At 42.8% G+C, this 285140-nt stretch overlaps 15 protein-coding genes and 2 non-coding genes across 22 annotated transcripts; 6 read left to right on the top strand and 11 right to left on the bottom strand.

The window, feature by feature from the left end:
- Positions 1-18597: 18597 nt before the first annotated feature.
- LOC139351324 (alpha-2 adrenergic receptor) lies at positions 18598-22268 on the bottom strand. Its single transcript, XM_070993163.1, has one exon. The coding sequence runs from the start codon at positions 21958-21960 to the stop codon at positions 20611-20613; it is 1350 nt and encodes a 449-aa protein (XP_070849264.1). The 5' UTR covers positions 21961-22268; the 3' UTR covers positions 18598-20610.
- Positions 22269-58362: 36094 nt separating this feature from the next.
- Positions 58363-92950, bottom strand: LOC139351246 (protein Dok-7-like). The gene is made up of 12 exons (XM_070993048.1): positions 92811-92950; positions 92660-92705; positions 91185-91415; positions 88357-88557; positions 82850-82969; positions 77982-78080; positions 76824-77608; positions 74517-74565; positions 71943-72031; positions 69719-69788; positions 63408-63587; positions 58363-59936 (listed from the first exon to the last, which is right to left on the bottom strand). Exons 1-12 carry the CDS (start codon positions 92862-92864, stop codon positions 59800-59802), a joined length of 2061 nt encoding a protein of 686 aa, XP_070849149.1. The 5' UTR covers positions 92865-92950; the 3' UTR covers positions 58363-59799.
- A 575-nt stretch (positions 92951-93525) lies between these two features.
- On the bottom strand, positions 93526-106252 carry LOC139351519 (hepatocyte growth factor activator). The gene is made up of 14 exons (XM_070993458.1): positions 105849-106252; positions 105680-105743; positions 105178-105274; positions 103906-103979; positions 103673-103816; positions 102582-102713; positions 100931-101041; positions 100345-100519; positions 99416-99513; positions 98116-98380; positions 96954-97093; positions 96435-96575; positions 94930-95072; positions 93526-93849 (listed from the first exon to the last, which is right to left on the bottom strand). Exons 1-14 carry the CDS (start codon positions 105900-105902, stop codon positions 93676-93678), a joined length of 1812 nt encoding a protein of 603 aa, XP_070849559.1. The 5' UTR covers positions 105903-106252; the 3' UTR covers positions 93526-93675.
- A 2201-nt stretch (positions 106253-108453) lies between these two features.
- On the bottom strand, positions 108454-145577 carry LOC139351241 (regulator of G-protein signaling 12-like). Of its 2 annotated transcripts, XM_070993041.1 has the most exons (17): positions 143793-145577; positions 141639-141731; positions 126320-126341; positions 124161-124330; positions 123248-123340; positions 121734-121877; positions 120972-121154; positions 120704-120854; positions 119495-119592; positions 119068-119259; positions 118579-118652; positions 118339-118465; positions 117773-117869; positions 117353-117411; positions 116750-116861; positions 115979-116518; positions 108454-109727 (listed from the first exon to the last, which is right to left on the bottom strand). In XM_070993041.1, the coding sequence occupies exons 1-17, from the start codon at positions 145575-145577 to the stop codon at positions 109441-109443; spliced, it is 4227 nt and encodes a 1408-aa protein (XP_070849142.1). In that variant the 3' UTR covers positions 108454-109440. The 2 variants fall into 2 exon arrangements, with proteins under 2 accessions (XP_070849142.1, XP_070849143.1); XM_070993042.1 differs by lacking the exons at positions 141639-141731; positions 143793-145577 and adding an exon at positions 137432-137729.
- Positions 145578-147707: 2130 nt separating this feature from the next.
- Positions 147708-150828, bottom strand: msantd1 (Myb/SANT-like DNA-binding domain containing 1). Its single transcript, XM_070993497.1, has 3 exons — positions 150180-150828; positions 149797-150090; positions 147708-148987 (listed from the first exon to the last, which is right to left on the bottom strand). Exons 1-3 carry the CDS (start codon positions 150431-150433, stop codon positions 148696-148698), a joined length of 840 nt encoding a protein of 279 aa, XP_070849598.1. The 5' UTR covers positions 150434-150828; the 3' UTR covers positions 147708-148695.
- Positions 150829-152835: 2007 nt separating this feature from the next.
- dtx4a (deltex 4, E3 ubiquitin ligase a) lies at positions 152836-167173 on the bottom strand. Of its 2 annotated transcripts, none has more exons than XM_070993441.1 (9): positions 166835-167173; positions 166057-166271; positions 163332-164514; positions 156086-156147; positions 155592-155753; positions 155424-155485; positions 154832-155152; positions 154655-154744; positions 152836-154554 (listed from the first exon to the last, which is right to left on the bottom strand). In XM_070993441.1, the coding sequence occupies exons 2-9, from the start codon at positions 166262-166264 to the stop codon at positions 154324-154326; spliced, it is 2319 nt and encodes a 772-aa protein (XP_070849542.1). In that variant the 5' UTR covers positions 166265-166271; positions 166835-167173; the 3' UTR covers positions 152836-154323. The 2 variants fall into 2 exon arrangements, with proteins under 2 accessions (XP_070849542.1, XP_070849541.1); XM_070993440.1 differs by lacking the exon at positions 166835-167173 and adding an exon at positions 166489-166627.
- A 172-nt stretch (positions 167174-167345) lies between these two features.
- Positions 167346-167417, bottom strand: trnaa-cgc (transfer RNA alanine (anticodon CGC)). The gene has a single exon. It is a non-coding gene; the product is annotated as a tRNA-Ala (tRNA).
- A 5241-nt stretch (positions 167418-172658) lies between these two features.
- Positions 172659-181966, bottom strand: coro1b (coronin, actin binding protein, 1B). The gene is made up of 12 exons (XM_070993150.1): positions 181802-181966; positions 181545-181693; positions 180142-180344; positions 179743-179865; positions 178338-178464; positions 176724-176905; positions 176435-176554; positions 175523-175627; positions 175271-175416; positions 174618-174675; positions 174128-174466; positions 172659-174042 (listed from the first exon to the last, which is right to left on the bottom strand). The coding sequence occupies exons 3-12, from the start codon at positions 180340-180342 to the stop codon at positions 173920-173922; spliced, it is 1524 nt and encodes a 507-aa protein (XP_070849251.1). The 5' UTR covers positions 180343-180344; positions 181545-181693; positions 181802-181966; the 3' UTR covers positions 172659-173919.
- A 667-nt stretch (positions 181967-182633) lies between these two features.
- Positions 182634-182721, top strand: trnar-ucu (transfer RNA arginine (anticodon UCU)). Its single transcript is given in 2 exon segments — positions 182634-182670; positions 182686-182721. It is a non-coding gene; the product is annotated as a tRNA-Arg (tRNA).
- Positions 182722-183468: 747 nt separating this feature from the next.
- LOC139351494 (oxysterol-binding protein 1-like) lies at positions 183469-192009 on the top strand. 2 transcript variants are annotated; one of them, XM_070993427.1, is made up of 17 exons: positions 183469-183809; positions 184731-184903; positions 185080-185288; positions 185465-185633; positions 185795-185906; positions 186096-186279; positions 186578-186695; positions 186959-187016; positions 187246-187410; positions 187979-188224; positions 188668-188788; positions 189077-189180; positions 189787-189882; positions 190024-190211; positions 190626-190861; positions 190986-191024; positions 191147-192009. In XM_070993427.1, the coding sequence occupies exons 2-17, from the start codon at positions 184767-184769 to the stop codon at positions 191287-191289; spliced, it is 2325 nt and encodes a 774-aa protein (XP_070849528.1). In that variant the 5' UTR covers positions 183469-183809; positions 184731-184766; the 3' UTR covers positions 191290-192009. The 2 variants fall into 2 exon arrangements, with proteins under 2 accessions (XP_070849528.1, XP_070849529.1); XM_070993428.1 differs by lacking the exon at positions 190986-191024 and having other exon boundaries at positions 191147-192008.
- Positions 192010-194077: 2068 nt separating this feature from the next.
- On the top strand, positions 194078-197943 carry LOC139351282 (N-acyl-aromatic-L-amino acid amidohydrolase (carboxylate-forming) B-like). 2 transcript variants are annotated; one of them, XM_070993092.1, is made up of 7 exons: positions 194078-194627; positions 194868-195131; positions 195219-195414; positions 195567-195660; positions 195752-195859; positions 195967-196079; positions 196488-197943. In XM_070993092.1, exons 2-7 carry the CDS (start codon positions 194872-194874, stop codon positions 196731-196733), a joined length of 1017 nt encoding a protein of 338 aa, XP_070849193.1. In that variant the 5' UTR covers positions 194078-194627; positions 194868-194871; the 3' UTR covers positions 196734-197943. The 2 variants fall into 2 exon arrangements, with proteins under 2 accessions (XP_070849193.1, XP_070849194.1); XM_070993093.1 differs by having other exon boundaries at positions 194291-194627; positions 195219-195408; positions 195561-195660.
- Positions 196810-202418, bottom strand: LOC139351283 (claudin domain-containing protein 1-like). Its single transcript, XM_070993095.1, has 4 exons — positions 201538-202418; positions 200595-200702; positions 200222-200359; positions 196810-199424 (listed from the first exon to the last, which is right to left on the bottom strand). Exons 1-4 carry the CDS (start codon positions 201827-201829, stop codon positions 199204-199206), a joined length of 759 nt encoding a protein of 252 aa, XP_070849196.1. The 5' UTR covers positions 201830-202418; the 3' UTR covers positions 196810-199203.
- Positions 202419-231901: 29483 nt separating this feature from the next.
- Positions 231902-240667, bottom strand: LOC139351796 (uncharacterized). The gene is made up of 2 exons (XM_070993800.1): positions 239425-240667; positions 231902-232223 (listed from the first exon to the last, which is right to left on the bottom strand). Exons 1-2 carry the CDS (start codon positions 240504-240506, stop codon positions 231902-231904), a joined length of 1404 nt encoding a protein of 467 aa, XP_070849901.1. The 5' UTR covers positions 240507-240667.
- Positions 240668-246207: 5540 nt separating this feature from the next.
- On the top strand, positions 246208-252743 carry LOC139351837 (E3 ubiquitin-protein ligase ZFP91-like). Its single transcript, XM_070993843.1, has 11 exons — positions 246208-247433; positions 247777-247808; positions 247911-248027; positions 248140-248176; positions 248287-248367; positions 248476-248625; positions 248961-249011; positions 249107-249185; positions 249981-250095; positions 250262-250361; positions 250815-252743. Exons 1-11 carry the CDS (start codon positions 247093-247095, stop codon positions 251665-251667), a joined length of 1956 nt encoding a protein of 651 aa, XP_070849944.1. The 5' UTR covers positions 246208-247092; the 3' UTR covers positions 251668-252743.
- Positions 252744-253943: 1200 nt separating this feature from the next.
- LOC139351309 (uncharacterized) lies at positions 253944-258603 on the top strand. 2 transcript variants are annotated; one of them, XM_070993145.1, is made up of 3 exons: positions 253944-254307; positions 254828-255130; positions 256475-258152. In XM_070993145.1, exons 1-3 carry the CDS (start codon positions 254176-254178, stop codon positions 256649-256651), a joined length of 612 nt encoding a protein of 203 aa, XP_070849246.1. In that variant the 5' UTR covers positions 253944-254175; the 3' UTR covers positions 256652-258152. The 2 variants fall into 2 exon arrangements, with proteins under 2 accessions (XP_070849246.1, XP_070849245.1); XM_070993144.1 differs by having other exon boundaries at positions 253945-254307; positions 254825-255130; positions 256475-258603.
- Positions 258604-258986: 383 nt separating this feature from the next.
- LOC139351329 (uncharacterized) lies at positions 258987-267375 on the top strand. Its single transcript, XM_070993169.1, has 8 exons — positions 258987-259127; positions 260845-260954; positions 261164-261248; positions 261332-261527; positions 262262-263337; positions 263692-264482; positions 265769-265972; positions 266055-267375. Exons 1-8 carry the CDS (start codon positions 259036-259038, stop codon positions 266297-266299), a joined length of 2799 nt encoding a protein of 932 aa, XP_070849270.1. The 5' UTR covers positions 258987-259035; the 3' UTR covers positions 266300-267375.
- A 1456-nt stretch (positions 267376-268831) lies between these two features.
- Positions 268832-272294, bottom strand: LOC139351798 (butyrophilin-like protein 3). Its single transcript, XM_070993803.1, has 9 exons — positions 272164-272294; positions 271794-271859; positions 270855-271220; positions 270453-270746; positions 270266-270364; positions 270136-270171; positions 269627-269650; positions 269496-269540; positions 268832-269406 (listed from the first exon to the last, which is right to left on the bottom strand). The coding sequence occupies exons 1-9, from the start codon at positions 272198-272200 to the stop codon at positions 268832-268834; spliced, it is 1542 nt and encodes a 513-aa protein (XP_070849904.1). The 5' UTR covers positions 272201-272294.
- Positions 272295-285140: the final 12846 nt, after the last annotated feature.

A 285140-nucleotide genomic window follows, 5' to 3' on the forward strand; every position in this document is an offset into this window, starting at 1 on the left:
ACATTTACAGGATAAATCTGACGATAATTAAATTAAGTTATAATTAATAGTAATATTAATAAAATTTTTTCCCCTGCAAATTCATGAAAAGACCAAAACCAGTGATGAATTGATTGTACCAGCAGAAATTGTGTATTGTATACAAAGCCTGATGTAGTTTATTCCCAGGCCTCCATTCTTGTCCCAAAAGATAATTAAAAGCGCATCAATTAATTAAATTATTGCACTGAATGTTGTGACCACTGTAATTAATGTTGGACCTAATCCCACCTACACCATAGAGCACCAAACGTGTATTAATCCGCCGCTGAAAATAGTTCCCAACAAAACACTGTTTGAGAAAAACTGCAGCGCCCAGAAGAAAGATCTGAGCATGGACCAGCTCGTTCCAGCTCGCCACCCAAGCTGTATGATGTTAACACTGGGCAATATATCCAAACCCACGTCACTGTGTCTTTATAGTCGAATTAGTTCAGCAGATGGAAATATTCGAGATGTCCATCCATCCATCCATTGTCTTCCGCTTATCTGGGGGCCGGGTTGCGGGGGGAGCAGTCTGAGCAGGGACGCCCAGACTTCCCTCTCCCCGGACACTTCCTCCAGCTCTTCCGGGGGAATCCCGAGGCGTTCCCAGGCCAGCCGAGAGACATAGTCACCCCAGCGTGTCCTGGGTCTTCCCCGGGGCCTCCTCCCGGTGGGACATGCCTGGAACACCTCCCTAGGGAGGCGTCCAGGGGGCATCCGATAGAGATGTCCGAGCCACCTCAGCTGACTCCTCTCGATGCGGAGGAGCAGCGACTCTACTCTGAGCTCCTCCCGGGTGACAGAGCTCCTCACCCTATCTCTAAGGGAGCGCTCCGCCACCCTGCGGAGGAAACTCATTTCAGCCGCTTGTATCCGGGACCTCGTTCTTTCGGTCATGACCCAAAGTTCATGACCATGGGTGAGGGTAGGAACGTAGATTGACCGGTAAATCGAGAGCTTCGCCTTTCGGCTCAGCTCCTTCTTTACCACGACAGACCGATACAGCGACCGCATTACTGCAGCCGCTGCACCGATCCGCCTGTCAATCTCACGTTCCATCCTTCCCTCCACTTGAGGCAGGAACTCTCCCCCAACCTGAAGGGAGCAAGCCACCTTTTTCCGGTCGAGAACCATGGCCTCGGACTTGGAGGTGCTGACTCTCATTCCAGCTGCCTCACACTCGGCTGCGAACCGCCCCAGCGCATGCTGAAGGTCCTGGCTCGAGGTAGCCAACAAGACAACATCATCCGCGAAAAGCAGAGACGAAATCTGCCGGCCCCTGAACCAAACCCCCTCCGGCCCCTGGCTGCGCCTAGAAATCCTGTCCATAAAAATGATGAACAGAACCGGTGACAAAGGACAGCCCTGCCGGAGTATTCGAGATGTCTTGTGCATTATTTGATGTACACAAAAATCAGGCCGGAAACTCTGCATCAAAACTGAAGCTCTGTGTGAAGGAGCTGAGAACGATTCCTGCTGTTTACTTACAGCCACGATTTTTAAGGCTGTACCGTAATCGCTAATCAAAATGACAGGAGCAGTAGTTATGTCAGATCTGGTAAATTTAAGCCATGTGACTTAAAATACGTTGGCACATTTTCCATTCTTTTCTGCAGAGTAAGGCTTTTATGCAAGACATATAAGAGGCAGTTTGATTATCACTGTTAGATGATTATCAGACCACAGGGGCCGTCGACATCTGGTTAGTTTAATGCATAACAGCAAAGATTTCTTAGCAGTCAGGTCCCAGTCAGTCACTTCATCCCCACTCAGACCATGACTTGTTCTTATCCCTGCTGAATTATTTACCAATGCCCACTCCATCCTGACACTGTGTGTGTGTGTGTGTGTGTGTGTGTGTGTGTGTGTATGTGTGTGTGTGTGTGTGTGTGTGAGAGAGAGTGTGGGCATTATATTATGCATGAGGTAAATAAATACACGAAGAAAAATGGCGACATTGTGGATAAAAAGGCACCAAAGTCAAACGTCTGAGCATTGAAAAGGGAAGGGAACAGTGGGCTTCATCATTTACTGTCAGTATGTTCCCGCTCCTCATCGAGGCGCCGCACCTTCTATCGGCCATCTTTTTTTTTTGTGTGGTTAAACTAACTGTCCTTCTTTAGCTGATCTTTGCAGGAATCGCTCTGAGAGGAGTGACAATTTGCAGAGATAACAGCCACAGCCGAGGCAGGTGCAGAAATAATAGCTGCTCTCCAGAGACTACGAGCAATATAAAACCCCTGACAATGGGCTTTCCTGCGCTTAACAGCAGCAAAGCCCTCGAACGGGGGATGTACTTTCCTCAGAACTGTGAAAGTCTTCAGTCTGAGGACTGCACGCAGAAAAGGCTTAGAGTGTCAGGAAGTTAAGGTTGCTGCTGATTGACATGTCAGTCTCTTTAATTAATCATCCAGATTATCTGAGGCTGTGGCCTCTCGTCTCTTAATTCCACCGCGCAGAGAAACGGCAGATAATCAGCCGTGAGACAAACCTTCTGTTGTAGTGCCGTCTTCAGGGGAATTAGCTTGCAGTCTGAGCAAACTGACATTCGCCTTATTGACTCAGACAGCTGCGCAATCACCTGATGGCATCGACGATAGCCGCAACACCGCGCTGTCAGTCGCATTGATCAGTCTAATGAAGACGATTCATTCCAGCTGAGAGGGAGCGATAAATCACAGGACCAAGCAGTGAGTGAATGCGAGCACTTGCTGAATCAGAGTTTCCTCTCAGATCCTCCGAGAATTAAAGAAATAAGAGGTGATCCTACATGTGCAACACAGTGTATTGGCAAAGCTGCTGAGCAACAGAATGCTCCTGACTGCTCAGCGGGGAGTTTCCATCATGTCTCACTCAGTTTATAACAGGAAAGCTGCTGCTTTCTCTGCTGTTTATGGTTCTTGTCAGTTTTTATGGGGATTATTCGGTTGTAATAGTTTCTGGTCCTCTGGAGTTGTTGACTGGAGATGCTGTTAGAGGAAACGAAATGTTTTTTCTTGCCTGGAAAGGATTCATTTGCCTTCTGAGCAAAACACCATAATCGGACTTCTACCACAACAATTGATGCTTAACAGCGTGTTCTGGAAGTCCGTTGATATTCTTTTTTCCCCTTTAGTCGCACGACGCCTGAGGAGGAACAGTGTGCTCAAAATGTTACTCAGCTGTTTGTGGTTCAATACAGTCTTTGGCCTCTGCATACTCTTAACGCAGTTTTTGCTCCGTCCAGCATCTGGACACATAGTTCATCAACGTAAATGCCTCCTAGCAGTTGAAGTCAGACTTCAAACACAGTTATTTATGAGGCGTCCTCCAAATACTTTGAGCAAAGGGAAAGCGGACAAAGTGTGAACTCACTGTTTTGCGACCAGGATTTGGAATTCGCACCTCTTTTTATGCACTGCTCTCAATGTGTGGACTTTGACGTGTGTCTGTCCAAGCAACTAAGCTGGTTCTGTACGCAGAAATGATGCCAAAATCAACGAGCTCATCATTGTATTGAGCTAGATTCAATTTGCACAGCAGACTGTAAGTTAACATTGGCAAACCACTGTAGTAGCTTAAAATAACAAGTACTGTATATACAAATTAATAGAGCAGGAAATCGGCTCAGCTGTGTGAAATTACCCCAAGTCAGCCCTATCCAATCATATTTGTAGCACTTTTTTTTTTCACCCATGACCTCTCAGTGACTGAAGAAGTAATCTGTGTATTATGTGAGAGGCTGTAAAGTTTGATTGATTCCTGCCAGAATAGTTGGTTGTGTCTGACTCGCATCGTCACTGCTGAAAAGCTGCGTTAGCCTGACAAATTTTGGGAAGTAACACCCTGGACAGGCTGGCAGGCTATCACAGGGCTAACACACACAAAACCACATTTATACCTCTGGAGGAATTAGTGTCTCTGTGGCCTGGATGTGTTCAGACTGCTGCAGGAAACTGGAGCACCCAGACAAACCCGCAAGTCCACACCGAAAGAAGCACAGTGGTAACCCCTGAGGCGCTCGGCCCACCTGTTTGGGAAGTAAAATCCACAAATAAAAAAACAAAAAACTGCCCTCCAGTTGTAAATGTCTTGCTGAACTTCAGTGCTGCCATGTTGTCAGATATTCTGGGTCGGTTTTAATGGCTCCGCTTGCACCATCGCATGACACGTCTGCGAGGTTCTGCTGCTGATAATCAGAGCTTTGTAGGTCATGATTAAGGGACTCATTTGTCTCGCCCACTCCGTCTGCTAAGTTTCAGCCTTCCAAGTAATTAAGGAGCTGTGGAACAGCGAATGGCTGCACGGCCTCGGGGGTTTTCACTCTTACTTTCATGCATCCATTAGCAACATGGCCAATGCCTTCCATATGTACGCTCATGCTTGGGGATTTGCTGCTTTCTTCACCAGAGGCCTCATCTAAATTGCAATTGATGTCGTAATTATTCTTTGAGATTTGTTTTAAGAGGAGGTTCCGGAGGATGGAAAACAACTGATATAATTATTACCTGATGCGGTTTTTCGTCATGCTCATAAAGGCCCGTGATGAGGGATGTCTATGTCACACTTTCAGTGCTGACTAAAGACATAATAGAGTGCAGAGGGCACTATTCGGTCTGATTTTATCACACCTTGCAACACATTTATCACAAGAATATCAAGGCACGGTTGTTTTAATCTCATTACCTGTCAGCCAAACTCCTATTTCTGCCGCCTTGGCTTTGAGAGAATTGATATAGAAATTGGGTCTCAGACATCAAACGCCTGCTGCAATAAACACAGATGTCACAAACCTGGACATTTGGCTATTCATCCAATGATTCATCCCAGTGTGCAGGTGGAGCCCGCAGTGTGAATGCACAAGAACTCGCAAGGCAGGAGGGTGTGTACAAAATTTGGGACTGGAACTACAAAAGCTCGAGAGATACGCAACGGAGAAAAGAAAAGAAAAAAAACCAAAACGCAGCGTGAACCCTTTTAATTGTTCGCTGACTGACAGCTAATCAGAAGTCCCAAAACTGTTGCATTCACAGGAGATTCAGAAATACAAATGTTATCTCGACTGCCTTCTGCTGCAGCGTGGGAGAAATGAGCAAACGCTGCAGATAGAATTACAACAGATACAGGGTCCTTGAGGAGAACTCTTTTTATTATGCAATTGAAAAGTAAAAATACCTCCATGCGCAGAATACAATCCAGTAGGAAAGAGGTGAGGTTAGGTTACACTTAATTAATCCCTGCGGGACATTTGAATTGCATGAGTGTGAATGTAGTGTCACCATAAGCATCATTAACGACATGACACACCAGTCTTCACCTCAAAGCCTTGAAAAAAGAGCGAAGCAGTGGGCCATCAGTGAGTTGTTCATGATGGTCTTCCTCACCTTCAGCTGCTCCACAGTCTCAGGGGGCCTCGACGGCTTCTTCGCTCATTTCATACATCTCCTTTACTTCACCAAGAAACTGCAGCATAGAAGACTGAACACTGGCAACAATACCTCAATAAAATACTGGCAGCATTCCAGTGAAAATGTTAACTTCTGAGTGAGTCACTTTCACGCCTTTACAAACCTCCCAGACGCTTTATTTTGTGCTTGCAGTCTCCCTATGTGTTGTTGTCAGGCAACTTTTAGCGGTCACTTTTCGGGAGCTCAAGGCTCTTTTGCAAGTGTTAACTCGGTCTGTACTTTATCTGCTGCCTTTTAAATCATCGCTGACATCACAACTATTGAAGTTTATTATTCTTTTTCTAACACAGTCGAATTTTCTTGTTGCATGCTGAACAACATAAGAGAACTTTTATTCATTGTAAGGGAAATAGTTTTGCAGCAGTTGCAGACAAAGGTGCACTCACTTGTCCTCACTGTATTAATGACACTTTGATCCCAGCTGAATTTTACCCGATGAAGGTCTAAAGACCAAAACCTTTATTAGTAAAGTGAGAAGAAGTAGTCGTTGTAGCACCTGATCTCTTTATTCCCTCAAACAAAAAACTGTAACGTGTTTTAGTTAGTTGCTCTGTCTCATCAGATTCCCAGTTGAATAATACTAAAAACTTTGCATCCTCAGAGAGCAAACTCAGCTGACGACCCAGACAGCAGCAGTCACAGAATAAACTGTATCACACCACATGTTCCTTATGACGATTAGCATTTCAGCATTTAGCATGAATTTCAATACAACATCATGATGTGCTGGAAAAGTTCCAATCCAATCCAATCCATCTTTATTTATAAAGCACAGTTTAAATAAACTCAAGGTTTCCAAAGTGCTGTACATTAAAAAAAACAAACAAACAATAAAATAAACAATAAAATAGACATTGAAACAGAAAACGTAATAAATAAAGGGTAAAAAACCTGTGCACATAAAATAAACAGTAAAAGCCAAGGAAAAGAGGTGCGTTTTAAGAAGAGATTTAAAAGTGGCCACGGAAGAGGACTGCCTGATGTGCAACGGCAGTTCATTCCAAAGCTTAGGGGCAGCAGTAGCAAACGCTCGGTCCCCTCTGAGCTTCCGCCTTGTTTTGGGAACCCTCAGGAGCAGCTGGTCAGCTGACCTGAGGAATCGAGTAGGTGCGTAAGGGTGCAGAAGCTCAGAGAGGTACACTGGGGCAAGGCCATTTTGGGCTTTAAAAGCAAATAAAAGAATTTTAAAATGAATTCTAAAATGGACGGGTAGCCAGTGAAGTGAAGCTAAAATCGGTGTAATGTGCTCAGACTTTCGAGTGCCAGTTAAGAGACGTGCAGCTGCATTCTGCACTAGTTGCAGACGTGCAATGGAGGACCCGCTGACCCCCATGTAAAGTGCATTGCAGTAATCAAGCCGAGTGGTTACAAAGGCATGTATTACTGTTTCAAAGTGCTGTCTGTGCAGAAAGGGTTTAATTTTAGCAAGTTGTCTTAGCTGGAAGAAGCTGGTTTTTACCACAGCTTTAATCTGGCTGTCGAACTTTAGTTCCGCGTCCACTTTTACCCCCAGATTATTAACAGTGGGTTTGGCGAACTGCGCCAGGGAACCCAGGTCGACTGGGGAGGTCACGGAAGTGCCACCAAAGACAATCACTTCCGTCTTGTTCTCATTAAAATTTAAAAAGTTTCGAGCCATCCAAGCTTTGACGTCATCCAGACAATTTAGAAGTGGCTTAAGTGCAGAAGAGTCAGTCTTTTTAAGGGGGACATAAATCTGGCTGTCATCCGCATAACAATGAAATAAAACGTTTCACATATTTACTGAAAAGCACAAAATGAATGAACGCAGCCCCGCATTGAACCACATGACAGCGTAGAAGTGTTGGTGGTGGACGGAGTATTCAGATCCTTTACTTCAGTAAAAGTATTAATGCCACGCACAAAGTCCTGAATTCGAAACCTTGCCTAAGTATAAATATGTAAGTATTATGAGCAGAATGTACTTAAAGCATGAAAAGTAAAAGTACTCGCTGTGCAGTAAAATGCTCTGTCAGTGTTTTGTATGTGGTGTTTTTGGAGTAATATTTCTGCTGCCTTCATGTGTATGTTGTGTTTTAATGCTGTAGATGTTTAAGGTGGAGCTCTTTTTAACTACTTCATACACTGTTGGTAGTTCAACCTACAACAATGCATCATATTCTTTAAGATCACCATATAGTTGCAGCATCCTGTGAGAACCACATATCACTAAAAACTTTTCATGTGCTCAGATAAACTGCCCCGTCTCATAGAAATTGCATTTATATACCGTAGAACTAATTAGCTACAGCAAATCTGTCCTGAGGGAAACGTAATGCCGACCAAATTACAGTTTGCATTAACATAATGAGCAAATGTTCATTTGCGTAGCTGGCAAGTCATGAAAACGTTGATGACAATGTATTTAATCTGTTTTCTGCCAAAATATAAAATCTTGCGATGCACAATCCAAGTAACGACTTACTGTAACTAAAACTGTACAAAATGGAAATACTGCCTTGAATTATTTTTAGTTAAACAGTATACAGTACTTGAGTTACTGTACTCAGTGACATTCCACCACTGAAGTATAGAAGTTCATTCATTTATCATGAAGCTGTCGATCCACCTTCAGTGATTCTGAGTATATTTTGGGCTTCTCGTCCATGTTGGCTTAAAAGTTGAAGTTCATAGTTCATTCCCGATGTGGGAAACAGAACTTGAAGGCCGCAACCTCCACAACGACGGATTTAAGATCGTTTTGTCAGCTGCTGCCAGTATCAAGAGTGAACCACCAACCTCAAGCAGAGTTCTGCATATTTTACTGATAATAATTAGACCTCAAATTCTTTGCAAAAATGGACCATTAGTCCAGTGGTTATCATTGCACTGACCTCCAGTGAGTAAGTCAGTGTGAGCCAAAATTTGAAATTATTAATTTTTTGTCTCAAAATTGCCCCCAATGAACAAAAAGCCTGACCAGAGGACATTTCTCCCAGAGGCTGAGCTCTGCAGCAACACTTATTTTAGTCAGACAGAGATCTCGTTAGAAGGGAGACGGCTGTAATTCCAGTAATCACAACTGTGCCAATCAGGGATGCTGACAGTGAAAGGGCTGAGGGCTTGGGGGTGTGAAGGCTGTCCCAGCATGCACTGGGCTAAAGTATCCACTAAGATAGGATGGATTTACATATCATGACAAACTGCTGATGGTTATTCCTGATCAGGTTGTGTACAGTGTGTGTCATTAGTGCCATAAATAAGGACTACTTACCATGTCGTAGACATAAGTGTGATCTTATGTCGGTGGATAATGTGAAGGATGATGGTGACAGTGACGGTCAGTACAACATATTGGGATGTTTACTGATCCATATTTGTGGAATCACTAATATGAATTGGGATGATGACAGGTGACTATGACCTCGTGGATGTTGACCCGAGCTATGAACGATGCCAGTTAAAGCACGTTGCTCCATTGATATCCGTATAATGCGTGCGCTGTTGAGCTTCAGTGTTCTCTCATGAATGAAAAGTAAACATGAGGAAGTAAGCTAAAATAAGTTTGAAGTGAGTTTGTGCTGATATCAGCCGTCAACTCAAAAACTAGCAACATCGTGCAAAGTTCAGCTTATTTCCCCCATGGCCCGGCTTGCAATTTACAACGTGATATTCAATTTGGGCTGGAGCAGTTGTTTCTGTAGCAATAATTCTTAATGGAAGATGAACACTCAGACGCCTGCGTGCTGCTGGATGAAGCATGAGGCACTCCATTAACTGGAAGTCCCAGACCTGCCCTGAGCCGAGCTCCCATTAATGCAGAAAGCAATGAATGGGCAAAACTGCCATGTCAATAATTCCTCGTCCTTTTTTTTCCCGACCTCGTCTGTCTTCTAAACTTATTTACAGTTTATTTGCTGCTATTTGAATGATGTTATGAGGAAATTAAAAGCGCTGGCTCGACACGTTCTCTTTGACGAAGCATGTTGAAAATAAGCTTGGATTAAAAGAGAGGGAGCGTGAAAGTCAACCATCTTTAATACTTCCCCGTTTTTGTTCTCGGACTCGCTGTCCTCCTGCTGTCAAAATGCAGGACTCCAAAGCCAAACCGGTGGGCCTGCAGGTGCTGAAACAAATCCAGTGATCAAACACTGTGTGCCACCCACAGTTAGACTTAGTCAGCTGGGGCAGGATAAGACTTCACTCTGTGTGGGTGACGGAGAGAAAGGGGCCTGGCAGGAACAACAGTGGGAGCACAAAAGATGCTGTTCAAACTGTTTGTTGCAGCGATGACGTCTCTGATGGAGGCCACCGCCGCTCGTCTCTCCGAGCTTGTAATGCTGGGATGAAGCTGGTAAAAACTTGAAAGGGGAAGCTTTAGGAAGCTGACGTTAAAGAGCATTGTTAATTGTGCTGCGTCCCGTTTCTCTCCCTAAATTCCCGTAGACGGTGTCTGAGGGTCACTTCAATGGAGGGCGACCCCAGAGTGACAGTGAGAAGAAAGCTGAGACAAAGCCTTTGTCCATCTCAGGTGCTTCTTGTCTTTCCAGTTACTGTAGTTACTACTGTACTTGATGGTGGTCACAAAAGAGCGCTTAAGTAAGCTGGCGATTTAGCATTTTTAGCCCTGTTAGCTGCATGACATGGCAATGTAGGTCATTCCAGGACATCAGATGCACTGCCATGAAACTCTGCACAGTGCAGACGATGAATCCTGATGACTTTGGTGACTTTATCTCTTCCACCAAAACCTGCACCAGCAGCAGCTGCATAGATTTTCCCCCAATTCCTCTAATGCCATCCTCCAGTTATATTATTTAGCAGCAGTTGTTTTTAGCATCTGTCGTGGCTCCTTGTCTTCTTTACACCTCCGTGCTAATATGTTGTCTCCATCTCTTTCTAATTCATTATCTAATGACTTCAAATTCTCCTAAACATTTGATGTTCTTTCACCACAGCCATTGTTTTCATTGAGTTTAAGGACTACTATTTTCAGTTTTCCTAGCTAGGCTTATCTAAGCTTCCTACATTGTTTGTGAATCAGCTTTGACTTCATTGTGGGTTACATCTGTTTCACTGCAGTGTTCGGGCAACCTGGTTCAGGTATAGTAAACTCTCCTTTTGCTTTTGTTCCCATTTCCCAAGAGGAACACATCAAAGTCTGTTTACAGGTCTTTGCGAGTACAGCTGCATGTGGCTCCACAGGGAGCTGTGTGAAGTCTGATGAATCGCCTCAAGTGATGTGATTTGAGTCAGCATCAGTTCAGGCTGCACACCGCTTGAGACTAGCGGGTCAAGGCAGCATTAGCCACCACCAGCAGAACCCAGTGTTGACTGGACTCTCAGCATTCGAGGTGGATTATGGGTAATGCGGGCACCTGGTTTTGACAATGAAGAATGTGTTAAATAAATTTTAAAAAGGCTTCTCTTCCATCGATTTTAATATATTTTTTAGAAGTTGAGTCCAACAATGTAATTGGAGTGCAATGCTAACTTGGTGGAGTGTTGTCTTGAGCCCTTTGTGTCCTTGGGAGAGAGGTCCAAGAATGATGAGCATCCCTGAACTCTCGAGAGGTTTTCTCTCAAACGGTTCTTGCTATGACTCACGAGTACAATCCTGATTCAGCTGAGGGTGTCTGAGGAGGGAGATGGTCATTTCACTGGCTCATAACTTGATGGATACTACAGATGCTATTGAGACTAATTTACAGACGCTTGAAATCTCCTGGTGAAAGTTCCCATGTGCATATTGCAAACTGTGATGAAACTACTGGAGGGGATATTTAAAAAAGAACAATACCTTTCATGATAAATGGATGGTAAAGTGGTATCGATCATTTGTTAGCAATTCAACACACCCACAACTCAACCCACTGTTAATGATCCCGAATTATACCAAACATATCTAAAATTGCACTGCTTGAAATTAGGTTCAGGTGGCAATAAAATCTTCATTATCTGACTTTCTAATCCATTTTATGGACTGCAGTTTTTTGTATAGTCACTTATAACCCCCTTCATCGTTCTGACAAAGTTCAGTTTCACTGCAAACGTATTAGTTCTTAATCCTCTTAAACCCTTTCTACACAACTAAGTTTATGTTTTAAACGTTTGATCATGTAAATGATTTCTTAGTTTTCGTGATGTAAAAATGATTTGTCCATGTGACATTAATCTATTGTCTGATCACACAATGATTATGAAAGGGTATGACTAAAAACTGACAGCACATTATTCACGATAGGAAGTAAAGATGTTGAAGGCTTGTAGGAGGTAAGCCCTTCAACCCTTTTCTCGTAACTCTCAATTATTTTTTTCACAGAACAAACAGAAAAATGAAAAGACACTGAGCAATTGGTCACACGACAATATAATCCACTTTGAGCTACTGTACAGCAGTAGATGCATGTTATCCTCACACAGCTCTTATCGTCTTGTGATGTGTTTCACAGTGTGCTTCTGATCATATGTTAAGAAACAGTGCAGGTGAGGAAACTCGTAAAACCCATAGTGTGACGCACATATAATGCACTGCTGCTGGCTCAACCCGTTCTCATGCCAAGGTAATTAAATACTGACGTTGTGTGTCGGTGTCTCATGCATGCACAGGGTACCATTCAGTGTTTTTATGAGACGCACCAGGCTTTCAACTGACTCCAATGTAAATCCATCCACGGCAATTTCAGATGCAGACTGCAAGGTGAAAAGGGCTGAATAGAGAGGAGGTCAGAGGTTTCTGAGCTGAGCATTTAGCAGATTGTTATCTGAAAAGAAGTTGGTGGAGAGCAAACCTGAGCAAGAGGGGAAGCTGGGAATGTCAACTGGATGCATCAATCATGCAATCAATAACTGTTAATAATATGTCAGTGAAGTTTGTTTCCGCTGCCCCCAGGTGGCCAAAAAAATCAGCTGACGCAGCTTTAAAGGTGAGGAATACTGGCAGAAAATGGGATCAATTGGCAGCCTCAGTGTACGCACAAACTGCTTAATGGTGAATTGCTAGAGCTGCATCTAATGATTATCATATGGCGAAAGGACACTGTGTGAAATTGTACATGTTGGTTGAGTTTTTATTGAGTTGTCACTTTTTGGCTAAAGGTCCAAACCTGCTATAGATACTTCTAATTTACACAGCCAACACACACTTATTTAGTTCATTTTCCTTCTGGATTTACTGCAGATATTCTCCGATGTAAAAGCACAAAGTTTGGCACACGACACAGCAGCATTATGAGATAATAAACGACATCTTGCTTCTTGTGCCCTCTCACCCCTGCACAAGTAATTATCACCAAATTTACACTGCGCCTCAGGCCTTGAGTTTCAGGCTACAATTATAATTCTGAATTAGATTTGACAAAAAGGCCTTGCCACATTGTTGGACACTGTTACCATGGAAAACTAACTCATTATATATGATTGGATGTGAACAGCTGTGACTGGTTTTGCATTAGCCTTGGTGATGCATAGTGAACCTCAGCCGCTCTGTTTGCCTTCATGCCTTCCCTGAGGCTGGATGAGCTTGCTGGAGCAAACAAAACAATAAAAGTGACTTATGGGGTGTTTAAGGGTCTGCCTGTGCTTCTATATCGCACTGAAAGGTGCTGTTCCCTATGAACACAAGATAATGAAAAGAGGGCTGCCTAAATGTAGAAATAAATAACCTTTATTCAGAAAAGGCAGTTGGAGCGTTTACAGTTATGGCCACAGTTCAACAAGTCAATGGAGTGCTTCTACAAAATTAAACCATTAATACTTTTCTGAGCTAAGAATACTGAGAACTAGAAACATTTTTCGTGCAGTATTTTTACAATGTAGTACTGCTATTTTTAAGATCTGAATACTTCCTCCACTACTGCTGCTAAGTTCACATAAACAACAAATGCAACAAACAGTGAACTTGCCAAACCCATCATGCAAAGACCTGTTCATATGCTGCTTTCTAATTTGATTGCACATAACATTCAAACCAGAATCACTTGCACATCTTGGCTTGAGATTTCTTGTGTCAGGTTCAAGGGTCAGATGCTCGTCTTTCATTCAGTGCAGGCCCGTCAATGCCTCCTCAACAGATGGCACTGTGTGATGAATATGGTGCATCCTGTCTTCAGTTCATTAAATGATTTGGCAGAAGAGCGCGTATGTTTCTGGCTGCCAACAAATCCCACAACCAACAATCCTTCTAAAAAATATTGCCTGTAGCCAAAGCCTGCTATGGCTTATTCTTCCACTGTTGTCCAAAAACACATCAATGAGGCACATAGTTGCACTGGGTGACATGACCCTTCATTACAATGTACATGACCACTATTGTTTATTTTGGGTCAACGCACCGAAACACTCTCCTGCTGCTCTTGCGCACAAAAAATGTATTATTCCACGGCTGAAAATAGTCCCCAAAAAACACAATATTTACTCCAATCCCAGCAATATCTGAGCATCAGAATTTGACACAGGAGTTCAACTGTTTCCAGTTGAGTCATTCGCACATCTCTGAGCATATCAGAGCCGTATGACAGGGCAGCCAGTCAGCTTTCTGCTCAGGCAGCGAACCGTGAGCTGAGCTGCGAGAGTTAGTGAACACCGTCTAAGGTGCTCACCAGGCCGGGCTAAAGTTGCCTGAACTCTCTTTGGCTGGGCTGCCCCTCAAGAGGATTACTTTTGCTGTTGTGGCTGCATAAATATGAGCAGCCCGTAGAGTAATTGCAGCATTACACCATAGGCATGCCTCTGTGGGACGCAGTGCTGTGAAAATAAAGTGATGCAAAGCGATACCTTCTGCCCCAGTCATGCGACACTGCAGTATCATATGCTTTCAAACAATGTGCAGCCTGTCACATTTGCATATTCCTCATTTCGGAGTCATAACTGAGGAGTCATCTCAGCTCTGTAGCCTGCTGCCTATTTGAGCTAGCTAGCTAAAATCATGTGATGGCATAATATAAGTCATTATGTAGAGATTTTTATTCACAGGGGATCCTACTGGTTGTACCATTCGTCATTAACCAAGCAGTGAGATGGTCACGCAGATAGTGGTGTTAAGCTCAAGATGCAAAATCATATTGTTGCTTAAACTAGTTCCAAGAGCAACAGCCCCTTAAAATGTCTGTGCACGTTCCTGCACCATCACAACGTGTCACAGGAACACTGTGATGTATGACTGGCTGAAGTCGACAGATGGGATAATTCATCACACGCTGAAAGGTAGATTTGGGAGTCATAATGCTGGTTCAGCAAACTCGACTGCACTGCATTAAATACTAATCAAACGTTGAATGATATTCTAAGTGTCAGCTAATATTTTTATCATACTCAGAAATGGTGTTATCAGGTTACAGTGATTAAAACCTGTCCATGTTCCCACCTCATGCTCTACGGATTGACTTTATAAGGTCTCCTGATCAAGTCTTGGTTTTTGACCCTCACAGCTGCATATATAGATCCTTAAATCAAGTGTGCATTTGTGCTTTCATGTTTCAAAAAGTGAAAAATCAAAAGAAACTTGTTTTCAAAGCACATGAATTTGGATCACACTTTTTTTTTCCTATTTTGAAGGGCTCAGCCACCAAATGGCTCTTTTGGGATGGGACCGCTGTTGCAATCTCACGATAGCTGGCTCATATTTCCTCGCTGCCAGGGTCTGATGTCTGGCAGAAAATTGAAGCCAGTCAGGTGTGGCAGCGTCTTAGCCACAAGGCTCCGGAGCCTTTCATCTTTTACAAATTTTCCCAGGCTTAATGATGACATGAGAAGGAGAGAATGAATGCAGTGTTTATTCTCGGAGAAGGATGCAATTTTCAACAAGTGTATCTGAAAAGCACCTGATCTGATCCTGATAGCTCAAACCTCTTGATTTGTTTACAAAAAGCTTGCATCTTCAGGTTTATTCTCTATCAGATGTTTTAAATCTAACAATGCATTGCCAACCATTAAGTCATACATGCACATTTCTGGATTTATGTGGTAGCTCTCTGCTATAAATTTACAATATTCTGTGCCTTTGTTTTTTCTGTACCTCCCAGACAAAAGGGGATGGTGACATCTGCCTGAGAGAAGCTGCTGCAATGCTCAGCTTTCACCCAGAGAAAATACCCCTATTTTCTATTCATAGTAGTCATCAGAGAGGGTTCACATACATACAGTGGCATGTGGTTGTCTTAAAGTTGCATGAAGTTATTTGTGACTTTTACCTCGACTGGATGGACGCTCATGGATGCAGGGCATGTTGGTGGTGTCTGTGAGGCGGGACAGGAGAGTGGCAGCCTTACTGAGAGATGGTTTGAGACTTCAGCCATCAAGCAAACGTACCTTTTTTAGAGCCCAAATGTCCTCATGATGGAAACATTCTTCACAGAGATTAACTCTGGAAAGTTTAATCTCTGCAAATCACTGTGAGTTTTTCAGAACATTTGAGGTTCGACAGAGCATTTATATCCAGGACTCGGCTACACTCGCACTGTGACACAGAGCCCCAACAACAGAGCCTTATTGAAATACTGCAGATTTTTTTTTTTGGATTGTTTTAGAGTATGGTCTGTACCGGCTCTATATGGAAAGTGTCCTGAGACAACCTCTGTTGTGATTTGGCGCTACAGTATATAAATAAAACTGAATTGAATTGTAACATTGTGGATGGGTGGAAAAGGAGAGCCTTGGAAAAGATGACGCAGACACCCATGTTCGCTTCCTGATCGGGTCTTATCAGTCACAAAGCTCCTGTAATATAACCCTTCTCTGGAAGAAAAGAACCTTGTGCCTACATGGAGTATGAATTACAGGCATGGCTGTCCTTGTTGTCCATGCTAGCAGCTGTTGTGTTATTAAATTCTGTATTCAGTCGTGCTACTACTGCCTACATGCGCAGGAGGCAAAACCTGCTTGGTGCACCTGAGTCGTCATGTGTTATGCATTTTCAATCCAGACAGAGATTATTCATGGTGCTACAACACTCAGCTGATTGGAGATTGTTTTTCATTAAACAGTGCCATTTTAAAATAATAAAGTATTAGTGTAGATGCTGCCTTCGTGGAGCTGTAGTTGTTGAGAGGTAACAGGGTGGAATTTGGATCTGGCATGTATCCGGTTAAAAATAAATCAAATGAGTTGTTCTTTCTTTGCTCATTGGCCAACACTAATTGATAAAAACAAATAAAATACATTTAAGCCGCTCCAATTAAAACTTTCATCTCAACAATGGACCAAATGACTACATGTAATGTCGAGGATGCTGTTCATAGTGACAAACCAGCAGATTTCTGGCCCCTCTCTGCAGTTCCCCTCAGCTCGCTTTTTAGCATCTTTCAGCTCATTGTTTTGGTTTTACAACCTGAAACTTTACTGTTTGGTTCACTCTGACTCCTCATCAAGCTCATGTCCAGAAGCAGCTGTTTTCAATGAAAAACTCTGATAAGTTCACTGTGTGCTACCAGCCAAACTGCAGACAAAGTTATTGATTAGCTTGTGTGGCGCGTTTAGCTGCTAAAGGGCCGGGTCCTCTCTTCAGCAGAGTGAAAGTTGGTCTTAGGTTGAGACAACTTCATGAGGCAGTAATAAGTCAGCACTGTGTTTACATCATGTCCTTCTGCCCTCCAGTGGCCTGTGTGACATTTAGTTTTACAGCCATTTCTTCTGTAGCGTTGCAAAACTCTCTGGACCAAAGAACATCACAAAACTTGCAGCTGCAGCGGTTGCCACTGCACCAAAATCACCGTAGTGTCTTGTATTGCTCCTGAGGTGTCACTTAAAACAAGTTTTTTGAGCCTCCATCTAGCGGCCATCAGTGGAACAGCTCTTATCTCAAACTGTTGTAGAGAGAACGAGAGAATCATTTGAGTTGCTTTGTGGATTACCTGTAATGGATGTGGATTACTATTAATCATGTGAAAAGCCTCATGAAACATAGATATTCCAAGTGAAGCTGTGCGACCAAACTCTGTTTAATCTAAATAGAAAACCACTTCCCTGGTGAAACCTCCACCTTGATTCCGAGCCAGAAAGAAAATAAACCACATTCATTTTTCATGACTCGGCCTCTCGGTGCTTACTTTTCAAACAAAGTGCAGAGTGGAGAGTTTTTGAGAGCCATGAAATCAAACCACCTGGCAAAGTTATCGTTGAGTCACTGCAGTCAATCACAAACTCTATTAAACCGCTTTTTTTCCTGACTCTTGAAAACCCCAGTGCAGCCATATACATTTAATGCGATCCACTGATAAATCTGTTAAAGAACACTGGGAGAACAGCACAGTTAATATGGTTTTATATTTATTTGACCTCGTCATGAAAACCTTTAGGTTTAGTTAAAACTTCGGCAGAGATTTAGTATTGTTTAGCAATTTGCCATGAAGTGACTTCCTTTTTTGTTGTTTTTGACAATGAGAAAAACGATGTTTTAGCTGAGGGAGCAGTTTACCTAAATACAATATACACAGACTGGTGACAGAGATATTTGCCTCCCAGTTGCTTCCCATCAGTGACTTTGCACCTACCTGTTTAATCATCTTATTCAAACAATTAAACAGATGGGAATAGTGTGTTGTTTTGTTTTTTGGGGGGGGCGTAACTCTCTGATGGCTGCAAACAGCAGTTGGAACAACAGCAGATGGACTCGTTACACATTACAAACTGCTTCTGGCTGCAGCCACGGCAGAAAAGGAGGAGGAAAATAACAAGAGTTTGGTGCCGGGAATTCAGTTTCACCTCAGCCCTGCCCACAGGGGCTCAGGGGAGTATTAGATTATGAGGCAGCCAGACCCAACATCAAACCTGTTGTGCTGAAAGGTCACCAACACCATGAAACAGCCATGGCCACCGTCCATCAGACAGCTGAACCCATCTTTTGTTTGACCCCATCATGGCACCCTCACTGATCTCCACAGTCACACTGCTGAGAGTGCAATGTCGTTTGGATTTAAAATTATGACACTGAGTCACCAAAGACTCCCAAGATCAAGAGAGATAATGAAGTTTTGTTATCAATCTGCTTGTCACTGGCTTTGCATAAATGGGTATTTTGTCATCCAGCTGAACAGTAAATTGCTGATATAGGTTTTAATTAATCATTTAATGAAAGGCAATTCATCATTAATTTGTTCATAAAACAGCAACAGTATTTGATGAGTGACCATGAGAGAGGCTATTGTGACATCACACCAAAATTCACATTAGATGTCTTCATCTTTTATTTTTGCACAACAGCAGACAGCTTAAGCAGAGGAAAGACGTGTAGGCCGACTGCACTTTGCAAAACATAAGTTCAAAACCAGCAACAGAAGAACAAAAACTAAACAGAGAGGTAGTTTCTTGAAAAATAAATGCAAAATAAATCACATTTGTTCCTTAATACTCAGTAGTTTATGGCCACTGTGAAAATAATGACCTTGTGCGCATCATAAAAATAATCTTATATTGTGGAGCCTCAGCCCTTCTCAGAGATCAGACTCTGCTGTTGTGCTTTGTCAGCTGTGTTATAAATTAGCACGATGCCACTCTGGTGACACAGATACACTCAAAGCATCCAGCTACTTTAAGAGCACAGCTGATTTGCTATTCATCCTGCTTTAGAGTCTGTTTACAGCAGAGACGCTCAGAAAAAGCTGTAAAAGCCGATGTGGCCAACAACAACATGGCAAGCAGACGAAACACATTTAGAAACATTTTATCCCCAAAGTCAGCAGTTTCCTACCTGAGGGTAAGAGGTTACAGACAAATCTGAGGGGTCATTTGAGTAGTCAGATTTTCTGACTGCTGTCCAATAACTCCCTAATTCTCAGTGGAGACAGGTGTCAAAGGCTGGAAAGCCCTGGTTTAAATGTGTCTGTAGGATAGATGCCCCAGTCTGACTGTGTGCTTGTGCTAACTGAATTGACATTTTTCCACAAATATGCTGAACTAAAGCACAACACTGACACAATGAGGGCATTTTAGGTGGGCTCTGCTTTGACACCTAATCAGAAAGGAATAGTTTGGGACATTTTGGGACGTCACTTTCTGCCAAGAGTCAAATGAGAAAATCAATACCGCTCTCACTTCTATACAGTAACTACTGTATGTGGCAGGAGCCAATCGTCGATTAGCTTAGCTTAGCATGAAGAGTGTAAACAGCTAGCCTGGCTCTGTCGAAGGTAACAATATCCACTTACTGACACCTCTAAAGCTCCATAATTAACACATTATATCTTGTTGTGTCTGCTCTGTACAACATCCAAACTGTGAAGACGTCCATTCACAGTTTTACAGGACCAGTATCTTCATGGAGTCTCCACTGGTTGCCTAGCAACTGGTCCCAGCCAAGACCAGCACCTAACCCCTTGTAAAACAGCAAACTGTTGTTTTTACTATTTTATATGAACTAAACAAACAGAATAGAAAGTGAGCTGTAGAGGCGATATGAGGCATATTTTCTCACTCTTGGTGAGAGTGAAGCTAACTGTTTCCCCCTGTTTCCAGTCTTTATGCTAAGCTAAGCTAACCCACTGCTTGCTCCAGCTACAGGCATGATAGTGGTGTCAATATTCTAATTAAACTCACGCCAAGAAAGCGTTTGTCCCAGTAATGTCAAGTTGAGTTGAGGCTCTGTCTTGACCACTGTGGGACCTTTGGCTCAAATTCAGATTTTTTAACTTTCATTATCTCAGTTTTGTGCTTGTGTATGTTGCATATTCCTAAATTAATCTATAAACCAACTCACCACAGAGCAAATCTGTGTCCGAGTAGCATTCTAGCACAAAAAGCTTATAAAAAGTGCACACAGAGAGTGGGAGGAACAAAAGGGGATTAAGGGGGGCCCAGGAGTTCATTTTTGCCCCGGTGCCCTGAAGCAGGTACATCCAGCCATGAGTGCATCTCTTGAATCTTTTTGAGCTTGATCAGTGATGATATACTATAAAGCATTACAGCACACTTCAGTAGGAGGAAAAGAACGGAGGCGCTCACTAATCAGGTTGGGTAAGCCTCTAGAAAGCTTGTAATGGAAACGCACTGTAAGCTGAAGCTTGTAGAGACACCCTGTAGGTGCTTGCCTGTAGGTGTGCACTGCCATGACTGAATTACAAGAGGACAAGGAGACATAACAGTGAGTAACAAGTGGCAGTAAGACAAAACAGGCTTCTTTTTTTTAAAATTCACTTTGATATTTCCTGTGAGATTGTCACGGTGGTGCATCAGCCCTGCGTCACATCTAAAAGGACTTTTTCCACGACTTGCACAGGATCTTCTGGAAGGCCCGTCTGAAGTCCCGGTTGAAGATGGTGTAGATGGCAGGGTTGAGGGAGCTGTTACAGTAGCCAATCCAGAAGAAGAATTTAAAGAGCGGGTCGGGGATCTTACAGGAGTCCCTGCACACTCCATACAGGCTATAGCTAAAGAAAAAGGGGAACCAGCACACAACAAACACCCCCATGACCACAGCCAGGACAAACGTAAACCTCTTTTCCCTGGCCTGGGAGACCTTTTTCCTGGCTAAGGAGCTCCGGCGGCGTTTCCTCCTGGAGGCAAAGAGGTCCATGGATTTGTTACTGACTCTGGAGATGCGAGTAGAGTGTTTGGAGAGGGAGCTTTTCTTTTGGCTGGCCCTCTTGGCTCTCTGGGAGTCCTGTTGCTGGGGTTTGTGACCTTTGCCCTCTGAGGAGGAGCTCTCCTCCATGTCAGCATCCTCAGTCTGTTGCCCGATGGTGACAGTGCGATGGCTGGGCGTAGTTGGGCACTGACAGTGACCATTCTCCTTCTCACCGTGGAAAGGGGAGGTCGCTTTGCTCAGTCCATTCTCAGTTTGTGTGACACCATCTGGCCTGGGGTTTTTTCCCGACATGCTTCTCGTTCTGGTTTTGGCCACTTGGTATATTCTGATGTACACCAGGATCATGATTAAGCACGGAGCGAAGAAGGACGCGATGCTGGAGGAGAGGATGTACCAAGTGTCATCATTCAGCTCGCACTGAGGCTGAGAGCTGATATCGCTGTTGCTGTCTATAGATATGAGAGGTGGAGATGAGATAAAAGCGGATATAAGCCACACGATTAAGATGATACACTTGACGCGTTTCGGAGTCCGCTTCAGGTTGTACTCTACAGCCTGCGTAACGGACCAGTACCGGTCCAGGCTTATTGCGCACAGATGAACAATGGACGAAGTGCAGAACAGAACATCCAAAGCCAGATAAATACCGCACCAAACTTTTCCAAAATACCAGTAGCCCATAAGTTCATTCGCCAGAGAGAATGGCATCACCAAAGTGGCGACCAGGATGTCCGCGGTGGCCAGAGACACCAGAAAAAGGTTCTGCGGCGCTTTCAGCGCCCTGCTCGTCAACACCGCAATGACCACCAGAATATTTCCAACAACGGTAAAGAGAATGAGAAAACTTACGAGGGCAGCAATGCTTGCTATAGCTGCTAAAGAATATCCACTGTCCAGACTCCACGACGAATTCAGGTGGATCACCGTGAACGTGTCCATTCCGCTGGCGTTAAACGCATCCATCCCGACTGTGCGCGCTTTATATAACCCGGACTGGTTGAATCTTGGCATGGATTCACATTCAGGTCTCTACTGAGTGGCGAGTCCATCAAAAACGCGCAGCTCCGCGGCCAACTGACAAGTCCGCCGACGTGGATACGCGCGCACGAGAAGATCCCCACTTAACGGAGTCTTTGGAGGTTATTTGCAGTCTGTTGATCATGTGTATCTTAAGGTAACTTACTTAAATAAATAAATAAAAAACAATGTCCCATGCATTCTATTATAGTCTTGTCACGCGTCTCCTGTTTGTCCGGAGTTGAATGCCGTCCAGCCGCAGCTCTCCCTCCGTCAGCATGGTGCGCTCTCGCTCCTAATGATGCCCTGCTGATACCCCATGTGTTGCTCTCATAAAACTCACCCACTGCTGCCCCGCCCCCGGCACAGAGCATCATTTTCACAGTGTTGGAGTATGATGAGGAATGGACACGGCTGTAGTTTAGCCCAGATTATCCTAATTTCCAAAATAAAATATTCTTTTATTATCATTGAACTGAGGACAAAAACTGTGAGATTTCCTAATTTCATGACTCACAATGTGGGAAAATCCATGTGCAGACAGTACGTTTAGTATTTTCCACATCTTCTCTCTTTTCTTACTAATCCTCAACTCACTGGAGGTCAGTATTGCTGCACTCACAGTAAAGTCTTTGACACTGTAAGCTGCTCTGTAACCATAAAGCAAAGAGGCTGTCAGGCTACTTGAGGTGAAACACAGAAATATGTGAACGAAGACCTTCCACGACTCGTGCAGGATTAGATTTCTGGAGTGCTGTGTGTTTATGTGGCAGCAGTCTTGCTGGAGAGGGAGTGAAGGAGCTGTGTGAGAGTGGATGGAGGGGTGAGTGGAGGCTAGTTGAGGATGGGAGGCTTGTTTTGAATTTTGGAGCTGAGAAGATAGATTGGATTTTCGACAGTCTGCTGCATTTCACCTCTTCTTCTTCACATATCCCCATTTTTCAGCTCATTTTTCATTGCTCATGCACACGCTCACATTCATACTGTAGGCACTGGTCTGGGCTGGACTCAGACATCAGGCAGTGCAGCATGTATAGGAGTATTTGTGACCTCTGATCTGTTCATTGTGACAGCAGGTTGAATAAGGTGCCTGCTGATTTTAATGCACAGGAACAAAAAGATTTCCGCCGTACAATATTTGTCAGATGAACCTTTTTCTGTTGTTTTTCTCTCAGAAAAGTTTTCCAACAATAAAGCAGTGATGACTGAAAGGACAGGAGGCTCTGATAATTGTAATTTTCACGGCACTCTGCAGAACAGAACAGTACAGAGCACTGCAGCGATGGAAGTCAAGTAGCCACCTTTTTGTTTTAAAACGTCACGAGGCAAAAAAGGTTGAGAACTTCTCGCTGTTAGTGCTATTTGTCGCATTTCACACTTAATGTTTGGGAAGAGATTTTTTTTTTCAAAAATGGCACCTATGTTTGGCAAAATGTATGAAAACACGAGGTCATGCGGTTAAAATCTGAATAAACAGCATTCATCATTCAGGGATGTTTTGTTTTTGTTCAAGGTTATCCGTGAGGCAGAGGTGGATCTAAGAAGACAACGCTGAATGTGATTGTTGAAAATCTACGTTTGGTAAGCCTCTAATTCAGTTATGTGACAAAGGCAGCGAAAATGTATTTAAAAAATATCCCGGTTCAAGATTTTCACCAGAAATAAAATTCTCAGTATCTTTGAGAAACATCCAGAGTGAATACCCACATAAACAGTTTCACAACATAAGCACTGGAAGCAAATGATGAAATATCAGGATATCTGGGGTCAGTTTTGTTTGCTTTAGGCTGCATGTTATCAGATTCATGCTTCTGCAATACCAAGTTATCCTCCTTAGACTCCGAGCTAATATATCAATTACATCATATTATCACCAAAAACGGTTGGTAAGAAAGTAGTTACTTCACATTTTTTCTTCAGCTCTGTTACTTTTTGGCCCCGATTCACACACAGTCAAAGAATCGTGTTCGTCTCTGAACAGAAAGGTACCTATATCACCACACAAAGGATTCATGTGGCTCCCTCGTACCGCACAGGCTATTTCAAAAATGGGCAAAGAGGTGGAGCGGAGACTGGCTAAGTGAAGCCTGTTTGCTGAAATCTAGCAGCTATCTGTCGCTCAAAGCAGCCGTGCACATAATCATGCAGAACTTTAATGTAATTTAAATGATTGGGTTATATAAAAACTCTAATACAGTTATCATGAATGGAGAAAATAGATATAGAGAGTTTTTTGTATCAGGCTGTAAACATGTTTCTGCTCTAAAGTTGGGTATTTTAATGTGGGGGGCCTATGGGGAATGACTCGCTTTTGGAGCCAACCTCAAGTAGCCATCCGAGGAACTGCAGTTTTTGGCACTTTGCGTTGGCTTCATTTTCCAGCCCAGGTTGTCGTGTGGTAGTACCTACAAATACAATGGCAAAGCCAAGTTTATTCACATAGCAGCCAAGTTCAGAGTGCTTTACAAATGAGCAGATAAAGTACAGTATAGAAGAAAACAGTCTTAGGTCACCAAAGAATATGAAAGCAGGATGTAAGGAACAGAGAACATGTACGATAACAAGATAGCACTGCCACAATAGAGCCACCTGTAGAGCACAGTACACTGCAAGAGTAATACAAGTACAGGTAAAAACCATTTAAGAAGCATGAAACATTGAGACATAACAAAAGAAAAAAAAGAAAAATCAAAAGACTTTTGTTCAGGTTTGGTGAAATCTTGTCAAACCTTCTAAAGTCGTCCTTCAGTTTCTCCAAACTGTAAAGTTTGTTAGCTTTCTCTTTCATTGTGTCCGCCCTGAAAGAGGCCGACAGTCTTCTGCACCTCAGCACGACTTCAGCGTCTGCTGCAGTGCGAGCATGACTCACTGTCTTACCTCATCCTGACGGCTTGTCCAGAGACTTGAACCTGTGACCTTCCAGTCACAAGCCTGCCTCCGTCTGCTTCCTCACGCAGCTCCAAGTAGCCTCCGTACCGCTGCAGGTCCAGATTCACCTCCACAGATTCAGAGCCGGCAAATGAAAACAGATAACTCATAATTCATTCTCTGTATTGCTCTTTTCCCAAGAGCTCACAGCTACAGTAATAAAAAGTTGCAGCTCGGCATTTTGTTTCCACACACAGTTTGTGGTCGTGCTTTCAACATCTGTATGAATATTGCACAAACTAACTCCTGTTGTGATGTGTTTTCCTCAATTATTGATCGGAAGAGTTTCTCGCTGTATCCGTGGTTTATGTTCTTGTGAAATGCCAACCGACACGCGCTAAAAAAAACAAAGCTGACAACATTTTTTGCAATGTCTTTGCAAGAGGAGGGGAGGGGAGGGGAGGGGAGGGGAGGGGAGGGGAGGGGAGAGGAGAGGAGGGTGATTGGGTCATGGTGATCTGCAGGGTTTAGGATGTGTGAGTGTGCAGGAGGTGAGATAAGCCGACAGCCATTACAAACAATCCTTGTTTGTTAAAAGAAGCCGGTGATGATGGAAGCGATGCCTCTGCTCTGCTCTGCTCTTATTGGTCTTGACTGTCTGTGTTTCACCACTGCGGGAAAAGTCTCCTTGTGTGCTCTTCATACTCCTAAACAAGCTTCATCTGTGGTTCTTGGATCTTAGGTGTAATGTCTGTCCTGTGCTGTTCAGCTGGTTTTGAGATTTGGCGGTTTAGACTGAAATGTCAGTGGACTGGTGTGGAAACGAGTGTTTGTTTGTTTTCCTGTATTTTTGTCTGAGATCACACTGATTCATCATCCACAAACCTGCAACCTTAGCTGCAGCACACATGACATCTAGTTTTTTCTTTAATTTCTTAAAGAGGAACCGCTCACAGGTGCTACACATGAAACATTTGTGTCAAGTCTTTTGAGGCTCTAGAGGGAGCTGCACAAAATCTCATACACTGCGTCAGATGTAGTAAAATATACATCTCTGTATCGATTTATTGCATTTCCTCAGCTGGGAGCCTGCCAGTGTCACAGGAGTGCAATGCTAAATCAGTGAGGTACTCTTAAGTTTGTCTTACTTTGAGCTGCACAATGTGCTGTGGTAAATTATATGTTAGAATTTTTTCCAGTTTGATGATAATAATGATATTTGGGACTGTTGCAAAATTGAATTTAATTATTATAATTACCTCAGTAGTGTGTGTGTTTATGCTGTTGAAGATGCTTATTTATGCCCCTGGCCTCAGGATAATTTTACTTCTTGCTCCGCTACATGTGTCTGACAGCTTTAGTTACTGCTTACTTTTCAGATTACAGTTTTTCATGCTCTTCCTGTCCAGTGAAAACCATGCATCTCCAGTTTTGGTGCTTTTTGTTCATTTTAATTTTCCTCATAAACTGAAGGATTAAGTGTTCTTTGTGGGTTGAGAAAATCCCCACACTTCTTAAGTAAAATAAATTATGTAAAAAGCCTCGTGGATTCGCTGGAAAATGCGTTGTCACAAAGCTGAGAACAGGCTGCGTTTCTGAGCTCAGGAAAAGTTGACTTTTTTTTTACCGATATGTGGTTTTCACAGCACAGTTAAGCTACAAATGTGATGATCTTATAGAATATGATGTATTGCTGTAGAGAGTGCAGCAGTAATATTGATCCAAAAAGATCAAATATGATATTATAAAACACTGACACTGCATTTTTCTGCTTAATGAGTACTTTGCTTTTGACACTTTACGTAAATTTGGCTAATGATACGTACATACCTTTGAATGCAGGACTTTAACTTGTAGTGGAGTGTTTTCTCAGTGTGGTATTAGTACTTTTACTTAAGATCTGAGTACTGACTATAGACCAGCTGATCCGAGCCCTCAGCTCTTAGCATCACTTGGAATAAGAAAGTGGAGAAAGTTTGAATGTCCCTGCACACAAAATATGATGTCAGTAGATAAACCCAATGCACTAGTCTTGTTCCATATTTTATATACATGGAGAGAAATTAAAAACTCCAAATTCTCACTAAATCCAACAGGGAACAATGACTTCTCACTGAACTCCACTGCTGCCCTGCAGTTAAGCGAATGAAAGGCTGCTTTTGAAATGATTTTATGTATTGGATAAAATTACCGATAGCTCTTTGTTCACTAAATTTCTTGCATGGATGGATTTTGTATTTTATTTTATTTTATTTTATTTTATTTTATTTTTTGTCTTTCCCCTAGGTAATTAAGTCATTGTGTCATCACTGTGCACATTTTTATCGGCTCAGACTTGTGTCAGCGTACAATCTTTGTGTTTTGCTCTTATAGTCATATCTCAGGATCCTGTGGACCAGATGTCATATATTGGTCTTGGATATGTGCTTATCTCATGTGATCACAATCATTTTCAAAACGTAAACTTGCTCTGTTGCATTTCCTGTTCACAGAAGTTACATTGAGTGTAACCTATAACCAAACTAAATAGACTGATCAGGTGTTTGCAGTCGTTTCCGCTTTGTCATTGGTGGATAGATTTATGTGAGAGCGGATAGTGAAGGTCTGAGACGGTGTAAACAGGATGTGAAGAGGATTCCCTGTCGCCATGTGATCTTTGGAGACGAGATAACGGCATCCTCCAGCATGACTGCCTGACTGTGCTGATGTCCACTGTTATGGAAACGGCAGTGTCTTAGCAGCGTTAACTGGACGTCAGAGCCGAGCATTCGGTTAGGGCGAGCCGAGAGAACAAACAGTTTCTGCAGAGAGCTGCTGAGCAGCGAGCGGCATATTGTTAAAAGACAAAACACAAAAGGCGCTTGTGAGGCATGACGAGGAACTGTGATGGGTGACTGAAAGCTCAGCATGAACCCTTTTGTTGCCCAATAATTATAGGTGGCAAGCCATACAACTCTAATTAGACATTTATTTGCAGGTAATAATTCTGAATGATTTAATTTGGATATTTGATGTTAAGGAAAATTATTCTGACAATGTTAACGTGTCTGAATCATCCACATGAATGAAAAGCACCATTTTGGCTCATCTGGGGCTTTATTAACATTGGACAATTCATACAGTGACTTTGGCAATTCCTCCCTCAGGCAGAGTATCGTCTGTAAGACAGTCACTTGAATCTTTGATAACAAGATTTTATTTATGTTTTTCTAACAGTATGTCTCGATTTTCTCCAAAAAAGGGCATTTCACTATTTTTACAATTATTTTACATCAAAATACACACAAAATGTACAAGTACGTGTACTGTCTTGACTTTTTCACGCAAAAGCATTTTATAGTTCACGTTCCACAAAGTGGACAATTTGCTGCTTTCCTTCCTTCCTACAACCTCAAAACATCATCAGTGTGCCTAAAACCACTTACTGATCGGGTCAAATCAGCTACATATCAAGGGTTAACATTTAAATGCATTCAATGCATTAACAATGCAGTGAATGTGTATGAAATATGGCCTCTAGCTGACAAAATCCTCTCAGTCTGCCTTGTGAAATGTTACATTTACAGCTGAAAATTTACTGGTTCAATTAGATGTTGACCCCACACACAGTCATCATTACCTTTAAGTGCGCCACAAATCTTCTTCACTGAATTTCAAGCAGCGCAGTGTGAAGTCAGTGGCTTCTCCAGTGTGGCTTTCATTGACATATACACACACATGCAGAATCAGATACAGTGTGAAATGTATCTTTAGGCGTAGTTCACATGTACAAGCAAGCCTTGTCCTTCTTTGTTCTCCAAAAAAATCCCACCCATACATGTTTTAAAAAATCTCTCCGTCCATACAAAAATGCAACAGCATAACTGAAGCGCTGCCAAGAGCATGCCAGACCAACAGGAGCAATATAACCCTGGCCCTAAAGCCACATTGGCCAATCAGGAGCGTGGGGGAAAAAAAACTACCTGCAGCTAGAGGTCAAACTGTCCAAAACCGGAGATGTTGGCAGCGCGGTTTGTATCATGGCAGTGTTGGATTATGTAACAGTGACCTCCGTAGCGCATTCTGACGCCTCTGTTCCTCAATATAGTGTGAGAGTAAGTGTACATTTATGACTTAACGTATAAAAAGTCTTGTTAGCAACGTTAGCACCAGCACTATTTTGGCCACGTCTGCCGTTGCACAAGAAAACAGAGATAACTGGACACTCTGTTGACATAAACCAAAAACTCAGTTTTACTGTTTACACGTCGACGCTGCAGAGTTCCTGCAGATCTTCATCCTGGAAGGAGTTCTCCATAAGCTCCATTTTCAAGTAGCTATAACATGTAGCTATAGCATTTGTATGTGGATAAAATGCCAAACGCATAGATTTAAAAAAAAAAATGCCCGTGCACATGTGGGCTAGGCCTTCGCTAATATCAACAAACTGCAATTGTAAGTGACAACGGGCACGATGTGCAGGTGGTGTCAAGTCAAATTCATGTCAGTTTTAGGGACAGCTGCTGCACTGACTGTTAACACTTCCACATTTTGAAGGCCTGTCACTGACAGGCATCTGTGTCAGACCTGGAGCCACTCCAGACTTTAATATTTAGCACAGTGACTGACACCAGATCAGAAATCCTGTCGCACCTGCAGGACAGGAGTGCTGCTACACTGGAAGAGAAAAACCTTTTCTAGGCAGTGGGTAGGAGTCACAGGGATTTAAAACAGTACAGCCACAATATGTTTATTATCTGATACATGTCATATGCAACATCTGTTTCAAGATGGGGTCAAGATGAATGAATACTTGCTCATCAGTGGAGCTGCACCAATAGAAGTGAAATGTCAGCATTATCACTTCAAGGGTTAAAAGTGTTGACTGTAGACACTTTAATAGACAACACAAGAATTGAAGCCCCTGAAGACTTCCATATTCAAAGTACTTCTCTCTAAATATTCCTGGCTAAATTTAAAATGAAACACCCTTAATCATTATTTACTAAGAGTTTATCACTCAAAAACTCTCCAGAAGCTTCATCACGACTGTGTGGGTGTGATTTCATCCAAACTGACTGACAGTGGCTGACAACATGAGCAAACAACCCACCGGCTGTCATCACATCTTGATTCATATGTTGCTAAAACCTGATTGGTGCATGGAAATACATGACTCTAAGTTTCCCCAACTTCAAGCCAGCGAGAAGCGCACTGACAGCAACACAACTGCAGAAATCTCTCAAGTGAAATAAGCACAACTTTTCTGACCGTGGCAGAAGAATGCGGGGCTCCAGAGCCTCCCCGATGGAGGAAAAAGTTTTCAGGGCCCCTGGGAGGGGAACATCCACATAACTGGACTTTGCAAACATTACTTACACATGGGTTAATTTCACTGAAATGTAAAGTAGTCGTATGTGATGTAGCACCATAAGTTAGAGAGGCTCAGGTTCAGTATGTGCTGCATGCTTCCCCTGAAAAATGTGTGAAAATAAGGCACTCCTTTCTCAATTATGGCACCTCAAGGCTCCAAGCTAGTGCAACTGTAATATCTACAACAATGTGTTGATATTTGAAGCATTGTATAGCCGTCCCTTTACTTTCCCTCTCCTTCCTCATGTATTGTTTTTATATTAGTTTGTTCAAAGTCCACAAAAAACAGCCTTTAAAAGTAATGTTACAGAAACAATATGGACCAATATGAAACAATCAGACACTCATATTTGGGTTCACTTACATACTTCCTCCAGCAAAGGCATATTTCACAACACCACAATATCTCTGAGGAACAAGCCTTTTACTTATTCATCTCTGTTGACGAATATTACTCTATATTATAAAAGGCATCAATAATTAAGAGCTGACTGTGAGTACAGTGCACCGTGCTTCAGTAATGAACCCAGTCATAATGATCAATGAGCTAACTACCCGAGGCGTCCAATAAAACTAATAAGCGATGGGCAATTTAATGCATCACTAACGGGCATTCAGCCTGATGGGTGTTTAATAAGGGCCAAATAGTGACAATCCAGAAATGCACTGGCGCATGGTTCCAGTCTCATATTTGTGCCAGGGGTTTAACCTTTGTCTTGATAATGTTTTGGCCTTTTTGCACCTGATATAATGTTAAGGTGCGTATGCACTAGTTTTCGGCTTTAGTTTTGTGATCACATGATACGATTCTTAAGGTTGGGTTTAATCAGATTAACACAAACACATAAAAACCTTTTATTTGGAGGTTGGCCATTAATTGTTGGGTTCAAGGTTCTATCCTTGGCTTCTTCTACATCTAAAAACTGCAACAATGGGTGGACTGGGTACACGTATGGGTATATACGCGATGCACAAATGTGCAGAGATCAGGTGCTTTATCAGGCCAAAAGTCTTCGCAGGTCAGATTGATTTGAAAAGAATTTAGCAGTCAGGAAAAGTTGTGCAGGTCAGAGTGTATTTTGTGCTTTCAACTGGGTGCAAACAGCCAGTTGAGTGCTGATATAGGCTTATGTTGTAGATTTTGGGAAGGCTCAGCTTTCTGGATGAGCTATATGTGAGTAAGAATGGACTCTGGGAAGACTGAGAGGAGCTACAAATGGAGGGTTTGGTAAATGCATTACAGGAGGTGCTACTTTGTTTTGATCAATAATAACGGAGACATCTTGTAAGGGAGTAGGATTCCCCAGAGAAGGAGAGCAGCTCAGCTCTGAACACACTGCAGCAAGTCCAGTCCGAAGCCAGCAGAACTATCACAAAGAATCACAGCACAATACCTTGAACAACCAGAGACTTACAGGGATGAGAAGATCACTCACGTAATTTATGCACATTTTTGAGGCATTTCAACTGGCCGTCCACTTCATTAAGATCCTTCACAAAGCAGCTTTGAACACTTTTTCTGCCTTTCATTTGTTTCTTAATAGAATGAATACATGAATAGCTCCCAATTTTCCATCATGTGACTCTGGCAGACCTCCATGACTAAATAAAATGAGCAGCGCCATCCTCATTACAGCGTAATCTCCATTCACTGACGTCTGACACGGGAAAGCACCAGCCTATCAGTGCCCGTTTGCTGCAGCTTGCTCTCAAAGAATGTCAGTCACGAAGTCTCTGAAGATTGATAACTTAATGGAAGGAGAGCATATGAAACACTCATCCATCATGCACCCAAGGTCGACGGCAGACAGTGAAATGTTGATCTGATTTCACACACATAAGAAGTTCATGTGTAGGCTTAACCACACCCATGGCAAACCTGGAAGGAAGGTTTGATGCTTTGCATAATGGTTCATTGTCTTTTAAAATCGACTCGGGGCCAGAAGAGTTCTGAATCCAGACACTGAAGCTGCATAAGGCCACTGGGACTGGATGATATGATAGTATATTATACATCATGAAATGTTACGCATTTGTCAACTGTCAGACATTTTTTGTTTTGTTATTCCATGGATTTATCTTTATTTAAGTTCTGGCAGTGTTAGGTCATTGTGTGCAAATTGAACACCTGATTGATACCCTAATTTTTTTCATTGTTAAAATTAACTATTGAATTAGTTTCTCCTGAAAACATCAGTAATTATCAGAACATTCCTCACTCATTCCTTCATAACTGCTCAGTGTTTGTACTGTTACAGTTATCATGTCACCTATAAAACATCAGAAAACAGTGGAAAATGCTCATCACAACTTCTTCATGACCAAACATCCATTAAACAGACTTTGATAAATTAGTTAATCAATGCATGATGACAACTGTTGCTTATTAAGTGTCTCTCAATCAAATTGATTGGTTCAGCTCTAATTTGATCAATTATCGGCTTCTTTATTGAGTTTCCCAATGACGTAAAGGTAATTAATTTCAATCACAGCACGTATAAGATAATACAGAACTTCGCTTGTCCAGAGGGACACTGCTGTGCAGCAGGATTCTATTGTATATTGCTGTTACATGATATATTATGATATATCAAATACTGTTTCAAGATTGTTGATATCACAATACAGAATCACCCGTACCATGACAGAATGGCCACATCATACCTCTGATGTCAAGTGTGATTGATTTGCCCATGAGCTGATCTGAACCCCTGGAGCGCAGATTTGAGGTTATTAAATATTTATGACATGAAATCTTTAAGATATTGCTGCCTGGTGCAAAATATAAAGCACAGACATGAGGGCTTAGATGGTATTTCACAAACAAGATCAATATTTTATCTTCAGTTGCCTGTCAGTGTCCTTGTACTTGACCAAATAAATGGTGACAGGCATTACCGTAACCGTGACGTAAGCCATAAACATGCCATCGCTGATCAATAGGACAAAAGCATAAATAACATGTATTAAATCAGAATCTGTCATTGAGCAAACTATTGGTTCTAGGGGTTAGATGTCATTGTTTTTCTTCTTGTCCATGCAGTTTGCAAATTTTCAGTTGGTTGTAATAATTTGTTGATGAGTTCTAAGTCATGAAAACATTCAATAGATTGATTAACTCATCATGACACACCTCAGAAACCCTTTATTTGTGGACTTACTGAAGTCATAAAGTATGTATGCAGCACACTCATGTCTGTGAAAAGCAGCTGCACTGTCATGTAAGTGTGACCGCTTCAGAGAATATTTGACTGTGACATTGAGCCTCACATGTCATTTACATGTAAATATCTTAAATCTGTTTGCTTTACGTGACAGCTTTCATAAACGAGTCAGTGCGTACACAAAACATATAATCAGGCCCTGGACCTCCATATCACATTTAATAAAACCTCAACTTGACCATGTGTGACCCTCCACTTTGTTATAATAAATTTCAATCTCACTTGTTACAAGCATGCAAATGAAATTGCAAATTAATTCCCTGTTTGGATGCATAGTAGCTAATAGCTGTTTACGCTCTTCATTTCCTCCCATTGTATTTGAAGGAGATCAGTTCAAGCTGGTTTAGCTTTGATAATTTTATGAGTTGCTCTGTAGTCTATTTATTTTTTATAGTGGTTATTCAAGAGGCCGGCTGTGATTATGTGTGTATTATGCATGCCTTTTCTAATTCAATCAAACAGATACAAATTGTCCTTTTCGCGCAAGAGTGAGTCATGATGTTTGAGTAACACAGAGCTTCGGGGACCCTTTGGGCATCAGTGTTCACAAACCCTTTTTGTATCTTCTCCAGTAATTTGCTCTGTATCACATGCTCCAAATTAGAAACGGCACTGATTCCTCGCTGACCTTAAGAATATGTGATATTAGTAAATCACTTTCACTCCATTTTCAAAGCAAGTGTAAGCATTGCGTAAGTGTCCGTGAGTGGGGCTGCGACCTCACTAATCAGGGAGCCACACACACAAGAGATTTTCTCTGTTTAAAGACCAATAAATCATTTCATTATTATGGTTTCTTCATTGGGGATTAATAAAGGACTGCATTACCTTTTATTGTGTCAAATAGTATGTCCATACGCAGCAGCATGTTAGCAACTGCAAGCTAAAGTGATGCTTTCACATCTACGCTTATATTTTCCTAAGAAATTACAAGCAAGGCACAAATTCATTCATTCATTTTTTCCAACTTTGAGGGACACCTACCATATGCTTCATCTGCTTTGCCGTCATGACCTTCTGAAACGTTCATGGCACTCATCTTAAGCTGTGCTCAGCATGGGAGCAGAGCAGAGGATAATACATGCTCTTTCTTTTATGAAGAATAGGCAAAGAGAATGGCAATGTGGATCCACTTTGCAAATAATGTCACTCATTACTGAGACCTAAGAGGTGGAATAATTTTGCGTCTGTGTCAAGAAATTTAAAACCTTTGTAGTATGTACTACATCACAATTTGGACACAGACTGAGTATTTTTATGTATGTTTTCTTTCTAATCGGAGTTTCTGAATTTAGTTTGACTTCTGGATGGAAATTCTGCAGTTTTCCCAACTAATCATGTGCAAAAAACAGATTTTCTCAGCATATATAATAACACAGCATTTGCAATCATTTCAATTGTTTTATTTATTTTCAAACATGTATTTTTTTTATTTTGATTTAATTTTTTTCCGATTTTGATTTTAATTTGTTGATTTAATTTTATTTTATCTATTTATGTATTTATTCATTTTGCCCGATTTTTTTTTTTATGGCTATGCCTGATTTTTTTTTCTTCCATTTTTATGCAACAATTTACTTAGCTATTTTAATGAAGTCACACAAAACCCATGTGATAAGGCACCCCCCTCAAGCGGGCAAGGAAAAACTCCCCTTAAAACCCTTTAATGGGTTAAAAAAAGGAAGAACCCTTGAGAAGGACTACACAAGAGGGGACCCCCTTCCAAGGCTGGTAGGTACCTGGTGGGCAGCATGACAAACATTCGACCAGGGCGGGATCATGGGCCCTAGTGGTGTAGTCGTATCTGTGTGAGTCTATATTTTATGATAAGGGCAGAATCAGCTGGATGCAGACTTGTGTGGTGAGGGCAGCGAGGTGCCAGAATCAAATTGTTTGTGACCCTTCCTACAAAATTTGTTCTACCAGAATCTGTCCTCTCTGCCACTGGCTGTACCCTTGGCTCGGCTCTCAATGGAAGCTTCGTCTTGTCTGGCAATAGCGGTCGATTGTCCCACTCCGGCTTCTGGACCTTTGGTGTTTTACTCTCTGCAATGCTTTTTGGCTCCTTTGGCAATTTAGTGCATTCTGGCCTTGGGTGTCTGGCTGTTTTAGGTGTAAGTTTTCCTTTTATTGGCCCCAGTGTTTTTTGTACTGGAGACCTGCCAGTCTTTTCAGACACCACTCCCCTCTTCATTGGTGATCCTGTCTTGGACACATCCTTACCCTGGAACTCAGAAACCTGGCCTCCTGTGCTTTTCCTTTGTGGAATAGGTGGGAGGACAGGCTTCTGTGTAACTGATTCCGGGATGCTGGGAAGTTTGGAGGGCATACTGGCTGCACTGTGTTCCAACACTGAAGCATCTGTAGGCATTGGAGATTTTTCTTGAATCGGCGGCAGTACACGCTGGCATGTTTCTGCCGTTTTCTTCATGCCATGAGTAGTTCCTTCCTCCTGCTGCTGGCTGGGAAGCCTCACTGAGGACACTCTATGTGTTTTCATGCTGGCCTTAGCCGGAGGTGATGCAGGCTTCTTTTCTCCTTCTTTTTGTGTACCTGATTCCAGGATGCTGGGAACCTTGGAGGGCGCTGGGGCTTGAATTGGCGGCAGTACATGCTGGCATGTTTCTGCCGTTTTCTTCAAGCCACCAGTAGTTCCTTCCTCCTGCTGCTGGCTGGGAAGCCTCACTGAGGACACTCTATGTGTTTTCATGCTGGCCTTAGCTGGAGGTGATGCAGGCTTCTTTTCTCCTTCCTTTTGTGTACCTGATTCCAGGATGCTGGGAACCTTGGAGGGCGCAGGGGCTTGAATTGGCGGCAGTACATGCTGGCATGTTTCTGCCGTTTTCTTCAAGCCACCAGTAGTTCCTTCCTCCTGCTGCTGGCTGGAAAGCCTCACTGAGGACACTCTATGTGTTTTCATGCTGGCCTTAGCCGGAGGTGATGCAGGCTTTTTTTCTCCTTCTTTTTGTGTACCTGGTTCCAGGATGCTGGGAACCTTGAAGGGCGCAGGGGCTTGAATTGGCGGCAGTACATGCTGGCATGTTTCTGCCGTTTTCTTCAAGCCACCAGTAGTTCCTTCCTCCTGCTGCTGGCTGGGAAGCCTCACTGAGGACACTCTATGTGTTTTCATGCTGGCCTTAGCCGGAGGTGATGCAGGCTTCTTTTCTACTTCCTTTTGTGTACCTGATTCCAGGATGCTGGGAACCTTGGAGGGCGCTGGGGCTTGAATTGGCGGAAGTACATGCTGGCATGTTTCTACCATTTTCTTCAAGCCACCAGTAGTTCCTTCCTCCTGCTGCTGGCTGGGAAGCCTCACTGAGGACACTCTATGTGTTTTCATGCTGGCCTTAGCCGGAGGTGATGCAGGCTTCTTTTCTACTTCCTTTTGTGTACCTGATTCCAGGATGCTGGGAACCTTGGAGGGCGCTGGGGCTTGAATTGGCGGAAGTACATGCTGGCATGTTTCTACCATTTTCTTCAAGCCACCAGTAGTTCCTTCCTCCTGCTGCTGGCTGGGAAGCCTCGCTGAGGACACTCTATGTGTTTTCATGCTGGCCTTAGCCGGAGGTGATGCAGGCTTCTTTTCTCCTTCTTTTTGTGTACCTGGTTCCAGGATGCTGGGAACCTTGGAGGGCGCAGGGGCTTGAATTGGCGGCAGTACATGCTGGCATGTTTCTGCTGTTTTCTTCAAGCCACCAGTAGTTCCTTCCTCCTGCTGCTGGTTGGGAAGCCTCACTGAGGACACTCTATGTGTTTTCATGCTGGCCTTAGCCGGAGGTGATGCAGGCTTCTTTTCTCCTTCCTTTTGTGTACCTGATTCCAGGATGCTGGGAACCTTGGAGGGCGCTGGGGCTTGAATTGGCGGAAGTACATGCTGGCATGTTTCTACCATTTTCTTCAAGCCACCAGTAGTTCCTTCCTCCTGCTGCTGGCTGGGAAGCCTCACTGAGGACACTCTATGTGTTTTCATGCTGGCCTTAGCCGGAGGTGATGCAGGCTTCTTTTCTCCTTCTTTTTGTGTACCTGATTCCAGGATGCTGGGAACCTTGGAGGGCGCAGGGGCTTGAATTGGCGGCAGTACATGCTGGCATGTTTCTGCTGTTTTCTTCAAGCCACCAGTAGTTCCTTCCTCCTGCTGCTGGTTGGGAAGCCTCACTGAGGACACTCTATGTGTTTTCATGCTGGCCTTAGCCGGAGGTGATGCAGGCTTCTTTTCTCCTTCCTTTTGTGTACCTGATTCCAGGATGCTGGGAACCTTGGAGGGCGCAGGGGCTTGAATTGGCGGCAGTACATGCTGGCATGTTTCTGCCGTTTTCTTCAAGCCACCTGTAGTTCCTTCCTCCTGCTGCTGGCTGGGAAGCCTCACTGAGGACACTCTACGTGTCTTCGCTCTGGCCTCAGAGGGAGGTGATGTAGGCTTCCTTACTCCTTTCACAACAGGAGAAGGTTGTGATATGTTCTTCATAAGCTGACTTCCAGCACAGGGAGGTGGTCTTGGATAAAAGATTTTTGCAGAGGGCTTCTTTTCTTCTCCTGAAGTTTCAGCCTGCGTCTCCTTCTCACTCTGAAGTTCCGTTACCACAATTCCTTCTTCAGCACATGATGCCAAATCTGTGTGCTGCCCCTCAATAGCCTTTTCCACCTCAGCCTGAGGCGGTGGTGGTGATGCAGGTGTCTCTGTGGTGACGGAGGACTGTGTTAGGGCCTTTCTGAAGAATTCAATCTCTGGAAAAAAAAAACATAATGTTAGTACACACTGTCTTTTCCAAAACACAAATACTGAGTGACAACATAATTATTCTAAATATTTTTAGTGATGTCCCTATTTTGCCTTCCATCCTGATTCCAGTGACTTTTGCCGATACTAAATCAAATCAAATCAAACTTTATTTATACATAAAAATGCGACAAAGTGCTTTACAAGTTAAAAACATTATAAAGGAAAACAGAAAAACAGAGAAAACCCATCCCTCCCACTCTCCGTATGTACATATACACACACACAAACATATGCACACACACACGCGCGCGCACACACACACACACACACACACACAAAAGCTTTATTGCCAAGTACGATTTTACACATACAAGGAATTTGCTTTGGTGAGGTTGGTGCATGACACATCTATTAAAAAGAAGCAATCAGAACTGTAAAAAATATAACAGTCAGTAAATAAAATAAAAATAAGTAAAATATCTAACAATATTAGAAACTGTAACAGTGACATTTGCATAAACACACACACAGACACACATTCTCACCACTGACAGTAACGAGACAGTAGTGAGACATGGTGAGGCACTGAGGGTCGAGGAAAACGCCACCTTTGGGGCTGTCCACACTGAGAGGAGTCGTCGCAGGCTATGACCACGGGGGGCGCCGGCACCTGGGCCCCCCCTACTCCAACAGACAAGCAGACCCCTACACCAAGGTGGGGAGCCCCTCGACCAGCCAGTCCCTGGGGAGCCGAGGACAGCACCCCCGGAAGCAGACCAGACACAGCTCTCAGTGTGGATGGTGAATGTGAATGGTTTAGCATGGGACATCACACACAAACACACACAAATATATAAATGTAAATAGAAATAAATACACACACACACACACACACACACACACACACACACACACACACACACACACACACACACACACATACACACATTTTTACATACACATATGTCTTTAACAGACTGTATTTGATGTATCTGAACAGCAGCTTACCTTTCTTGTGCTCAAACTTGAAGCAAACAATCTTGGTATCAGTTTCAGACTGTGATGCTTTGAAGTCCTGCAGCTCTTGCATATACTGTGATGAAAATTCAAGGACATTTTTAGGCTGTGACAAGAGTGCCGCTCTGGAAATGCACTCTGTCAAGCTCTTCAGTCCATACGGAATTGCACCTGAGGAATCCATCTGTAAACCTGAGAAAATATTCCTTCCAAATGTAAAATGGCAGCTTAAACTACGTGCAATTTGATCTGATCTGAACTGAAGCTGAACTCCCTCTTCATGTTCTTTTATGTCAGAGGTGCTTTGATGTGGATGTGCTTTGATCTTTTGAACACGTTAACTGTTTACATTTAATTTGTTTTACTTTAAGTCGTAATGACGTAACCCGCCGATGACGTCACTCAGTGACGCTAAATAATTCTGAGGCAGACAGTCTGGAAACATCAAAGGTCAACAGGATCCACTGCCGTGAAGATATTCAGTCCAAAACGAGATGGTTATCCACAGAAAGCTGTTTTCTCCTTTCAATTTAGCGGGTGGTGTGCTCGTTTTCTGCTTGTCTTCCCATTTACAATTTCCGGAAACTTTGCCTCCAGCTGCAGTCGCTCTCGCGCATTGCAACCAATCACAGTCCGAGTTTAATGGAGGTCATGTAAAGATGACGGACGCTTCGAATAGCCAATGAAATTCTGAACACGCAGATATGCCGCTTCATTGGATTATTTACAGTAATAATAGCGCGATTAAGAGCACATTTGATGAGATAGATATCGTAAATGCCTTCAGCATCAACATATATGGCCAAAATATAGGTATAAATACCTTAAATATGGATATAGATGGCGAAACTTTACATTTCATGAATATAAAGATATTCATGTCGATAAATATATAGTAAATTGGCCTTTTTCTCCCAGAACGCCTAAATACAGCATTAGAGAAAAACGAAAATATTCACTCTGTGGTATTATTGTCAGGCTTCATGCTGTGGTCCCTCTGGGTTCTGAGAATACTTCAGTATGCAAACACTGGACTCTACACAAAACCATAATAATAATAAAGTTGACGATAAACTACAGTTACAGTACTCTGGTCCTGGTCCTCAGCATCACAATAGATCCACAGCGTAGATCCAGATTAATATTGATGCACTCGTCAGTGATAACGGGCTGACTGTGAAGTACTGTGCTACACACTTAACAGGATGACTTTTGTCAGCAGTCGCTGTGCGCTTGTTATTGCCAAAAAACAACTTTGATAAAAGAGCCGTTAACCATCTTTTTGAAATTGTCCAAGTTCAAGGTTCAAAGTAGACTAAATGCATTTCTGGATAAAAATCCAACTTGTCGCAAAAAGACCCCTTAAAGAATTTTAAAAAGCACTTCTGAAAACTGAATAAAACTGTAATAACCACACTATTCACAAAAACCCTAAAGAAATGCAGAGGATCGAAGTGTCACTCGCACGTTACAACGCTGCGGTAATCTTCAAGCAGCATACTTCGTAAGAATTATGTCTTTGAAGCATCCGATGTAATTACACTTTAGCTCTTGTCTTTTGTAAAGCCTGTCAGTTGCTCATTGTGAGGAGAGATGTTTTCTTGACAAGTACATTTCCATAAAATCATTGAGGATTTGGCTGGGGGAGTGGTCGCGGTCAGTGTCGCACCCTGGCATTGTACTGTCACTGTAGGCAGGAACAGAGGGTAATGCAAACAAGGCTGACTGCTTTGTAGCAGCACTTATCAGTTCATTGAGCTGTGAACAGCTCGGCAATGCCGTACATCAGTGGATCCTCTGAACATCTGTGCAAATAATGTCTGGCGCTTCGTTGAAATGAAATAATGAATCACTGCCATCCCTCTGATGTCTCCACAACTCTATCTGCTCACTCGCAGTAAGCTGCTTGCTTGGATCACTTCAGTGGGCAGAGAAAAAGTGCATGTGCGGGCGGACGTGCTCCCCATCAGCATTCCTGAAAGGCAACAGAATCGCTCCACAAATTGAATTCCACTTGCAACAATAGTTCATTCAGATAATAATAAAACACTCAAAAGCGAACGTTAATAGATCTATGATTCAGTAGCCTGGCGCCTGCATTAGTGATGTCGCTCCTTAACGGCAGCAGACTTGAGCTAAACTACGGTTTGACTGCTGTGCTGTCACTGAAAATTTCCTTGTGTGTCTCGGGTTTAAAGGTGTCTTAATTGAGTCCAAGAGGCAAATACATTTCTGATAATAGCCATTTATTCGTAATTATATAGACCACTGAAGGATGGGAAATCGACACATTCCCCTCTTGCAGTGGCATCTTGGAAACGCAGCAAGATGTAATTTTCATCATGTCTTTATTCAAGTACTCATGGTAAATAAAACAGTCAGTATTAGAATACTGCCAAAGGAAGGGTAGTGGGAGAGAAATAGAAAATGCATCAAATCACTGATTATCTGGATATAGATGGTCTTTGACTGACATATCCACCCAGGGGTGAAATTGTTGAGATTGATGTTGAGATATTTCAGTGCAAAGTAAAAGCAGTGAACTCAAGGTGGCGCTAGAGGAGAAGTCAGGGGATCTTTTGCATGGGTGGGATTCATCCTTCGGGAACCATGAATGTGTGCACAAAATTCCATGTCAATTAATCAAATGGTTGATTTCATTCTAGACCAAACACCACCATCCCTGGTGCCACGTACCTAGCATAGCTAATAATTAGCTGTATGTCAGTCATCTGTTTTCAACATGTAATAGTTCAATAGCAAATTGTGCTGCAGTGTAGTGTTGTGTGGGATTAGAAACAGTTTTTCTATGAATTTCAGTGTTGGAGTTTTAGAAATGCCAATACAGATTTGACACTTTTTCCTCTGGCCACATTTCAGTCTATTATTATTAATATCATCTCATTACATGTGTTCATGTTCAGTGAAAATGACACAACCAAGTTAATTGCATCAGTGGGTACAGCCTGTTATACTCATGTTGGTGATCATCATCCCTCAGGGCCAGGCTGTGATATCAGACATATGCTTATTCAAACATACTCCCAAAGACAATGATCTCTTTGACATCTGACAGTTTGGCATCTTAAATAAAGCAGCAGTTATTTCCTTTCATTCCCAAGTCAATTATATGTCCTGAATCATAAACTGTAGAAGAGAAAAGACACCTTGACGTTGTGAATGTGAGAAGGCTGGACGTTAGGATAAGATGGGCTTCTGACTCTTAAGGGTTTCATGGTGAGATGTCAGAAATGGGCTCATTTCTTTTCTAAATCCGTTTTGTCATGAAATCTCCTTGATAGCAAATTTATTCCACGTGCCTTTGGCCTGATAGGAGAGACACACTCAGTTGATTATTAGTTGATTAGGCTTGTTATGAATCATAGGACACATTGTGCACAGAATGCATTTCATCTTCTCTGAATTTAATTAAAACCAAACATCACAGTGATGAGCCGGAAAAGTTTGAAGATGAAATTCTTTTTACATTATTGTCAACATCCTCTGTTGCGCACGGCATTGTGTGATTCCAAGTCAACAGTGTTGCACACTCTGCTTGATTTGCCCAAACAACATGTAATTGCGTGCTGAAGTCCTTTCATGCGAGTGGAAATGCCATGAATTCTAAATTTGTGCCCTTTTTGAGGCCACGGAAGATGCTTTAAAGCCTTAAAGACTTTTCTAGGCAGCCCTGAGGGCAGAGTCCTTAATTGAAAGCGACAAGGAGAACAAGGTACAGGTAGGGAGTGCATAAGAGGTTAGAGGACTTCCTCTCTTTCAACCAATCAAGTGCAGGATAAATGTCAAGCCACGGAAAGGCCAAGCTCTGAAATGAAGGTAGCTGTTGACTCCCGGAAATGTCAGCTAATGCTTGTATCACTGTGAAAGGAGCACAAAAGGAAAGCAAAGCAAATCACTCATTATTGTACATAACCTGCTGCAACTTTTCAGAAAATTTCCCCCAATCAAAACTTTCTTAAATGCGTGTGTATTCCTCAGTGCTCAGTACATGACAAAAAGGTAATTGGCTTAAACTCATCGCTCTTAGAAATTAAGGGTTTGCTAAAGCCCTTTTCGACTTTTAGACAAGAGGAGTAGCTGTGGGATCATGAGCCTTCTCCTCTGCCTCGAAGCACTTCCAAAAAGAGATGTCGGTTTCGCTTCACTGCCCCAGCTCGCTAACAGTTATTGACTTTTTTTTTTTGGGGGGGGGGGGGGGGGGGGGATTGTCACATTTTAGCATATTTTCCATGCAAGTCGGGTCAAGTGTTCCCTGATAGCGTGGAGTATGAGCTGTGATTGCAAAACGAGGATGCAAATAAAACACAAGTGAGTAATTTTACTATTATGTCTTCTCACTTATTGACCTCAGACAATCGGAGCACTTTGCTCTGCTCATGTGAGGAAGATAAATAAGTCCCCCCCCCCTCCCGTATTTCAAATTTGTGGCACAAAACTTTAATACTTCAAAGCAGAAATCCTAAGATTTCAGTCCTGGTTGATTTGCCTTTTCAGCCCTTGTTACACTTACAAAGGACTAATTAGTAGGCCGTGATGTGCAGTTGTTTAACCCTTAAATATATAACTTGGCTCTCAACTCCCTGGTATTCCTCAAACTGTCTTTAACATTGATCTCTTGCCGGAATATCAGAAATCGTTGGTTTTACAATGTTTTTCTCTAAAAAGTTTGGGGTTGCTACTTGAATCTAGGAGAGTTACCTATGTTATTCTGTTTGCTGGATGCAAGTGATTGCTTACTGTCACAGTCAGATGGTGGGACTGATCAGCGTTTTCTTTGCTATTGGAGTGTTTTGATGACAGTAACTCTGGAAATAAAGATGTCAAGAAAGTTTTGTACCATTCATGAATCAGCTAGCTCAGGCTGCATGAGCTCTAAACGGGACAACAGTCAAGATGCTGTCCATGCAGTGGTCCCGAAGATCAGGACTGATGAGGGAATCATAATCACCTCAACTGCCTCGACCTCGCTCCTACGTATAAACACGCACATTGTTTCCTGGCCAAGTTTCCAACTTGGGAAGCCAGAAGGTCTCACAGGCGATGATGCACTTGTGTTCGCATTAGCAGTAACTTAATACAGCTCTGATAGAGCTGAGAGGCTGAAAGTAAGCAGTGAGACTGATATCAATGAGAAATTAAAAACAGTAACGTTGAATTACATGCATGCATCATTTCCTGGAAATGTCTAGTGTGTGTGTGAGGGCACATTGAATCCAGGGTATGGCAGACAGCACCATGAACCATGAAAACTGCTATAGACTACTACTGCTAGAGAGGTATTTACAGATTGTAAATACACTGAATGGGTATTGCTGAAAAATGCTCACCATGAGTAGTATTACAATTGGTTTGTTTTCATGGCAACCTTGAGGGTTTTAACCTGAGTAAAAGCCAACAGTTGGAGGGATTTACTATGCACAGGTAACTGACTGTTTGTAATAATTAGCCTGAAATTGGAAAAAGTTCTGACAGAAAAGGTGGTAGTGAGTGGGAATAGGAGTTTCCTACTGATAGTGAGTTATTTCTACCCAGCAGTTCTCCATCAAAATCACCCTGCCTCCCAATACCTTCACCCTCTGAGAGCTACAGATTTAGGTTTGTGTGTTTTTTCCTCTTCACGATTCTCTAAACCCTCCCCGGTACAAACAGCAGTTAGACTTAAGTACTAAACCATGTCAGAGCAAAGATAAGTCACACCAGTAAGCCTGAGGATCAGCAGCTTTTCTCACTTTCTTGCAGGAGGGACAAATGTCCATCTAGTCTTTGGTGCCTCTGGATGGGGTTGCCTCTATCTTTCTCTAAAGATTAAAAACATCAGGTCTTTGGCTTTTGTGTGTAAAGGCGTCCATAGTTTCCACAACTTTTCACTTCCTCTATAACACGTTCGGTGAAAAGCTTATGAATGCTGCAAGCATGGAGTTTCTCTCCATAATGAAATATTTACCTTATTATGTCGAGAATATTCTTAAAAACTGAAAAATTAAGTTTAGAATTACAGCCATTGATGGTTTGAATCTGACTGCCTTTTCTCTCAATGTTGACCTCTGTTAGCGCAAGCTTCAGCCTTTTTATTCACTTTAGCGTCAATAATTCCAAAGCATAACCAGATCTTTCCAAGCCAAAGCATATTGAGTATGTTCCTCGTCTCAGCGCTGCAGCTTTTATGTATGCCTCAAGGATTCTTGACACATGGGGCTGGGTTAAAAGACGATCAAAGGTCACTCTTTGAAGAGCTGCTGCATCTGCGCCTGTCCGTGGACGCCCTTCCAAACTGCCAAGGTGATTGTTGCCTTGAAAGCTCTCCTGCTGTTTCACGGTTATCCCTACCTGCTGAACAAAGAATAGACAAAGCATACATCATTTGCGCCATGCACACATGGGAATCTCCTAGCACTGAGGCGTTATTAATGTCTTCAAGGGATCATTTTAATAGTTTGAGGGGAATGGCTGCGTTCAAAAACATTCAAAACATAAAAACATACATTCTATAGACAGTGCTGTTTTTAAAAGACAACATTTTAGCTCAGATGTGAAATCTCCACAACACCACAACAGTTAGGACAAAACTTGCCATATTAATGAATATCAGCCGTTCTCCTAATTCTGTCCATAGCTAAAGTGCCACCGTCGTCAGTGAGGCTGTGTCTGCATTTTTTGTAGCTTCCTCTCAGACACCTGCAGCTTGCATTGTTTTATGCCAATAAGCTAAATTCATATATTGTCGTTTTTAGGGTGTTGATGCATAGTGGATGAAGCTTTAGCATGTAGCTGCTAACAGAGGAGACGGCTACCTAGATGCTGGAAAACTGGTATGTGATGGTGATTATGGCTCCTTGTCTAAAGCTTACATAGGTGTATCATGGGACTGTCTCCTGTTCTCTGTATTGTTAATTCAAATGGTTGCATCTCATTCAGACTATGGATTTGGCCTTGGTGAATGTTCACCTTGAGTTGTGGCACAAATGATAACCATGAGTGTGAAATAGCTACTGAATAATAGTTTTTCTCTACTGGAAAAGCAGAGTTCAGCTAAAATCAGGTATAAAGTAACTAAGATAACCATGAGGTCCAAAGGCAATGTCCAAGCCAAGATGCAACTATGTCAGAATTTATAGTAATGATAGCAGCTCAGTCCTGCTCTTTGTTTCGGGGAGATTCACGCTCCACCAACTCCAGCCAAACTAGCCTGGGATACTATTACATTTGCCAAATTCATTTTTATATATATGAGTTTATATCCTCAAACCTTGATGATAAATGTCAAACACAAGAGCGTTTTCTTCTCTAGTAAGCTTTCAAACATTTCAAGGGATCACATTTGAATTAGCCTACATTTTATTATTTTTACATTTTTAGAACCATGCTATAGGGCAAACTAGTTCAAGACTTTATTTATTTTAAGTATTTCAGCATTTAATTAGTTAGTCAAAAATCAAATCAAATCAGTACATCCAGAGAGAAGTGATGTATTTCAGTTTAAAAAAAACATGACAATTTCTCAAATATTTCAAGTTAAAATCTGATCAGCTGATCAGTACTTTTCTATGTTTTTCCTTTTGATATTATTAGAAACATTGGCTGCATTTTTTTGTTACTTTCGGTTCATATAGCGAGTTTTAGTCTATGCAGTAGTTTAACATTTTTTTTCCTTATGAATATATAAATAAACTTTTCTATGAGCAATATCAACCTTCTCTAATGGGCCAGTAACAAAAATTCCAGGATGTTTGCCCCTTGAATGGATCCCTGCATGCTGAGGTAAAACAATCTGTAGCAAGACAGAGCAGAACATGTACAAAAAATAACAAATCTGTTGGTTTCCAAATGCAATGTAATGCAGATCACTGATAACAACCCCTGATCTCAACATCTTGCAGAAATGGAAAAATAATTGCCGTTGCAAGTGACTGCTGATTGCTGCTAAGAGATTGCTTGAATCCGTCAGCATTAAGGTTAGAGAGAGGCTTGTATACGCCAGGTCATTCCTCGTAGATTACAGTACAGTCTGCTCTCCAGTGATGGTTTCCCGGCCCAGAGTGGGGACAGCCGTATTGATTCTGTCCCCCTCTTCAATCCATTATCAAGCCTCTATCAGGACAGCCAGGAAGCCGGCGGTTATCTGATTTCTCATTTTATAAGCAGGTTGAAACACAGCCACCAAACTTTGCAATTATAATGGGGTGGTCTCTCTATCAATGTTTTCCCTCGTGACATTCACAGAGCAGCATAGTCATTACTTTCACTTGATTTTTTTACTCCCATATGCATACATTCACATAGATATGCACCAATACACACATACCTGAGTCCTGGTGTTGTTGATCGCAAAGCAGAGCAGTGAGTGACTACCATACTCCTGAGGCCTGGTATCTTAATTACACTGCTAAGTCTGCTGATTGCTTTATAATGACTTTGCCTTTCCTTTGCTCTCTTTGTAGTTTTATATCCTCGACGAGGCATTTTCATGGCTCAGGGTGTTTTCCCAAATAGTGTGACCAAACCAAAAATCAAAGCGTCTGGCTGAGCTTCCTAATTGTAGCTGCTGGTCTTTCTTAGAAAAACATTTTTATTTATTTGCAGCTACTCCAGCAAGATTCGCCCTCTTTCCAACAGAAGATTGATACCACTCTGTGTCGAGAGTTAAGTATGAAGCTAGAGTTCTGAGGCTATTAGCTTAGCTTAACATAAAGACTTGAAAAGAAGGAAATAACTAGCTTAGATCTGTCCAAAGATAACAAAATCTGCCTACCAACACTGCTAAAACCCACTCATTAACACGTTTTAAAGGAAAAGTGGTTTAGCAAAACAGTAGCACATAATTTATTAAGTAACTTAAGCTTTGGAAATGATCTGTTTTTTATGTCCTTGTTAGCTGGGCTAGCTAGCAAAGATGCTACCACTGCTCTGAAGTATTGGATGGATGCATAAACTGTGATCAAGAAATACTTGTTATACAGCATGTAATTAACGCCGCCTAAAACCTCAAATTATCATTTTTGCATGTCTATTTGTGTATAAATTAAGCAAACATGACACATTAATTAATGAGCTTAAGAGGTAAGGTAGATCTTTATGCTAGGCTACGTTAGCTTTGTCCTGACTCTAGCTCTACACACACATCAATATGAGAGTGGTATTGATCTTCACATCTAATTCTGGACTATACTGAATAGTGCACAATGACATATTTTTATATATTTATATTGACATACTCACTCATGTAGCCCATTTTATAAGCTTTGCAATAGTGCCATTAAAAAATGTCACTTGTCCACCATGACATAACAATCAATACCGGTGGCGATCAGTACGGTTTTATTTTATAAGACACATTTCCTATATGTCCTGAGGATCAACTGCTCTGTGAGTGTGCAGTGAAACCTAATCAATGAGGAATATGACTGTGGTTTCTCTCCTCTCTTTTACTATCACACCAAGTCAATATGCCTACTGTAAGCGAACACCCATTATCTTTTATCAACATGCCACTTCAGTATCCCTTTGTGAGAGCATGCATCAAAATGTTTTTGTTAAAATGATCCACGAGAGCTTTCCTTGCAAACTCTGAGAGGTGCCATCTTGCTGCCTATGCCCATCATTCAAATCTGTTTGTTTGAGGCGGCATGCTGGGACAGCTCCTAGCTGCTATTTTGAATAAAGTGTCATTTAAATAAAAGCTTCATTGAGTTGCCACTGCATCGCCCTAGTCTTAAAACAATGGCCCATTAATTGTTTGACAGTGACGACGAGCTATCACTCAGATGTTTAGACCTATTTGTTTGACGCATCTATGAGGCGTACGGATGCGTCAGTTAAGCTGTGGCTCATTTTGTTCCTATGATGGCAAGTTTACATACATTAGTCAACTATAGCTAACCTCACAATCAAATGTTAGACTCCAAGTATAGTAGTATAGTAGCTGCAGTCGTCCACTTATCAGAAGGTTGTTGGTTCGATCCCTGGCCTAGAGCAGGTGGCTTAGCTGCTGTATGAATGTGTGTGTGAATGGCTGAATGCCGACTTGTTGGAAAAATGTTTCGAGTGGTCGTGAGACTAGAAAAGATATAAAAACAGTCCATTTACCATATAATGAAAATACAGGAAATCTGAAGGAAAAACAGAATATTTGTGGTTTTCTGATGAAGATGTGGCCGCGTGCCGTCACCTCAGATGAACGTTTAGAGGAACCGCTGAATAAGTGCCCATAGGAAATTAAAGGCAGTGAAGAAATAGCATGTTTCTCCACTTCAAATACAGCTACATAATAAGCGCTAAAAACAGGACACAGTGTCCAGTAGCGAGAGAGAGACTGCACGTTGTCTGTACATCCCCAGCTGCATTCTTGCAGAATTTAAATTGCTTTTTCGCTTTCTGGCAGCTTTTATACTGTAAATCCAGTGTTTTATTATTTTACTGAGACAGCATCTCTGTATCCTCTTGTGTGCACGGAGCAGCAACTAACCCACAATGGATTTGTGGAGGTAAGAAGATAAAAACAAATGCTCTGTGCAGAGAAAGTCCTGACAGCTGCTGATTCTGAGGACAGACAGATGAGACATAGCGATGAACACTGACTGTATTTGAAACACGGCGCGTCATTATTGTTGAGTAAAACTCATCTCTCACTCCATTAACTTGTCCATTATGGCCACCTCTTATAAACAAAGGCACACTCTCTTAAAGCATCATTTCTGTCTTTCTTGAGGGGGCAGTGAATTACAGAAATACTGTACCAAAGTCACAATGCCCAGACTGACAAAATAGCTTAACCTTGAGTACTGAACAGTGGTCGAGATATTTTTATTACTGCATTAATGCTGCTTTAGAGTCTTTTCAGTATCAAGGAAAAGCTGTTCATCGCCTACAAGTGATGCACATTCAGTTATCAAAGGAGCTCAAAGACAACTGTGCATCTGATGTTTTGTAGTGATGACTTCTGCTCTGCTTTTGTACCTCAGTCACTCCATTATTCAACAGTTTATGTCATGGACTAATGTATTTTCTGTATAGCCACCAAATGAAAGTTTGGAACTTTACTGTAGACCAGTTTTGCTTGTGTTCAAGGATGTCTGACTGCATCTTCTGGAGGGTTTTAAACGACTGACGTAAACTGCACAAAGCATGGAGATCGAGCCAGGAGACCCTCACTAATGAACACATTATATCTCGTTTATCTATCCATATAAAAACCGAAGTTGTGGAAACAACACTGGTTTTCCAGGGGGTTTTCCAGGGAAGTGTTGTGGTCACCACAGAGACTTTGTGGCTTGTGTAAACTAAAAAATGAATGAACCATTTTACATTGAACACACAGTCATGCAAAAAGACAATTGGTATATTAAAGCTATTGAAGAGTATTCAAGCATCTGCACACAAGTCACAGGCACTGAGTCTACAGAGGTAATCTTACCGACATTTTGCTGAGCAATGGTTATCTGTTTTCACAGCCTAGACCACTGAAACCTTGTGACTCATCTCCAGAATATCAAGTCATTTGTGTGCTGAGTGTCTCATTTGATTCTGTCCTGAAGAGCTAATCAAAGGCCATGTTTTCTGCTCAGCACCGAATGTGCCGGGTTCCCCTTCAGTTCACTGAAAAGCCCAACAAGGGAGGATGAAGTTAACCTGGACAACTGTACTTGATTCTTTTCTCAGCTTTTAACCCCATTAACCTCTGAGCTCGAGAGTAGCATTAATTAAATAAGCATCTTTGCTAACACTAGAGCCACACCAGGCAATAATCACACAGAGAGAAAGCTAAAAACCTGCTGGAGCTCTGAAGCCCAATGCATTGCAGGGACTCAACCAACCAGGCAGATAATAGTGTGTTTTTGTGAGGAGGTCACACTCTGTCAGTATGAGTCAGACATAATGTAACACGGCACAAAGACCTCTGCTCTGGGCTCACCCCTCTAACAGTAACTTATTTTATCCCAAAATGCATCTCGGGGCACCAAGTGACACTTCCAATATGATAGCCGGTCATTTTCCTGCTGGTTATGTAGCAGTATTACAGTTTGGGATGCAAATGCATCCAAGCCTGTCTGTCTGTGGTGTCACCATTAAGTATGAGCCAATGTATGTCCTTTCTCTAATGATTGCCACAATGTGCTGGTCCATTTCAGTGAGGTCAGACTTGCCAAGCCGCCCTCTCCTTGCTTTAATGTTGCAGTTATGAATGGTTATTCTTCTTTCCTCTTGTAGTTTCAGGTCTGAACATTTCGTTTTGATATCAGCCACAGTTCTGCCCCACCTCGTTCACTGTGGTGGCAACACACTCCCAAGCATGTTTGTCTATTTAATCCACTGAATTATACGTCTCGCCTGGCTTCACTCTTGTCTTCCAAAAAGTTTGCTTTTCTGTTTTAGGTTCACAGCTGTTCCTGACTAAACCCTCATTTGTGCTGGCATGATATGAGGGGAAATTGCAAGGCAGCTGCCATCATTTAAGTCGATTTGAGATTCATAGATCACAAGTGCGAAAGCTACAAATGGGATTCTTAGAGACAGGTTTCTGCTCAGTATCTTTAATGAACGGAAGCACACTGTCAGAAATGATCCAAGACTACGTTAAAGCACAAATCCAAGAGCATTTTTAAAAATGCGGCCTGAGGGTTGTCTGTAGGAGGCCCAGCACAAAGTACAAGATGACGTACGGTTTGAAAACTAAAAAGGTTTTCTTTAGCGAGGACAGTTTCACCGCTAATTCCTCTATCAAAACATCTTGAAGTGCTTTTAAAATTACGGCTAAAATGACTATTTATACTAATGAGAGGAAGTAAACTGAAACGAAGTGAAATGACAATCAACGCAAGAAGGAATCAGATGTTCAAAATCACGATCACTTTTCCGAATTGGCAGCGAGCTCCACCTCACATCCACTTTGAAAAAGGGATTTTTCCCCCAAAATCTGCAAGTCATTCAAAGGATCATTTGTATCGTGCTGAGATTAGTCCTACTGTGTCACACAGCTCTCACTGTGATAATTAATTTGCATTTTAAAGCAGCTTTTGTGATACATTTCTGACATCGTGCAAAACACAGAAAAACAGACAGAGTTCACCAAGGATAAAATCAGAATACAGAAAGCAAGAGGTTTAAGTGAGGTGAGACAAGGAAGTGTATCGTACAGTTTCGGAGTAGAAAAGTGAGAAAACTGGAAACACTAGTTAGTTTCAGAGTGAAATCCTTCATACATCCATCATCCTCTGACAGCAGTTCAACAGCAGGATCATCAGCTTCTTTTGTCTGAATGAAGGACTAAAGCAATAATAGATATCAATCGATGGTACGGACAAGACAAAGGTGGGAAAAAAGTAAAGATGTGCTTTAGTGCTGAGGTAACGATGTCACTGAGCGGTTTGTTGCTGTTGCACTTGTTCTCTGAGCCACTTGACACATTGTCTGTTTTTTCTCTCCTCTCAGTAACAGTCAGCAGATGAGCATCAAATTATCAAGCTGTAGTGTTTGTGTTTGGCTGGACATTCGCTGTTGTTAGCTGCTAACAGATAAAGAACTGTCCCCATTTGGTGCATTATGTAACTCACACCCAAACAAGGCTCACTACACCAATACAGCTCAGCCAATGTGTCACGGAGAGAGAAAGAGGGCAGAAATGCGAGAAAATTCCATATTTTTATTACCTCCGCCAAGAAGGTTATGTTTTCAGATGGGTTTGTTTGTCTGTCAGCAGGATTACTGAAAAACTACCAGCCTGATTTTCATGAAACTCGGCAGGCGTTGTTAACATTGCGAGGTAGGACATTTTGCCTCGGGGGAATAACACCATACATCTTAAAATCAAGTGGATGGTATTAAAGTTCAGTACTGACAAAACATAGCCTGTTGCGGAGCTACGATGACTCCATATCACAGCTCACATTCACGGGTAATCCTCAGGTGTAGTTGATCAAACGTCATGACAGAAAGCGGCCATTATGGAGCAGTCTGCGCCAGCGAGGTGGTACAAAAGTAACAACGCTGTTTTGCCTTAAAAGCGTAAATACACACATATCATGCAACTAATTATACTCCCGCATCCAAATTGTCTGCAATAAGCTCCACCAAAGATGTTAAGGAAAAATGTTTGAACTTTATGCTTCAAACATCAAGGAGCAGTAATATTGACCATGTTTGCACTTTCAGATTTGCATATCGTAAGTGTGGACGATGAGCCTTTGCAGAGGTCTGCACATGTTAAAATGCAGCAGCTGGTTGGTCCATTTCACATGATTTCTTGCAGTGTTATGATGGATTTTAAAAGCTCAACTGTGCCTGTGCTGAGCCGGTCCAATCAATATTTGGCACCGTGATCATCTCCCTCAAAAGCTGCGAGTGAGTGAATCATAACTACAGATTAGGAGCGCAGCCTGGAGCATCTTAACAGATAACAGGAGACTGAGAAATGAGAGATTGAATTTGTTGGCGAGAGTGATTACGTCCAAATGTCCTTTATATTGGGGTGTTATCAGGACTAGTATGGAACATTTAGCCCCAATCTCCTGTCAATCATTTCCACCTTCTGAAAATGTTGCAGTCGTTTGTGAGTCTGTGTAGACATAAGGAGGAGAGATGGAAATCAGCTGAGATTTAATGACACAGTCATTTTTATGCAAATCATATTGATGAGCCAGTCGGTAAAAACGGAAAAGAGGGGTTTTCAGCTGATCCAAAGAGCATCTCTGAGCACTTAGCAGTACTAGCAGCAAGAAGAAAAACACTCATCAGGTTGTGTCAATGAACATACACAAGAGCTAATGTACCATCATTGATCTGCGGTTTGTGTGTATTTTTGGTTTCAGCTGTGAGTTTGTCTGGAGATGATGATGATGTTGATGATGATAATGATGATGATGATGATGATGATGATGATGATGTGTGTGTGTGTGTCCTTAGATGTCTTCAAACCAGACACCTGGAATACTGGAGTGCTATTAAACTAGAATGTCATTAGCAATTTATAATGGACTATTATCAGCATATATGCACATTTGAGAGTGAAAGAAAAACACAAATACAGAAATCATGAATGCATCAGGCAAAAGAAAACAGCTGCAGCCCAAAGAGAATGAAAGCTGCGTAGGAAAGAAAAAACAAAAACAAGATTAAGGCGTTTCCTCTTGAAATGCCTTGCGGGCACTGACTGCAAGAGGCTCTTTGTGTGTTTGTGTGAGACATTAGTGGCTGTAATTGAGTTGGGCTGAACAAGGCCAATGACCAGGAACCAATGGCCAAAGCAGAAAGGTCAGTGGCTGCAGTTTATTGGGTTGCCGTTTGGAAATGCTACTAAACCCTGCAGGCTTTGACCATTTGCAACATATCACTTCCGACAGATAAACCGATCAGCTGCTATTTGCGGAAGCATAACATTTGCTTAGAAGCCACGAGGTTGTAGGTTCAAGCATCAGTGTGGGAGTTAAGAGGCCGTTGTTGAACACTTAGCGCAGCCAGACTCAACACTTGTGACATTACACAGAAATCTAAACACAACAACTACTTCACGACTCCTTTCATGAGTCACAGGGACCCCTTCTCACCTTTGTGAACAATATTAAGATTTTAACCTTGATAACATGTCCATACGATGCTTTCTCCATACTACAAGACACATCCTGAGTGAAATAAGCAGTCAGCGCAATGCCTGAGCATTTCGACCTTGGACCTGCAGTGGACCAATGGCAGCCAGGGTTTCACGCGCCACATACCCAAGGATCCAATCCTGTCAGTTTGTGGGGTGGGGCTCTCCATATCACACACATTATTAGTTGTTTGATAATGTAGTCAAGCTGCAGGCTCGTGTTATTGATCACAGTTTGGTTTCTGACTCTGCAGAGAGCGTGGTGCAGTCTAAACACAGGCAAACATGTAGAGTCACACCTGAGCATTTTTAAGGCATGAAGGGAGAAAACTTCTAAATTAGTCATTTTGATGACCAGTAATGAGTGGATTTAATTAATGCCAGGAGAGGAACTTCCACAGTGTGACACACACTCTTGTCTGACATTCATTGTTTCAGTGTCGTGTATCTCAAGGCAAGCGAAGACATTCAGCCAACAAATGACTAATTTCAGTGTCCTTTATGCCCTCTGCCGCTCTGCCAGACACCACCTGAAGAACATGTGCGGCTGTAATCTAATTTATTGCTGTGCAAGACACAGAATGAGAATTGATTGAAACAAGAGGAAAATAGTGACATGAATAACAATGTCACGAGTGAGAAAGGACAATTAACCGGTCGATAGTCAGTGGGAAAATAATGTTTGTCTGAACGGTAAAATTAATGGTTTTCGGACAATTTGGATAAATGAAATTCATGGACACTACTGCACACAATGCAGAGGTGGGAAGCTGTTTGGTAACAGTTGTTGTTGTAGTTATGTACATGTTACGAGTCATATCACCTCAGAGAATTGTGCTCAAGTTGGCTGAATATTGATGCTTCATGTGACGTATGCGCACAAGATGCTCCACCGCCTTTGCTGCAGTTCAAGGCTGATTGTGTGAGAAGTTAAGTAGAATTTTGTGATTTATTCATTCAGTTGTGGATTTTTTATCCTATACATACCGTTGACTTAATGATATGTAAATAAGAAAACAAGGTTACTGCATGAGTGAAGTAGAAGGTTGTTATGGTCATTAGGCATCAGATGCACACAAGGCATGAGAATTACTTCCATCTGGACAAACAATAACATATTTAATGTTCTTGAAGAATTATTAATGCACTTTGCGGCAGGAATTTCCTGTCTGGCCTTAAAGTGCTGCTGCCTGAAAATAATCCTTTGTCACAGTTCCTGCATAATTTATGATATTTAGTCTTTATTTCAAAAAGCCCTGTGAAAGGAGCAGCGAGATCTGTGATGAAGTGCTAAACAGCAGGGGGAAAAATCACCTTGCATGAATAATTAAACAGAGTGAGTTGTTTGAATTTGTTTTCTGACAAGTGTAAGATTGACAAAGAAAAGGAGAAAGTTTGATTTGCAAGTACCAATTACTTATTCAGTAGATGTAATTTTCTTAGAGGCGAAGGAAGGAAAATGGCCCTGGATCTTTATACGCTCGTCTACAGCCTTTGTTCTCTGAACCCAATGAACACATCTGAAGATCTGAGTACAGTGACTTGTACAGTTATACAATATATTGTATGACAGCAGCATTTATGTGCTTCCTGTACAGCATATTCACAGACTGACAGTGTAGATAGCAGAACTGCTACAAAGGCTTTTAGGGACAATCAAAGGCTAGTCAGAATACATCTCAAGTCTAGGTCAAAAATCCAGACCAGGTCCCTTCAATGCAGAGGTGTAATATTTAAGGACATGTGTGTCCATGCAAAGCCCACTACCCATCCTTTGTTCTGGGGTCTTACCAGATCAAGACTTTTATGTTTTTGCTCTTTAGGGCATCAAGTCTTGTGTAAGTTAAGACTGACTCAAGTCTAAGTCAGCAGTTCTGGTAGACAGATGGTCGTCCTGAATCAGACCTGTGGTGTGTTCACTGTCGGTGGGCGCAGTGGGAGATTAAGACAGATTAAAATTCTGCCCACAAGAACTGAACTGCAGTTTCTTCCATTGAAAACAGGCTATGAGCCGTCTGCGGATTTGCATAGTTTATTTAACTCCTGGTGCCTGTTTCTCAGTGGCATTAATATTCATTTATCTATGCCAATATTTGACCACAGTCAGCCAGTTCTACTTTTTTTCTCTGCTCTTTACTTGGCTGCCCCCTAAAAGTCAATGATTCGAGTCATCAGTAGAGAACCGCGACCCGGAACAGCCAAATCTGATTTGGCAAAATTCTGAGTTGGTCACAACTCGACTCTACTGCATGGTTTCGTTCCAGGTCAGTGAGGTTGATATCCAAAGTGTGAGTGACTGTGTAACTAACCAATCAGTCATGTTGCTCTGAGAGCTGGCAGACTATGCATCACCATCTTGAAAATATGTGGAACAGGAACGATCATTATTTATAGACCCTCTGTGTGAAAGCTTTTAATTTGGATCTTTTACAGCCTGATCTGTAAGACATTGTGAAAATAATGTGCAAAACCCACTGTGCTTCTCTTCCAAAGCTCTCACACTGCCACGCTGGGGCTCCCAGATCCTGTCCTGCAAAGATGCTGTCAGATTCAAACTGAGCCTCTGCTGGCCGGCGCCAGTCATGTGCCGCCGTCCAAACGAGCTCTGCAGCCGAGGCACAAATACTGTAAGCTTCATCGTGGAGCGATATTTGACGAGTATTTACCAATCAATACCTTAATATTTGTGTTTGATTCCACAGGTCTTCCTGTTCTGTCCACCTGCCGTCTGTAACAGAGGGACGAGAAAGTCTGCTGCAAGGTAAAGGCTGTGTCTGCATTTAGGCCGCTCAGTAAACCTGAACAAACAGTTTAATTTGAAAGCCTTTAAATGATGTTTTAAATTAATTCAATAATTGAACAACAGAATAAGGAAGAAGGAATATCGATAAGCAAAATTATCTTTTAATTTTTGCATAATTTAATCAATCAAGTTACATTAGCTGGCCATATTTCTAGAATTATTCCAGTGGCTCGCTGCAGACACCCTGAGGGTTATCACAAGCTAAAATGGGTCACAAGATGTACTTTGGCAGCTGTTAATATACGTGGGCAGCCTGCCCCAGTAGCGCCTAAAAACTTGAATGTGTATGTAACAGAGCACAGCTCCATATGTGCACACTAATCCCACTATTACTGCGAATCTGACAATAATCTGTAAATGTAAACAGCATGTTTGGTTAGATCTCTGAAAAGTTGGGACTCACAGAATGTAATCATTTGCAAACCATCTGAATTTACAGACAATAGTTTAACACTGAACGACTGAGCCTTCCCAGGATGCCCCTTTCATACCGAATCATGATACTCTCACCTGTTAGCAATGAACCTGTTTACCTGTGAAATGATCCGGACAGGTGTTTCTGGAACATTCCACAACTTTCTCAGTCTTTAGTTGCTGCCATTAAATTCAGAATAACAATATATTTACAAAAATCAATGAAGCCGACGAGGCGAAACATTAAATATATTGTCTTTGTGCTGTTTTCAATTCAGTTTATGTCAAAAAGGATCAGCAAAGTATCACATTCTGTTTTATTTACGTGTTAAACAGGGTCCCAATGTTTTGAGTCTGGGTTGGGTCGCTTCTCGGCGGCGCTGAAAGAAAACAAACACTTCAATAGTAAGGATGCTTTATATAATACTGCACCAAACTGGTTTACAACTGTACATGGTGGGAAAGTCCCATAGTGATCTACTGTGGCTCTAGAAAAGCTGAACACGCACATCAAAGCAGTAGTTAATGTTAGAAATAATTTACAAGAAAAGTAGTATGACAAGAAAAAAACAGCGCCTTAACAAAAAGGTGCTGTCCTCGAACTCTTTCAGCGTAGCTTCACTGTACATACATCATGTCTAACGCCTGTATTTGCAACCCACATCACCTTAATAGAAACAACATATATTTACAGATATCAAAATAGACAAATCAGAGTAGGAGATAAAAACAATACACTGAGTAAAATGGGCTATTAAAATAACTCTCTGGAACACATACTAAACTAATCTTTCATAATCGCGGTTTCAGTAAAAATGCAAACTTCAAACTTGTTTTCAAATACATAACGCCGATCGAAGGCCAGGCGGTCAGTTCTGAGACGCATGTTGTGGCTGAGTGATTTAGAAAATCCAGTGCTTTTTACCATCTTCCCTGCTTTGAATTATTTATGAAGACACTTCCACAGCAAATCCTCGTCCATGTGGACTGTGACGAAGAAAAAAAGCCCCAATGGCGGCGATGACATTCTGTTTGTATGATAAACAGCGATCGACTAGCTACACCCAGAAAAAAAAAAGAGGTCAGCATGCACAAATGTCCTGCTCGACAAAAACCCTGTCGTTTGATTTCTTTAAAAGTGAGCCTAAAGTTTGCAGCATTCTGAGTAAGACTGGATGGAAAGTTGCCCCAAATATGAAGATAGGAAAAAGCGAGCTTTGTGCAGCTACATGTGGAATCACTGAGGAATAAATGAGCGTGATCTCCTCGTGAGAATAAACAGCATCTCTGCTCCCTCTTCTGCAGCCACCCTGCCTCGTTCTCCCAAACAAGGTCAAAAACAGCATATTGCATGTTATTAGGGATGGCCTGAGTGAGCTGTGAAATGCCTGTGCTCTGGGGGTTTGTGGGGCCACTGACTCAGCTCAGGACTGGCACATCTTCCTCCAAGTCAGCCTGAGGCTCCAGCGCTGACATAATGCCATTTAATGAGATGCCTCACAAGAGTCCACAAAGGAGACCAAGATTGAAATGTGCTCCTGATCCTGTGCCAAACCTTTCTGAGGAGGCTCCATCTTCAAGTTGCTTTCAGAATACAGAAGCAAAGCTAAATGTGAGGAGAAATGGACACTTGGCAGGCGACTGGATGAAGAAACTTCCCAAAAAAAAAACAAAAACAAACTATTCAAAAGATGGAGCAGAACAAAAAATGAATCTCAAAGTAAACCTCAGAAGATCTTCGGGGAGCCGTATGGGCTGAAAAAACCCTCAGAGCCATGTTTCTTGCAAACGTTACAATTTGATGTAGTGCTGAGACAACAGTTTAGAGATGAAGAAGTCAATGTGGCGTCGCCTTTCTTCTCAGCTCCAGAGTGTGAAGGCCCTCCTGCCGACCCAGGGCGTGCTGTGTGCCCACTTTGTGGGCCGTCTCTGTAGCTGTGATGTCAATCTGAGCGTACTTGGTGGAACTCTTTCCTGTCGAGACACAAAAACAGACCCTCACTCAACTTGAAGTAAGTCAGAGAAAGTTTAGTGCTGCTCTTTCTCCTTTGGTTTGCTACAACTTATTGCCACATTTCCACTAGCGCGGCTCGACTCGACTCGACTCTACCCGGTTGTTTTGTGTTTCCATTAGGGATAGTACCTGGTACCCAATACTATTTTTAGTACCTGCTCTGGCGAGGTTCCAATCGAGTAGAAGCGATACTATATGTGTGACGTCAACAGCCTGTCGGCCACTGATTGGCCAGAGAGTGTCGTCGCTGGTCTGCGACGTCCAACACCGGAAAAACAATCCCGCCCCCTCCATTGTAACGCCGGGCAACAGCAACCGCTGACTTTATTCTTTATTCTCACTCGAGGGAAATGGCTGCTCGTAAAATATCACCGTGGTCCGTCGACGAGGTCCAGACTTTTCTGGGTTTGGTGGCAGATGAAAGAATTCATTCAAACCGAGCAGCAAATACAACATCGCCTCGATGTCCTCCGTTGTTTGTCGGCTCTGTTTGCGTCGCGTACAAATTGACGTCATGGCAGTTTCGTGCAGCCGTGGTATGACGACCCCGCCTACGTTGAGGAGGTACTATGAAGTACTCAATTGTAATGGAAATGCAACCAAACCAAGTAGAGTAGAACCGAGTCGAGTAGAGCTGGAACTGTGTAATGGAAATGCGCCAAAAGTTAGCTGCTTTTGATGGCACCTCTAGCTCAAACGATTAGCAGACTGACAGAAAATCATCCAAATAATTTGACATGAAGACTGATACCACCTCATGTCATGTCTGTACAGTAAATATGATGCTACAGGCGGATTTTGTTACCTTCAGACAGAGCGAAGCTAACTGCTTCTCCATCTCCACTCCAGCAAAAGTTCACTGGTTCTAGCTTCCCTGATGTGAATATTTGCTGACCTGAAGTGGAATTCTTGCTGAAGCCAGATGGGAGAAGAGGAGAGGAGGAAAACCTTCAGTGGCGTTCTGTCCTCTCCTTTCAGTTCAGAAACAACTGGTGCTAAAGCAGCATCTACGCTAACCTTCTCACGAGCCACCGCCGTTGGTTTCAAAGAGTCGCTTCTCTTGCTGTCGTCACATCTAAACCATGACTGCCTGGGGCTGCCAGCAGCTCCTCGCAAGATGCTGACTGGTTGGAGCCACTGTGGGTCACATGACTTGAAGCCTGGACAGATGGACTCTCAGGATCTCATGGATCCAGCTGCCTCACATCTTCCATAACAGTATCTTTGCATGTTGGACTACTGGTCAAAGCAAACATCTGAAGCTTGACCTTGAGCTCTGGTACTTGTAATGGACATTTTTCACTATTGCTGACGTTCTTTGGGCAAAAAAATAATTTCAAAATCTGCAGAAGGGACGTTCTTGTTGTAGCTGACAGCAAAATATTACTGAATCATCTTTATGACAACTGATGTAGACATCCAAACAAACAGAGAGTTCAGACTGAAGCGGATCTCTGCCCTCACTGCCAACGTGACCGCTTAAGGTAGCGACTGAGCATCGCCACACAACGCAGAGGAATATGCAAATGATTCAGATGAAGCCTTTAAAATTCCCCTCATGCGCCGCCTTCCATATGCAAGTCCCGAGCATTGCCGTGATTTGGTGCCCTTCCCTGTGTGGAAATCAAGGTTGAATCGCGAAAGCAAACTGTGCATGAATATCACAAATGCTCATCACTGTACCGCCGCCTCCTGCTTGACTGATGCGTTTTACAGTCTCGAAGTCGAGGAAATCAAAACCTCCTGACACATCAATAGTCCCTGGAGGAGGATTCCACTTGAGCCAGTGAATTCACAGCTGTGATCTGAATGCCCTGTGACCCCCTTTCAGTAGCGAGATGGGACACCCCCCCCCTCCCCAGGTGACAGATTAATGAGGCCGCATGCCGGGATATAAACTGTACCGCTGACATCAGATATTGACCTCGCTCATGTCGGAGCCTGAGCGGTCCTCGTTTTCCTGAGGGCAATGACGCTAATAGGCGGCTTGTCTGTCAATTACAGCTCACTGCCGCGTCTCTGATGACAAGGACGCAGCTGTCTTTTAGTGAGACGAGAGGAAATCGGCTCAATCATCTGGGAGCGATTCCTGAAACTCTGTCACAGTAAAACAGAATTATAGAACAATCGCGTGTCGAGAGCGACTCCTCGGCCTCGCTCGATATCAATATCCTGCTTTAGTTTAAGTTGCCTCTTTCATATCTGTCTGAAGGACTTGAGCAGAAGCTGTATTATTTACAAAACTGCTTTTCCACTGCGCTGCACAGACCAGAACACAAGCGCGCACAGGAACACTGTGTACACCGAACAAAGACGAGAACATAAGGCCACGACAGAGGTCACTTCACTTTCATTTTAATTCCAAACCTTTGGCATTAAAAATCTTCTTACATCTAATCCATTAATGATCTTCATTAGAAATTCTTATGAATGTTTCATGAATTTCCAATGGAGATCTGAATATGCATTAAAAGCCATTCATGATTTTCTGGGTTATGATGACGATTGGCATTTACACTGTGTCCACTTGGCCAGTCTGGCGTCTCTGAAGGGTCCTTTCCATGACGCTGTCCGACACCAACAGTAACAAACACTTGTAATGGATGTACATTGATGGAGCATAATTGCCCAGAGGGATTACATTACAGTCTGTTTTGCAGCACCACATTGGACCAATTAGCCACCTAGACACAAAAACATGGGAAAATATGGCACTATCCCTTTAAGTAAAAGCTTATGATGGTGAATAATGGGTCAAAACATTAGAGTTAAACCACCATCAGGAACGTTTGCAGCAATGTTTTATGTCTTACTTATCTGCCTATTGTTGCACAGCACTGACTAGATTTCTCTCCACAGGTGGAGTTCACCTCCCTGACTGTTACATGGCTGCCGTCTGAATAAGGTAAAAAAAAAAAAAGTTTAAAGCTCATCACTATTGCATCAGGGAGAAATGTCGTATCAGCACTTTTCACCCCCCTAGCATTTCAAAATGGTATTATAGTTGGTGCTGCTGTCAAAAACAAGGGGATTGCTTTCCCTTTTCCTCAGAATATACTGCATTGGTTTCCAAATTTCTGTAAAGAAGTGATCAGTTTTGTTTCTCAATAACGAGCAGCTACAGCAGTGGTTGGCGTAGGGGTGGAGGGAGGAGTAAAAAGAAAACATGAGGAGAGAAAGTTTGAATTTATTCATTCATTTAGTCTAAAAATGGAGACATGAACGCAGACAGAAATGGTGTCAGCCTCCTTTTTCCTGGGAGAACGTAGCCGGTGGAAGACAATTGCAGAGTGAAAGCGAAGCTGGCGGGGAACCAATCTAAACACTGATGGTGTCATCATTCTGTGAAATCGACATTTACTTCATAGCGATAAGTTAAAAGCAGAAAACGTCTATTGGCAGTTTCAAAGGTACTTCAGATGCATCCTTACTCTGAGGCTGGAGATGTGCAACGCCCCCTCGGGTGCCAGGACCTGGCTCCTGCAGCTCCAGCTCCATGTAGTTGAGCTGCTTCTTGGAAGTGGGACTAACGGGAATATTCACATACGTCACACCTTCACCGCGAGGCCTTTCAGGAAGCGGTGCCTCGGGGGGGAAAATGAACACTGCCCCTACAAGAGGAACACAGTGTTAATTAGTTTGAACACTTATTTTTATCGGCAAAATCCCTGAAGAGACCAAAACCAACAAGTAATTCATCCTGCTAACGAGATTTGTCTGTGTAGCCACAGCCTGATAGCTTACACTGTATCTCCATGCCAGATAACTCCACTGTCATCCAAAATCCGTTTCAGACACATTAAAAGAGCCACGCACTCGCAATTTGGATGACTATTTCTTCACTACAATGAACATGGCCAGTTATTTCACAGTATTTTGAGTGACTCACTTTTCTTAGGGATTTGGCTCTATTTTTCTACACTGACTGTGTTCACTGTAATAAAAAAGGCACTCTAATGCAACAGTATGGCTCTTTCTGGACAACAATGGTGTTGTATTGCACAGAGGAACGAGCTCTATCAGGCTGAGGCTACACAGGCAATACAGTCTGCTCAGTTCACAGTTGGCTTTCGTCTTTTTGTGGGATTTACTGATAATATTAAAAAGATAACACCGCTCTTGCTGAGACACTTAATTGGAACAAGATCTGTTTTTGTCATTATAACCTTAATTAAAAGTTAATGAAGAAGACATCGAGGATAAGGCTGGCGTCATTTTAACACTGTCATTATAACTTGAATCAAAAGCTGAAAGATTTCCACCTTCGGGGTTTGTAACTCTTGAGGAAACAGCTCTTATCAACAGCCTAATGTTGCATTCAAACACAGACATCTACAATCAAGTCAAGATTACTTTCAACCGTTAAGCACAGCAGCAGACTTCGGGCTGAGCAGTTAAACTGACACAAAGTGTAACCCAGTGAATGAGTCTCCCCCCCCCCCCAGAGGCTTCTTCTTCCTCCCCCACAATTAACTTATGAGATACATTACAATCATTTTGCACTGAGGCGGTAAAACTCTAATTCCACCATCAGAGCTCCAGTCTATCCAATAACCAATTCTATGGGTACGTGGAAACATTCTGGTGCGTTCACTGACCCAAATTTCTTGTTTTTCCAATTAAAAATTCTGCATTTAGCAATAATTTGATCATATTTTTCAAGTGAAACCCAAACAGGCACATAGCTTGCAGTGTGATATTTTCCTTCTGTAAATTTGACCCACATAAAACAACTTTGTAAACAACATAAAATCCAGTTTTCGACACCAACAGAGGTAAAAAAAAAAATAACCAAACCACTGTTAAAAGCATGGGCCCTTTGAATGGAAACCCGACTAACTCTGAACTGCTGCTGAACATAAGCAGTGTTACATTCTGGGTAAAACCAGGAAATGCTTAAAGAAATCTATGCAACTGATCAAACAGCACAGTCAGCAGAAAAAAAAAAGGTGTCAAGTAATACTAACAGGAAACGTTGCCTCAATCCATTTCAGCTTAATAGCTTTTCCTGTCTAACACACAAATTATGACCACAGTGTTGCCTAAAGTGCTCTGTCCGTATTATTTATTGTTCTTGATAAATGGTCTACCTGTCATAAACCTAAAAGCCGCCCTGGATAAAAAGGTGCAGAGCTGACTTCACTGCTGCCTGGCTGAATGCTGCTCAGCTCGGTGTCTTATTGACACCGTTTCAGAGCGACCTCGTGGAGTATGTGCATACTTCAGCTCAGTGACAGGTATCATCCGATGCTTTTTTTTTTTTTTTTTTTAATGCCTCTATCTGCATTGCCAGCAAAGATCGCTACAACCTTCAAAAACAGGCAAATACACTCACGGATATCTGAGAAATCTGCATGACCTGAATACATCTGTTCTCCCCCGTGAGTAGAGACTAGTGAAAAGCAAGATGTGCTGCAGTGACAGAAACATGCGTTAGTGATGTTAGTTGTGTACAAATACAACAGCTGAGAGAAAACAGACAAACTGACCCACTGCTGAAATCAGATTGCTGAGTTACGGGTCACCTACAGCTGACGTGTTCACAGGAATCACACATTCAAATCCAATTTAGTCAGTGTGTGAAGTTGTTCGCATCACTTCTATTTTGTCCTCATATTACATCACAGAGCTCTTCCAGCTGTCAACGAGGACATTGTAAAAGACTAAATTTTCAGTCATTTTTAGCCTCATTTACACAGGATCCATTCAGCCAGAGCTTCCCTCGCGGCACTGACTCACCACCAGGGCTGCATCTATTATTTGTGTCATCAATTAATCTGACTGAGTCTGTAAAACGTTTAAAAAGTGTCAAAAATGCCCAATATTCAGTTTACTGTGTAGGACCAAAAAAAAAAAAAGGCTGATAAATCATTGTCCGATTTTTACATTTTTTTTTAACGCTGGCCACTAACAAACAAACCCTCCTCTGCCTGATTTCACACATTGGCTTATTCAGGGGTGTGAGGCTACGCTGCCCATGCAGAGCTTATGTAATTCATGTCAAGCACTGCACATCAACAAAAAACTATTACTCACTGACTGATACAATAACACAATAAACACAAAGGGTTCTCACTGAGCGCTACCACTTCACAGCAAAGCAAACATGAACAGTGCCGATCTGCACCTGTTACTGCAAGACGACTGATGTTTGGAGATTAGAGAGAATATCAAGATCACAGAAAAGAGATTAACAGGCAATCCCAACAGGAGTGGGAGTACAACAACAGAAAGCGGTTCAGCTGAGGATATTTACCGCTTGAAACACTAATGAGGCCCTCTGGAACAGTTACACACCTCCAGCAGTACATAAATTAATTCATTCGTTAAAGTTCAGGCACTGTCATGTCAGAATCACACTGTAAAACTATGAGATGCTGTACAGAGATGCAGCGCTGTACATTATGTTTGAAGGATGGGGATACGCAACGTTTGGTGACAAAGGAGATTTCTGGTGCAATTGACTCTGAATTGGCAGCAAGCAGCGGCCATTATCCGTAGCATCATCCCCAGGGGACACTCGGGCAGTCAGTGAGAAGCCATTAGACGCCAGCGGGGTCTCGGTGGGTGCAGCCTTTGGCAACATCTAAGAGGCCTGATACTTAATTGATCAGACTCTAAGCACAGCTCACAGGAGTGTGGTGTTTTATAATAGCTGCCATTACAACAGCCCACAGCTCAAAAGCTGAGGGGACTTCTCCATAATACACTCTATGAAGGCTTCAGGCGTGATGCTGGAGACAATACCTGGCTGAGTTTAGCGACCCTCACTCAGGCTTTTCAGGGAAAAACGGGTCTAATGACCACTGTGTCTTCAGGGTGAGAGGCCAGGCGCGGAGGGAAACAGGTCCAACTGAACCCAAACGAGTAACAACTTCACTCAAAATGCCAACACGTGACAAACTTCTTGTCGAGCCTGTTTTTTTTTTTTTAAACTTTCCCCCCTCTTCCTCCTCAGTTTTGCCTGCCAAAAAGGACTTCACCAGGACAACGTTGACCCTTCCCGGAGCCCATCCTAGGCAGCGACAAACACCACGTTCCCTGACAGCTTCACACCTGCAATGTCGTCAAATCGCACAACCAAGACAAAAGCCAAAGGTACCACTGCCAGGGGTCTCCTACACACAGTAGCCAGTTTATTAGGTACACCTAGCTAAAACTAATGCATCTCTACCATAAATCCTCCCTTCGTGATGGTTATAATGCTCAGATGTTGTTGCTGAAATGGTTTCAGGGAGGCTGTTTGATCATTTTGGAGGATGTCGTTTGTGGTGCATTATGAAGAGAGCAGACGAAATTATACAGTTAAACAAACATCTGTGTTTCAACAAAAACTCCGAACCTTCATGAAGGTGGGGCTTACTGAAGGACAGCTGTACTAGACTGCATTATATTTAGCTTGGTGTGCTTAATGAACTGGCGACTGAGTGTAGATTACTGCATTTAAAGACATCTGCCAACAGTCAACTTAAAGCTTTGGTGGCCAAAGACAGCAGACAGAGCAGACGTCTCAATATAACACCATCAGTCGTAGCTGCTAACCGCACCGTTTTAATGTGAAGCATTACCTAACTATTGATATCACACAAACGTTTTGTACTCATTTCAGTTGCCACCGAGCCCTGGACCTGCCTGCCTCCTGCACGTCCCCGTCCATTAACTGCTTGCTGAAGCAGAATGATGGGAGCGATGACATGGGAGCCGAGCTGTGTGTGTGTAGGTACATGAACATGATTGATGGATTTGGTGCCACACTGTGACAGCTGCTGCGACTTTCCAGAGCAGGTGTGCATTAGACTGAGGGCATGTTTCTGGGTGTGGGATGCTTAAGTGGCCAAACGTCCCCTGACAACTGTCCCCTCACCTCGCCGTCAGGGCAGGTATCCGGCCACGCATCACTGCACTCTCTGGTCAGAAACATATCTGTGTTTTTCTCGACACAATAGCTTCTTATGTAACTTCAGTTACGGCGTTACGTAAAGTGCAGATGAAGACACAAACACTCACTGCAGTGATCCTCCACCACACGATGACAAGGAGAGGTCGCTGAACCCAGTCTTTTATTTTAAATTACACTAATGGCAACGCAAATTATGCAGATGTATTATACCTGTATTGCTGTGCAGGCTCGTATATGATTCATCTCTCACATCACGAGTCACCTACATTATATCAACTAAATTAGCCCCAATTTGTCCTTTTGATGAAGACACAAACCTGATTCTAATTTGTTTTTTTGATATTTTACAGTATTTAAAATAACAGAAATGTAAAAAGAAGCCAAAGTTGGTGCATGGTCAGTACTTAGTAACACCCCATTCGGCCTGTATCCCAGCCTGTGAAGGCTTTTTGTAGCCAGCTGAGAGTCTTTCCGTTGTTGTTTGGGAGTTTTTGCTCATTCTTCCTTTAAAAGGCTTCTAGTCCTGTGAGATTATTGGGCTGTCTTGCTTACGCTGCTCTTTTGAGGTCTGTCCACAGATTTTTAATGATGTTTGGGTTGGGGGACTGTGAGGGCCATGTCACTGCACGGTAGTACAGAGCACCAGCACTCCAGAGTCAGCTGATCTTAAAGGTCTTTTGTAGTGAAACGGGAGGTTTGATTGGACTTTATAGAAATCCTATGAGAAGTTCTCTCTAAAAGTTTTCTCACTTTGACCTCCACTGTTCCTGTTAACTGACATTACAAACTGAGGAAACTACCTGAAAATGCTTTGCTAAGTTTTTTATCCTTCTCCTGCTTTGTGGCCATCAGTTATAGTGCGAGTTGGCTGCTAGTTTGGACGATGTTTGAAGAGATTATTTATAAAGATTATAAATTTGCAGACCTGGTCTTTCCTAACAATGATTGTGAACAAGCCATAGCACTACCAAGCTAATTAAGGTCTGATTTCTTGGGAATTTGACTCTACAATCTTAACAGGTTGTACATTAGCAGGCTAGATTTGTCAGGTCGGTCCACCTATAGTTACACCTGGCTGTTAGTGGGTGTAAACATTTAGCAACAACTTATTCGTATGGGGTGCCCACTTCAAAGTGTAAATCACTTAGTTAACACTTAAATTACAATCAGGCCAAGCTCAGTGGTGGAGGACATACTCAGATCTTTTACTAGATACTCTGGCATGCAAAAGTACATGAGTAAGTAAGTACTGTAAGTATAATCATTAAATAGTTATTATGCAGAATCACAAATTTCAGAATGTTACATTATCGATGCATCACAAAAGTTGCAACAGGTAAAATTGGGGCTAATATTAGTTTCTTCATGAGCAAACAGGGACCTTAATCCATTCAAAGTAGCAAGTAACTAAAGCTGACAGATAAATGTAGTAGTAAGTAAAAAGTAAAATGGAAATACTCAGGAAAAGTACACTAAGGTTGTGCTTTAGTACAGTACTTAGTTACATCGCACAACAACAACTTTCCATCAACGTCACAGCGCATTAACAAAGATAAATCAAGTAAACATTGCATGTGTGGTGCTCACGTCTGTTCCTGCCTCGTGCCAGTCTGCCATTTCAGACGCTGAATGAGCCTAATTTTACTTATCCATTCATTTGAATTCATGCTCACCAAGCAGCAGGTGATGCGTTTGTGGCTATGACGATTCAGGTGCATGACTCATCCATTTAATTCGCTATCTGTGAGTGAGTGTAAGTCCTGCTTATTGTAAGAAGGCTGGGTAATGCACGGCTGAAAAAACATCCTGGTTATGTTCATCCCTTGATATCAGCCCACTCACCTTCAGTGTCCTGCAGGAACCTCTGCTGACCACAGCTGCCCATCAGCTCGTACTTGCTTTTCTCCTCTGCCTGCCAAGACACACAGACAGCAAGAAACTGTTGATTAAGTTAATTACATAAGAAATGCGACTGACTTTCTCCTCAACAGCTTGGCGGACACGTCAGGAGTATTTATAGACAGAGGCTGGTATTCAGGATTTACTCAGAGCTCAGGGCTATGACTTACATGCGGAAACACTGTCTGCAATGCCTCATCGTTATGGAAGGGATAACCATGCCTTTTAAATTGCTGCCACATAATCTCTGATTCCAGACAGCCACTGTAAGCACAGCTATTGTGGTGTGAAAATTGGTGGTGGAGTGCAGCCGTATTGCTTTCAGTCTCACAGAGGCCACAGTGCACACAAAGAGGGATTCCTTGATGAGACCACCGTCATGCTGACAATGAATGAGGCTTGTACATGAAAGCCCATGTCTCTGATCAGCTGATTTAACTGGTGCATTTTCCAGCAGTTGGATACTTCACTTTTGGACTACTTGCGTTGTCTTTTAAAATTGTTTTCCATATTGCAATCAGTGGCATCGAGCTCTGTGATGTATGGCTGAAAAATAAACTGAATCTAATTACCTGTATTAGTTTACTCATAACTGAATTTTGTATACATAAATCATCTGTATCCCATAAAATGTTGTTCACTTCTTTTCGGAAATACACTTACTAGCTCTCGTCCCATAAGTTAGATGAGGAGATACCACTCCAGTGTCTGTGCGTTAAGTGTGCAGCTGGATCCAGAAGACGATCAGCTTAGCTTATCATGAAGACAGGAAGCTGGAGGAAAGTCCTTGCCTGGCCACCAATTTTCAAAAAGCCTCACCTCTAAAGTTGCTAATTAACACACTGAATTTGTGTAACATGTGCAAAAAGAGTCTGAGTAACAACACCCGGCTCAGCTGGCTGTAACAATCACAGCACATAACTGCCTATAAAGCCACAAACTGGCATTTCTACATTTCTTCATTAAACAATAAAGATACATCGTGTTGACGTGTTAAGAATTGCTGTTATTCTTTGTTTATGTACTAAGTTACATTGTGTATTATATAACATATTGTAATGTGTATTGTGATATATAATATGTATATAACTATTATATAACTATATACTTAATTGCTGTTATTCTTGTTTATATACTTATTTGTATTTTTTTAAGAACATTCTTTTCCCTCAGTTTAATTCTCATCCTTATTCTTCTTTATTGTATATATTTTATGTTTATGTGTATGTTTAAACTGCTTCTGCAACAGAAGAATTTCCCAAATTGGGATCAATAAAGTAAAGTCTAAATCAGTAGCTGTTTCCCTTTACTTCTGTCTTTATGCTAAGCTAGGCTAATCTCCTATTGGCTCTATCTCTGGTCATATTGATCCTCTCATCTAAATTCTCTCTTCAAATCAAATCATCCCTTTATACAGAAAATATCTACAACAACCTATGACAGCTAACAGAGCCAAAACTGGCCAAGGCAAGAAAGGCGATACAGACGGACTACAGAGGTAAATATGTCAGTTAACTGTGAGTTATTTTTGGCTGATAAATGCACAGTATCCAGTTTATTAGGTACACCTGGATAAAACTAATGTAGTCTAATACAAAGCTGAGAGAACACCAACAAAATCCAATATATGACCATAAAGTTGATCCGGCACCTCTCTAGAACAACATAAAATGAGTATTTTTGAGGTCGTATCGTCCAACCCTACTGCTGTGCTGCTTGACTTCTTTTCCTTTTGGCTGGACGAACACCTCTGAGAACAATGCGTCTCATCACACACCCACACTGAAGCCAAAAATGCATAACATTAAGCCTAAGACAGCACATACATTATGCAGAGTGGTGTAATGCTATGATTTCAGCCCATCGCACAGACTGAGAACATCACAGAGACAACGCCGACTTTCTCAGCCTCTTAATCCCACCAAGTGGACAAGAAGTTCCAAAATACAAAATGCTGATTGAACACATTTTTTCATGTTCAATTTCAGATATTACTCGAGCTGTTTCTAAAAACTAACCTCTGCTCGCTCTTCATAATAGGTATTCTCATGATATCAGAGTTTCCCCAAAAATGTTTAGCTGAACTCAGAGTACAATGAGTTACACAGTCAAAATGTGTGAGCGGTTGATAGCATAAAGCGGATTAGAGAGTTTTGGATTGGCCTACCTCTGAGTTCCTCTCTGGCGCCCGACTCTCCATGATCTCATAAGCAGGATCAGCTCTGCGTCTTTCCTCTTTACTATTAAGCCTTTTGTCTGGTGGGAGAGAAAAATATAGTGTGTTTTAAATATAAGATACTAAACTCCCTCCAATTCTGTGCCAATAGCCAGAGCAGAAAAATAATCCCACATTGTGCTTCCTTAATCCATTTAGTGAATCAAAGCAGACAGGGTGCTCTCTGGGTAGAAATGCATGAATTCCTGCAGATCCAGAGATGGGAACAAATAACAGAGGATTGATTCATCACCTCATGGGGAAACAGCATCCCTGGCACTGGGAAGAAGAGCTGTGCTAATAACGTGGTAACGTGCAAGATGCAGATGTCACAACCTGCATGCTGGTAAAGAGTTCACCATGCAGCAAACAGTGTCATTTATCAAGACCTGAACAACATTATCATGTTCAGTTTTTTCGTGTAGAGAGCCTTTATTCTGTTGCCTGACTGACACATCAGCACTGACGATACAGTAGCCCAACATTTTTGATAAGGACTCTCTTCCATCTCCGTTTTAATTGAAGAACTGGGACTAGAATGTGCACCAAGTGGGACATTTTTCAGTCTTAAAAACCATGCAGCAGGGACAAGGTCTCTAAATGCCCTCAAACAAATGTTTCTGCGCAGCAGTGTCTTCTTACTTATTGATCAATATAAATACAGATATATTTGCATTAAGATGCTGTCCGTTACATCATCCTGGCAGGTTTATCACCCCGACTCTAACTGGAATATGCACACAGTTTCCAGTTTAGTAGGTACAGCTACATAAAACTAACGCGGTCTAATAAATCAGTCCTGCCATAAATCCTCCCTTCATGAAGGCCATAATTTAGCCGTATTGCTTTATACAGAGAGGTGTTTATTATTTTGCCAACCTTAACAAAGTGAGACAGGGTGGACAAACAATAGACACCACTCCAAATAACATAATACATTGTAGGACTGTCGTATTAGACTGCATTAATTTGAGCTAGGTGTACCTAATAAGCTGCCAACTGAGGGTCTATCAGCCAAAAAGTAACAAGAAACATCAGAAGAAGACACTGTAGGTTCTTTGCAAAGTGTCACTACTACATAGTTTGTCCACCAGAGAGTGCTGACAGGTTTATTTTTCACTGTTGTTTAAGATGTTCTCATCAGAAATCTTTTATATTAAAATAAATAAAATTGGCCAACGTATTGTTATGAGGTTTTATGGAACCACTTTCCAATACGGCACCTTTTTATAGAAGGATTCTAGGTTTTAATTGATGACTTATTAGTGCACACTGAAGAATTCAGTAATATTTTATAGCCCATTTACAAGCAAGGTGTTAAAAGGTAAGCAATCATGAGGCCCTCTCAGTCAAATGTAATTGACAACCTGGCAACCAAAAGGTGGTTTACAACTGATTTATGAGACATCAGTGAAGGATTTATTAACCATTAATTAAGACAGTTACAACCCTTTACAGCTGGACCCTTATTAGAAAGAGGTACTGATTTCTTATTTCAGTCAGTCTCAAGTAGAGCCTATAAATCACCACCGTTCTAACTGTTCACAAGTCAAGAAGCTCAGTCACTAAAGCAACACAAACAAAAGCAGAGATCACAGAGTGCAGAGAGCAAACAAGCAGTTGATTAAAAGCAGATGACAAGAAGAAGATCCATTTCAAAGGACTGAAGAGGAAAAGGACACCCGAGGAGTCGTAGAAGCTTTGAAGAGGCCTCTTACCTTCGCTGGCCACCGTCCAACCATTCATCTCCTCATACTGACACGGCCCGCCCACGCTCTGTGATCCATCACTGCCACCTTGATAGAGCAGGTGCTCATAAGCAGCAACTTCATGTTCTTGGCTTTTCTTCAGGTGAAGGCCAGGTGGACAGGTTTGTGCAGTGGAAACGTTCCCGCTGCGGTACATTTCAGCAGGTGCGACCCGCCGAGGAGGATGGCAGCGCTCTCCTTGACACTTCAAACAGCTTTCATAAATGACAGCTCTTTTGTCTTGCTGTGAAACTTGTGATGGTACACGGGTGCCAGTTGGTGCAGATTTGAGCTCATTTCCAAATCTTGGGCTCATTGACTCATACAAGTTCAGTCTGTTAGTTGTCGCCTCTGGCTGCCTATCTGCAGTTGGAAACCCTAACAGATCGGCTAAGAGACTGGCTAATTTCACTCTTCCTTTTTTTGGCAGCAGTGCATCGTCACTCGTCCTCGCTGTTGGCTTCTCTGAGCTGTGGATGCTTCCAGAGCCAGGAGACGCACAGGATTCCTCCAGAATCTTCTTCTCTGCAATATTGTCTTCACTGGCAGAACTCGGTCTGCATGGTGATTTGTCAACACTTTGATCTGCTGGATTGAAAATATGATGTTCTGGAGGCAAAAAAAACCCCTTCAACACATTGAGATTTCCTAAATCAAATGAGTAAGCTGCTACAGCAAACCATAAACCCTTTCTCTCAAACGTGCAATAACTCTGCTCATGCTTGCAGGACATCAATGCGTGCAGCGTGCATGCAGTATTTCAACTGACTACACTTACCTGGTATGGCAGGTATGGCTGAACCACTTGCAGGGATGCACGGTGTCCCCTGTGAGATGAAACAGGAAATTATACAACTTGCATTCTTAACTCAAAACTGGCTTAATTCGATGGTATTTATGTGAACCATAAATGAGCAAACACCTTAGCCTGGTGTACAAATATGAGGCATTCTAATGGTGGCAATGATTTATATTTCTTTTAATTGTCAACATTGTCAGTGCATTAATCTGTGTCTCAATACATCTCATCTCATCTCATCTCATCTCTCACTGAAGGTGGAAAAACGGGTCACAAATATTCACTTTCTATTCAAAAAGAGTGAGGTAACACGTCAACCAGCGCAGCCATGTGCAATATGCTATATCAGGCTTTGGCTGCTCAGAACATACTTCTTAGGAGGATCAATTCATTGTTGCTTTTGGCCCATCACTGGGAAATGTTGACAATAACAAAAATATACAGCATCACCAGGCTTATCCTTTAAAGGCTCACCACTGTGGACTCACTTTCAAAGCTGAGAGGTGTGATGGCTCTGAATGTCACATCCCTTAGCTGTCAGATGACCACATCCATCACAAGCAGCATATTCCACACCTTATCCACACTCTGATGTGTTGTAGATTTATTACCCACACTCCCCCTCAGTGCTACTGCAATTACAGTATAATTAATTATGATAAAATGACCTTCATGCATTCACAAATATACTCCAAATATGAGAAATGACATTTGTTTGAGGATTTAGTTATGGTTGAATGTATTCTTGTGAACTAGCCCTGTCACTGTGAGCCAGTAAATACAGGGGTGGATTGTGTTGCTCACGCTGAGGGTGATAAATGCCCTCCCACACTGCTCATGCCTGATCCATCAGCTTCAAGCCAATAACTCTCATGTTTAATTTAGTTCACTGAGGACTGACTCAAGCGAAGCAGAGACAAAGAAAACATTTTACTCAGGTAACCAAATGCAACTTGCAACCTTAACTAAATGCACCACCAGCAGGTGGAGCTATATGTTTGGAGGATTCCATAAAAGTGGACAGAAAAGCTTCGACTGAGTTTGCACCTGGACGTTCTAATGATAAGGAAGCTCAAGCTCAGCCTTGTGGAGTGGAGCTGACTACAAATGTCAAGATGATACTTGATAATGCTGTGCAGACTTCTTCTGAATCACAGACACGAAGAACAAATTCACACCTACAACCAAGCAGCATCTATCTCTAAAGATCAAGGGGAAAAGCTGATTTCTCCAACATGTCTTTCTTCACTGAGAGAAACAGCAAGTCAATCCATGGAGTGGCTGATCATCAGAAAATGAATCCACAGCTATGTTAATAGATTCAAGTCATTTCCAAGCAAAATGCCAAACATGCTTTGGTTCCAGCAACACAAAATATGAATATTTGCTTATTTCTTTAGACCTCTGTGATGTTAAGCAGGATATCTTTCAGTTTTGGAAAGCTGACTGCATAAACAAGTGATCTGAAAAATGTATACGCGGTACACTTTAACAATTTTCTGACATTTTATAGAGCCATCGATTAAGAAAACAATCCCCAGATGAATTGATAATGAAAATAATTGCTTGTTGCGGTTCTCAAACAAAGATGGATTAAACTCTTTAGAAGAAAACTGCACCAACACCATGATCGCCAAGCCAGCCACCTGGGAGACACCTGAATCTCATTATTTACAGTGAGAACGTTTTACTTGCTGAGCGACACCTCAGAAGCTTATTTTTTATCTTGGGTACAAATGATCTGGAGCTTACATGTACTTCTCACAAAAAAGAAAACGCTCCATTAAGCAATAAATAGGAGGCAGAGGTGGGAATAACCACAAGTCACTCACAAGGTCTAAATCTGCTGGATACAAGGACAGTGTCAACCTCAACTGGCTGCTGAAATGCTAACTTGTCAGACAGATGGACCATGGGACTGTTTGTTGTTTTGACACCCAACACAGGGCGGCATCACCGTCAGCCTGCACGATACCACGAAGGTCATATTGACAGTGTGCTCCAGAACAGATGATAGAGTGATGATAAGGCCTGTTCACACAAGCTGCTACTGTATGACAGGGAGTTATAAAGCAGAGCACGTTCAGGAGTTCTGAACAGGGAACATGCCTGTTTTTTTAAGTTTTTAGACAAACAGATGGCCAGCGCGAATAGAATTACACTTGTGTCTGAGCTTAACTCAAGTCTGTCCCTGACAAAAGGGTAGAAACACACAAAATGACTTAAAAAAACAACAACAAGATTTTCATCTGCAGAACTGACACACAAAGATATTTCTCTGCTCACCTTAAATCCACCACACACTGAGCAGATGGTCACGATGGTTTTGGGGACAGAGCAGCAGATGTAGCAGGACTCTGGGTGTTCACTAGATGGCGCCACCTTGGTTTTCTTACTTTCCTCTGAGGGACTTGGCAAGTGTTCACTCATTGACTGTCTTTTAGTAGTTTCAGAGTGACCCTCACAGGTCACAGCGCCGCTTTTATCCCCCTTTGCTGAGTCTGTTGAGGCAGGATTGTCCTTAGTTGGGGTCGAGGGTTCACCGTCTTTGGTACCTCCACCTCCCTCCTGTAACAGACTCTTGGGAGTGTCATACAGATACCTTAGTGATGTTGGTACCTGGTATTCATGTCCAGGGGCAGTGAGGCAAGTACAAGGGCTCAGATCTTGAGCCAAATGGGGAGGCAAGCTGAAAACAGACCCAAAGTCCTCCCCAGGGGTGATATCCAGGCTGCCTGTGTAGGAGGAGAAACTTCCAGAATAAGAGGAGTGGCTGCCGGTGGCGATGCCGCTGTCAGACGAGCTCTGCCGGCCGATCTCCTGAAGCTGCCGGGGGGGCTTGGCAGCAGGCCGGTTCCCTCCTCCCTGGTTGACGGAAAGCTTCTCGATGCTCTGCAACGCCGCTTTGGAGCCCACATGGCCGGTGCTTTCAGGTGGGCTGGAGGCCGGTTCGGTCCAAATGGCCAGCCGGCTGCCAATGCTGCAGTCTGATTGGCTGGTGTCTGACGTGTCGGAGGAACCGGATATGCTGCGGTCATCTCCCCCAGCAGACGGGCAGTACGAGGACGAGGCTGCCCAGAAAGACAACATTAATAAACTTTCACTGAATTTAATCAACTGCTTTAACAGAACAAATGCTTTAATCAATAAAGCATCACAAACATCATTTTGTCTGTTTCTCACTTTTCTCCTGATATTCATCACATAATAGAAATAATAAATCACCTGTGTGGTTAATGTCAAATTCTCAAATCTAAGTACAGCATTATGAAAATCCAATGTACCATTTCTACTCTTTGGTGGGGAAGAGGATGCTTTGAGATGAGTGTGTGAAGAAAGACAGACATTCAGAGTAGGAAGATTTGCAAACTTGGAGCTGCATTTTCACACTTTTTTCCTTCCTACTCTGGATCTGAGCACAGCATTACGGCCGCGTGGCTCTACCTGTGCTGCTCCTGTGAGAGAGCATGCTCAGTCTCTTCTCCAGCTCCTGGGCCTCGTGGTTCAGCCTCTCCTCCGAATTCGTCTGACTGGAGCTGGGGTCTGTAAGACAGAGCATCCGAAGCGCACGCTGCAGTCATCAAACTAACAAGTGACGACAAGGTAAGTTTAGTGAGTCTTGCCGCCGTCGCCGAGACGCGGGATCAAATGTGACGCAGCTGAGCGTTCCGCACTGCGGTGACACGGACGCAGCTGTGAAAACACATCCTGCTACTCCAGAGAAAAAAGACGGGACACTTTAAACCACGAGAGTCTCGCTCATCTTTCTGTGGAATCAAATGTTAGCCGCAGGATGCAAGTGAGAAGAACAGCTAACAATCAGTGTGGCAGGAGTGTTGCGTACTATTAGCTGGTCTGCGAGCACGAGCCCAGGAAAGGGTCACATGGGGGAACACCTTGCAGTATTTGTGCAACACTACAGGGTTTATTAATAGCGCTGCCACGTGGTTCTGTTGGTACGCACCCTGCTGCTAGCGGCTAAAGACTGTTGGTGCTGTTCAAGGATCTAATGTACCTTAGACCATCCAAGGTCAACTGTAACACTGCATCGATTGTTTTTATCTATCAGAGCCTGAAACTGTGATGTGGTAAATGCACCAGAGGTCTGCAAATGGCTGAGATCATATTCTATACATGACATACTGACTTACGGTATATGACAAATTGAAAAAATAATAGACTGGGACAAACTCATAGATCGATCTGGTTGATGACAAAAAGCTCCTTGAATATCCCATCTCAAAAAAAAAAGCTGTATGTCTAAATGGTATTTATCATAAAACCTTCAAGAGCCACATACGCCCTGCTGAAAGTTTGATTATGTGACAGTGCCGTCAAGAATCCTAATCGATGAACGTTAAAAGAAATGAATTTGGCCTCCTAATGCAGTCTTAATGCAAACAAAGAGAAAACATTTCAAATGCTCATACCATCATTCAGCTTTTAGATTAAATTTCACTTGACTTCCTGTTCGACTTCGATCTCAAACTGTAAGACTACAGCTCTTTGTCCTGCTGTGTACCAACAAGCACAAGATCCAGACATGAGGCAGCACAGATTTCTCCCTTTCCCTGCTGAAAAATTCATGTGCAGCACTGCAATATAAGAGCCAAAGATGTGTGACTTTACATTTTCAGGAAATGTATCTGGCCCAAGACAAACTACCCACTGCAGTCTAGTTTAGAGTTGAGCTCAAGCTAAGATTAAAAACTACACTTCATATTTGTCATGGTGACATTTAATACAGTGTTTGAACTGTTCTAATTAAAATAACTGTTTTCTCATTATAACTAGGTGTTTTTTGTCCCAATGAAAACATGTTTCCTTTTCAGTTTTTTTCTTTTTAATGATGGCAGTTCTGCACTGGTGTGGTGCCACGAAGCTTTTTACGAATCAAAGGCTGTTTGTGTACCAGCAGCATCGTAACTCAACACTAACTGATATAACTGACATATTTCACATAGCTTGTCATGGCTCCATCCAAATAAAGCAGGCATTGCGCTGCCCCTGCCAACACTTACAAGCTATGAGAAAATTATAGTTTACCACAGTGTCTCCACTACCTGCTGCGGTTTGATTATCAGCTGATAGAGATTCACATCATACCTGCCGCCTCACATGCCATCTGCACTCCATTTAAGCAGCTTTCCCTGCCAATGTCGCTATGTAACGAGCGGCACGCCAGCGCGACCACATGGAGCGCGGCCAAAGAGATCAAAACGGAGTGTGTCTTGGGTAATATCTGCTTGACTAACAGGTGTCGCAGCCTATCACACGCTGTATTTTCGTGGCATGCTCATCCCGTGGCAAGCTCCACTAACGCCTCCTCCCCTTTGACAGATACAGTAGCCAGAAAATCCTAATTTGGTCAGAGGTGGCTGTGAGCTGAACACAGGCTTGAAAAATGTGTGTGTCTACTTCCACGAGATAAGGAATCAAAGCTAAATAAATGGCTTACCGCACTTAATGCAGGAAAGACTGTGATAACCAGTCGTAAAGTTTATTGTGGTCAGATTTTAAAAATCTTAGTGGTGATTGATCTGCATGCTTAATATGAAGCTACAGCCAGCAGCAGGTTAGCTTAGCTTAGCATAACAACTGAAAACATAGGGGAAACAAGTAGCCTGGCTTGGTCCGAAGGAAACAAAACCTGCCCAACGTGTTAAATCTTGTTTAATCTGTACCAATCTGAAGGATAAAAATGACATAATTCTCTTCAATCTAACTGATTCTTCACGTGTTGGTAAAGCCAGGTAAGTCTAACTTGCCGCTGAGTTACATTTACCACTTGAAGCAACCATTGCAATCTTATATTTTCTCTCCCATTAGGCGGATAGATTACATTCTTCATCTGGCAATTTTTCTAGACAAACGTTGCAGTAATCTAAGTTTAAACTGCCCCTCGGACCATAAAGCGTATCCTGGAGACAAACAGACAGCAGCACAGCGAAAGGCAGAGAGGTGGAAACTGTACGGCACGCAAGGGTGACAAACAGATAAGTGAGCCTCGGAACATAACAGCAATTAATCAAAACAGAGGTGGAGACATTCAGTCAGGAGCTCAGCAGGACACGGCACAGACAAGGACTGAGAGGTGAACCACAAGTGAGGACGAGAGACACAATTAAGGGCTGCAGATAGGAAAAGAGTAGAAAATGAGAGCGAGGGGAGAGTGGAGCGGTGGGTGACCGAGTATGAAATGAAGTGGGGGAGGCAGCAGTGGAATCCTGTGGATGAGGTTACATACATGCCCGGAGTGATTAGGAGGCTTTGGCTGCTCTACTTGTGTGAACTGTGACTTTGACCCCATGCTCTCCCTCCGACATCCTCCCTGCTATTTATTCTACTACGCACCACAATAATAGGAGTATGAGCTCAACCTGTGATTGGGCGGCAAGATGTGTGAAAACCAGAATATCCACGAGACCCCCACAGCTGCCCGGTCCACATTTCCTGTTAAGTTGCACACTGGGTGAGAGAAAATGTTAAAACCGCTAGTGTGGAAAACTGAAGGTGTTAAAGTGAACAGCGGGCGAGCAGATAATGTTCAACGGCTATAGTAAAATTAGATCTTGCATCCAAATGTGAAGGATAAGCCACACAAATAAGGTACAAGGAGTCTTGCATGAGAGACAATTTCTACTATTTCTGTTATTTTGGATAGCATACAGCAGAGGGAGACAGTCTGAAGATACAAAAGTACTGTATGTGTGAGCCTTAGCAAGAGCTACAGGTTTGAGCTCATTTTCAATTTAAACCAGAAATAACTTTTTTTATGTAATTTGGGGGCAACAGAAGTAAGCTGTAAACACAACATTAACATTATCGCCTTACAGTTTTGGTCCCCATCAACTCCACAGAGAACTGTCTGTGTCTTCAGCTGCTAAACGCTCCACCATGTTCGCTAGCTCGTCGCTAACTTTGCCTGCCTGTTGTTTGGTGCTGAGCGGGTGGTGCACAGGCAGTTCAGAGCTTTGGAAAGCAACTGCCTGCTACGCCCAAAAACCACACTGATGAGAGCGGTGACACCAAAACAACGATCCCAAAGACACCAAAACACTATGATTGATCCCTTTCACACTGAGGCATTGACTCATTGTTAAGTTGAGAGGTGGGACAGTCTGAAAGCCGAAGAGGAACATTTTTATAAATAAACTGAATTGTGAAACATGCCAAACAGAGCCCACACTGAGGTCTTCAAATTGCTTGTCACAGTCCAACCCCACAAATATGAAGCTCCTTGTTGCATAAGGCAAAGAAAAGCAGCAAATCTTCACAACTGAGAAGCAGGAACCAGATAAAGTTAATCAATTAGCAAAACTGTTGTGGATTAATTGCTTTTTTTAATCGATTTCAAACAATAGCTGCTGATGTTATTTCACAAAAATAAGTTGTGCATTGGAAAATAAACAGTTTTAGCAAAGAAACTAAGCAAGTACTGCCAAGTTTTCACAATGAGTGGCAGAAGAAGGGGAGCGCAGAAGAGCAGAGGGCGGACATGTTGGAGCTCAGAGCTCATTATTCAGACGAACCTCACTGCTGCAGGCGAACGGCAATATTCCACCCTATCAACTCTTTAAAAAGCTTGATTTCCTTTAGCTTTCAAATATTCACAGATGGAGATCATGCTGGTCACATATTAGGTCTATCATTTTCCAAGCGTGCTCGACATCAATGGCAAATTGAAATCCTGCCCTGCTGTAATGATAGTAAAAAACCACTAATGGCTATTTGGATCTCGGCCCAGTTCTCCCAGCAGTAGCACGACACCCTCAACTATACATAGACTACAATTGAATTTGCTGCCATAGTCACAGTTAGTACAGTAGTTATCCTCTTACTGATGTTTGAGGTGACCCTACGCTTTACATTTCATCAAGGTACACTTAAGTCAGGGGTTAGGATGTTTGACTAAAACTATAAATTGCTTGAGAGGATTATCCAATTACGTAAAAAACAGCTGTCAGTCATAATTTGGTCACATCAAAGCACATCCATCCACGGAGGAATCCTCTGACTCATTCTGCCAAAAATGGCTGGATTCCAGGAAGGCAGCGCACCTAACAGCTATGATAAATCCCTGGAGGCACAGGAGGGGGGCCGTGCAGGGTCTGCTGCACTTTAAATGGCCGGTGTCGACTTAAGTGTTTGCTCACACTCCTCAGCAACAGCCCGGCTGTTAATTATACAAATAAGCATCACGCAGAGATCCATCTTCTCTCTTTAAATAATAGTCTTCAAAACTAAACTTCGCCTCTCTTGAGCGCCGTTGGTTTTCCAGCGAAGCAGCTTTAAACACCTCTGGTACTGACCTGGCAAAACTGGCCGCAGTCCAAAAGGGCCTCTGGTGGGGGAGATGCCTCTGACGATGCAGTCGAACAGAAAGCTGATCTGCTCGCTCTCAGCAGACGCGAGCAAGAAAACACCGGCCCCTGTAGAAAGCAGACCTTTATTAGTGTAATGTTATTTTCCGCAGCACTGAAATATCCACAGCCAGACCAAATAAACCGTAATGACTAGAAATGCACTGTACTGTAACATGATCGAAAGCTGGTGTGGCTGCTACTAGCAATCATTTTAATCATCAATCAATTCATTTGTTTGTTACCATTTTCTAAAGGAAGAGAAGGTCTGAACACAAGTCAAAGAAAAGCAGAAAATGCTCAAAATTGAGAAGCTGAAACCAGAAAAAGTTGCAAACATCACCATGCTCGCAATGATGTGACATGTTCATCATGTTAGTTAAGCTAATTTGCAAGCTAACACTTGCTAATTAGCCTGAAACAGAAAGTACAGCTGAGGCTGATGGGATTGCCATTAGTTTTGTAACTGTGGTCATAAAGCAAAGCGCTGGACAATCTGATGATGGCGTTGAATAAAAAGTCAGGGGAAAGCTGTAATGCCAATGAACCAATGAACCCACCAACCTAAAAATGACAAATCATTAATCAAAAATGAGTTCTCGTTGAGACAGTTAGTACTTATCATTCTCTCCATACCAAAAAGATCTTTCATGCTACCTTTCTTTGGGAAATACAGACACGTTTTTCTATAAAATCATTTCAAAGAAGCAGCTGCTTACTGGGCGCAGTCATAAAACAACTTTGCTGAAAACAGGGACTACATGAGAGTACACGTCTGACCAAGAAGTCAGTGCTAACGCTCAGTACATGATGGCTTTTTAAACTCTTCTGATACCTGTTCACGTTTTGTTCACTTACAGAGGTTTGATACTCGGCCCTGGTTGTGGCCGCCCTTATAGATTTCATATTAAGTCGCAAGAAATCTAATTTCCTCTTTACTGCTCCCACTTAGTCTTTGACATCCACCTAGAACGTCATCAAAGGCGATGTAATAACATGAAGGTTAAGAGGTCCTGCTCCTCAGTGGTGTCCTGACCTCCCTCTGATGATACAAATGGCCGTCCATTACAAGGCGTCACCAATAAAGGGTCGTTATGTCGCCCCGTCCCTGGGACCACCCATGTCAAGGCAGGCCTCAATAACATTCCCAACACTCCCCTGGCTGTGAGCGAGGTCAAAGGTCAGCAGCAAAGTCTGCTCAAATGTCTGCACCAGTCGAAATTAAAGATGTATGGCGTGTTTAGAGCTGTCACGATATGGCTCTGATTAAGAAGCGTCTCATCTGCTTAGCTTGGACTCCGAGGCTGAGTTTAATTTCAGCAAATGTTTTCTTTTTTGAGGTCAACATGTACTCGGGCCGCACTTTTGGTTGCAGGTGACTGAACATCAGGTGCACTGCCAAAAGCTAGAGTACAGACAAAAAAACCAAACCAAACAAAGAACAGGTGGCAGTTTACAACCTGATAAAGATTCTGTGTAGGAACAAAAACAGCCCAAGTGGACCATTCTGGTCTCTCCTCTAAAAAGAGATAACACACGGCATCCATACAAAGCAAAAGAATATATTAAATCGTGTTCGGTATGTGGGAAGTGTAAATTAGCTTGAAACTTCACTCAGAGCTCAGGCTGGCCTTTTTATTCCTACAGCAGCAAAGTCACCGCAGTCACAGCAAACTTCCCTCAGAGATACACTTTCTTTAGCAACTTCACTGATACACGTTTTAACAATGTCTGCTTCAGCTCCCCTAAAATACAGCAACATTAAGACTGCTGAGCTGTTTGTTAAAGCAGCACGACAAGCTAGAAACAACACTGAAATCTTATCATTTTAAAAGATGCTTGCCAACTTTTTTCTTTTCACATGTCCGGAAACATTAGCATTCATTTGGAGTTGTGTTTGTCCACTATTTAATCTCCTTTTTGGCTCTATATTTCAGCCTCTACCAGCCCCGGAGGGAAATATCTGGTTCATTAGCTGCATCTGGAGATAGGGTCGATGAGATCAGTGGAGCTGGGGGCCACAAAACAAACAATGAACTGAATGGTGTTAAAAATCTCCTCGAGAGCGGAGCTGAGTGACAGCTCATATTACATACAGTCATTTGATCCATTGTTAATGCAAAGCTATAAATTAATGCAGCTTTAAGATCTTTATGTGCTGTCCTGAGGACATGTCATTCTGATTAGTCAAGAAATTAAACGGTATGCCAAATGGGTCCGCAGCTAACATGTTCTCTTCAATTACCATTAATGCGGTAATTGTTTCAGTGAATAAATGAATCATTTGGTCTATAAAATGTTAGAGCATAGTTACACACAAATTCTCAGAGCCCAAAGCGATGTCTTCAAATTCGTTGAATTTATCCAAAATGAAAAGATATTTAATAAACAATATTCAGTATTTAAGATGATGTGAAGAAAGGCAGCAAATATTCAAATTTATCAGATTAACTGCTAATCTAGTTGTTAGCGTTAGCTCAGTTTTTAGTCAAGTATTTATATTATTGTTTCCTTGTCGACCTCTTTGAGCGCCCCCTGTTGTTCATTTTATTTAATGACTCGTGTTTGACGTCCCTGCTGTGACGCGGCAGTTTCCCGCTGGGATTAACGAAGTATCAATCCAACCTGTTCATTTTCATCTATCAATGCCCATCAGAGTCTCTAAACACTTCTCCTCTGTCACACCTTGGCGACTTGGCTCACGCTGGTGAGTGAAAAACTAGAAACCTCGAGGATAAACTACCAAGCGGGACATGAACAAAAGGTCGGACAAATGCAGCTCACAGTTCTACAGCTGCTTCAAGCAGACGTGTGAGGACCAACACGGTTACACCAGCTCTCCCTGTGCTGTGGATAAACTGTGCTGAGATTACATGTCACAGGAATGCACGCCCTTCAACACACACACACAAATACACACACACACGTTCAGACGCACCTTCATGTTCACACACACTTTCCCTTTTTTGCACATTAAAGCATAAATGACGTCAGACTGTTTCCATATTATGTGAGATCCACTGCTGAAGATTTAATGGAGCTAAATAAATCACACATCACATTCTTAAGTGTCCAGTTTCCCGCGAGGTCATCGTGTGTCCACAGCGCTCGGAGGTCTCTGGCGTTCCCCTCGTGTCTCCGTCCCCTCCAGGTGTTGACATACACTCATCTCTTCTTTAATGGTTTCATGTCTATTGGAGGCTGTAAACTGTGGCGCACCTTATCACAGACACACAAACGCAGCTTGTTTTCTCAAAAACAACCTCTCTGGAGTGACGCATGATGTTGAATTTCAGGCACAGCGGGGGTGATCCCGCACAGACTGAATAATTTTCCTCCAGCAGGTTTCTTGTTGTCACGAAGCAGCTGTTTGTTTTTTTTCTTTTTTTCTGGAGAACAAGTGAAAAACTGTTTACTTCAACATCATACGCATCCCATGACTCATGTAGGTGAATCGAATTACCAATAACGGCCTACTATTTCATTTAATTACTAATATTTGGATTTAATTACACCCACATTACAAACAAGTGTGTGGACATCCCAACGCATTACACTCATGTGCGATTGTTAAACATCTCACTCCAGCACCGTGTTCACGAATCTCTCCACAACATTTTGAAACAAGGGATTTGCTCCCACTCAGCCTGACGAGTGAGCTCGGACACGACTTGTTGAGCAATAAGGTTAATCCAGAGGTGGATGGGGTCACGTTCATCAAAGTCAAAAACAACAAACTCTGCAAGCAATTTCTTTAAGGATCTGGATTTGTTCACTGGTGCACTGTCAGGCTGATGGAAAGCCTCCCCCAAACAGTTGCTACAGAGCTAAAGCACTTCATTATCTAAAATAGTGATTCCATACCACATACACCTGGAGAGACTGTGGAGCAGCTAATAAAAACATCCACAAAACTCTTTTTAGGAGGAAAATACCAACATAGGACTACAAAGTTTGATCTTAAGTATGTGTCACATCACAACAACCAGCAAACTGCCTGCCGTGAAAGGCCGACTGCACAGGATCTGCTTCAGTTTCCCAAATGAGTCACATGTTCCACCTCAACACCGTGGGCATGAAAAGTAGCTAGCACACAGTTAAAACTCTCAAAAACAAGGGGGGAAAAAAGCAGCAACACTGAGGAAATATCATTTACAACAAGTATATTCATCTGCCAACAGAACAGGAAGATTACACATGCTAACATTTTGAAAACAAGTAAAAATATCTAGTCTCGAAGGAGCTTTAGCTTAAAAACGATGCCTGTTCTTAATACGTGGAGATGAAAAGCTGCTTGAAATAAGAAATTCTGACTTCAACAAAGCAAACAACAAAACTACTTGTCAGTCTAGTAATTCTAGTTTCAAGCTTTAAGATATACTTTCCCATTAAGACAATTTAAGACAAACCAGCTTGAAACCAGATGAAATGTCTTTTATATATTTTGTCAAAAAACAAGATATTTCCCTTTGAAGTAGAGATGTCAAACCAGAATGGATATATGCCTGAAACTGCCTGCTCCTGCGAGCGGTAAGAGTATGAACAAAGAGACCGAGCCTACACATCAATGACTCCAGGACCACACTGACTTGTGTGGATTCACATGTGGAGCCACAGATCCACCAGGGGCACTTGAAGCCAACATCAGGCTGTGTGGGGTATAAAAGTTTGGATAACACTGGTCAAAAACATAATTGCAGGCTGTGGCATCCAGATTTCCCTAAATTGGACCTCAGTGAGCCATGAAAGCTGCCCCTGACAGAAAGGACACTGAAGTCAGTGGAGGGCATTCGTTTGATTCAGAGCTGCACATGATGTTATTGTACTGGGACGGTGATCAGTGCGAAGGAGCCTCTCTTTCTCATGCACTGTGGAATAAAAGCTACATATGAATCATCTTGAATCACAGCCGGTGATTATTTGGTCTGTTTGAGAAAGACATAAGGGAAACAGATAGAGATTTAATGAGCTATCAGCTTCTAATGATGCAACCCAATTTTACTCAAGAGTCATTATTGTCATGAGACGGCGAAGACAGACCGTGTTTAACGTTGTCTTTTCTTAAACTTGTTTGATTTTCACTCTCCGACTGTGATTTCTGTTTACTTACTTTAATCTTTTGTTTCTCTGTCTTCATTTCGCTGTTGATGTTCTGTTTTCTAATCCTCTCATTTTGCCAACCACTCACTGCTATTGTTGGTATTGAATCTCTTAACTAAATTTACTAAATGCCCGATGCTCATTCGTCTCGGAGCTGTTTTATAGTTCCTTCAGTCGCCCTCACGCTTCCCAAAACACAAGTGTGCTGTTTCAGTCTAATCACCAATTATCTAAGAATCGTCTGCCACAACACAAAATATCAGTTTACTGAGCCACAAATAGCTAAACAGCCAATTTACCCAAACTAAACACATCCAAATGCAGCATGAAGACAACCCAAAAAGCAATAAACTTACAGTAACCGCATCTTGTTCCTCCCTCGAACACAAATCCGTTGGGTACGGGCCCATATCTGCGCAGGTCTGGAAGGTTCCAGTGGCCGATAATAACAGGGGGGACGTCCCGGGCCAGAGCCAGTAAGTTGTTGCACAAATGAAGCGTTGCGGGTCCACTCTCCAACTTGGTCCCTGGTAAGACTCCAACACTGAATCTGTGAACTGAGCAAACATGGAAAGCAGCAGCGCAATGAAGAAAGGCCAACGACCGAAACTGCAAGCACAATCCAACAATCCACAGAGCTGCTACTGGAGGATGACGGGGGAAATGCTGCGTGAGAGCAAGTTGAATGGTTATGATTTAAAATAAACAAGTGTTTGCTGATGCTATTGTGCTGACCTTCACTTCCCTCAGGTTCAACTTGGATCCGGTTTTAGTTGCTTAGCTGCTTCAACTATCACTGTTAATGATCAATTAAAACGGTGGGATGGAGGATGTGAGCCGTTGACCACTGGCCTGGAAACAGACAAACAGCTATCTGACCAAAACGTTGCTCACAGGATGTCAATGTGCCCGGCCAGGAAAAGGTCTGGCACATAATGCCTGTAAAACCTCTTTACTCTGTTTGTTGTATGGATTAAACACACAAGATACAACATGTTGATAAGCAAACTTCACAGCTGCTGGTAGGCAGATTTTATTTCGTGGACATGGCCACGCTAGCTGTTTCCCCTTGTTTCCAGTATTTATGCTGAAAAGGGCTAACTTTCTGCTGGTGGTAGGTTTACATGAGTAACCTAAGTATTGCTCAAAGTGTCAACATGTCATTGGCATGAGCATTGTTACGCCGATAGACATGTTTTTAAGTTTAATGGTCCTCTGTGCGACCGCACTGCACTCAAGAGCTGCACTTTCACAATCAAGATTTAAGCAGCTAGTTCAGTAAACAAACAATCCATCAACATGAAGGAGAAGAGTCCAAGTTGAAAATAGCTGCAGTCAGGCCTGACAGCGGACAGAAAACACTGTGCACTTACATAATGATTACTTCATTCACCAATAAAAAGGAGAAAAAGCTGCACACACAGAATGAAATCAGTAAGCTGAGCTCTAAACACGGCCGGCTCAGATCTGAAGCCCAGCGCGATCAGTCAAATCCTGCCATGAAACATCTGTAACGGAGTCTCTGCATTGTTGCTAATAAGAGGAAAACTGGACGTATGAGCAGTCGTTTCTGCCTGTGAGTTTGTGGAACTTGTGGAGCTCCTCAGCAGCACTCAACCAAAGACACGCTGTGCTGAACAAGCTTCGCCAGGTGAGATTGATGGAGGCGATGATGAGGGAGTGCTGGCCAGCTGTGTCACGTCACCACTCGGGTTAAGAAAGATTCATAACAAAAGCTCTGCACACCGTGGCCCTCAGCCCACAGGCTGGCAGGTGACATTTCTGGAGGCTTGGACACACTCCACTCTGTGACATTAAACACTGGGCCACAAACACCATTATCTAGCGCTCTCACAACACACATGCAAGCCTGCACAGACACAGGTGCATCCATACGAGCAAGCGCACACGTATGTTTTCACATGCACGCACGCCAGATTGGAGGCAACAGCTGTTTTTTACAATTCGTCAACTGCAGTTTGTCTTTAGCCCCACGCTCTCCTCCACACAATAATGACACTGTCATTAGTGACTCCAGGCCCCAGCTGGACAGTCCAACACTATTAATAGCCCCTATTTGTTTGTCACTTGTATAACTTATATAACAGATCCACACAGCAGACGAGTCTCGACACTTGGCCATAAATCAACGTGTAATTCTATGATGTCGGAAACTCGTGGAGCATGGCGATATGAACAAAAATGAATACCGCGACAATAATTCTCATCATGTTGTCATTCTGAGAGGCAAAAAACTTGTAATGAACTTAAAAAAAAAAGTTTTACAATGACCCTCCCTGCCAATTAAAAGTGTGCATGTGATCTGCTAAAAGATCTTTATCATTAAACCTCATCACGATGCAAACCAATCGGTTTTAGGTGAGAAGGACGAAGCAGAGGCATGTGATAGGATGATGTCATACTTAGTTTTTTTTTGGGGGGGGGTGATCTGTTGTAGTGTAAATCTGGGTTCATCTCAACTCAAATACAAGCAGAAAGCTGATAAAATGTCAGTTATTGTGTTATAACTCCTGTTGATGTCGTGCGTTTGGACTGCATCTCCATTAAAACTGTTTTTTAATCACTTTTAGTTTTTACATGTGTTTTTTTTTTTTTTTTTTTTAAATCACAGATGCCTCGTCTTGATTTACAGGTCTATTTTTCATGCCTCTGTTTCACCCTGGCTGGATTTCTGCATGGTGTTGGCCCCTTGCTCCGATAAGTCAAGAAGCTGCTGCACCTTTTCCTAAATGCTGCAGGGAGACTCTTAACCTGCGTCCTGCCTTCACTTCCCTTGCTGCAGGTGAAACAGCAAACTGAATTCAAGATTGTTCTGATCGCCTGTAATTCTTTCCGAAATCAGGTCCTGGCTATATCCATGAACCGCTGACCCTTCCTCCTTAGGCTGACCAGACCTTATTGACCGTTCCCTAATCAAAAATCAAACCTCCAGGTGACAGATTTGCTGCCGTGTCCCACAGGCTGTTGAATATTCTTCCTGCAAGGCAACAGACTGTATTGAAGCCTGCCAGCATGATGGATTAACTAATCTAGTTGTTGAGGATGGCCCCAAAATTTTAAGCAGTTCACATTTCTTGGAAACTTTTAATAAAAAATCTCTGGAAGTGAAAACACCAGAACAAAACATGGAGACGGAGGCGTCGGTATCGGCAGATCTCCTCACCTTCTCCGAGGCTGTAGCGCAGGCGGGCGTCCCACGCCTGCACGGCCTCCTTGCTGTCGAAGCCCAGCAGAGCAGCCTGGTTCAGGCAGAGGACGGCCAGAGTAAAAGCCACACCTTCATACCACTGTCCCGCTTCCAGACCGCAGATCTCCTCCAAGGTGACACTGGCTCTCTCCTTGTTGCCCTGCACCTTCTCAGACTTGTCTTTAAAAACCAGCAGTACGAGGCAATCTGGAGGGGTCAGACAGTCGTTATGAGACACAACAAAAGCATGAAAACACAGACATCATGTGTCAAAGAGAGTCTGTTCTTAAGTACTACAGTTTTGTATTATTTTCGATGCAACAGTTCCTTGAAAATAACTGGAAACACAGTTAAAACCCTTAATTAATTAAACACTAATAAGATGCATTCCGACACACAGTAGCTGTTGTTGTGCCCTCTACTCTTTTGGCACCATCAAACAATCAGTGTCAACTGACAAAACAAGACAGCGTGTGTGTGTGTGAAGGAGAGGGATGAGCACACACACACACACACACACCTCTCAACCCACATAACTGAGGCATGAGCGCAGACAGCTGTGATAACACTGACATGTAAGATCTGAAGAGGAGCAGCTCTCAGCCTCAGTCTAACCTGTGGAGCATGTTAAGCCGTCCAGCAGCAGAAATGTTTCTGTGTAACTCAATACGGCTACATCATCACCCTGAAGCCTAGCATCTTATTCATAAAATACAAAAAAACTCCTCCTCAGTAAATGAGACTGAATAAAAACTTCACTGCATTCATGGAGCATCTATAAATACAGCAGGGCTCAGACTATCAGCCTTCAGCACATTGACATTGAGGATGGGCACAAATGAGGGTCAATAAGAGTGTAAGCTCATGAAATTATGTTCAGAAATATTTTCAAAGCCTGTGTTTGCATGTTGGCCTTTTGTAACCTTGAAAAACAGAAACGACACGTGCTTACACTATATCAACAGTGAAGTTACACAAAAACACTGAACACCTGAGTGCAGACTCAAAGCAGACAACTTCAAAGTTACAAATGAAGGCACAATTAAATCACATGAATGAATGAATTTTAACCCCTTTCAAGCCGAACTGTGGGCAACATTTGCACTTTAAAAGTACTTTTTCTAAAAAGCACTTCCTGCTTTGAAAAACAAACTTTTTCTCCACATTCATAAAATACTGCATTTTTTATGCGGAGTTTTGTGACGGGTTTATCAGGGCTTTGAAACTCTTTCTGAACTTTACTTCACCGGCTCTACATCGGTTTTTTTTTAACTTGATATAAGGCCCAAGTTCTGCTTATACGAACACAAACCAGGCCTCATGAAGACAGGAGGGTCCATGAACCTGGAAAACACACGCACGAGAGCGCCCGATGTGGCGCAGCTAGCATGCGCCAAAACTCCGCGTCGGCCGCAGCGACGAACTGACCGGTGACAGTCGGTGCTCTTTACCTGCTACAGGCGACGGCTTGCGAAGGACCAGCCACCTAGTTTTCCACTGTGGAAGAGAGCAAAAGCAGAAAGAAACTTTTTTTAAGCACAGGTGAAAGTGCGCCGCTGTACTTCTGCCGTATCCGTCACCAAATTTAGTCGAGCTAAACACCTTTTTTCCATCTCGGAGTCTGGCGTATCCCTCCACGACAACAGAATCCGTCATCTTCAGTCATGGTTCCTGACAGCTGCACAGTCGCTGCCTGAATGAGGGGTCACTTTCAAAATAGCTGCTCTCTGTGCTTGAGGGGCGCAAACTCGCCCCCAGCAAGGCACATGGAAAGTGGCACGACCACTGTCTCACTGTCTGTCTGTCTGTACACGAGCCTGACGACCCTGCCGCCGCCACCTGGGCCGGTTTACACTTAAACTACTGGACGATACAGTCACGTGACCCCAATACCGCGTGTAATTTGTATTTCCGGAAATTAAGAAGCATGCGCGTTGTTATTGTTGTTATCAGAAAACGTGTGATAATATGTGTGTTTGAAACATATTCAGGTATTGCAGAAGTTTGAACTTAAATTAAAAGTTCTACATATTTATATATTTGAAGGTTTTTTTATACTAAAAAAAAAAAAACATTTTTCACGGTTGTACAAATGTTTTTTTGTTTTGTTTTGTTTTTTAACCGTCGTGAATGAACTTTAAGAACAATTCTTAAAAGTACTGAGCTCACGTGTCATCAGATCCATCCCCATGATGGCTGACCTAACTCCACACAGTTCATAAAGCCAGTAAATGCTCCTTGACTTGGGATTGTTTTGTAAAAAATACTTCCAAAATGTCCAAAACACAGCTCAGTCAATAAAGACACTAAAAGCTTTATCAAGTCAGTAAAGGTTTATTCAGTCACAAAATGTTTCACAGTTAAAAAATATAACCTATAAACTTCCACAAGCATTACAAATAAAAAAAGGAATAATAATATAGTACAAGATCTCATATATTAAAGCTAATGTCCAGGTAATGTCCATTCATGATGCCTTGGGTTTGCGTCTGATCACTGAATTGATCCAGTCGATATAGTTCACCACTTTAGTATAAACACCAGGTTTTCCGGAGCGGCCGCAGCCCTCTCCCCAGCTGATGATCCCATACAGGAAGCTGACATCATTCCTCGCACAAGCCAGAGGGCCCCCAGAGTCGCCCTGGAGAAACACAAGTATAGTATACAGATACAGTCATCACACATAAACATACAGCGCAGATCAAAGCGGAGCCACACAAACAGCTGAGTCACACACTTGAAACTTAATATATTAGGTAAATAAATAACTAACATTTCATTTAAGAGGAAGGAGCTTAAATGTTTTACATGGAGGGCTGAGTGGGTCATCTAGTGCTGCAGACATCTCTGCAGTATTCAGACCCTCACTAACTTCCCCCGGTACTTCTCTCAGGGGGAAGCCCAGCTGCCATCTTAAGTGCTGCTCCATTACTGATACCTTGAGTGAACTTTCTATCGACCCTTCCAGAGTCGCAGGAGGAGGTCATCAACTATCTAGGCGCCAGGAGTCTTTTCTCCCCCAAATGTTTCATGATCAGTCGTCATTTCCGATACTCCAGAGCAATACGATGAAAAAAAAAGAGGAGCACCAGCTCTCTGTGAATCTCAAACTGGCCTTGTTTGACGGTGTTTACGAAGTGGATATTTATGCATTACTAAAATAAAACAAGGTGCATCACCCAAAATAATTCTTCGCTAAACATAATTTTTACTACATATTTATACCCATTGACTGCCAGGTGTTAGCTACGCTAACGTTAGCTTGAAAACGTACATTTAGAGATAACAGTAAAAGAGGTAATGGGATGACCCATCTGACCTGACTCTAGATTAAAATGCTGTTCATTAACAATACATTTTTAAATGCAAAACATTTCACAAACACAACATAATCTGACTCAGATTATAAAACAGTATGTTAATAATGTCGGACTAACCGAGCTAACTAACAGCTAAGAATTTCACACACAAACTTCTCCCGTGCTCTATCCTCTTAACTTGTCCCTCCACAAAAAAAAAAAAAATAATAATACTATGATGGAGAACAATAAGGATCACAGTCTGTTTTGTAGAGCTGGTCACATCAGCTCTCCTAATCCATCAAAGAAGAGACCTCAAATCTACAGTCGACATCAAATCATGAAGATGCCTCTATTTGTTTTTTTCATAAACATCCACTTGGCAGCCTTGGATTTAATAATCACCTAAAACGCTTCCCTACCTGGCAGGCGTCGACACAGCCGTTAAGCCCCGCGCAAAGCATGTCAGCAGTGACATGGTTGCCATAAACTTCTGGCTTCCTGCAAGTGTCTTGAGGAATGAGCCTCACTCCAGCCTCCTGCAGAGTGGAGTAACCCTCTGCCTCTGTCAAATAAAGCACAAATATAACTCATTACATTACAAGACAGTGGAACCTTGTTAACAACCCCCCAAGACCCCCAAAAGTCTTGTTTCTTATTCAATTATATTGTCTATAAGTTGTATTTAAGGATCCAACACACCCATAGTCCACCTACACAAGTGTTTCCACGCATTTTTCCTGAATAGACGTCCTATCAGAGCTGTGTGGGCGTGCACTAACTGTGTTTGATTGACATCTCCTTCACTCTCCCTGCTGCCCTGTAATTAGTACTAAAATCCGTACTTCTTTCCAAGAAACGTCTTGGGAAATTGCAAACACATAAAAAATGCGTCTCCATGTTATTTTCCAACACAAAGCTCTAAAGGCAGAATATGGACTCTTTGAGGTTGTTAAAACCCCCAAATTTGTAAGTTTAAACTAAGATCGTACATTTTTAATAAGTGGAGATTTGTGCAGCACTGAACTGAAACGTGCTGCAGCACACAAACTAGTTCCAGAAGATAGATAGTATAAATCAGTTTTTACTAAATATTTACACGCAGCAGCTGCCAGGTGTAACTGCTGTGTACCTAACTGAACTAGCTTAACAGACAAAACTGGCATTGGCGTGCTAACATATAGCCCGTTTAGACTGATGAGTTAATTAGGTAACCTGGAAAATAGCTGACATGTATGAACTGGCACTTGCTCAAAATGCTGTTTAATAATTTGTAAAAATATGGAGATTTTAAATGACATCACACAAAATAATGCAACATACCTCGAAACGTCATGCCAGTAATGTTAGCCTAACTTACTAAATAGTGTCATTTAGGTTAGCATGATCAGACATTTGCCACTCATTGTAAGCTGCATGCTAGTAGCTCTGACGCACTTATTTCATCATGCATGCACTTATAAATCAAACTAATAAATGCATACATTTGCAAAGGTTTGACAGTTAATAATGCTGAAACTGTACATTTTTAGAAGTTGTGACAGCTTGTCCTGCTTCACTGACTTCCTGTTTACAGAGGTGAGTTTTCCAGCAACATATTCACTCATTACTAAGTGTTTACAAGCTAAGACATTTCAATGGTACATAAATCAGTGGTTTTAAACGAGCTTCGAAGAAGCGTGGAAGAGCTTTCGGCACAAACTTAGTGATGGATTTGCAAACACTAACATTTTTGTCAAAGTGAAGCTAACGTGCAAACACACACTGCCTCTGACTCCGATGTATAAACAAGTAAATAATTTGCTGGCGTTGCACGACCCATTCCAAATAATCTGCCTGCGATCTGCTCCGACGTATGAATGTAGATTGCTGTTATCCTGATGACACTGAAATTACACAGCACTGCCATGACCTCCTCATCACTCACTCTCATGCATGTGTCCCCAGCCGCTAATAGCACAGCAGTAATGATCAGGGAACGTCATGCTTTTGTCTGGGAGACAGATGGGTCTGATGAACGGGGTTCTCCTCACACACCGCCCGTCCTGCTTCTTCAGTTTGATCAGAACTGGCAAACAGAAACGCAGTGTTATGAAACGGGCAGAGGCACGATGAAAAGCGCAGTTAAAATAATAACACAAGTGGTAGACTTGGAGACTCCGCTGGCCAATGAAACCTGCCACACCCCACAGCCAGCGTGTGTGTGTGTGTGTGTGTGTGTGTGTGTGTGTGTGTGTGTGTGTGTGTGTGTGTGTGTGTGTGTGTGTGTGTGTGTGTGTGAGAATGTGTTCATGTGGGGGAGCACAGAGACACAGCTGCTCGGTGACGCACAGCTGTGCACGCAGACTGATGGCCTTAAGTGAGTTTGGGAGTTTCTGAATGCGGACAGGAGGTCTTCTAGTTTATGTGACTCACTGACGTGTGTGAGTGTGCATTTAATGATTACCAATGTCATGTAGCGTTGGATTAAACACCGAGAACTGTTTGGGAAAGATGTACTCCTCCACTCCAAATGTCCTGGCGTTGGGACCGGTGACGTTGAAATGCTGCTGGCCGAGCACCACACGAAGCTGAGACTTCAGGGGGCTGAAGAGAGACACACCATGATCATCACGAAATGCCACTGCAAAGCATGCACTCATAACCCTCGTGATATTGTCCATCTGTCTGTCCAACACTTCAGTCCAGAGCCAAGTTACCTTGACAACCGTAAGTCTACAATGTCCATGTTTGCTCAACAAATATTAAAATCTAATGAGCAAATTTCCTGGTTCATTTATGCTCCCCAGAGGATGAACCCTTTCCACTTCTGATCAAATGATCTCTTGGTTTTACCTGAAGACAAATATTAACATGGTTTGCCTCAAGTGCTGGTAACACTCTATAAATAGCTAAATCTCCAGTATGTTGTTCATTATGTTCATCATTTTTGTGCTGCGGGGTGTGATGAACATTGTGGACTCTTGTTCTGCTTTAATTAGTTTAATCAAATCCCAGCTGATACAAAAAAAAAAAAACGCCTTCGCACAAACAGTCTGTTCAAAAGGAAGAAAGAAAGGCTTGCAGATATCATACTGAATCCTTTTCAAAGGGCAGTTTTCTGAAGATATAATGGCTGTTAAACTACTGTGCACGTCCATGCACTGCGAGTAACGTCCACATGAATGATTTAATGCTTCAGCTAAAGGTCTCTGAACTCAGTGACGGATGTCTGTTTGTTGAAAAGACGAGCGTAAACAGCATCTGTGCACAAGTCATTTTTAGGTTTTCCTCGAACTGGATGCTTGTCTAAACATAGTGTGTTCATAAAGCTGTGATGCTGAGGGGTCAAAGTCTTTAAATTACGTGCCTTTTGAGCTGTAACCCCCCCCCCCGCTTCCCACCTTCTTGTTCAACAGTCAGAAAACACTTTAGAGAAAATAATGCTCCCATCTGAACTTTGAACGTTTTTCTGAAGGATGATGTTCTTTTTTACGTTGCTGACTCACACTGAGCAGCCTTTGCTGGACAGACTGAAAGGAACACAAAAAACACATTTTTTTCACATTTTGGTTAAAAAAAAACATTATGCACGGTTGGTGAAGAAGGTCTTTGCGTCCGCGACATACTTGCGGAAGAAGCAGTGAGCCGCGGAGACGATCCAGCAAGAGGAGACCAGGGTGCCGGCGCAGAAGTCCGACTGGCCGATATAAATGGCTGCCATCCAGGGGTGAGTACCCGGCAGGGCTGAGTTTCCGCCCATTATCCTCCCCCTGGCAATCGATAACCTCTTCTTGTGCTTTTTCCCACACACGGGCTTTTTGTCTGGCTTGGTGGGTTTGGGTTTTTTAATGCCAGGCAGGACATTAAATGGGACAACCCTTCGAGAAGAAGCTGCACGAGGAAACAAGTTAAAAGTACGTGATTATTTGAGCTTATTTAAGAGCTAGAGCTAAAATAAACTAGCAGCACTACAAATCAGTGTCACAGCTAGAATGTTCACACACTTCCTAAATACCTAAATACGCTGGCTGACTCTCCCCTTTCAGAACACAAAAAAGTTGTTCTAAGCGGTGAAAATGTTGGCGTAACAGCGCGACCTCATGCTAAAAATCGTATGTTGAGGGAGGCTCAGCAGATGGGAGAAGCTTGTGGATCCTGTGCATACCCCTGGCATCATGACAGAGGCCCACTCACCACATAAACATTTGGCTCCACCTGACATGACATGTTGATTCAGGATGAGTCATGCCTTTGTTTCCCCTTACCTCATCTAGCCCACGTTTTTCAAAAAACAGCTCTGCCCCCTGAACCAGTCGACTTGGCTGAATTCGGCTCTTCAGAGCAGCGTGACTCAGCAGAGATTACCTGTATTCTCCCCGCTCTCGGCTTTCATCAAGCAATGCTGGATTTCTAATTAAAAGTGGAGGCATTTAATGAGATGTTGCGCTGCTAATGACAAACGTTGCTGCGATACAAAATCAAAGCAGAGAGAATGAAGATATCGAACGTTGCAGCAAGTGGCCTTGACGAATCGTCCTAACTTTTCATGTTATAATGTTGAGAGTAATGTTCAATAGGGGTCCATAACAGGGACAGTTAAATAATTATGCTTTTCTTGATAAGGTTCATAAGGAAAGGCCAATAATTAATAGAGAGAACAGAGTTAATAATGCAGAGGTGGCAACGATTTATAATCAGTTGAGCTAATGATGAAAGTAAATCAAGCTGGGAAACGTATCTGCCGAGCAAGCAAATATATCACGCCTTAACCATGTGGCAGGGCATCGAAGTACATCAATACACCCGTTCAGCGTCTTTAGCATCCTCAGATTTCTAACCTGGCTTGACAAAATGTTTCAGCACAGGTTAGCCCAAAAGTCTCTGCCCCACATGAAAAGCCTCCTTCCGTGGGCCCCGTCTACTCACACACAGGCATCACACAGGAGGGCACGTCACAGTACTCCCAGGAGATGGCGCTGTCATTTAGCGTGTAGCACCACGGCATCTTGTCCCCATCTGGGTTTCTGCACACACACAGAAACACAGCGGACAGAGTGTGTGTAGGTGTGGCACCGTTGTTTGTAACACCACGCATTACTCAGTGCAGCGCAGTGGCTAAAGGGCTCACAGGGGCTCCATCGCTGTGGAACGTGGAGGCTAACGATGATTTTTTTTCCTTTCGCATATGTGTTGTTTCAATCGTTAGGAATGGTGTTTCATATTAACGCTGCAATATGCAACTTTTCTGGCACATGGTCCACCTGAGTCTGAGCCTCCAGACAGCCTGAGCTCGTGTGTTTGTGCCTAAATCCGAGCATTTGCTTGAAATGAGCTTTTCTTTGACATTCAGGACATTTTCCAGCACATATCGTTTGCTTTAGGCGTGCCATATGGCTGCTGGGTAGTCATAGCAACAACAGCAACAACTGAGGAGAGCAGTAAGAAATGGAAGACGAGAAAGTGGAGGAGATAAGACCTGTTTTTATGTCATACACAGGCTGCATTCACCATGTGCTTCTTTAATGCTCATGGTGGTTTTATGGTTGCTGGTTGCCTCCGAGTAGACCTCGTCTGAGGGCTCATCCACATGAGTGACAAGTGTTGGCACATGAACTTGACAGATAAGGGGAAAGCTAGCTTTGCTAGCTCAGGGTAAAAAGTTAGATACTGCAGCTTTAAAGGAGAATTCATGGGAAACGTGGAAAGCTGGCCTTGCAGATAAGCCTGTCGGTACTGTAACAACTGCAACATTAACATAAAGACTCCTCAAAGTGTAAATAAAAGAGCTTTCATGATGCTACCAGACATCTATAGCAGAAGCTAATTAGCAGGATGATCAACACACACACACACACCTGCAGTAGGCATGTTCACCGAGGCCCCTGAGGGCTGAGGAAGCCACCGTGCCCACGTGGAGCTCGTCATACAGCAGGTCTGAGTTCCAGGCCAGACAGCGGGCGCCGGACACCGTGGTGCCCACCACGCCTCGGTAACCGGTGCCCCTGCTGTTATAGCACTCTGTCTCCGGCTCTGCACACACATGCATACACACAAACCGCAGGCAGAAACACACAGCAAATACACGTCTCACTCGCGTCTCGATTCCACAGTATAACACAGGTATGTAAACAATCTAAATGCAAGCAGACAATTTTGAGATGCAGATAAGTATCGGTGTGATGACAGATCCTTTTCCTTTATACTGGAATCAGTCAGAACAAGTCTTCCAAAACCGCTCTGTGTGCATTAGTGACAACAGTTACAACAACCGAGTACAAGTTCAGCAGCTCGCTCATGTCTTCACCTGCCACCTTTCAACAAATCATTATCACACGCATGCCCACATGCATGAACACGCACTGTCTGAACATGCATCCATGACAAACACACAGCAGGACAAAGAATATCACTGCCTGTCACTGCAGTAATGCTTTTACTCACCCAGGCTACAGTACTGTCCGCCGTAGCCACGTCTGCAGTTGCACACCTCCTGGCCGGTGGCTGTGATCATTCGACACGTTCCGTCATTCTGACAGGGGTTTTTACGGCACACTGGACACATAGAGGCAAACCTTTACTGCATATTTCCACATCAGTCTCTGCTTCATTTAAGTCCAATGCTAAGTCTGTTTTAGCTCAGCTTTTGGTCTCCACCAGCTGCTGAGAAACACATCTGGCTCAGACAGACAGCAAATGTTGCAGCCTCACCATAAAGCTCCATAAAGCAGAGGGAAGCTGCACAATCAGGTGAGGTTCATCACTACAAGTGACATGTTCCACATGTCAGCATTGTTTCACAGTCACTGATGCATTGTTATTATTATGAAACTATCTACTACAGCCGTTTTATAGCCTAACTGTTTTGACTGCAGCCATGTTTTGGATTGTTACAGCTTTATTATGAGTGTTTCTACTTGAGCTTGTTGGTGTTAGAGCTGTACTAATCATTATTCTTGTACTAACAATGGATCAAATGATTATGTGTAATCTGAAAGGTGTTGCTGGTAGAGATGAACTTACAGGGAATTGTTGCCAAACATTGCATTCCCCCTCAGCTCTACACAGAAACTGTTTGACAGCTGTTTGACATCATGTCCACCACATCAACTTTTCAAGGTGATAATACTGTTAATGTTAAATCTTCACTATGGCAAGAAAATCAAGTAATGCAGGTTAAACAAAATAGATTTCAGCACTGAAATGCTCCCTTAAGTTTCTTCACTAATTGCAGAAAAAGCACAGTGCAAACTGTTCCTGGGCGCTCATGTACATACTGTACAATACAGTATATCTGACCCTGAGTGATCCCTTAAGATCTATTGCAACATCTGTGAAATGTGCCAAAGAATGCTGACGCCACTTCTGCACCGGCATCATCTTAAGGAATCTTTCATTTGAATGAGCCGAAAGATAAAATTGATCTGACAATACAGATTCGGAAACCAAATCAAGCAACATTCAGGTGCATTTAGCTAAAAGGACGGATTTTTTTTCTTCCATGACTGCTGTAAAATAAGCCCCCACCATCATGACAAAAAACCTTTCAGTTCAGGGAGCATGAAACCACAGCGCTGCCTCTCTCTCCTTTGTGCCAGGGAATCTGTTAAATGCCCATGAACATCCCCCCATTGAGATGAAAGCACCTTATGGACTCATGGGGTGTGTCCTAAAACACCGCTCCTGAGTCACAGTGAGTCATATAATCTTTTCTTCTGCAGCAAGGTTACTCTTGTAACTATGGAGCTGTGATCAAAGAAGAAAAAAGCATTTCTTGGGGCAGGGAGGAGAACTGATACTTGTGTTTTTATGTGTCCTGATAAATAAGAAGAAGCTTTGAAATCAAAAAAAACCTACAAAAGAGAGAACTATTCTCCATTCATAGATGGAAAGAAGAGCACTGTGAAGTATGAAAAATGCACAGGGTCGAGCTAATGATAAGTAACTAATTACAAAGTGCACCTGACTGACTTCAGTTCAACAGTTTGTGGAGCTGCTTAGCGTTAAGTTATTGCACCTTATTAGGTTTCACTCTCGCCATCCCAACAGAAGCAGATCACAGAGCAAAAACGAGACAAGCAGAATAACATCTTACGTGTGTAGCGGACTCTTTCACACTTGATTTCCCCTGCGACACATGCGCACTGCTCCACATTACGGAGGTGGATTCGTCCCCAAGACTCTCCGGTGTCATAGTAGCGCAGGTGTATGGTTTCGTAGCACTTTTCTGAAAAGCCGACACAACACATAAAAGGCGATGAAACGTGAGAGGAGGCCGAGGCGTTCAATGGGCCGTAAGAAGCGGGGTTTGATGGCTGAGCGGCGCAGGATGCATTCGAGGTGGATACATTTGAGTGTGTGTTTCTGTTTTGGAATGAGTCATAACGGATGAGGGTTTTTTCCCATTAGCTTGACTTCTCTGTAAATGAAGGCGAAACTTGTTTAAGAGAAGGAGGAAGCAGAGCGTGAAATTTGAGCCTTTATCTTGGAAATGGCTGTTTCACAAAAAAGCGTTTCAAATGAAAAGAGCACGGAATTTAAATATTACCCATGAGCGCTCTGGTGTTTCGTAAAGCACATCACATGAAATGAATAATCTCACTCAAGGTCTACTTAACAGCTTTCACCAAAGTTTTCAATCACGTCTCACTGTCTTCAAATGTAGTCGGGCCAGTTTACCTCAGCATAGTATGGAACTCTGGACATCAGCCAATCACACTCTATTAGCTGATGAAGCCCATGAGATGTGTTTGAAAGCTCTGGGAAAAAGTCAGAAATTAGACCCTGAGTTCCAGAGTTCAAGGATGAACTCTGAGGCTCATTTTTCATTGTGTCTGAAAATAAAGCAAATGAAATCGAGTGTTATCCCTGTTAGCCGATGTTTCCTTCATGAATGTGATGATAGAGTCTGTACGTCTGATTCCAAGGAATCATTTCCTGGCACAGACTTCTGTTTCCTTCTGTGGCTGTCGGGTGATTGACAGTAAGCAGCGTCATGTGCACAGTGATGTGAAAACACTAAACTGAGCAATGGTGGCAACAAGAATCTGACAACACCAAAGGAAAAGGCCTAATATTTAATGTTATATTAACCTGGAACATGTTCAGACACTGTACAAAGACTGAATGGAGAGTACGCATAGAAACAAATATTCTACTTGTCATTCATAAAATAGCGATACATACTCTCCTCACAGAGTCTCCCGGTGAAGCTTTCAGCACAGGAGCACACAAACGAGCGTCTGTGCGGGATCGACATGCAGACGCCTCCATTCTGACACGGATTCGCCCGACACGGATCTGTGACGCCACGTGACGTGTGGACAAAAACTGAAACACATCAACAAGGAAAGACACATCTGATGATGAAACACTGCTGAGTTTGATTTACTGCGCTTTGGTGTGTTTAGCAAACTAACCGTGTGGCTTTGTTTCCTCTGGTGCACAGAAGCCAAACTGCCGGTCCCGATCAAAATTGTGCGTGAGGGAGCACCTTGAACAGGAGAGACAGAAACACAACACAGTCACCAGCAAGTCACCTGGATTACAAAGAGGGGAAGCATTGGCTATTGAGTCAGGGTGGGGCGATATGATAATATTTACTGTGAGACATTCAGCCGTGGCGTTTAACGCTGTGGTATCCACCCACGAGTGAAGTTTTCCAAAAATGAGAAAAAGAGGAAAATCTCTCTAAACCAAAACCATCCGAGACCGACTCTGTCAATCATCTACCACTTTAATCACAGTAACATCAGCATTCCTCGGCACCGCTCACTGAATCTGCTGTACATAATGACAAACCTATCCTGACACCGAGCTCATGAGCACATCGTGAAAACACGTAGGGTCACATTGCAGTAACGTTATGTGTAGGTGGACCAGAGATGTTGGGTCATATATAATTGCATTCATGTTGCTCCAACTTGCTGGCGCCCACCCTTCTTGTCTCCATTCCAAAGAATGATGACGGGAAGGGAAAGCACTTCAGCAAGTTTTTTTTTTTTCTTTTTTTTTTGTAATTAAAATGTAATAAAAAGATTTTGTTGCTGTGTCTCAATCTGAAGCAATAAAAAACACACCATGATGGTTTAACTGTGACAGCTGTTTACTCACCCTTAAGATAAACTGTGCGAGGCAGTAAATGTGTTTTAAGCTACGGCTGCAGTTTATTCGTTCTACCTCATGTCACCTTTAAAACTGCTGGTTCTAATAACACCACATTACGCTATTCTATGACACACAAGTCACGACATGGCCCACCAACACTCAGCAATAAGCGATCTATCAAAGCCAATTAGCTCATTAGAAATTCCACTGTGTTTCCTGATGACACTGTTGCATAAATCCCTCACCCGTAATTACATGTGACTTCGCAACCCAGTTACACACTGCGTCAGTGTCCCGTCAGCAAATCCCTACCATGCATAACTGCAAAGCGCAATGCAAACAAGTCATCCAAACACCTGTGACGTGACACCTGCGGTCTGATTGACAGTGACGTAGAGAAGGTGAGTGGTTTGTGAGCGAGCGTCTGAGCAAAACCAAATATGACAAGGCGGCACTTCTACCTGTCAAGCATTGCCTCTTTGCCGAAGAAGGTGTGTGGTAACGTTGTGTGATTACACACACATTAGTGAGTGTTTGTGTAACCAAAACAGTAGATTCAGACAGACTGGCTAATGAGGACTCACCATGGTCTTGAAGATAGGAAGGTGATGCAGTCATGATGAATCCTTCCTCCCTGGCGAAATGGGAATTTACACTCTTTACCTGTTGTAGTAAGAACTACTAATAAAGCAACAACAAAAAGAAACACATTTTTAGTAACTTTCACTGAGCACAAATGAGCAAAACACACAAAAAAGTGAGATCAGAAAGTGTCTCAAAAACATTTGAGCAGCTTCCCCCTGAACCCCACACACAAAGACTCCTTTGACTTTGTCCTCTGGCTCTGATCAGAGGACAGTAAATCCACCAGCCTCTCCTCAGACAGCTAAATCTTGCTGTTACACACCAGGTTACTGACCTTGCCTATACAGGCACTCGCTCCCACATGCTTAAGATTTATGTTGCACCAACAACTTTCCCAGTTACTTCAGCTGAAAATAGATCCCAATCACTGGCAGTCCAATATGCATCCCCCTCCCTTTTCTCTTCCCTCTAAATTCAACACACGACTGGGTTTAAACCTACCTTTCCGGCTCTCCCTGTATGGCTCTCTGGATGTGAGTGTGTCATACCCAGGGACTAATATGCGCTGAAATCGGGGAAGAAAAGTTAATCAGCTTTTTCTTGCTTTTTACGCACGCAAAATGGATTTTAAAAAGGACGCACAGAGGTGAGTGGGATGGTTAAAACTTACCGCCCGTGCACTGAAAACACAAGGTAGAAAAAGTAACATAATGTATGCCATCATGACAGTTTCTCGGTCCCTGGTGTCCGGAGAAGCTTATTTCCAGAAGTCGGAAGAGGGTCTGTGCGCCTGTCACGTTATATCTGTCAGTTCCCGAGTCCTCAGCCTGCTTTTGGTCATAGGAAACGTGGGAAACCCTGCAAGTATTATCCTGTCCCTCACAATTTCAAGCTGTATTGAGTAAACCCGTTGCGTCATTAGGCTTGTCTATCTCTGAGGCATCCTATATCCCGGCTGGTGTTCCCTCTTCACCTTTTCAGCACACCCACGCTTTATCGTTGCAAGTTATCTGCGGAGGGAGGACAGAGCAAAAGTTTCCAGAGGCAGAGACAGAGGCCGCCAGGCCGAGAGGTGGCGCTGCAGGATCCCTCCTTAGCAGCCCTGAGCTCCGTGTGACGTTAGAGTGTAGCTCCTGTGTGAAGTTACTCTGCGTCCGTACCTTAATATAACATTTTGCATGTGGTTAAGTTGTCGTGTTTTGTTGTTTCACACTGCTTTTGTCAGTAAAGGAGCCCAAATAAAAATACGCACTTTCAACAGGTCTTTTAAGTTAGCTATCATCTGTAGCATATTGCAGGTGAGCCTTCAGTCAGCTACGGTTTAGCTAACGGTTTAGCATATTAAGCTAGGTATGAGAAATGGCTAATTTCAACACAGGCTGAGTTTCTCTGCAGCAGTGCTTTATGAGCCAAGTGATATATTACAGCAAGAACATTATCACAAATGTATGAAGATTAACCTATCTAATGATATAAAATCAATTAATGGTTTCAATTAATCAAACTCATTACCTTAGTCTCTTTAGCATAACCTCAAATTAACGCTAAAATAGTTCATTCCAGACTGAATTGATGCCCACATAGAATTCCTTGGGATTTTAAGTAATTTCGAGTGATTTTAAACTTAAAACGGCAGTTCAGTATGACTCAAAACCTTTAAATTAGTTACACATGGAGTACAGTTTTGTGCCATGGAATGGTATTAAACTGGTATTTTAGCATGTTAGCAGTTAGCTTATTTTACGTAAGATAGGCTAGTTAACTTGGTTGGTTAGCTAACAAAAAGTTAACACTATAATATTACTGTTGATAATAATCAGAGCCAGGCAAAAAGTGACTAAAACCATCTGTAACACCACGTGTTACTTGGGAAGTAAAATAATAATAATAATAATAATTTTACATTACCATTTACCTGTCATTGAAGCCTGTGAAAACAGTTGAGTAATGTCACCTGAGTCACCTGGAGAAGTTTCATCCAGTGTGAGAAAATAACTGAAGAGGTAGCAGTGATCAGGTCATCAGGGTATAAATAACTCATCATCACCCAATGACACAGGCATTTTGCCAGGCAGGTAACAAAAGACAAAATGAAGGAGAAATGTCGATTCCAGCAAAAAGTAGAATATCTCGGCCTCTGCTGCATCAATTGCAGCCATTGTTTGTTTGTTTGTTTTATCTTGAAACCTTTTTCATGTCTTTCGAAACTCCCCAAACTTTATGGAAGTGCAATACCAAATCAACAGAGTGCTCCTACAAAAACTTCAACAAAGTTCTTACATGTTATGAAGACTCGAAAGTAAGGAAAGTTGAGCTGGATCAAAAACAGGAAGTAGGAATTAATACATCTTAGACACCATCAGTCACCTTTGCTCACTTTATTATCAATATTTAGGTCCATATGCCTGTTAAGTAAAATTTTACCTAAGGGACTTTCTGTTTTCTTCAAGTTTTAAAACTAAAAATTCAGAGTAAGTCAGAAGTGAACAGTCAAGAAGACTAACATTGCGCTACAAATCAAGTGTATAGAAATGTGATCCCTCTCAGTTCAATTCAAGATTCCCATCAAACACAGTGCCAGAGTGGCAGCTATGGGAACTGGCTGAGCAGCAGACAGTTTGAGCAGTCTAGGCTTCAAAACATTCACAGGTGGATGATTGAGTTATATCTCAAATGTTTAAGATAAGAGGAAGTACAGTTTGAGGGTGTATCAAGGATCCGGAAGGAGTTACTGTTGTAATCGCAGAGCCTTTGAAATGGGTGAAGTATGAAAGTGAAGCCAAGCGACCATTTATAGGCCTCATGTGCTGTCAGCATTCCAGCAGTGACATGCTCCGTCAAGACAAACTCTCCCGTCCCATAATATAACCTCTAATTTTCACCAGCTGTAATAATCTCTCTCCAGATGCTGAGCTAAAAATACAAAGAGGAGGCTGGACGACTAAACAGCACTTCCACATGAGGGACAAATCCCCAGGTGAAGGCGGCGTGTTTGCAAAGAAGGAAACTGTTCGACTAAGATACTGTTAATTATTGACAATTCTCACTAACTTAGCAAACACATTTTGCTGGCCAAATATGCCAGGTAGGTGATTTCAGAGCTGTGGATGTGTGACAGAAGACTCTGATTTGTAAACTACAACATAGGTGTATTTCAAGTGTGTTATTACAAGGTGGACTGGAGATTAGGATTGGATGATGAGGCTCTCCCTGCTGTCAGACACACCAGAAGTAATCACTCACAATGCACAAAAGAGCGTCAGTTTGGTTGGAGATACAGCCATCAAAGCTTTTTAATCATTCAACATGTGGACAACCTCAAAACCACAGAAGCAGGACGTGCAGGAAATAAAGGTACCGTCGTGTATTATCTGTAAAACACAGGAAGAAGATGTAAACAGGAAATAGTTAAATATCCAAGAAAATGATGATTTTGCCTCCCTTTTGATCCTAAAAACAGAGTCCTACCAAGCATAAAAGTGGGTACCACTTTCTAATAGGGCGAGTAGTTTGACAAAATATTCAGACTCAAGGTTCACTTACTAGTTTTTTCCGGGGCTTTTAACTGCCTCTCACAGCCTTCCTCAGCTAGCTCGGAAAAGCTAGCAACACTTTCATGTCAAACTAAATAAAACCTTTATAATGTGAGTTGGAATTAATCGTTAATGAGAAAAATACTCTGTATTTTGCAGAGCTTTCAACCACATCTCGTGGTCTGCCTCAGTGCAAGTGGAAAAAGCTGGTAGGTGAACACTTGGGTTAAGATCTTTCATCAAACCAAAGTGTCTATAAATTATAATTAATAGCATAATTAATACTTTCTTTAACTTAACTCACTTTTTAATCAGCTCTTTGATGCATTTTGATGGCCTATTAGAAAGTAAGGACTCATAATAAACCCATTATTTACAACTTTAAATCTGTTATAACGTATGCTTAATTAGAAAGTGATACCCAAAAGTTAATTTCAGGCTTCTTCCATGGTTGTCCTCAGTCTAACATGGCTCATAATAGAATTCCTTTGTACTTCATTATTAAACTATAGCTTAACAGAAACATCTCACTGTCCCAAAATTACAACCAGTACTAAAAATCAACAAAGGACGGCAGAATTCATAACAAATATACAATATCTATCGCAATAATATTGATTTTTTTTGGAGTGTGAATTGACAGCTTTGTACATGCAGCCCATCATTTGACTAATTCCCTTTAAAAGACAGTGCCTCGGGCTTGAAAAGTGCAGCAGTGGGGGGTTCCCTTTAGACAACCGTGGCCTTGTAAAGGTCTGTCGTGCAGTCCTTGCCCTCCGGTGGGTTGCGGCCGTTGTGGGGCATCTGGACATTCCTCATCTTGCTCTGGCACTGCCGCAGCTCTGCGACGTAGCCCTGGAAGCTCAGGCTGAGCTCAGAGTCTTCTCCCTGGGATGTTTCGAGCGTCCCCTCCTCCAGATGTACCCCCTCCACGTCCATCACCTCCTGAACCGTCTGCACAGCGTCAGCTCTATCGGTGGGTGACTGGGTGCTGGAGCTCGGGCCTGTTCTTCCCTCTGTGCACGAGAGAAAAGAGAGATGTGGAAGAGTTAAGATGAGACGATGCGTTATGTAACAGCCAAGATGTCCGTTTGAATATTTATGAGAGTGGCCATGAAAAATGGCAAACAGGCAAGCACTTAAAGATGCAGTCATTGATTTATTTGTCAGCCTGGGGACAGCAGGACATTACTAGCCAAAGAGGTTAACAAACAAATTTACATCATATTGTTCATTTGGAGTCATGTTTTTGTCCATCTGTCAGATAGTAAACTCTGGTTTGGTCTCCACCTACTCCTCAAAAAAACATCAAGCTGTTAAGCTTCTAGACACTCCATCATGGTCACCAGCTGGTCACTGGTTGGTGCTGGGCATGGACGTACAAGTAGAACTGGATACAGCTTTGGAGGCAAATGTAACGTGTTACAGCTGCTTCTAAGTACTAAGATACAGGAATAGTCTTAATCCAGTCTTTCTGGGCACAAATGTGTCACATGATGCTGTAATTACACAGTTGACTATTATGTCAAATTGGCCTCAAAGTTTTGCACACTTCCTGAATGCTTTGTGCTGGACAGGTAGCTGAAGAAGCTAGCAGCCATCTGCTGTCACTGGAAACAGGGTTGATGAGAACAGAGTTGGAAAAACCAAAACAATGAGCCAAAAAAACTACAACTGGATGAAGACTGCACAGAGCTGAAGCTGCAGACTTAGGTGATAATTTATTGTTTGTCACTATGAGTGACCCCTCTCACATTCCACACACTAATTTGATCCATTATTTTTATAAAAATGTTGATAACTGCAGCTTTCAATGAGAGAAAAAAACAGGCAATCTTCATTTTCACTTCTGGTCGTCAAAAATGTATTTTAAAATGACAGTGATGAAACTTAGATTCAAAAAACTCACTTCTGTGCATCTTTGACTTGCAGGCTAGTGAGCATTGACTTCACGTCCTGCATGATGGCCAGATGTTTAGCATGACTCTAAGAGACTTCAGGATCTAAGAGCTGGGAACTTTGTCACCCGCGCGTGAGTGCACATGCATTTTAAATCTACTTCGCTCAAATGAACACAACTTAATATGTTTGTATAATCGGACAATTGTGTAGTTGTGCAATCTGGACAGCTGCTGTCAAGACAAACTCCGATGACATAACTGCCTCGGTTCAAACTTGCCGAGCTCGCCTGCCAAATCTTGGGAAAGAACTGAATGAAATTGGACCAGGATGAAATATATTAATTGACTGTGCCTTGTTGTCACATGTGGCATATTTCAACATTACCACTTGAACTTAATTGCAAACAATTCAGTTCTGCATTAGCTCATCACAGGCTCTGAACACAACTTAGTAAACAAAAAAATCACATTTGAAGTACATCAGGGGGCTGAAAAGCAAAGTTTCCGGGTTGCTGGTTGCAGTTATGATGGCCTATAAACTCCCTTCTTCTCATGTGAACCCTGTGGCCCCACAGACTTTAAACAGAGACCAGAGTGACTCAAACACAGCACTTCAACACATGGACTGTCCTAACTCTGCTGACTGTGATTCACTGCTGCTCAGTGCAGATGTAAACACAGCCTGTGAGCTCCAACAGCTGACCTGACACAGACCCCTCAGCCACACGACCGCGGTACAACTCGGACCATCAAGGTGAACACGAAACAACTTCAGGGACTTTACAACAGCTGCCAAGATCCTGGATGAAGTCCAAGGACGCGATACGGGCAATAAAGGCATGTCATTGATTAAAATGAGGTATAATTGATGCTTCAGCACAAATCTCAATCACAGGGTTTTCCGCAGGATGTGATGTATTGATGCTGGTATGCAGAGCTGCTAGATGACGCATTTTGATGAATTGGCATTTATTTAATGAAAACAGTTTGTACTTCAAGGCCATACATTTGTTCATCAGTCTATCCATTCTGTTTACGTGTTTCTCAACCTGGGGATTTAGAAAGGTCGATCACAAGGATCCTGAGAAATTTATGCAAAATCCTGTATCATCTTAAAGTAGTCACAGTATAATTGTTATTTTCTTATGAAATTCTGGAAAGTTTTACCCCCTCTGGCTTACAGAATGTATCCCAAAACACAAAATATGAAAGTGAAACACTTTGTTGGCATTGGTGCTCGTTACTAATCAATCATTTTGTCTATAAAATACAAGTAGAACGAGAAACAAACCCAGAAATCAAAGTGATGATTTCACATGTCCAATCTTGTCCAACCAACTCTCCAAAAAAATGATTTGATCAGTTATTAAAAGATAAATTAAACGGTCGGGAGCTGCTGCTCTATACCCACGTATCACTGTCAGGCAGGGGGTTGCAGCCTCTCCCAGCATGCATTGGCCAAAAGCAGGGAAACACCCTTGACAGGTTGCCAATCTGTCACAGAGCAATCCAAGATGTTAATACTGAGACAAGCTGTAACCAGTGAGCTGTCAGTTTTTGTACAACAATGTAAACTTCTTTTGTGTTTTTTACAATAAATGTCTTAAGGCTGTGTTTAGACAGCTGATTTTTCTTACTTGTACATCTCTGAAAGGAGGGGAAAGCTGCACAGTCATCACTCTAGTGCAAGCTTTTTATTTAAAATTCTGTGGATTGATACGTCTGTCCATCTGGCCCCGTCGTTATTAACGTATAAAACTTCCTCAAACATGTTTTCAGTGTTTGAGCTTGCTGACTCTTGCAGCTTGCTGACTGTGACGGCTAAAAATGATGTCTTGACACAGCCATTTAACATGGCAGTGCCTCCTGTGGTGAGTCTTGTCCACAGCCGTGGCAGCAGCCGGGAGCTGAGACGGACCAGCCAGACTGGAATGAACCCAGCTACAGTCCTCACTGAGGCTCCCTGCCAAAGATCTGTGTCGAGTCCTCCTCCGACCGCCAGATGGATGATAAGGCTGGCCCGGGGTCAGCGGCTGCCAGCTTTGAGAGCTGACACAGAGACATGAGGAGGAAGAAAGTGAAGCAGGCCTGAAGGCAAACTGAGCCATATGGTCCCTCAGGTGTACTGCTGAGTCATTACACAGCACTTTTTGCAGATAACCTGGCCATCAGGTCGACGTCCCATTTAGTCCCAGGAATTCTTTAATCTTCTCCATATGGGCCAAACCTGTCGTCTGAATAAGAACCAGAGCAGCTTACTTCAGAGAGATGAAGCAAACGCAAACTCAACTTACTGAACTCATCATTTCTACAACTTCTCGCTTCTCTTTCAGTCTTGTTTATGAAGAGGCCAGCTTGCAGTTTTGACTCAAATCTCCATGCATAGTTCATATTAGAGTCTTAGGAGTGGAGTTACACTGTGTGATGTTGCCCCCTAGTGGACGTCCTAACCAACACCAACAGAGCTGCCAGACAGGGAGAAGTGATTACAGCCACCATTAACAAATGACTGTGGTCACATAGAGCTGCACACAGTTCTGGTCCTTTGGATACGGACCAGAACCCCTCTGGTTTGGATTTTAACAGTCTAATCAAGGCCTTATTTGCACCTGATATGCCAAGTAAATGCAGTAAACTACCTGCAGGGCCAGAAATACTCTCTTAAGAGCCACTGTTTCATATGGCAACGCTTACTCTGATGGCAGGGTATTTTGTGTTTTAGTGCAACAGGAATTGTACCCTCAATAAAATCTGTGTGGTCTCTGCAGGGATTTCAATATGTCCCATGAATGCATTCATTAACTTGTATAGTTTGGCGAGTTGGTCCCCAAATAGTATTTCCTTTATCTATAAAAAGCAGCTGGACTTTATCCTCTTAGTTTCTACGGTATTTCATTATTCCTGGTTATTTATGGCCATGACTAGAATCAAAATGAATTGAGGAACATGTTGATTCACCTCAGCAGCGGTTATATCTATTCCTCTGGAACAGCAGAGGGCGTCAGTTTAACAGTGCTACACAAAGTGGAGGGGGACGTCCGCAATGACTGAAATCAAGCTGACAGTGAAAGAGGATAATTGATTCTGAACCATCGTTAACTTGTTTGAACTGATGCACTCTGATTTATTCAGTGGGCATTTGTCTCAAAAACACATTATCAAGCCTGCGAGCTTGACTTTCCACCCAAATTCAAATGCAGCAACTGCAAAAAAGTGAAGTGGAGGCGTTGACTTGCTGTATTTCCATGTTTGCAGACCCCTCACAGATTCAGCCGTTCCGAGGTGGAAGACAGCATCAAAAACATCGGTACGTCAAATCAGCTATGTTTCTATTTCAGCAAGTGGGAGAAAGAGAGAGGCAGAGAGAGAGAGAGAGAGATGGCAACCAGTAGTGACAGTTTCTATCTGTAGCTCAGTCAACTCGTGGATAAGGTTACCATGGCGCCCGGTGGTGGGAAGAATCAGGCTGATGCACTTAGCAACCAGAAAAGAGGAGCCTGTGGAGGAGCTGAAAGGCTTCGATTCCTCCTCATCGTCTTGTGTACATATCACCTTACATTAAAGCCTGGCCCTTAATGCAAGACAGTATGGCCGGGGTGAACGCGTTCGCGCCCCTTCCATAAAGTGCTTTGAAGTAAAGTGCAAGATACTCATCGGCTTTGTTGTTGGAAAGCATGTTGAGCGTGATTATCTTCCCTTTCTGTGGAGCACAGAGCGTTTCAAAGAAGGTTTCCTGGGACTTTCTTTGAAGCCAAGAATCAAAACGTGTTGTCTAATTGGGTATCTGAATACTGGGAGCTTTTGGCTGTAGTTTGTACATTTCTGACAACTCCAAAAGTGTCAACTCTACTGTAGAAAACACCAGTTCAGAAATCGGTTCAACACAACATTGTTCACCTTAAAATTATACACAGAGGAGGAGTGGGAATAATGACGAGTAAGGATGGGAATGGAAATCCAACTGGCAAGAGGTGATAATGATCTTGAACTCCAAACACAAAGAAGCACACACGACAGCAAGCTTTGAAAACACCAGGCAGACTCAAAAGACCCACAATGCCACACTGAGGCTACACACATCAGAGCAATGACCCCTATCAAGAAACAATACGACAAGCAGGCAGACCAAGCGACGTTTAACGAGACCGCACTGAGCAGAAAACACACAGCGAGCAGCGACACCCTGAAAGGAGCGCACACGGAAAAAAAGTACACAAAGGAGTGGGAGATGATGAGAGGAGGAAGCCACAAGACAAAGTGAGACAGCGCTAAGGGAGAACGGGAGAAGGCATGCGGAGGCGGAGGAGGAGGAGGAGAGGTGGTGGTGGGGGTGGAGGAGGAGGAGGAGGGGAGAGAAAACTGAGCTCACAAACGTGTAAAAAGACAGACGAGAGTGATTTCAAATTCTAACATTTATTAGATCTACTCAATCACAGGTACAGAGTTTATTGGCAGTGATTATCTACAACAGGCATCTAGAGAGGGAGTGAATGACCCAGATAAAGAATGACAAGCAATTCAACAATGTCACCAGCGCTAAGGAGCACTCATCCTCCAATGACTAATTATTTTCAACATTGCTTGGTCGCTACAGCAGGAGATGACACCTTTCATGACTCACCAGTTTTAGAGACTTGCGTAAGAAAAAAAAAAGCTTTTTGACGTTGACATTGTTGAATTGCTCTTAACTAAAGGTGGTGGGATGGAGAGGAATACAGCATTTGTTTTGTATGACTGTTTAGCATTTGCAGATCTGACACTGTAAAGCAGTTTCATGGGTCTGGTTTGCTATGATGTTTTCTGGTCGTACATAATGAAGCCACGATGCCGGGAAACACAGCCACTAATCTCATCACTTTCAATTGTTCAGTTGTTCTGAATCACAATCTCCAGTACAACATCCACTGACTACAGTCATGTCAAATATTGATCATTAATCTGTATGCATTATGCATATATTATCAATACTCATAAGATCTGCAATCAGTGACATCAGCATTCTCATGCACCCAAAACTACAAAACAAACCAAATATTTCACTGGAATAAGCGAATCCCAGTCATAACCCCACAACCTGTGGTGTGGGAAGTGACATCCAAGTTAACGTTACTCACTGAACAAAATATACACATCACTATTTACATTGACATGCTTTGCTAAGTTTAATAAAACAAATCAGTTTGAATGATTGGCAAACTGAGAAAGAGTCAATATCAATTTGTCATTAAAGTGCATCAGAGTCAGTGTAGAGGGAGTTTTATCATGAAGGTGGTCCGGTTTAGACCCACCGGGGAGAGAGCGCACACATGCACATACGACACACACGCAAACACACGGAGCACTGGTTTGTTACACTGTAGAAATACCTGAAGTGGACTTTCCCTCTCCACCTGCGTCTTGAGAGTGGGAGCAGGGTGGTGGCGGGGTGAAGTTGGCTCCAGGGAGGCTGCCCTCGAAGGACGGCATGGAGGGCGGTGATGGAGGCATCAGGGTGCTGTTGGGGCTGTTGATGTCGCCCTCCCCCACGAGGGTCAGGTCAGTGTGGGCGTCCTCCTCCACAGTGCGGAGGCTTGGCCGAGTGTCTGAGGGCCGAGAGATGGGGGACAGATGGGTGCCAAATGTTGGGTGGCGAGGAGGGGGCAACAGGCACCGTCTGGTCCCCGAGTGTCCATTGGCACTGGAGCTGAGGGAGGAGTCCAGGCTCTCAGAGCGAAGGCTGGATGTGAGGGCACCCCGCGAGGAGATGCCATTCTCCCGGGTCTGTTTCAGGGAGTCAGGGGTGGAGCAGGCCACGCCAGGTGGAGTTAGGCGCAGGAAGTCAGGAAGCACCAGGTCTTCTTTGCTCAGGAGCCCACGCTGGTCGTTAGCTCGGGTGCTCTGCGCCCGACTCAGCAGCTCAAAGAATTCTGCAAAATAGATCAAACAAGTTCGCTCACTTAAATTCTCCAAACAGTTGAGCACCTGGAAGAAACGGATTAGTTGGGTTTATCATGCAGCAGAGCGGCCTGACACCTGACAGAGAAAATAACCCTCCAGAGCTGCCAAAGATAGCAATTAGTCCTGAGGCAAAGCGAAGCTAAGAAATCCACCAACAAGTCAAAAAAAGAAAGAGAGAAAGAAGGAAAAAGGGGATTTACCTTCAGCTTCATCTATATTAATCTTTTTCTGTTTTCTCTTTTCCCCTGGGAGTGCTGAGTCTGGTCCACTTGCTCTCACAGAAAAGTCCTTTGGTGTTGACCTCTCATCTCCCTGCAGATGCAACAATAACAATGCACTCTGTTAGGAGATGGAGGGACGGGGGAGGAGGGAGAGGGGTCGTACGGGGGAGGCTAAGCGTGAGCTGCCAAGCATCCTACTGAGCAGAGTGTCCAGATTTACTGAGGACCCGCATGTAAAGATGAGCCCGGTCCATCTGTTGAATTGGTGTCTTTACTGACCTTGCTAGTATCTAGACCAAGTGCTATCTGCCTACATATGGTGCAATAACTCAAGCATGGAGAAACATGAGCAAGTGAGTCAGCAACAGGCAGTGTTAGGGCAGAGAATACCAAAAACAAACAAAAATCAGGAAGTACACACCAATTTAAAGCTCGTCAAAGATAGTAAATGTTAATAAAGATTAACGTGGGCCACTAAATTATGCCGAATGTTGCAGCAAGCAGAGCAGCAAGAGAAAAGGACAAAACACCACATCTGGATTTTTAGGCAATGTGTGAGATGAAGATGTCATGAGTACTTACTGTGGTAGAAAAACTCCTGGTTGGAGGGTGGCCTTTCAAGGAGGAAGACTTGGATTTGTCTGTTGGAAAGAGAGAGAGAGAGAGAGAGAGAGAGAGAGAGAGAGAGAGAGAGAGAGAGAGAGAGAGAGAGAGACGAGCATTAAAAATTCATCCGGCTGTCAGACTGATGAGAAAGTGAGACAGAGAGGGAAGGTGAGGACACTTAAGACATAAGAGATTAGTGCTGAAAAGCTTGAACATGTGAATCAATGGAATACCAGAGGTGGACATGATTTACAATTGGCAGTTAGATCTTTGGAGTTGATGACAAGCTCCAGCGGGAAAAAACCCCTCTGGTCCATTTAAAATCTAGTTAAGCTCTTTGTCACTTTGTAATATTTAGTGTTATGTATTGTGTTACGGTGTGATAAATGGCGCTACCTTTGCCTGAAGCTGGGTCTACTCGCTCCAACACAACCCGCAGGCCATCCAAACTCGATATGGGGGCGCCCAGGTCCAAAGGCTCGGTTTCTCCACTCTAAAACAAAACACATTTCATGTTCAGCACACCAGCATCTTCACCTGTTGTGCAGAAGCCTAAATATGATACAGTTCCTCTTCGTGTATGGAAGATATTTGAGTTCATGGGCCTTCGCTAAATTCATAAACCCTCTTTCAGCTTTGGTCTACTGTATAATACAGTTCTAATGCCTGGATACCCACAGGACTAAAATAAATCATCTGGCAGGGGTTTAGGGGAGGAGTAAAGAGTCGGCATGTTTGAGGAGTGTCGTCATCCTTAATTATATCCCTAGTGCTCCATCTTCGGAGGCTGGGCTGAGTCAGAGCGCTAACCACCGTGTAGAGATGGAAAAGGATGCGGTCGCTTCCCTCCCCTAACCATGATACTCCACCCTGTGGCACTGTCACACACTGCACAGGCTGCTCTCAGGACACACAGGAGCTTCAAAAGGATTAAAGCATTGTAGCCACCGGGGACGACTTACTATTTTGGCCACAAGATCACTGAGGTGGAGGCCATATTTGGCCACCACGGGACGCAGGACCTCAGTGACGGGTTTGGTAGGTTTGGCTTTCAACCCCACGGAGCGGTTAATGGGTACCAGGTCCAATCTAGGAGGAAAGAGCACAAGTCAACGCCAGCACAGACATGAAAGCATAAACAGAAAATGTGATATTCAGAGGAAGTTCACAGATCCCAGCAAACTTTGATTGATCATTCATACCTAAACAAGGTCCGCTTCTCCAGTCTCAAGTCTCGCGAGCTGAGGGTCATGCAGTCTTGGTCCAATACCAACGGCTATGAGGGGAAAAGCATCAAACTGCACATTAGCAGCAGATAAAGAAAAGATAATCCTTTATTCTGCCTAAAGCCCCAGTACAAAAACCAAACATGCCACACTGTAGCCTCTTTATACTGTACAGCAACTGAAAGACACCGTCACCACTTTTAATCCTCTGTAATCTTTTCAGTTGACTTCTGTTGAATTCAGCTTTTTTCAATTAACTCCTGACAATGACTCCTCACAAAATGAAGCATCTTTAAATGCTAAGTGTAGTCGTGCTGTATTTACCAAGGTTTGATTCAGAATAAACACAAGCTTGAGTGGATTCATTCAAGAGCTGCTTGCAGCAGTGTTCTGCTTCCTGGCGCATTAGCAGCAGATGCTCTTAGCATTAGTCAGTCATTTATTGGCAGCATCTGCCTCCCTCACCTTCTCCCCTCCCACCAGGAAGAGGTCGACGGCAGCGATGTTGACGCTGATGCTGTGACAGAGATCTTGGAGGACCTCCCTAATGGAGGCACCGGGTCGGAGAGTGATGGAAGAGCAGGAACCGTCGGGAAGCATCACGCTGCAGTGTTTGGGGGAGCGTTCCCATACTCCAACTGAGTGGCGATTATCAGACTGTGGATACACGGTTAGAAAAAGATTCAGAGGCTTAATTCAACATGGAGGACTGGCTTATTGGTGTACAAGTACACATAGATTCAGTTGTAGCTGTAGCCACATTTGCTATAAACAAAATGTGAGTGGGCTGACAAGTAAAAAAGAAATAAATAAACAACTCTAGACTATTATGATGGCTTCACCAGACCCTGGGCTCTGTGTTGCCATGGTAATCTGTCCAGAGGAATCTTACCTCAATCTTCCCAGCAGAACAGGAAGTGGCCATCTCCAGACTGGTACCAGACGACAAGGAGCCCTGGGACTCCCTCCGCCCATTACTGCCCCAGAAGTCTGCACAAAACAGCACAGGGGATGATGAATTCACGCAGATAAGAGACATTTGCACACTACTCACGTTAAACGACACTCACAATATGCAACACCGAGACAGTGTCTAGTTATAATGACTAATGACAGTGTTTCTGATTTGTGATTGTGGTTTTGTTGCCACAAAATCTTGGCAGGCGAAAAGATGTATGTCATCAAACAAGATATTTGTGAATTAACAGTGAGGCACACTGATGCTAAAGCTCCAGTTTGAAATGCACATGAGGTTCAATTCATTTTGTATACCTGTTTGACGACTTGTGCTTTCAGGGGATATTTACAAACCAAAAAACGAGGAATGATCATTACTGTTGTATTTAACAAGCCTCGCTGTGAAAAAACAAAAGTTTTACATCATATCGTCATTTTGATATTTTACCACCTTTAAAACACTGGCACTTAGTGGATATTTTACAGCAAGTGCAGGGTTCGACAGGTTTTTAAAGGTAAAATTTAAGCACTTTTCAAGATACCTAAGCGGTCCAGTCTTTATTATCACATCTAGATTATTATGTTAAATTCAAATGCAAAAAAACAGTTTACAGAATTCCTTTATACCCACAGCAACCAATGTATATTCTCACTTTGTTTATTTTACCAGCTGTTTATATTCACCCTGATTGTATGTTTTGATTATGATCTTTCAATGCTTGCTAATTTCAGCGGCAGGAGTCAACAGACAAATATGACAACAGGACTGTTTCCTTTCATTTTTGGTTTACAAGAGCGATTGTGCAGATGACACATCAGCCTTTTTCGAGGAGCATTTTTGAATTCAAGCATATTCCTTATGTTGAAAACAGAACTTTTAAAATTATAAGCATTTTGCAAACTTTAAAGACTTTGTAGAAACCCTGCAAGTTTGTTTTTGCCAGTGTACCAGCAATGTGTGTGTAATACTTTGATCACTGCAGGGCAGCTGTGTTTCTACATGCCTCCCCCGCGTGCACTCTGGAGCTGGCAACGATTTGGTGTCTTGTTCAAGGACACATCAGCACTTTGGAAGTTTGTGAGTTGCAAAAGCTTAACAAAGTTGCTATCTTGGTTACCACAAGGCGACAGGCTTGTTAATTACCGAGGTTAATGTCTCCAATGTCCTTCTTCTTTGGGCCCTTCCCGAAGCTCCTGTTGCGGGACCACGAGAAGAAGATGCCGCGTTTCTTGTCGGCACTCTCATCTCTGCTGTCCTCGGTCAGTGACCTCCCTGACCTCTGCTTTCTGGCCTCCTGCTGGTCGGAGAACAAAAGCACAGAAGATTTTACCCTCCGTACTGCACTGATGAGCAATGTCAATGATGTCCATGAAAAAGCCCCTTTGGTGTGGTCAAAAAGCAAGAGTTGCACCTTTTTCGGAGTGGAAAGTGTAGAGCGATCAGAGCTGGCACTGTGTTTTGAAGGCGCAGGGCTGCAGGGAATCTGGTAGGGGTCTGGCAAGGGTCGGCCATCCACCTCAGCGCGCATACACTCTTGGTAAAGGGAGGACTTGAGGAATCGTGAATAACTGTCAAACTTCATCAGGTTGAAGATCTGTAGATGTGCAGGACAAAAGAGTGGCTTGTGAGCGAACAAACAGCAAAACACAGAGGAGAAGGCTAAGCCCGTGTTAGCAACAGCAATGGGGAGGAGGAGATGCATGAAGGGTCAAATATAAAGGAGTGAGGAGGAGAAAATGAAACTGTCAGAAACAAGAGAGAGGAAACTACCAGTGTTAACATATGGTTACAGCTTATGTTATGACAGGTGTCTTAACAGTTAACATTTTATCATGTGCATGCTGAAAATATACGGATCTCTGACGGCATGTCTATGTGTACAGCGTGCGCTAGATTCTCTGTGGGTGTATGCCAGTTTGTGTTTATCTACTCTGGTAAGGCTCAGAGTCCTTTCGTAAACAAACCCAGATGGCCACTGAAGAAACCCAATATGCTTCTGCAAAGTGGCTAAAGGCAAGAGGAGAGCAAAACCCCATTCTGAACACAGAGACCCTCCTACTAATAACTAACGGTGTCTAAAAAAATGACTTGATCTTCACTGTTGACATGGAAGATCACGGAAGAGAAAGCTGAAATTGTCCTGAGCTCACTACTGCTGCTGTGCTGTTGGTACCTGTAGCTGCTGCATCTTGAACATGTCAGGCCGTGGGGAGGTGAGGACGTCATCAGCCAGCTGGGCCTGGCTGTCGATGTTGACTGGCATGGTGGCCTTGCTGGACAGGAAGCTGTTGTAGATCTCGCCGGCTCTCTGGGACAGCTGCAGGAAGAGGTTTGATAACACAGAATATATATGCAGAAGAACAAGTGTAGAAAAATAGGTTGCTGTGTGTCTCCTTATCTTTTTTTTTTTAATGTTTATTTGCACACAAATTCTAAAGGCACCAGGGTGTCGTTTATCATGTATTCACCCTTTGATAAAGGTAGCTATCTTACTGTGCCTTAAAGTGGTGCTTTCAAACAAAGAAACTTTTGTGGGATTTGTCAGAACCGTTAAATGGGAGAACAGAGAATCAAAAACTTCCCTGCAAAACGATATTCGCTAATCTTTTTTTTTTCTTGTGTGGTTAGTTTTAAACTCTGACTTATAATTAATCTGCAGAGGGGTCACACAGATACATAAACTTTAATTTGTTTTAAGTAGACAGAAACCAAAAAGGTTGGAAATTGCTGCTGCAAAGGAAATATTTCATCAGCATGCATGTTTTTAGCAGTAGGATTTCCCCAGTGGGAAACGAAAGCTTAAAGACAGAATGACTGGGATTTGTGGTTTGTAAACACAACATTCAAAGTTTGCCCCTCCTCCCAGGCTCGTAGCTTCCTCTTGGATGTGTGCTTAAGATCTGGCACCTGGCCTACATTTTTTTCTAAAACCCCAACCTCACACCCTGTGTGTGGCTACATACGACTGCCCAAGGGCTGACACCCTGAAACATGGTGATATTTTGCAGATGCAGATATTTCGTATGAGTCTATACATTGTTTTTCAGAAATATCCAACTCTTCTGCCTTGAAGCTTGGAACAAACTCGTAACCTACAAAGACTGTACAAACCACACATAAAGATCTTTTCCACCATTTTGCACAGACAGTCAGGAAGGAGCATAAACCTCTCATAAACCTCGACTGAGTAAATACACACTGCAGTTCTGACAGTCGGTGACCAAACAAATCCTATCGTTCACATGCAGTGAAATTGCATCGAAAAGGCCAAAAAACAAGGAAAATAGAATAGAGTTTGGTTGAGATCCTGGCTGGAGAGGCGTGTAAGACTGTATATAGCCTAGACGAGGAATTGGAGGTGAGTGAACTTTGTACAATGAAGAGGACTTCAGGTAAAGCTGTTTAATTACCGGAACGTCTCCCTTCGGCAACACACAAGTGATGTAATAGGTCACCCATCTCAGTTGCAAATATCAAACATGTTAAAAAAATCTTTATGAGACTGACTCACAGCGATTGGATCTCAAGACTAAATCTTTACATATCACGCTGTATGATATCATCTTGTTTATCTACTTATATTCTCCCATTTAGGCAATCTTATGCCAATTCAGCAGATTACAGTATGAAACAAAAACACCACATAAAAGCTCTGACTGCATCTGTAGCGTCAGTTTGTGAACTTACCTGCTTTTTATCAGTTGCAGGGACATGACTGAAGTATTCACAGGCCTGCCAGAACAAGATATTCTCCTCACTGAATTCTTTCTTGAGAAATTCCTGTGGAGACACATAGTACAAGAGTTTCTATATGATGTCAAACTGGTGCTCATTTTCTGCTCTCTCCGGTGCTGCTGCTGCTGTTGTTGTTGTTGAGACCAGTAGCGAGGAAAAGAAATTATTGGGTGTAATGTTGTGAACAAGATTGGTGTAAGTGTAGGCGCAGAGTAGTGTGGGCGAGTGCAGCACTGATCAGTGTTGAGAGAAGGTGAGGAGCGAGGTGGTTCTGGGACACCAGAACTCAATGTTTGAGCCTTCTGAAGGTGTTGTGGGCTAAATTCAAAGACACATCTTTTGTGTGGGAGGTATGGTAACATAAATGAAATGCCTGTACTCACTAAGGTTGGACATCGAGCACTAATTCTGAACTTGAACTTATTTCAAATTTGTACAAACCTCAGATTTGTGGAGACACTGATACAGCAAAATGTAATGACTGAAAGCAATTTCATGCATGAAGGTAGATGGTCTAACATGACATTATATGGGAATGCAGCATTTTTATGCCCCTAATTGCAGTCAAAATGCCCAATCATTAGCTAATAGAAGAGCACAAGTAAAAGCGTGAAACTCAGATAATATTTTCATTGTGAAAGATTCCTTAAAGGTTTAATATCCACCATTTATTTTGGTTTCCTTTCCTACTCAAATAACACACCGTCTATCAATAAATCCAAACACACAACTGCGCTGTTCACCAAATTAGTTTTACTCATAAATCTGAAGCACCAAGACACTTCATGCCAGCTGTTTCAATGAAGTCTGGCAGTCTTGATTCAATCAATTAGAGAAACTTTTCCGATTTTTTTTTTGGTCTTACCGAGAAGTAGCGCACGCCCACTGGATCCTGGAGGAGACGCTCAAAGCAGGCGGCCCAGCTGGCCACGCGCTGCTCTGGGAGCCCTCGATGGCTGCCTGCTCCTGGAAGACTGCCATTACTGTTCAGGCTGCTCTGGCTGCAGCATCCCTGCAACTGAACTCCACTATAGTCTGCAAGACAGGAGAGCAAAATGCAAAGGTTAATGCCAGCCAGAGGGACTGTTAGAGCCACTCTCCTGCGTGCCTTTTTAACTTCCTAAATATTCATGGGGATTTTAGCATTTTTGTATGTTTTTCTTTGCATTTTTCAGAAGGCAAACTGAGTGCAGTAATTTAATCCACAGAGGAGAACGGAGCTTTTCAAAAGACTCTCATAGACCCTCTTCTAAGACACCATAAACAAAAAACATCTTCTGCTGGTGCACATCTTCAAAAGGCCCTCACACAAATCGGCATGTCTATGAATTTTGGTAAAAGCGTAAACAAGAAAGCAGGCATAGCTGTAAACACCACAGCTTAAACATTAGAAGATTGGGTTTGTGTTCTAGTGCTAATTTAACTAATGTCAACACCTAAAACTCACTACTACTACTTTCAAAAGTTTCCTTAAGAGTACACATTTGGCTTAGGGAAATCAGAAAAGGACAAAAAATTTGTCAGTAATTTGATAAAAGTGTTGAGACTGTTGGGATTTAAGAGAGGGAAGAACTAATTACCTCGACACAGTGAAAAACCAAAAGGTCAAAAATCGAGTCGCTTTGTGCTATTTGTTACACTTCTCTCTGGTTAATGTAACAAAATAAGAGAAGAAGAAATTCAAAACGCGCTATGAGGGAAGAGCGGAGCACAGAGTTAACAGGTCTGATTGCATCCGAGAAAAAGCAGATGTCACTCAGCCGGTAGGAGGGCAGCAAAGAGGGGTCAGCGAGAAGAAAGAAAGAGAGGCGACATGGCTGATTAAAGGGACACAAAGAGGGAGAGTGGGTGAGGATCCAGCCTGCACACTACCTGCTATCATGGCAGCAGATGACCACTTTAGCGCTGTGGGCCGACCAGGCAGGGAAGCGCACGGGAAAAACAACAACACAAAAGGGTCACAGTGGGATTTGTTACAGATACACTGATGTTGTCATTCTGAGGTGAGTCAACTGGTACTATTAACAGAGTGCATCTTTGCTGTTGGGAACTCAAATGTTTGCTAGATCAGGTACAGCATATATTTATCCTGCCAATACGCCTGCACAAGAATTAGGGCGGATTTACAAATAGGTGTGCAGTTCAACTGTGGCGTTGTGAAATAAAAACACTGTAAAGAGTACATGACATCACTAACAGCCTTGCAGTGAGGTCTTTCTGATTATGACTGGGGTGGCCTTCACATGACCCTTTAAAACCTATCATAGTTTCTTAGCAAATTACTGTATAGGCTTTTTTGAACTATGCCAATGTGAGAAAACTGAGAAATTTTCTGTTTTACTGTAATCTCGAATGACTGTTTTCCCCTGTGTCACTGAAAGTCTAAAGTTCCCTGACAAGCCACTTGTTTGGACTTGGTTTAATGTATTAGGACTGAGGCTTTGGGATCCACGTTAACCACATTGTGTGCTGCTCGGTTAATGAGATGGCTTTAGAAAGCAAACAGCCGAGCATGTCTGATCCACATCCACAGTGAAAGGAGCGGAGCTACACTCCCCACCGCAGCCTTGGTCGGCCTGTTAGCAAATGTTATTAAAACTGCTATGAAAGGGAAGACCAGACAGCACGCACGCTAACCCAGACTGTAACCCAAAACATGCTCAACAAACATCCTTTGTTAATGAGGCATGCTGCCTACAGTGAATACATCATCCTCGCTAAGTCTTTTTATTGGACCATTTTATTGAGCAACTACAAAGATCTGTGTTAAGTGTGGAGCAGAAAATGAGAAATAAAAATGGCAGACACTGAAAAGGCCGGACAGAACATTGCAGGCTGGACAAGATCAAAAGGTTTCATTATGTTAGTAAAAAGAGATGATTAAGAAAACGCAGTAAGATGTTGTTAATCTTTTGATTTAATCGTTGCTTACAGAGCTTTTTTTTCTACATCTCACATCTAATGATCTTGTTCTGATTTTTGGACAACAGTGTTCTAAAGTAGTAATGAATTAATGATACTCACCACCATCTGAGGAAGCAGCAGACTGAAAGAGAACAAAGAGAGACATGAGTGAGAGGCTGCCCTCATGACCTCGTGTGCTGAGACAGGAGACTGAAGACGGTGCTGATAGCAGGGTCTCTTCAGGCATCCCAGCAGTCGCTCTAAGGTGTGTGTCGATGTGGTTTGTATGTGAGAGCATGTGTGTCTGCCACTGGGGAAAGGGTTGGATTTTGGGTCTTAACACAAGACCATTAATTTGTAAGTGGGTGGACCCCTGGGCTCTACCACACACAGCTGTTCACACCTCCACACCGGGACCCACCCCTCATTTTATGTGATCCTCACAGCCCTGAATGTGTGCATTCCTCCCAACTGCAGTCACAAAGATTAGAGCTCATCAAGGCAGAGCTACTTGAGAGGCCATCACTGGCTGCAATGCTCCTCTTTTCATTTGCAAATTCAAGGGATGAGTGCGTAGATGCCCCTGAATAAAAGGCAAACAGCACAAGCACCCCCTATGGGCATGGAAATGTCTCAGTGACAACTTTCCATAATTGGGTGCACTTATTGCCAAGGGATATACTAACTAAAACACCACATGTGACTGATCTGAAGACAGATAAACACATATTTGCTTGGCAGTATTTCAGTTTGAAATCACTGCCTCAGCACTGGGCTTCTGTGAAACTGGTTAGCATAATTTTGGTTAAGCTAATGAAGAGAGATCTTAAAGCCAAAACTGTGAGGCTGTTGTCGCAAATATATTTAAATGCAGGGGAGGATATGAGAGGCGCATCTTCGGGCTTGGTCCAAGAACACTCGAAAAATTGGTGCGTTGGAGGATTCATCTGAAAAGGGGAGACTATTTCCAGGAGAGTGTTTTCTGAGCTGCCACTTCAAAGTGTGAATATTCAAGGCTGATAATACGTCGAAACAAGGCTCTTATTGCCAGGCTGGTGCCTTGGTGTGAGCAGTACATACAGTTTGTACTTTGGTGGAATTGCATAATACTGGACTGTACTATTAGAGAACAATGAAAATTAAGAAAAAATTATGCTCCTAATGAGGCTATTTTTGAAAGAGAAAATCAGGATACGGTTTCATTTCCTGTCTGATTTTATTCATAGTATCATTTCTAATTGGCCGGGAGTTGTGATTTAATGAATAGCTTTCAGCTCGATCAATCAGCCATAGAATGAACCCAGACACATTGTGGACCAGCCCATTCCAGTTTCTGTTGATGCTACTGGTCGTCTGAGGGCAAGGGATGTAACCGCGGTCATGTGCGCTGACGTGACGCTTCGTTCCATTTTGGGAGTGACCATATGTAAAAGCTTCATCAGACAGAGACCGCTAAACCACTAATTGTCTGTCACGAGCTCTTTACAACTCTGCTGCTGCTGAGTCCAACCCAATTTAGTCAACACCCAAAAGCCAGCCCCTCTGCGGTGGTTAGCATGTGTACAGTAATCATGGGCGGGTAGGACGAGGACCAACATGAAGCCGAAACAGAAGAGGGAGAAAAGAGAGAACACCCACTCCATCTGTCTGTCCCTTTGGATCTAAAAGCAGCTAAACCTCAAACCTTAAATATATACAGTGTTGTGACTGTGGTTCAATTCAAAGCACAAGACAGACATCACACAATGTGACGTCAATGTTGGTTTTGGACAAACAAAAGGTCTCCAGGAAGAAACTTTGAAATTGTGCATTGGTGCATTCACTACGATCCATACTTTGGGAGTCAGTGCTACTTTTAAAAGCTATGCGGTATATGGAGAGGATTTGCTTCTCAGGTGACACACATATGACAGACATACACTTCTTGAATGAGTGCAGTTTCCACGTATTCACAGACATGTGATAAAGTGGGTGTACTGCAATAAACAATAACATCACCCTCTTGACACACACAGTAGATTTAATATATTATCTTTTAAACCACGCTCGTGTCAGAGGAGATTTATGTTGATGACAAATACGTTGCAAGTTGCGCAAGAAGACTGAAGCGTCTAAATGAATGGAAATGTTGCAAAATCCTGAAACTAGTCTGACCAACTGTGACACATTATTCATTAGAAGTAATTCAGATTCTACTTGCATCCTCAAATGGAACAGTCAGTCAGTTGATTTTTTGATATAATAATAATAGATAAATTGTTTGTGCTACAAAGTGACAGGAAATTGAGAAGTGGCCTTCTCAGCTGGCTTATTTTGTCCAATCAATCATCCCAAACCCAAAGTTGTAAATGTTCACGAGAGGCTGGAAGCAACAAACATTTGGCTGTTTGGCAAAATGAACTAATCAACGGATTGACTAATGATTTAAGCACTTTTCTCAAATGAACTGACATAATGATCAAGTGTCACAAAGGCTGACCAGGATGGCAAACATAAAGAGGGTGGTGTGTGTATGTTGGTATGTATGAGGCTGCAGGGGTCAGACCACACACACCACTGTGTGTTTTTCAACTCGTTATTGCTTCCTCGCTCTGAACTCCACAACAATGAGGCCAAAGTGATGACCCAGGCACCACCATCACCTCTCGTCAACACACTGCCTTCCTCTGTTGACACCTCTGGCGATGAGCCGTTCCATCATGGGTGGCTCTGCAGTACTACAGGACCACTTTGATCCTTTTCATGTAAGAGGTCCCACTTCCCAGCTGGAATCCCTCTGAAAGCTGTCCATGTGAGGTTGTTATCAACCAAATGGACAAAATCACAATTCAAGTCACAGCAAGTACCCTGGCTCCAAACGTAGAGCAGGATTTGGCTCTCCAGTTGGAAAACGCTCCTCCAGCTTTACTGTGGTACAGCCCCCACGCCATACAGTCTGGCATCCAGAGAGACACCACATGCTGAAGGAACGCAGATGAGCACACCAAGACAGATTTCTGTGTATGATCTGAAGTGAGCCACTGCGACAAAAACACACTTTTATCAGTGTTAAATCAGTTGAAGGATGAACCACATTCAGACAAATGTTAATGGCACCCATTAACGCCACTCACAGAGTGCAATTCAGATCTTTAAAAGTGACTCCTTTCATCTTTTGGGCTTGTTTAGGCAAGTTCCTCCCCTCAAAAACTGGGTTAAGATGTTCAACACTTTACCACAGTCAGATAAAAAAGCCTCTTCTAAACTTTTCCACAAGTCAAGACTGATTGTAGCGCCCCGCAAACAAATGACCATGAGTCCCCGCTGCTTCAAACAGCTGTTCTGGATGGGAGAGAGACGAGCGACAAAGAGGGCGATTAATGAGAAAAACAGCTGACTGAACAAAAGGACTCTCCGCGCTTCACGCAGAGGAGGAAGAGGAGGCTCGCTCGGCAAACCACAGTTTACTTACAGTGTTGAAGTTCCAGGTCCTCTTGAAAGAAAGTCTCTTTTTGAGACTCATTGTTCCCTAGTCTGCTCCACCAGCAGCACACAGACAGATTATGTGTGTGTGTGTGTGTGCGAACGCATACCTGAACACTCCCCACCCAAAACTCTGCAAACCATGTCTGTACAAGTCGGAGAGAGGGAGTTGGAGAGACAGGGAGGGAGAGGGAGAGAGGAAGAGGAAGAAATCTGACAAGGTACTGGACAGAAAGAGAGAAGAGGAGGAGGAGGAGGGGGTGAGAAGGAGGAAGGAAAGATTTCCTTACTCTGCAGCTGTTGCCATGGCAACCCGCCCGACAATGCATACAGACTCTGCCACAGTGGCATGAAGGAATCAGATGCATTACCCCCTCCCCACCCCCCCGCCACCTCTTATTCCCCTCGCACAAAAACACGCACTCGCCATGTCAAAACCACATTGCCCCCCCCTTTTGTTTCCAGTCGGGGCACTCTCTCTTTACTTGAATGAGGGAAGAAATGCCCAGTCAGTTTCAATTGAAACCAGATGAATTTTGTTTAATCAAAATAAAAGTTTGGTAGCCCACGAGTTGAACTCTTAGCTTCATTACCCGCTGTCAGAGAGCACTATTCCTACGCCCTCAACGGTATTAATTCTATCAAGTGGTGTTTTCTGCTAGCAATTTAGCCTCATGTACCAGAAAAAGAAAATTGGCTTTTATTCTGGCGTCGCTCCTTGTCTCCTCTGCAGCTCTGTGCCTCCACATTTCTGGCAATTCTCTCCAATCAGCGACCGTTTTTGGACCCACTATTATTCTTAAAGCATGGGTGGCTCTCTGAGGTTTTCCCATGGCAAATGAGCTTGCATTCTTTGGACTTAATTTTGCCGTAAATAATGGATGAGATACAGCGTTTATTAACAGCCTGGTTTTCATGGTAGATTTCTCCTGTTTAATTAGATTTCTACATGGTCTATCACTTTGGAAATTGGATGTTTGTGACATGCACATGGCTGTGTTGATGGCTGGTGGGGGACAATCACAGATGACACACATGAAAGAGAGAGGACACATGGGGAGGGAAGGACAGAAAAGGCCTGAGCGTGCTTCAAACATAAGAGGTTATACAATGTGACCAATTGCACTGAATTGTACAAAGGCAGGTAAATAACAATGGACACTTCTGGACTGTTTGACCTTGAAGGCAGTTGTACACAAAATTGAAGGAAAAAAGAGAGGCTGGGAGAGACGCTGAAATGTGGAGACCTGTCCCGCTTCTATTACTCAAAGTCAAACTGTGGATTTTAGAAAGTTACAAAAATTGGCTAACACAGCCTTCCCAAATCTGATGTCGGGAAGAGCTTTTCAAGCACTTCCGAAGCCTCTGTCTTACATTGTTCCCTGTAAATTAGAGGCAAGTGATACTTACTATTCAGAAATGCAGCTGCATTCAGTAACATTACCATCTTGCACCTTTTCACACATGCCACGACAATGCTGGAATAGATGGAGCAGGGGACAGTCCAGCAGATGGTGGTAACACAACACTTAAAACTCAGCAGAGCAAGAAGAAGATGGGGCAAGGCTGGAGGTACGTGCACGCAGTGGGAGACGTTCCTAATGTTCTTGAAATGTATTAAATATTCAACAAGTTTGTGAGACAAAACCTGTTTTTTCATGATCCACTTGGATCAGAAACAGACATTCAATACAGTAAAAGGAACATTAAAAGACGCTGAAGTGAAGTTGAGACAAACTTGAAGATGGTAGGCAAGTGAGAGTTGGGCGCTCATCACTCACTCCACGTTTAATGGCCTTTCGTCAGATGGACATGACCCTTTATGTTCTTGGCCCTGGAATGTTACTGCACAGCCATACCGCCAGTTTCCCTGAAAGGTTACCAGGTCTTAATGTGGAGAATTGGTAGTACAGATTTCCCTGAAATTTGATCCCTGCTCCCACTCACACATGACCCCATGCAGGAAATGTGTGAAAGGGGCTTTAGTGGATGTTCAGACTAAAACCCCCTCAGGTAAAATAAGAAAACACAACACAATACGATACCAAAGTCCAGTTTTAGGGGCAGATCTATGTGTTTGAAGACTTATCATAAACCAAAACACTGCACACCCATATCCATCCTGTTTGATATCACTCAGTTTATCTTTTGTTGCGACAGTCCACCTGGTGATCTTGTTACAAAGTAATCCACCAGGAATGTGTCTGATTGGCCAACACAGTGCCATCCGAAGCTGCAGTCTGGTGTTCGCCAGCACACATGCTGTATCATTTCCTGTTTGCAAGAGGCAGATAATTACATAGTGTATACTTGATGCATAACTAAATGCCCAACTGCAACACATAAAGACAGAATGTGCATGCTTTCATGTGCAGATAAAATCAGCCATGCAGTAATTAGATACTATTCATGGTGCTGAGCTGAATCATCCATAAATTTCCCCAAATCACAGGACACAGATGCTTCTGCTCTTCAAGTCTAATTTTGCCCTTTGACCTCCCCGAGGCAGAGCGTTCACTGCAGCCAGGTGAGCACATCTATAAGCACACAGCAAGAGCAAAGCATGTTGGAACTTCTCAAACCAAAATGCCCTCAGGAAAAGCATTTTTCTATGTCTAACTTTAGTGCTGGAAACTGAAGAAACTGCTGCCACAAAGTAAACAGTTTCCACAGGAGCTCTGAGCCGCTATTTGATTTAATCAATTTGCGAAACATTTCTAGACAGGCTTTACAGCGACAATGAGAACTGCTTGTCACAAGACCTCACTAATTGCATGTCAAGTTCTCCACCAGGCAATCTTGACCGAAGACGGAAAATAATCTAGGCCTGCTATCTGTGGCAGACGACAAAACCATTCCCTGAAAATAACATCAAGAGAGAGCTTTGCATGAAGGCAACTTCCTTTTGAGGGAGAAAGGGCGAGGGTGCGGTGACTGATAAGATGGAAGAGACATTTCTTTCTCGACCAAGCAAGGAGAGTGGGGGAGAGACAGGGAGACAGGCTGATTTGGGGAATTATAAAGCTCCTCTGACAATATCTAACTGAAGATAGTGTAGACCATGTGTTTGATTTTAGGAGGCTAAGCAGTGGGATGCACTGTTTTTATTGTGGGAAATCTTGTTTGTCACAGCAAATCTGCCAGACGCTCCATCAAATTAGCAAGGATCTGACGAGGTCAACATGCTTATGTGATGCTAGGGGGGCAGGATTGGCAAAAAACATGCACACAATTTGTGTACCCTTAGATTCTTATCAGCATTGTGTCTGTAGATCAACAGCTGTGAAACAAATATAGCACATTTCAATATGTCTCTTATGGTCATACTCCGTTTTTCTTTCTTTTTTTTTGTTACAAGAGCATCAGGAATGATGTCAATGCTGTAATTCCACTCCAATTATGATCAAATTGAGATTCACATGTTCTTTGTCATAAATAAGTTTGACTTTTTTATTTTATCTGAAAAGTAGAAGGCATGTGATTTGGACAAAAATCCTCATCAGCACAAGACCAACTAACTTGCCCTAGTAGCAATAGTATTGCAAAACAAAAATTTAATTTTAAAGAATTAAAGAATTTAAGGCTCAGATTTACATCAAAACACACTAGATATATTTTCCAGTGTACAAATTAAGGTGTGTTATCCATATAAACAGATGAGACTACATTCCCGGAATGCCGACACTTCAGTTGTGATTCAATCATGTTGATGTCTGAAGAGTTTAATCGAAAAACAAATATGATTAAAGGGTTTTTAATCAAACAAACAAATAAAGATCTTCAGTCAAACACTACAATGATGCTGGAGGGATGCGTGTCTGGCCAGCCTTCTGCTGAGGTGTCTCTCAAGTGTAATCCCCTCAACTCACAAATGGGCTGTTCTCAATGTCTGTAAAGACATGTGTGATTTGCATGCAAATAGAGGCCATCGTCACATGCATTTCATCTCTTAATCCCCCTGATCGGCAGTAATCTACTGCCTGTTCCCCCAACTCCGGCCGGTTAGCCACAGCAGATGGGTACGGCTCTGCTCCTTTCTGGATTAAAGTGGCATTACTATGATTTGTTCAGTGCTGCCGGTGTGAGCGTGTTAGCCACTTGTTGATGATAAAAAAGCTGACAGCATTCCTCTGACTGGAGATGTTTACCTTTTTCCCATTGCTGCCCTACTTCTCGCAGTGTCAGGAACGTGGGGCCTCAGTCAATGTCAGTCAATATCCCTACTTAACACTAAAAATTCTTATCCTAATGTTAACTCTGCCTGAACCTGTACAGCTCTTGGCATCAGTCTCACTACCTATAACTTAAATTTGAAGCCTTGAAGCATGCATGACGACATGATGTGAACTCCCTTTGTTTTGTTGAAGTAACAAAAAGGAATCTTGGCACGTCACAGGTGGACAGGTTGGAGGCCATGCTACATACAAACGAGTAACAAATAAAATACATTTGAATTACAAGGCACAGCTGGACCACGCAAAAATAGAATAACTTCAGAGAAAGAAACTAGAACCAGTGACCACGACCCCTCCCACCTCAATTTATTATCGCAGAGAAAAAGCTGCGCTCACACGAGCCTGGAGGGCTTGAGGTGGGTAAACCACATGAAATGCCACCACACCCTGTTGCTGCTCTCTTTCTCTTCCATAAAAAACACCAGAAATGGACTTTCCAACCTGAAACCTGACACCTATAATTAGCCCTGTTATTCCCCCCCTCACCAAACTTTTATGAAAGCTTAGTGTACAGTGTTCTGAAAAGTCTGGGTGCTTGGGCACATTTGTTGTGGATAATAAGGAAATGATATGAATGAAATCTGCCTCCTGGGAGAGTACAAGGCTATATGTTGCCAGTAACAAGGACCAGCCATAATTGTTTACTTCCTGTGCAGCTCCTACTGACCTTACACCCCACTGTCTAATCATTTTGGTCATGCTTGGAACCTGAGCTGGTTGAAAGAGACTGGGAAAGAAGGGAAGACAAGTTTATCCACCCAGGCTGAAGGCTATATGATGGCATGTCGTCTCTATGGGTAATTGGCAGGGCGCCGAGTTCATGACAATAGTCACAGTGGCAAAAAAATGCAGTACACATACATCTTGTGAACCTACATCTACACACAACTCAGTGCAGTTCTCCTTCAAGATGCTTATGTGTTTGTCACTAACTGTGTTGGCCACAACAGTAAAACGATCGGTGACACCCCCCCACCAGCCCAACCCATTGCCATACTGCAAAAAGCACTCCGGAACAGCTTGAAGAATATGACAAAGAGCCCAAGCCATTGACCCGGCCTCAAAACTGGCCAGATCCCAATCCAATCGAGGCATGCACCGGAACAAGGCTGATCCATGGAAGCCACACCCCGCAACCCACAGGACCCAAAGGACAACCCCAGGCGTCCCGTGTTCATGCCCTGATGAGTCAGAGCTGTTTTGGTGGCACAAGGGGAACCTACACAATATTAGGCGGGTGGTTTTAATGTCGTGGCTGACCAGTTTATACTTCATAATATAAAATTTAGCACTACATAATTTACATTTCAGGGCAACCTTTTTATCTACTCCCTTAAGAAATACCACGACACATAGTGAAGGTCAAAACATGAACAACATGCAGCACTTTACTCAACCTGAAGCAATGAGGTCACATAATAACCAGGCTATTTAAACAGAAAAACCCTATTTCTTTATGTTGACCACAGGATGAAGCTATTCTAGAAATAGTTCACGAGGAAAAGTTAGTGTTTAGACTGCCAAAGTAGAGCGCCAAGCCAATATCACAGTGAGAGTAACTTGGCTGCCCCAAAAATCCATGTTTATGATTTCCAGAGTGCGAAGTAGACAAGACCTTGGCCTGGTTCTGCAGCATCTTGCGCCAATACAAGGTCAAAAAGATACCAGCTACATTCACTTTCCAAACCTCTCTGCAATTCCCCTCCAGTTCAAACAGGACCATTGTGTGTTGCTCAATGTCTCAAAAAGGTGACGCAAACCCACCCCAGCGTCGTCCGAACTACAGGTGTGGGGTAAAGAGTTGAACACGACGAGCAGCCCACTGTAAACCAGACATGTCGAAACTGTTACCAGGAGGTGATAAAAGACTTTGGCAGTTCTAAAGCTGTTCCTTGTTGAGTAACCTCCACACCCTTGGCAGTAGATTCCCTTTCAGTGAAGCAGAGAAATTTAATAATAGTACAATTCAGGAAGGTAAACAGTGTGTGGGGAATGAATCACCTCCAGACGTTGTGCCTCACAACCATAGAGGTCCTGGTTCAGACCTGGACTGTGACGATCCCTGCCCTGTGTGGTTAACTAGAAAAACTACATCACAATCCTGAATGTCGATAGATGATGTCATAGCGTCGATGTGTCAACAACCAAGAGTTGAGCTGCAGCGCATCCCCGTCCAGAGATGGTGAGGCAGCGGGTATTTTCCGTGGTTACAGTTTGGTCAAACAGCAAGCTCAGCAACCGCAGTCACATCTGGTCATCTGGTTATTGGCTGTTGCATATTCATACTCTGAGCAGCTGGATAGTTAAATAAATTCTACTCGAGTTTTGTTGTGTTAATGTACCGTTTTTCCAGTCGGTGGGTTTGGAGAGAGCGGCCTATGTAATTGCAATAAACCTCTTGTGGGAAAAGAGAGGAAGAAAAGGAATCATAGTGGAGACATTTAGAAAATGTCAGGCTGTTTAGTCTTTGCATCCTATAATGCTAGCCTAAGGACAGATTTTGTGAGCGCAACTGTCCACCCACACTCCAGAGCTGGCCATGTGATGTCAGCGAGATAAAAGTGCGTCGTGTTCTTCTCCCTCTGCTGCTAATCCCCAGGAACACACTATTCCTGCTCATCTTCTCAAGTCATAATACCCACATTTAAAATCGGGGAAGACTTTATTTAATGAACGATGGCGTCTAATTTTAAGAGCTATTATTAATAATAATTGGAACTCAACTCGTGCATGTAAGCTGGTTGCTTGGATATCCTGTATGTTAGGTTATTTGAGACAATAAAGATCATGTGGCAGCCATGCACCAGCAAAAAAAAAAAAGAGGTGTATTTTAGCAAAGCTTGTTTGAGGTAAAGTGAACAAGAGGGCTGATGAATCAGAGCAGGGACATGCCTGCACAAAGCCAATAGGGGCAAGGCAAAACCATAGGCAACCATTTCAAGTTCAAACTTAACTGCGGCTGTTACACGATTGCCTAAAAAATACAACGTTTCTGAACACTCACTGAGCTTTTAATACTCTTCGACAACACCAACCTGTGATGTCGGTTTCCCTTTCACTAAATCTAACTTCTCCCGTCGCCACCAACCAATTGCGAAAAGGGTCACTTCTCAGGATGAATGCAGTGCAGCAATTCTGTTTGCAGTTCATCCAAAGGCCCATAAGCAACCTTTGATGTGCAGTTCACAGCAATAATCTTAGGTCACTTGACAAAACCCTTTTGGTATAACATCTAATTTAAAGTCAGCACGCATCCTGACATAGATACTAGACCACATTTTGCTGTATAGAGCTGCACAGTGTGTGTCATACAGCACATGAGTTCAACTGGCACTGGTCAAAACATTCCTCTGACAGACCACACAAGCTAACCACTGTATGCCGCTCAAAGGATACAACAGGAGATACAAAGAGCCCAAAGAAGGAAAAGTAAGGGTGGAAGGGGAGACAGTGTGAAAGATGAAGATGGCATCACCAAACAGCGAAGAAGTAAAGACGGACAAGATAAGGAAAACTCCGAAATTTCATGACTTACAGAGTTGAGAGTTAAAGTTTGCTCCATGTATGGCCCTGTGTGCATGTGCTTGGCTCGTCTTCAGCGCTGCTCCACACGCCTGGTGTGTGTAAACGAGTCCATCCGCTGGAGCTCCGCGGTGCGAGTGTGAGACAGAGCTCAACGGAGGAGGAGGAGAGAGCGTGCAGGAGAGCCGAAAATCCTGACAGCTACTGGGAGTTCAAAAGCTCCCTCTCTCCTCCTCTGCTGCCGGTTCCTCTCTCTCCCTCTCTCTCTCCCTCTCTCTCTCTCTCTCTCTTTCTCTCTCACTCACCCTCTCTCTCGCTTTGCTGTAAATTCCTCCTCTTTCCCTCTCCCTGTTCACCTCCCTCCCCGTCTCTGTGTCTTCATGCCTTCTCTTGGTTTCTGCTACGCCCACAGGATAGATCTATTACCCGCAGGCGTGCAAACAAGAGCTGCTAATGTCTCCACACCTAAAAGGAGAGGAGAAACTTCACACTCATGGGGCAAAAGAGCTGCCCCGAATTTCCCAGTAAGCAGCTACAGAGTACACCTGAATAAAACAATGTGCATTAACTAATGGCTCACAGTGACAGATGTTTTCACATGCAGCAACACCTCAGAACCCAGAGTCAGTGTGAACACGGGAACAGCAGCCTGCTAATGGTGTCACCACTGCAAAGTTGAACACACTGTAATCTGCTGAACGCGGGCGCAAAGCATCTGTTTGCAGCTACAAACAGGGAGTCAGTGATGAGCAAAAGATCACAGTGGTGGAGCTGTGCGGTGGGATTGTAAGGGCATTTGAAGCAGGGCTCTGACAAGCTCAGCGTGGAAATAGGACACATGACACGTTTTTCGACATGCCCGCACGTACGGGGATCTGACGACAAAAGCTCAGCGTGCATCAAAACACTCTTCATCACAAGATGCAGCGAAAATGAATCAGCAAACACGAACACAGAATTATAAAGCAGTTTCTCTCTCCACTGAACCAGAGAGGCACACATCAAAAAGCACAAGATTACATGCACATATATATGTTACTCTGACTTGTGTGTGGGTTGCAAAAGCTACGTGTCAGAGTCTTTGTAATGTGAATAAAAATAATAAGCATTCACTCATTCCTATGTTAGCCACTGTGACGCACACCACCGACCATGGAAAAAGCAACATGGCCACACGCGTCCAAATTGTTCTGGGTTCGTCCGCAACATGCAGCGAGGCCACATTCAGGGGTTATCCGCAGGGGTCTGCCCTGAGCACTGATGGTGAACTCCAAAATAGTCCCACGGTGTCCTTGAGAGTCCAGATGCATGAGAGCTTATCACGTATTTCTGCAAAACTTGCCATGAGAACAGTTCCTCAGAACATCCTTCACAACAAAATACAAGCTAGAGAGACACCAAACACTTCAAGCCCTCCAGTTCGTGACCACAGTACTATCACTGAATCAGCAAGGAGTCGTTTAAGGTCAACAGTTAAAAGTTGTTCATGACAGTTTCATCATTTTTCATCAGTATTCTGTCTGAAGTGGAGAGCAGCATTAAGAGAAAAGACGTTTTCAGGCTTTACCTTCTACGCTTTCTCTGCTGTGTGACCGGAGTAAAAAACACAAATAGTTCTCCAAATCTGTTGCTAAAGTAAAACCACCAGCTTCTGCATATGTGTACATCTTTATCAGGTCAGAATTGGTAATGCCATTGGATGATGGGCTCTGGTTTGTTGTGGCATGGGATTTTAGAAGTGCACCATCTGATCTCTGGCCATGAACCCAGGGTGAAGCTCAGCCCTTGAACCAAGAGCCCAGAGGCAAGTGTTGGATGAGGATCCAATTGCCTTTGACGACCATAAAACGTTCCCTGTGGTGTTATTACTTGGAATGCATAGGCGTACCACAACTTAAAACTGCATGGGGCAAATTACTGTTCTTGATTAGATGCAGTGTGAATACCTATGAGCTGGATACACCGTGAGAACTGATTTCCTGATGTCTTGGATGTCATCTGATAGAGAGGACAGCCCGAGCGATCACCAGATATTAGCTAATCAAAGGTATATCATTGTGTGACAGCCGACATCACAGCACATTAATTCCAAGGATATATATGGAACAATTCAAAAACAGCTGCTAGGTTTTCATTCAAAAGAAGGGGGAAAAAAAAAAATCAAATTTCAAGAAAATCTGCAAAAGAAAATGCAAATGAATGCATGTTTCCATCCACTACCGTTATGCAATATATTGGGAGTTGTTCTGTCAGGGTGAACTACCTGCTGGTGCTAATTCTCCAGTCAGATCCCACAAAGTCAATGCACAAGTAGCTGGGAACCCACCCATTGCTCTCATTACATAGTTATACAGCATCCACCAGAATACTATCCTTCTGATAAAAAATAGGTGTTTCCCTTGCAACAGATAATTAAATATTCTTCTGTTTGTCATCAAAAGGTTTCTTATGTAAGCTGAAAAACATGGTGATATACCTGCACCAAGAAGCATTAATGCAGCTTGCCGAATGCAGATTTTCAAAACCAGTTAGAGTGAGAGACAGTGAGAAGTTTGAAGCAGATGAGCTAAATTAAAAGCCAGTTGTGCGCAATGTTTGCCTAGCAATGACAAATTCACATTCAACACTCAACAATTCCAGCATTCCAATCCAAGTCTTGTTCAGTCTAACACAAACTGTCATTATATGGACAACCGCATCCTAGTTTCCATAACATGTAAATGCCAAACCAAACTTCGGCTGTTTAAAGTCACTCTTTTGGCGCTTTATACAACAGCCAACATGCCAGAGCTTGAAAATATATTACCCATGATACTCACATATGAAAGGCCAGTGTTTTTTGACAGTACTGACGCTTCCAACCTATTAGACCAGTCTGACCCAGTCTCTCTCCGTTGGTGTCACAGCAGGTCCTGATAGAGGTCTCACGTCCAGGTATTACAGTCGCACAAAACATTGTGCAACAAAGCAAACTCAAGGTGTTAGAAAGAGAGCTTAACACACTGATACAAGTGTGAAAGCATCCGGCTTTTTAGTATCCAGACAATATTTTTTTGTTCCATGAAAAATAGTTGTACCTTGGAAGTGTAAAAAAGAAAACTGATTACAACAGCCTGAAGCTTCTCAGTTCTCCACATTTTAGACTTATCAGAGAGTGGTAAAAAATGCCTCATAACTATGCATCAAAAACAGCTGCATCAGTTGTAAAGGATAATGATGAGCTAACTAATTAAATAAGTAATATTACGCTTGTTAGCTGCAAGCCAATTTGCAACTACTGGGAAACCATAACCATAGCAACTAAATGTAATGAAACACATCAAAAAAACTAAGAAACAAAAATGGTCGTGGCGTCTTTGCACATGAGCTGACTCAAAGCTCCGAAACAAAACAAAAATCCATGATTCAGAGCTGGTCAAAACAAAGTAACCCAGCTTAGTTACTTGCAATTTGAACATAAAGTAAGGATAAGTGGGGGAGGGTCTGTTGTTTGAGAACATTAGCATACTGTGGACCAGTGATTACAATAAATCAACAATGAAAGAAAGCATACAAGTTGTGCTATGCAAGCAGACACTGTGCTGCTGTCATATCCTTTTATAGCCATCTTTAATCCTGTGGCTGTTCATCTGGGGCAGAACCTGGAGCGTTTCAACAACAGCACTGTTTAGTGTGTGCTGGGACAGTCTTGAGGGGAGCTGTGGTGTGCCCCTTTGAGTACAATGTGTGGTCTGCGGGTGTGTCTGTGTATGCCTGTGACTAATGCGTGGCTAGATGTACAACCCAGTATGCCACTTTCTGGTTTGTTTTTGTGTCTCTTCATGTGCTCGCAGAGCAATTATGAGATGTAGGAACAGCGTGCGTGTGTTTTTGTGAATATGAATCAGTGTGCATGAGTAATGCATGCATGCACAGACCATGGGAGGAGAGTGTATATTAATACCAGAAAATGTGAGGACGATATTCAGTCGTGCAGCAGTGCTCATTAGCGAGGCCAAACAAACAGGACCGGGGCTCCGGCCCACACAAAGACCACTTTGTGAGCTCCCTCGTGCCACAAGTGTAGCAGCACATGCAGAGTTCAAGGCAACGGAAATGAAAGGTTAAAAAAGAGCTGAGAGTGGAGTAGAATGAGAAAGAGGGGTGGTTCAACTGGATGTCTACATTAGTGAAGGATGTTCTGTATGCAGGGATACAACAGAAAAAAACTTGGTGCCTACCTCAAGGTCATCCAGTGATCGTGCCAGGCTGAGACGCTTGGCAGAACGGCGTTTAGAGGCACGGACAACACCCATACCCCAAAACCTGGAGCCCTGTGACAACAGAGAGACGAATGAGCCGAGGCACAAAGACTAGTGCTAATGACTGACACCTTAATCACCACCCTTACCCTTTATTATTATTATTATTATTATTATTATTATTATTATTATTATTATTTGTATTTCATCCTGGTTACCAGTTTTGTCTTTAATACCCCTGTGTGAATTAATACACTGGCAGCCAACAATACTTGGGTCCATGTTACTATAATTCAGTTCAAATCTGTTTGATTACATTAAATTTTATTGGCAATGTTGTTTTCATACCAGTGATCATCACTCACATATTTCATCTACTTAAGTTTTTAAAAAGTAAAATGAAAACAAACAAAGATGGCAGAGTTACTCATGGAGTGTCAGAGAAAATGATAATGTAACACGACTGCCAAAGGCAGAAATGATTTTGAGTCTCAAAATGTCAGATTTTCAACAAATTTGACAGATTTCACTGCCGACGCTTCTGCATGTACATATAATTGGGGTAATGACACACAGTCCTTTCTGACAACATGCAGAGTGGCCATATAAAGTTAACCTGAATGACTACAACCCTGATTTTTAAAGTACAGAAACAGAGGCACTAAGTTCAATGTCAGTCAAAGATATCATAAGAGAAGATCATGGCTTTGTGTCTATCACTTCATAAAAGATAATGCAGTTTAACCAGCCATCCCTGTTGCTATGATTGGAATGGCTGTGTCTAATGTTTGAACGACAGTTCAAGAATTGCAGATAATTACTGCATGGCCTGGGCTCTACCCTCTAATTTCACTTGGCTTCCTGTGCAAGACTGTTGTCTTTCTGATCAAATGCAAGGAGGGGGACAAAGAACAATAAACACAGCAAAATATTTGCTTAAATAAAGTTCAAAGCACCAATAACTACTGTGAATGGAAGTTCAGAAACTTCTGAACATTATTCAGTACGCATAAGCTAAAATTCCAGGATTTTTTATTTATATCCATTTACCAAAAACACATTCACGCTAACTGAGTGCTGAGAGTAACTAATTCAGACACACAATACAGCAAACACATCACTGATTTCCCTCATTTCCGGGCCTACATGGATACACAGGGCCATCTTGTGGGCAATGAGGACAGTAGCATTAAAAAAAATCAGTTTCCTCCTCTCCATACATTTATGACAATGACATCAATGACAAACAACAGGTGCGTTCTGAGTTCAATTCACACTCACCACCAATTGACTGTTGAAATAGAGGTATTGTATTTCATTTTAAGCGCCACCAAAAACAGGCTTACTAACACCCCCTCAGTGTCTGGAAACTCAACTCCATGTGACCATTTAATACTTCCTGTGTCGCTGTGTTAAACATGAATGAGGTACAGAAACAGATGCTCTTGTCTCAGTATGCCTGTACTTACAAAGGAACTATTTAACTTTGTGCAAGGATTTCTCATTACTGCATGACTTCAAAATTGCAACAGTACTGTATATACATGAGCAAAAACAAGGATATATCTAAAAAATGTTATAGTAAGGGGTTTTCACCTACACTCAGAACTTAAAAGTTGTAGTCTGTATTTTTTCACATATTGAAAGTACAGCTAAGGTGGCAGAGTGTCTGCTGCTGTATTTTTAATTGTTTTTCCCTTCTTTATGTTGCATGTCAGTAAAATGCCATTGACAGACCAGCCAATGTTCAGTTTTATCAGAATTTAGACCCATCCATGTGGTCTCTCTCACCCAAGGAGTCACCTGATGATAAACAAGGCATGATGCATGCATGCATGCATGTGTATTTGGCAGAACTCTCTCATCTTTGTCTTCTTTAACTGGATATTTTATTTTTACCACTTCACTTCGGGCTTCTAAAAATAAAATAAAGACAAAAAAACAACCAGTAACAGTAATAAGTAGCCATTGCTATTCCTTTGTTTTAGTAAGTTGCTTGCTAAGATTACAGATGACAGATCACCTGTGTGACATGACCACCCTGATTAACATTTCTCAATAGCAGAGCAAAGAGCATCTACCACTATGAGAAATGTGCCACAGGTATAATATGTGAAAATTAAAAGTACTCACATTTTTGGTGCTGCCATCTTTCCGCTGTTTCTCTCTCTGTTCAAGAAACCTTTTGGTCCATTCCTCTCTGGGAGGGAGCATCATGACCTCTGTTGACCGGTACCTGTCTGAGGGGATCTGGCTCATGGGGGGAGGCAGGTTGCTCAGGCTAACGCTGGAGGACCAATTGTTGTTGGGCGTCACCTGAGGCTCAGGATCCCTACTTTGGGTTTTTGGCCACTTTGGCTTTGAGAACCACCTTTGGCTACCTCTGAGAGACTCTCCAAATAAGTTTGTTATTTTATCCAAAGGCAGAGGAGGTGGTGGGGGCTTAAACTGGAACTCGAGTCTGGGTGGAGGACCTCCATAAAAACTAGTAAGACAATCAGGGCCAGGTAGTGACTCTGAAAGGGAATGTATGCTGGCGCTGTTTTCTGGATTAAGTTTTTGGCCATTCTTGGAGAGGTTTATTGGGGTGAGGTCTTTAGTCGGAGGATAATCCCATGGACAGCTGGGGAGGTGGGCCCCAGGGTGGTTTTGGATTGCAGAAGGGAAATCCCTGTCCGCTCTCTCCTCAGGGGGGGATGCATTTCCAATTCCACTGTCCCCATTGCTGCTGGCGCTGCCTTGTTTGCCAGTGCTGTCGTTCTCCTTGGCTTGCTGCTGAGCCTCCATGTCCAGTTTGGCTCGAAGCCTCTCTACAGCCTCTCCCATGTCACTATACAGGACTGTGACAAAGTGAAGAACATCTGGGGGAGTCTGAGGGAATTCCAGGCAGCCCGAGGCATCTGGATCTGGAGTGCAGTCAAAGCCAAAGCGTCCAGCAATGCCTATGTGGTCCTCGTGGTGTCCCAGCTCTGGGTCGATGAAGAAAACATGGCAGGAAGCGCGTAGAGGATCATCCTCAGGTACACGTCCATTGATTATATGTGCTGTAGTGACCAGGCAAAAAAAACGCGGGTCTTCAGCACACACAGCTCCTAAAACCAGGTTCTCAGCAGGAAAGGCTGCCAAAACAGCTCCCGTGTCATCACAAAGTCGGACGCAGTCAAACATGATCTTCATCATCACCAGGGTATGGGTATCCTGCTCTGTTCCCAACTGGCGTATTCGCTCCCGAATGGCTTTTAAACAGTCCTCCTCTGATTCTGTAGTGTTTAAAATCAGCTCTGTGGAGCTCAGGTAGCCCACCACCAAGGTCATGTTTAAAACACTCCAGTCTGGATTGGCTTCATCTGTGTCTGTAAACACAGAGTCAGTGTCCCCTACTCTAGACGTTACCTCCTTTGGCTGCTCAGCTAAAGAGTTCCAGTGTTGTGACCAGTGCGACATATCAGGTTCTGACACCGGCCTCTGTTTGGTGGTGATAGCATGACTTGAATTAAAGGAGGAATTGCTTGAATCATGTGAGATAGTGCGGAGAACACCAGCTTTTTGGTAAATACCACTTTTGTGGCCTATCCCAAACTTTGCATCGTTAAGGATGGGGTTCCCCATGATTCGGCCTTCAGCACGCACTACCATCCGCAAGGGTCCTTTGCAGCTGCCAATCAACTGCACCACAGTCTCGTGCAAAGCAGCGGACACGTCAGTTCCATTGATGGCCATGATGTGATCCCCCTGTTTGAGTCCCACCAGGTCAGCAGGGCTTCCTTCCAGGATGCCACTCAACAGACAGGGCCTCTGTCCCGAAATAGTGAAGCCATATCCTGTCCGACCACGGATGACCTCCACACTCCTGAGATCACCGATTGCATTTAAATCCAGACGCCTCCTTGCACCCTCAGGCTGTCCCTGTATCCTCATCTTTGTTGTCGGTTGCTGTGAGATCCAGTGCGTGGGAACTGACACATTTGCAGGTTGCCAACACTATTGTGTTGTTGTCATCCTACAGTTACACCAAGTGGGGAAAAACAGGGTGAAACAAAATTGAAAAGCAGTTTGTTGCACAATAATTCAGTTTCTCATCAGCTTTCAAGGAGCCATGTTTTTAAAGCACTAAAACACTCATTTTTATCACTGGTTAATCTGCCAAACTACTTGTCAATTCAAAATGTGACCTTGTCAATATAGTCAATATTCATAGGTTTCCCAGAGCCCAATAGAATTTGTTAGCAACAAAGATATTTAATGTGCAGCCAGCCAAATAAATCAGGAAATCAGTTTTGAGAGGCTGTAAAGCAATTTTTGTTTTTTGCTCTAAAGCTGACTTTTTATGAATTCATAAATCAGCAAAATAATTTTCCATTAAATCAACTCATCATTTCAGCTCTATATCAGACGGTCTATTACTCATATGAAGCTATTCTTTCATACTTGAAGAATAGATCATTTTTCTTGGGATATTTGTTAAAAACAGAATTACAAAACACTTTACACAAACCAAATAAGAGTCGAGGTGTTTTTTATTCTTACTAGAGCAAATCATAAGACAAGTAAAACGCTGCTATCTATCTTATTTTAGCAATTATCTGTCAGGGGTAAGACGCACACAGCTTTTATGTCCAAACACAGCTTGCAAATTACTCCCCCTCCACCCACTCCCCCAAAACAAAGTGCCAGCTGGCTCCCCATTCACCAGCAACACTTTAAATGGCAACCAGACTCTTCGGTTTCGGTCAGCCACTGTTTTTAAATGTTCCAATACTCGACTCACCACACAAGTTAAACATGTAAACACCGGAAACACCTTACGAATCCTTACTAATAGACAAAGCTATGATTTTGTCTAGCTTTGTCTATTAGTTTTTAAAAAGTTAGTTTGGTTTTACGCTCGTGCATATATCTGAAAATATCACCACAGCAAGGGCCAACTTTGGACATTACCTTCTCCAGGGGTGAAAAGTTCCACAAAAAACTCCCACTGCCTTTACATTCACGCTGCTACGAGCCCGGAACTTTACATTTTTCTCATTACACGTCCATTTTTTAAATGACTCGAAACGAAATTTCCTGCCGTGATTCACTAGTCCATATGGCAACGCGCGAGAGCACCATCCTCCATTCAGTCGCTCGCGGTGGTTACAAAGCGTCTTTCATTGTAACCATGACAGCGTAACGTCTCCGGAACATGTGACGTGCCCTTCTGGCCAATCACAACGCCTGTCATGTTCAATATTCAAACGAATGGACTGACGCTATTGGCTGATATTGACGACGGTTGACGCTCTGTATTTTGCGCTAAAGTAAACCAAATTTAAAAGTCAAATTTTTTAATAAGCAGCACCGCTTAAATACAGAAAGACTGGCCTTAAAACCACGTTGTAAACTCTGTAACCATCCCGAAAACTTCTGACGAAGCAGCACGTTAAATTTAACTTTAACAACAACACATCCAAAGGCGATAAGTTCTCAATATAACTAACATATAGATAGATAGAAGTTGTAAGTATTACCCGTATGATTTTGCTATCACTCCAGGATCCTTCAAACACTTTACATGCAGGTCGATCCCTGTCTCTTCCACACTGAAGCGGAAGCACCTTACAGCTTGGTCTGTAAACAATAGCTCTGGTCAAAGGGCTGCAACGGTTACACACACTGTCACATGGTTTTCTTACACATGTGCATCCTACATTTGCTGTGAGAGGGAATAGTAATGTGATAATATGGCAATATATTGATACAGATAAACAGCCTAATGCAATTTCCCATGAATATGATTATTTATTCATTCATTTGGCAACATCAACATAATAGGTAGCAATAGGCATACATCTTGAACAAACACTATTGCATTTTCATTTTCATGAAGCAGCGACTTCCATGGACTTGGTGTAGAGTGTGACGAAACTAACTTAATCCCCAGTTTCTCCAAATCCTCTTAAAATAGGCTGAAAGGCAAAGACCTTAAGAGTTTGGCTCTATCGGGCCATACCTTCTGTCTGTTTTGCATTTTAGTAATAACCCAGCAGTATCAATAAAAGACAAGAGATGATTGCAGACTGTGTGTTGTTTTATTTAGCAGAAATGAAAATAAGAACAGGACATCTTTACATATTAAAGTATTGAGATCACAGAGGGAAGATTTGGTTTTTATGTTTCAGTCATGAAGTTTGCATTACTATCTATTCCTAATAGCACAATGCCACCCAGATTTAGACACTGTCTACATTATTTGTTCGTCGTCACAGTCCATAGTCGGGCAGAAAGCCAATCTGTGTGGTCACAGAGACACACAATCCAAAGTTGCTGGATATGAACAGGAGAAGGAGTTAATGGACTTAATTATTTATTGCATCTAAATGAGGTTCACCTTGAACAGTGAATATAGTTGAATATGTCAGCTAAAAGCAGGAAACGTGCCTTCATGTGTACTGCTATTGAGCACAAAAAGGACCTGTCTGAGGGTTGCAGTTTATATTGGTTATGATGCCATTTATAAGAGCTCCTTTCCTATCACTTCAATAACAGCAGTGATTATTGCCTCAAGTCCTGCTTCATAATGCTACAAATTGCCCTGTTTTGGCATCAGACCTTCCCAACTTGTAATTATCTTGGCACAGTGAAATAATATGACAAGTAATGTGACAAGATAAGTCTGTTTTTGCAAGGCTGTTGTTCCCACAGTGATTTTAATAGGGTACTTGACAAATGATCAAGGAGGAGGATCTGTTGCACTTATCCTCACAATGAAAACTCAGATTGAAGCCTGATTGCAGTCGATGTTAAAGTACCAGCATATGTCAGAGTGACAATTAACATGGTCATCTTGTAAAGGTGTTCAGGCTGATGATTATAACAGCATACTTTTGTACCTCTCTTTACGAGTGATATACTTTGACATATGCAACTCGATAAACCTGAACAATGTTCAATGTTAAACTGAAATCCGTAATAAATATACTTTTATATCTTTGCTCCAATGAGGCTATGAGTGAGGCAAGACCACGATCTCTTCCGGACAACCATAACCCCTCACAGTTCATGGCTTTCCTGGATCTTTGACCCCGCTCTGACCCCATGATGCTGATGTGGTGGACAGAGGCTGGATCATCTTCTCCATAAGGTTCATCATACGGTCCTGCAGCTGCAGACACTGGACCTGGAGGAGGTTCTGTTGGTGCACGGCTCGACGGACCTCCCTGCACATCTCCTCTATGGCCCGGCTCGACCTCTTTTGTTGCTGTAACATGGCCTGCATCACCCGCAGTTTCTTTTTCTTCATGGACAGGTGCTTGTTAGCATGCCTTTTCCTGGCTGAAGTTGGGTGAGAGCTGGAGAACAGAGAATGGACCTTTTAGAGCCAGCAGTGCCTTGTGATAAGAGATCAGTCTGTAATTTGTTAACATCAGCAATTCTCCCCCAAAGCCAGAAATCATACAACTAAAGTCTCACAGGTATTTTAAAAGAAAAAAGAAATACAGAATAAACTAATTGTACATGCACTGTTGTAACTCTAGAATGCCCTACAAATGCAAACATTTAGTTAAGATCAGATGTAAGCAAAATTAAAAGCAAACCAGTCAACTGCTCAGCCAAAGCAAGAGCTATCCAATTAGCTAACCGATTAGCCTTGGCAAAAGCTAAATTTACCTTTTACCTGTGTGTGATTTCACATGTGTAAAATCAAGGAAATCAGTGTGTAAAATCTGCAGTTCCTACAAAATACAGCGAAACACCAAACCAAATACTAAACCACACAGCTGACACAAGACAGCACATGACAATGCATGTTCATTAAATTATGAGTTATTATAGTCAGTTCAAGGTAATCACTAACAAATGGCCGATGAAAAGCTTAAAGAAGAGCGCATTGTATTATAAATCTTGTGTTTTCCCCTCATATTTCCTGAAGTTAGCATTGTAAAATACACATACAACGCGAAATACAGGTAATAACAACATGCCAGGGTAACGCCTTGTGGAGCCAGTATTTCAACTTATTGAAAAGGAACGACTTTGGTTGATTCCCTCCTTCAAACAATGGAATACAAAGGTCCGTTTAACCGCCTGTCATTACCTTTATCAGTGATACACACATATACACACACCCACACAACATGTGTCTCGTAGTTCCTGTTACCTGGAGCCCTGTGTGTGTTCACTATCAGAGCTCAAAGAGTCCAGCTCTTGTTTTATCTCCATCTCATCTGAGGAGCCTGTGTACTCTGGCAGGAATCCCATCATCCCCTCCTCTGACAGGGGCACCAGGTTGTCTGTAGACTGGGAGGAAGTGGAGGGGCCTGCGGCGGAGGCCTGGAACTCCAAAGAGTTCACCCGCCCATTCTCCAGCGGCTTGGAGAGGATCTTCTCGATGGGTTTATAATAAGGCCAGTCCGGTGTCTCCCCACTTTCAGTCACTGTGGATTTCAGCCGCCTGTGAGATCAAAGATAGACATTTAAAGTCATGCAGCAGCTGGAGTTCGCGCTCGTAACTGGCTGGACATTTGAATCTGGTGCACTTGCCTGTACTGAAAAGACATGTTGGTGATTTTCATCTTGATCTCCTCTTTGAAACGCTGCTCCCCGGTCAGCTGGAAAAACCTCTGGGACATCTTCTCGTAAACCTTTGCGTTCCTCTTGCTCATTTTCAGTTCGTTGTGGTGTTCCTCCCACACGTACAGGAGGGCTTTCATTTCGCCGTCGGTCCAGTTCGGGGCCCGTCTGTGTTTCTCACTGTGGCCTGGCATTAGGTAGCTGAAACCCTCCTCTGCTGCCATTTTTGAAATGGTTCTCTTGGCCTGTGCAGGCTCTGCTTGCAGAAATAGGATCTTTAGAGGTTGAATTTGAAAGTCTTTTACTGCCTAAGAGCTGTGTTGAAGCTGCAGTGAGGGACTGATACATGCAAGAAGGCACACACACCGTCCTGCCTGTGCCCTTCCCCCTATAGCCTAGCTGAAAGAGGACTCAAAATGGGGCCTAAGGCAGGAGAGGAATCCGGTTAAAAGCTTTTAGCGGTGTGTGATGTCACTGTGACATCAAGTTGCCCTGGCAACGGTGAGGGAGGCCCTTCATTTTCCCTCCCTCTCCTCTAACCACTCCCATCTGCTCCCCTTTCTCCTCCATACTGCTCCACTGGCAGCACAAAAAGCTTTTAGCTGAAAGGCGGCAGTGTGAGAGCATGAGGCTGCTGACAGGTTTGAAATATGAGCCTCTGGGGAGGGGGGAGAAAAGAAGAGGCGAGACCACGGATATATGTTTCCCTGGCAACAAGGCTCTGGATTTGGTAGTCAGCCAACACGCTGCTCCATTTAAAAGCTTTTAATAATAGACAAGTCAGTTTGAGATGGGGAGAGGGAGGATTTGCTTTATGTGGAGGAGAGGGAAACACTTCCAGCATGCAGTTTGGATCTAAAAGGCGAGCGAAAGCCTTTCACTGAAAATCTATCAGATGCTTCAGGTGGAAATAACAACGAGGGGAGACATCAGACAAAATGGCAACATGTAGTGATCAACCATAGGCACCCCCGCAGCAGGATACGGAATGCTGATGGCTGTAATCAGCTTTCTATTCATAGCTGTGGGGTGTAGACAATGGACCCCTGCAGGAAGGATTTCTCTGACCAGTCAGAGACCCCTCCCCCGCTCAGGTCTCAGCGAGGGGAGGATCTCCCACCGGCCACTTCTCCTAATCTCCCATTTTATGTGCATTTTTCCCCCCCTTGTCGCTGCTCCCTCTACCTCCCTCTCTGCTCACGTCTTTCTTTCAGGAATATTTGAGCACCAAAGCCACACAAAGACAGGCAGTGAAACTCTTTCTCTGCAGCATTTTGCCTCCTGCTTTGTCTCTTCATGTTTACTTACGCCCTCTGAAAAGGGCAGGAATGCATTAGTACAAGTCATCCGTCCTCACTTCATCTTCGTTTGTGCCACTAGTTGCTGTCAGTCCGGCTTAACTCAGTTCTGGCCTGATTAGACCCTTAACCCATCTGCTGCTCAGTAACCTGACAGGCAGCCGGTGCATTTTTATACTGCAAATTGGCAGCTTTGCTCAATCCATCACATCTGTCACTTACGACAAATATTAAGCTCTGCCGTTGCAGAACTGGAGCAGTGATTGAAAGTTGATGTTGCAGGGATTTTTGGGTGTTTTTTTCACTGTTGCCTCCAGTGTCTCAGAAAGTGAAGAAATGTGATTGGGCTTTTGTGCATGAGTACACATTTATCTCTTTACTAACTTGTTAATTTTGCAGCGTTGTGACTGATATCGTGAGTGAATCCTCTTGCTGGGGTCCACTATAATTGTGATTAATTATCTCTGTCCATTTATTCATTCATTAAAGTAGAAGTAATCCAGACTCCTAATCCAGGGGCCAGACTAATCTAGAGATAAACTGGTCATGCGCCACTCACACCATGCTTAGAAGTAGAAGTCAGTAAGGTGGGATATCCATAAAAATGTAGATACACTGTAAAATCTGACCATATGACAACAAGACTACCCAGGTCTATGAACCAGGAACCTTTCATGTATTTCTAATTTCATCATGCTCACAATAGAAGAAAATGTCAATTATAGTCACACAAAAGATTTCAAATTATCCAACCAATATTTGTAGGATCAAGATGTGTTATCATTTTAAAAAGAAAGCACTTGCAGAGTAAACTAAACCATCTAAAATACCAGCGCAAACTGTTTTAAAGTGGAACTCCACTCTCAGTTCAAATGTGTTGTTGTTTTGTCATTATATGATATGATGGTTGCAGATTTACTGCACGAAAAGCCATTTTTATCCATTTTACATGAAATCTACAAGACCATAAAGTGTGCAACAAGTGAACTGGTCTGAAAGCTTTCTGCAAACACAGCACATTTTAGGATTCAATAAATACAGGGAAAACATACAAAATAAGACTGCAGTTACAGTTTTTGATATGTTATGTTATGTTATGTTGCCAGTCAGGTGTGATGTAACGTTCATGGGTTCAGGTCTTAAACGGTCCTTAAAGCACACCTGCATAACTTTTGACACCACTTGTGCTGCTGTTATGTTTTAGCATTCATCCTGTGTGTGTCACTTGTGGCCTCAGTGTTTGTTGTTATCACATCTTAACGTAATAAAAGCCATCCCAGTGTACTCAAATACAAATGACACAATCAACACTACATCAAATAATGAACTTCTGTTTTCTCTTTGAACCTTAGAAAAACGTTTAATGCAAATTTGTGCACATAAAACACATACATACAGTACAGTGCATACATAAAGTATCATAAAGTATAAATGCTTTTAATGTTGGCCTACATTAGTATGTCAGCACATACTGTTGTACAACTCATCTAACAGACCTCATAATAAACCGGTCCACAATGGACCGAATGCAAACCGACTGGACCACTTTGGCCAAAGCTGGATCCACAACGAGAGATAGTCCTCTGCAACTGCTCATGGCAAAAACCAAACATGACAAAAACGACCGATGACCACAGTTTGTAGTGTGAGTAGAGCATTTGAGGCTGGTGTGTGTGTCCTACACAAAATACAGTAGATACAAGCTGTCCGGTTCATTCTGATACTAAGTAGAAAGCTCTGTGCAAATCTGAGCTCAGGCAGGAGGTCCAATCCTAGCTTTTTGGGAATTTACTCCTCCTGGGGGGGGGAATGGTATAATCCATAGTAGCTTCTCCTCTATCAGTCCGTAACATTAACGCAGATACAAGAAGACATAGAAAGCTATTAAATGCACCCATGCTCTGAGGGCAGAACAATAAAGGAATGTCAGTTTGTGAGCAAATACAAAATGCTGAAAATGATTTTTTTTTAAAGAAAAGGGGGGGCTGGTAAATGGCAGATAAAGTGTCAGGCAAACTCTGGTACACCAGCAGCTAATCCTCACCTCAGCCCACGTGTCAGTTTGTCACGCCACACCCGAAAAACAATGCGAAGAAACACACCATATAAAACAAAATGTAAAGTAAAAGTATAAAAACATGACAGAATGGAAACAATATCGTATCATATATCAGGTATTCATAATATACAACAATACAATTTAATAAAAATCAAACCTAAAAAGGAATGTAGTTCTGGAAAAGTACCACTAGAGGTCAGCAAATATTCATGCTCAGATATCCAGTTATACACTTGAAATATTTATCTGCAGTGACAGGTTATTTCTGCTTGTGGACTAACGACACTTCAAAAACTTACAGACCTCACTTCTTTTCTTCAGGTTTCTGTTCCACATAGCAGCAGCAGTAGTCGTGGTAAACACTTCATCAATTCAGCAAAATTCACTTAAGTTACATTCTTGATATGAAGTCTCACAGTATAAATGATTTTTTTTAAATCTAACACTGACTTGTATGTGCACAGTGGTCTCAAATGTCTCACTGAATAACGTCTGCCATCTTGACACTGTACCACGTATCGAAACTGACTCATGCAGTCATAAGAGAGATTTTGTTCACAGCAAATTCTGCTGAAACAAATTCTGTAACGTTCCTGTAAAGAGTTTTGAAGTTGTTTTCCATCTCTGGTGGTCAAAGTTCTTGTGTTGATTTGATCAGATTTTCAGATTCACTCGTCCACCCAGCTGCGGATCCTGTCCAGGATTGCATTTACACTCCAGCCGGGTGTCTCGTGTCGTCAGTGTCTTGAATGCCTGTTCAGTCTCTGGGTAGACACTCCTCCTCAGTGATGCCCTGAGCCTTGAGCTCCTCGAGGACGTTGTCCAAGTGGCCGGGGTCGGGGTAGCCGTGGCCCGTCAGGTTGGAACCGAACTCCGTCTTGTGGTGCACCTCGTTCCAGATGACTGTATCAGACTCGCCGGTGGTGCTGGACGTACCCACGGAAAAAATGAGCCGGCGGTCCCACGCTACCAGCAGAAGCCTCAGAACCTGACATTGAAAAGAAAAGATGACTCTTCATCAACAAAATCCAGTCACGCAAGCTTGAAACCACACATGAAGTTAGACAGGGAGAAGAGTTCTCGTTTACCTTGCGTCCCTTCTCGCTGTCAGGGAGGTAGCAGTGTCTGGGGAACCCGCGGGCAGTGAAGGGTTTGCCTGGATTTGGGTGCTCTGGGCCCTAAACAGAAAGATGGAAGTTCAAAGACCATTACCTGTGTTCATATGTTAGAAGCTGCACGTTGGCACACTGACAACCTGACTTTACCTGGATGCCAGGAGGGATGTTGTAAATGATCCGGATGGTTTTGCAGTCCGGGTGTCCAGGTAGCGAGTGGGGGATGACATGGTACTCCATCTTGCCTGGGGGCTGGTTTCCGGTCTTGACTCCGTAGATGGTCTTGCAGGTGGGACACTGCAGGCTGCCGTCCTTGTTGCCATTATTGTACATAGCAACGAGGCACTGGAGGTGGTACTGGTGACCACACTGTGCTAGGCGGCCCACCGACTCAGCCCGGGAGATGCCACCCACACCGGGGCCTTTGTAGCCCGAGGGTCCGGCCAGGGCCTCCATGCAGATGGTGCAGTCCTGAGATGGGAGGACAGGTACGATTCAGGACTTGCCCAATCTGATATGCACTGTTTTAAACATGTGTTCTATTTACTGTTGTGGCAGTGATATAGCAATGTTTACATGGTTTATGCAGACTTTTTAAACAATGTTCAAGTTGAGTAATGATTCAAGAGGAGGTCATTTCAAATAAGGAAACAAACCCCCGACCCAGCCTGTATTTGGGCCGTTGGTTGTGCTTTTATTTGACTGAACCAGCAGCTAAAGATCATGAGAAAGGAGAACCCACCTCCTCTGGGGGATTGCGGACTTTCTGAAGGTACCTCTTCACCACCTCTTCAGGGGTTTTGCCTGCAAAATGAAAACACACAGTATTATGATCTGTTTATGACCAAAATGCATGTGATAGGTATGACTGCATAAACAAAAGCACGCCCACACGCATCATCACACCCACCTTTGCGAGCCTGCTTCTTTGTGGTCTTGCGGCAGCAGTGGCCCAGGCCGGGCACGGGCTTGATGTCACTCTTGCTGACAGGTGGAGGATGAAGCACCAGCTTGGGAGGGCGAGTCAGGCAGACAGGAAGTCCTGCTGCACTCATCAGGATGCCTGTAATGCCTGGAAAGAGCCAGCAGAGGGTTGATGTGAGACACAATGTGGGGAGGAGCTCTTATCCAGAGAATTACCTGTTAAATGCACTCATGAAGGCTGGTCAGTGGATTTACTTAAAAAGCAGTTAAACATGGGGCTAGATTTCATTAGCTGTGTGCTCTATAGGGCAGTAAACCACTGACATCAGTTTATTTAAAGAGCTGGAAAGTACAAAAAATTCAACAAACCTTTTCAAAGTCTCAAAAGCAATTAAAAGAATCTTAAACCTCCTTCAAATAAAGTACTTCTGATCAATCTGAGTACAATGAAAAAGAAATTGTTTGCATCAGTGTATTTACCTGCCAGTGCAGGGTGCACAGGGCTTGATCCATTCAGGTTCTTCACTGGAACTGTTGGCACTCTGAAACACAAGAAAACAAACTCTTATTAATCCACACGTCACTCACACACTAAAACCAGACATGGCCCGGTCACCTCAGCCCATGTTCACGCCATTTGGACCTCATCAGTCACCTGCCAACAGGGGAAATGTCACGTAACTGGACGCACCATATGTCATCTCGCAGCTCATCTAATGTCAGTAGGTTAAGGAGCTTTTGCTGAGTCATGCAGAGAAACAAGCAGACGCTGCTCGTCACGACTTGACACACTGTCCTGTAATTGCCATTTAGGACTTCCTGCTATGTAAGGCTTATGATTAGGACGCGTATGTCAGCAGGATTCAATTCAAACTTTATTTCAGACAGGTGCTGTTACAGAGAATAAATCAGATGCAAAAATACATGAATGTCTTACACACAGATAGCTGTAGCGATGACTCATGGCGTCACAGAAGTCTCTGTAAGCTTGTTTTGTGTGCATTACAAAGTGGTGTGCAATATGCTCCGCACAGACACATCTTCACTCCATCTGTGCACACACTAAACTTGCATGGGAGAATGTTTGCTTGTGCGTATCATCCTGAGGCACTGCCTAGAAATGTTCATCGTCATCTGTCATTTGCTCTGTAACGAAATGTCCAAGATTATTTACCTTACAACAAGATCACTATCAGACGATCTGAAGTCAGGAAGTTTGAGGCATTTGTCCTTTTTGAGTCTACAGATCAAGACAATGTGGAGGTCTGCGATGACAGCAACACACGTGCCCTTATTCTACTAAAATGTCAAACCATCCTTAACTATCGCTGTGCTGTATCTCTGCTCATGAACAGCTGAAACACATGTATGAAACACACGTACACTCCAGTCACAGGTGTGTACTTACGGTCTGCCGGTTTTGATAATAGTCATTTTTCCTGCTTGAAAGCAACACGTCAAGATATTCCAGCAATAATGTCCACAGTAGGTCAGCGTCTCTGTCCCTGTCACTCTCTTCCTCCGCTTGCTGTGCAGGTGTCAGGTCTCCGTCCCTCTTTTATAGGACTAATCCACCTGCTTCCATCTGTTGACTAAACTCTGGTTGTAGGCCAGAGATTCGTCACGCGGGGATTACCTGTCAGCTACCACGTCACGCCAGCGGGCTGCCATAAGGTTGACAGACTCCAGCACATATGACTGTATACTAATACGTAGACACGGCAATGATTTTACACCTGTCTGCTTAAGACCCTGAGCTTAGGTCCAGGCAGGATGATTTCATCCCTTTATTGTCACGTGAATCAAAGCTTTCCATTGATTCTGTCCTCTGAACTCACAGTGGTCACTTTTACCTGTTCATTGAATTAATTAATGCATCTATTTAATCTGCATTTTAATCCTTTATTCTTATACTTTTATTTTGTCATTCTTGCCTTTCAGTCTTTCCTCTCGATTTGTGAAATGGGAAAATTAAAAATAAAATATAGAAATATAAAAAAAACTGCACGTATATTATTATTTAAAAAACTGCTTTCACTGAAAGTCATTGACTGCATCCTTCTCCTCCTACAGTATTTGTTATTTCACCATGGTTCATTTGGTTTTTATTGTGTCTTTAACTATTTTTCTGTTTTATTTTGAACAGTATTCGTCCTGGATTATACATCCCATTATTCTGCTTTTACAAATATACACAGTATTTAGATATTTTACCATATATCAGGTCTCTACCTAAACATTACATGATGAGTAGCAGGGTGCTCTTTCTGATATTCACATCAGAGGGTGGATTTTCTTGGATAAGCATATTTCTAGGTGATTAAAATTCACACTGTGGCGCGGTAATCAGCAATAATAATAATTTATAATATAATAATAATTTAATATAATATAATAATAATAAATAATTTAATCTTGTTGCTTTAATTTTGTTCGTTGGAGTAAAAATAAAGTAAAAGTAATATAGGCCGGTACGTAAGTTGAAGTTGAAGCTTTTTGTGCATTTCTGCAATGTTTTCACCAGTTGGAAGATTCTCTGTGTCCTTATAAATAATTCAGCAATGACACAGAGGAACTTACCACAGAACATTCCCCGTACCTGAATAATCTGCTCATGCTGTACTCTGTTACTATATTTGTTTGTTTACCAACAAACAAAGCGTCCGAGCTGTGTTAGCTTCCTGCGTACGTGCCTTACGTGATTCACAAAGCAGGAAAACACGCCGGCCCGCTTAATCAGCTGATTGACATTTGTACCTCAGGCAGGGAAACATGAGTGATATGATAAAAAAAAAGATTAAAGGAAGGTCGGAGAAAGCAGAGAAAGGTTGGGAAACAACAGGAGTGTCAGCTTGTCACGTTTCTCTGATCCCGGCTAATCTAGTGGCATTAGAGCGGCCTCCATCTGGACCGCTGGACCATGGAGGCACACAAGCGGCAGCATATGGCAACACACACACACACACACACACACACACACACACACACACACGCACACACACACACACACACACACACACACAGGCAAACACACATTTATGCACACGTAACATGTAGAAGCTCACACCTGAAATCAAGCCTGATTGAAAAATAAACCCTGGAAGCAGGAGACAAAACTCTACTCAGCCACAAACGATGAAATGTGGGTTCTGCGGCGGCGACACGCTCGCGGAAAACAAACCCCGTGCAGCAAGAGGAGAAAGGACCACAACAGGTGTGCGGATTTAAGGCAACTCTCGTCACCGTCATGATCTGTGGCACCTCCTTTAGAAACCGTCTGCTCCATTTCACTGCAGGGAAACTGTCTCAACGGTGCAAAATATACACAAAATGTTTACAATGGACTCAGCAACTCGACTGGGAAAAGATCATTCTTTTTAAAACATATGCCGCTATCAACGAATGCTAACAGCAGAGTGACTGTCAACTGTATCTCCACAGAAAACCAACACCAGTGTTCATTAATTATCACTTTGATCATGAAGGTGACACTTCTCCATGGAGTATGTGGGCTGCAGTACAGTGTAGAATTGAGTATTTATGGTATATAGTTTAGAGAATATTATAGATCCGAGATGAAAGCGACAGAAAGGGGACTGAGAGAAAAAAGGCACAACTACGAAACCGTCTGCTGCTTCAGCACCACGGACAGCGTCATGGATTAATCAATACGCAGCACACTGAGGCTGCTGATACTTCACAGTCATGGTCAGGGTCAAAGATAGGAACTTGCACAGACCTCAGTCAGATAAAGGATCAATGAGTCAGGCTGACTAGACTGACATATTTAACCAAACCACCGCTCTACCAGCGGATGGAGAGGCACCGACTTTCGATCTCGCTTCCTCATTTTGTCACTAATTTGTGCCCCAAGTGAATTTGCATGTAGTACTTTTTTTTAAGGTTACTATATTCTGCATCTTGTACTTTTTTTCCGCTGTGACACGAAACTAGCTTCTCTTCAAAATGTGAAACAAGCGTTAGAATTAGTCACAAAACAATAATTTGATCTACTTTTGCTAAATACATTTTTATGTTTTAGTCCATTGCATTTAAAGAAAAAATGCATTTTAGGTAGATTTTTGTGAGCCACTTCAGTAATAACTAAATTATTCCATTTGTAGCTGAGAGGTTTCGATAACAACTTCCAAAGGTTGTGAGTGCATGTCCCAGGTAAACCACACAGACGTTGCCTTAAAGCTGCACCAATAAATTTTTTAATATCTACAGAGGACCTAATGGTTGTGTGTAATGGCAAAGCGGTCGCTCATCGTGACGAACCATCAAAGAATGATCACCTGACTGCAGTTCCCCTCAGCTCTACGGAGCCTTTATGCATCCTTCAGCCCATCATGTTGATTTTCTGCTTTGCAGCTTTAATGTTTTCCTCTGTCACTGCTCTCATTAATATCGTTTCCAGTCACAGCAGGCAGATGAAAACAGGATCCAAAAATCCTCTAAAAACCCACTGTGCACTGGCTGCTCAGCACCAAACAGCAGTCAGATACAGTTAGCAGCTAGCTGGTGAACAAAGCAGAGCATTTAGCTCAACTCAGGACATCAAACAAGAGGGACAGCTGCCTTTTGACGCCTTAAAACAACACTGGGGGCTACTGAATTTAGAAAAAGGATGATTTTTGAGTCAGTTTTTGCCTTGATTTGACCAAAATAACAAGCACCGTTTTGTTATTTCTGTGTTAATAACTGAAATTGACTAAATGTAAATTCAGTCACACGAGTGAGAGCTGCAATTAGAATGAACAGACCACTAAATCCATTATGTCAACTGATGAAGGACAGGCTTTAAATACTCAACTCAATGTGCTCATGTTGGTTCAAATGATAAAAATCAATCAGAGGAGGCGTTTCCCTCTGCTGCTGCAGCCCTCCAGTGCTGGCAGTTATGAATTTAGGCATGAAGCAATAAGATGACGACAGCAGGAGCGCTAAGTGGAGACTGAGCTACGAAGAAGGAGAAGGAGAAAACAGCAGAGGGAAACCCAGGCTGGTGGGATCAGAGAGGCTCCTGATCTGTGACGTAGGCAGTTTTACCACAGCAGCAGGTGCTCTCACCTGATATTTTGAATGAATGGGTCAGTCACACAGCTCACCTGACACAAAATACAGAGATTACCAAAGCAAGAATATTAAGCCTGTGGTATTTGGAATTAATCTGAAGCTTAGCTGGACTGTTAATGCGAGGATTCGGAGAGCCGGGGTGCTCTGTTGGGGCGACGCTGGTTTGGCTCACAGAGAAATTATCCTCAGCATGTGCTCATTTTTCAAAGTTTAATCACAGTACAAGCAGCCAAATCCATGCAGGCCTGCAGTCGAGCACAAAGTTACTTCATGTGTTTGAATAATGTAGGACGCGCATGAAAGGAAGAATCTTCTCGCATGTTATGTTTGAGGCAACTGCACAACAATGTGAAATCCAGAGCGCCTCAGAAACGTCTCTGTGTTACAAAAAGAAAGGCTATCACTGGAATATGATGAAATGTAGATGCTTAATTTTGTCGCATGCCCACAACAAACAGGAGCTGCAGAACACAGCGGGATGAAAAAATCATGAAGAAACAGCCGTGGACCTGATCCAGAAGTCAGTGACCACAGACATCACACCAACCAGCGCCCTCTGGCTGTGACACCCGGTTACTGTGACTTCCCTCATGCTCCAGCATTCACTGACACTGACAACATTTAACACCTCGAGACCACATGGTCACACACTGAGTCTTCGGGTGTTAAATGACTCACACAAACAAATCTCAAGTTCTTGCAGATCTCAAGTTTACTCCTGTAAACTGTCTCTTTCCGACTGTATCAGCTCATCGGTGACAGATTGTGAAAGACTTTTAAAAAAATAATAACTAATTAATTTGTGTCTGATATGGTTTTTATATGTTTTTTTTTTTTTTTATCACACTTGGATATTGGACCACTACTGGTCCAGTGAAGGTCACAAATCCAAATGAAATAACAATAATAACAATAAAAAACGTAAAACGCGTTTTTTATGTTAATATTAGCATTAGCAATATTAGCATGCTAATTTTCAGCTTCCACTATTCCAGCTAAAATTAATATTTAGATAACTTCTCTCCATTGGGTCTGTGTTCAGTTTAGACTTCATTTTAAGATCTAATGCACATCTGGGTCTGGCTCCAGAACTGTTGACCCCATCTGAGCCAGTTCTCAGCCTTAGATCCTCAGGTGGGGCCTTTCTGGCTGATCCAAAGTCAGCTTAAACCTAAAAGTGACCATGCTTTTGCCATCAGGTTCCCTCGGCGTGGGACAATCTGCAATGAAATTTTGTAAAATTAAAAATTAAAAAGCCTTTAATTCTCTTTCTCCAACAGTATCAACACCCCAGATGTTACAGACCCGCTCCAGATGTGGTTTGCTCAATAAAACTCGTGGGCGTGTCTTTTTTATGTCAGCCCATGTTTCAGATTTGAGGGTGCTCAAGGTTTTAATCAGCAAAGTTATCCAGATAGTGGATGGTTGCTACAGTTACCAGCCTGAGTGCCTACACACACACACACACACACACACACACACACACAGTATTTTCCAGTCTTTTCTGATTTGTTGAGGCCCCAAACTGTTTGCATGTAAACTTTACACAAACTCTCTATATGAGTGTGTGTGTGTGTGTGTGTGTGTGTGTGTGTGTGTGTGTGTGTGTGTGTGTGTGTGCTCATAAATTCATCACTAAGTGGTTGCACGACAAATATCTGGAATGTGAGCTCGGCCTGCTCGGTGTGAATGCTCCTCATTGTTTTTCCACGGACGTGAACGAGCCTGATGGACTTTGTCACAAAGATTAAAGGCTCATGAATGCTAATGAGCGCTGATGTCAGACACGGCGGAGTGAGGGAATGAGACAAATGAGAAGGTCCTGTCTACACTGATTTTCCTACCTATCCTGTTCAGTTGGTCTCAATTTGTTTCACATACAGTATATTGATGAGGGGAGTAGCCTCTGTGGAGATCTTACATGAACATCACATCAAACATTTAAGAAGAAGTGGCCCTTATAACCAGCTGGCATTCAAACTCTATTATAATATCCACCATCATGGCCCCATTTGATAGTATCCCACTGCTTATATACTTTTTATAGCAGAATTTCATCTTTTTTCTTTCCTTCTCTGATGTGTTTTTAAATGTACTTGCATCTTACACTGAACACGTCCCAGACAAAGCTCCACTACGTTCACCAGCTAGTAGCTAACTTTGCTGCCTGTTCGGTGCTGGGCAGACAGTGTGCATAGGTGGAAATGAGGCTGACAGTAGTGAGACTGAACCAAAACAGATCATTTGTGGGTCAGAAAACCAAAACAATGAGCTGAAAGTCGCTAAAACGGTCTTTAGACTGAGGAAGAACTTCTGAGTCGGGTGGTAACTCTCTGGGGATTTGTCAATATGAGCAACCTGTTTCACATTACACATGACCATTTTATCCACTATTGATATGAAAATGATATGAAAATGTTGATAATTGCAGCTTTGCAGTTGTTGGACTCCACATAACCAGAGATTTACTGAGGAACCGATCTGATTTCTTCTGATGGGTGGCTTTTGTAGAAATGTAAATCTTGCTTATGTATGCTCTATTGGAAATCCATACACTTAACTTTCAGTTTTCTTATTTATTCTTACATTAAAGAACTCTTTGGACTGTAAAAGAATTCTTTGAGCAAAGCGATGATCGTGCACTCACCCAGAGGCAATAAGGGCACGTGACTGAGCCATGGCGATACGCTGCAGGGCAGGTCGACTCAGCCCCGCTAGGCTGGACCGGGGCGGCAGGGGGGCTGCACAGGCAGCAGCACCAGATGAAGACACTGGACCCAGGACTCGGGCGGAAGGCGAGGGTGTGCAGGTGGAGGCAGCCGTGGAGATGAGAGGAGGGCCTGGAGCGGGCACTGTAGGGGCGGAGCAGGAAGCAGACAGGGAGGACGAGGTGGAGGGGTGAGGGGGGGAGATGGCGGCAGATGAGTGTGTGGTGGAGGGTGGAGGAGGAGGCGGTGGAGGAGGGGGGAGAGGTGGAGGAGGGGGACGGGTGGAGGAGATGGAGAGGGCGGCAGTGGCTGAGCCAAGGAGGGAAAGAGAGTGGGTGAAGCCTCCTCCAAAGCCAAGGCTGGCACTGCCAACACCACTACCACCGACGATACCTATGCCCCCCGGACCACCCATACCACCTACACTGAAGCCACCTGTCGCCCCAACTATGGACGTCCTGTGGGGGGAGAATGATCGTGACAGGGTAGGAGGCCGAGGGAGGGTTAGTGAGTACGACCCTCCTGGGACAGGGTGGCTGCTGATTTTGGGACTGGGTGGCTTGGTCTGTGGCGGCCTCCGACCCAGAGTGTGAGCGGTCGACATGGCGCCCGCTTTGACACTTAGCACCAACATACACTGCTGACAGGCGCAAGGCTGCCCCAAGGAGGTGATGGCCGAGGCAGGGAGCGCCCCACTGGGGTACGCACTCCCGTTTCCAGTCCCACTGTTGCTCATCCTTATCCCCGTTCCCACTCCAGATACATCCACACCAAGCAGTCCTCCATGGCTGGGCATGGACATGGGCCCCCAGGCGTGGTGGGATTTGGGCAGGGGCCCGGACACCAGCGGGTAAGCCAGGTCGGAGCGGCGCTGGATGCGTCTGCAGCGCTGCGTCTGCCCGTTGATTTGGGTCATGCTTTCGAAGTCAATGAGGTAGCAGAAACCCAGCGGCGCCAGGTCCAGCCAGGGCTGCTGACGATCGCGTGCCGCCTGGATGGCGATGCCCACCTCCGTGTCGTACGCCGTCCAACTGCCAGCGTCGTTCTCCCACTCCCACAACCAGCCCTGACCTGGCGCTGACGTGGGGTCGTAGAAGCTACGTCGTACCGGTCGAAGGGTACCTGAGGCGGGGATTAGGGGTCACAACATGGCAAAAGATTCAAGCAGATTATTAAGATTTTGACAAGGTGCCACAATAATAATACAGTCATGTTGCATTTGGTCTGTTTCCATGAAAAGACAGATTTACTGCTTTTCAGAGGAAATGAAATGTGCGAGACTTCTACTGCGAAACTATAAAGTTTGAGCATCTTTTTTCCTCCATTTCAGCAACTACCATGATGCTTGGTGGTGAGAGTATTTGCAGTAGGAGCTAAGTGACTGACTGTCGTACTATTTGCTGTGGAAGTAGATTGCAACCCTAACAAATTCAACATGTCTGTGTTTGCTCACTAAGAATTTGGGCAAACAGGTTGCCCCTGGTAACAGCACATGATGTTCTGAATTCTGATTGGCTGGCAGCCTTGATCCAACCCAAAGCTGGCTGTGTTTGCTTTCCCAGGGTGTCCAGAGAAACTCTACAGAGTCTTCATACTGTAAATCCCTCACATATCACATCCTGTGTCTGAAACACAAAGGGGTGCAAAGGACGGGCGAGTTTGATCTCAAAGTGGGAGATGAAACCTGTTTAGGATTATCAGGCAGTTTTATCAGAAGTGTGAAAATCACTTTACATGTGCGTTTTACAGTTGAAATTTAGAAGTACACAGCGCAATTAAGCAAAACATCTCTGAGAAAAAGAGCATAAATAATTCTTCAGAGCCTGTGCCACACAGTCTGTGCGGCACTACAAGACGAGACATTTAACGAGACAACAGAGGAGTTCATTCATAAAACCTGCTCCCATCGACCCCGTTTTATCAATGACCTTAGACTCCTGAAATTCCTCCCCCTCTCCTCCTCCTCCCTGTCTCCTATTTAGACCGGGGCACCCTGCCTGCCCCCCCCCACCCCCATTTCAGCTTCTGCTGGGTTTGGAAAACAAACTGCACAAAGGCTTTTGTCAGCCAATGTTGAGAAAAAAGGGAAATGTTGGGGTCTGTGCCAAAATTAGACAACTGACAATTCCCTGCTTTGTCTCGCACTTCTCGTCTTGCCTCTGAATATTTGACTAGTGAAAGATGACCTCTTCTGTCCAAATTCTGCCATTAAAGACAGCAGCATTAATGACAGAGTCCGCAGTAAATGTGTTTTCTGTGTGGCTATGGCTTTACACTTCAGCTGCTACTGTGGTCTATGTGCTACACACAAACACAGAATGAATCACTTCTGCACTGACACCTTTCACACAGCATCTTCTCCTTGTTCTGTAACCCTCTAAATGAAATGTGATTTAAAGCAGGAACCTCTGGGAAACTACATCTGTGAATCCAAAATTAAAAAATAACAAAAAACAATGGTTTTGTTGCCATTGCTGCATAAATAAGAAGCCACTTTGCAGCAAATTACTCCCACCAAGACACCAACTTCTGGAGCAGAATCAACAGAGAGGCTTGCAAAGACAAAATAGGCACACATGAGCGATAAAAAGGCCTCCACCTCAGGCCCGGCTACACCGTTCCACTCTCCGCCGTGTGTCTCCTCCGCTCCTCTCTGCTTCTCACCTGTGTCTTGTCGGAACTGGTGCATGGAATGCAAATCGATGATGTAGGGCGAGAGGCGAGAGTCCACCTGGCCGAGGACGACACTACCACACCGCGGGTCGCTCCGGATGACTGCCTCGATGTGATGACAGACAGCCGGGCTGTAGGGCCGCCAGCGTCCGTGCTCGTTCAGCCATTCCCATACCACTACGGCGGATGCTAGTAACATCCTACTCCTGCAAAGGTGAAAAAAATGACACTGACAATACGGAGGCATAAATGGGAGCGAAACCGCGGGGATGATGGGCATTCAAAGATACCCTGCTGCCGCTCCGCCGTGCATCCCTGCGCACAGCGGCGCTGCATCCATCTTGGACAGTTTGCAACCCAGATGTGTCTCCTATCTGTGGATATAAATATATATTTTGGGATGACACTACATGCAAACTGTACCTTCCATGTTTGTAGTTTCGGTTATGCAGCAATTAGTAGGTCCTTTTATCACACGGCGAGGATAGAGAGCGTTTCAGGGCGCAAAAAGCCTTGCAGGATGGTTGCATTTTACTCCCTATGCAGATGAGTGACGTCTACTGAAATCATTTCTCCGGCACAATCAAGTTAGGGTGAGAGGAAAAAAATGCAACTTGGATTCTCACGGTGGTGCGGCACTCGTGAAGTAGGTTACTGTGACAGACTGGCTTTGATCGTGCAGTGCAAGGCTGCATTTTTTTTCTGAACAAATCTGTGCTCTCTGTAAAGACGAATCAGACCCCTGAAAGCAAATTGCTTCAATATTTACCGGGTTAGATCGACTCCAGTGCCTCCAGTCAAATCACTGCTTTGCAGGATACTTTGGGTGCTTTAGGATGGATCCATCTGTCACTGTGAAAATGTCTTCTATCTTCAGGTAAAATCCCGGAACTGTGGTTACATTATTGATCCGATAATGAGTCACTACAGTTATGTTTGATCTACTTTCTCTCAAGCTTAATTTTTGGTTCATCCATGGTATCCCGATCCACTGGGTCTCACCCACCACTGAAAATAATTTGGCCGGCGAAAAAAATAAATGTTTGACATTCGCATGTGAGAACACACCCACGCCTCGGAGCCATCCAACATCCAATCACATTTTAGCAAGTCCGCGGTCTGGCCAATGACGAACATCTCTCATCTCGACCACTGAATTTTTCACCGTAGCTGTATTTTAAATAGATTTCGTGTTATTAAAGACGGTTTTTCATCGTCAGATTTTCTTGTGATACATTTTATGTTTTCATCAGAGAGAAATTAAACTCGTCTAAAAAGCTTGGAGATGCCGGGGATTGAACCCGGGACCTCATACATGCGAAGCATGCGCTCTACCACTGAGCTACATCCCCATTGGTCAAAGTTCTCGTCACCATATATTTTATCGTAGAGGCAGATGACGTGTGTGTTCAGTCTTTTGTGACAGCTTCTCAAAATTACGGCAGAACCGTTCGTGAACACTCTTCCAATAACCTTACATTCTCGCACAGAGAGACTGCACAAAAAATATTTACACCCACCCACCCACCCACCCAAACATCAATAATGATAACAGTTACAGGAAGTCAGTGCACTTTCTGCTCTTGGTTCTGGTTCATAGTCGAGCTGCAGAGTTTCGAGTTTATCAGCGGCTTTTTGGATCCGACCCGACACACACACACACACACACACACACACACACACACACACACACACACACACACACACACACTAATAATAATAATAATAATAATAAATCAACAATCCGGGCCTTGATCCGACCTGTGATCCGAACCGGGACACATACACTAATGACAATACAGCTGGGTCAAGTCAGTTTGAATTAAAGGCATGAATCAGTCATTCAACATCCGACCCAGGATCTGACCCGGTACTTACCTGTCCCGGGACCGACCCGGGAAAGTTACGGATCGGTCCCATCAATATGGGTAAATATGTTTTTTCTCTAAGCATGACATTAAGAACACTATAAACACGGCAAAATCTTTTTTTTATTTTTCACGTGAATTAGAAAAAAACATTGAAAACATTTTTCTTAAAAAGCATATGCCACAGTTTTACATTACAAAGGCTAACTTATTGCACAAACATTCAAAATCTTTTCCAGTGTACTCCTGCATGTAAGTCGAAAGTTTGAAGACAATGGGCTTATGTCTACAGCTGACAGTCTGTGATGAAAAACTTGGTGTTTTATAGGTTGATTTGCTGTTTTTTTTTCCTTGGCAGTGTGGAGCAGCATTTAGAACTTCAAGCTGGGGAAAAAAAATAACAGAAAAACTCTTTCTTCAGCCTCCCTTGCATTTCATGTTTTCCTTTATTCTGATCTCACAGTGCAGTCATGCCTCCCTCTTCCTCAGACCAGGTGGCACTTCCGGAGAACTGCTTTAGATTGATCAACAATCCATCCCCTCCACTCGCTTCACCCTTGCCTTCCCCATCTCCCACTTTCTCCTCCTTTTCCTCCCCTTTCTCCCCCATCTCTCCCTTTGCCTCTGGCTGATCTGTTAGCCTGGTTTGCTCCCCTCCTTCCGAAGTCTCCACACTTGAGTTATCACCTGAAGAGTCACCTCCTTTTCCTTTACCCTCACTGCACTGCTCTTCCTTCTCCTCCTCCTCTTCCTCACTGTCACTCCCCTGGCTATCACCTTCCTCCAACTGTCCCTCCTCATCTTGGACTTCCTGCATTTCCTCTCCATCCTCATCAGTACCACTGCCAGGCCACAGCTGGACCCCGAGACGTGTCCCCAGAGCTACTGCTGCACCCCTCACCCGGTCCCTGATCCCTCCTTCCTTGTACACCATGCGGCGGATGGTATATTCTCCATTGGCCTCCCTGTTCAGCTTCTTGTACAAAAAAATCAGCAGTACAATTAAAGCGATTAGGCAGAAAAAAAGGATCAGCACAGTCGGCGTGGATTTTGGCATGGTGGTCCCAGAGTCAGCCATGCCTGAAGTGAAGAGAGAGAAAAAATTAGCTGAGTTAGCATGGTCACACATTGGGATTTATTCATTTTTGTGAATGTTTTGGTATTTCATGGCACTTTTACACAAGTTTTTGGGGAATTCACTTATTTACTGTCTACTGTCACTCTTGCCACTCTCACTGTGTGGTAGCTAAAGCAGCCTGTTAGCTTAGCTTGACATAAACATTGAAATCAGGGAGAAACAGCTAATGCCTAATGCTGGCCCCAGGCTCCAAGAAATAACACAAAACCCCTCATAAAACAGCAAATTGTTACTTTTACATGTTTGTTAAATAAAATGAACACGATGTAATGTACGAATTAGTGAGCTTTAGAAGTGCTGATACATGGATTTTCTTACCTTTGGGCAGTGTCAGGCTAGCTGTTTTCCCCTCTTTCCAATCTTTACGCTAAGCTAAGCTAAGCTAAGCTAAGCTACGAAAAGATAGCTAGCTGCTGACTGTAACTTCATAGTTTACAGACATGTAAGTGGTATCAATATTCTCATCATTATGCAGACTGTTCGAACCAGGTCTCAATGCAATGCTCCTCCTTTCCAAGAACACCGGAAATCTGTAATTTCCACAATACTGAGACAAATTAGATTTTCAAAGTCCTTTACCTCCTTAGAAAGTCTCTGATGAGAAGAAATATCCCACTGGCTTGGTGTCACGGTTACAGGCAGAATTTTGTAGTCATCAGGTTTTCGACACAAGGGGATCCGTTGGCAAATTTATATTCAGGATCTAGAAATGATAAAATTAGACAACTAAATAATGCATGGTGTTTCCAGCTAAACCTTTAGACTTGTTTAAATGACAACATGTATGTATAATATCATCTGGACAATAGACGAGCAAAATAAAAGTTTCTCCATCTCATTCAATTTTGTAGTATTATTTCAGCAGATTAGCAAGAAATGTTACATTCATGCTGGCAGAAATGTAACCACAGGCTCATTGTTGTACCATACATAACTACATATACAGGAGATGTAACAGGAAGTCTGTATTGCCTTTATCTTCTTTGACTGTAAACTGTGTGCTGTGTTGTGACAGGAAGCTAGCAGACCGCTCGCAGTGCTGCTGGTTTCCTGTCAAAATGATATCTGAGCAGCATCAGTCAGACTGCCATGGAAGGAGACTTTTTTTTAGTCGTGGTAAATTTGAATAAAATGTGACATTAAACACAGCAACATAATATGTAAGTAAAAAAAATACAGAAATAAGCCCACTTAAAGTGCAATTGAAGCTGAAATGCATGAGGATAACTGACCTATGTGGTGAATTAATGCTGGCAATACTGCAATTATACCACTATTTCACATACAAAAAATTCAAGTATCTAAACTAGCTAAATATTAATGTGGAGCTGTAATTAAATACAGAAAAGCAGAAAAAAGATAAGGCTTTTACATTATGATTACTGTAATTAAGAAACAATCAAAATGTGTGCAGCAAAAGCAAGGTAAGACACCATTCAAAAAATGGAAAAAGGAAGGAAATAAAGTTTTAAACACTTACCCAGAAGATTAATCAGAAGATCAAATTTGTGGTCCCAGACGATGCTAGAGCTCAAACTCTGGTAAGAGACTGACTTGTGTGACATTTAGGGAACTCCTGAACAGTGTGGAAGCATGTGACAATGAGAGGAGGGCTGCTGCATGAAATGTGTTGAAGACAGCTAAGGTAGGTGGAGGCAGAAGGGGGTGAGAACATAGAGATTAAAGACAAAATCAAACAGGGTGGGGTGGATAGCACAGTTAAAAGCATGTGCAATATATTTGTGGAAAGAGGAACAGAGACATATTTGAATTTTTCCGCCACAAAGGTCAATTCTGCCACTTTGAGTTTGCAGCGCAGGTGCAGCTTACAGTATGCAACATATAATAAGTCTATTTTATGAACAAACATTCTCTTGTATAGGATGCTGTGTATTTATTGCCTGTGAGACATTTCAACCCTGCACAGTCATACTTGGCAGCAGATTGTTGAGGGCAGCTGAGTTGAACATGACGCCATGGTTTGTTAAAAATGTTCCCATCAAAATGGAGCTCAAAGTGAAAGCTTCAACATTACATTAAAAAGGGAGTCTAAAAGGGTTAAATGAGCCCCGAAATGACCCAAAAGCTAAATCACGATCCAGATAATTCTTAGATTTAGATACAGATATGAAGTTTCTCTATGGTTGTAAAATTTAAACCTGTCCAAAAAAAAAAAGAAAAAAAAAGCAGACCAAGCTCAAAAAAAGCACCCGGCTTCTGAACGTGAAACATGGCCACATCCTGTTTTCAGTCCGACGGCCAGCCAGCCACAGCCCTGCACTCCACACACAGCTGTACCAAATCTGTACAGTAGTTTTACAGTGTACTATCCAGCTGAGGGCATTACTGTGTGGTGTGCAATTACAAAATGTATGAAATTACTGATTGTAACCCAGTTAAGATTTCATTTCTTCCCTTTAAGAGGCTGAGGGTGTATTACCTTTCTTATTTTCTTCCCACCTTACCCAGTGCAATTGTTTTGTGTCTTTTGATGACAAAAATGTATTTTTAATTTCTGTCCTTTTTCAAACCAGCTCTGATTCTAAATCACAGGTTCACAAAATTTGTGTTAATTGAAAACCTTGTTAACCCTGCAACTTCCAATAGAGGTTCCAGCTGCTACAACATCTTCAGCTCATACTCAACAGGTTTTTAGCTGGAATAAATTGGGAAACTGGGATTTCTTGGAGGCTCCTTCAGTGTTGACTGCTGGATAGAGTGTTGTATTAGTGTCCTAATCTGGGTCTCCGATACTACAGACTCATACTTCTGCTAACACAACTGCAACACAGACACAACAACAGCACGGCCACTCACGACACCACCACCAGCCACGTTTATGCATGATGGTGGCTCGAGTGCCAAGATGTGGAGCTTTGCACATTCTTCTGGGTTTAGGTTTCATTATATCAGGCCACGGATTATTCTGTTATTTATTGCAAGGGCTTTTGCAAACTGGCAGCAGCTGCCCTGTGCCTTCCTCATCCTCACCCTGCTGCCTGTCTTTCACACAGGCCAGATTTAACTCTGTTGTTGTGTCACACATCGCCCTTCTTTCTAGGTTGCTCAGTTCGTTTAGGTGGCCTACTAAAAATGAGATTGCTCAAGAAGTTCCAGCTAATAGTGGAGGCTGCTGTGCTCATGTGAAAACTTCAGAAACTGTTTTAAATCTTTCTATTCTCTCTGAAATCAGACAGCTTCACTTCACTGTAGTTTCTGATGTAGTGTGGACCGTCATCTGTGGGACCTCATTATTGGTTAATTGGCAACCCCGTATTAAATTTGTGAGACTTCATAAGAATATAACATAAAGTATGTGAAATTCACACAACAAACCCCAACAAAAGCCTACATAAAACGTGAGAAATCTTCAGGGTGTTGCATTCTTTATGGAGGCAATGTGTTTTATGTGAGTGCATATGTCTGTTTAATTGGAGTAGGCAGCAGTCGCTTGGCACACAGTCAACACACTCAATATGCACACTATTCAAATGAGCCTTGACCTAGAAATGATCACAAATACCACAAATATATGATTATGATCACAGCATTTCTTAGTGTAAATAAAAAGCCATTCCGTTAATACAAAGGAGGAATGAATGTTTATTGGGTTTTCACAATGTAGTGTCTTTTAACCTGCTACTGGTTTTACAGTTAGTGTTAAGGGATAAATGCATAAGGAAATATAAATCACCGAAGTAATAAAGGGTTACGTTTAGTGTGGAATGTACCATTGACTGATGGAGAAGTTAACAAAAATCCTTCTAAATGTAATGGAAAAAAAAACAAAAAAAACAAAAAACTAAAAAAAAAAAAAAGTAACTATCTTTCCATCTTTTAACACCAATACAAATGCAATTCAAAACTGTAGAAAATGCTTCACATTTCATTGTAACTTCCTCTTTTTCGTAGCTGCAAACACTTAACTGCAGGCCTTTGTTTTAGGGAGAATGCCCTCTAACTAGCTTTAGGTAACATTTGTATGTCCGGTATGAAGCACACCTGGCCACTGGGCAACTCTTGTTACAGAAAACTTCAAAGCCACTCTCCCACCTGATAACATGAGGTACAAAAATCACAAAGTGTTACCTTTTCAATGACCGCAAAGACTACACAGAATTACAACACATAAATATTCAACTACACTCTCGTCAGCTATTATTCACATAATTCTCACCGTCAAGCTCATGATTTATGTACCAGAAGATTTTCCTACCATTAACCTTACACACGGTGTCCTATAATGAAGTAGTAAAACAAAGCACAAGTCACACAATAAGTTAACAGCTGGGGGTCTGATATTACATCACAGTTTAGCAGCTTTAACTACCTGATTAAATAGCCCTAATGGTTACATTTGTGAGTGCTTCGTAGAAAAAAAAAACATTGGAGGTGCTTGATTGCTTTGCTATAGTATTCATTAGCTTTATTATAACGCTTTTAATCATCACTTTGTGCATTAATTTGAGGCAATGGTGCCACTGCAACTCCGTCAAAGCCCTTCAAACGTAATGTAAGGATTTAGCAAAGCTCAAAGATGCACTATATCCACCACCAAATATCTGCTACAATACTTCATCATATGAAAAACAGAACTTTATCTCACTGTCAGAAATCACTCTATGCAGATGACACCCCATTCTGAGTCATAGTCTGGACAACAATCACAGAACAAATTGTGATCCATCACAATAGCTGACCTGGTTGTAAGCCACCTTGACTCACAGTTTGTTGCTCCCCTTCACTACATTCTCCCACTCACAGCTTAAGGTACTGTTGATTCTAGTAAGGCTATGGTCTATGGATTTAGTAAGAATGCCCTCCGAATGTAGTGGTTCTCCGCCTTGCTCATACATCCCCGTCCTCAATCCGAGCCAGCTGCCTCTCCAGCAACTCGATTCTCTGGCTCTGAGCGAGGACGACGGCGCGCAAGGCCTTCATTTCTGCTAACAACTCGTTCAACAGATCATCCTGAAAGAAGCGAGGAGAGAAGGAACGGGTCAGAATACGTCTTTGAGCATGAAACGCGTTCGTATGTCTCATTCTGTCCACTCACCTCTCTCTTCGGTCTCTCAGTATTTCCATCTGTCTCCTTCGTGGCTACTCGTGGCTGTGGCACTTCTTCCTCTGCCTCCTTGGCAGCAGAGGTAGATGTACATGTGGAAGCTGCTGCACTGTCTGCTGAAGGTGGGGCGGCCCCAGTCCCGGAGTCCTGCGAGACGAGCTGGGGTTTGCTTCTGAGGGTGTCTCTGTGCTTGGATGGAGGGGCTGAGTAACCACCGCTCAGAGAGACCAACAGGGGCGGTGCATCCTGCCCAGCGATCCATTCATCAGCCAGGAGAGCCGGCTCCAAGCCAGCTGTGTCCGGGTAAAGATCTCCCTGAAACAGATCTGACTAGGGAGGCAAGACAGAGACAAAAGAGTGTTTTTATCATACAGCCATGGATAGACCTCCTGTGCATATGATTGCATTTTTAAAAACATAACAAATATAATTTGGTTATTTTTAAACTGGTTTACTTTTACACAGGCTGTGCATGGCTTACCTTCCGTGGTACAGTCATAGAAATTGGTTCCACTTTCCTTTCATGGAGTTTGTAGAACCTACAGAAGACCAGGCAATCAGTCACCTTATTGAAAGATAAGTACTCTACATTTTTCTTGACATCAACAAACCGTGTGAAAAGACCGACAACAAAAATGTGACTTTAAATGCTTTATTACTTATTGAGGTTTACTGTGGTTCCTATGGTTCCTACAGGAGATATAAATACAATCAAATATATACTTTAATTTCAAAGTAACTGCCTAAAAAACATGTGTACTGTACTTTTTTGCAGAAGTTACTCAAACAGGATTCGTTTTCAGCTGTGGATTAACACACATTTGGGTAGGGTTAGGTTTGGATTAGGGTCACACATTTGGTGTGAGTAAGTATTTACGGCATCAGTGTTACCCAGTGCAATGGCGTGCCTTATTTATGTGTTTTCAATCATTTCAGTGGAAGTCAGTGACACAGTAAGTAATAAGCTATATGTATCTATACACAGGCAATACTTAATAGAGTCGATGTATTGTTGTTTTTGGTCTTTCCGTGGACTTTGGTGAAGATAAGAATAATATAGATTATCGCCAGTCCTTTAAAATCTTTTATAGCAATTCAAAGAATATCAAGGAAAACACAACCAAACATATTCACCTTGCAATTTCACACTTGTTGACATCCACTCCTCTTTTACTAAGAAAGCCTGCACCTCTCTGAGGCTCTTTGCTGCTGTATAAACTGAGGAAGTGGACATACGGGGATTCATCTGTCACTTCAAAATACCGGATGGTGCAGTCCCCCTGTACAACAGAAGACAATCTGATTAAAACAACTGAACCAAAAATCAATGGGAAATGACACAATGTTTTTACCATCTGAGTTCTCTATACAATCCCGAGGTCATACCTTTCCAAACAGGTAGACCATGTTTGTGTCAGGGTCATAAAAGGGTAGAAGAACCCCGTTACTTGTATCCATGTCCTGTGATGCCATTGGCTCAGAGAGATCTTTCTGTAAAAAAACAAAAACAAAAACAGAATCACACAAAACATGAATTCAATACTACTTACAATATACTGATATTGGACAATTCTGCAAAAGCCCAGATTATGTTCAGTGACATAGTTTAATGCAATGTTTTAATGTTTAATTTTCATTCCTGAAAATGCTGTGCTCGACAACCATGGTGTGGTTTAGCTTATGGAAAGACAGCAGTCATGGCAGATGTGGCAAATAACAAAGTTATGGCCTGTTTAAAGTCATACAAGTACAACAGTTGGTTAGAGGATGGGTTCAGGTGCCAATACTGTACGAACACTGAAACAGTTTTTGCTTGCTGTAACTATTCCTCCTGTTCATTGACATTTAACTTCTTAATGCACTTCTGGTGTAAGTGATGGGGGAAAGATTCACGAGCAAGCATGGCTTTGTGTTACTGTGAAATTTGGAAGATATCCACCTGATCTGAATAATTGCTGAAGCCTCATATCAGCTTAGATAAGCTAAGATTAGATAAACACTTGCAGGCGCATTAAGAAGTGATCTTTTAATGGCAATAATGAACAGAATGAATGATTACAGCAAGCAAAGATTGTTTGTAGAGGAACCTGACTGTGAAAAACGATGAATCTATCCCTAAAAATTTGGGAAAAATAAAAATTAATAGTTTGTCTGTGACAGGATGAAGCCTTTCTTTCCATTTTACTGAATAAAACGTTCACTGCTTCGTACGTGGACACTGAACGTCAATTGTGCACTGCAGAATAGCTCAATATGCAAATAGTTCTTAGTTATACTGGACTTGCCTGTCAGACTTACCGTATCCCACAATGCCAGCTGCCTTTCACTCATACGGCTGAAGCCTGTGGTCAGGATCTTCCCATCAGAGAGGAACACAGCTCTCATTGGCCGGGTGCCTTCGTGGACTTTCTCTTTCACCTAGAACAACAATTCAAGACTGATGAAGGACTGATGTGGAAGACACTTGACACAGGAATGAGGAAAGACCCAGGAACGGGCCACTGTAGGATTACAGTAAGTACGTGTCTGTGCATGATGTAGTGTCATATAACTTCTGCTGTACGCATCCGCAGAAATACAAAATGACCTTGAGGACGGTGCCCCTTCGTGGGTCGATGACACGCAGAGCCTTGTCCTTGCAGACGGTACAGATGGCACTGCCGTCCTTGTTCCAGCTGACACTGTAGATCAGGTCTGGGTGGGCATCAGTCAGCTGGTACACGAGTTCTCCTGTGCCCACGTTCCACACGCAAATCACATTATCACAGCCTAAAGAGAAAGACACAACACCCAGTGTGGTGTTAATTCACTGAGGAGGAAACGTGTCCAGCATGAAAGTTTGTGAATTATTTGTGCAGAACCATGACATATGAAAGAAATCAAAGGTGCTTTACAAGCTGATAAAATCACTGCATATATTCATGTATATCTATGCCTCTATATGTTCTTAATTGCCTTTCTTAAGAGCAAGTAAAATACATCTAAGTTCAGGAGGCAGGCTATTCAGTGCTTTAAGTGCATGAATGCTAAAAGCAGGAACATAAAGCAGATTGGTGCCTTGTCACCTGAGAGATGTGCAAACTGAGAGCATGTCTGACGCGTACCGTGACCATTAAGTGCTTTGTATACCAAGAGGAGGACATAAAACTGGTGATGTACATTAGCACAGTTCTGAAAGCAACAGGAAGCCAATGATCAACCTGAAAAGCAGGAAGTTGTTTTGAAAGCCCCACCTGAAGAAATGTAATGACGTGGTTCTGTTTCATTGTCTTAAATCTGCTGAACAAAGGAGGCTTGACACGTGACAGGTGTGTGCTTGTATGCAAATACCACGCAGTTCGGGCACTGACTTTAGAAATGAGGTCTAGCATTTTCTGCCAAACCGGAGCGGTGATTACACATGAGACATTTCTGCATTTGTGTCACCACTTTGACGGGGACAGAGCTCAGCTGGAAAAAGGTGATGTCATGTACTTCTGAGCACCAATCAGAATAGAGCAATATCTGAATAAAGATTTGCTTATGCTGCTGGCCCAACCAAATCTGACCAAACCACACCCACAGTCCTGAGGAGGCTGAGTTTTTGAATGTTTAACTCCTGATATATAATGCTCAGAATGTGTTTTTCCTTGTTTAGACAAGAAATATTTAACCACGTTTAATGGAGCCTTAATGTAATTTCATTATTTTTTTTTGTTACCACCTTTAAATTTCTGCTTTGTTAAATTGGACTTGCTCATTCTGACCAAATCCTAACTCCATTATAATTCTAAATAAAAACATCACCATAGTTCAACAATGTGTGTGTGTGGCTACTTGAGATACGGAGAAGATTTGCTGCACTTACAGGTCAAAACCAGACTTATGTAAGACAACACAACTCACAACCTGTGGGCGTTTGGGACACACACACAACAACAAAAGTGTAATTATGTTTCAGGTTTTCCATGTTCGCTCTAAAACTCGCACTGCAGGCTATGATTTGCTTGAGGGGGGGAAACCCAACTCCATGCCTGTATAATGCAGTAGAACTGGCTGTAACTGAACACCAGCACAGTAAGATAAGAGCTGTTCTTAAACTCTCACTATTGACAAACGGAGTAGTACAGATCACTTTTCTCTAGCTAGTGTAGAATTTTTAGCACATGGATAACATAACCCTGGTATTGTTAGCAGCCATGTTTGCTGTACTTGATGTTACCTGCACTCAGGAGGATATTGAGGGCAGATGGGTGCCAAGCCAGGATTCCCACTCGTTTACTGTGTGCCTCCAGGGTTAGGGCCTCAGTCATTGGACTCGTTGGGCCCCCATCTGGGATCTGCCACACCTTCAGTTCAAGACAGTTTGTTTGTGAATGCCTTTACAGTAACGCATGATGGATCCATTTAGGTGCATGAAAGCCACTGATGTTTCCTATGATGCATTCATACATACATTTTTAGCCATTTATTTAGCCTAGATTGTTTTTTCCAGAAGTTTATTCTTGGTCACAGAGAGGAAAACACCCCTCAGGAAGAGCAGGGAGAGCTGAAAGCCTTTATTTAGTCCTAATTTCTGCTCTGGTGAGCCTTACACCAGTCAGCATCTTAAGCAATCACACTCAAATAAACAGAACTTTTTCCTTGCTCTGCCCAAAGAGCATTTTCTTTCGTGTGTCCAGTCTTTTCATCATCAAGAGCATCTTAAAGGTGGGATGAGTCATTCTGGAGAAAGTGTTGGTAATGTCTCCTCACAGTCCTGCTAGCTATCTGTTCTGTGTGTACATGACAGGTGGCATTCATGCTCGTGCACAGGACAAGCAGAAGGGGAGGGAGCGGTAAATCTGGCATGTTAACGTCTAATCACACTGTGAAGGAGAGTGACTCGCCCCACCTTTAAAGGAATAGTTCAACATTTTCAGAAGTTTTCGTTTTTTTTCACAGAGTTAGATGAGAAGATGCCACTCTCTTATCTGCGTGTTCAACACAGAGCTAGCTAGGAGTTAGCTTAGCTTAGCATACAGACTGGAAGCAGGGGGAAACAGCTAGCCTGACTAGCCCAGCATATACCCCCTTGTAGAACCACAAATTGTCATTTTCACACTTCAGTTTTTGTATTCAACAAACAAACAGGATATAACGTGTTAATCGGCGAGCTTCAGAGGAGCTGGTAGGTGGAATTTGTTACATTTTGAGAGAGCTAGTTTGTTTACCCTTGCTTCCAGTGTTTGTTCTATGCTAAGCTAACAGTCTCGCAGCTGTAGCTTTACATTTCATGCACAGACATCAAAGTGCATCGATCTTCTCATACATCTCTTGGCAAGAGAGGGAATAAGTGTTTTTCTGAAAATCTCACACTGTTCCTTTTAGGCTGAAAGCTAAAACTGAGTGCGTAGCCTCTGCACTCTGGCATGACAAAATGGACTTTAAAACACTAACAGCTCTTTAAAACCAGCAGCAGTAGATTAGATTACTTCCTTTAACCAAAGGCAAGAATGGTGTTAGAGACCCAGTTTGCACAGTCAGGATGACCTGCGTCATATGTGACAGCAGGTGACACCAGTAACTGATAAGGGCCACAAACCTCCAGCGCAGCAGCATGACAAGCCTTGAAACTGTTAACCTGCCTTTACTGTGCAGTCCTCCGAGGCACTTGCAATGACGTTGTCATCATGAGGACACCACTGGATGTCCAACACTGGCGCCGCGTGGCCACACACTGTGGGACAGGACTGATCGATTCTGCCGCTCTGTGGGAGAAAATCAAAAGTTGAAATCATGACACTGTGACAGGTGGCTGGAGAAACTTTTTAATACATCACAGGAGTACAACCTTTGTCCACTATTTGGCTGTTGGAACTGTAAAAGTGCTGCATATGCATTAGCTTGACACAGAGCGAGGTGTCAGAGAGTTGCTGACATATTGCTTTTAGTAGCAGAGTGGAAGATGGGGAAACAAGATAGAGGCTTTTAAAAATATTGATCCCCTGTATTTGATGCTGAACATATCGCAGAGAGGGCTGAACCTTGCTGATGGGAACAACGAGGAAGGCCCCTCCTCCGCCGGCTTCGACGATGACGGCGATGAACTTGGGGTTGACCGCACAGAGGGGGCTGTCCCACGTCACGCGGGACACTCTGACGTCGTCGATGCAGTGCTCAGCTTTCCACGCCTGGGCGAAGACGTGGCGGAACTTGCTCTGCCTGACCACTCGCCGAAACGACATGTCTGTGGAGGAAACGAAGAAAACGACTTCATCTACGGCTCATATTCTCACAAACAAATGCTATTTTTTGGTGTCACCTCTTGGAAAATGTGACTTTTTTTTGATAATGAAAAAAATAATAAGTGGCAGCTCAGACTGAACCACTTGTGGCACAGTAAAACATGTGCTGTAGATGCCTTTGTAATACTTTTGTCTGACAGTTCAGTATTTTAAGGCCATTACATTAACTGTTCCAGGCCTTATTGCGGGTTTCTTCAATGCACAAAGACTGAGTTGGCTATTTGCATGAGAAAGCCTGCAGAAAAAAAAGCATTTTTCAGGACAAACTTTTGGCTTGAAGCATTTCTTTTCTTTCTTTTGCTATTCAGTGTGGAACTTCCTTTAAACCCTACATCTAAACCTGCCATTTGAAAGAACACACCAGCACTAATAATCCCAAAACTGATGTTTTTCCTTTAGTTTTGCACATGTGCACTCCTCAACAACTGAACAAACTTTATTGCCGCTTTCTGCATGTGTGTCCGGTTCATTAAATCATTGTACATTCAGTGATTTTACAGTTTATTCAGCGAACACCCAGCAATCCTTAGACGTCAGCGAGAGAGAAAGGGGGCTGTCAAAACAGCAGGCGAGTTCTTTCATGGTGGGAGCCTGTCCTGGAAAGTACAGTCAGGCTCCAGTGGACAAAAGGGCATGATCCGCCTGAAACCAAAACATGCTGTGGCTGTGAGGGGAGGGGGTTGGGCAGGCAGAGCTGCTGAGGGGACCCAGTAACACTACATGGCATCTACCTAATGCTCCACAGTTGTCAAAGCAAATTGTATTTTGGCAGGTATGCAGCCTGTAGTCTGAACCCCCCCCCCCCCCCCCCCCCCCAGCAGCTTGTGAGGAAAAGCTGCTCCACATCCATTCAATTGTGTGCAATAAAGTCCAACAGTGTAGATATGTGGTACTAAGCATTGTTCTTCAATTCTATAATGGTGCTTTGAATTACTTGCAATATTGTTAAATAGTCACAGTATTTTTTACATAATTTCTGTTCTGGGTTCCATTGTTGTCTGCACACAATAGGATGAATGAAGCTTTTGCAAAGAGTAACTACAGCCATCAGCAACAAAGAACGTATATTAATGCGTAGTTCAGCCCACAATGAGACAATTCAAGGCAATGGCAAGGTTATTACTTTCAGGACAATACCATACCTGGCTTTTGAGAGACCTCTCCTAATTGGAAAAAGGATCACCAAAGACTCGGGCGTGACAGGAGGAGGCCAATAAAATAATCCGCCGCCAGGAACAGTAACTTAATCCTCTCCTGTGTCCAGGCAGGCGTTCACGTCGACTGCGCAGACCTATAACAAAATACGTCCATTAGAAAGAAAACCCCATTCGAAAGTCTTCCGCTCCTCTCGCGCTGGTTTGCCACTAATTACGCATGGCTAATGAAGGAAAAGCCTAACCTGATAGAGCATGTCCCGTGTTGGTATACAGCTACATTAAATGGTGCACGTCGACGCTGAACGGAGCCCGGCTGATGGTGGTGATAATGTGAGAAGAGATGCAGACGCGCTTCGCCGCGTTCCCCTACAAACGACTAATACAGAGCGGTGGGTTGAGCAGAATCCCAGACACTTCCGCTCATGGCAGGATATATCAAAGACACGCAGGAGTCAAGAGTGATATCATCCGTTGACGTCTAGATTCCTGTCTGCCAGACCGGATGTTTACCCACCTGCGAAAACTGCCTTAAACTGGAGGATGGAATATTAGCGAGTTTAGCAAACTAAGTCACCAGTCATACATGTTTCAGTGTCTGCTTTGACCATACAGCACATGCATGAAATAATAAACAAGTATGATACAAAGAAAGACTTGAATGTGATATAAAAAAGTGTTTTATCCAGGATTGTTTGCGTATGGCACCTCGCAACCAGATACTTTGTGTGCTTTAATATGCACCCACACAGGACGTGTTTCAGTGTTCCTAGTTAAATCAGAAAGAAATTCTTTTAAATACATTTAGAGTTTTATTCTATTATCATTACATTTCATATTATTTATCGAATGTTATCAGAACAATGGTGAATTGCGCTGGCCTGGTTGTATGGCACTTCAGCGCCACCTAGTGTTTAATATGACACACGACTGGCTCATTATTTGTTCCCAGTAGTTATCCCGATTGTGAGTCAGTGAGAGGTATAAGCAGTATTCGCAAACTCAAGAACCACCCACAGACGTGTCACCACTTGGATTCTTCCTTAAATGGTGTGATGCGACTCGACTGCAACAGGTGGCTCCGTGGCGCAATGGATAGCGCATTGGACTTCTAGGCAGAAGCAAAGTGATTCAAAGGTTGTGGGTTCGAGTCCCACCGGAGTCGCACTTTTACTTTCCATGTAACGATAATTACTGAAATGTTAGGCTTTCGTCCTGATGAACGGTATTCGTCAGTTCGTTTTTTCCACACTCTCAAGATAAGCGCAAACTATGTTAAGATAAGCGCAAACTATGTTAACGTAAGCGCGTACGTAACCTATTATCTGTTGTGGATGAGAACTAGGATTTGTCCCATGTCTACGTAATTTTATGTGAACAATATGTTTAACATTAGCTAAGGCAACCTAGTTAGCAGTAAAGAATTAAATATCTATCAAAATACAATGAAGTGGGTTTCCGATTATATCCTTCGAAATAAATGAACAACGATAAGGGAAGCCACTAATAAAACCGGATCCGTTGATTTTTTTAGCCGTGACTTCACCGGGTGTCTGGTTGCCTGATCTCAACACAAGTCAGCACGAAAGTAATAGTAAAATACTGTTAGTTTATTCTCCCAACATAAATCATATTCATTCATGTCAATGTTATATTTTCCCGTGGTAACAGACATGCCCCTTGCCGTGGCTCAATCCAACAGTGAAAGAACCACATCACTCAAGTAACAGCAATCAGCCAATTTACTGATCTACCGGTAACAGAAAACGTAAACAGACCCATTTGACTGAGCCTCATGATATGACTTCATTTTCATGTGGCAGAGAAATAAATATGTCGAGACTAGATAGCTTGACAGCCAGTAGGGAAAAAATACGTAGCTGTGTGTTTCTAGACGACACCAAATAGAGTTGCACCGGGTGTAACCAACGAGCTAACGGTAGGCTAGTTAGAAGTAGCTAGCTAGCTTTAGGTCCTTGTCGGCGTACGCAGCTATAGAATGGACGTTATACGCACGATTATTGATGGATACTAATGAAAGTCGTTGATGTCACTTTATTTTACAATCACACTAGTGTTGTCGTCGACGCCTTCTGTGTAGTGTTTTTCATCATTAGCTGTCCCGTGTTGGTCAGTTATCGTTAGCTGTTCAGCCTCCTCAGCTAGCTAGGTACAGTAGCGTATGGGTGTCAAAGTTAGCCGTGACTTCACCGGGTGTCTGGTTGCCTGATCTCACATTTCGGACACGTCAAGGTAAACACTTAGCCACTGGCGAGTTTGAAAGCTAGCTGGTAAGCTAACGATTGTTTAGCAGTGGATCTTGCTTGCACTGTATGTTAACTAGGCACACGTCAGCTGGTAAACTTCGAGCGAACATGACAATTTGTATTTTCTTTCCCTTAGCTCCTATTCCAACAGTGCGCGGTTATTACTTTGGCTTTCACTCGCCTAACTCGAGCTAATGTTGTTAAGCTCCTGGTGGCAACCTCGTAAATGTATAGAGCTTTATTAATTTTATGTTGTTACCATTTGGTTTGTTTGGTTGTGGTAGTGATCGCACAACATTACGATAAACACAACTTAAATAACAGCTTTTAATCTTGGTATCTGTGTCAGTTAATGGTATTTAAATGATGGCTAATTAAGAAAACTTTGCGTCGCATTAAGGTTTTACAACTGTAATTCCGTTTTACATGCTAGCTTTGCTGGTGAAATGTGTCAGCAGTGAATCCGTATTGATTCTTAGTTAATCTTTGACCTGCCACACCACACAGAGAGATCAATATCGACTACCAGTAACATGTCACATTCCTGTCGTAGAAGAAGTGTTTTCATTGTTAGTTAATCTGCTGCTTATTTTCTACAGTAGTCGTTTGAGCCATGACAGAAAATAGGAAACATGCCAAATGCAATTTCACAAAGCCCACGCTGACGCATTACAGTATCTTGTCTTGTCTGACTTAAATCCAAAAATGTGTAGTTTGATGTCATAGAAGACTAAGAAAACCAGCAAATATGCACATTTGAGAAGCCTGCGAAGCTGTGTGCCGTTTTCACCATAAGATATGATGAATCAGTCATCAGAATAGATCCTAATTAATTTTGCGTCAGTCTATTAATTGATTATAATTTCAGCCCCTAACTCTTAGTTGTAACTCTCATTTTCCCTTCAAGGTTCCTCAAATCTGTCTCTTGATTTTGGGGGCTGTGATGTCGGAGCCCAAGACCCCCACTCCCACTCCTGCTGGCGACACGTACAAAGGATGGGTGTTCAAGTGGACAAATTACATCAAGGGTTATCAGCGGAGGTGGTTTGTCCTGAGCAATGGGCTGTTGTCATACTACAGGTATGCTTTCGTGTAGAACAGACTGACAGGCAGAACATACCCTTGATCATGTCACCAGAGAAAGTCCTCTGCTTTAATCTTCTGTAACTCCTGTTTAATTACATCCAGCCAGCTGTTGTAGCCGTTTTTTCTGTTTTGTCGGATATTGTGTCAAATCAAACCCCTTTGTTTATTAGGACCCAGGCAGAAATGGGCCACACGTGTCGAGGCACAATCAACTTGGCCACAGCAACTATCACTGTGGACGACGCCTGCAACTTTGTCATCTCCAATGGCGGGGCACAGACGTACCACCTGAAGGCCAGCTGCGAGGTGGAACGCCAGCGCTGGATCACTGCCCTGGAGCTGGCCAAAGCCAAGGCGGCACGCATGCAGGCTGAGTCAGGTAAAACATACAAAGGCACAGCAGAGGGAAAAGTTGTTCAGTGTTCTCCCCCATGAACTTCTTCATTCTAAATTAAGTTTTTCTTACATCTTTTAAATCAAAAAGAGCAATTAGAGCAGGTCTGTGAAACCCTTTTTTGATGTGTTTTGCTTTCCTGTTGCTTTGATAACTAACAGATGACTCCGGGGATGACTTTTCTCCATCATCCCCACCGGTGGCACCTGGACAAGGTGGCGGGTCACAGAATTCAGAAGTCCAGTCTGCTCTCAGAACACTAGGCAGCAAAGTGGAGGATCTCAGCACGTGCAACGACCTCATCTCAAAGCATGGCTCTGCCCTCCAGAGGTACTGCTTTAACAGTCTCTTGCTCACTTTTTGCTTCGCTCTTCAGTCCTCAAGCCAAAAGTGAATAAGCTTCTCACGTCTCGTCTATCTTAACTTAGAACTGAAGAATCAGACACTCAAACAGTCTATCCCCACCTTCTACTTTTTAATATTTATTTCAGGTCTTTATCAGAACTGGACAGTTTGCGTCTGACTGGAGAGGCTGGGGATAAGATTCGTCAGGTGACAGAGAGGGCCACGCTGTTCCGCATCACATCTAATGCTATGATTAACGTAAGTGTCTCTCAGTGTATCTACTTCTGCCTTGTTGTTGATGTATAGTGTAGTGAGAGTGGGCCTTGTGAATCTGCACTGTATTTAATCTCTGTTCTGCGCAGGCCAAACTAACTGGTCGAAATTGCTCCCATTAACTTGACCTTGGGTTTGGTTCTAACTGATCCTGTTTGACATTTTGCCCCTCAGGCTTGCCGAGACTTCCTCACACTGGCTCAGGCTCACAGCAAGCGATGGCAAAAGGCCCTTCAAGCAGAACGGGACCAGCGGGTGAGGCTGGAGGAGACTTTAGAGCAACTTGCCAAGCAGCACAACCACCTGGAGCGGGCGTTCAGAGGGGCTGCGCAGGCTAATGCTACTACAGACAATAAAAGTAAGACCTGACGCTGACCACTTCCCAACTTACAGTCAGAAAAATGTCACTTCTTTCCCACCTCATTCCTCTTTTCACTTCCCTCTCCTCGTCTCTTGCGCTCTGGAAAATCTGCCCTTAATGTTAATGAGTTTATTTTTGTTAACATGTCTCTATTATACCATTCATTCATTCTGTTGGTCAGCTTGCGTATCCCTTCTTCCTTTGTGAAAACAAGCTCTCGGATGACATCACCTTTATCTTGAAGAAATTTTCTCCATTAGAAACGCTGAACTTAGCTGATTGTTTTTTTGTTAAGGTGCTGCTGGGCCGGGGAAAGGTGAGGCCAGTGACGAGGACGACGACAACGAGTTCTTTGATGCCATGGAAGAGGCTCCTGAGTTTATCACTGTACCTGCAGACCCCCAGTTCCACAAGTCAGTGCACTGTCACTCATACAGGGAACAACCTTTCCAACCCCCAGTACTACTTTATTTGGCATTTTGTATGACATGCAGGCACACAATAGCAAAGTCATGCAGTTTGATATGTTCATGCTTTCCTTCCAGTCACTGGTTAACTAATTTAGTTGTTATCAGACTGGTTTATGCTCTATATCCTTGTCTGTTACACTGGTTATTTATTGAACCAGAAGTCTGCCAGGCACAGACAGTCTCTTTTGTTTTTTTATCTCTTACAGAAGGTCAAGCAGTAACATCAGTGGCTTCAACAGTGAAATGTGTCCTGATGACCAATCAGTAAGTCCCACTCTTGCCTCTGGGATTAAAATGTGGTTGACCATCATTTTCATAATAATATAGTAGGTTTATTGTGAAGCTGCAGCAGGGTGGTAGATGGTAGGCGTCTTAATACTACAGGTGTGATTGTGCTTCAGTCATGATAGATCACTCAGTGAATCTGTTTAAAAACTTTAGTGTTTCCACCAGCTTCTCTGCTGCTTATTGACAGAATTTTCTGCCTCTTCAGCTTAATGAGGAGCCTCTAGCGATGAACCAGGAATCTCCCTCTCAGGAGTTAGTGCCCTTGAAGAAGAGGCGGACACGCATTCCAGACAAACCCAACTACTCCCTCAACCTTTGGAGTATCATGAAGAACTGTATCGGCAAAGAGCTGTCCAAGATCCCGATGCCTGTGAGTATTCGCAGCACCAACACCCCTCCGGGAAATGTGTTTGTGGGCCTGGCTAATAAAGGCCTCCTTCTCCTCAGCTGCTCTTTGTGTGGTTACAACTTGTTGAACTGCAGCATGTTAGGATCAGCACATCATAGACATGCTTCTGTAAAGCAGGTTTAGCCGAAAACATATCTTCGTGTCTGCAGTCTGGGTCAACAACATTCCCGTGAGAGCCGTCTGTGGTCGAAATAGCTGTATTGTTATATCTCCTGAGACACGAGTCATCAAGCTGTGTTTGTTTATTGATGATAGACATTTGTGATCTGTATTTGTGATTCTAAAATTTTTATGAACAAGCTATGAATAGCAAACATTACAAACAAGTTGTGCCAAAAATTGCAGCATGATGCTGGATAAATTAATTTAAAACGGCTTACATGGAAATGTGTTCTTTTATTGAGCCAAAAAGTGTAAGCATCGTCTTATTTAGCATAATCTGCAAGCGGGCCACGTTCCAACACTTTTTAATACCTCTTTCGGTTCGACCTGGAGTCCAAACATGAATTCGCATCGCTGCTCTCTGCAGGTGAACTTCAACGAGCCCATTTCCATGCTGCAGCGGTTGTCGGAGGACCTCGAGTACCACGAGCTGCTGGACAAGGCCTCCAAGTGCCAGAGCTCGCTGGAGCAAATGTGCTACGTCGCCGCCTTCTCTGTGTCCTCCTACTCGACCACCGTCCACCGCACTGGCAAGCCCTTCAACCCTCTGCTGGGAGAGACATACGAGCTGGACCGCCGGAGAGAGAGCGGCTACCGCTCCCTGTGTGAGCAGGTGAGGGGAGCAGAAAAGCAGAAAGATGGGGAGCTTCTAACAAGGAAGTGAGACTGAGCAAAGAATGAATGACAGGAAGGATGACTTGAAAAATCCCATTGACTCAGCATTTTGAGCGTATCTTGCTTCCTTTTTTTGATGTATTTCGGGATGCACATGTTACAGCGAACTAGCATTCATGAGTGTAAACTAACCAAATCAGGAAGAGAAGGGGCAGTTTTATCCAATTTGAGCATCTGAGGAGTGGTGGTGGTTAATTATTTTGACTTAAAAAATACAAGACAGCAAACGTTGGTGCATAATCTGGCATGGAGGGTGAAAAAGCACTTCTGTCTTCTGTAAGTAATCCAATAATTGTGCTTCCAGGCTGTGTCTGTATAAGACTACATGCTGTGTGTATGTTATGTTGTTATTTCAAATCAAATTGCATGTCTCTGTCACAGGTGAGTCACCACCCCCCTGCAGCAGCGCACCATGCCATCTCTGATCGTGGCTGGACTCTGAGGCAGGAAATCACTGTCGCCAGCAAGTTCAGGGGCAAATACCTCTCCATTATGCCTTTAGGTAAGAGTCTTGTTTCCAACATATTAGACATGCTTATCCTCTGCAGCAGAAGTAACTCTTGGTCTTCCTTTGTGGGGGCGGTCTGATGAGAGCCAGTTTCATCATAGTGTTTAATGGTCTTTGCCCCTGCACTGAGAAGGTGTGTCCAAACCTTTGAGTGGTACTGTAAGTTGAGGGTGTAATCAGCTTAAAGCTTATGTGCATGTCAGTCACATCTTGGCTTAATGCAAAGCTATCAATCACTGGAGATGAAGAGGTGATGCTGATTTGTTTCCTCTGTCCCTCCAGGCACAATTCACGCCATCTTTGAAAAGGGCAACAATCACTACACGTGGAAGAAAGTTACCACCACTGTGCACAACATCATCGTGGGAAAACTATGGATCGATCAGGTGAGACTGACAGAGTTAAAGCAGGACAGCACATTTTAGATAAAAACATTTAGAGATAAAAAAAACAAGATAAAAACATAAGTTTTTGGGCTAAACTTGTGAAGTAAAAATCCAGTGTCGCTGTGAGAAGACAGTTCCTCCATCAGGTTTATACTAGCACTGGGATGGCTGCCATGGCAGACCTGACATTTGATTTGAGGATACCAAAAAACAACATACGTAACAAACTAGTACTGGTGACAGCAAACAAGCAGAAGAAAGCAACGTGGCAATAAACCCTAAACTTTATGGAGCATAGATCAGTATCCTTTGCATATCCTAGATATTTGCATAGTCGCATTTGACTGTGTACAGCATTTTCCTGTATAATTTGCCTTAAGCTGATATGTACATTTTACATTTTCATACACTGAAAATCATCCACCCACACACCACACTACTATCCATTTCAGTACACGTATTGTTGTGTAGCTGCCAAAATACAGATTAAGTCCTTTGAAAACGGTGCCTGACTCACACGTGCTCTTATTGTCATGTTGCTAACCCCAAATTGGAGTTTAAATTTTGGTTTTCCCTCAAAACGTTCCTCCTCTTTCTCTCTGGCAGTCGGGAGAGATAGACGTAGTGAACCACACCACTGGAGACCGCTGCCACTTGAAGTTTGCTCCTTACAGCTACTTCTCCAGAGATGTGGCCAGGAAGGTGAGAAAACTGCAAACACCTTTGACTTTTTATTCTATGTTGCGTGTGCAGCACGTGTCCTAATGTGTCCAGTTACCTTGTTGTGTTTTTAGTGTGTTTACTCCTCTGTTAACCTTCACTCTCTGTCTTTCTCCTCTTCAGGTGACAGGTGTGGTGATGGACAAGGACGGCAAGGCCCACTACGTGCTGTCGGGCACTTGGGATGAGAAGATGGAGTTTTCCCGGGTGATGCAGAGCAGCCGAGGAGGGGAGAACGGCACCGAGGGCAAGCAGAAGACTGTCTATCAAACCCTCAAAGCCAGAGAGGTGTGGAGGAGGAACCCACTACCGTAAGTAAAATCACTGCACGGCACGGCTGTGCTCTGACCTCTCTTTACTCTGTGTGTCATCATGACTGCCTTTCCTGGTTGGCTATCAAGAACCTGATTCTGCATTTCAACTCCTCAAAGCAAAGTTTGGGCCAGGTGCCCTCTGCCTGATGTACAGTACATTGCAGGCCGAGCATGGATCAACAGACATCATGGATTTATCATTTTATTTCAGACTGAAATGTGCTCCAAAGACAGAAATTTCATTTCTTTGTCGCTTTAAACATGCAATATTTTGCTGTCTTGTGCAATAAGTTTGAGCCACAAATGAAAGGCAGAATTTCTGGTAGATTTCTGGTTCAAAATTTCACATCTGCTCTTATTTCATAATACTTCTCTCCTTAATGTTATAATGTCACTTTTGCTCAACCACAGCGAGGGAGCAGACACCATGTACTACTTCACTGCCTTGGCGCTGACTCTAAACGAGCCCGAGGAGGGCATGGCGCCCACCGACAGCCGGCGCCGGCCTGACCAGCGCCTGATGGAGGAAGGCCGCTGGGACGAGGCCAACGCCGAGAAGCAGCGGCTGGAGGAGAAGCAGCGCAGCGCCCGGCGGGAGAGAGAGAGGGAAGCTGCCAGTCAGCGCACCTCCAGCCAATCAGATGAAGGTGAGAGTCCAGTGTTTGTATATGCTTTACTTCTTCTGTGTTCCTCTCTACCTTTTATGGGCCAAATCTTGGAATCAAGGGGTGAAAAAAGAATCTCTGTGATCCTCCCTTTCTCTCCCAAAAGCTGTCGATGAGGACTCTCTTACTGATCCTTCCTTAAAAAGCAAGTACTCCTCTTTTTTTGTCTCTTGCACCGCCGCCTCCTCATGCTTTTGTTTCTGCTCCAGTCTTCTACCTGGATTGTTTTTCCATCTTTTTCGATAACACAGTTCTTTTCTCTTTCAGGCACACCTCATGAGAACTACAAGGCACTTTGGTTCGAGCGCTGTGAGGACCAGATCACAGGTGAGCAGGTCCATATCTATAAGGGAGGCTACTGGGAAGCTAAGGAGCGTGGCAGCTGGGAGGGATGTCCGGACATATTTTGACCTCAGCATTGACTGAAAAATGCCCCGAAGAGGCTGATCCATCGAAGCCGCCTGGTGGACACCTGCCGCAAAGGCCGGCTTGTCCCCCCAACTTGGACAGCTGCCTCCCTCCAGTGGCTCTCTGTTCTAAGAGATCTCCAGGACGGTCCCTGCTGTCTGATCCAGAGGGGGAGCAGGGTTTTTCCTCTGGCCTCCCTCATCCCATTTTGGTTCCTGTTTCCTTGAGCCCCCTTGTTGCTGTTACACATCTGAGAGGTCTGGGATGAAAATGTTTGTGCTGCTTTGACTCGGGTCAGGTTGAGCGCAGCGGGGAGGAAATGAAATTGGCAGTGCTTCCAAATCTACAATAGATCCTTCTTTTAGTCTCTCTTCTTGAGTCTATTCATCTCTCAGACCAGGAACAGAGGAGTTCTTGTGCTGGTAACACCCTGTGAGATAATGTAGTGTGCCTATTGTCATCCACAGCATTGTGTGCTTTGGTAATAACTCAAAAAAATGGGGTAAGACCTGGTTAATATATACATTTATATATAAATATGATTTAAAATAATTGCATTAAAATGTTGACTGGTGGCCTTCAAGATGTTAGTGAGGATTTCTTGTTTTTCTCTCTGATTTAGTGTCTTAATGTAATGAAGGTTCTAGTTTGCTTGTGTGTATGACTGCGTATCTGCTCTTCCATCACTTTACAGCACTGCCACTGTGCAGTGTACTATGTTTAAAAAAAAAAAAAGAAGAAATAATTGTCCAGAAGACTGGCTGCACCTCCACACTGTCATGTTTTATAGTTGAAGGAGATTTTTTTTTTTCTTGACAAAGGCCTGGTGGAAATTGTGATGTTGATCATTTCGATGTGGCCATAAGGCCTGAACACCGTTTCTCTTCGCCTTAGAAATGAGCAACTGACTCTCACATGTATTTACATCACACCTGAGTGGACACGATGCTGATGTTTGTCGCTGGTTTCCTGTATAAACTTTAAAACTTTGAAGAAATAGTTGTGGAAAGAGCTGCAAAATGGCAAAATACTTGCTTCAGTGCTGAGAAAATCGCACATTAGTGTAGTTTTATTCAATAACACTTAATGAAACACACCATTTTCTCATGATTGGAATAATGTGTAGACACCGTGGTAACACTGCAGTAAAAGTGCTTAAAAGTGCGCGATAATGTGTGATTTTTTGTGGAGACAAATGAGCAAAGAACAAAAGTAAACGCAGTGATGGGAAAAAAAGTCACACTGCTGAAGAGTTCATACATATGCAAGTACATTATGACACCAAAAACATGGGATATAATGTGTGTGTGTGTGCGTGTGTGTATGTGTGTGTGAGAGAGAGAATTTCACAATTTTGTTTGTAAGTGTACTTAAAAATGAAGAATAAAGAAACAAAGAAGCATTGCAAATAACTATGATTTTATAAATGTATAGAAATTCATATTAGAGTATTGATACGTGTAAGGTAGTTTTTTTTCTTGTACTTTTGGTTCCTCTCATATTATTGGTAGAGGACTGTCTTTATTCTCAGAAAAAAGGGAGTTTCCATACTTACCTGAAGAAACACGACATTGTTCAGTATTTTGTATTAACAAAGGAAAAGAATCTGTAATAAACAAATGCTGTGATGTCAAACACGTAGCTTTTCATCCTGTTCTTCAATCTCATTTGTTACAACTTTACCATTAGGTAATAATTAGGTGAGATGATTAAAGAAAAGCCAAATCAATTCTTCTGGAATTTCTGTCCTCATGTTCAGTAGGAGCTTCGGATGGGATGACATATGTTGTCAATAAAGTGATAAAAACCAATGAAAACATGTTGTCATTAGTTTGTGTTCCGGTCCTATACAGTGTAAACAATACAACACTTGAACTCAAGATACTTAAAAAAAAAAAAAAAAAAAAAAATCCCAATTGATTTGTAGCAGATCTCTTTGTTAAATGGCAAAATTTGCAATATGTCACACATGTCAATGTCAATGTCACACATTTAGTCTAATAGTTCATCATAAGAGTACAATGATGGGCTATAAGAATAACTGGTAGCAGATTTATCAGTGTTGACATATCCTGATCATTAAATAACAAGCAGACTGAAATATCAACAATTATTGGATGGATTGTCTGAAGTTTGGCATGGACATTCACGTCGCCCTCAGCCTCAGCTGTCTTTGTGTTTATTTGAAATGCTAGCATGCTAACACACTGAACTATAATGATGAACATGGTAAACATACCTGCTAAACATGTTAGCATGCTCATGCTAGTGTGGTTGTAGGTGTTTGTTGACCTGTAAAATGTCCTGCGAAGTACATATGTTGACAGAACTCCTTAAAAACAAGGCTTTTTTTTTTCAAAAATATACATGTAAATGAATTCATGTATTGATGTTGGTATTGTCCTTTTAAATCCAGTATGATCAGGCTATATTGTAAAAAAAAACAAAAAACAAAAAACGTTATATAACAAAAATTAAAAATTTAAAAAGTAGATGTAAATGTCCAACAAAAGAAATAAAACTAAATTTAGGAATTAGGTGTTTAAGAGGTCATTTGACAGTAAAAGAAAGAAAACGTAGCTGTAGATTTAACCTGCTAACTTTCCCTTTAGCAGTCAGCCTCCTTGTATTTACAGCTGGGGGTTGATTCTGTGCTCTCTCTAAATCGCCAGCTGGCTCTCTTGTTATTTTCCCTGCGAGAAGAGCTGTTTCTTTCACTGTACACACCACAGGCGCCTCTCCTGCTGTGTCATGCCAGCAGATTTATTTTCAGCTAATTTTCTGAAAGGCAGACTGGAACCTACCATCCTATACATGGGGCAGAGAGAAACAGGGAGTTGGGGAAAGTTGGGGAGGGGCTTACAGTCCGGCGGACCTCACAGCTGTTGGGACCAAAAGGAAGCAACTGATGAACCGCGTCACTCTCAGGACACACCCTGCTGATGATACAGTGTAGTACAGTGCGGTGCAGTGGGCAAGAGGTGGTAGAGAGACGGTGAGAGTTTGCATAACAGGCAGACAGCCTGTACAGAGGGAGGGATGGGAATGCTGAATCAGTAAAACTGCATGAAAGCCTGGGAGAGGGTGGAAGAGGGTACCAACAGGGGGAGAGGGAAGAGAAAGGTAACAGCTTGGATAAGATGCACAGTATGATGCTTCGTCATTCATCTCTTATTCGTGGTTGTGGAGCTGACAGTTCGCCCTGTTTTACCTCAAGCTCTCCTCAGTTAAGAGACTTTAAACGGTTTTAATCTCAGTGCAGCTTTAGCGTACAGTAATTTTTTAAGGTTTAAAGCCGGAACGGGCCCCTTTACAGTTTTCAGCAAGCCAGAAAAACGAGGTAAGGTTTCATAAACCGATATCTCTGCTTTGTGTTGCAGTGTTGTCAACAATGTAACCAGGGACATCAAGTCTGGGGGTAACGGATACCTCCAACTGAGTGAAACAACTGAATAAAAAGAGATACAAGTCGTGTACAAACTGATAAAATGCAACTCAATCTGGGCACGTACAGTATTTTTTGTTGCATATGCCTTCAAATTCTTGCACTTTGTTCCACTGTATCTCTATCTGCTTGCAGTCGGATGGAGGTAGACGAGGTGGTGTGTTTGCCAAGGTTGTCCCGGGTCGCCGTGTGCGGCGGTACCCACGGCAACGAGCTGTCTGGTGTGTACTTGGTGAGGGAGCTGCTGAAGGAGAAGAAAGTGATGGAGAAGAAGCAGGAGGATGAGGAGGAAAAGCCTGTGTCAGTGCTGATGGTGCTGGCGAACCCGTGGGCCATGCAGCAGTGCCGCAGATACATCAACACTGACCTGAACCGTTGCTTCACCCATGCCACCCTCAAGTAAGCCAGCAGTGAGAGGGCGATGGCACTGATGGTAACCGTTCTGACCATGATGAGTTGTAATCTGATTGTTTGTCTGTCTTCCAGTGGTCCCCTATCGGATATGGCCCCCTACGAGATGATCAGATCCCGAGAACTGAACGCCATGCTGGGCCCAAAAGGAAGTCCTGAGGCGGTGGATCTTGTCTGTGACCTCCACAACACCACAGCCAACATGGGCCTGTGCCTCATCGCGTACTCTGACAGCGACTGGATCTGCCTGCACATCTTCAGACACCTGCAGGCAAGCATAACCGCTTCCTACACACTCCAGTAAAATCAATTCACCCCTGCATGTGTGAGAAACTTTCCAGAATGGGCTACACTTAAATGAAAGAAAGAACTGAGAGTGGTAACGCTAGCAATCTAAAGTTAAGTCTGACATGTCACTTTCAGAGGAAGATGCCAGATATACCACTGAGGTACATCCATTTTGATGTCTCCAAAAAAGAATCATATTCCCTTGATTCAGTGGGAAAACATGGCTTTGGTATGTTTTGTATTTCTGATATAATCTTATCAAATGCACTTTAATACTGGAAAATGTTTAATATCTGTCTTCTAAACTCCATTTTCTGCAGCCATGGAGATTGGCCCCCAACCACACGGCGTGGTGAGGTCAAACATCTATACGGCAATGAAATCTGGCGTGCAGCACATGCTCGATTGGGTCCGTTTCTTCAACTCAGGTGCAATTAAGTACAGGTTACCTGCTGAGTATTTTTGTTTTGCCACACGACTCCAGAAATTCTTTTTGCATCTTTTAAGCTCTCCTTTGTTCTGCTTGTGTTTGCAGGTACTATTTTTGAAGGAGGATTTGTGGATGTGTTCACCATGGTTAAACACATCGACTACCCAAGAGACAGTGAGACTCACAACATCATGGCAGCCATTCACCCTCAGCTCCAGGTACAGTCTGAGGCACATTTGCTTGTTTGATTTAAAAGCAAGCTCAGTTATTTAAGTTTGAATAAACCAGGTAGAAGAACCAGGAAAGACAAGACCTAACTAAACAAGTTTAATTACATAATTAATGGACTTTATTATTCATTATTCAAAAAGTGATTGAGGCTCTGCTAACTTCATCGGCAGCACATCCCTATACCTGCTGTAGGAAGCCAAAATCATTCTGCAAGCGGGAAATCTCAATGATCATAACTACATACTATAAAAATGAGTCTCTTTGCACATGTTGTTTGCTGCCCAGCGGCTTTAAAACCTCATATATACTGTCTATGTGAAGAGTGCCTTGTAAATGTAGAATCTGACAGGTGTTGCTCATTAGTGATCAACCTAACTGGCTGCCCTCCACCACAGGACCGTGACTTCTGCCTGCTCCAACCCGGAGACCCTCTGTTCCAGACCTTCTCAGGTGAAACACTGAGGTACAAAGGCAAAGAACCTCTTTATCCTTTCTTCATCAATGAATGCGCTTATTACGAAAAGGGCATCGCCATCTCCCTGGCGAGAAAAAGGCGTGTGATGATTCCTGCAGTCCGGGTGCAGACAGAGCAGGAGCAGCAAGCTAACCAACAGGAATTTGCATCAGAGGAAGAGGAGTAAGGATGGACTTTAAAAAAACAAAACAAAACAAAACAAAAAAAACACCTGACATGATGAGACTGATGTGACCACGTAATAAATTTTACAAAAATGTTAACTTTTATTGAAACGACAGCGGCTGCTTGGAATACGCATGTGTACGCTCGCATACACTCGCACAATATTTAAGTGTACAATTATTAACTGTTTCAGCACATGACTGGAGAATGAACACACATTCATTGCAGATTCACAAAAGCACAGTCATACAGTGACATTAGCTGTTCTATTTACGCTACAGTGGATTCAGGGATCTTGAATTAAAAGACCAGTGTGTAGGATTTAGGATGATCTATTGGCAGAAATGGAATATAATATTTGTAAGTACGTTTTCATTAGTGTGTAATCACCTGAAAATAAGAAGTGTTAAAAATTATGTTGTCTTTTTGAGGCAAGTGGTATTCAGTTGCATGCAATACACAACCTCACCACTAGGTGTCCCACATAAAATCCCCACACACTGGCCCTTTAAAAGGCTGAATATACACTATACAAGCTGATTAATCACGACACCCATCACACACACAATGATTTTACAGACATCCTTTAGTTTTTTTTAATCATGTGACCGGTGGTAATTTATATGTTATTGGACACAAATAGCATGGGTTTCAGGGTAATAATGGTGTTTTTTCTTTTTCTAAATGCATTTATTCTGGGGACATTTACATCATCAAAAAATAGAAATTCACTACTGACCATTACAGCAATATACAGGATATGTTCAACAATAAGTGCAAAGGAACACTGTACCTTATCACAATATGGCCTTAAAATTACATTCATAATTCTTTACAGGGAAACACTGTTTCCCTTAAATCCTGTAGAATTGAAATGGTGATAACAAATAAATAAAAAATAAAGGAAGAAATATAAATTAAAAGAATGATAACGAACACATCTGAATTCACAAAAACAGTTTATATGAGCATGGAAGGAAAAAATGAAAGACGAAATGCTGAAAACAACTACAATGCTAAATATAAAAAAAAACTATAAAATTGGTCAAAATGTTAAAAACATGCTTGAAAACAGCAAAGAAAACATTGGGTCAACAAATTCTTAAGAAACACAGTCTGACCTTAATAATGGCCATGAACGATTAGATAAATAAATGTGACTTCAGTTTAAAAAAAAACAGAAAAGGTCGACAGAAATAAAGAAACCGAAACAGTCATTGTCTCTCGCGCCACATTCCCACACTACGTTTTGAAGCAGCAGAAGTAAACAACTGATTATACAACAGCGATGCTCTGTCAAAATAAATATCTGATGGTTACGTACGTGTTTTTTTGTTTTGCTTCAGTGCCACAGAAACATAATGTGTGCAGTACACCGTTACGTTACTGACAGGTGCTTACATGTGTGCAACAAAGGGGAAAAGTTACCACACCCATCTGAGACTGGGAGGGATCAGAGGTGCAAACAGACTTGAAAATGTCAACCAGAAGTCTTCAGAGAAATGTGTGTCCCAGGTCCATATCATATACTTAATGCTTCAATGACAATTCCTGTTATAACAATTTGGGTAATTTCCATTGGATTGACTGAAGGTGGATCTTCATCAGGGCAAAATGTTTAAAAATGTGATGTTCATATAGTTATGATTCCGTCATTATGATAACTTAATGGCATATATTGGGTAAAACGGGAATACAGACACATCCTTAATCAGTTGCCTTACTTTTCTCTTCCAAATAAGTTGGGCTAATACACTGTATATATATATTCAGAGTCTGGAATGAATCATAGTGTCATATGAAACTGGGACTGCTTTTCAGCTACTCTGAGCCGAGCATATGTTACACGACACACATCTCTCTGGTTGACCTTTTTCAAACCGATTCCGTAACCTCTCGAGAGATAAAAATCAAATCTTTTAATGCAGCAGATAGGGTCATTACTATAGAGCACATGCACTTTAATCCTTCAGAGGGCAAAACGTACAGATTAACCCACATCCCATTCCTCTGAGATCATTAGAAAATGCATCTTGGTGTCAGAGTCGGGTAAGAATTTACAACCCCGAGTCCATAGAAGTTGGGACTTTGTGTACAGCATAAATACAGAATTCAATCAATCACAAACAAACTGTGTTTTATGAAGTGTTCCTGAGCCCCTGTAGTAATATCCTTCATACAATCATGTGTTCACAAAGTGGTGAACCTCGCTCCACCCTTGCTTGTGAACAACATGATACTATCACCTGTTAGCAATCAACCTGTTTACCTGTGGAACGTTCCACACAGGTGCGCAAAAATCAATGAAGTTGATGAGGTCAAACATTAAATATATTATATTTGTACTGCTTTCAATTGAAAAAATGATTAGCAAATGATCACATTCTGTTTTATTGATGTTTTACACAGCGTCCCAACTTTTTTAGAATCAGGGTTGTGAACAGGACAGAGATCCAGAGCTGAACTTCTGTCTATGCCACCCGGTAGGCTGTCATGCGGTAGTAGTTCTGACTGTGGCTGCGTGCTGCCCAGACCAGCAGCGCGGCGGCCATCATGTGGAGAGGCGAGGAAATGAGGGCCAAGTAGAGGGACCAGCCCAGAGAGCCATCCACCTTATCAGGCAGCATTGACACCCTGTGGAGCAGGTCCATCCCAGCCAGGTAGCAGCACACTGTGGCTAAGGTGCACAGACCTGCAGGGCACACAATGAGGGGGCACAAGGCGACATCTTTAGATGACAATGTCCTGCACAGGTGTTGTGTTTATGTTATATTGTGTCTCTATGGTTAGTTGGTGCACTGCTTTAGTCTCAGTGTTAAGTTAGAGGTCATTCGTTGCTTGGTTAAAGGTAATTAATCCTACATCAACTGATTTTTTAGCTACAGCAGCAGCAGTTTTCAGATGTTATGTTATGGTGAACTGAGTCTCCAAGCTTCGCTCACCTTGGTACAGTTCTGGACTCCCGGGTGAGCTTCTCTAAAAATACAGAGGACATTTTTAAGAGACGCTCACAGAGACTTTATCTTCTGAGAACACTCAGCAGTCTCTGTGTCCATCAACTGATTTTAGAACTAGTGTAAAAAACTATTGTTGAGAGCATCTTAACTTTTCATCTTCCTGCCTGGTACGAGCGCCTGAACTCACCCAGGAATAAACATTCTGGGATTAGTGGATTCAAATATCTGAGGATGAGGAAGAAGGTGAGGAGCATCCTGGCAGATAGCTCTCATCCTCTCTTCAGCCAGTTCGAGCATCTGAACTCCAGAAGGCGCTATAGAGTCCCTCTGCCAAATAAAATGTCTTTCAGATGCCCTTCATCCCCAGTGCCGTCAATATTCCTAACTCTGCCACAGATATTGTTTCTCGTGTGTTATCTGACCTTGTCGATGGACCATAAAGACATAATCTATTCTGCTCAACCTGGTTAATTCATACGGTGAAACCTTGCAGCTACCGGCAAGCGGTTCTGTGCAGCTTCAAAGGTCTTACCGGCCAGCAGGTGAAGCACCCCTATGCCGAGGGTGGGGGTGAGGCTTCGGCAGAGGCAGGCACAGAACCCAGTCAGGCCTGCCAACACCACCAGACCCAGGGACACCAGTGGCAGCAGAAACTGGCACCTCCACAAGTCTGCACATACATGCACACACACACAGAAAGATGTCAGTGTGTTACTGAGGTCTTCACCCTCTCATGCATGACAGAAGGAGCTGCCCTGATTGGAGGCAGTGCATTATTCAGCATCACATATTGGTCATAATTAATGCACTATGTAGAGGAGGGGCTGAATCCGGTGCAGTTTTTCTTAAAGCTTCATGTGTCTTATAACTTTGAAATGAGAGTAAAAAGTTGTGATTGGACTCACAGGTGCGCAGCATGTCCTCTCCACTGTTGTGATTTCCTGGCTCTTTATACTTGGGAGTGAACTGCTGAGGTAGAGTGAAGCTTCGACACTCCAGCACCATCTTGGCATCTGAAAGGTTATTTACATAAAGGACCAGTATCAGTAAAAAAATAAAAAATAAAAAAATAAAAAATAAAAAAAAATATATATATATATATATATATATATATATATATATGTGTGTGTGTGTGTGTGTTTTTAGTTTCTTGCACATTTTTTTTTTTCTGGCTGATAGCTGCTTGCCATTATTATTGCTGCATTAAATCAAGAACTTAAGATGAACTGAAAATGTTTGTGTAGAAATGTGAATGATGTCAGATGATCCTCTGAGTTTTTCAAAGCTATTTTGTAGAAAAAAAATCAGATGCTTGACTCGGTGACTATGTAAATGGTAATACATGAGAGGCACAAAGAGCGCTCACAGGATCCATAATACAAAGGTGATAAATTCCCGCCATCCAGCTCCTACATGTCGGGGAAGGAGCCACGTGGGGCTGAGCTAGAGAGCAACTTTGAAATCTGAGACAGAAGCTAGAATAGATACATATTTATTGGCAGGCCATGGCTGGAAAATCACCTTTGATCCCACCAGGCATTAAAAACATCCCATTACAGCAAATTTCCTCACACTGCACACAGCTGTACAAGTAATACAACATGCACACAATGCACAACATACAGTCAAAGCAGTAGAGCACAGGTCAGTGTAATCTGTCCATGAGATTTATTGCACTAGAAAGATCCTTCTAGATCTTGTTGGTGCCAGCTCAGACTCAGTATGGAGGAGGTGTTTACTTCACCAGTGATGGACAAAGCTTTCCTGCGTACAACTAAAGACTCATGTACCTGCAGAGGTGACATTATACAGTGTCTTTGGGCAGATTTGGTCTATAAACACACATACCTGGCTCTTTGTACCAGTGAGCGCTAGCAGGAACGAGCACGCACCGCCACCAGAGGCCCACAGTCCCGTTGAGGCGGAACAGGGTGTCGCTGTAGGTCTTCTCGTCAAACTCTCCGTCCATGAACTCCTCGTACAGGGAGCGCAGCTCGGACACGTTGGCCTCGCCGCGCACGACGGGGCTGCTGTACTGGTACCAGTGCTGCGTCCCGATGGCCACCGACAGATACACGGTGGCCAGTATGCTCAGCACGCAGGCGATGACCAGAGCTGTGGCGTAGCGGTTGTCAACCATTGTTCACCGAGGCGGAGACACGTCAAAGGGGATTAAAGTTGATGCCTGTGGTCGAGTCGTCGCGCATCAATTTGGTCAACCCGCGATGCTTGCTGTCAGACGCTCTCATCCAAGTCACGCCGGCATCGTCGAGTCTGCAACATAAACTGTGCAACAGCCAACGACAGCCTTTTCTTTTAATGATTGATACTCATCCCCGGTGCTGTCCTAACAGTCAGCGTCAGCAGCCCTGCAGGCCGGCTTGGATGCGCCATCTGTTCCCTTGTCCCACTTCCACAGATGGTGGGTGGCCCGACGCTGCAGCAGATCCCACACAGCCAGTCCGAAACACCAGCCTCTAGTCCGCTCCAACAAAGTAATGCAGGCCTGTGTTATGAGATACGGCGTGCTCCAAGCAGCACCACCCTGCCGAATGCAAATTGCATGGGTCTGTTTTGGGCAGCAAGGTGACGCCGGGTGCACCCAGGATGATGGCAGTTGTAAACAAACTAATCCATGCGCCTTCCTCTTCCGGTTCCGCCGATCAGCAGATATAAAAATAACCTTTTCAGAGCCGGGGCGCGTTTTCCATCCAGAGAGCAGAGGAACTGAAGGCAGTTTTTGGAGGCAGATGAGCATCACAACAGTAAAATCCTCATAAAAAGTGTTGAAAGAAATAATTGAAAGTTAAGTTGTAGTAAAGCGGTTATTCTGAAAAGTTGGCATGTGACTACCAAAGTATCACTTAGTAGTAGTCACCCCCCCCCCCAACACACACACAATAGCCTTAAAATGTTCAGTTTCATCATATGAAGCAAATCACTTCATGATTAGAATTATTGCAATTCATTTTCTGTCAATCACTAAATCAACTGCTTCAGCTGTAGCTCACCGAATGCATTATTTTTAGAGCTGATTGTAAACTTTTATGCTGTTTGCACTAATTAAAGGCATTTGGAAATAAATACACTGTTATTTCATTATTCATTCCAGACCTTGGTCAAATCACATGTGATCTAATGTTTTATTTGGATTGATCGTGTTTTATTTATATTTGACATAAATATCATTTCCCAAACCTTTCCTAAAACCTTCTTTATATTTTATTTATTTTGTCGAGTTCAGTCAAATAAAATATATTGAATCCAAAACTCCTAGAATAAGCCAGTAAGGCTCACAAACTTTAGATAGATACTGCTGTATATCATACATTACAGAGTCAGATCTTGTCTGCTTGTGCTGTGCTATACTATACTTCAGCAAACAGGCTCACTTTACACCAGCACTGCAACACAATTCTATGACCTTTGACCTAGTGTTTGGAATCTCTCTGGGATATTGATTCCTTTTTCCCCCTAGCAAACTTTGCAGTTGAAAAAAACTTGTGTGTGTGTGTTTGAGTGTGTGTGTGTGTGTGTGTGTGTGTGTGTGTGTGTGTGTGTGTGTGTGTTTGCATGCGTGTGTGTGTGTGTGTGTGTGTGTGTGTGTGTGTGTCTGTGTGTGTGTGTGTGTGTGTGTGTGTGTGTGTGTGTGTGTGTGTGTGTGTGTGTGTGTGTGTGTGTGTGTGTGTGTTTTGGTTTTCTTGAGGCTGTTCATGTTTATAGTATAGTTCAGCTACTGTTTCTTGGGTGGGTGTAGCTGCTGTTTAGAAATAAGATAGGATCGACTTTATTGATCCCCAGAGGGGAAATGTAGGTTTTACAATAAGAGTCAGGACTGTAAGGACGAAAGATGTAGGCCACCATAATTCTAGCCCATATTTGTTCTGTTACTAAAAGCTTTTATGAATATCATGATTTTACCCTCTATAATTGGCAGTAAAGATAAAAACGTGTGTCTCTTTAGGACGTGGGTTAACCCTAACCCTTGCTCGCAATCTATCAAAAAGCAAATGTGTCACATAATTGGTTTTTTATTTTGGGAATTTTGTGTTGGTCATCTGCACCTACAGTGTATTTCCTGAATTTGAGTAAATGGTTTCTATGAGGCTCTATAGTAAAAACTTTTCTTGATCCAATGCAATAAGAGAAATTAATGTAGTCTTTTAACAAATGTTCAAGCTCAAAAATCACATTCACATTTCATGAAAATAAAGTGCATTGATACATTTTCCATTTACCCATCAAAATTGCAAACCACCACACAAGACAGAGACATTTTTCAAAGATTTTGTATTCTGATCATTAATCTTTCAGACAGAAATTGTACAAACTAAAAGAAATCTCAGAGAATACATCTGTGTATGATACATAAATACATATAAATACGAAAACTAACAGTACATTGTTTTGACATACATATGTATACAGTGAAGCAAGATGCATTTGTACATTAATAATGACATTATTTTCTGACTACAGCATATTATTTTAGGGTGATTTTTTTTTCCATTCTCACACAGAAATATGTTCAATTCGACACACATACCTAATCCACTGTCATTAAAGTGTCCAATAAGTGAAAAGTTAAATTTTAGCTGGAGTCGTAGAACACTTGAGACAATCATAAATCTTGGATTTTTACCAACAACAAAGTCCTGTTTCACACCAGCGATTGCAGTCATGATCTGATCGCAGTTCAAATGGAAATCAGCAATGATGTTATTGCTGGTTTGACAGTAGCCATGACAACAGTATCAGGAAGGATGCAGTGACAAGACTGATCTTCTGGCTTACTCCACTTGAAGCTGTTAACGGGGAGAAAAAGAAACAAAACATTAGTGGAAAAAAACTACTTGTGCAATTTTTGAAATTTTTGATCATGTAGAATATTGCTTACTGATGCCATCCACACTGATGGAGCTGCCTTCAATGTCAAAGCCGGTGACGTTTTGGGATGCATTGGTCAAAACACTCACAATCTGAGTGTTATTAGGAACATATGTGCTTTCAAAGCTAATGTCCATTTCGTTGATGACCGATCCTTTTCTGCAGAAGGAGCAACAAAACATATTGTTTGAAATATCAGATTTAAGCCACTATTCTTAAATTGTAACAAGATAAGTCTTTAATTTACCTGAATGACACCACATACAAGAATGTAAAGGAAGTGAATTCTCTTCGGAACAAAGGTTCAAGCTGCAGAAACACAAAACAAATTGCATTTAAACACTTTTTTCTTGTTGTTTTGGCTTAGTATGCTGTGTGTCCATGAGATTAGTTGCACAGTGAGCAGAAAGTATAGTTTTTTGACATATTCCATCAAATTGTTTGTCATCAATTCATTCTGGAAATTTTGAATAAGCAACCTTTTATATATGTACAGTAATATGTAAACAGTCTAGTATGCATTAACAAGTGTTTCACAATTTTCCTGTTCGTATTTTTCTTGTGTTTTCTGCAATTTCTGTAGTGAAAACAATTTGAGGTAACCATTTTGTTTCCCAGGACTGTTAATCATTTTCTAAAATGGCCATTTGTTACTCCTTTGTTCCCCATACTCTTGCTTCCTTCCCATCATTTAAGTAGCAGCATGAACTGGTGTCTTATTGGTGCTAATTCATTCAACACATTTAGACTGCTGCCTTATAAAATGTGAACCATAAGATTTCAATACTTTGTGGAGGGTCTTGAGGGCTCTTATAAAATGACTTTGTACTGGCAGATTTTAGACTGACTTACCTGAGTTTCTATCATTGAAGCTCGATCTTTAAAAGCTGAAGATGAGGGATCCAACAAGTCACTAACAAATGTGCTTAGGAGAGATCTGAAAGTCACCCTCATTATTATGAGCACAACATTTACAGGTGCAGCAGTTGGAAGATTGGAAGTTGCAGGTGGAGCAGGTGCAGGTGTTGTTACTGTTGTTGTTGTTGTTGTTGTTGATGTTGCGTCAGGTATTATTTCCACAGCTGTTGTAACTATAGTTGTACCAGCAGGTGTTCTTGCTGCTGTTGTTGTTACTCCTGTGACAGCAGGTGCTGTTGCCACAGTTGTTGTTGTTGTTGTAGCAGATATTGTTGTCACAGCAGGTGTTGTTGATGAAGCTGTTGTTGGTGCCACATACGTTGTTGCAACAGTTGCTGAAGTAGCTGGCTTTATAGTAGCTGCAGTTGTTGAAGCAGGTGTTGTTGGTAACATGGTTGCTGTTATGGCAGGTGTTGTAGTTTCAGTCACCGAAGGTGTTGTTATTGCCACTGTTGTTTTCACAGCAGCTGTTGTTGATGGAAGTGCTGTTGGTGCCACAGTTGTGGATACAGAAGGTGTCATCATGTCAGCAGTTGTCATCACTGATGGTTTTGTTGATGTTGACAAAGGTGTTGACGCTGCCATAGTTGTTGTGGATACAGGTGTCATGACAACAGTTGTTTCTGTCGCAGGCTTTGCAGTTTCTGCAGTGGTTTTTACTGGAGTTGTTGAAGCAGGTGTTGTTCGTACCATGGTTGTTGTTATGACAGCTGTTGTAGTTTCAGTCATGGAACTTGTTGTTGTTGGCACTGTTGTTTTCACAGCAGTTGGCATTGAAGCACGTGTTGTTGGTGGCAGAATTGTTGTCGAACCAGCTGTCATTGCAACAGATGTTGTTGCAGAAGGCACCGTCATTTCAGCAGTTGTCATCACTGAGGATTTTGTTGATGTTGATGAAGGTGTTGATGGTACCACAGTTGTTGTGGATACAGGATTCGTAGCAACAATTTTTGCTGGCGTAGAATTTGTAGTTTCCACAGTGATTTTGACTTCGGTTGTTGAAGCAGGTGTTGTCAGTCCCATGGTTGTTGTTAGGACAGGTGTTGTAATTTCAGTCACCAAAGGTGTTGTTCTTGCCACTGTTCTTTTCACGACAGTTGTTGATGGAATTGCTGTTGGTGCCACAGTTGATGTAGAAACAGGTGTTGTGGCATCAATTTTTGCTGTTGTAGGCTTTGTAGTTCGTGCAGTGGTTGTTACTGGAGTTATTAAAGCAGGTGTTGTTGGTGCCATGGTTGTTGTTATGACGCGTATTGTAGTTTCAGTCAATGAAGGTGTTGTTGTTGGCACTGTTGTTTTCACAGGAGTTGTTGTTGGTGCCACACTTATTGTGGATACAGGTGTCATGGCAACAGTTGTTGCCATTGTAGGCTTTGTAGTTTCCGCACTGGTTGTTACTGCACTTGTTGAAGCAGGTGTTGTCGGTCCCATTGTTGATGTTATAACAGGTGTTGTAGTTTCAGTCACCAAAGGTGTTGTTGTTGGCACTGTTGTTTTCACAGCAGTTGTTGATAGAATTGCTGTTGGTGCCACAGTTGACATAGAAACAGGTGTTGTGGCATCAATTTTTGCTGTCATAGGCTTTGTAGTTTGTGCAGTGCCTGTTACTTGAGTTGTTGAAGCAGGTGCTATTGCTGTCATGGTTGTTGTTATGACATGGGTTGTGGTTTCAGTCAACGAAGGTGTTGTTGTTGGCACTGTTGTTTTCACAAAAGCTGTTGCTGGTGCCACACTTGCTGTGGCAACAGTTGTTGCTGTCCTAGCCTTCATTGTTCCTGCACTGGTTGTTACTGCAGTCGTTGAAGCACGTGTTGTTGGTCCCATGGTTGTTGTCATGAGAGGTGTTGTAGTTTCAGTCACCAATGGTGTTGTTGTTGGCACTGTTGTTTTCAGCGCAGCTGTTGATGGAATTGCTGTTGGTGCCACCGTGGCTGGAGAAACAGGTGTCGTGGCATCAATTTTTGCTGTTGTAGGCTCTGTAGTTTGTGCAGTGGTTGTTACTGGAGTTGTTGAAGCAGGTGTTGTCGGTATCATGGTTGTTGTTATAACACGTGTTGTAGTTTCAGTCAACAAAGGTGTTGTTGTTGTTGGCACTGTTGTTTTCACAGCAGTTGTTGTTGGTGCCACACTTATTGTGGATACAGGTGTCGTGGCAACAGTTGTTGCCACTGTAGGCTTTGTAGTTTCTGCACTGAATGTTACTGCAGTTGTTGAAGCAGGTGTTGCCAGTCCCATGGTTGTTGTTATGACAGGTGTTGTAGTTTCAGTCTCCGAAGGTGTTGTTGTTGCCAATGTTGTTTTCACCACAGTTGTTGATCGAATTGCTTTTGGTGCCACAGATGACGTGGAAACAGGTGTCGTGGCATCACTTGTTGGTGTCTTAGGCTGTGTAGTTTGTGCCGTGGTTGTTATTGGAGTTGTTGAAGCAGGTGTTGTTGGTCCCATGGTTGTTATCATGACAGGTGTTGTAGTTTCAGTCACCAACGGTGTTGTTGGCGCTGTTGTTTTCACAGCAGTTGTTGATGCAATTGCTGTTGGTGCCACAGTTGACATAGAAGAAGGTGTCGTGGCATCAATTTTTGCTGTCTTAGGCTTTGTAGTTTGCGCAGTGGTTGTTACTGGAGTTGTTGAAGCAGGTGTTGTTGGTACCATGGTTGTTGTTATGCCACGTGTTGTCATTTCAGTCAACGAGGGTGTTGTTGATGGCACTGTTGTTTTCACAGCAGTTGTTGTTGGTGCCACACTTGCTGTGAATATAGGTGTCGTAGCAACAGTTGTTGCTGTCCTCGGCTTCATCGTTCCTGCATTTGTTGTTACTGCAGTTGTTGAAGCAGGTGTTGCTGGTCCCATGGTTGTTGTTATGGAAGGAATTGTCGTTTCAGTCACCAAAGGTGTTGTTGTTGGCACTGTTGTTTTCACCGCAGTTGTTGATGGAATTCCTGTTGGTGTCACAGTTGAAGTAGAAACAAGCATCGTGGCATCAATTGTTGCTGTCGTAGGCTTTGTAGTTTGTGCAGTGCTTGTTACTGGAGTTGTTGAAGCAGGTGCTATTACTTTCATGGTTGTTGTTATGACACGTGTTGTAGTTCCAGTCAACGGAGGTGTTGTTGTTGGCACTGTTGTTGTCACAGCAGTTGTTGGTGCCACACTTGCTGTGGATTTAGGTGTCGTGGCAACAGTTGTTGCTGTCCTCGGCTTCATTGTTCCTGCACTAGTTGTTACTGCATTTGTTGAAGCATGTGTTGTCAGTCCCATGGTTGTTGTTATGGCAGGTGTTGTGGTTTCAGTCCCCGATGGTGTTGGCACTGTTGTTTTCACAGCAGTTGTTGTTAGTGCCACACTTGCTGTGGATTTAGGTGTCGTGGCAACAGTTGTTGCTGTCCCAGGCTTCATTGTTCCTGCACTAGTTGTTACTGCAGTTGTTGAAGCAGGTGTTGTCGGTCCCATGGTTGTTGTTATGACACGTGTTGTGGTTTCAGTCCCCGATGGTGTTGGCACTGTTGTTTTCACTGCAGTTGTTGATGGAATTCCTGTTGGTGCCACAGTTGAAGTAGAAACAGGTGTCGTGGCATCAATTTTTGCTGTAGTAGGCTTTGTAGTTTGTGCAGTGGTTGTTACCGGAGTTGTTGAAGCAGGTGTTGTCATGACAGGTGTTGTCGTTTCAGTCACCGAAGGTGTTGTTGTTGGCACTGTTGTTTTCACAGTAGTTGTTGATGGAATTGCTGTTGGTGCCACAGTTGATGTAGACACAGGTGTCGTGGCATCAATTTTTGCTGTTGTAGGCTTTGTATTTTGTGCAGTGGTTATTACTGGAGTTGTTGAAGCAGGTGTTGGTACCATGGTTGTTGTTATGACACGTGTTGTAGTTTCAGTCACCAAAGGTGGTGTTGTTGGCACTGTTGTTTTCACAGCAGTTGTTGTTGGTGCCACACTTGCTGTGGATTTAGGTGTTGTGGCAACAGTTGTTGCTGTCCCAGGCTTCATTGTTCCTGCACTGGTTGTTACTGCAGTTATTGAAGCAGGTGTTGTCGGTCCCACGGTTGTTTTTATGACAGGTGTTGTCGTTTCAGTCACCGAAGGTGTTGTTGTTGGCACTGTTGTTTTCACAGAAGTTGTTGATGGAATTGCTGATGGTGCCACAGTTGATGTAGACACAGGTGTCGTGGCATCAATTTTTGCTGTTGAAGGCTTTGTATTTTGTGCAGTGGTTATTACTGGAGTTGTTGAAGCAGGTGTTGTTGGTACCATGGTTGTTGTTATGACACGTGTTGTAGTTTCAGTCACCGAAGGTGGTGTTGTTGGCACTGTTGTTTTCACAGCAGTTGTTGTTGGTGCCACACTTGCTGTGGATTTAGGTGTCGTGGCAACAGTTGTTGCTGTTCCAGGCTTCATTGTTCCTGCACTGGTTGTTACTGCAGTTATTGAAGCAGGTGTTGTCGGTCCCATGGTTGTTGTTATGACAGGTGTTGTCGTTTCAGCCACCGAAGGTGTTGTTGTTGCCACTGTTGTTTTCACCGCAGTTGTTGATGGAATTACTGTTGGTGCCACAGGTGATGTAGAAACAGGTGTCGTGGCATCAATTTTTGCTGCTGTAGGCCTTGTAGTTTGTGCAGTGTTTGTTACTTGAGTTGTTGAAGCAGGTGCTATTGCTTTCATGGTTGTTGTTATGACACGTGTTGCAGTTTCAGTCAACGGAGGTGTTGTTGTTGGCACTGTTGTTGTCACAGCAGTTGTTGTTGGTGCCACACTTACTGTGGATTTAGGTGTCGTGGCAACAGTTGTTGCTGTCCCAGGATTCATTGTTCCTACACTAGTTGTTACTGCAGTTGTTGAAGCAGGTGTTGTCGGTCCCATGGTTGTTGTTAGGACACGTGTTGTGGTTTCAGTCACCGATGGTGTTGGCACTGTTGTTGTCACAGCAGTTGTTGATGGAATTCCTGTTGGTGCCACAGTTGAAGTAGAAACAGGCGTTGTGGTATCACTTTTTGCTGTTGTAGGCTTTACAGTTTGTGCAGTGGTTGTTACTGGAGTTGTTGAAGCAGGTGTTGTCGGTCCCATGGTTGTTCTTATGACACGTGTTGTGGTTTCAGTCACCAGTGGTGTTGGCACTGTTGTTTGCACAGCAGTTGTTGTTGGTGCCACACTTGCTGTGGATTTAGGTGTCGTGGCAATAGTTGTTGCTGTTCCAGGCTTCATTGTTTCTGCACTGGTTGTTACTGCAGTTATTGAAGCAGGTGTTGTCGGTCCCATGGTTGTTCTTATGACAGGTGTTGTCATTTCAGCCACCGAAGGTGTTGTTGTTGCCACTGTTGTTTTCACCGCAGTTGTTGATGGAATTACTGTTGGTGCCACAGGTGATGTAGAAACAGGTGTCGTGGCGTCAATTTTTGCTGCCGTAGGCCTTGTAGTTTGTGCAGTGCTTGTTACTTGAGTTGTTGAAGCAGGTGCTATTGCTTTCATGGTTGTTGTTATGACACGTGTTGTAGTTTCAGTCAACAAAGGTGTTGTTGTTGGCACTGTTGTTTTCACAGCAGTTGTTGTTGGTGCTACACTTATTGTGGATACAGGTGTCGTGACAACAGTTGTTGCCATGGTAGGCTTTGTAGTTTCCACACTGGTTGTTACTGCAGTTGTTGAAGCAGGTGTTACTGGTACCATGGTTGTTGTTATGGAAGGTATTGCAGTTTCAGTCACCAAAGGTGTTGTTGTTGGCACTGTTGTTTTCACAGTAGCTGTTGTTGGTGCCAGACTTGCTGGGGATTTAGGTGTCGTGGCAACAGTTGTTGCTGTTCTAGGCTTCATTGTTCCTGCACTGGTTGTTACTGCAGTTGTTGAAGCAGGTGTTGTCGGGCCCATGGTTGTTGTTATGACAGGTGTTGTAGTTTCAGTCACCAACGGTGTTGTTGTTGGCACTGTTGTTTTCACAGCAGTTGTTGATGGAATTGCTGTTGGTGCCACAGATGATGTAGAAACAGGTGTCGTGGCATCAATTTTTGCTGTTGTAGGCGTTGTAGTTTGCGCAGTGGTTGTTACTGGAGTTGTTGAAGCAGGTGTTGTCGGTCCCATGGTTGTTGTTATGACATGGGTTGTAGTTTCAGTCACCGATGGTGTTGTTGTTGGCACTGTTGTTGTCACAGCAGTTGTTGTTGGTGCCACACTTGCTGTGGATTTAGGTGTTGTGGCAACAGTTGTTGCTGTCCTCGGCTTCATTGTTCCTGCAGTGGTTGTGACTGCAGTTGTTGAAGCAGGTGTTGTCGGTCCCATGGTTGTTCTTATGACACGTGTTGTGGTTTCAGTCACCAGTGGTGTTGGCACTGTTGTTTGCACAGCAGTTGTTGTTGGTGCCACAATTGTTGTGGATTTAGGTGTCGTGGCAACAGTTGTTGCCATGGTAGGCCTTGTAGTTTCCGCACTGGTTGCTACTGCAGTTGTTGAAGCAGGTGTTGTCGGTCCCATGGTTGTTGTTATGACAGGTGTTGTAGTTTCAGTCACCGAAAGTTTTGTTGTTGCCACTGTTGTTTTCACATCAGTTGTTGTTGGTGCCACAGTTGACGTAGAAACAGGTGTTGTGGCATCAATTTTTGCTGTCGTAGGCTTTGTAGTTTGTGCAGTGGTTGTTATTGGAGTCGTTGAAGCAGGTGTTGTTGCTACCATGGTTGTTGTTATGACACGTGTTGTAGTTTCAGTCAACAAAGGTGTTGTTGTTGGCACTGTTGTTTTCACAGCAGTTGTTGTTGGTGCCACACTTGTTGTGGATACAGGTGTCATGACAACAGTTGTTGCCATGGTAGGCTTTGTAGTTTCCGCACTGGTTGTTACTGCAGTTGTTGAAGCAGGTGTTACTGGTACCATGGTTGTTGTTATGGAAGGTATTGCAGTTTCAGTCACCGAAGGTGTTGTTGTTGTTGGCACTGTTGTTTTCACAGCAGCTGTTGTTGGTGCCAGACTTGCTGGGGATTTAGGTGTCGTGGCAACAGTTGATGCTGTTCTAGGCTTCATTGTTCCTGCACTGGTTGTTACTGCAGTTGTTGAAGCAGGTGTTGTCGGGCCCATGGTTGTTGTTATGACAGGTGTTGTCGTTTCAGTCACCGAAGGTGTTGTTGTTGCCACTGTTGTTTTCACAGTAGTTGTTGATGGAATTGCTGTTGGTGCCACAGTTGATGTAGACACAGGTGTCGTGGCATCAATTTTTGCTGTTGTAGGCTTTGTATTTTGTGCAGTGGTTATTACTGGAGTTGTTGAAGCAGGTGTTGTTGGTACCATGGTTGTTGTTATGACACGTGTTGTAGTTTCAGTCACCAAAGGTGGTGTTGTTGGCACTGTTGTTTTCACAGCAGTTGTTGTTGGTGCCACACTTGCTGTGGATTTAGGTGTCGTGGCAACAGTTGTTGCTGTTCCAGGCTTCATTGTTTCTGCACTGGTTGTTACTGCAGTTATTGAAGCAGGTGTTGTCGGTCCCATGGTTGTTCTTATGACAGGTGTTGTCGTTTCAGCCACCGAAGGTGTTGTTGTTGCCACTGTTGTTTTCACCGCAGTTGTTGATGGAATTACTGTTGGTGCCACAGGTGATGTAGAAACAGGTGTCGTGGCGTCAATTTTTGCTGCCGTAGGCCTTGTAGTTTGTGCAGTGCTTGTTACTTGAGTTGTTGAAGCAGGTGCTATTGCTTTCATGGTTGTTGTTATGACACGTGTTGTAGTTTCAGTCAACAAAGGTGTTGTTGTTGGCACTGTTGTTTTCACAGCAGTTGTTGTTGGTGCTACACTTATTGTGGATACAGGTGTCGTGACAACAGTTGTTGCCATGGTAGGCTTTGTAGTTTCCACACTGGTTGTTACTGCAGTTGTTGAAGCAGGTGTTACTGGTACCATGGTTGTTGTTATGGAAGGTATTGCAGTTTCAGTCACCGAAGGTGTTGTTGTTGGCACTATTGTTTTCACAGTAGCTGTTGTTGGTGCCAGACTTGCTGGGGATTTAGGTGTCGTGGCAACAGTTGTTGCTGTCCCAGGCTTCATTGTTCCTGCACTAGTTGTTACTGCAGTTGTTGAAGCAGGTGTTGTCGGTCCCATGGTTGTTGTTATGACACGTGTTGTGGTTTCAGTCCCCGATGGTGTTGGCACTGTTGTTTTCACTGCAGTTGTTGATGGAATTCCTGTTGGTGCCACAGTTGAAGTAGAAACAGGTGTCGTGGCATCAATTTTTGCTGTAGTAGGCTTTGTAGTTTGTGCAGTGGTTGTTACCGGAGTTGTTGAAGCAGGTGTTGTCATGACAGGTGTTGTCGTTTCAGTCACCGAAGGTGTTGTTGTTGGCACTGTTGTTTTCACAGTAGTTGTTGATGGAATTGCTGTTGGTGCCACAGTTGATGTAGACACAGGTGTCGTGGCATCAATTTTTGCTGTTGTAGGCTTTGTATTTTGTGCAGTGGTTATTACTGGAGTTGTTGAAGCAGGTGTTGGTACCATGGTTGTTGTTATGACACGTGTTGTAGTTTCAGTCACCAAAGGTGGTGTTGTTGGCACTGTTGTTTTCACAGCAGTTGTTGTTGGTGCCACACTTGCTGTGGATTTAGGTGTTGTGGCAACAGTTGTTGCTGTCCCAGGCTTCATTGTTCCTGCACTGGTTGTTACTGCAGTTATTGAAGCAGGTGTTGTCGGTCCCACGGTTGTTTTTATGACAGGTGTTGTCGTTTCAGTCACCGAAGGTGTTGTTGTTGGCACTGTTGTTTTCACAGAAGTTGTTGATGGAATTGCTGATGGTGCCACAGTTGATGTAGACACAGGTGTCGTGGCATCAATTTTTGCTGTTGAAGGCTTTGTATTTTGTGCAGTGGTTATTACTGGAGTTGTTGAAGCAGGTGTTGTTGGTACCATGGTTGTTGTTATGACACGTGTTGTAGTTTCAGTCACCGAAGGTGGTGTTGTTGGCACTGTTGTTTTCACAGCAGTTGTTGTTGGTGCCACACTTGCTGTGGATTTAGGTGTCGTGGCAACAGTTGTTGCTGTTCCAGGCTTCATTGTTCCTGCACTGGTTGTTACTGCAGTTATTGAAGCAGGTGTTGTCGGTCCCATGGTTGTTGTTATGACAGGTGTTGTCGTTTCAGCCACCGAAGGTGTTGTTGTTGCCACTGTTGTTTTCACCGCAGTTGTTGATGGAATTACTGTTGGTGCCACAGGTGATGTAGAAACAGGTGTCGTGGCATCAATTTTTGCTGCTGTAGGCCTTGTAGTTTGTGCAGTGTTTGTTACTTGAGTTGTTGAAGCAGGTGCTATTGCTTTCATGGTTGTTGTTATGACACGTGTTGCAGTTTCAGTCAACGGAGGTGTTGTTGTTGGCACTGTTGTTGTCACAGCAGTTGTTGTTGGTGCCACACTTACTGTGGATTTAGGTGTCGTGGCAACAGTTGTTGCTGTCCCAGGATTCATTGTTCCTACACTAGTTGTTACTGCAGTTGTTGAAGCAGGTGTTGTCGGTCCCATGGTTGTTGTTAGGACACGTGTTGTGGTTTCAGTCACCGATGGTGTTGGCACTGTTGTTGTCACAGCAGTTGTTGATGGAATTCCTGTTGGTGCCACAGTTGAAGTAGAAACAGGCGTTGTGGTATCACTTTTTGCTGTTGTAGGCTTTACAGTTTGTGCAGTGGTTGTTACTGGAGTTGTTGAAGCAGGTGTTGTCGGTCCCATGGTTGTTCTTATGACACGTGTTGTGGTTTCAGTCACCAGTGGTGTTGGCACTGTTGTTTGCACAGCAGTTGTTGTTGGTGCCACACTTGCTGTGGATTTAGGTGTCGTGGCAATAGTTGTTGCTGTTCCAGGCTTCATTGTTTCTGCACTGGTTGTTACTGCAGTTATTGAAGCAGGTGTTGTCGGTCCCATGGTTGTTCTTATGACAGGTGTTGTCATTTCAGCCACCGAAGGTGTTGTTGTTGCCACTGTTGTTTTCACCGCAGTTGTTGATGGAATTACTGTTGGTGCCACAGGTGATGTAGAAACAGGTGTCGTGGCGTCAATTTTTGCTGCCGTAGGCCTTGTAGTTTGTGCAGTGCTTGTTACTTGAGTTGTTGAAGCAGGTGCTATTGCTTTCATGGTTGTTGTTATGACACGTGTTGTAGTTTCAGTCAACAAAGGTGTTGTTGTTGGCACTGTTGTTTTCACAGCAGTTGTTGTTGGTGCTACACTTATTGTGGATACAGGTGTCGTGACAACAGTTGTTGCCATGGTAGGCTTTGTAGTTTCCACACTGGTTGTTACTGCAGTTGTTGAAGCAGGTGTTACTGGTACCATGGTTGTTGTTATGGAAGGTATTGCAGTTTCAGTCACCAAAGGTGTTGTTGTTGGCACTGTTGTTTTCACAGTAGCTGTTGTTGGTGCCAGACTTGCTGGGGATTTAGGTGTCGTGGCAACAGTTGTTGCTGTTCTAGGCTTCATTGTTCCTGCACTGGTTGTTACTGCAGTTGTTGAAGCAGGTGTTGTCGGGCCCATGGTTGTTGTTATGACAGGTGTTGTAGTTTCAGTCACCAACGGTGTTGTTGTTGGCACTGTTGTTTTCACAGCAGTTGTTGATGGAATTGCTGTTGGTGCCACAGATGATGTAGAAACAGGTGTCGTGGCATCAATTTTTGCTGTTGTAGGCGTTGTAGTTTGCGCAGTGGTTGTTACTGGAGTTGTTGAAGCAGGTGTTGTCGGTCCCATGGTTGTTGTTATGACATGGGTTGTAGTTTCAGTCACCGATGGTGTTGTTGTTGGCACTGTTGTTGTCACAGCAGTTGTTGTTGGTGCCACACTTGCTGTGGATTTAGGTGTTGTGGCAACAGTTGTTGCTGTCCTCGGCTTCATTGTTCCTGCAGTGGTTGTGACTGCAGTTGTTGAAGCAGGTGTTGTCGGTCCCATGGTTGTTCTTATGACACGTGTTGTGGTTTCAGTCACCAGTGGTGTTGGCACTGTTGTTTGCACAGCAGTTGTTGTTGGTGCCACAATTGTTGTGGATTTAGGTGTCGTGGCAACAGTTGTTGCCATGGTAGGCCTTGTAGTTTCCGCACTGGTTGCTACTGCAGTTGTTGAAGCAGGTGTTGTCGGTCCCATGGTTGTTGTTATGACAGGTGTTGTAGTTTCAGTCACCGAAAGTTTTGTTGTTGCCACTGTTGTTTTCACATCAGTTGTTGTTGGTGCCACAGTTGACGTAGAAACAGGTGTTGTGGCATCAATTTTTGCTGTCGTAGGCTTTGTAGTTTGTGCAGTGGTTGTTATTGGAGTCGTTGAAGCAGGTGTTGTTGCTACCATGGTTGTTGTTATGACACGTGTTGTAGTTTCAGTCAACAAAGGTGTTGTTGTTGGCACTGTTGTTTTCACAGCAGTTGTTGTTGGTGCCACACTTGTTGTGGATACAGGTGTCATGACAACAGTTGTTGCCATGGTAGGCTTTGTAGTTTCCGCACTGGTTGTTACTGCAGTTGTTGAAGCAGGTGTTACTGGTACCATGGTTGTTGTTATGGAAGGTATTGCAGTTTCAGTCACCGAAGGTGTTGTTGTTGTTGGCACTGTTGTTTTCACAGCAGCTGTTGTTGGTGCCAGACTTGCTGGGGATTTAGGTGTCGTGGCAACAGTTGATGCTGTTCTAGGCTTCATTGTTCCTGCACTGGTTGTTACTGCAGTTGTTGAAGCAGGTGTTGTCGGGCCCATGGTTGTTGTTATGACAGGTGTTGTCGTTTCAGTCACCGAAGGTGTTGTTGTTGCCACTGTTGTTTTCACAGTAGTTGTTGATGGAATTGCTGTTGGTGCCACAGTTGATGTAGACACAGGTGTCGTGGCATCAATTTTTGCTGTTGTAGGCTTTGTATTTTGTGCAGTGGTTATTACTGGAGTTGTTGAAGCAGGTGTTGTTGGTACCATGGTTGTTGTTATGACACGTGTTGTAGTTTCAGTCACCAAAGGTGGTGTTGTTGGCACTGTTGTTTTCACAGCAGTTGTTGTTGGTGCCACACTTGCTGTGGATTTAGGTGTCGTGGCAACAGTTGTTGCTGTTCCAGGCTTCATTGTTTCTGCACTGGTTGTTACTGCAGTTATTGAAGCAGGTGTTGTCGGTCCCATGGTTGTTCTTATGACAGGTGTTGTCGTTTCAGCCACCGAAGGTGTTGTTGTTGCCACTGTTGTTTTCACCGCAGTTGTTGATGGAATTACTGTTGGTGCCACAGGTGATGTAGAAACAGGTGTCGTGGCGTCAATTTTTGCTGCCGTAGGCCTTGTAGTTTGTGCAGTGCTTGTTACTTGAGTTGTTGAAGCAGGTGCTATTGCTTTCATGGTTGTTGTTATGACACGTGTTGTAGTTTCAGTCAACAAAGGTGTTGTTGTTGGCACTGTTGTTTTCACAGCAGTTGTTGTTGGTGCTACACTTATTGTGGATACAGGTGTCGTGACAACAGTTGTTGCCATGGTAGGCTTTGTAGTTTCCACACTGGTTGTTACTGCAGTTGTTGAAGCAGGTGTTACTGGTACCATGGTTGTTGTTATGGAAGGTATTGCAGTTTCAGTCACCGAAGGTGTTGTTGTTGGCACTATTGTTTTCACAGTAGCTGTTGTTGGTGCCAGACTTGCTGGGGATTTAGGTGTCGTGGCAACAGTTGTTGCTGTTCTAGGCTTCATTGTTCCTGCACTGGTTGTTACTGCAGTTGTTGAAGCAGGTGTTGTCGGGCCCATGGTTGTTGTTATGACAGGTGTTGTAGTTTCAGTCACCAACGGTGTTGTTGTTGGCACTGTTGTTTTCACAGCAGTTGTTGATGGAATTGCTGTTGGTGCCACAGTTGATGTAGAAACAGGTGTCGTGGCGTCAATTTTTGCTGTCGTAGGCTTTGTAGTTTGTGCAGTGGATGTTACTGCAGTTGTTGAAGCAAGTGTTGTCAGTCCCATGGTTGTTATCATGACAGGTGTTGTAGTTTCAGTCACCAACGGTGTTGTTGGCGCTGTTGTTTTCACAGCAGTTGTTGATGGAATTGCTGTTGGTGCCACAGTTGACGTAGAAACAGGTGTCGTAGCATCAATTTTTGCTGTCGTAGGCTTTGTAGTTTGTGCAGTGGTTGTTACTGTAGTTGTTGAAGCACGTTTTGTCAGTCCCATGGTTGTTATCGTGACAGGTGTTGTTGTGTCAGTCACCAACGGTGTTGTTGTTGGCACTGTTGTTTTCACAGCAGTTGTTGAAGCAGGTGTTGTCGGGCCCATGGTTGTTGTTATGACAGGTGTTGTAGTTTCAGTCACCAACGGTGTTGTTGTTGGCACTGTTGTTTTCACAGCAGTTGTTGATGGAATTGCTGTTGGTGCCACAGTTGATGTAGAAACAGGTGTCGTGGCGTCAATTTTTGCTGTCGTAGGCTTTGTAGTTTGTGCAGTGGATGTTACTGCAGTTGTTGAAGCAAGTGTTGTCAGTCCCATGGTTGTTATCATGACAGGTGTTGTAGTTTCAGTCACCAACGGTGTTGTTGGCGCTGTTGTTTTCACAGCAGTTGTTGATGGAATTGCTGTTGGTGCCACAGTTGACGTAGAAACAGGTGTCGTAGCATCAATTTTTGCTGTCGTAGACTTTGTAGTTTGTGCAGTGGTTGTTACTGCAGTTGTTGAAGCAGGTTTTATTGCTTTCATGGTTGTTGTTATGACATGGGTTGTAGTTTCAGTCACCGACGGTGTTGGCACTGTTGTTTTCACAGCAGTTGTTGTTGGTGCCACAGATGATGTGGAAACAGGTGTCGTGGCATCAATTTTTGCTGTAGTAGGCTTTGTAGTTTGCACAGTACTTGTTACTTGAGTTGTTGAAGCAGGTGTTTTTGCTTTCATGGTTGTTGTTATGACATGGGTTGTAGTTTCAGTCACCGATGGTGTTGGCATTGTTGTTTTCACAGCAGTTGTTGTTGGTGCCACAGATGATGTGGAAACAGGTGTCGTGGCATCAATTTTTGCTTTCATAGGATGTGTAGTTTGTGCAGTGGTTGTTATTGGTGTTGTTGAAGCAGGTGTTGTTGGTCCCATGGTTGTTGTCATGACAGGTGTTGTAGTTTCAGTCACCAAAGGTGTTGTTGGCACTGTTGTTTTCACAGCAGTTGTTGATGGAATTGCAGTTGGTGCCACAGTTGACGTAGAAACAGGTGTCGTAGCATCAATTTTTGCTGTCGTAGACTTTGTAGTTTGTGCAGTGGTTGTTACTGCAGTTGTTGAAGCAGGTTTTATTGCTTTCATGGTTGTTGTTATGACATGGGTTGTAGTTTCAGTCACCGACGGTGTTGGCACTGTTGTTTTCACAGCAGTTGTTGTTGGTGCCACAGATGATGTGGAAACAGGTGTCGTGGCATCAATTTTTGCTGTAGTAGGCTTTGTAGTTTGTGCAGTGGTTGTTACCGGAGTTGTTGAAGCAGGTGTTGTCATGACAGGTGTTGTAGTTTCAGTCACCAACGGTGTTGTTGTTGGCACTGTTGTTTTCACAGCAGTTGTTGATGGAATTGCAGTTGGTGCCACAGTTGACGTAGAAACAGGTGTCGTGGCATCAATTTTTGCTGTTGTAGGCGTTGTAGTTTGCGCAGTGGTTGTTACTGGAGTTGTTGAAGCAGGTGTTGTCGGTCCCATGGTTGTTGTCATGACAGGTGTTGTAGTTTCAGTCACCAACGGTGTTGTTGTTGGCACTGTTGTTTTCACAGCAGTTGTTGATGGAATTGCAGTTGGTGCCACAGTTGATGTAGAAACAGGTGTCGTGGCATCAATTTTTGCTGTCGTAGGCTTTGTAGTTTGTGCAGTGGTTGTTACTGTAGTTGTTGAAGCACGTTTTGTCAGTCCCATGGTTGTTATCGTGACAGGTGTTGTTGTGTCAGTCACCAACGGTGTTGTTGTTGGCACTGTTGTTTTCACAGCAGTTGTTGATGGAATTGCTGTTGGTGCCACAGTTGATGTAGAAACAGGTGTCGTGGTATCAATTTTTGCTGTCGTAGGCTTTGTATTTTGTGCAGTGCTTGTTAGCTGAGTTGTTGAAGCAGGAGCTATTGCTTTCATGGTTGTTGTTATGACATGGGTTGTAGTTTCAGTCAGCGAAGGTGTTGTTGTTGGCACTGTTGTTGTCACAGCAGTTGTTGTTGGTGCCACACTTGTGGTGGATACAGGTGTCGTGGCAACAGTTGTTGCTGTCCTAGGCTTCATTGTTCCTGCACTGGTTGTTACTGCAGTTGTTGAAGCAGGTGTCGTCGGTCCCATGGTTGTTGTTATGACACGTGTTGTAGTTTCAGTCACCGATGGTGTTGTTGTTGGCACTGTTGTTTCCAAAGCAGTTGTTGATGGAATTGCTGTTGGTGCCACAGTTGACGTAGAAACAGGTGTCGTGGTATCAATTTTTGCCGTCGTAGGCTTTGTAGTTTGTGCAGTGCTTGTTACTGGAGTTGTTGAAGCAGGTGTTATTGCTTTCATGGTTGTTGTCATGACATGGGTTGTAGTTTCAGTCACCGATGGTGTTGTTGTTGGCACTGTTGTTGTCACAGCAGTTGTTGTTGGTGCCACACTTGCTGTGGATTTAGGTGTTGTGGCAACAGTTGTTGCTGTCCTCGGCTTCATTGTTCCTGCAGTGGTTGTGACTGCAGTTGTTGAAGCAGGTATTGTCGGTCCCATGGTTGTTGTCATGACAGGTGTTGTAGTTTCAGTCACCAAAGGTGTTTTTGTTGGCACTGTTGTTTTCACAGCAGTTGTTGATGGAATTGCTGTTGGTGACACAGTTGATGTAGAAACAGGTGTCGTGGCATCAATTTTTGCTGTCGTAGGCTTTGTAGGTTGTGCAGTGCTTGTTACTGCAGTTGTTGAAGCAGGTGTTTTCGGTCCACTGGTTGTTGTTATGACACGTGTTGTAGTTTCAGTCAACAAAGGTGTTGTTGTTGGCACTGTTGTTTTCACAGAAGTTGTTGTTGGTGCTACACTTATTGTGGATACAGGTGTCGTGACAACAGTTGTTGCCATGGTAGGCTTTGTAGTTTCCACACTGGTTGTTACTGCAGTTGTTGAAGCAGGTGTTACTGGTACCATGGTTGTTGTTATGGAAGGTATTGCAGTTTCAGTCACCGAAGGTGTTGTTGTTGGCACTGTTGTTTTCACAGTAGCTGTTGTTGGTGCCAGACTTGCTGGGGATTTAGGTGTCGTGGCAACAGTTGTTGCTGTTCTAGGCTTCATTGTTCCTGCACTGGTTGTTACTGCAGTTGTTGAAGCAGGTGTTGTCGGGCCCATGGTTGTTGTTATGACAGGTGTTGTAGTTTCAGTCACCAACGGTGTTGTTGTTGGCACTGTTGTTTTCACAGCAGTTGTTGATGGAATTGCTGTTGGTGCCACAGTTGATGTAGAAACAGGTGTCGTGGCGTCAATTTTTGCTGTCGTAGGCTTTGTAGTTTGTGCAGTGGATGTTACTGCAGTTGTTGAAGCAAGTGTTGTCAGTCCCATGGTTGTTATCATGACAGGTGTTGTAGTTTCAGTCACCAACGGTGTTGTTGGCGCTGTTGTTTTCACAGCAGTTGTTGATGGAATTGCTGTTGGTGCCACAGTTGACGTAGAAGCAGGAGTCGTGGCATCAATTTTTGCTGTCGTAGGCTTTGTAGTTTGCACAGTACTTGTTACTTGAGTTGTTGAAGCAGGTGTTTTTGCTTTCATGGTTGTTGTTATGACATGGGTTGTAGTTTCAGTCACCGATGGTGTTGGCACTGTTGTTTTCACAGCAGTTGTTGTTGGTGCCACAGATGATGTGGAAACAGGTGTCGTGGCATCAATTTTTGCTTTCATAGGATGTGTAGTTTGTGCAGTGGTTGTTATTGGTGTTGTTGAAGCAGGTGTTGTTGGTCCCATGGTTGTTGTCATGACAGGTGTTGTAGTTTCAGTCACCAAAGGTGTTGTTGGCACTGTTGTTTTCACAGCAGTTGTTGATGGAATTGCAGTTGGTGCCACAGTTGACGTAGAAACAGGTGTCGTAGCATCAATTTTTGCTGTCGTAGACTTTGTAGTTTGTGCAGTGGTTGTTACTGCAGTTGTTGAAGCAGGTGTTATTGCTTTCATGGTTGTTGTTATGACATGGGTTGTAGTTTCAGTCACCGACGGTGTTGGCACTGTTGTTTTCACAGCAGTTGTTGTTGGTGCCACAGATGATGTGGAAACAGGTGTCGTGGCATCAATTTTTGCTGTAGTAGGCTTTGTAGTTTGTGCAGTGGTTGTTACCGGAGTTGTTGAAGCAGGTGTTGTCATGACAGGTGTTGTAGTTTCAGTCACCAACGGTGTTGTTGTTGGCACTGTTGTTTTCACAGCAGTTGTTGATGGAATTGCTTTTGGTGCCACAGTAGATGTAGAAACAGGTGTCGTGGCATCAATTTTTGCTGTCGTAGGCTTTGTATTTTGTGCAGTGCTTGTTACTTGAGTTGTTGAAGCAGGTGCTATTGTTTTCATGGTTGTTGTTATGACATGGGTTGTAGATTCAGTCAACGAAGGTGTTGGCACTGTTGTTTTCACAGCAGTTGTTGTTGATGCCACACTTTCTGTGGATTTAGGTGTTGTGACAACAGTTGTGGCTGTCCCAGGCTTCATTGTTCCTGCACTAGTTGTTCCTGCAGTTGTTGAAGCAGGCGTTGTCGGTCCACTGGTTGTTGTTATGACACGTGTTGTAGTTTCAGTCACCGATGGTGTTGGCACTGTTGTTTTCACAGCAGTTGTTGCTGGTGCCACATTTGTTGTGGATACAGGTGTCGTGGTAACAGTTGTTGCCATGGTAGGCTTTGTAGTTTCCGCACTGGTTGCTACTGCAGTTGTTGAAGCAGGTGTTGTCAGTCCCATGTTTGTTGTTATGACAGGTGTTGTAATTTCAGTCACCGAAGGTGGTGTTGTTGTCACTGTTGTTTTCACCGCAGTTGTTGATGGAATTGCTGTTGGTGCCACAGGTGATGTAGAAACAGGTTTCGTGGCATCAATTTTTGCTGTTGTAGGCTTTGTAGTTTGTGCAGTGCTTGTTACTTGAGTTATTGAAGCAGGAGCTATTGCTTTCATGGTTGTTGTTATGACATGGGACGTAGTTTCAATCAACGACGGTGTTGTTGTTTGGACTATTGTTGTCACAGCAGTTGTTGATGGAATTGCTTTTGGTGCTACAGTAGATGTAGAAACAGGTGTCGTGGCATCAATTTTTGCTGTCGTAGGCTTTGTATTTTGTGCAGTGCTTGTTACTTGAGTTGTTGAAGCAGGTGCTATTGTTTTCATGGTTGTTGTTATGACATGGGTTGTAGTTTCAGTCACCGATGGTGTTGTTGTTGGCACTGTTGTTGTCACAGCAGTTGTTGTTGGTGCCACACTTGCTGTGGATTTAGGTGTTGTGGCAACAGTTGTTGCTGTCCTCGGCTTCATTGTTCCTGCAGTGGTTGTGACTGCAGTTGTTGAAGCAGGTGTTGTCGGTCCCATGGTTGTTGTCATGACAGGTGTTGTAGTTTCAGTCACCAACGGTGTTGTTGTTGGCACTGTTGTTTTCACAGCAGTTGTTGATGGAATTGCAGTTGGTGCCACAGTTGATGTAGAAACAGGTGTCGTGGCATCAATTTTTGCTGTCGTAGGCTTTGTAGTTTGTGCAGTGGTTGTTACTGTAGTTGTTGAAGCACGTTTTGTCAGTCCCATGGTTGTTATCATGACAGGTGTTGTAGTTTCAGTCACCAACGGTGTTGTTGTTGGCACTGTTGTTTTCACAGCAGTTGTTGATGGAATTGCTGTTGGTGCCACAGTTGATGTAGAAACAGGTGTCGTGGTATCAATTTTTGCTGTCGTAGGCTTTGTATTTTGTGCAGTGCTTGTTAGCTGAGTTGTTGAAGCAGGAGCTATTGCTTTCATGGTTGTTGTTATGACATGGGTTGTAGTTTCAGTCAGCGACGGTGTTGTTGTTGGCACTGTTGTTGTCACAGCAGTTGTTGTTGGTGCCACACTTGTGGTGGATACAGGTGTCGTGGCAACAGTTGTTGCTGTCCTAGGCTTCATTGTTCCTGCACTGGTTGTTACTGCAGTTGTTGAAGCAGGTGTCGTCGGTCCCATGGTTGTTGTTATGACACGTGTTGTAGTTTCAGTCAACGATGGTGTTGTTGTTGGCACTGTTGTTTCCAAAGCAGTTGTTGATGGAATTGCTGTTGGTGCCACAGTTGACGTAGAAACAGGTGTCGTGGTATCAATTTTTGCCGTCGTAGGCTTTGTAGTTTGTGCAGTGCTTGTTACTGGAGTTGTTGAAGCAGGTGTTATTGCTTTCATGGTTGTTGTTATGACATGGGTTGTTGGCACTGTTGTTGTCACAGCAGTTGTTGTTGGTGCCACACTTGCTGTGGATTTAGGTGTTGTGGCAACAGTTGTTGCTGTCCTCGGCTTCATTGTTCCTGCAGTGGTTGTGACTGCAGTTGTTGAAGCAGGTATTGTCGGTCCCATGGTTGTTGTCATGACAGGTGTTGTAGTTTCAGTCACCAAAGGTGTTGTTGTTGGTACTGTTGTTTTCACAGCAGTTGTTGATGGAATTGCTGTTGGTGACACAGTTGATGTAGAAACAGGTGTCGTGGCATCAATTTTTGCTGTCGTAGGCTTTGTAGGTTGTGCAGTGCTTGTTACTGCAGTTGTTGAAGCAGGTGTTTTCGGTCCACTGGTTGTTGTTATGACACGTGTTGTAGTTTCAGTCAGCGAAGGTGTTGTTGTTGGCACTGTTGTTTTCACAGCAGTTGTTGTTGGTGCTACACTTATTGTGGATACAGGTGTCGTGACAACAGTTGTTGCCATGGTAGGCTTTGTAGTTTCCACACTGGTTGTTACTGCAGTTGTTGAAGCAGGTGTTACTGGTACCATGGTTGTTGTTATGGAAGGTATTGCAGTTTCAGTCACCGAAGGTGTTGTTGTTGGCACTGTTGTTTTCACAGTAGCTGTTGTTGGTGCCAGACTTGCTGGGGATTTAGGTGTCGTGGCAACAGTTGTTGCTGTTCTAGGCTTCATTGTTCCTGCACTGGTTGTTACTGCAGTTGTTGAAGCAGGTGTTGTCGGGCCCATGGTTGTTGTTATGACAGGTGTTGTAGTTTCAGTCACCAACGGTGTTGTTGTTGGCACTGTTGTTTTCACAGCAGTTGTTGATGGAATTGCTGTTGGTGCCACAGTTGATGTAGAAACAGGTGTCGTGGCGTCAATTTTTGCTGTCGTAGGCTTTGTAGTTTGTGCAGTGGATGTTACTGCAGTTGTTGAAGCAAGTGTTGTCAGTCCCATGGTTGTTATCATGACAGGTGTTGTAGTTTCAGTCACCAACGGTGTTGTTGGCGCTGTTGTTTTCACAGCAGTTGTTGATGGAATTGCTGTTGGTGCCACAGTTGACGTAGAAGCAGGTGTCGTGGCATCAATTTTTGCTGTCGTAGGCTTTGTAGTTTGCACAGTACTTGTTACTTGAGTTGTTGAAGCAGGTGTTTTTGCTTTCATGGTTGTTGTTATGACATGGGTTGTAGTTTCAGTCACCGATGGTGTTGGCACTGTTGTTTTCACAGCAGTTGTTGTTGGTGCCACAGATGATGTGGAAACAGGTGCCGTGGCATCAATTTTTGCTTTCATAGGATGTGTAGTTTGTGCAGTGGTTGTTATTGGTGTTGTTGAAGCAGGTGTTGTTGGTCCCATGGTTGTTGTCATGACAGGTGTTGTAGTTTCAGTCACCAAAGGTGTTGTTGGCACTGTTGTTTTCACAGCAGTTGTTGATGGAATTGCAGTTGGTGCCACAGTTGACGTAGAAACAGGTGTCGTAGCATCAATTTTTGCTGTCGTAGACTTTGTAGTTTGTGCAGTGGTTGTTACTGCAGTTGTTGAAGCAGGTGTTATTGCTTTCATGGTTGTTGTTATGACATGGGTTGTAGTTTCAGTCACCGACGGTGTTGGCACTGTTGTTTTCACAGCAGTTGTTGTTGGTGCCACAGCTGATGTGGAAACAGGTGTCGTGGCATCAATTTTTGCTGTAGTAGGCTTTGTAGTTTGTGCAGTGGTTGTTACCGGAGTTGTTGAAGCAGGTGTTGTCATGACAGGTGTTGTAGTTTCAGTCACCAACGGTGTTGTTGTTGGCACTGTTGTTTTCACAGCAGTTGTTGATGGAATTGCTTTTGGTGCCACAGTAGATGTAGAAACAGGTGTCGTGGCATCAATTTTTGCTGTCGTAGGCTTTGTATTTTGTGCAGTGCTTGTTACTTGAGTTGTTGAAGCAGGTGCTATTGTTTTCATGGTTGTTGTTATGACATGGGTTGTAGATTCAGTCAACGAAGGTGTTGGCACTGTTGTTTTCACAGCAGTTGTTGTTGATGCCACACTTTCTGTGGATTTAGGTGTTGTGACAACAGTTGTGGCTGTCCCAGGCTTCATTGTTCCTGCACTAGTTGTTCCTGCAGTTGTTGAAGCAGGCGTTGTCGGTCCACTGGTTGTTGTTATGACACGTGTTGTAGTTTCAGTCACCGATGGTGTTGGCACTGTTGTTTTCACAGCAGTTGTTGCTGGTGCCACATTTGTTGTGGATACAGGTGTCGTGGTAACAGTTGTTGCCATGGTAGACTTTGTAGTTTCCGCACTGGTTGCTACTGCAGTTGTTGAAGCAGGTGTTGTCAGTCCCATGTTTGTTGTTATGACAGGTGTTGTAATTTCAGTCACCGAAGGTGGTGTTGTTGTCACTGTTGTTTTCACCGCAGTTGTTGATGGAATTGCTGTTGGTGCCACAGGTGATGTAGAAACAGGTTTCGTGGCATCAATTTTTGCTGTTGTAGGCTTTGTAGTTTGTGCAGTGCTTGTTACTTGAGTTATTGAAGCAGGAGCTATTGCTCTCATGGTTGTTGTTATGACATGGGATGTAGTTTCAATCAACGACGGTGTTGTTGTTTGGACTATTGTTGTCACAGCAGTTGTTGTTGGTGCCACACTTGTTGTGGATACAGGTTTCGTGGCATCAATTTTTGCTTTCATAGGATGTGTAGTTTGTGCAGTGGTTGTTACTGGTGTTGTTGAAGCAGGTGTTGTTGGTCCCATGGTTGTTGTTATGACAGGTGTTGTAGTTTCAGTCACCAACGGTGTTGTTGTTGGCACTGTTGTTTTCACAGCAGTTGTTGATGTAATTGCGGTTGGTGCCACAGATGATGTGGAAACAGGTGTTGTGGCATCAATTTTTGCTGTCATAGGATATGTAGTTTGTGCAGTGGTTGTTACTGCAGTTGTTGAAGCAGGTGTTGTTGGTCCCATGGTTGTTGTCATGACAGGTGTTGTAGTTTCAGTCACCAATGGTGTTGTTGTTGGCACTGTTGTTTTCACAGCAGTTGTTGATGGAATTGCTGTTGGTGCCACAGTTGACGTAGAAACAGGTGTCGTGGCATCAATTTTTGCTGTCGTAGGCTTTGTAGTTTGTGCAGTGGATGTTACTGCAGTTGTTGAAGCAGGTGTTGTTGGTCCCATGGTTGTTGTCATGACAGGTGTTGTAGTTTCAGTCACCAATGGTGTTGTTGTTGGCACTGTTGTTTTCACAGCAGTTGTTGATGGAATTGCTGTTGGTGCCACAGATGATGTGGAAACAGGTGTCGTGGCATCAATTTTTGCTGTCATAGGATATGTAGTTTGTGCAGTGGTTGTTACTGGTGTTGTTGAAGCAGGTGTTGTCGGTCCCATGGTTGTTATCATGACAGGTGTTGTAGTTTCAGTCACCAACGGTGTTGTTGGCGCTGTTGTTTTCACAGCAGTTGTTGATGGAATTGCTGTTGGTGCCACAGTTGACGTAGAAGAAGGTGTCGTGGCATCAATTTTTGCTGTCTTAGGCTTTGTAGTTTGCGCAGTGCTTGTTACTGGAGTTGTTGAAGCAGGTGTTTTTGCTTTCATGGTTGTTGTTATGACATGGGTTGTAGTTTCAGTCACCGATGGTGTTGGCGCTGTTGCTTTCACAGCAGTTGTTGTTGGTGCCACAGATGATGTGGAAACAGGTGTCGTGGCATCAATTTTTGCTTTCGTAGGATGTGTAGTTTGTGCAGTGGTTGTTACTGGTGTTGTTGAAGCAGGTGTTGTTGGTCCCGTGGTTGTTGTCATGACAGGTGTTGTAGTTTCAGTCACGAACGGTGTTGTTGTTGGCACTGTTGTTTTCACAGCAGTTGTTGATGGAATTGCTGTTGGTGCCACAGTTGATGTAGAAAAAGGTGTCGTGGTATCAATTTTTGCTGTCGTAGGCTTTGTATTTTGTGCAGCGCTTGTTAGTTGAGTTGTTGAAGCAGGAGCTATTGCTTTCATGGTTGTTGTTATGACATGGGTTGTAGTTTCAGTCAGCGAAGGTGTTGTTGTTGGCACTGTTGTTGTCACAGCAGTTGTTGTTGGTGCCACACTTGTGGTGGATACAGGTGCCGTGGCAACAGTTGTTGCTGTCCTAGGCTTCATTGTTCCTGCACTGGTTGTTACTGCAGTTGTTGAAGCAGGTGTTGTCGGTCCCATGGTTGTTGTTATGACACGTGTTGTAGTTTCAGTCACCGATGGTGTTGTTGTTGGCACTGTTGTTTCCAAAGCAGTTGTTGATGGAATTGCTGTTGGTGCCACAGTTGACGTAGAAACAAGTGCCGTGGCATCAATTTTTGCTGTCGTAGGCTTTGTAGTTTGTGCAGTGGTTGTTACTGGAGTTGTTGAAGCAGGTGTTATTGCTTTCATGGTTGTTGTTATGACATGGGTTGTAGTTTCAGTCACCGATGGTGTTGTTGTTGGCACTGTTGTTGTCACAGCAGTTGTTGTTGGTGCCACACTTGCTGTGGATTTAGGTGTTGTGGCAACAGTTGTTGCTGTCCTCGGCTTCATTGTTCCTGCAGTGGTTGTGACTGCAGTTGTTGAAGCAGGTGTTGTCGGTCCCATGGTTGTTGTCATGACAGGTGTTGTAGTTTCAGTCATCGAAGGTGTTGTTGTTGGCACTGTTGTTTTCACAGCAGTTGTTGATGGAATTGCTTTTGGTGCCACAGTAGATGTAGAAACAGGTGTCGTGGCATCAATTTTTGCTGTCGTAGGCTTTGTATTTTGTGCAGTGCTTGTTACTTGAGTTGTTGAAGCAGGTGCTATTGTTTTCATGGTTGTTGTTATGACATGGGTTGTAGATTCAGTCAACGAAGGTGTTGGCACTGTTGTTTTCACAGCAGTTGTTGTTGATGCCACACTTTCTGTGGATTTAGGTGTTGTGACAACAGTTGTGGCTGTCCCAGGCTTCATTGTTCCTGCACTAGTTGTTCCTGCAGTTGTTGAAGCAGGCGTTGTTGGTCCACTGGTTGTTGTTATGACACGTGTTGTAGTTTCAGTCACCGATGGTGTTGGCACTGTTGTTTTCACAGCAGTTGTTGCTGGTGCCACATTTGTTGTGGATACAGGTGTCGTGGTAACAGTTGTTGCCATGGTAGGCTTTGTAGTTTCCGCACTGGTTGCTACTGCAGTTGTTGAAGCAGGTGTTGTCAGTCCCATGTTTGTTGTTATGACAGGTGTTGTAATTTCAGTCACCGAAGGTGGTGTTGTTGGCACTGTTGTTGTCACAGCAGTTGTTGTTGGTGCCACACTTGCTGTGGATTTAGGTGTTGTGGCAACAGTTGTTGCTGTCCTCGGCTTCATTGTTCCTGCAGTGGTTGTGACTGCAGTTGTTGAAGCAGGTGTTGTCGGTCCCATGGTTGTTGTCATGACAGGTGTTGTAGTTTCAGTCACCGAAGGTGTTGTTGTTGGCACTGTTGTTTTCACAGCAGTTGTTGATGGAATTGCTTTTGGTGCCACAGTAGATGTAGAAACAGGTGCCGTGGCATCAATTTTTGCTGTCGTAGGCTTTGTATTTTGTGCAGTGCTTGTTACTTGAGTTGTTGAAGCAGGTGCTATTGTTTTCATGGTTGTTATGACATGGGTTGTAGATTCAGTCAACGAAGGTGTTGGCACTGTTGTTTTCACAGCAGTTGTTGTTGATGCCACACTTTCTGTGGATTTAGGTGTTGTGACAACAGTTGTGGCTGTCCCAGGCTTCATTGTTCCTGCACTAGTTGTTCCTGCAGTTGTTGAAGCAGGCGTTGTCGGTCCACTGGTTGTTGTTATGACACGTGTTGTAGTTTCAGTCCCCGATGGTGTTGGCACTGTTGTTTTCACAGCAGTTGTTGCTGGTGCCACATTTGTTGTGGATACAGGTGTCGTGGTAACAGTTGTTGCCATGGTAGGCTTTGTAGTTTCCGCACTGGTTGCTACTGCAGTTGTTGAAGCAGGTGTTGTCAGTCCCATGTTTGTCATTATGACAGGTGTTGTAATTTCAGTCACCGAAGGTGGTGTTGTTGTCACTGTTGTTTTCACCGCAGTTGTTGATGGAATTGCTGTTGGTGCCACAGGTGATGTAGAAACAGGTTTCGTGGCATCAATTTTTGCTGTTGTAGGCTTTGTAGTTTGTGCAGTGCTTGTTACTTGAGTTATTGAAGCAGGAGCTATTGCTTTCATGGTTGTTGTTATGACATGGGATGTAGTTTCAATCAACGACGGTGTTGTTGTTTGGACTATTGTTGTCACAGCAGTTGTTGTTGGTGCCACACTTGTTGTGGATACAGGTTTCGTGGCAACAGTCGTTGCTGTCCTCGGCTTCATCATTCCTGCACTGGTTGTTACTGCAGTTGTTGAAGCAGGTGTTGTCGGTACCATGGTTGTTGTTATGACAGGTGTTGTAGTTTCAGTCACTGAAGGTGGTGTTGTTGGCACTGTTGTTGTCACAGCAGTTGTTGTTGGTGCCACAGATGATGTGGAAACAGGTGTCGTGGCAACAGTTGTTTCTGTCTTTGTCTTCATTGTTCCTGCACCAGTTGTTACTTCAGTTGCTGAAGCAGGTGTTGTTGGTCCCATGGTTGTTGTTTTGTCACGTGTTGTAGTTTCAGTCACCAATGGTGTTGTTGTTGGCACTGTTGTTTTCACAGCAGTTGTTGATGGAATTGCTGTTAGTGCCACAGTTGATGTAGAAGCAGGCGTCGTGGTATCAATTTTTGCTGTCGTCGGCTTTGTAGTTTGTGCAGTGGTTGTTACTGGAGTTGTTGAAGCAGGTGTTATTGCTTTCATGGTTGTTGTTATGACATGGGTTGTAGTTTCAGTCACAGATGTTGTTGGCACTGTTGTTGTCACAGCAGTTTTTGTTGGTGCCACACTTGCTGTGGATAAAGGTGTCGTGACAACAGTTGTTGCTGTCCTGGGCTTCATTGTTCCTGCACTGGTTTTAACTGCAGTTGTTGAAGCATGTGTTGCTGGCACTACAATTTTTGTCATATCAGCATTCATAGTTTCACCACTTGTTGTAAGCAAAGATGTTGTTGTTGATGCACTTGTTGACACAGGTGTTGTTGGTGCCAACGTTGTTTTGAAGTCAGTGATTGTCACAGTTTTTGTTTTTGTTGCTTCAGTTGATGTTGCAGCAGGTGTTGTTGGTACCACAGTTGTTGTCATTGCAGATTTTGTAGTTTTTGCAGTTGTCATCATTGAGGGTGTTGCCTTTGCCTCCTTTATTGAAGCAGGTGTCTGTGGTGCCATCTTTTTTGTCACAGTAGGAGTTGTTGCTGCAGTTGTTGTCGAAACACTTGTCGTTGGTGCTACAGTTGCTGTCATAGGAGATGTCATTGCAATCGTTGTTGTTTGAGGTGTTGTAATAACAGTTGTCGACACTTGTTTTGCTGTATTTGCGGGTGTCATTGTTGCCACCGCTGTCATGATAGGTGTTGTTTCTGCCATTTTTGTGACAGTATGTGTTGCTAATACTGATGTTGTTTTCTCTTCAGGTGTTGTTTTTGTTGCCAGTGAAGCAGGAATTGTTGTTGTTGTCACAGTTTTTGCCAAATCCATTGCAACTACACAAGGTGAAGAGTGGTTTTATGTTCAAACTGATTTTTCAAATAACTAATATTTTACTTCTCAAAGGCATGACATTCCTGATGATATACATATCATATTAAATATATATTAAAATATATAAAATTATGCTTTGGATGAAGTCTAAAATATTTAACCATTGTTTTAAATGAGTGAACAAGGCACATTAAACTGTAGGTAACCTTTTGCCACATAGAACATTACTAAAACGCAGTCTATTTATTGGGAATTGATTGTGATATCAGGGAACTACTAGACCCAAATGTGTTTACTACAAGAAATATTTGATAGGAGAGAACTCCGCCTAATCTTTATTTTGTGTCATTCTCTGCACCTCTTCCATTATCTTAAATCAAGACACTAGCACAAAGGAAATCAGTTTAGCATCACTCAGCTTACCTGTTAGAATCAACAAAATTGATATGGTCCATCCAACACCCATCTTGTCTTTGGATTCTTTGAAGCCTTTGAATCTATAAATCAAACATTACACAGACTTACACTCACATGCTGCTTGGCCAAAGCATTTGTATGACAATTACTGCTTATTAGAATCATTACTTTTTCTGTTATTAAAACAAACTTACCCAAAATGAAAAGACAGTTGGTGAAAAGTTATAAATGTCCTCCTTCAATCTACTTTAGACTTTGAACTATTTCATTGTTTTCTAATTCAGCCCAGGTCACCTCTGTGATGCTGTCAACCTCTCACGTTTTGTGACAGTCCACATATATTAAGGCCTATATATACAGGAACAGAGTAAAGGCTAATGACGTGACACACGGGTATGTCTGTGAAGATTCTCATTCATCCCGGTCACGGTACTTCTAAGATGCTTTTGTAAAGCACTTAGAGGACATATAGGCAAGATTTTTTTCTGAAATGTTGTGACACCATAGCAATGCACAAACCCAAATCACAAAATACAGAATTCATCAATCTGTCATTTTCTTGGCTCAGTAACATGGCACACTCCCTTCTTTTGTTGCAAGTGTATTCTACCTGTGTGAATGTTGAAAGAAGTTCCACCACTGTGACAGTGAGTTATGACAAAGAAATAAGTCTAGAGTTTTAGTGAAATGGTAATGAAGTGAAGAGAAATGCAAGAAAAGCAAACAGTAATATGATTGTGAAAACTGTATATGATATATGGAGTTATCATCAGTGAAAATAGATGATACAATACAGTTAGAATACATAACAATAATGTTTATATGGACACATCAAAAGAAAAATATCTGTTTCATTTCTTCATTAGTCCATGATCTCAATATGATCCTGTGCAACATCAGTATATTAAAAAATTGAAACAATTACTATAATCACAACTTAATGTGATGTGTTTTTGTTCCTTGTACTAATGCCCAATTGTGTTTTAGATAGAACAAATAATTTTTTGAGTATGCAGTACTGAATCTGCAAATTACTTTCAATCATTATTTGAATACTTTTCAGGGTGAAATCACAAAGAATGGATTGCACTCGCTTGCTTGATAGGGATCATGGAAAAAATGGACAGGGGGAGAAAAACTACATGTGCCATAATAATGGAGATAGGAAACTAAATTATAGCACTTTTAATTCAAATCAGGAAGAGGAATTCAAGAGGAACCACTGAAGCAAGATTTTACAGCAAAAAATGCCAGTAATTTATATGACAATCATGTATGACTTTCTATATGTGAGAATGTGTGAGAATGACACAGAAATTATAATGAAGAAGAAATGCATGAACAATTTGAAAGAGTTTATTGGTACAATAAAAAACTAAGCACACAAACATTTAACATACAGACACACACAGTATATAATGTAGAAAAGTTTTCATAGAGACTGAAAAATGAAAACATATTTGATGAAAAGTTTTAAATTATCCTTTTCTTTCTGCTTTATTTTTGTGTCTTTTTATAACTATTCAGGTCTCTATGTATTGAAATGGTATAAATGCTATAACGTGACTAATAACGTGACTCATAAGTGATTCATTTTCCGAAATCTTGTGACGCCTTAATGATGAAGAAAAACCAACTATTGGATACAAAATTCCATCTGTCAGTCTGTCATTTTCTTGGCTCAATACCATGACACACTCCCTTCTTTTGTCTTGTGAAATAAGTTGTTGGTACATTTGACCTATGTGAATACTGAAAGATGTTCCACCAGTGTTGCAAGTTATGATAAACAAATACAATTTTCATGAAATGGTATAACAGGGAGAACTGCAAGCAAAGTTAAAAAACAGTAGTTTTATTAAGGAATTGCATGTTGAATGCATATCACACGTGACATTTGGGGGTATTGTTGTAAATCTGTATATAGATGATACAGTTAAAATACAAAACAATGTTTATATGGAGAACTCAAACAGAAAGCATTTCAGATTCATTTCCTTAAAATATGAGTAAGTGCAAATCCATGACATCAATACGACCCAGTATAAAATTTGTATATTTCATAAATGGTGAATATCTATCTTCCAATCTCAGTGTCAGTGGAAAATAAACTATTTTCAAGTTAACAATTGCATCATATTGTTGTAAAGACAAGTAAAGCTGCAGGTCATTTATGGAGTTTCTACATGATTCATCCAATTAAAATTACATTAAAAGGTCTTTTAAATACTTGACAACCGTATGACGGAGTATTAAAGCCATATTTAGGGGAAAAATTTGATTTTGAGAACAAATATATAATATTTTGAGAAAAATGTACAAGAGCAGTGTGCCTTAACTGTCAAATGAGTGATGCTGATCACCTGAAATTACATTTTTCCCCACATGATCTTATCATTATAGAAAATCAGCCATTCCATGAGAGGGTGATTAAAGCTCAGTAGGCTTTATCTAAATGATGTGAAAGGCACCTCTCCTATGTTCTACTAAGCATTACATTGTGGACAAGAACTAGCCTATTTATGGTGACAGGTTAAAGCTGAGCATTAATGTTAGATTACCGTTTATGATTAGGTTTGTCTTGTTTAGGAAGAGTTAATTCTCAAGTGTCTTCATCCAATCAGTTGATATTCAGTGGACATGTATCCTGCTGGTCTATTTTTAAATGTTACATAACAGTGATGACTTTGTCTATGTGGTCGATCCCTGTGATCTTTTCGCATTGTGCCTCCAAGAGATCACCTGTCACTCAGACACTGTTGGTGATCCTGTGACTTATGTATTCATTCAAGGCAGATTATTTTTGTCTCGTATATTTAAACCTGCAATAACAACAATAAAAACTCTGCAGAACAGAAAAAACACTCGCTTCTCCCTCACTGAAAGGTTATTGTGAGTCATTGCATTGCAGATATTCATTATTTAGACTGGAAAGGCAATAATCATATAGCATTAATTGTACTTAGAAGATATACTTAATGAATCAGGTATATTGTGCTGGGAGTACAATCAGATAATAAAATGTAGCCCAAAATGTTTTCTTTTTTTTTTTCTTCCCATTGTTGTTGTTGCACTGTAGCTAATTGTGTAACCTTTCTTACCCTGTGACTTCTGAGGTAATATTAGTAATATCAGTACCGTGGAACTCCTTTGCAACAGAGATTTGACAGGAGAATCAACCATGGAAATATAAAAATCGTTCAAGTCATTGTTTCTTTCACTTTATTTGGAAAGTTCAACAAATACAAAGGAATGTGTTGTGTTTAGGCAGGAGTTGGACCCAATGACAGACAGGGGCAAGGGTAAAATAGGAATTTATTGAGTGGATAATGAAGGGAGACTGCAGGTATGCAGGAAACTGGTAGCTGGGGAATCCTGAGAATAGCTGGTGAGGCATGAGGCACTGAGGTGGAGAGCAGCTCAGAGATAGGCTGGAGCGCACAGAGCTTAGGTGGTGTGAGTACAGTGTTGAAGGCACGTGGTGGTGGAGGCACAGCTGAAACTAGGTGGTGATGTCTGTGGACTAGAGGCTCGAGACAGGTGGAGGCAGAGATGCTGTAAAGGAGTAAAGGAGAACTCACTGAGCACAAAGAAAAGATACAGAGAGACAAGGACTAGCCACTAAGAAGCAGAAACAATCTAACGAGTCCTCTGCAGTCCACAGTCTTTATGCTGTGCTTGATTGTGATGAGTCCCAGCTGTGTTGGAGCTCAAGCCACCTGGAGGACCATGCCCTGCCAAAAAAGGACACAGTTATACTTATTTGTAAAGATTAACATGGTCTATGAAACAGAGTCTTTTAATATTATATATCAATTTAAATCACATTCTAATTCTTATAATCCTTTTCCATCCAGTGTTTCACCTCTACTTGAGTTTCATTCATTTCTTATCACAATAAGTTATCTTTGTTTTAAAGAGGAGTGGTGGTGGAATTTAGACAGCTTGTAAAACTTAGCTTAGTTAAAAATAAATTTTAGAAAATAATTTTCTAAAAATAAAATTTTAAATTCTAAATTTAACTTTCTTTGAGTGTTTGCACTACTTCAACAAAATCATGTGACTCAGAGATGACAAATATTTCAGAAATGTCGTGACAAGAACAATATCAAATCAGGAATAACAGGTTGCCACCTGCCACTGTCTTAGCTCACAGTTTACTCCCTTCCTTTTGTCTTGTGATAAAAATGTCCGGCAGTCCACTTTCCACTAAGTTTTTGTCAAACAGCTGATCAACATAAAGTTAAATGGAGCCTAATGAAAGTAAGGGCTGCAGGGGCAGAGAGCAGTGATAATTATAGCAGAAAAGCAAAGTTCCTCTACAATGCATGTTTCTTTACTTTCTCCCGGCAAGGTACAGACACTTGTTTCTAATAGTGTCAGAAGCATACAATAACCTCTTTTTGAAATCAATAAGTGGTGGCTTGATCCCCCTGATTAAAGAACACAATAGGTATTGCTGTTGTTAACATAGGCTTCATACTAAATGAAAGGCTTACCATTGATTTTTAAAAGCTGCAGATGATGACCTTTGTCTTTATACTGTATATTAAACATGTACATATCAGCATAAAGACATAGTTTGGTTTCTATATTCTATCAAAGTACAGGATACAGGATGGATACAGCTGTTTATCTGTCAGTTTCTTGGCTCCTCAGTCTTATAGGGCACTTTCCCCCCCTGAAAATCAAGTTCTTAGCGTTTACGCAGGTGTTGAAGAAAGTTTCACCACACTTGAGACACTGGTTATATCTTTTCCTTGTCTCATCGTCCATCACACTGAAGACTTGAGGAAGAGATGCAAAGAAGAGCGAAGTCAAGGGAAAAATTTTTAGTAAAATGAGACGCCCTTTCTTCTCAGTTGTCATGTGAAGCAGTGTCAGTTTCTGATGACAAAAGACAGCTGGATCACCTGTCACTGAGAGCTGTCCAAGTAATAATACACAATAAATAATAAATAATAGTCACTACTACCAGTACTAGCATTTGTTATTGATGGCCTCCATCTGTGAAATTTAGTCTCTTTAAGCTTCTCCTTGAAATGACTGATAATCTATCTATCTATCTATCTATCTATCTATCTATCTATCTATCTATCTATCTATCTATCTATCTATCTATCTATCTATCTATCTATCTATCTATCTATCTATCTATCTATCACCTTGCGCAACGTTTTTTGGGATTACCATCAGACAGTAACAGATACTACAGGTATTGTGGACATCAATAGAAAGAAAGGAAAAATGAAATGACACAGCATACAGTATATTTCCATTAATAATTCATTTATTGAAAGTGCAATTAAAGTCCTCAACAAAAAAGGTACTGGTTTCAGAAGATTAGATAACAAAAAAAAATAATGAACCATTGGGTTAAGTGGAGAATGAAAAACAAGCACAAATCGAGTCGATAAGATCATGAAAACATCAGAAAGTCAATGAACAAACCTCCGCATGAAGGAAAGCTCAAGTCAAATCAAATCTCTTTGTTTAAGTAGATAAAGGCATACCTCTGCAGCAGTGGTTAGATGAGAACTATGGATATAACTTCAAAGAGACCAGAGACAGCAATTTTCCAAATCAGATAAGAAATCCCAATGGGCCTCAAAAATGTCACACCTCAATATCTAAACAAAAGAATGACAATCTTAATTGATCTGGAAATTGGCAATGGAGCCCATAAACAAAGACTTGGCATAACAAAAATAAATAAATATAAGGAAATAGAGAACAAAAATATCTTTCAATATCAATCATGTGAAAGGAATATTATTTTCGATGGTAAAACTTGAGTGCGATCTTTGAAAAGGACACAGACAGAGGGAGGAAACATGGGTGTAACTGGCCTAACCTCCACAAACGTGGGAAGAAAGTCTACGGACATCATTCAGTGCCTGGCAGCTGAGTGATTTATCTATTTGTGACTGTATGCTGTCGACGTCACTGCCGCCCTATAGGTTGCTTCAGGGTTCACTGCACATAATCAATGGACAGCTGAGCTAAGAAAACTAACATACAGTGTGAGAAACTTCAAGTGAATCAGTGACATCACATACAATATATCTGCTTATTATGGGATGGAGGCTGGAGCATATTTACCACACAGCATCAATCTTCTCATCCGAGTGAATAAAGGAGTTCCTCAAAATGTCAAACTATTCCACAAAAACTTTTGTAATCACCTCACTTGTGTTGTTCTGATCTGGCCCGTTTTACTCCTCATTGAAGACATTTGAAACTGGGACTGTGGTTCGGATCACAGTTGGGTAATCAAAGACAAGGAGCCTCACGGCAGCGATTTTGGGGCTGTATTTGAAAAAGACTGTATTTCCCTCAGATAAAGGAACAGACGTAGGATCAGTGTTCTGCTGTGTTGCATTGGCAGGATTTAGGGTCGATGCATCTGAGGAAAGCGACAAAGGCTGAGGAGAACTTGAGTCTGTGGCAGACTCTGTTATTGCTGTCACAGGCTGAAAGACTGATGTTGGGGAGTTGGTGGCTTGAGAATGAACTGCAGCTGATGGCAAAGAGCTGCATGGCACTGTTACAGGGCCAGTATTTGACATGTTTGTTGGTGTAGTCGTTAAAGAGACATTCACTTTTTCCTTAACAATAATAGTTCCTGGACTTTGGGTAGATGTCCCATCTGTTGATACAGACATCAAGGTTGTTTGAGGTGATGCAAGAGATGAATGCACTGATTCTGCAGTTGAGTAGGACAGCAGGGGTGTTGGGTTTGAAGACACCGTGCTGTGCGATGCTTTGCTGAGGACAAATGAGACACTTTGTGTTTGTGAAGCAGAGGGGATGCCTGTTGAGTGTGTAGTTTGTAAGGTTGATGTTTCAGGACGTTCTGAGGAATGCCCACCAGTTTGTGCACTTAATGATGCACTTGGTGTGATGGGTGATGCTGATGAGTTTGGAGATGATGTTCTTGGTTGCTTGGTAGTCTCTCTAACAGATGTCATGGATGCTTTAGATAGTGTTGGTGCCACTGTGGATAGTGTTGCCAGATATGTTAACAGAGAGGTTGTCTCTGATGCAGAAGCTAAACTGTGGGTCAGTGGTGTGACAGGTGTGGTTATAACTTTAGTTTGTGTTGATCTTTGTTGTGTTGTTATCAGTGATGGTACAGTTTGTTTCAATGTTTTTGATGATGCTGTTGTCGGTGAAATTAGCTCTGTTGGTGTTGCTGTAGACACCGCTCCCACAGATGCTCTAGTTTGTGTTGTCAGTGGATTTTGTGTTGGTGTAGGGACTGATCCACTTTGTGTTGGTGGCAAACTGTGAACTGTTATTGATCCAGGGCTTTGTTTTGAAGCTGCGGTCAGTACTGATGTTTGTGATGTCACTGGCTCTGTTGTTACAGATGCTGTAATTGGTGGCGTTGTCACAGATGGTGTACTTTGCGTTGAAATGTTTTGTGGTGGTGTTGTGACAGATTCGGCCTTGTCTTGTTTATCTGTTGCTAATGGTGTAGATGGTACGGAAAGTGTTGTTGTTATGGTTGTTTCAGTTTTAGATGGTATGGATTGAGTAGGGGATGCTGTCAGGGAATCTTCAAACTGTGTAGATACAGATACATGTCTATTGGTCAATATTTCTTTTGATTCTCCTGTTACAGAAGATGTAGTTTGCATTGGAGTTGTTGATTGTGGTGAATTTGTTGTTGGTGTGTTATATGGGGTTGATTTCTTGGATGACGCTCTTGTCGATACTGCGGCCTGTGTCTGAAGAGTCATTGACTCCCTTGTAGATGGTGTGCTGTGTTTTCGTGTTGTGTTGTGACTTGTGGTGGGCGGTCCAACTGCCAGTGATGCTGAAGTTGATCTTTGTGATGTCACAGATGGTATACTTTGTGTTGATCTTCTCTCTGCTGATCGATCAGTTGTGGTTTGTGTTGGTGCTGGCACAGATGATGTAGTTTGCGTTGAAGTGGTTTGTTGTGGTGTTGTGGTTGATTCTGCTACTACAGATACAGCTTTGTCTTGTATATTTTTATTTGTTGTCAACATCACAGTTTCTGTTAGTCTTGTAAATGCTGTTGCTACAGTTGGCTGAATAGTTATGTTGGTTGTTTCTGTTGCAGATGGTGTAGATATGTGACTTTTGGTTGATTTGGGGCTTGACGCCATAACTACCATTGCTGAACTTTGTTCTAGAGATTCTTTTGTTAAAGGATGTGTAGTTTGTGGTGGAGACGTTGATTGTGGTGAATTGGTTGTGTGGGTGTTAAACTGGGTGGATTTTGTAGATGCTGTGGGCTGTGTTTGAAGAGTTATTGACCCTCTTTTAACTGGCATGCTGTATGTTGGTGTTGTAGCAACATCTGGTAGTTTTTGTTCGGTTGATTGTGATGCATGAATTGTGGTTTGCCTTTCTGTTCTTTTGCTAGCTTTAGTTTGGAGTGGTGTTACCACAGTTGGTGTCATTTCTGTGGTTGTCAGGTCCATTGAGGGAACTATGGATCGTGCTGGTGTTGCTTGTATTGATTTTGATTCTGGTGTAATGGATGCTGCACTTTGTGCAGATGTTGTGTGCAGCTGTGTTACTGATGACTCTGTGGTGGATGTTTGTGATAAAGTTGAGATTAACTGAGTTGTTGGAGACTTTGTGGCCTCTGCCGAAGGCAAACTGAGTTTATTTGTTACAAATAGAGTGCTTTGTGTCAGTGTTAAGGTAGATACCAATGCCACTGATTCACTACTTTGTGAAGACACTCTCGTGGATGTTGACGATGTTGCACTTTGTGATGATGCAGATGTTTCAGTAGTTAGTGGTGCGGTGGATTCTTTTACAACAGGCATTGTTTCAGCTGGTGTTGTGTTGAGCTGTGTTGCAGATGCTATATTTTCTGTTTGTGTTGTGGCTGAAGTTGTGCTGTAATTTGTTGCGGATCCTGTGCTTTGTACTTCGGCCGTCACATTATTTGACTTGTCTGTCACAGCTCCTCTGTGTGTTATCGCTGTTGGGTGCATTGTGGATGTTGTAGCTGTTTGTGGTGGTGTTTTAGTAGATGCTGATGATGCAGATTCAATGATTTGTTTTGGTGATGATGATGTAACAGTTGTTAGTATTGGTTTTTCCACAGACAGTGTTGGTTGTGTTAATGTAAGCACAGACATTGCGGTCATTGATGCGGTATTTCGTGTTGGTGATGTGTTGGATTTTTTAGCTATAACTGTTGTTCTTTGTTCTGCTTCAGAGCTTTTAGCTTGTGTTGAGGTTTTGGTGGATTCGTGCTCTACTGATGTAGTTTCTGTTGCTCTTGTGGTTGATGGTGCTGTAGAAACAGTTGCTATGAAGGGATGACCTTGTTTTGTTGCTGCGGTTACATTCAGTGTAGATAAATTATTTTCATTTGCTGCAGCAGTAGATCCTGATAATGGTGAACTCTTCATTGTAATTAGTTCTGTGGTTTGTTTCTTAGTGGTTTTAATGGACTCTGAACGCAGGGGGGCAGGGCTTACCACTGATGACTCTGAAGTTGTGTGGCTTGTAGTTATATCAGATGATGGACTGGTTTGGCCAGGTTCATCCAAACCAGTCACAGGTGTGATGTGTGAAACAGTATTTCCTTCACTGGCAGTGCCTATGTTTTGACTTTTCTCTTTTGGTGTTGTATTTATTTCCTCCATTGGTTCTGGTGTTCCTCCTTTGACTCCAGTCACATTTGCTATTACTGAAGCTCCTACAGTTTCCTCTTTACTCTTAGAGCTGGATGGTGTTACTGTAGTTGAAGTAAACATATTTGACTTCTTGGGAGGAGTTGTTGGTGTTGTCCATGTTCTTGGTGTAGATGAATGTTTCGTGTTGAGTGGCTGCAGTATTGACAGTCCACTGACCCATGGTACCGTAGAGGTCAAAGCATTTGTTGGATTAATTTCAGGAACCTCTGTGGAGGATGTGACCATGAAGTGAGGTGGGCAGACAGCTGTGTGAGAGATGAAAATGTGTTGAGAAGAGAGGAGTGAAGAATGGAGGAAAAGAGAGCAGAGATCCCAGAAGCACATGTAAGAGAATAAAGATTAAGCCCAAATAATCCTCCCGAAAATAATAATAGATGGCCATGTTGTTTATCCTACTGTGCTATTCCCTAAAGAAATCTAATATAATTTGACTAAATGTCCATCTGTTGGCCTAATATTCAATTCAGAATATTGAAGACCACATTTACTTGGTATTGTTGGGATCCTTGATTTGCAATTAGAGGAGTCCAGATTATTTTGGCATGGATTCAGCAGCACATTTGTCAAATAAACATTCATTCTGTGAACTCTACTCCAGGATATTAAGACAAAAATAGGCTTCAAGATGAGTAATGCTGTTGATGCCAAATTCCTACCCTGCCTATGTTATGCAACTTAAAATAGCAACACTAGGAAGTTTTTGCCTCCTTTCAGGTGGCAGGAGTGCAAATTATTCATCTTCAGTATTTGTTGTGTTATGGTTTCCGAACGAAGACAATTAAAGGATGTAAGCTCTGCAGAGATTTTTTTTTCATGTTTTTCCTAAATGATGTACAGATTTTTAGGCATTCTGTTATCTGAATGAGCTTTAAAAATAGTGCCAGAAAAGGGGAAAATGTGCACAATAGCTGCAGTATCATCATAGTTTATGTTTCCTTACACAAAATGGGTGAGGAGAATACCAATTTCAGTTTGACTTTAGGCTATTAAATTACAGGGCTGTTTATATTGGGAGCTGGACTCAAGGCTTTGCAGATTAATCTGACAGTATAATCAGAGATTTTCTTTTTGGTACCTTTTTCCCCCTAGAATATTGTCTGGATTTATCTGGTTAGCACGTCTGACGTCAGCTGGGCTATACATATAGAGTTAGTCATGTCAGGCAACAATTGATGTGATGTAATCTGACTCACCTGCTAGTAGGCTTAGAAAAAGTCCACAGCTCATGGCGCTAAGTGATGGTTTTGCATGAGCACCAAGCATATCTAAAAACAATGCAAAGACAAAAAGCAACACATTTCAAGGCATTTGTCTTCTGTTATTTGCAGTCAAACACCTTATGTCAACAGTATGTTCTATCTGTCTTGCATACTTGCGCCCTTGCCTTTTTAGCCTGTGGGTACTTAAGCAGTTTGAAAAATGTATGAGATGATTTGCTGTGGATTGCATTCTTCCACCACTGGTACTTAGGCATCCCTAGTGTTTTTACATAACCTCTCAATCAATCAAACTCCTGTATACTGTATTTTATTTTGTTTCATTTTTTTCTGTAAGTGCAAATTTTTATTAAAGCAAGCTTCAAAAGCATAAGGTTTGTATTTAGAATGAATTAACATTGCATGAATGGCAAAATGACTCAACAATGAGGTAAAGTATTCTCCTTTAATACATTATAAAGTCAAATAACCAACCAACATTATACAGTGCATTTATGCCAAGACTTAAGTAGCATCCATCGTCATTGATGGGACAAAATAAATAGGACTATGCAATGTTAAGCAATGAATAATAAGAAACTAATCTTAATTTGTGTTGAGACTGTCAGAGAGGTCGTCGAAGGCTTTTCCATAATAGGCATTTATGGGATGTAACTAACGTTCTATTTTGTACAGGCTATGCCCTCTAAGGCTACCGCTAATGGATTAAGGGTGAAGCAGGATGTGGTCCATGTCCCACTGGATCCACATAACACGCACCCACTTTATGAGAAATCAATAACCAGTCCATACCTTGCCAGTGTGTTATAGTCCATCACAGTGCATCATATGTGCACAGATGGCCCAGAGACAGTACAATACCTGATATTCAGCATAAGGGAATGAGACTGGAAAACAACATAAAACCTACAACTGTGAGAAGCGGAAATGATGGTCCAGCATAGAGCAGAGTAGGCGAGAAAGCAGCTCTCCATGCACCCAGGGGCATGAGGGTGAGCGCACAGTTAAAGCATCCCAAATAACAATCACTCTGACAATACACTCAGCACAGAGTGAGTCATAGAAACGAAACGAATGAGAGAGCAGAGGGAGTTAATGAATAATTAGAATAGCCATAAATAAAACAAGCTCTCTTTCAAATCAAACATCTTAAAATATGAGTGGAAAGTATCGTTCCTGCAACTGTATTACATTTTTTGACTCAAACACAACTTAAATTACCAGTACTTGTGAAAATCCAGATGAGCTCCATCTAATGGGTTTTTTTTTTTTAAGTCATTTGATGTGAAAATGTTTTATGAGTCCAAGGTTGAATAATTGACCAATGACCAAGTCTCTCTGCGAGCATGCTGGGAGACCTTTCAGGAAGCACAGGAAAATGCTGAGTCATTCAAGTGGATCGACACTGCAGACTGTCAGCTACCTTGTCAATAGTCAAGTTAGCTTTGATCGAGACATTACCTCTTCCACCTCAGCCCACCACAAAAACTGTGACATTTCAAGAATATTTCCAGCATTTGAAAGTGAAAAAGCACATTAAAATAGTCACATTTTTACTCCCCTTTGTCCTCTTCTTCTACTTCTGGAGAATTTCCCCCACAAAACATCTAAAAATTCAGTTCAAACTGTCAAATAAAACATCCTGAAAGTTCAGTCCGATCAGACTTGCACAACTGGTCGACTGCACCCTGATCCGACTTGAACGAGCACACAAAGGCATTCAGATGATTTCAAACACTTTAAAGACTGAGCCGTAAAATCTAAAAATCCCACTCACCTTTCAACACAACTGGCCATTGATCAACATCACTGAAATCTTGAATGAATCCTCAGTACACTGATAAGCGTAAGCAAAAGTAAAAAAGAGGAATCATTTTAAGCTGTCTCACAAAACCAGTTCTACCTGCTATCAGCTGAAATCACACAGCAGTGACGAATAAAAGCTGGAAGTCTGAACAATAAAGAGCAAAGGAAGAAGGTGACATTAAATTAAGTGTAGAGGAAGAATTCAGTATGTGTATTCTTTTGCTTGCAGCTATTTTTTTCCCTAATGCCATTATCTCAAGATCACAAGTTAATTATTTTGTTATCTCAACAAAAGACAGATTTCTCATGCTAACGAGATATTTTAAGATTCATAAAGTGGACCGTGCACACATTGCTCTGTGTGGTGGGTTTGGGAGTTTCAAAGCAAATTGTATGAGCTTTTAATAATGGATTTTTTATGTCAAGTAGCCATTATTTATCAGTGCATCAGACTGTACTTCAATCAACGCAGAAAATGCCTTGTGTCTTTCCGTTCAGGATAACAATCAAATCAGATGAGGTCAGTCAAATAATTGAAAGCATGACCGTCGTTGGCTTCCGTAGATGGAGAATATAAATCCCTTTGAATTCAATTAACCCTGATACAACACACTTGTCAGATTTGATTCAGTGGCTGATAGCTGAAGACATTTCAGGAGATGCAGGAGATGTTTTGTATTCAAAGTATAAAAACAACAAAATCAAAGAACATTGATTTTTTTTTTAAACTTTATTTACCAAGGGGAGTTTTTGTTGACAACGTACCCTGGTACCCACATTCACCCCTGTAAGCTTAGTAAAAGGCAGTGGTAAACAGACGTTTTAAACTAAGTTTAAAAACCAAAGTTGGAACAGAATGCATCTTCTTTCCACAGGTGGTGCACAGAAACAACAAACCTGTCTGGATGGTTCATATCATTACAACAGATCATAAGATCTGCTCTTTATAAACCAATAAATCAATTAGCTGACACACAGGAAGCCAGTGCAGGGATCTGGGAAATGGACTGATGTTTTACACTTTCTTCATCTTGCTGAGACATGAATCATTTTAAGGTGAAAATAGGAACATATGGAATAGTTTCATGTGGATGTTAGAATGTAGTAGTAGTAGTAGTAGTAGTAGTAGTGCTTAATGGTATTTAATTGTTTATAGGACCAAAATAACTGCGATGGATTCATATTTTAACTAGTTTAACACAATTACATAAATGAATAGCGCTAAAAACTACATTTCCTATAACTATCCTTCTACTGAGTATGGAAGCCCGTGAGTCCAAACGTACTGCGTTCTCTTATCCGCTTTACTGCTGCTGTTCTTAAAGGAGACGCATCCCAAACAGGCTGAGTCTCTGCCAAAGAAATATGAGGTTTGCTATAGCTTTAAGAAGTAAATAACGCTGAATGATTGTGAAATTATATTCATCATAAAACGTAACTTTTTGATTAATGAGCGAGTTAATGAAGTGCTTGCGTAGTAACTGATTTACTCTTGACCGAGCTAACAAAACTTGGTCCCACTAGGGCCTTCTACGTTACGTTGGTCTTAAATCTTCCATCCTCATAATTAACTAATAACAAAGTGTGTAGTATCATAACAGTTAAATAAGAGAGGAATGGAGTCGGAGGACGACGAGGTTTCAAACGCTCGTCCCGGGATTGAGACAACCGGCGACTCAACGGAGGCCGCTAAACAATCCCCGGACTCGACTGAATCGTCCAGCCGGAGAAGAGCAAGTAGAAGACGCGTGACTACCGCGGTGACCTCCCCGGACTCCGGTGACTCTCGGTCTGTTAGCGAGGGTCCTGTTCGTGTTTTGCGAGCCAGGGGAGCTGGAGCTGGAGCTGGCAGGGCTGGGGAGTCCAAAAATGCCAATGATGAGAAAAAACCTCCAAGTCTGCGCCGTGGACGTGGAAGACCGACGGGATCACGCTCCCAAAACACACCTGTACTACAGTAAGTAGGAGCGCAAAGGCAAATACAGCACTATTGCAACAACATCGCTGCAACACTTGCAAGAGGCTCCTTTGAAGCACTTGTGAGATTGCACGGGAAGGAGGCTTGATGCTGTAATTGTCGGAGGTGTGCGGGGTTTCTTAAAGCTATAGGTTTACCAGACCCTGAAACCAAAACAAATGTGCTGAATGCATGCGTTTTCCTGTCTGTGCTGGGTATCCTGACCTTGTTCATTGTCAAAGGGCACTGGAGTCAATGTATACTGTGTATTTTCCTTGGTGTACTGCAGGTTTATTTTGATTTGCACCTGGCTGTCATTTACTTAAGACTCTTTCTCTCACAGACCAACCAGAAAGAAGCCCACAGCCAAAAAAGGTAAAAAAAAAAAGACACATACTTTAGTCCTTCTCATCTATAAGCAGGAGTTTTGTGCCAGCAATTTATTACACCTGTCACTAATACATGAGACGTCCTCAGCATCCAAACATACCGCCAAATCTAGAAAGGGCAAAGGGACACGTCCAGCCCGAGCCACTCGCAAAACACCAGCAACAGCATGCAAGCCTGAAGCAGACATGGAGGCTTCATCATGTGGTAAGACAAAGACACAGTTGCATTATTTTTACTCCACACTGTACAACTGTACAAATATCAGTACAGTAAGACTGTAGAGCGGCAGTCATGTGAAACTGTCTCTGTTTTTCAGGAGAGGAAACAGGTGTTTTGAAAGGAAACAACGACAAGTGAGTGTTGTAACACTTATTAAATGAGCAGCAGAGAAAATGCTGGATTTCTGTTTGATTTGCCAAAATGAATTTCATTGTGGCCCATATGATGTTGATGTCCATGTTAGCGTTACAGATGCAGATACTGATGAAGGCCCTGCATTCCGAGATGACCCAAATGACCTCATCTATAAACCCGAGACAAAGACGTACGCTGTCCTCACCGCCTTTTCTTAATGAATGTTGCTTTACATGAAGACTGCCATCTTGATCTAGAATGTCAGCAGTGAGTGAGACTTCATCTCTTTACTCCTTAGGGAAAAATCAAGGCGGCGTGCAGCGTTACAACAAAAGGAGGTCAAGAAAGAGGAGTCCGAAAAAGAGGAAGAAGAAAATGACATAAAAAAGGACGAGTCAGCCAAGATGAGTGAAGATGGAGTGGGCAGTAATGCAGAGCCACCCAAGAAGTAAGCAAAGCATGGATTGATAATTAGTAAAGTGAACACATTTTAGATTATATGAAGTCAAGAGGAAAAGAGAGCTGGTTAAACCACGTTTAGTATCTGAGCTTCGTCATGCCAAAAGAAAATTATTTAATGGTTTTGCTATTGTGAATGACATCATTGTTGTCTCCGGTCATTTATGTTTGTAATTAAATCATAGCAACCTAAATTATATGAAAATCAAATTATGCAAAACCCAGAGAGGGAGATTCATGACTGTTTACGACAGTCGGAAGTTTGGGAAGACAGATTAAAGTGTCTGATTTGGAATTCAAAGTCTGTTTTGCAACCTGTTTCAGGAGAGGTAGACAACAAAAAGATGAGAAAGCCCCTCGTCTGCCCAAACGAAGGTAACAGTCTTAATTGTCTTATTCACTATTGATGACTAGTCCTGTTTGGATCAAGTATGATTATCACATGGTTTCCCTTTGTTGTTTCTTCACAGGAAAAAGCCCCCAGTGCAGTATGTCCGCTGTGAAATGGAGGGGTGTGGCACTGTCTTGGCCCACCCACGCTACCTACAGGTTTGCCATCATGTCAGCTCTAACCATGACAACCCCAAATCATTTTTAATGGGACAGTTCACCCCAAAATCAAATGAACATTTTTTCCTATTACTTGTAGTGATATTTATCCATCTGTGTTGTTTTGGTGTGAGTTTCTGAGTTCTGGAGATAAAGAGACGTCTGCCTTCTCTTCTTCTATGGAAGCAGGTGGCACTATTTTCTTTCTATGAAACTACACCCGCCAGCTGTATCACTGCACAGAAGTACGCATGCATCTACTCCCCTAACTGTAGTCTGACATTACTAGCTTGTAGAGGTTAGTTAATGGCTAACGGCTAGCTAACGTTACAGTGGAGGACGGGCCGTCACAAGTATGAGCCTCTTGTCAGTGAGCAGATGCACCTTCTGCGCAGTGATACGGCTGAAGTTACAAAGAAAGAAAATAGTCCCAACATGAAAGTGCTCACAACAGGGTCTGTGGATTATCTGGAGAAACTGTGTCATGATTACTGGAAAGAGACATTATTGTTGAGTTTTGTAAATGTATTTTGTGGAACTTTGAGCAACACAAGCTGAGTTCCATCTCGTTCCATTACAATCGAGATATCTCCAGAACTCAGCACCTCACCAAGACAATCTAGGTGGATAAATAGTACGACAGGTAAGTGTGTTTTTGGGGTGAACTGTCCCTTTAAATTTGGCACCGCACAGTAGCAACAAAATTAGCATCAGTGTTTAAATGATTGAAATAGTTTCACCTGTAAAGGAGTGGCTCTTCATCCAGTGGACTTTTCTCTCCTCTCTGTTTTTCAGCACCATATAAAATACCAGCACCTGCTAAAGAAGAAGTACGTGTGCGATCACCCGTCGTGTGGGCGCTTGTTTCGTCTGCAGAAGCAGCTGTTGCGCCATGCTAAACACCATACAGGTGATGCCAGGGAACAGATGTTTATTTGCCGTCTTCAGACTGGCACAATACCTTATGTTGATGCATTTGTTCATGAAAACAATTATGCCATTTATGAGGTGCTTCAAATTACTAGTAGAGCACAACAAGCAATCACATCCTTGTGTTTTTGGCGTCTGTCTTTCAGATCAAAGGGACTACATCTGTGAATACTGTGCTCGAGCCTTCAAGAGCTCCCATAACCTGGCTGTGCACCGGATGATCCACACAGGAGAGAAGCCAATACAGTGAGTGGGCACGACATTTTACAGCGTCATGTCATAACGTCACAACTCCGGACAGGAAAGAAATGTGTCCAGTTATTATCAGGACGCTCATTATTTCAGTTCAGTCTTTTTTATTTAGGAATGATCCATTTAAAATAACCCTGCAGTTTACTTAGATTTATTCTTTAATGTTAACTACAGCCATTCTTTGTGTTGCTTTCATGGAGAAATCAAGTTTTCATGGTGGTGGAAGGTAACTAAGTACATGTAACTCAGATACTGTAATAAGGTACAATTCTGAGGTACTTCATGTTCATAAAAATCAAAATTATCATGTAAAATGCAATACACTTTGTATATACAGCCACTGAATACTTCTTCCGCCACTTGTTCAGAGTAAATTGAAGTGTAAAGTGTTGGGCTAGACTTCAACTTCAAGGCTTTGACCTGCTCTTTGTCTCCACCCTGTGGCAGGTGTGAGATCTGCGGCTTCACCTGCCGTCAGAAGGCCTCCTTAAACTGGCACATGAAGAAGCACGATGCAGAGGCCTCCTACCAGTTCTCTTGCTCCATTTGTGGCAAAAAGTTTGAGAAAAAGGACTCAGTCGTTGCCCACAAGGCCAAGAGCCACCCCGAGGTGCTCATAGCTGAAGCCCTAGCAGCTAATGGGGGCTCAGTAATAAGCAGCCCCACCCCAGTACCAGAGACTGTCCCAGTGCTCACCCAGCCCGACCAGCCCTCTGTGAGCCAGGAGAGCCACGACAACCAGGACGGGGGGAGTGGTATGCTCACCCCACTGCAGCAGGTGATGCTCCCGCTCGCTCCACAGACGCAGGTTGATGTATCTCAAAACCAGTTCCTCCAGCTGCCCACGCATCATGTGGTGCAGGTGGCACATCAGCAGCAAGCCCCCACCTTGCTGCAACTCACCCCTGCTTCTCCTGCTCAGCTCTCCAACAGCAGCCACTCCCAGCTCATCCAGCTCTCCACCCTTCCTGCCAGCACTGGGACATCCATGTCCACTGTGGACCCCCAGAGCACCCTCCTCACCCTGAGCTCCGTCACCACGCTGGCCTCCACAGCCTCCCTGGCTTCCCAGCCAGGCGTGCAATGGGGCAGGGAGGCTCAGGAGGATTCACAGCTGCCCGGGGAGGGGGAGCTGTGGGAAAGGGTGGTGGTGGGTGACGGTCAACAGGATGTAGGGGAAATGATGTGGGAGGGTAACGGGGAGAGGAGGAAAGACGATGAAGGGATGGTTTGGGGGAGAGAAGGAGAGAGGCAGATTCTGTTACAGTGTGCTGAGGTTCATGGTGATAGTTTAATCTAGACAGAAGGCCTCAAAATGAGCTGAAACAGAAAGTTTATGCACAGTAAGCTGAAGGAGACACAAGTCAGAAGAAAGTTTGGTTTAAGAAAGAAAAGTGATAAGCTGACACTATGAATATTTGAAATAAAAGACTTGATGAGTGTAGCACCATAGTCATATATAACACATAGCTACAGAGAGCTACTTTACATCAGGGAGTGTGATTTATAATATAGATTACATACACTTCTTTTACCACTTAATGAATATTTTGTAACGTTTTGGTTTTGTCACCCTTGTGTTTGTATATATGTGCTTTAAATTTTTTTAGAGATGAAATACCGAAAGATGATTGTACATATTGTACAAGAAAGTCAGAAATGACATTTATGTCCTCATAGTATCCCCGTTGTTTTTTTTTTATGTGTCTCTTGGATGAGTATCTTTACTTTAAAATTGCACAGAAAGAGTACTGTGAGCAACAAAATGAGGTTCTCGGTGTAAAAGAATCATCAGATATTAAAAATGTAGTGGATTTTTAGTCTGGACCTTTAGACAAAGCTGAAATCTGAAATTCTTTAAGAAAAGCAACATCTTTTCTTTGCTAAATGACGCAGTTGACCGTATTCGTTGCAGACATTTTGAGTTGTAGTAGTAGTAGCACAGGTGTTGCTTATAACTTTGGCTCTGTTCTGATCGAGGGTCTCGGTCAGTCGTGGCTTTGTGACAGTGAGCCAGCAAGCACAAATCTTGACCCGGATCTCCTACTGTGACGTGTCAAAATGCCTTTTGTAAAATGTGCTTTCCTTGCTTGATCGTATTCATTTCCAGGAACCTCAGTAGTGCCACTTCCCCTTCAAATTGTACTCTGTTCCATCTGATTTAATTACTGATTCGTGCTTTAATTTGTTCTCACATGTAAGACTATGCAGGCAGGCAGTATTAAAATGGAAAGAGTTTTTGTCCGCGATTTTCTTTTGAAGCAATCTTAGATAATATACCTCTGTACACTGCCACCACTACTGAGCACTCATAATCTTACAGTCTTAATTTATCAGAAAATGTATTCAGAATAACAATAAACAAATTACATTCTGATGTCTATGTTTATTATTTCTGACTTTAAAAAGGTGGCACATTTTTAGTTTATGTATCTGGGAATCACACACTAATTAATGTAAATATAGTGTAAATTTAGTCAAACGACTATATTTCATCAGCAAACTGGGGCAGGTTGAAGTGAACATTTTAAAGAAGCAAAAACAAGCAGCATCAAATCACATTTAGGATATGGCATGCTCAAAAAATGGCTAATAAAAACCATTAAAAGCACACACGTCCACTACAAACACATTTTACAATCATAACTTTGTAATAATAGACTACAAAACTGTAATTTACAATGAAAGAATAAGAGTCAAGACAGTTTCATTTATACACTCCAATATCACATATTTGCCACAAGGGGCTTTATAATCTGTATAGTACACAACCTCTCTTAAAACCTCGTTTTGGATAAGGAAAAACTGTAATGGAAAAAATGAAGGAAACCTCAGGAAGAGCAACAGAATAGAGATCCCTCCTCCAAGACATGAAATACATGTTGTTTGTCCAGAACAGATCAGCACAATGAAATCATATTAAAATAGTTAAACTCCTTTATACATACAGTATAACACAAAGGACTCATGACACACATAAAAAGATACACAAGGAAGCCAGTATTAGACATAGCACATGGCATGCACATAGAAAATACACTGTAACTCCAGCATTTATGTGTGTGTGTCTGTAACATTGCGAAATAACAACATAATTATGTATTTTCTATATATAATTTTCTGTCTGTTCATCAAACAAGAAAAAAGGAGAATTCTAGAAAATATGATTATCTAAAATAAAAATATCTTAAGTTTTAACTTTAAAAATGCAAATATGAAAATTAAAAAAATAATAGAAAAATCAATTGACAGCTTGTTGTTTCAGAAGGAGTGTGTGTGCTACATATATAATAATAATAAAGGGATTTTTTTCTTTATTATTTTATACTCTTCTACTAAATATCTTTATGTTTTTAAAAAAAATCTCCATGAGGGGAAAACCAAACAAATCTCCATACTTGTCCTCGTCAGCATTTCAATGGTGATAAAATATGGTGGTTTCTCTCATGTGGTGTTTAATCCCTCCTAATAAACACAGTGGTATTATTGTGGACGGATGGGTGGGCCACATGGTGACGTTTTTTGGGAGAAAAAAAACCCCTCCTGTGCGTCCCCCTAAAAACGCCCCTGTGGCTTGCGGAACCAATTAAATCCCGTGCCGTTGCGTGCATGCCAACATGAACACCGACATAAACACGCTTCACTGACACTCGTCGCGAGCACCGACGGCCTCGCGTTTAAACCGCGTAACTGTCCCAAAAAACGACGACTGTTTTGGTGCCCATATTGACGACGTCGGGGGGGTTCTTCGCTCGGTGTTCATCCGGCTGGCTGCTAACCCACCTTTATAAACAGGGCTGGAGTGCAAATGGCAGAGCAGGACGAGCAGCGGCAGATAACCGCGCTGGACACGCCGGTGCCCGGCCGGGCACAGACGGGGAGAGCGGTGGCTCTTGCGCGGCTGTTACACCACGAATGCTCTGTACTCCTCCAACTATACGTGAGTTATCAGTTCACACGGTCGTTATGCTTCCCTCACGCTCGCGCTCCCCTTCCCGTTACTTGTGGCTTTACTGTAACGCGAGCATGTCCTCGTGCTGAGGCAGCTAGCTACCTGTCGCGTTTGGATCCTGTGTTTGACTTTAGCTGTAGGACCATTAACATGCGCACTTGTGTGTTTTTCAAAGGGATGCTGTGGTGCAGAGTGTAATCACACTAAAAGACCCCTCCACCCCCACTAGCACCACCTCCACCTCCTCCCCACCATTTCCCCGGGGTGTCTAATGGATAGAGTGTATTGGATTCTCCCCCCTGCTCTTATGCTTCTCTGCCTCATCTTGCTTTTAGAACACCATTTAACTGATCAGTATAATCAATATGGCTGTCACTTAGTGTTAACTTTGTAATTGATTTAAAATATGATTAAAGGCACAAGCGCAAGCCCTGCAGCACCATACATCTGTCTGCTTTGCACTCAGCATCAAATGAAAAAAAAACCTCTTCCCCTTGTCTTTCAGAAGGAGAAGGAGACCTTCCTGTCGGACCACACCCCAGACGGCGGGCGCATCGTGTCCCTGTCCCCTGAGTCGGAGGGGCCTAGCACGGAGCAGCAGGTGCTGTTGCTGCACTCGGCTCTGCGGCAGTGCCTGGGGCTGCTTCACTGTGTCATCCTGAAGGAAGAGGAGGAGTGGGGGGAGCTGGAAGGCGACTACGAGACCATGAGGAAGAACGTCCGCCTCCGGCTGGAGCACTTGCTCCACAGCACCAAAGATCTGACCGAGGACGCGACCCTGGAAGTCACCCCAGACCACCAGTGTAACGAGGTACAGTATGTGTCACGTGACCCGACTTCTCCTGCAATTACAAGACACTGCAATTAGAAACACACACACACAATATATATATATATATATATATATATATATATATATATATATATATATATATATATATATATATATATATATATATATATATTGTGTGTGTGTGTGTGTGTGTGTGTGTGTGTGTGTATATGCATCTTCTGGTAACACATATACAAACCTATAATGTACCACTTTCAAGTTGCATATTTTTAGGAAAAACAAAAGCCAAAGTCTTGGATGAATGGCAGCCGAAAGAAAAAAACTGCTAGAAACATAAATTTATCCTAATAAAGGACTTTTTTCTTCTTCTCCCATGTTTTCTCCCACTAACAGGCTAATTTAAATGTTTCCTGTGTGATCAGCCAACTTGGTCTCTGTAAAGTATTGCATAATTCCCATTAAAAAGGACAACAGACGACAAAATGCCCCCATCATACCATCATACAGATGGCCAAGAAAACCCTGCTTTCCTTCATGAAATGTAGCTTTATCTCCTACATTTGTCCGTTATGTGCTTTCATTATGATATCACAAGAATTAGCTCATCTACATCGAATGTGTCAGAGACTTTCAGCACAAAAAGACCCCACAAAGTCGGGTTTTTCCAAGCTGTGAGCCCTCTGTTATGTCTTCATAACATAATGAAATGGAAGAGCTTCAGCAAGGGTGTGACTAAACCCTGTATTACACGAATGATACCTTTATGTGAACATGACTAATGCTGGGAGCAAAGGTTCAAATCATTAGCTTAATCGCGTAGATATCCGAGACAATCTTTTGACTTTAAAGCTTCACTGAACAGAGACTTATCACCCAACTCTGAAGTTCTTCTCAGCTCCACAGAGCGTCTTTAAGCTCTCCAGTTTTGGCCGCAGCAGGCAGCACCGAACAGCAGACACAGTTAGCAGCTAGCTGGTGAACATAAAGGAAGTTTAGCAGCTACAGAGACAGAAAGTTAATATTTGTCCAAGTGGATACAAACATCTGCCAGAGATGTAAATAAGCAGCTGTTTTTTGTGTTAGCAGCTTGTTTCTTCTGACCTCAAGTGCTTAAAGGATCAGCTATTGCAGATTTGCAAATAGTCTCTTAACTTGTTGCTGTGCTGCATGTTTTTCGTCTCGCTCTAACATCCCTCTCTCTGCCTTTTGACATAGATCAATGAAACTGGGCAGTTTCTGGGAAAGTTTGGGCATAAACATAAACAATGTTTTACTTTAGCCTCCCTCATCCACTAAACACCGCGTCTTATTCTTTTGCCCTGTACGTGGGTGTGAAGGTTTAACTCGCTCTCCTCTGTGTAGGAAACCGATGGCGCCGGGGGAGTTTTCGGCCTCAAAATGTGGACCTATCGAGTGCTGCTGGAGCTGATCCACTGGGCTGACCACGCTGCACAGACCCTCCATGTCCTTTACACAGAGAGGGGAGGGACAGAGGAGATCTCACTCACTTCGTCTCAACTCGACATCATGTATGAATGAACTCACTCGACACTAACAGCCAGCTTTTCCAAATTAAATATTAAGGGGTTTGGAATATGCTCTGTGTACACTAGAGGTTAAAAATGTACCGCTTCAGTAAAATCACATCTAAGCTCCTTTAACAAAAGCCCAGTAGACAGCTTTTCCCAGACGCTGGTATTTCCACAGCAAGTGCTAAAATGACCTCTAGTTTGCCCCAGTTGCTTTTTCCCTTGACAAAAACGTGAGTGCAGACTTTCAACTGTACAAAGGTTGGTTTGCGTTGTGAAGTGGCAGAGTTAGACTGTTTGAGACTGTTTTTTTTAAATGTATACAGCGTGTAATTTATTTTATTTAAGTGGATTTACCTTTGAATACTAATTATCTGCTGTTCAAAACACTCCAGAATCTACTAACTGCTAGAAGTAGCCAAAAACACATGACTGATAAACTGTGACTGACGTGCAGCTGAATCTGTAGCCGTTTGCTCTTTTAACAGGTCACTTCGCTTTTGATGTAGCGCCTTATTAACATATGTAATCCGAATGATTCCCGATCAGATTCCACGTTCTTCATGTATAGACTGAGTGCTTGTGTTGATTATGGTTTGGCGCCATCTGTGATGAACAAGTGCCATGTTTGCTGCTCTGGTCACCAAGTTCTCTCCCGATGTTATACTTGAATGTGCTGCTGCTCCGTTCACGAGTTTGAACTTTAAGACGCGAGATGCGGGTCTCGAATCTTTTCTGCCACGCCCTCCTTTGGAAGCAGAGAGAACGTTTGTTTGAGAGCCCTGTGTTAGACTGATAGTTTACAGTAGGATTGTAGTGTCTATAGCCAGAAGGATCAAACACTCTGCACCACCATGACTTCACTGTAGTGTTAAAGGCCCAAAGACTCACTGAGTGAATGAGCTGTGACTTCCAGACTTGCTGGTATGGTGAATTTCTTAATCCCATGCTTTTATCTCTGTGGTGAATAATGTGCATTTGAAGATTAAAACTAGTGTTAACCCATGTTTTGTTTTTTTACACACCACTGCTGTTTGTGTGATGGTAATAATAATAGATGCAATACCAACCAGTTTGTTTCTCTTTAATGATTTGCTGACACTTTATGTACATGTCCTTAAGTTATTAATAATGTCCCTACATGCTTCCAGGAAAGAGCTATATGATTTAAAACATTATAGGGAAATTGGGTCATTCCATTTAATAGCTGACATACCCGAGAGAGTCTTTTATTGCACGACAGGTAAGCGTAACAGGCAAACACTCAGAATATCCAAATGTATAGTGTTTCCTATAATAAATGACTAATAAATGAATATTTTCATTGGTTTAAACTGAGTTGTTCTGTCAAGAAATTTTCCCTGTAATTAGAACTAAATTAATCAGCTCTTTCCAGGAAACTTCCGAGGTCATTATTTGAAAATTACAGATAATCACAGACAAATAAAGCTTTGCCAGGTTGTTTTGTTTTTTCCCCCCTGCCATTATTGGAACCCTGCATGTAGAAAAGTACTGAAGTTTGCACATTTGTTGAGAGTGACAAAATACATAAGTGACCACAGAGGATATGTCATGTTTAACAAATTAGATGAGCTCAAACATGTCAAGACATGTTATGTGAAATGGGGATTTTCTTATCTTAAGGTCAGTTCACTCCTTCTTACACTTCTCTTATAAGCACATATAATTGGGATTTGGGTTGTACTGTGTCAGTCACAATATGAATATCCATCTATTTAATCACATTTTACTCAGTAATGAAAAGTATTTAAGTGCATTTACTGAAGTGCTGAAGTACAATTCTGAGTTACATAAGTTAAGCACTTCCATTTCAGGATCCTTTATATTTCTTCCATGTCAAAGGGCAATATTTTTTATTGGACCAAACTACCCAGCTGTATGTAAAGTAGCCACAACTAGCTCCACTATATTGCTTCAGCAATAAAATACAACTGATGCTGTGATGCATTAGTGTTTTTTGTCACGGACTTCTAAAATATGTCAGCAGTTTAAAATCAGGTTTATAAGCAATTCTCATAAAATTAAGAAACGTTATTAAATATCAAGCCGTTCAAGTGATGTTTATTATGTTCAGCTGTGTAAAGAGGGCCCAGTGTGGCCAGGACCCCAAGCAGAGGATCATGGTTAACTGGTGTCTGTGTTAGCTTACAGGCCTGTCTGATTTCATAGCAGTGATTTGATCGCGCTTCCACGCCATGCTGAATTTCTACACCTTCCTTTCAGTCTGCGCATCCACAACGTTTCAGTGTTGAGGTTTTAGGTCTTTCCTCAGAGGTGAGTGCACCCCATTTTACCATTAGAACCCCAAAGGATGTTGTGCACATGCGCGTTGTGCAATCTACCGGAGCGCGAGAGGTAGGGAAGGGAGTCCTAATGGCGGAGACTGTACGGTCGCCTTTTGACTACCGGGAACCACCGACCCTCGACAGCGACGGGGATGGGAGCAAACCGCCGCCGCCAAGGGGGTGAGTGAGCACCGTGAGCCTCCGGTTTGTCGCCGCGCGGGGCTGTTTTCACCGGGGATTTGTGAGCAAAATGCCCGAGACGCACGCGCCGCGAGCGTGCACATTTGTTTAGTTAACGTTAGGAGCCTTTATTCGCGTGCATGATTTTAGCGTTATATTGCAAAAAGCGGGGCAGGGGAAGTGATTTTTGTTCGGTTTTTGGTTGCAGCTGATGTGTCCTGTGAGGCTGCGTCTTCCCCTACCCGCCTCAGCCCGCATTTAATGGCCAGCCTTTTATTTTTAATGTTTTGACGGGGCAGAAGTCTCAGCGTTAGCTGCTGGAAGCTAACATGCTAGCTGTGGTTTAGCATGAATGTTAGCATGCACCCAGCAGGAATCATCAGTTATGTTCGCTGGCCGGTGATCTGCTCTCTTATCGATAATCGTGTCATATCAGATATTTTAGACTGCAGATCCCGGATCATAATATTCATCGAACTACCTATGCTTCTGTAATTATGCTCTTAACACTGCTTGATTGCTCAGCTGGTGCAGATCATGACTCGTGGCTTGTTTGGCTTTGAGTAAACAAAGTTGCTGACCGTGAACGATATGCATCCGAAAACAGTTGACTGTCACCAGGCTCAGAGAGTTGGGGTCGCTTGGTTGTGCTGGTTAGACCTGTGTAAATGCAAACATACAGTCTGACGTGATTGCTTAAAGGGGTGGGGCCATTTTCAACATTTGGATTAAAAATCATAATAATAACCGAGATTGCTAAAATCATTGCTTGCTCACTAACTGCCTGTTTACAGTAGATCTGAGTTTCTCAATCATGGCCCTTGATCACTGCATCAAACCAGTGATTGATTCACACCTGAACTGCCAGGTACACTTCCTGCAAGAAGCCTAAACCAGCATAGATATTGTAGTTAAATATATTCCTAAATTATGGCAAGTAAAGACGAGGATGGTGGTCAGGCTGCAGTCATTGCAGCGTCAACAAAATGCATTTTAAATGGACTGTGATGAAGTGACACCTGTGTGCCATCTTCACTTGAACAAAACATTAATTAGTGCAGAAATAATTGATAAGTTGATGGACAGAAAATATATTGTCTAATATTCTGATAATTGATTAATCATTAAAGTCGCTGTTCCCAGCTTTTCATATAGATATGAGAATTTTCAGCTGTTTTACGTCCTTGTCAAAGGCATTTTTTTGGGCTCTGGGCTGTTGATTGGGCAATACACACAGTTTAAGATAGTCTCCTTTGGCTCTTGGTGATCAACAGGCTGCTCAATGACGAAATGAATTAAAATTAAAAGCTCAAAAGTAGCTGATGTGTGTATGTCTGCTTCTTTTCTTGTGCTTTACTCTTCACCCAAACCAGCAGTATATGTAGGCTGTGCAGAAATTCAAATTTCAAAGTGTCTGTTTTGATTGCTTGTCAAATCAAAGACATTTAAATGTTTCTTAAGTGGAAGAACAAGAAATACACAGCTGTCACCACTGCCGCCACCGCCACTAGTTAAGAAGTTCAAAGCCTCATTGTTGTTGTGAGTGAGTCGCAAACCTCAAAGAAATGTCACGTGAACCGATACGTGTCCTGGTTTGCCATATGTATCACGTATTTCGGTTGCCCTCCGCTCGCATGTCTCCAGGAGCGCTGCCTTGATTGCTGCTTTGTCGGAGTGTATCATTATGCTAAATGAAGCCCTGGTTTTGTTTTAACAGCCGCGTGTGTGGGAGAAAAAGGAAGGGGACACCTGTGAAGGTGTGTGACCGAGCATATGTAACAGAAGATGAGGAGGAGGAGAGCATGTCAGAACACAGCTACAGCCCTGGTATATATAGAAACACACACACTCACACACCTTTTGCCACCTGCTGTTTGTTTTTTTTTTAGCCATTCTGGTGCTTATGGAAAACAAGTGTTGTAATTAGCAGTGTATTGTATTAGGAAGAGACACCTTCCATCTTTCAAACATAAGGTCTGTGGTTGGTGATAAAGCAGTTAAGCTGTGCTAGATTTAAACAGTCCACTCTGCCCCAGGTGATAGCCAGTATCCAGAGGGTGCAGAAGACCGCCTCCCTCCACCTGGCAGTCCATACTACCTGCCTGATCCCACTCAGCTCTGGTAAGGAGGACCCTTGCCATGCTTCTTTTTTTTTTCCCTTCAGCTGCGGATCCATTTCGCTAATGTCAGTTTATGTTTTCCAGTGTGCCAGAGTTGGGGGAGGAGGGAGCGAGTGGTGTTCGGGGACCTGTGCTCTTCCATCCACCGCCCAACTGCCGGATTCGAGAAGTCCACTGTGGGACCCAGGTGCGGCTGGTTGTCATCGCAATCCGAGACATCGCCAAAGGAGAGGAGATCACGGTGGACTACAGCCTGACGGACTGGGGCGAGAATGCAATGGTGAGCCGCTAACTTGATGGTAATTCGGTGGACGAGGGATGTTTAAAGTTTATTTCAATAAATTCCACAAAACAATAAGTTGATCCGAACTAGTCTTTACTACATCACCATAGCCTGATGTAGATTATTCCTTGGTATCACAGAGCTCCATTGTTATCCAGAAACTAGCAAAAACATCAATGAGCTATACTGTTGCACCGGATGACATGATCTCTCATTACCATGAACGTGGACGGTGCACCGTCCTGCTACTTGCATCCACACCAGAATTGTGGGTGAAAATTATCCTCAACAAATGCAATATTTTACTCATGAAATAATGAAATATTTTTTTTATTTCTCTGGGACATTTACGTCATCTACCAACGATAGTTGGTAGATGACAGCAAAAGAGGGAGAGAGAGATGCTGCAGAGGTCCCTGATCATACTTGAACCAGGGACATTAACAGGTCTATGGTCAGCGTCTTAACTCCCTCCTATATATTGGTGACATCTTACAGATTTCCAGTCTTCCAAAGGAATGAATGGATTTTTGGCTGAGAGCCACAGACAGTGTTGGGAAGTCAAAAAGTTTAGTAAAATAAAGATTATCATGAGAGATTTGTTGACAATAATGGAAAAAATGATCCTCACCACCTGAATTTAAATGTGATAAGGATGTACGTAGATACTGTTAATAGAGCTGCACATTTCTCTAACGTGGTTCGTTTTAATTTGAAATCTGTCTAACCAGGAGGAAGAGGCGGGCCCCCACCCGCTGTCCCTCTCTGTGTCTGATTACCTTACCCCGTCCTGGTCACTGTCACCCTCATCCTCCCCACTCACCCACTCTGAGCCCAGTGACTCGGACCGTGAGGAGGATGAAGAGGAGGAAGACGACGATGATGACGACGACGATGAAGAGGAGGAAATTGAGGAGATAAGGGGTCGAATGCTCCGGCGCCGCAAGAAGCGCAAGCTGCCCACAGTGGTCAATTCAAAGAAGAAAACCACGCCCGCCTCCGCCAGGGGACCGGGGCGTCCCTGCTCGTCCTTCTCCCGCCCGGAACCTGTCGCACCCCCAGCCAGATCCCAGTCCCAGACCACAGTCGGCACCCTGGCACCGCCGACCACCAACATCAACAACAATATCAACATAAACATTGGCAGCTCCAGCGGTGCTACAGTGAGCCGGCGGCAGCACTGCCCGTACTGCGGACGCCACTATCGCTCTCTGGCACGCCACCTGGAGAAGCACCACGCCAACCAGCCAGAGGTCAGAACAGCCATGGAGCTGGCACACCTGCACTCACACAACTCCTCAAACGGCAGCGCCACACAACCTCACCCATCGTCGTCCTCCGCCCCCGCTCCTCACAGTCATTCCTTTGCTGTCCCTCAGCCTTCGGCCTCCAACCCAACCCCACCACCTTCCCTCTTCTCCAGGGAGAGAGAATCACCAGCGACACGCTCGAGCACAGGCGGCGTGTCCTTCTCTCTCTCGCTGTCACCGCCATCTTCGACTCAGTCTGCAGCCACCAAGAAGGGGCCGAGCTTACCGCTGCCCAACACAAAACACCCCTCACCCCCGATGGTGTCACGAGTAAAGAGCCCGTCACCGCCTCCCCCATCTGCACCCAGAAGGGGTCGGAGGATGAAGAAAGAAAAGCATGAAGAGCCGCAAAAAGTGGAGGTGGAGAGCTCGAGAAGTCAAGAGGAGCTGGCTCCACCTCCCACTCCAGAGCCAGATGTAGATCCAGATGAAGATCTGGAGCTGAGCGGAGAAGGAGAAGATGAAGCACCAGAGGAGAAGAATGGGGAGATTGTGAGGTGTGTTCAGATTATTGTCTTTTTCTTTGCACTGCTGTCTCTGAAACACTTTGTAGTCTTATTAACAATCATACAGTCCTATGAAATCCATTTGAACTTTTTTCCCGATTCTGTTTTATTTTTTCCTAAATTCCATGTATCACAATTTAAGCGCATTTATATTATTATTACTATTATAGTCGGTATTTTATAGATGATTCTGTTTTTATTATCAGCAGTTCCATCTTTGTTTTCATCATAGGGCGCTGCAGTTAGGTATTTGCTGGTAATATTTTGGGTTATTGGTGGTGCTTTGTGATTTCAGCTGCCATTTTAAAGTAATTTCTTCCTCTCTTTTGTTTCCCTCGCACACAGACATCACATGTCTCCGCTGCTCTCTTCGCTCTCCTGTTTGGTCCTCTACCTCCGCCGCCAGCAGCACTCCTATTTCCTCTCTCTAACCCGTTCTCCTCACTCTGCCGAGGCCTGGCGCCTGCTCTGCCATTCCAGCCTCTCTCTGCTCATCCTCTATAACCGCCACCGGGAATGTGAGGTGGCCAAGCTCACTGTCCAGGACTACCGCAACCGAATCACCCCCCAGGCCAGCTCTAGTAACAGCTCCCCCTCTGGCATGGAAGCCCTCCTGTCCCCCTTTGAGCGCCAGGTCCTCTGTCACCTCCCACGCGCTGGTGTTTTGGGCAAGCGTGGTCGCATCCAGCCGCTTATTTTCCCACCACACTGTGAGTCCTGCCTGGACCTATTACTTCAAACCAGCCCCAATGTGGGTGTGGACCCAGAGAGCCCCTATGTCTTCTCACGGCCCTACCACTCTCCTGCCACCCCGCTCCGGGGCACAGACCTTCTGAGAAACCTGGCACGAACCAGCGGGGCCAAGAACCCTGGAGCACTGACAGCGACACGTGTGCGGCGGCAGGTAGCAATACTGACCCAGCTTCTACTATTAGAGGAGGGTGAGGGCCAGGGTGGAGCTACCAAACGGCTGGAGGACTTCCTGGAACGAGAGTACCATGTGACCCAGAACTGCTCCGGAATCCTGCGGGATCCAGCACTGATGGGTCGTGTAGGTCGTGTTGTTCTTTATGGAGAGAGAGAGGGCGTGCTTTTCCGAGGGATGAGCCTGCAGCACATCTGCCTCGAGTTGGATGGTGAGGAGTTACATTATGCATTTCACTGTGTTCAGGAGAAAACGTTGAAGCCACTTGAGCCCAGCAGCAGGTATTTCAGGCATGCAGAGTTCAAACATTTAGATTCTGCTTCTCAGAACCTTTTCAAGGTTGAACTCCCGGCATCTGTTTTGAATGATGAAGACATACTCGACGTTTTCATTTTAATGGAAGAAACACCTTTAAAGAGGAGCTATTGATATGTATTGGACTCTAAGAGGAATGGAGGCCTTTGAAATTACTTTAAAGGGGTCAAATAAAAAACAGTGTTGCACAGAATTTGGTTCAGAAACCCAGTTGAAAGCAGCTTTATTTAAGGTAGAGAATAGTAAAATGTTCACAGCGAGGTTCGTGGATTATCTTCAGTTTATCAGGCCGTGTTTCCTGGAAAGACTCTTCGTTATTGGGTTTTTCTCATCAGTGTTTTCTATCTCAGTAACAGATGTTAAAACCTATTTAAAATCAACCAGAACTCATTTTTATGCATTTCTGGATACCACTAGGATTATGTAGGCAAATGACTTTCTTATGTGTGTGTAAATATTTGTGTTTTGGGGGTTTTGTGTGTGTGTTTATGTGATAATATTAATCCCCTGGAAATCTGCATGTTGGTGATATGAGGTCTGTTTTCTATTGTCAGACAACTGAACGAGTATGAAATTCGATCACGGCTCATCATATGTGAAACAACAGTCAACAGCTGTGCTGTGAGATCAGCTGCACTGATGTTGAAAATGTGTAGTGACAGACAACAAAAGGTTGTCATGTTCAAGTACAGACACAAAGCATCTGTTCCACGATCTAAACGAGCTACAGATGGGTATTGATGCTTCCAACACAAGCAGAAAGTGGGCAAAGCAACTCTAAACTGTGTAATTAATGTGTCTGCTGAGGACTCAGCTTCTGAAACACTGATGTTTATATGAAGCCTTGATATCTTATCCAGTGGATGTCACTAAATTTGAGTAAAATACAGACTTTGCATATCCAGTGTGAACGCGCTGCACGAAACACCGACACGAGGTCCCCTGCTAATATTAGTCCCCTGCTTTTGGAATTGAAGGAACTTTATCTCCACAAGTTTCTTATGATGAATCTGCCAGAGGGCCCGTTGGTTCAGAAGGTTAAAGCCCGACATTTTACACGTACACATCAGCTTATTAAGACATTTATTAAGTAACAGTGCTGCAGTTGATCCCTTTTCTTAAAATGCTTTATGTTCGTCATTTGATTTGGATGAACTACCCTGTTTTATCTCTGCCCCACAGTAATGTCTGGCAATTCAGGAGACTCCTTTTCAGACGATTCAGAGGCAGAGGAAGACAAGGAGGAAGTGAAGGAGAAAGCTGAGGTGATGGTGAAGAAGAAAGGACCAGGGCGACCGCCACGGAAGAAGAGAGCACCCATCCCTTCTCCGGTCAACCCATCAATAGCCAATGTTCACAAGAGGAGATGTATTCCGCCCAAATCAGGTAACATCCGCCGGTCAAGCTTCAGTTCGATCCCATGCGATTTATTTCCTGTCATTCCTCACATGTCCCCTCCGTCTCACAGGGAAGCGCGGTGTGCTGAAGCGTCCCTGGTCAGAAGCGGAGCGTGTAGCAGTGGAGACTCACCTAAAGAGAAACCTCATGGAGCTGCGAGTCCCGGCAAAGGCGGACTGTGAGCGCTGCCTCGAACTCTGCCCTCTGCTGGTGAGCAACCAGCGGGACTGGAGGGCCATCAAGTTTTACGTCCACAACCGCATCCAGCTGCTGAAGAAGCAGGGCAGGAGGGAAAGCGCCGCCTCGGTCTGCTAGGGCAAAACACCGATGTTGCAGAGGACACATCCCATAGTGTATAAACCACCAGCAATCATAAAGAAGAGAAAAAGGCTTGGGTCATGGTGGAGCGCCGCTTCTCTTTTCTTTCATGGGTGCGGTATCCGAAGTTAGGCGCATGCCCAGTCTCGTCACCCTGGCCACATGCGACTCGTGTAATAAAGCTGACTAAGCTAAGAAAACAGATGGGTTGCTCCAGTTAAGCATCATTCATCCTCAGTGATGTGTTTTTTAGCAGTTGGACAAGATGTACTTTAAAGTGTGACTATGAGTTCAGACACAGTGAATGCTTTTTTTTTTTTTTTTTTTTTTAAAGATTATTTTCCATGTCATCTTTACTTTATTAGCTAGTTGACAGTGGAGAGCGGCAGGAGATAGAGGAGAGAGGAGGTGACATGCAGCAAAGGTTCCTGGAGCGATACCAGTCCAGGAGGTTACAGTAGACACATTAGACCACCAGGACATGCAAATGATCCTCGGTCTAGTGTTTGCTTCCACTGAAGGCTGATGACCAAACATGAATGTGTAAAGCTTTGGTGGAAGAAACCATCGGTTCTGATCTTTAAAAGTCCCCGCAGACAGACTACATGTCTTCCGGACTGAGACGTGTGAACTTGTATAGTTTGTGTTTGATATTGACTGGCATTGTACCCTCAACCCATGGCCCCCAACTGACGAGTGTATTAAAAAGTATTCTTCGAAGTGTTGGACCATAATGCACCTGTGAAGTGGTTCTTGCATACCCCCTCATACCATGATCATAGTCAGACTGTTATGTATCAAGGCACGCCTACTTGAATTTATTGCGTATCAGAATTAAAAAAAAATATTACATATGGTCTTATTCACAGTGTAAATACTTCCTAATCTATGAAAAGTATACACTAGTGTTGACAAAGTTAGTATTGTGTTATGGTGTATATACTGTAAATACTACCTGTACTTATTAAAGTGTATGACATTTTGCTGTGTTTTCTTAAACTGGATTGTAAAGTGAGTTTTACATTGTGGATGCAGAGTGACACAAAGAAAATAGAAATGACAAATAAATACAGGATCCCATATTGATTGAGTTTATTCAAAAAGCTGATTTATTTATTGATTTTTTTTTTTCCCACATCAACAATCACGTGGACGAAAAACACAAACACCTTTCTGCACAACAAAGTACCAAAAGTGAACTGACATTCAAACACAACCTGTTAACTCAGGTTGAAAGTAAAGCTGCCTCAGTCCAGATGTCAAGTTCAAAAAATATTTCAGTCATTTCACACCAAAGGAATTCAGTGAGCGATACAAAGAGGAGAGAGGATTAACATGTCATCATAGCACAAAGTTTGTTAGCCAGACAGAAAACTGAAGGCGCACGCTACCTAAATGAGCCCATCAGTTATATTTAACAGCATGGTTACAAGATTAAACTCAACAAACAGCAAGAAAATATTGATCACTGAATGAATGAAGATATCTAAATATCTAAAAATGTCTACACATGACAAAGAATCTGCTTGTTTAACAGCAAGGCAAATACATGCAAGTTAAAGTTTACCAGAATTTAAATGACAAAAAGTGATAATATTAGCTGCTTCAGAGGCAGAAGTTAATGTTAAGATACACACATTCTAATTAGTCTATACATGGAATTAGTATATATGAGTATATGTGTACAAATGTAAAGCACCATAGAAATGAAAAATGGTTTCACGTACAAAACAATCTAAATTAAGCGTACAGAAAACTGAAACACTTTGCTATAGAAAAGGAAATGCTGATCAGGAGTGACATGCAGTTTGCCAAAGATAAGAGGACCGCATGATCAATTAGGAGTGGTCATGTAGAGAAGCACACATTTCAAACGGGCACACAAAGGTCCTCAATACAATCACAGTGAACGTATGTGTCTTAACAACGTAACTTTCATTTCTTGGATTCATCCTGCAAACGGCAAAGTTTTTATACAGGTTGAATATTAAGACGGATCCAGACTCTCTGTTTCCCCGTTTACAGTCTTGATGCTAAGCTAAGCTAACCTGACACATGTACCGCACAGATGTGTGAGTGGTATCAGTCTCCTCATCTGACTCTCAGTGAGAACACATACGTACCCTAAATATCATTCACTTCACAATGACACAAAGTGCAAAGTCAAAATTGACAACAAACTGACATTTTACAACTTCAACAATCAAACAATCATGATGAGTTTCACATAATCGGTATGTAATGAACATTTAGCCTTCAGTAAAATGTCTCAATGATCTCAATGAAGGTTATTTTGTCTCTCCTGTGTAGAGCTGGTTTGGAAGTTGAGCTAGTGTGACTATCAACATTTCAGTTACTTAATTACTTCTTTACAAATGTTGGGTGGTCCACTCCATCAGTTTTTGTATCCTCTTTGTCCCCTCAACACAGGATACATGTACAGAAAAATAAAAATAAAAAGCACATCTCAAATGTTTTCATCATGCTCTGTTCCAGCAGTTGTTACTGATGATGTTAAGACTCAGTCCCTCATGCTGTTGAATCTGCAGAGTTCACCCTGTCACTGCTCTCCTGTAATATCTCCATAGGTGCTGCGTCACCTTTACCAGGATTGAAAAAGGGAAACACTTCGCCTGTGAACGTAGCTGTTAAACTGCCAATGAGACTGTTTTCTTCCACATTATAAAAGGAAAGCTCTCCACTGTCGTAATTCACATACACACCAACTGTCCACGGTCTGGAATAGACAGGCAGTAAAACTCTTGGTTCTGTGCTCAACTGAAACTGACCTGCTGTATCAGGAGAAGAGGACAAGAACCAGAAACCATTAGAAGCAGTCGGAGTAAAATCTCGCTCCTGAGGAATGACAGTTGCACTTGTAACTCCGACCCACCAGGACCGTTTGAGGCCTGCTTTGTTTTTTCCCATATAAACCTCCCAGTAGTGCTGTCCAGAGGAGAAGCCAGGTGTTCCTTTGACAGCTGTGAGACAGGTAACCTTCTGTCCATCAGGAAAAGGACCATCGCCGTCTCTCAATATATCTCTCAATATATGACCCTTGATTTTAAGATATCGATTTCCCTTCTGGTCAAGTGTAACATTTACTGTTGAAAATCAAAAGCAACATTTCAGAAAAAGTCAGTTCAGCGACATACAGAGCTAAATAATCCTTTACAATGAAATAAATGATTACCATAATGCTTCTTAGCTGTTGATAGATCTGTTGGCTCAATCACTCCTGCAGAGAACAAGTGAAAAATAGATTTTACACCAACAGAATTAGCTGACTTTTACTTTAATAACAGTGACAGTGTGGCTTCTTACCTTTTGATAAAAGTTTACGCGTCTCTGGGGGAAAAAACAAAAATAGTTAAGTTGATGCCTGCACACACCACATTTTACACACCTGTCATGAGATGCTCTTTCAGCCTGTGAAAACAGCTGTATAATCTCTTCTGAGGCTCTCGACGAGGGAGCTTAACAAAGATTGAAAAACCTTGATGATGTATTCAGAGCAGTGAGGGTCTAAAGACAGGAGGTGCTTTAGAGCACGGCTGAATACTCAAAGCTAACACACAATGCCAGCAGCGCCAGTTTAAAGCACATATTAAACTATCCTGAACTCTCACGGAAATGTGATGAATCATGTGTTAAACGTGACTCTGCAGAGCCTCTTACCCTCAGCCTGGTCACTTTCTGCTTTGTTTTTCTTCACTGAAACATAGAAGAACATTTTCAGGATTTCATTTTCAGTCAAGACACTTTGATTCATCCATTTGATTTATATTTATATATGAATTATGTGTTAAACGTGACTCTGCAGAGCCTCTTACCCTCAGCGTGGTCACTTTCTGCTTTGCCTTTCTTCACTGAAACATAGAAGAACATTTTCAGGATTTCATTTTCAGTCAAGATACTTTGATTCATCCATTTTATATATATAAAAAGCATGTATCTAAAATCATTTACCTCTCTTTTTGAAGAACAGATATCCAAGAGCAGCTAATGTGGCGATGAGGAGGAGGGCGAAGGCCAACCATCCAGCCCATGAGGATCCAGAATCTAAAGACAAGAAATCTTGGATTTTTGTGTTGTTCTAAACGAAAAAGAACAAAGAAACTTTTGCACATAAGCAAACAATCCTCTTTACCCTGTTTACTTGGTTGAGGAGGGCTATTGAGGCGCAGTCTCGCCTCCTTTGCCTCTTCACCAGAGAGACCTACTGAGCAGGAGACCTCAGTGGAGTTGGAGACAAGAAGCCAGCTGTGGACTGACCAAAGACCAGAAGAGTCTTGGCTGAACTTCAAGCTGCTGGCAGTGAGAGCCTGCTTTTGATTGGACCAGAGCACAGTAGGCTCTGGATACCAGCCCCCAGACTCACAGCTCACATTCACCATGTTATTTTCTTTCCACACAGCTGACAGAAGCGGGGGGCTTCCCGTTTCTAGGCAGAGGGTTGAAGGAGGAAGATAAAAAACACTGTTGTGAAAGTGGTGATTTTTTAAAACCATCCTTTAATTTCGTGTGTTTTCTCCACTTTCATGACACTCACCTGTCACAGCGAGGGTGACATCTCCCTTGTCATGACCCTGATCACTGCTCACGTAACAAGTGTAAAGTCCTGCATCCTCAAGTGTGACATTTGCCAGCTGCAGGCTCACATCACCTGCCGCCAGCCCGCCAGACGCTGCATCCTTTAAGCCAAACGAGAGTCGGCCTGCGTACGAAGGTTCCTGAGATCCATACTCAAACTTCTTGTCCCGGTAAAGCGCAATCGGGGAATCACGACCGACACGGTACCATTGCACCTCCAGACTCTCTGCACTTTGTGGTGGGCTGAGCCAGCACGGTAATGTGACTGTGTGGCCGCGGCGCACAGAGACAGACGACTTGACCAAAACCAAAAAGTTATCTGAAACTGAGACAGGAGACAGAGTTGTTGTCAGTTAAGTTTGACATTTTTAGATGATTCTTGACAACAATTAACATAAGTACCATTTAGAACTGATGTACTAAGTGAAAGTGCCTCAGTTATATACCAGTGGTCTCCAGCCCGGGGATCCCACCTGCCACTAGGGGCCGACAAAGCTTCACAGGAGCAAACTTTTTAAGCCATATATACAGTAAAACTACATTTCTGCATTTTATTCATTTCTGAGAACTAAATTAAATTATTATTTAATGTCACTTAGTCAGGTCGTCAGGTTGCTCAATGATAGAAAAGGGGGTCTTTCATGGAGAAAGGCTGGGAGCCACTGGTGAACACTACAGCTTATTTAAAACTGAAACTGAATCACAGTGTGTCTGCAAGTTCATGATTTATGTGATCTAGTGGAAGAAAGCTTTAGTTTCAGAACAAAAAAGAAAGAGCAAAATGTAAATAAACAGTGACCTGATGCACAGAAAGATAAGAATTGAGAGTAATACATGGTAAAACAGAAGGATGATGCAAATCACATTCATTAACTGGGAGAGGAAAGCAGGGACTTACCAGGTGGAGCGCCGCACAATGACGCACCAAGAGCAGCCATGAGGCATGTACGCACCACCAGGGACCCTGTGACATGAGAAAAATATTAAATAATATGAATACATGTGATTGGGATCATGTTAAACTTCAGGAAAGACACAGAATTGGTCCCCAGCCAACAAACAGAGGACGTATTCCCGGCCACACTGTCCTTTCATTGTCTTTTCCGGGCGTTCATTCATACAACAGTCATAATAAAGAATAATATTGTCATTGGTAAGACTCATTTTTAATAAGCAAATAAACACAGCTCTTCTAAAAACAGAATAAAAGCGTAAAAGAGTCATATTAACACGACTGATCCATGGCGCAAATTCAAAGGTCGGCCTACCCATTGTACTGAAGTCCAATGCGAAAGAGTCCTTCATGCAGCTCGATGGACGCTCCTCACAGGCATAAATTAGGACGTAATTCACGTTTAGGTGCGTCGATTGGAAGTCAGCTTCTGCTTTTAAGTGTTATTTTCTTGTAGACATGGGAAAAAGATTTACTTTCAGTTTCACCTCAGTGTGCGCACTTCAAATGTGGACAGTTGGAACAGAGGAGGGGAGAGAGCGAGAGGGCGGCCACTCTGTTATCAGTTACCTTTATTTACCTGTGCTCACCCGGATGTGGAATCTAGAAGAAAGCTTAAAATGCACGTGCACTCTTGCACTTGCTCATTTCATTGACTCGAGCTTTGAGCATGAAGTTCAATATTCTTGTCAAGAGTTGTTCCAGGCCCGGAGTGGCTAATCGGGAGGACCGGGACAATTCCCGGTGGGCCGGTCTGATGATTGGGCCGCGAGGGCTGGTGTTCAGTCATGGCACTGGGTCGATCATGTATTCTGCTACCGCTGTCCCTGGTTCGCCTTCGCCTCCATTGGCAGCGCTTTTATTCTGTTCTTTTTCTTTCTTTCTTTCTTTCTTTCTTTCTTTCTTTCTTTCTTTCTTTCTTTCTTTCTTTCTTTCTTTCTTTTGACAGACGCACCCTGACGTAACACGTCCGTGCACTCGGTCAGTGGTGTTTGAAAGATGGAAAATAGGAAGAGCAAGGGAGCAGACGCAGCCAAATGTGCTAAAATTGGCAACTTTTTCAGTAAAACCAGCTCGCGGTTGGAAACGTCAAATGAGGATGATGAAACGGGCACGACAAGATGTTGAACTTTGGCTGCAAACCACCGTTCAAGTTAATTAATTATCATGTCAATGAATTGTGTAGCGTTGTGGCATATAACATGACGTTATTTAAATTATAGTATGATGCGACGCCACATAACTGGGAAACTTTGTCTTGTAGCCCCTCAGAGTCAGAAGCAAGATCCAGCACCAAGCACCAGCCATGAGCCCACAGGTCCAGAGTGGGCAGGTAGGATTGCTCATTGAGTGAATATTATTATAATTAATAGAATGAAGAGTATAGTGTAGAGCTGCTCTATATGAAAAGTGCCCTGAGATGCTCGATGATTCAGCACTACATTAATGAAACTGACCTGAATTGATCAGAGGGCTTTGTAAAAAGGGCAGATTTGTGCTGAGAATTATGAGCATTTTTAAAATGTGATTTAGAGTCTGAAGCAGAGCCAGGAGCCAGCAGTGATGAGGGGATTGCTCCTGTCAGTATGGAAGGAACAGGTGAGCTGTTGTAACAGAGTGTGAACAAGCAAGAATTAGTTCCAATAAACCACTTTCTATGGCCAAACGATCACTTATTTGAACAGAATATAGATTCAGATATTGTTGAAAAGCATGTGTTGTAAAGAATGTTGAGGTTGTGCACTCATGTTGATATAAATCTACATTGTGAAGCAACCCTTACTTGCACTGAATTGGAAATATTTTAGAAAAATACACTGAATTACAAGGCTTTACATAACAGTGCGCTATTGTGGACTTTAAATGTAAGGTTGTAATTACATGATTTTAATATTAATAGGTCGTGATCTAAAGTGGGCCGGTCTGAGGCCCGAAACTCCAGGGCTGAAAATGAGTCCCACTCCGGCCCTGAGTTGTTCTACTCACTCTGTGAGAGCAACTCTTGTCTCAGGAGGAATATTTCCAAGGACCCTGATGATGTTATCTGGGTGCAGCACGGTGAATTGCCTGCAGCAGTTACAGGATTATGGATAATGGATTTATGTTATCTGGATCTAAAGAAAGATGCTATCCTGATGCATTTTGTGCTTCTGGAGCTTTTTTAAAATCCGCCTCTCAAGTTTTTACAGAGGTGCTAGATACCTGCATGGCTCCCTTCAATAAAACATAAAAGAAATTTATGAAGGGAATTTATGAGGGACAAGCAGCCAGCAAGTGCTCGTCATATATGGGAACTCCTTCAAGACTGTTGGAAAAGCGTTTGTTAAGAATTCTTCAAGTCAGAAATGCTTTGTATTCATGCTTTTATTTTGAAGTGGGCGTCTTATTTTGAAGACAGTTTATGCAGTTTCTCTTCCTGCCTCAAGTTCGTCGTTTGACATGTTTACAGTGGTATGGCAGTCACTGCCGATGTCAGTTTATTTATTCAGATTAAAGTGTATGACATTTTGCTGTGTTTTCTTAAACTGGATTGTAAAGTGAGTTTTACATTGTGGATGCAGAGTGACACAAAGAAAATAGAAATGACAAATAAATACAGGATTCCACATTGATTGAGTTTATTTAAAAAGCTGACTTTTTTATTGATTTTTTTTCCACATCAACAAACATTGTCAACACGTGGACGAAAAATACAAACACCTTTCTGCACAACAAAGTACCAAAAGTGAACTGACATTCAAATACAACCTGTTAACTCAGGTTGAAAGTAGAGCTGCCTCAGTCCAGATGTCAAGTACAAAAAATGCACTTGCAACGTAATCATTGCTAGTGGTGGAATTGAGTTCATTTTCCCTTTTTTTGAAGTCAGTTTCTAAATAATTAATACTGCTGTATTTCAGTCATTTCACACCAAAGGAATTCAGTGAACGATACAAAGAGGAGAGAGGATTAACATGGCAGGTAGAAATACGTCATCATAGCACAAAGTTTGTTAGCCAGACAGAAAACTGAAGGTGCACGCTACTTAAGCTTATACAAATATTTGATTACAAACAAAGTTAGAGAAGTGTCTTACAAATTAATCCATAAATACTATCCTGCCAAACACTATTTGCTGAGATTTGGGAGGGATGTATGTGTGAACTGTTCTTTGTGTGGATCTGAGCCTGAAACTATGTTGCACCTGGTCTGGAACTGTCATTATACTGCCACCTTCTGGAAAGAAGTAGTGCATTACATCACACTGAAGACTGACTCAGACTTCCTTTTGGAATGGAACAATATACTTTTTGGGGTTCATGATGTTAAAAGTAAAAAACAAAATGAACTGTATGTCATAAACTTAATAATAATATTGGGTAAATATCACATACACAAAGCCAAATTTAGTCCCTCAACCCCCAACAGAACAGTACATGGAAAGTATTTGTGACTCTAACAATAAGAAAGCTATGAAAACATACCACTTGTGCTCTTTATTTTCTGTATTTATCTAATAGCCTACCCCCCTAATTGAGCTTGAACAGCCAATTATGTGGAGAGATTGCTGCCCCATACAAAATAAAACAAATATAGAATAGAAATATGTCAGCTAAGACGCGACATTGATGATCCGTTAATGTCAGGAAGCACCCAACAAGCCATAGCTTCGATGAGCCATAGACGAACGGAGTTCGATTCACCTGATCTAATAAGCAATTGATGAAGCACTGAAAAAACACTTTAAAAACCTTCTCATGGTCATTTTTTTAAGCCGAATTACTCAACAGAGCCTACTGATTACTTTCCCAGATCGAAAACACGCGGACTGACGCAGATTTTGGAGAAAAAGCGAGATAACTTTAAATTTGTGGATTTTTGACTGGGGTTTGGCGAGCCCCGCAGCGTCCCGTCAGAGTCCTCACTTCGGGACGAAAGCGACTGCCACACTGTCAAAAACAGTTATATTTCTCCGTAGATTTTATAAATAGATCATAAACTATCACTGAGTTTTAGGCGTGTTATTCAAATGTGTACTTTTTCCATAATGAGTCTTACCTGGCCACACTTTCATGCAAACGATGTCCTCGTGCGCCTGAGGTGAACGGCAGAGTCCCGTGATCTTGCTGCGCAGGTGGAGGTCTGCTATCCTGCACGTTCACATACAACCAGATTGACTGTCCGTGTACATGTATGAAAGAAGATTCACCGACCGGTATCGAGGAACACTTTGAAGTCAAATTTCAGGTTTCTGCGTGAGCTCAGTGCTCTATGTCCAGCCTGACCCTGTTCTGGACGTCTGGAGACAGTCAAAATGAGTAGCAAAAAGACGTTTTAGTTGGACATGATCTGGACGTCTATATGACAACCAGAATTAGTTGATAAATGACATTGCAATTATAAATCCAGCCTGACTCGGTTCTGGACATCTATTAACAACCAAAATGATGATGATGATGATGATGATGATGATGATGATGATGATCAGGGGCGGCTGGCCGATAGAGGGCGCTAGGGCGCCGCCCCCTCTGTCTCACATCATGAAGAATCACACAGCCCTTCCTTTAATAAAACGTTTTTTAAAATTACTTTTACAAGTATATTCTGTTTTAAAAAGGCAAAATGAATAACATAGTCTGAAGTGAGTTACTAAAATGTAAAATCTGCACTTTTTTGTGTGTGTGTTATTTGTTTTCTATTTTTTCAGATGCCTGGTTTTCTTAGCTCTTTCCGTGTATTCTTAGTTAATGTGTGTTATCTTATTTCCCTGATCTGACCATCTGTTATTTGTATAGATGTGCAACTTTTTACCAATAAAAGGAAAAGGGAAAAGGGGGGTGGGGGGGAGTTACTAATAGCCACGGGCGCGCACATCTTTCCCCTTTGACTCCCGTTATAACTTTGACATGCGCAGTTCGTTCCTCTTAAAAACAAGAGATACGAGACAGCGGTCAGCTCTCCCTCTGATCGCTATACACACCACCGGCCATGGGGTGGCAGCAGAGAGCGGATTGTTCACCCGCGAGCCTGTAATTAAAACCGCCAAGCGAGTGACGTTGAACGCAGAGTGTCGGAGTAATTAGCAAACAAGATCATTAGCAAGTCACAGAGAGAGCCGAAAAAGGAGAAAATGAAGAGAGAAAATTCAGTGAGGTCACTGAAAACAACGCCGTCCGAGAGGAGAAACTGAGAGTGAAGGAGCTTGGACCTGACTGGCAGGACGTCTTAATTAGACAGCAGTCCGAAGACAGAGGGAGGAGATATACTCGCTCTTTTTCACGGAGCTGGTCTGAGAAGACGTCTTGGCTAACGTGATGCAGTGAGGCAGCTGCTTTATTTTGCTTCCCTTGCCTGCTTTTCAGAACTGATCAAGCGTGATCAAGCACTTTTGGCTTAAAGCCTAATGGTTTCAGTTATTTTCTTTATACAAAGTGATTTTTTTTGTGGCTTTGATAGTCTCAAATATGAGGATTTGCTGTGTTTTCATTGTTATTTAAGGTTGTTAATATAAATGTTAGCTAACAGAAGCACTTTTGGCTTTAAGCCTGATGGTTTGATTGTTTTTTTAAACAAAATGTCCAGTGTTTGTTGGTTTCAAATGTATGTATTTGCTGTTTTGTGTGTGTGTGTGTGTGTGTGTGTGTGTGTGTGTGTGTGTGTGTGCGCGCGCGCGTGTTTTTTTTGTGTTAGTGTGAGTTCAGTGTTTTATATTTTCATATACATTCATATTGTTACAAAAGTTTTGTTTGTTTGTTGTGAGAGTGAGCTTGTGAGTGGGAAAGAGTGTTATTGTGTGAGTGAGAGAGAGAGATGATGGCACCTGTGTGTATGGCTGGCCGTCTGCTGCTCCTGCAGTGTTTGGTGTTTTTGTTGTTTTTAATCATCGGCACAAAACAAATCGAGTCTCTGTTGGTGTATGATCGCCAGTCCCTTTTGCTTCTCCGGCAGAATGTCAGAGATTTAGGTGCTTTTAATCACGATGGACAGAATACCTTGCCCCCACTCTTGGCAGGGATTCCGCCTCACCTATACCGGACCTCGGCCCTACCTTCTCGGTGGAGGTGTCTCCTGCGCCGCAGCAGGGGCGGCGATCGGGTGGTGAGGCTGAAACTCCGGCTGGCATGCCCTTCGTCCATTTCCCGGATAGGACATGGATTATTCCTTTTGCTGTGCCCCGACGTTTCCTGGATCCCATCGATGCCTCATCTGAGGGATTCCGGCCCCACCGCCTCTGCCCTCTTCGGCTCTCTCAGCGCGAGGTAAACCACCGGCTCCTGAGGACGCTGCCCCGGGCTCCCCGAACCACCGGACCACAGGCCCCAGAACACAGACACAGAGGAGCTCAGCTCCTGGTTTCACTCTTCCTGCCGAACCATACTTGACTATGTGGCTCCATTAAAAACCGTGCAGCCCAAAGCTAAATCTGAGCCCTGGTTTAACGAAAGAACTCGCACGGCGAGACGGGAGTGCCGCAAAGCTGAGCGCAAGTGGAAGACGGACAAGCTGCAGGTTTCCTTCCAAATTCTAAAGGACTGTTGGCGCTGCTACCAGAGCTCTGTTAAAGAGTCCAAAAGACAATACTTGTCAAATATCATCGAGTCTAATCGTCACAACCCGCGTGTGTTATTTAAAACCATTGACACTGTTCTTAATGCCCCACAGCCTGTCATCTTGGAGGCATCTTCTGAAATGTGCAATAGCTTCCTGCACTTTTTCATTGATAAGGTTGCTACTGCTAGGGCTCTCATCTCAGCTCCTACATCTGATCCCTCTGACCCTGTCCCATTTTCTGTAGCTCTTGATAAGTTTGAACCTGTGTCTCTGTCGTTTTTAGAAGATCTGGTTGGCCGTATTAAGCCGTCAGGTTCTCCCTGTGACACTGTCTCTCCTCGTCTTTTTAAAGAGGTTTTCCCTAGTATAGTAGCAGTCTGTCTTCAGGAGTTGTTCCCGTAAGTTTTCAACATGCAGTGGTGCAGCCCCTACTTAAGAAACCTGGCCTTGATCGCAGCGTGTTGGCCAACTTTAGGCCCATCTCCAAGTTGCCTTTTATTTCTAAAATCTTGGAGAAAGTTGTGCATGCTCAGTTAAAGTCTTTCCTGGATAAGCGTGGTGTCCTGGAGGTCTTTCAGTCTGAATTTAAAACTCAGCATAGCACTGAGTCAGCTTTATTAAGAGTTTTTAACGATCTCCTCCTGACTGCTGACTCTGGACCTAACTGCAGCCTTTGACACTGTGGACCACAGCACCCTAGTGGCTCGGTTACGTCACCTAGTGGGCATCTGTGGTACTGCACTGGAGTGGTTCAAATCTTATCTGGCTGACAGGAGTATGAGTGTAAGCCTTGGAAATTCGGAGTCCAGCTCTGCTCCACTACTGTATGGGGTTCCACAGGGGTCGATTTTAGGGCCCCTGCTTTTCTCTCTAGATTTACTGCCCCTGGGCTCCACCCTGAGAAAACATGGCATCTCTTTTCATTGTTATGCTGACGACAGTCAGATATATGAAGAAAAATGCCTTCTCCCCCACACCACTTCTGTCATGTCTTGAAGACATCAAAGCCTGGATGGCCTTGAACTTTCTAAATTTCAATGAGAAAATAACAGAAGTGATGGTGTTTGGCCCCAGTGGCCCCTGTAAACCCCCTCCTGTTCACTTGGGCCCTTTGGCAGGCTATGTAAAGCCAACAGTCTCAAACTTGGGTTTTAAGATGGACAGTGATTTTAAATTGGATCGGCAAATTAGTGCTGTAGTGAAGTCCAGCTTTTTCCACATTAGGCAGCTGGCAAAGGTGAAACCTTTCCTTGCACAACAGCACTTTGAAACAGTAATCCATGACTTTATTACATCTCGGCTGGATTACTGCAATGCACTTTATTTTGGAGTCAGCCAGTCTTCCCTCGCACGCCTCCAGCTGGTGCAAAACGCAGCAGCTCGCCTGTTAACTGGATTGCGTGAGAGGGAGCACATAACTCCCATCCTGGCCTCCCTCCACTGGATGCCTGTGCACTTTAGGGTCCATTTTAAGATTCTTTTATTTGTTTTTAAATCTTTAAATGGTCCTGCCCCGCCTTACCTCTCTGAGCTCCTTCACCTCTACGCTCCTGCTCGGTGCCTCAGGTCAGCTGATCTACTGTACCTGGAGGTACCGAGATCAAAACGGAAGCTCAGAGGGGACAGAGCTTTCTCTGTGGTGGCTCCAAAATTATGGAACGAGCTACCATCAATCATTAGGCAAGCCCCCTCACTGTCCATTTTTAAAACTCGTCTTAAAACCCACTTTTATTCCTTGACTTTCAACCCCACATGAGACTCCGCTCTTGTTTTAGTGTCTTATGGTTTACTTTTACTCATTGTTTTATTGTTTTTAAAAAGAATAAAACAATTATTTTAGTGTTTATTCCTGTTTTATTTTATTTGTCTTATTCCATTTATAATGTTTTGTCTATAAATGTACAGCACTTTGTTTCAACTCTGGTTGTTTTTAAAGTGCTATATAAATAAAGTTGAAGTTGAATTTGAAGTTGAGTGAGTTTCTGTTCAGAAAGTTCAGTGTTTTTCTAGTTTTCTTCGTATCAAACTTTTTTGTAAGCCAGAGAAAATGTGGGCTATGTTGACATACATTCAGGATTTCTGGATGTCCAATAATTGTCTAAAACGTATTGCAATGAGTAAATAACAATGTCCAAGACGCAATAATGTTCATTCTGACGCTTCAATGAGGTCTTCATGATATTAAACAATTTTGTTTGAAAACGTAGTTTAGTGACGCCTGTAACCTTTATGACGTCCTGAAAACGTATTTTAATGATGTCTATATAACATTGAAAGTAAAACGTCTTTTCAACGTCTAGCTCGCACAGAGAGCAGAGATAGGAGAGCATGATTCAGTCAATACGTAAACTACTTAAGCCTGTCTACGTCTCACAGGCGATTATTTGCGCACGAGGAGCTCTGAGCTCACGCAGAAACCTGAAATTTGACTTCAAAGTGTTCCTCGATACCGGTCGGTGAATCTTCTTTCATACATGTACACGGACAGTCAATCTGCTTGTATGTGAACGTGCAGGATAGCAGACCTCCACCTGCCCAGCAAGATCACGGGCCGTTCACCTCAGGCGCACGAGGACATCGTTTGCATGAAAGTGTGGCCAGGTAAGACTCATTCTGGAAAAAGTACACATTTGAATAACACGCCTAAAACTCAGTGATAGTTTATGATCTATTTATAAAATCTACGGAGAAATATAACTGTTTATGACAGTGTGGCAGTCGCTTTCGTCCCGAAGTGAGGACTCTGACGGGACGCTGCGGGGCTCGCCAAACCCCAGTCAAAAATCCATAAATTTAAAGTTATCTCGCTTTTTCTCCAAAATCTGCGTCCGTCCGCGTGTTTTCGATCTGGGAAAGTAATCAGTAGGCTCTGTTGAGTAATTCGGCTTAAAAAATTGACCATGAGAAGGTTTTTAAAGTGTTTTTTCAGTGCTTCATCAATTGCTGATTAGACCAGGTGAATCGAACTCCGTTCGTCTATGGCTCATCGAAGCTATGGCTTGTTGGGTGCTTCCTGACATTAACGGATCATTAATGTAGCGTCTTAGCTGACATATTTCTGTTCTATATTTGTTTTATTTTGTATGGGGCAGCAATCTCTCCACATAACTGGCTGTTCAAGGTCAATTATAGGTAGGTTACCACCCGTCCCGTAAGATACGGAATCGTCCTTTAATTGACAATTAAATGTTGCGTCCCGTATTGAACCAATACGGGACACGAGTTGTTCCTTATTTTCACAAATGTCCAATACACACACACACACACACACACACACACACACACACACACACACACACACACACACACACACACACACACACACACACACACACACTACATTAACAATAATGAACAAAATAAAACACAGGAAATACTAAGGCCAACAAAATTGTCGTGAGGGGATCTACGCAGGACCCCGGTCGTGTGTCTGTGCCTCGCTGCCTGCGTGTGATGCTGTCACGGTTGCCTAGAGACAGACGTCACACACCGGCGCTGTTCACTACACCCGCGCCTTTTAAAAATGTCCACTACACCCGATACTCCACCACGTCCTCAACAGCGAAAACGCTTGCAAAAGTACAGACGTGAGCGGCAGTGGAGATGATTGCTATTAGACTATTGTGGTTTGATTGATTGTTTAGGGCCCTGCAATCGGATGGCGACCGGTTCAGGGTGTACCCCGCCTCCCGCCCATTGTAGCTGGGATAGGCTCCAGCCCCCCGCAACCCCGAAAGGGATAGGCGATATAGATAATGAATGGATGGATGGATGATTGTTTAGGATGTTGAGTTTTTAAAGTCGGATGAATGATCATTTATTTAATATACAGCATTATCAGCCAACATAAATGGCCATTTAAAGAACAAATCACACTAATAAATCAACAGTTATATGCAGCAATGTTGCACAATAAAGAATGTGTTCACTGGTAATAAAGCATTTCAAGCTTTAAGTCTGACTAATTGCTTTCTTGATCACCCCTTTACTAAATACAGTGGCACAAAATAAAACATACTACTGCTGCGGGCGCCCCACCCCACAGGAGTCGGGCCGTGGTGGTCATGGCCCCGAGGAGCTGTGGTGGGCGTCCTTTATTTTCATTTCTGAAAGGTGGCAACCCTAGGTGGAGCTACGCACAATGACGCACCAAGAGCAGCCATGAGGCATGCACGCACCACCAGGGACCCTGTGACATGAGAGAAATATTAAATAATATGAATACATGTGATTGGGATCATGTTAAACGTCAGGAAAGACACAGTATTGGTCCCCAGCCAACAAACAGAGGATGTATTCCCGGCCACACTGTCCTTTCATTGTCTTTTCCGGGCGTTCATTCATACAACAGTAATAATAAAGAATAATATTGTCATTGGTAAGACTCATTTTTAATAAGTAAATCAACAGAGCTCTACTAACAACAGAATAAAAGCGTATTAACACGACTGATCCATGGCGCAAATTCAAAGGTCGGCCTACCCATTGTACTGAAGTCCAATGCGAAAGAGTCCTTCATGCAGCTCGATGGACGCTCCTCACAGGCATGAATTAGGACGTAATTCACGTTTAGGTGCGTCGATTGGGAGTCAGCTTCTGCTTTTAAGTGTTATTTTCTTGTAGACATGGGAAAAAGATTTACTTTGAGTTTCACCTCAGTGTGCGCACTTCAAATGTGGACAGTTGGAACAGAGGAGGGGAGAGAGCGAGAGGGCGGCCACTCTGTTATCAGTTACCTTTATTTACCTGTGCTCACCCGGATGTGGAATCTAGAAGAAAGCTTAAAATGCACGTGCACTCTTGTTCTACTCACTCCAAGGACCCTGATGATGTTATCTGGGTGCGGCACGGTGAATTGCCTGCAGCAGTTACAGGATTATGGATAATGGATGGATGTTATCTGGGTCTAAAGAAAGATGCTATCCTGATGCATTTTGTGCTTCTGGAGTAGGCGCTTTTTTAAATCCGCCTCTCAAGTTTTTACAGAGGTGCTAGATATGAGAATCTTATCTAAATTGATAGAACACCCAGTTAATACACTTTCACTGAAATGTGTCAGAGTCAGAAATTATGTGTGCGATGTGACTTCTTCTCACCCTCAGGGTCCTGATTTGGCTCCCTTCAATAAAACATAAAAGAAATTTATGAAGGGAATTTATGAGGGACAAGCAGCCAGCAAGTGCTCGTCATATATGGGAACTCCTTCAAGACTGTTGGAAAAGCGTTTGTTAAGAATTCTTCAAGTCAGAAATGTTCTGTATTCATGCTTTTATTTTGAAGTGGGTGTCTTATTTTGAAGACAGTTTACGCAGTTTCTCTTCCTGCCGCAAGTTCGGCGTTTGACATGTTTACAGTGGTATGGCAGTCACTGCCGATGTAAGTTTATTTATTCAGATTAAAGTGTATGACATTTTGCTGTGTTTTCTTAAACTGGATTGTAAAGTGAGTTTTACATTGTGGATGCAGAGTGACACAAAGAAAATAGAAATGACAAATAAATACAGGATTCCTTATTGATTGAGTTTATTCAAAAAGGTGACTTTTTTATTGATTTTTTTCACATCAACAAACATTGTAAAAACGTGGACGAAAAACACAAACACCTTTCTGCACAACAAAGTACCAAAAGTGAACTGACATTCAAACACAACCTGTTAACTCAGGTTGAAAGTAGAGCTGCCTCAGTCCAGATGTCAAGTACAAAAAATGCACTTGCAACGTACAGTAATCATTGCTAGTGGTGGAATTGAGTTAATTTTCCCTTTTTTCGAAGTCAGTTTCTAAATAATTGATACTGCTGTATTTCAGTCATTTCACACCAAAGGAATTCAGTGAGCGATACAAAGAGGAGAGAGGATTAACATGGCAGGTAGAAATACGTCATCATAGCACAAAGTTTGTTAGCCAGAGAGAAAACTGAAGGCGCACGCTACTTAAACTGTCAGAAAATCAATTCTAGATTTCATGTGGAGCCTGTAATCGAAGGAGAGGTTTCATATTCACATTTTATAGTCTGACTCAGATTGGAAGCTGCTGTGTCCTGAATAAGCTCCAGTCCTGCACCAGTCCCTTATACAAGACCAGTAAGATCAAAGATCGCAGAAACCAGCTTGTTCAGAGTCTGATAGTTGTAGTTTCACACAATCTGGTACCTAAATGAACCCATCAGTTATATTTAACAGCATGGTTACAAGACTAAACTCAACAAACAGCAAGAAAATATTGATCACTGAATGAATGAAGATATCTAAATATTACATTATCGCATAATATCACATGATCAATTAGGAGTGGTCATGTAGAGAAGCACACATTTCAAACAGGCACACAAAGGTCCTCAATACAATCACAGTGAACGTATGTGTCTTAACAACTTAACTTTCATTTCTTGGATTCATCCTGCAAACGGCAAAGTTTTTATACAGGTTGAATATTAAGACAGATCCAGACTCTCTGTTTCCCCGTTTACAGTCTTGATGCTAAGCTAAGCTAACCTGACACATGTACCGCACAGATGTGAGTGGTATCAGTCTCCTCATCTGACTCTCAGTGAGAACACATACGTACCCTAAATATCATTCACTTCACAATGACACAAAGTGCAAAGTCAAAATTGACAACAAATTGACATTTTACAACTTCAACAATCAAACAATCATTATGAGTTTCACATAATCTGTATGTAATGAATATTTAGCCTTCAGTAAAATGTCTCAATGATCTCAATGAAGGTTGTTTTGTCTCTCCTGTGTAGAGCTGGTT

This window comes from Chaetodon trifascialis, chromosome 23, assembly GCF_039877785.1.
Source record: "Chaetodon trifascialis isolate fChaTrf1 chromosome 23, fChaTrf1.hap1, whole genome shotgun sequence".
NCBI lineage: Eukaryota > Metazoa > Chordata > Actinopteri > Chaetodontiformes > Chaetodontidae > Chaetodon > Chaetodon trifascialis.

Coding starts and splice junctions, on each gene's coding strand:
- LOC139351324 (XM_070993163.1), bottom strand. CDS start 21,960: ATGCCAAGATTCAACCAGTCCGGGTTATATAAAGCGCGCACAGTCGGG.
- LOC139351246 (XM_070993048.1), bottom strand. CDS start 92,864: ATGACGGATTCTGTTGTCGTGGAGGGATACGCCAGACTCCGAGATGGA. Junction 91,416..92,659: donor CAAGCCGTCGCCTGTAGCAG/GTAAAGAGCACC, acceptor TGACCCCTCCAG/ATTGCCTCGTACTGCTGGTT. Junction 88,558..91,184: donor GCGCTACAGCCTCGGAGAAG/GTGAGGAGATCT, acceptor ATGTTTGCTCAG/TTCACAGATTCAGTGTTGGA.
- LOC139351519 (XM_070993458.1), bottom strand. CDS start 105,902: ATGATGGCATACATTATGTTACTTTTTCTACCTTGTGTTTTCAGTGCA. Junction 105,744..105,848: donor GTGTTTTCAGTGCACGGGCG/GTAAGTTTTAAC, acceptor CCCCGATTTCAG/CGCATATTAGTCCCTGGGTA. Junction 100,520..100,930: donor CGGACAGTACTGTAGCCTGG/GTGAGTAAAAGC, acceptor ATGTGTGTGCAG/AGCCGGAGACAGAGTGCTAT.
- LOC139351241 (XM_070993041.1), bottom strand. CDS start 145,577: ATGAGGATACAGGGACAGCCTGAGGGTGCAAGGAGGCGTCTGGATTTA. Junction 117,412..117,772: donor AGACCCAGCTTCAGGCAAAG/GTAGCGCCATTT, acceptor TCTTTCCAACAG/ACAAATCCAAGTCTTCCTCC. Junction 109,728..115,978: donor AGAGGGAAAGTCCACTTCAG/GTATTTCTACAG, acceptor TCTCGTGCACAG/AGGGAAGAACAGGCCCGAGC.
- msantd1 (XM_070993497.1), bottom strand. CDS start 150,433: ATGGCAGCAGAGGAGGGTTTCAGCTACCTAATGCCAGGCCACAGTGAG. Junction 150,091..150,179: donor AACATGTCTTTTCAGTACAG/GCAAGTGCACCA, acceptor TTGATCTCACAG/GCGGCTGAAATCCACAGTGA. Junction 148,988..149,796: donor GAACACACACAGGGCTCCAG/GTAACAGGAACT, acceptor TCTGTTCTCCAG/CTCTCACCCAACTTCAGCCA.
- dtx4a (XM_070993441.1), bottom strand. CDS start 166,264: ATGTTACTAGCATCCGCCGTAGTGGTATGGGAATGGCTGAACGAGCAC. Junction 155,754..156,085: donor TGTGCACCCTGCACTGGCAG/GTAAATACACTG, acceptor GGCTCTTTCCAG/GCATTACAGGCATCCTGATG. Junction 154,555..154,654: donor ACAGCGAGAAGGGACGCAAG/GTAAACGAGAAC, acceptor TTTCAATGTCAG/GTTCTGAGGCTTCTGCTGGT.
- coro1b (XM_070993150.1), bottom strand. CDS start 180,342: ATGTCGTTTCGGCGAGTGGTCAGGCAGAGCAAGTTCCGCCACGTCTTC. Junction 179,866..180,141: donor TCGTTGTTCCCATCAGCAAG/GTTCAGCCCTCT, acceptor TTTCTCCCACAG/AGCGGCAGAATCGATCAGTC. Junction 176,555..176,723: donor GAAGGGGCACCGTCCTCAAG/GTCATTTTGTAT, acceptor TTGTTGTTCTAG/GTGAAAGAGAAAGTCCACGA.
- LOC139351494 (XM_070993427.1), top strand. CDS start 184,767: ATGTCGGAGCCCAAGACCCCCACTCCCACTCCTGCTGGCGACACGTAC. Junction 185,289..185,464: donor ACGCATGCAGGCTGAGTCAG/GTAAAACATACA, acceptor GATAACTAACAG/ATGACTCCGGGGATGACTTT. Junction 191,025..191,146: donor TACTGATCCTTCCTTAAAAA/GCAAGTACTCCT, acceptor TTTCTCTTTCAG/GCACACCTCATGAGAACTAC.
- LOC139351282 (XM_070993092.1), top strand. CDS start 194,872: ATGGAGGTAGACGAGGTGGTGTGTTTGCCAAGGTTGTCCCGGGTCGCC. Junction 195,415..195,566: donor ACATCTTCAGACACCTGCAG/GCAAGCATAACC, acceptor TGTCACTTTCAG/AGGAAGATGCCAGATATACC. Junction 195,661..195,751: donor AGTGGGAAAACATGGCTTTG/GTATGTTTTGTA, acceptor CATTTTCTGCAG/CCATGGAGATTGGCCCCCAA.
- LOC139351283 (XM_070993095.1), bottom strand. CDS start 201,829: ATGGTTGACAACCGCTACGCCACAGCTCTGGTCATCGCCTGCGTGCTG. Junction 200,703..201,537: donor TCACTGGTACAAAGAGCCAG/GTATGTGTGTTT, acceptor ATAACCTTTCAG/ATGCCAAGATGGTGCTGGAG. Junction 199,425..200,221: donor GGTGCTTCACCTGCTGGCCG/GTAAGACCTTTG, acceptor TGTGCCCTGCAG/GTCTGTGCACCTTAGCCACA.
- LOC139351796 (XM_070993800.1), bottom strand. CDS start 240,506: ATGACTCTTCAGACACAGGCCGCAGTATCGACAAGAGCGTCATCCAAG. Junction 232,224..239,424: donor TCACCTCAAACAACCTTGAT/GTCTGTATCAAC, acceptor CAAAAATGGCAG/AAACAACACCTATCATGACA.
- LOC139351837 (XM_070993843.1), top strand. CDS start 247,093: ATGGAGTCGGAGGACGACGAGGTTTCAAACGCTCGTCCCGGGATTGAG. Junction 248,626..248,960: donor AATGCAGAGCCACCCAAGAA/GTAAGCAAAGCA, acceptor AACCTGTTTCAG/GAGAGGTAGACAACAAAAAG. Junction 250,096..250,261: donor CCATGCTAAACACCATACAG/GTGATGCCAGGG, acceptor TCTGTCTTTCAG/ATCAAAGGGACTACATCTGT.
- LOC139351309 (XM_070993144.1), top strand. CDS start 254,176: ATGGCAGAGCAGGACGAGCAGCGGCAGATAACCGCGCTGGACACGCCG. Junction 254,308..254,824: donor CTGTACTCCTCCAACTATAC/GTGAGTTATCAG, acceptor CTTGTCTTTCAG/AAGGAGAAGGAGACCTTCCT. Junction 255,131..256,474: donor CAGACCACCAGTGTAACGAG/GTACAGTATGTG, acceptor TCCTCTGTGTAG/GAAACCGATGGCGCCGGGGG.
- LOC139351329 (XM_070993169.1), top strand. CDS start 259,036: ATGGCGGAGACTGTACGGTCGCCTTTTGACTACCGGGAACCACCGACC. Junction 259,128..260,844: donor AAACCGCCGCCGCCAAGGGG/GTGAGTGAGCAC, acceptor TTGTTTTAACAG/CCGCGTGTGTGGGAGAAAAA. Junction 263,338..263,691: donor AAGAATGGGGAGATTGTGAG/GTGTGTTCAGAT, acceptor CCTCGCACACAG/ACATCACATGTCTCCGCTGC.
- LOC139351798 (XM_070993803.1), bottom strand. CDS start 272,200: ATGAAGGACTCTTTCGCATTGGACTTCAGTACAATGG. Junction 271,221..271,793: donor ATTGTGCGGCGCTCCACCTG/GTAAGTCCCTGC, acceptor CTCCTGTCTCAG/TTTCAGATAACTTTTTGGTT. Junction 270,365..270,452: donor TCCTCAACCAAGTAAACAGG/GTAAAGAGGATT, acceptor TCTTGTCTTTAG/ATTCTGGATCCTCATGGGCT.